The sequence below is a fragment of the Antedon mediterranea genome, chromosome 4 (assembly GCF_964355755.1).
Source record: "Antedon mediterranea chromosome 4, ecAntMedi1.1, whole genome shotgun sequence".
Classification (NCBI taxonomy): Eukaryota; Metazoa; Echinodermata; class Crinoidea; order Comatulida; family Antedonidae; genus Antedon; species Antedon mediterranea.
Window position 1 is genome coordinate 2,680,899 of NC_092673.1, and position 283,695 is coordinate 2,964,593.

The 283,695-nt window shown below is 33.8% G+C and overlaps 29 protein-coding genes and 1 long non-coding RNA gene across 35 annotated transcripts; 16 read left to right on the plus strand and 14 right to left on the minus strand.

The window, feature by feature from the left end:
• Positions 1–704: 704 nt before the first annotated feature.
• On the minus strand, positions 705–26,788 carry LOC140046228 (alpha-1,6-mannosyl-glycoprotein 2-beta-N-acetylglucosaminyltransferase-like). Its single transcript, XM_072090796.1, has 9 exons — positions 26,675–26,788; positions 25,678–26,283; positions 24,173–24,270; positions 15,648–15,747; positions 8,588–8,718; positions 7,349–7,424; positions 6,387–6,476; positions 4,555–4,679; positions 705–3,733 (listed from the first exon to the last, which is right to left on the minus strand). The coding sequence occupies exons 2-9, from the start codon at positions 26,248–26,250 to the stop codon at positions 3,520–3,522; spliced, it is 1,407 nt and encodes a 468-aa protein (XP_071946897.1). The 5' UTR covers positions 26,251–26,283; positions 26,675–26,788; the 3' UTR covers positions 705–3,519.
• A 129-nt stretch (positions 26,789–26,917) lies between these two features.
• Positions 26,918–28,879, plus strand: LOC140047869 (uncharacterized). 2 transcript variants are annotated; one of them, XR_011844980.1, is made up of 3 exons: positions 26,918–27,039; positions 27,306–27,426; positions 28,375–28,879. It is a non-coding gene; the product is annotated as an uncharacterized lncRNA (long non-coding RNA). The 2 variants fall into 2 exon arrangements; XR_011844979.1 differs by having other exon boundaries at positions 26,928–27,002; positions 28,375–28,878.
• A 493-nt stretch (positions 28,880–29,372) lies between these two features.
• On the plus strand, positions 29,373–45,649 carry LOC140046229 (cytosolic purine 5'-nucleotidase-like). 2 transcript variants are annotated; one of them, XM_072090797.1, is made up of 17 exons: positions 29,379–29,500; positions 29,993–30,028; positions 32,850–32,900; positions 33,995–34,174; positions 34,714–34,871; positions 36,753–36,903; positions 37,787–37,938; positions 38,541–38,620; positions 40,433–40,493; positions 40,611–40,646; positions 41,061–41,153; positions 41,507–41,744; positions 42,015–42,066; positions 42,337–42,397; positions 42,823–42,880; positions 43,174–43,292; positions 43,651–45,649. In XM_072090797.1, exons 4-17 carry the CDS (start codon positions 34,012–34,014, stop codon positions 43,870–43,872), a joined length of 1,644 nt encoding a protein of 547 aa, XP_071946898.1. In that variant the 5' UTR covers positions 29,379–29,500; positions 29,993–30,028; positions 32,850–32,900; positions 33,995–34,011; the 3' UTR covers positions 43,873–45,649. The 2 variants fall into 2 exon arrangements, with proteins under 2 accessions (XP_071946899.1, XP_071946898.1); XM_072090798.1 differs by lacking the exons at positions 29,993–30,028; positions 32,850–32,900 and having other exon boundaries at positions 29,373–29,500.
• Positions 45,650–46,962: 1,313 nt separating this feature from the next.
• LOC140047870 (uncharacterized) lies at positions 46,963–50,247 on the plus strand. Its single transcript, XM_072092902.1, has 4 exons — positions 46,963–47,110; positions 48,086–48,250; positions 48,590–48,646; positions 49,167–50,247. The coding sequence occupies exons 1-4, from the start codon at positions 47,024–47,026 to the stop codon at positions 49,302–49,304; spliced, it is 447 nt and encodes a 148-aa protein (XP_071949003.1). The 5' UTR covers positions 46,963–47,023; the 3' UTR covers positions 49,305–50,247.
• A 656-nt stretch (positions 50,248–50,903) lies between these two features.
• On the minus strand, positions 50,904–53,920 carry LOC140046678 (aqualysin-1-like). The gene is made up of 6 exons (XM_072091383.1): positions 53,897–53,920; positions 53,362–53,488; positions 53,055–53,164; positions 52,087–52,228; positions 51,644–51,825; positions 50,904–51,339 (listed from the first exon to the last, which is right to left on the minus strand). Exons 1-6 carry the CDS (start codon positions 53,918–53,920, stop codon positions 51,013–51,015), a joined length of 912 nt encoding a protein of 303 aa, XP_071947484.1. The 3' UTR covers positions 50,904–51,012.
• An 8,508-nt stretch (positions 53,921–62,428) lies between these two features.
• LOC140047872 (aqualysin-1-like) lies at positions 62,429–66,226 on the minus strand. Its single transcript, XM_072092903.1, has 7 exons — positions 66,084–66,226; positions 65,022–65,135; positions 64,601–64,727; positions 64,078–64,187; positions 63,840–63,981; positions 63,214–63,395; positions 62,429–62,803 (listed from the first exon to the last, which is right to left on the minus strand). The coding sequence occupies exons 1-7, from the start codon at positions 66,192–66,194 to the stop codon at positions 62,480–62,482; spliced, it is 1,110 nt and encodes a 369-aa protein (XP_071949004.1). The 5' UTR covers positions 66,195–66,226; the 3' UTR covers positions 62,429–62,479.
• Positions 66,227–68,331: 2,105 nt separating this feature from the next.
• Positions 68,332–79,476, plus strand: LOC140046230 (WD repeat-containing protein 91-like). The gene is made up of 17 exons (XM_072090799.1): positions 68,332–68,454; positions 69,981–70,135; positions 70,968–71,077; positions 71,636–71,757; positions 71,995–72,078; positions 72,223–72,317; positions 72,726–72,945; positions 73,326–73,581; positions 73,930–73,974; positions 74,563–74,701; positions 75,391–75,487; positions 75,608–75,702; positions 75,914–76,058; positions 76,307–76,415; positions 77,550–77,662; positions 77,897–78,094; positions 78,285–79,476. The coding sequence occupies exons 1-17, from the start codon at positions 68,332–68,334 to the stop codon at positions 78,435–78,437; spliced, it is 2,259 nt and encodes a 752-aa protein (XP_071946900.1). The 3' UTR covers positions 78,438–79,476.
• Positions 79,477–79,737: 261 nt separating this feature from the next.
• Positions 79,738–85,378, plus strand: LOC140047873 (aqualysin-1-like). Its single transcript, XM_072092904.1, has 8 exons — positions 79,738–79,973; positions 82,286–82,429; positions 82,681–82,810; positions 82,972–83,078; positions 83,364–83,505; positions 83,782–83,966; positions 84,386–84,557; positions 84,829–85,378. The coding sequence occupies exons 1-8, from the start codon at positions 79,830–79,832 to the stop codon at positions 84,972–84,974; spliced, it is 1,170 nt and encodes a 389-aa protein (XP_071949005.1). The 5' UTR covers positions 79,738–79,829; the 3' UTR covers positions 84,975–85,378.
• Positions 85,379–95,108: 9,730 nt separating this feature from the next.
• On the plus strand, positions 95,109–99,186 carry LOC140046235 (aqualysin-1-like). The gene is made up of 8 exons (XM_072090803.1): positions 95,109–95,412; positions 96,486–96,629; positions 96,880–97,009; positions 97,171–97,277; positions 97,564–97,705; positions 97,982–98,166; positions 98,598–98,769; positions 99,041–99,186. The coding sequence occupies exons 1-8, from the start codon at positions 95,269–95,271 to the stop codon at positions 99,184–99,186; spliced, it is 1,170 nt and encodes a 389-aa protein (XP_071946904.1). The 5' UTR covers positions 95,109–95,268.
• LOC140046234 (eukaryotic peptide chain release factor subunit 1) lies at positions 99,009–108,743 on the minus strand. The gene is made up of 10 exons (XM_072090802.1): positions 108,159–108,743; positions 107,421–107,537; positions 106,167–106,365; positions 105,164–105,302; positions 104,849–105,039; positions 103,610–103,739; positions 103,255–103,410; positions 103,054–103,118; positions 102,519–102,591; positions 99,009–102,093 (listed from the first exon to the last, which is right to left on the minus strand). Exons 1-10 carry the CDS (start codon positions 108,251–108,253, stop codon positions 101,936–101,938), a joined length of 1,323 nt encoding a protein of 440 aa, XP_071946903.1. The 5' UTR covers positions 108,254–108,743; the 3' UTR covers positions 99,009–101,935.
• A 338-nt stretch (positions 108,744–109,081) lies between these two features.
• On the plus strand, positions 109,082–112,311 carry LOC140046238 (L-seryl-tRNA(Sec) kinase-like). Its single transcript, XM_072090807.1, has 6 exons — positions 109,082–109,382; positions 109,661–110,024; positions 110,122–110,326; positions 110,782–110,860; positions 111,264–111,357; positions 111,762–112,311. The coding sequence occupies exons 1-6, from the start codon at positions 109,182–109,184 to the stop codon at positions 111,941–111,943; spliced, it is 1,125 nt and encodes a 374-aa protein (XP_071946908.1). The 5' UTR covers positions 109,082–109,181; the 3' UTR covers positions 111,944–112,311.
• LOC140046237 (lipid droplet-regulating VLDL assembly factor AUP1-like) lies at positions 112,295–121,984 on the minus strand. The gene is made up of 11 exons (XM_072090806.1): positions 121,511–121,984; positions 120,082–120,166; positions 119,195–119,332; positions 118,344–118,494; positions 117,509–117,693; positions 117,229–117,381; positions 116,777–116,937; positions 116,495–116,608; positions 115,924–116,054; positions 113,491–113,588; positions 112,295–113,332 (listed from the first exon to the last, which is right to left on the minus strand). Exons 2-11 carry the CDS (start codon positions 120,129–120,131, stop codon positions 113,302–113,304), a joined length of 1,212 nt encoding a protein of 403 aa, XP_071946907.1. The 5' UTR covers positions 120,132–120,166; positions 121,511–121,984; the 3' UTR covers positions 112,295–113,301.
• A 566-nt stretch (positions 121,985–122,550) lies between these two features.
• On the plus strand, positions 122,551–140,692 carry LOC140047879 (synaptic vesicular amine transporter-like). Its single transcript, XM_072092905.1, has 16 exons — positions 122,551–122,812; positions 127,303–127,477; positions 128,655–128,919; positions 130,571–130,629; positions 130,986–131,069; positions 133,778–133,870; positions 134,082–134,171; positions 134,979–135,086; positions 135,395–135,490; positions 136,240–136,318; positions 136,838–136,889; positions 138,155–138,218; positions 138,484–138,603; positions 138,997–139,042; positions 139,291–139,378; positions 139,895–140,692. Exons 2-16 carry the CDS (start codon positions 127,351–127,353, stop codon positions 139,979–139,981), a joined length of 1,458 nt encoding a protein of 485 aa, XP_071949006.1. The 5' UTR covers positions 122,551–122,812; positions 127,303–127,350; the 3' UTR covers positions 139,982–140,692.
• A 943-nt stretch (positions 140,693–141,635) lies between these two features.
• On the plus strand, positions 141,636–147,197 carry LOC140046239 (uncharacterized). 2 transcript variants are annotated; one of them, XM_072090809.1, is made up of 4 exons: positions 141,636–141,702; positions 142,138–142,244; positions 143,163–145,613; positions 146,077–147,196. In XM_072090809.1, the coding sequence occupies exons 1-4, from the start codon at positions 141,679–141,681 to the stop codon at positions 146,240–146,242; spliced, it is 2,748 nt and encodes a 915-aa protein (XP_071946910.1). In that variant the 5' UTR covers positions 141,636–141,678; the 3' UTR covers positions 146,243–147,196. The 2 variants fall into 2 exon arrangements, with proteins under 2 accessions (XP_071946910.1, XP_071946909.1); XM_072090808.1 differs by having other exon boundaries at positions 141,657–141,723; positions 146,077–147,197.
• Positions 147,198–149,210: 2,013 nt separating this feature from the next.
• On the plus strand, positions 149,211–151,116 carry LOC140047881 (uncharacterized). The gene is made up of 4 exons (XM_072092907.1): positions 149,211–149,263; positions 149,472–149,695; positions 150,341–150,748; positions 151,030–151,116. Exons 1-3 carry the CDS (start codon positions 149,243–149,245, stop codon positions 150,669–150,671), a joined length of 576 nt encoding a protein of 191 aa, XP_071949008.1. The 5' UTR covers positions 149,211–149,242; the 3' UTR covers positions 150,672–150,748; positions 151,030–151,116.
• A 393-nt stretch (positions 151,117–151,509) lies between these two features.
• Positions 151,510–155,332, minus strand: LOC140047880 (uncharacterized). The gene is made up of 9 exons (XM_072092906.1): positions 155,291–155,332; positions 154,792–154,927; positions 154,297–154,464; positions 154,066–154,174; positions 153,551–153,727; positions 153,184–153,267; positions 152,760–152,867; positions 152,136–152,366; positions 151,510–151,701 (listed from the first exon to the last, which is right to left on the minus strand). The coding sequence occupies exons 2-9, from the start codon at positions 154,882–154,884 to the stop codon at positions 151,679–151,681; spliced, it is 993 nt and encodes a 330-aa protein (XP_071949007.1). The 5' UTR covers positions 154,885–154,927; positions 155,291–155,332; the 3' UTR covers positions 151,510–151,678.
• Positions 155,333–163,379: 8,047 nt separating this feature from the next.
• On the plus strand, positions 163,380–170,518 carry LOC140047882 (pyridine nucleotide-disulfide oxidoreductase domain-containing protein 2-like). The gene is made up of 14 exons (XM_072092908.1): positions 163,380–163,643; positions 163,834–163,927; positions 164,247–164,320; positions 164,506–164,661; positions 164,974–165,124; positions 165,353–165,414; positions 165,589–165,686; positions 166,363–166,504; positions 166,804–167,011; positions 167,663–167,816; positions 167,970–168,124; positions 168,250–168,356; positions 168,752–168,872; positions 169,616–170,518. Exons 1-14 carry the CDS (start codon positions 163,455–163,457, stop codon positions 169,708–169,710), a joined length of 1,806 nt encoding a protein of 601 aa, XP_071949009.1. The 5' UTR covers positions 163,380–163,454; the 3' UTR covers positions 169,711–170,518.
• A 5,057-nt stretch (positions 170,519–175,575) lies between these two features.
• Positions 175,576–189,712, minus strand: LOC140046244 (small ribosomal subunit protein mS39-like). The gene is made up of 23 exons (XM_072090815.1): positions 189,629–189,712; positions 189,172–189,255; positions 188,999–189,044; positions 188,633–188,701; positions 188,071–188,178; positions 187,788–187,908; positions 187,438–187,547; positions 186,896–186,978; positions 186,496–186,580; positions 185,942–186,085; positions 185,549–185,693; positions 185,140–185,190; positions 183,676–183,756; positions 183,522–183,550; positions 183,120–183,226; positions 182,419–182,588; positions 181,724–181,812; positions 181,443–181,525; positions 180,862–180,930; positions 179,978–180,019; positions 179,154–179,217; positions 178,701–178,795; positions 175,576–178,148 (listed from the first exon to the last, which is right to left on the minus strand). The coding sequence occupies exons 1-23, from the start codon at positions 189,694–189,696 to the stop codon at positions 178,103–178,105; spliced, it is 1,989 nt and encodes a 662-aa protein (XP_071946916.1). The 5' UTR covers positions 189,697–189,712; the 3' UTR covers positions 175,576–178,102.
• A 12-nt stretch (positions 189,713–189,724) lies between these two features.
• Positions 189,725–193,392, plus strand: LOC140046246 (DDRGK domain-containing protein 1-like). The gene is made up of 8 exons (XM_072090817.1): positions 189,725–189,853; positions 190,260–190,325; positions 190,438–190,530; positions 190,771–190,871; positions 191,002–191,103; positions 191,594–191,716; positions 191,984–192,079; positions 192,624–193,392. The coding sequence occupies exons 1-8, from the start codon at positions 189,769–189,771 to the stop codon at positions 192,843–192,845; spliced, it is 888 nt and encodes a 295-aa protein (XP_071946918.1). The 5' UTR covers positions 189,725–189,768; the 3' UTR covers positions 192,846–193,392.
• LOC140046245 (uncharacterized) lies at positions 193,342–197,980 on the minus strand. The gene is made up of 5 exons (XM_072090816.1): positions 197,383–197,980; positions 195,853–196,120; positions 194,911–195,128; positions 194,297–194,370; positions 193,342–193,988 (listed from the first exon to the last, which is right to left on the minus strand). The coding sequence occupies exons 1-5, from the start codon at positions 197,949–197,951 to the stop codon at positions 193,342–193,344; spliced, it is 1,776 nt and encodes a 591-aa protein (XP_071946917.1). The 5' UTR covers positions 197,952–197,980.
• A 1,803-nt stretch (positions 197,981–199,783) lies between these two features.
• On the minus strand, positions 199,784–204,175 carry LOC140046679 (uncharacterized). The gene is made up of 8 exons (XM_072091384.1): positions 203,982–204,175; positions 203,673–203,709; positions 203,478–203,541; positions 202,697–202,823; positions 201,560–201,730; positions 200,964–201,108; positions 200,338–200,862; positions 199,784–200,078 (listed from the first exon to the last, which is right to left on the minus strand). Exons 1-8 carry the CDS (start codon positions 204,173–204,175, stop codon positions 199,866–199,868), a joined length of 1,476 nt encoding a protein of 491 aa, XP_071947485.1. The 3' UTR covers positions 199,784–199,865.
• Positions 204,176–204,631: 456 nt separating this feature from the next.
• On the minus strand, positions 204,632–206,280 carry LOC140047883 (protein FAM136A-like). The gene is made up of 3 exons (XM_072092909.1): positions 206,194–206,280; positions 205,674–205,814; positions 204,632–205,235 (listed from the first exon to the last, which is right to left on the minus strand). Exons 1-3 carry the CDS (start codon positions 206,278–206,280, stop codon positions 205,041–205,043), a joined length of 423 nt encoding a protein of 140 aa, XP_071949010.1. The 3' UTR covers positions 204,632–205,040.
• Positions 206,281–206,770: 490 nt separating this feature from the next.
• Positions 206,771–210,226, plus strand: LOC140046250 (ribose-5-phosphate isomerase-like). The gene is made up of 8 exons (XM_072090821.1): positions 206,771–206,982; positions 207,200–207,260; positions 207,536–207,651; positions 208,064–208,128; positions 208,346–208,414; positions 208,805–208,946; positions 209,322–209,424; positions 209,584–210,226. Exons 1-8 carry the CDS (start codon positions 206,785–206,787, stop codon positions 209,667–209,669), a joined length of 840 nt encoding a protein of 279 aa, XP_071946922.1. The 5' UTR covers positions 206,771–206,784; the 3' UTR covers positions 209,670–210,226.
• Positions 210,227–210,258: 32 nt separating this feature from the next.
• On the minus strand, positions 210,259–218,773 carry LOC140046247 (cilia- and flagella-associated protein 99-like). Of its 2 annotated transcripts, none has more exons than XM_072090818.1 (14): positions 218,670–218,773; positions 218,177–218,319; positions 217,858–218,002; positions 215,923–216,017; positions 215,613–215,725; positions 215,167–215,255; positions 214,997–215,082; positions 212,871–213,193; positions 212,079–212,425; positions 211,934–211,986; positions 211,638–211,778; positions 211,343–211,506; positions 211,054–211,228; positions 210,259–210,530 (listed from the first exon to the last, which is right to left on the minus strand). In XM_072090818.1, the coding sequence occupies exons 2-14, from the start codon at positions 218,282–218,284 to the stop codon at positions 210,378–210,380; spliced, it is 1,992 nt and encodes a 663-aa protein (XP_071946919.1). In that variant the 5' UTR covers positions 218,285–218,319; positions 218,670–218,773; the 3' UTR covers positions 210,259–210,377. The 2 variants fall into 2 exon arrangements, with proteins under 2 accessions (XP_071946919.1, XP_071946920.1); XM_072090819.1 differs by having other exon boundaries at positions 218,689–218,750.
• Positions 218,774–218,841: 68 nt separating this feature from the next.
• LOC140046248 (short/branched chain specific acyl-CoA dehydrogenase, mitochondrial-like) lies at positions 218,842–226,261 on the plus strand. The gene is made up of 11 exons (XM_072090820.1): positions 218,842–218,936; positions 219,417–219,516; positions 219,718–219,981; positions 220,299–220,505; positions 221,144–221,317; positions 221,583–221,708; positions 222,244–222,336; positions 222,873–222,962; positions 223,440–223,577; positions 224,172–224,271; positions 224,648–226,261. The coding sequence occupies exons 1-11, from the start codon at positions 218,857–218,859 to the stop codon at positions 224,722–224,724; spliced, it is 1,449 nt and encodes a 482-aa protein (XP_071946921.1). The 5' UTR covers positions 218,842–218,856; the 3' UTR covers positions 224,725–226,261.
• LOC140046681 (high affinity cationic amino acid transporter 1-like) lies at positions 225,588–227,551 on the minus strand. The gene is made up of 3 exons (XM_072091385.1): positions 226,593–227,551; positions 225,994–226,102; positions 225,588–225,760 (listed from the first exon to the last, which is right to left on the minus strand). Exons 1-3 carry the CDS (start codon positions 227,475–227,477, stop codon positions 225,588–225,590), a joined length of 1,167 nt encoding a protein of 388 aa, XP_071947486.1. The 5' UTR covers positions 227,478–227,551.
• Positions 227,552–227,728: 177 nt separating this feature from the next.
• On the minus strand, positions 227,729–228,136 carry LOC140046682 (cationic amino acid transporter 4-like). The gene has a single exon (XM_072091386.1). The coding sequence runs from the start codon at positions 228,134–228,136 to the stop codon at positions 227,729–227,731; it is 408 nt and encodes a 135-aa protein (XP_071947487.1).
• Positions 228,137–228,770: 634 nt separating this feature from the next.
• Positions 228,771–234,658, minus strand: LOC140046251 (uncharacterized). The gene is made up of 8 exons (XM_072090822.1): positions 234,518–234,658; positions 234,126–234,320; positions 232,618–233,842; positions 232,054–232,147; positions 231,665–231,746; positions 231,425–231,495; positions 230,793–231,029; positions 228,771–230,353 (listed from the first exon to the last, which is right to left on the minus strand). Exons 2-8 carry the CDS (start codon positions 234,314–234,316, stop codon positions 230,289–230,291), a joined length of 1,965 nt encoding a protein of 654 aa, XP_071946923.1. The 5' UTR covers positions 234,317–234,320; positions 234,518–234,658; the 3' UTR covers positions 228,771–230,288.
• A 723-nt stretch (positions 234,659–235,381) lies between these two features.
• Positions 235,382–278,324, plus strand: LOC140047884 (DNA polymerase lambda-like). 2 transcript variants are annotated; one of them, XM_072092910.1, is made up of 10 exons: positions 235,382–235,433; positions 235,932–236,798; positions 237,366–237,443; positions 237,697–237,804; positions 238,239–238,418; positions 238,945–239,073; positions 239,424–239,592; positions 276,716–276,807; positions 277,424–277,537; positions 277,722–278,324. In XM_072092910.1, the coding sequence occupies exons 2-10, from the start codon at positions 236,061–236,063 to the stop codon at positions 277,875–277,877; spliced, it is 1,764 nt and encodes a 587-aa protein (XP_071949011.1). In that variant the 5' UTR covers positions 235,382–235,433; positions 235,932–236,060; the 3' UTR covers positions 277,878–278,324. The 2 variants fall into 2 exon arrangements, with proteins under 2 accessions (XP_071949011.1, XP_071949012.1); XM_072092911.1 differs by lacking the exons at positions 276,716–276,807; positions 277,424–277,537; positions 277,722–278,324 and adding an exon at positions 249,599–250,550.
• A 496-nt stretch (positions 278,325–278,820) lies between these two features.
• LOC140047885 (pyridoxal phosphate homeostasis protein-like) lies at positions 278,821–283,186 on the plus strand. Its single transcript, XM_072092912.1, has 7 exons — positions 278,821–278,992; positions 279,595–279,702; positions 279,950–280,061; positions 280,841–280,975; positions 281,222–281,364; positions 281,710–281,808; positions 282,238–283,186. The coding sequence occupies exons 1-7, from the start codon at positions 278,894–278,896 to the stop codon at positions 282,466–282,468; spliced, it is 927 nt and encodes a 308-aa protein (XP_071949013.1). The 5' UTR covers positions 278,821–278,893; the 3' UTR covers positions 282,469–283,186.
• The last annotated feature ends 509 nt before the right edge of the window (positions 283,187–283,695 follow it).

Consider the following 283,695-nt stretch of genomic DNA (forward strand, 5'->3'; position numbering starts at 1 on the left):
CAATAGATAGGCTGGTAACTGTTACATTTGTGTGTGACAATACATCATTAATAGGGAAAAGTTAGATGGCTGTACAATTTTTTATAAATTTGTAATAGTTACTATACAGTTATGCAAATAACACAAATACTTTTTGTTCATAGAAAAAAATACAGATCCAGAGTGACTATACCATGTGATGTACCAAACAGAGCAAAGGTTAAGTGATATCGACCAATTTAAAGCATTTTACACGTTAGATGGCTGTACACTTTTATGAATTTCTAATAGACTATTCAGTTATGTAAATAAGACTTTTTGTTCATAGAAAGAAACACAGACCCAGAGTCACTATACCATGCGATGTACCGAATATAGCAAAGGTTATATCGACCAATCAGAGTTTACCATTAAAGCATTTACATGCACATCCATTCATTATTTAGATGAAGATTATAGTGTGAACACAACCTTAGGGTTACCATTTATAATACATATTTTAGTGCAGTTAGGCGATAGGACGTTAATTGTACCAACTTTACTGTACTAACTGCGTGTATAAATAACTTTCTACACAAACTATATTTGATTTACTATAAAATCAGCGTAAATTGCACTTAAATCATTTAACACAAACATCTAAATGTGTGTATACAATAAGATTAAATATATTCAATTTGTTGTAATTAATTAACTTATTTCAATAAAGGCAAAAAACTGCATCAAATATCCAAGGCACGTAAAATTAAATAATTCAAATGCAAATAAAAGCAACTATTTAATAAAAAGCATAATTAAAATATAATTAATCCAATGCTATATTTTAGACTATACAAAAGTATACTACATGTATTTGTAGTTAATATATAATTATTAACTTTGTTATTGTTCATTTAAATGTAAAGAAAAGCAAGCATAAAAGCAAAAGGAATATTACAATATAAGACTCTGTCTACACCACCAAACTAGCTTGACAAAAAGAAGTGTGATGTGCCCAAATATGGTAGTGATATGCTTAAATATGGTAGTGATATGACATCATCATGTCCATATATGGGTACATCACATTTTTTTTGTTACATAAAGCGTGGTTCCCACTAGCGACGCAACACAAGGACGTAACGCAACGCAAGTGAATTGACCAATCACAAGCGATGGCTTATTCGCTTCTGATTGCTAACTGTCTATAACTTCGCTTGTCATTGGTTAAAACGCTTGCTTCGCGTTAACGTCCTTGGTTCTAGTGGGAACCAAGCTTTAGGTTTGATAGTGTAGACAGAGCTTTAGAATTACAAACATTATTTGAGGTCCTTATTTGATTAGGGCACTTATTCAACTACAGAACTTAATTACTTATTTGTATGGAGGCAGAGTGTGTAGTGAATAAATAGTACGCCATTGTGAAAACAAGCAGAAGCGTCTCATTTTTTTATTTGTAAGAATGATTTAGTAGAAGAATACTAATATTATTTAAAGGCCAGGTGCGGGCAAAAAATTTCTATTGATCATACATTCCAATAATTATCGATCTATAGTTTCCCCTATGTTTCATAATTTTTGGGATTTTATTTGTGTTACACGAGCTTGTTGAAAATAAGCACTTTCTTATCAGTGGGGGGATAGTTCAAATTACACAGTAAAATCTCTATTCTTTTGTACACAAATTTTGTAAATAGAGGGGCATTTTAAAAAGCTACGAAAAATAAACAGTGTGGTAAAAAATTTTATCAGATGACTAAGTATAGGTAATATAACTTAAACATTACATTTCTGGAATTTTTATTCAACTTCAAATTTTTATTTTCATGCTATAGCAAAAATTATCCACCGTATATCCACCATCTTTTTTCACCTTCTAGGGAGTCACAAGACATGTTATTACATTAGGTTAACTAAGTGAGTGAGTCATATGGCCGAGCGGTTAAGGCAGGGGCGCCGTTTACCGTACCTAAAGAGCCAACAACAACATCGGCAAGGGTTCGAGGCCGACTCGCTCCTAGTTCTGGTGGTGGAACAAGTCTTCTCGGATAAGGACTATAAACCGTAGGTCCAGTGTACACAGTTATAACCTGTGTGTACTTTAAAGAAACCCAGTTCATTATTCGAAAAAGAGTAGGGGGTTACCACGGTGAACTGGTTCACACAATAGCCCCTGTATCAGGGGGATTACCACCTATCTGATAGGACAGTGATTAATTCACTATTGGTAATCCTTGGCCACATTGCCTAAAGACATAAAATAAAATAAAAAAATAAATAAATAACTACCTAACTACTGAAAAAAGGTCTTCCTGGTTTTTATGGAAGAATTTTGCAAAATTTTGTATTTGGCCATATTAAATATTATATTTAAAATTCATGCCTGTACCTGAGCTTTAATATTGGTACATTATCTAATTTTTAAAATTACTAATAGAAATTATTTGATATAACAATAAAATGTATTGTTCTATATGAAAACCAAAATCTGTAGCATGATTTATGTTAAAACATACATACATATTAACACATCATCAATTTCACATAAATAATTTATAAAAACCCTAGCCCCTAAAAAGGTTTTCTTAAAAAAAAACACACCAAAAACAGATTTTATACCTCAAATATTTACAAAGATGCATTAAAAATGGGAAATTAATAATTAATCAAGGCCTCATTATACAAACTATCTTATTTACAAATATTTATATCCATGAATGAATAATACAGTAGAACCTCTATTAGAGGGACACCTTTAGGACCCAACAAATTGTCTCCTCAATAGGAGTGTCTCCTTAATAGGAATTGACTGTAGTGTTAAAACATATATTACCCCTTGTTTTTCTCCGAAAAAGAAAGTTTTCCCTTTGGTAGAGGTGTCCACTGATAAGGAGCTGACCAAGGTGTTTAAACCAGCATTTCAGCTTGTTTGTTTTAGTAGGGCTGTCCCCAGAATAGGGGTCTCCCAAAGGAGGTGACCGAGGTGTTAAAACAAAGCATTTCAGCTTGTTTGTTTTAGTAGGGCTGTCCCCAGAATAGGGGTCTCCCAAAGGAGGTGACCGAGGTGTTAAAACAAAGCATTTCAGCTTGTTTGTTTTAGTAGGGCTGTCCCCAGAATAGGGGTCTCCCAAAGGAGGTGACCGAGGTGTTAAAACAAAGCATTTCAGCTTGTTTGTTTTAGTAGGGCTGTCCCCAGAATAGGGGTCTCCAAAGGAGGTGTTATACTGTATAAGAATGTATTTACTGTGATGTTTTAAATATAAGCATGTTTCCCTTAAGCTCTGTCTACACTATCAAACTTTATGTGACAAAAAAATGTGATGTGCCATATAAAAAACATGATGATGTCATATCACTACCATATTTGACCATATCACTACCATATTTGGTCATATTACACTTTTTTGAGTAGTTTGATAGTGTGGACAGAGCTTTAGCCTTAGTTTGAATGGTGAAATACGGCCACTGGGATCATATGGTACTTAAAAAAAAAAGGTGTATTTCACCAAAGTACAGTATTTAAAAAAAAATCACATTCTTAACGTTTCCTCAACTTCATCATCATAACGTGGTTCTTCCATATGTCATACAAAGTGTATGATCTCGTATATCTCCCCAGCCACCGTTAGCTTTTGGTTCCCTGCTGCGGATTGGTCTTGTCTTTGGTGTCAGCTGTAAGCTGGACGGGAATAAGAACTCGCTGTTTGTCGTCAATATACCGTTGATTTTCTTTACTAAATCATCGGCATTGCACTTGCCCTTGTGGTGTATACCACTGAAAAATAAAACAAGGATTGAAAACATTATTAAGAGCAGACGACAATACAAATATGATGCTAAATTTGTCAATGTGAAACCATAAACTTAAGATCCTAGCTGAACAAAGTTATAACTACATGTGAATGTATATATTCAGCTCCTCAGTTTAAAATGGAAACCAGGTAAGGCATTGACAAAAAAGTGTGATGTGCTCAAATATGATAGTGATATGCACAAATATGGTAGTGATATGACATCATCATGTCCATATATGGGCACATCACATTTTGTTGTCATATAAAGTTGGATAGTGTAGACAGAGCTTTAAAGTACTGTTTTGTATCTTTCCCACCCACCCATTGCTTTTTGGCCTCAGATGTCTAAAGCTAGTGCCCTGTGATGATAATGAATATACATATATATTGATGCAGATAACAGTATTATTATAACTTTGACAATGATGTAATACTGCTGATGATGTAATACTGCTGATGATGTAAAAAAAGAGGCAATTCTAAACCAAAATTGAAAGTAAATAGTGTTTAGTTCTAAACAACATTATAGAAAGTAATTCTGTGGTAAAAACCAGCGCAGAGGGAAATCCTAATGTTCATTTTAGGTATGAAACCTGTTTCTATTTTTGTACATTTACAAAACAAGAAGAAAATATGACATCAAGTTTCTATTATGGTAAAACAAAACTCTAAGGGTAACTTAGTAAAATAACTAAATAAAATATGATTGAAAAATGTTTTTTAATATTTTGTTTTTTTTATATTGTAAAATGTAAAAAATAAATTGGTTTATATGAAAAAAAGAACAAATGAAATACAATACCATTCTCCTATGTGGAATATCCTAGGTGACTTAGGAACCATGACTCCAATAGATGGTTTGAGGCAGCCAGTACTTATATGTTGTAAAGTCCAGTCCCAGTTGTAATCATCAAAACGACAAAATTCCTAAAAAACAACAAACAAATGGATATTGTATAAGATCAAGTTATGATTTGAGTATTTAATATTTAGTAAAGTATTCATTTTTTCCATTAAATTGCAATCCAGAATATAAAGAATAAGTAGCTCTGTCTCGACACTATCAAACTTTATGTGACAAAAAAAAATGTGATGTTCCATATATATCACTACCATATTTGGGAATGTCACACTTTTTTTCAAACTAGTTTGATAGTGTAGACAGAGCTCAAGTAGCTCTGTTTATCTCTGGTAATAAAAGATATCAATCAATATTCTATATAAACAGGAAAATTAACATACAATTATTAACCATATTATGAATATATTCTGGCCAGATGTTTACTTTACATATATCACAAATATGATTGATGATGAATACATTTAAAAAAAAATGCAAAATCGAATCAACAATAAATAGATAAGCATGCATTTGTTTTACATAAAACAAGAGAAATTAGACAGGTTTTCCTTCTAGAACTATAGGATAATCATTTATGCTGTCTTTGATAACAAGTTTTTTTTTTAAACCCAATCAAATGACGACATAATAAAAACAATAAAACCGTTTTTTGTCACGATATTATTGCTTTTATCAATCATGACGTCATTTGATTGGAAGTGTGAAAATATAATTTTCATCAAAGAAAGCATAGATGGTTATCCTATAGTTATAGGATGAAAACTTGTTAGATTTCTTTTGTTTTATGTATGAAAAACGCATCTTTTTATCGTCGATTGTTATTGTCCTAGTGTAAATGGACCTTAAACTGCAGTAGATTCTGATTACCAAGAGAAAGAAAGAGAGAGTACTCTTACAGTGCATTGAGCATAACAATTATGCATGGTTTACAGTTTCACAAGGATACATTTAATCAAGCTTAGAACAATATTTATCTAACAAGACTGGTGTAAGATGCATTTATCTTTCCAGGGATTCTGATGTGCTTATATCATAATCTGATAATCAAATCATATTGCACGCGATAATATTAACAGGTGCATTAATTATATAGATTAAATATATGAATTAATATGATCAATCTAAAACGGCATTCAGCACAAATCTCATGTATATATTATAAAGTAAAGCTCTGTCTACACTATCAAACTAATTTGACAAAAAAAGTGTGATGTGCCCAAATATGGTAGTGACATGGTCAAATATGGTGGTAGTGATACGACATCATCATGTCCATATATGGGCACATCACATTTTTTTTGTCTCATCAAGGTAGACAGAGCTTAAGGCTGTTCGGTATTGAAAGAGTTGTATTGATATATATTTTTAATAATTAATACTGGTGATATTCCAATTTAAGGGAACCACTTGTGGGACAAACAGAATTAACTTTCCCTTTTTATTGGAAAAAAAAATGGAGACGAAGATGAGAATTATCTCTTGACATGTGTCCAACAATCATGAAATATGAACCTTAGGTTCTTCCTGTTAATATCATGTGTTGATACATAAAACAAGTTTAGTGTGCCCACCAGATCTACCTGATTTGATTTTGCCATGGTAGTGTTAAAGCAAATTAGTTGAACAGGAAAGTTTCCCCGTAATAGGGGGACGGGGTGGGGTTGGTTGTTCTAAGAGTGTGATACTGTTTTAATATGAAGTATCAGAAAATGAGGAGAAGTCAATCAAGTTAAATATTAATGAATACTTTATCTACGTATACATTATGTTACCTCAGCACATGGCTGAAGCCTCTGCCAGGTGGCTCTATCCATTGACATGCCCATGTTGTGTTTGGATGACTGCCAATTTAGAACATCAACCTAAAACAAAATGACATGATATCTAAGATTAAGCTTATGAAGAGATGCCACAAATGATTTGTTTAATCATTCGTCCATTCAACCACAGTAACTGACCAACCTCCCCAGATAACCACTTGTGCAGTGAGCTGGAGATGAGCTAGTTCCCAGCACCAGACATTGGTCTGGGTTAACAAAATCGTACATGGGTTGTTATGATTATAGCATAATATCCCAGAAAGTTGGAAAAGGAAACCTTTATCCATAACTACTAAACAAAAGTCTGAATGCTTAAAATCACCATGAAGTAACCCAATTTTGGTAATTTCCACCAGATGTTGTTAGACATTTTGAATAATATTATGAAAACGAATAACAATGGTGATATTATCAACTTAAAAAAATTAGAAAACGGCATAGAGCTATTCTGCTATCTTTGAAATTGTACAATTTACGTATTCATCTAGATACGATACGTAATATTGATCGTAACGATCAGGCTAATGAGTATGAAAGCTATTAGAAGAGACAGCAGTGAGATTAGTGATAAATGTTAGTGATGCAAACATGTAAGATTATCTCTCAGGTTTATTGACAGTTTATACTTGTAGTATCTTGTTTGTTTGATTTCTCAAGACGAGTGATATTTATGCGAATATTTTCATTACAACAACGAAGAAGAAATCGAGTAGTGTTAATGTAATAATGTTGACCAATCACATCTCAAGCCTCCTGTCTCCGGTTAACTATTATAGAATTTTATAGATATTATTTGGAGGCATATAAACACTTAGTTGGGGAGGGTCGAGGAATGAAGGTGGGAAATTATAATGGTAAGCCTGTCTTGGAATACTGTACCATTTCCATCATACTACTACTACCATTCATAATACCTTATTAGCTCTGTCTCTATAGCGAGGACTTTTATCATACGTTCCAATAGTAAGAATATCACACTCTGGGCAATTACTGTAAAATAATATATAAAATATTCAGTTAATTTTTAATAATCTATTAACTGTCAACATTAATATTCAAACAGTGTGGTTAAATGCATATTATATTACAGCAGAAACTACTAAATACACTGCATAAAATATTGTTATAAAACTGTATTTGACTCATTTTGAGGTGTAATGCCATTTTAAAAAATAATTTAATTGTCATGCTATACAGTTGTTAGACAAAATATGATTGGAAATTCTTCTTTGTGGAAAATATATTTAATATTTTTAATAAAGCCAGAATTTTCATCATACTTGAGTATGACAATTGACATGTTCCACTTAAAACCATCACTAGATTTACTTCAACGTTAATATACAATTTATTATAGTAATTTAGTAGTAATTTCTAATAATTACCACAAAGATTATTAATATTATAGAATGTAATAGGGCCTAATATACAGAAATAGCTTTAAATGTTGAAATTTCCATAACAATTATTACTGTAGATAAAACATATACAGCATATAGTTTCTATGAACAATGCAATCGATAGAATTTTGTGAGGGCAGAATATAAATGAAGCACAGCGTGGACAAAACGCGTTGACGATTGTATTGTTTACACTTGGGTTGGGTTCAGTATGCCTGTATAGGTTTGTACAGTTCAAATATAATACCGTAACAAAGCATTCAATACTTTGTACATTATTTAGATCTATTTGTACTTTTATGACCAATATTATTGAAGCGAACATATTTGCTTTACGCCAGCATCTTAAATAATTGCTATTGATTAGTTTGCTGTTTTCCTTTCACAGGAAAAAAATGAAATAAAATATTAAAAATATTGAAGTATATTGAAAAAATATAATAATGTGTTTTTACATTAACTAATATACTGTAAAAATAACCAGGAAAGTAGTGAAGCTGTAGCTTGGTTGTTAACATGCTTGCCTTCAAATCCCAGGGTACAGGGTTCAATTTTGTTGTAAGTAACTCACAACTCTTTCAATTTCACTCCCTAAACCTCAAATGAGACTTAGTTTATAAGCACGATAAATTACAAAATAGTTTATCCATCCATTCTAGCGAGTTAGTTGCTGTAGGATACGTTTGCAATAAAAAAAAAGGGGCAGGAAGACTATTACTACAGTTTTACAATGATATTTTGAGACTGATGTACCTTTGTTTAATTTCATACATTTGTTGAAGGACTGGTAAAAAATCCGGCGACACATAGTGGTCTTCCTCCAGTAATAAAACAGGACCTGTGTGGTTGTGTATACTTCTAATACCAGTGAATACATGTTGAAGCTGTAGGGAAAATAATTACAAACAATGTATTGTAAAATCACTATAATTTATGTTGATATAAAGTTTGCGATACACCACATATTGATAGAAATTAATAAATGTTGAATACAATGCCTTTTTTAAATTACAGTGATATATTGTTTGAAGGTTTGCATGGCGAAATCAAATGTTGATATAAAGTTTGCAGTACACCACATATATTAGTTCTGAAAAGAACTGGTGAGTTTCTCGACGTTTCAATCAATATGCTTTGATCATCCTCAGGAGTGAGAAACTCAACAGTTCTTTTCAGAACTAATATACGTGGTGTACCGCAAACTTTATATCAACATTTGATTTCACCATGCAAACCTTCAAACAATTTATCATTGTAATTTAAAAAAGGCATTGTATTCAACATTTATTAAAATCTATCAATGGTAAACAATAAAATAAAAAATGGGAATATACAATAATTAAACAATACAACAATTACCATTAATAGAGGATCTTTTTTTCAATTCAATTAACATTGATTTCTTCCTTGAAGAAAATGAGGTAAACATAATAAATTCCAGTAAAATTTATAACAAGGCAATTGATGATAACAAAAAGTATACATATCAATAAGAAGAAGTAGGCAGTGCCCAAGAATATAGAAATCTTGTGGCAGGCCAGCCTATTTACAGACACAGGTAAAGCGGACTAAAATTCAAGAAAATAGGATTCAAATTACAGGACGTATGGACAGGGACATAACAAGACAGCAAAAGGAGGAAAAAATAACAACGATCAACAGAAAGACAGCTAAATTCAAAATCTTGCAAGATTAAAGATACTATGAAGAAAAATTGCACATGAAGAATAATGTTGAAAGATCTAGAGGGATTTTGTAAAAACATAGCACGAGTTTATTGTTATCCATTTACGAGCTGCTGACCAAGTATTAAAGTAGGTTTCCATTTTTTTTATCTTGTTGATGAGTCATCAACTGGTTGGCTTTATGCACTACTCATTCCATAGGAGTAATATGTTTCTAAAGTATGTGATTTCTATTAACGACAGTCTTACAAATATTCAGTCAGTTGATTCATGACTTGTAGGCCTAAGGTAAACAAAGCCACGTAGGAGGTATACCAGGAGTTATACCCAAAATCAAAAGAGAAAACAAAACCTTAGTCAGCAAACGATTTAGATTTGCTTTGTTTTATTTTTTTTAATGGTTAAGGATAATAGGCAATTTGCGCAAACAGATTATGCACTCGTTCCACTTACAACAATGTGCTCTGTCTCCACTATCAAACTAGTTGACAAAAAGTGTATGTGCCAAAATATGGTAGTGATATGACATCATCATGTCCATGGGCACATCACATTATTTTGTCACAAAAAAATTGATAGTGTAGACAGAGCTTTACAGTATTATGTGCTCATGTGATCTTGTTCTATGTTGTTAACCCTGATAACTCTGATGTACCTCAGTAGCTGTATTCACCAATCACACTCAATACATATTTAAGTATTTCCCTAAAATTGTATTCACTTTATAAGATTTTAGGGTGTTTCCCTTAGCCTAAGCGTGAATTGTGAATACATCCACATGTTTCTGAGGGACTGTACTGTACATCCTTTAAGTTTAAATTGCGAGTCTAATCGGAGTCTACAGTATTAACTGCATATAGTCTTTTTAAATGCAAAAAAATACACTTGGTTTAATTTCTGATATCGCTCGTCTATACTTTTTCTTTAATTTTAAACCTTGTAACTGGACCATTTTGAAAAGCAGTTTAACTGAAAATGCAATCCAGTCAAAAGAAAGAATAAATAAAAAAATAAATAATAAGTCTGAAACATGGAGGTTAGATAGTCATTTTCTTAACACATTTTTAAATATTAAAAAAAAAATGTGGATGATGGTCACAATAAGTTAACACTATTAAGGTCGGTTGTAACTCGGATATGATTTGAATCAAACTTAACTCTGTTCCTTGTCTCAGTACATGTGTGAACACAATAGGTATTATATATTAAATAAGTTATGTGATACTTTATATGTAAACAATTATCTCTCACCCTATGAACATCACTATGCACATTTGTTTCTTTAAACAACTTTTGTTGAGACATCTCTAGGCCCCAAATTAAAAATTCCCTGAAATTCCTCTAGTGATTTTCAACACTAATTGTTATAGAATTTTTCTAATTATTTTTTACCGTGGTATTCATGTGGAAAGAGAATTTAATACAAAACTAATTACGTACTAATTGAATATTGAATATATGTCCCATCACTACCCATCTGAAACAATTTTCCCCAATTGATTTCTACAGTATACAGATATCTTGTCAATTGCAAATCACTGTCTCCTTTACGTCGATATTTGTTCACTTTCCTTTGAGCGGAATGTATGCAATTTCAATTAGATCTCCAATCCATTATAAAAAAGTTGATTAAGTCATTTTCAATGTTATTTGTAGTATTCATTATTCAATGACGAATCTATCGTTAATTCGGATTATTTCTAATTTCATTATAAAACTACCAACTGTAAAGCTCTGTCTACACTACTTTGAAAGAAAGTATGTCCAAATATGGTAGTGATGTGCCCAAATATGGTAGTGATATGGCCAAATATGGTAGTGATATGGCCAAATATGGTAGTGATATGACATCACCATGTCTATATTATGAGCACATCACATTGTTTTGTCACATAAAATTTGATAGACAAAGCTTAAGTAAAGATATGAATGCTAATTCAATAGCAAATCTTCTATATTAGTTGAAATGAACTGTGAATATAGGGCAGCAAGCCAACCCAATGGGGTCCAATTTTGAGAAAGTTTCCTGATATCATCTTACAGTTATTATATGACATCAGGCATCTTCTTCTTGGTTCTCCATGCTCAGAGTGAAGTCTTTTCTAGTCTCCTCTCAAAATCTCAAAAATAAAATATTTAATTTTTTGAAAAGCAGTACAGTAACATATACTGAAAATGCAATCCAGTCAAAAGAAAGTATAAATAAATAAATAATATTTAGAGAACAAAATAAAATATTTAATTTTTTGAAAAGCAGTACTACTAGTACTACATTACTGAAAATGCAATCCAGTCAAAAGAAAAAATAAATAATATTTGAAGAATATTACAGTAGTATAGTGTTTAATATATGATTCACATTGTACATGCTGCAAGGGCTTTGATGATTTACCCACAATATCTATTGCGAAAAAATCTCCTTTGACAGTGAAAATGTCATCTATCAAAACAGTACTTTTAATTATAGACGCTTAATTAGTTAATACTTCTTTCTTAATTAAAGCATTCCTTTCTTAACTCATAGGTTTCTCTCCTAAATCATAGGTTTCTTTCTTGTTCACATGTGCAATTAAGGATATTGATAATCCATATTCTCTAATAAAGTAATATTTCCTTCAAGAATGATTTCAATTTACCTGCCTTAACAAAATGCAGAAACAAGGTAAAAAGATGTATATTATTACCGGTTATGAAGATTCACGTTAAGAGTAACTTAAAGAGCCAGGGGCAACAGGATATGATATTATACTAGGCATATCATTAATTTAAATCAATATTAATACAGACTGAATATAACCCTTTCAGTACTACAGTACAAGGTAATAATAACTAATAATAATAATAAGGCTATCCCATGAAGAAGAACAACTAACTTAGTTAGACCAAAATGTGGGTTGTTTTATTAGAAACTTTATTTGTCTTCGAAAAATAAAAAACAGAGAAATGTTGGGGTTGTCAATATCATTGTCAGAAAATCTGATTAAAACGATACATACATAAACTAAAACTGGATGTTAGTCGAGGAGTGTACTTACTGTCTGTCATACCAGAGGATGTTGGTTTATAACTGGGAAAGAAGTTGGTTTATAAAGCTTGGTTCCCACTAGAACGTAATGCAAGGGCGTTAGGAATCACAAGCAAATAAGCCATCGCTTGTGATTGGTCAATTCACTTGCGTTGCATTACGTCCTTGTGTTGCGTCGCTAGTGGGAACCACGCTTAACTGGGAAAGAAGTGCTGGGGAGAGGAGGGGGGAGAGGGAGAAGAGGAGTAAATTTGTATATTCTATTCACAGACAGAATCAGATTTTATCAAAGAAATGTAGACAAGGCTGTAACCAAGAATGGATGTTGTTTTCCCCTTAGAACGAGGCACTGTATTATCCTGTATAATGTAATAAAAGCATTTACTATAAAAATTATTAATATCTCTATTAAAATATGAAATTATTCTATTCAATAAGAAAACGAAACATCATACGTTTTATATAGAATTGCATAAATAATCAGTTTTTCCTGAATTATTAAAGCTGCTATACATCATTTATACATGATATTATCACATTAATAACATTTTTTTAAGTTTGAAAAATAAATCCACTACTTCAACAGAACATGAATAAATTATTCAAAAATCTAATTTCATTCAGTTTATATTATTGCGATATTTTCATGACAAGGACAAAAATCTATTAATAACTATCTTGAATGAAGTACAACTTGTTATGTTAAAAATATGTATAAGTAATTTTATTACATAATTTCATTTAAAAATGTCAAAATAATGTTGCTAATCTAAATCAAATTCAGACATTTCTCTACTTGCGCTATTGAAATTGAATCTAGCTATAAATCAACTGACAAGTCGTTTGTGTCGGCATTTTTAAAATTTATTATTAGAAAGTGAGAATGTTATAGTTTCTATCTTTTAGGTGATTCTTCAAAATGTATCTTCAATCAGAGATTAGAATGTTTCTAGAAAAATGTAATGATTTTGCTTTATAGCCTGTACATGATGAATAAACAAGAAATATTTCTTAAGCTCCGTCTACACTATCAAACTAGTTTGACAAAAAAAATTGTGATATGGATAAATATCGTAGTGATATACCCAAATATGGTAGAGTTATGCCCAAATATGGTAGTGATATGACATCATCATGTCCGTATGGGCACATCATATTTCTTTGTCACATAAAGTTTGATAGTGTAGATAGAGCTTAAAAAATTATACAGATTTGTATAAAATTGTATGTGATTCAATGTGGAAATGACCATCTGAGTAATTGAAGGTTATGTCTTTGTGAATAAACACCTCAAATGAACCGGATGTACTGTATTTGACCACTTTTAACAAACAAGTACATTTCTACTAGCCAAAGATTAAATAATTTCAGTAAATTGTACTACAGGTGTATTTGAAGGCCACATTAACAACACCATATAAACCTGTATTCATGCCAATCTGCTCTGTCTACACTATCAAATATGGTAGTGACTATGCTTAAATATGGTAGTGATATGCCCAAATATGGTAATGATATAATGATGATAAATATGATAAAATGAAATAAAATAAAATATAAATATATTTGTGTAGTTATTGTTACGCGTTACCCTGGTGCAAGGACACAATAATACGGTTACTTACAATTATATTAATTAACAACGTTTACATTTCAAAATACAAAGCACAAAATGGACCTGTTCGTGCAGACAATTATTCCAAGAGGGTAGGGCAAAAATAAAAAAAGACCTCATACAGTTAGCAGAATCAATATCACAAATAAATGATAATGATGACAGGGATACTAAAAATACACAAAATAGTAACACAGGTTTAAAGAAAAATATGGTAATGCCTGCAGAAAGTTCTGAAAAGACATTAGTTGATTTACACTAATGACAACAAAATTGATTTATCATTTGTACTGACAGCATCTAAAATATGTTAATTGCATTCATCAGTGAACTAAATTAGTTTACATTTTAAATACAATTGAAAGAAAGACATTAGATAAATAATTGTTCTGTAGCTTTTGGCGAAAATACTTAAAAAATCAATACTTAATTACTATACTGTAGAATACGGACTCAATAATAATTTATTTAATATTGATTATTAAATAAATTTAATCAAGTCAATTATTGATTTATCATTCCTGTCAGTAAAGCCACAAATTAAAAATCTATTTATTCTATTTTTAAATATTTAAATTGGTTTTTTTTTCCAAATGAATTAGGTATGGAAACACATTGGGTATTTACCAGATGTTCACATACTGTACTGTAATATGTTTATGGGTGTATAATTATACTGATAATGTACTAATACAGGAATGAAAATTTGTATAGGAAGTTGGTCTGTACACGTGGCCTTAGAAAGGTCACTATTTCATTTTTTATTATGTTCTATTATCATTAAAATCAAGATTAAAACATTCTGTTTCATTAATTCCTCTAGGAATTCATCAAACCACCATTAAAACCGAAACAAATAAGAGACGCTGTCCTTTACAGTTACCACCAGGGTATTCAATAATCTTTAAACGTGCATAATAGCCCAAATGCTGTATTGAATTTTGATCAATTTCATATCCCTTGACGAAAGCACCGGTACTCACGATTTCCGGAACATATTTTTATGCAATTTGGTCAAATGAGAATTATGTGTAGCTATTTTGTAAATGAATCCATGAGCTAATGAATTCAAATACAAACCAAGCACCAAGCATAAAATAAATTTAACATATTTAAATGCTTCACAACAGAATGTCATAGTAAAAATAAGACCCGTTAGACAACAGTGCATTCTATATAGTGTATTGCATGAGTAAAGTTGAAGAGTGATTAAAAGTAGGGTACTGCAAACTTTCAAGAGGTCAAAACTAGTTTTTTAAATGTTATTATAAGTCTTGACATAAAGTGAAAAATCAACACACAACATAGCTTGATTTATCATTAAATCAATATAAAAAGGAAGTGGACAGACTGCTGGAAGGACAAACTAAATAACAATTTCCGGTAATTTATATCACATTAATTAAAGACCATTTTTACCGTGATTCACAGTGGTCTTAATAGACTTAATTAATACGACTGTAGCTACAATTATAACTGTTTTCATACCTTCCACCACCAATGATGTTTGGTCATCACAAACTGGACTTCACGATAATGTCCATATTTATCAGGATGGTCAGCATTATTGCACTTTAACTGTTTGGCTCTACAAGAAAAAATATGCATTTTTTAGAAAAAAAAAATTTTTAAAAATGTCAACAAAAAAATCATTTGCTGGCATTTTTTCCCAATGTTTAGATCATTAAAATTAAAATTATCCTAATCTTATTATTCCTTTTGGAAATTCATTGCTCGATTTACAAATATATAAAAATATGGAACAATACAAAAGGTAAACAATTACAAAAAAAAAGAAAACGCCACAAAACATGGGTAACAATGCAACAATAAACTTATTGCAAATCATCAGTTAAGCCGTGTCTACACTATCAAACTTTATGTGACAAAAAAATATAGATGATGTCATATCACTACCATATTTAAACATAGCACTACCATATATGGGCGCATCAAACTTTTTTGACACATAATGTTTGATAGTGTAGACAAGGCTTTACATTTAAAATTTTGATTGGTAATAAAAACTTCAAAATTGTGTTATTACGTACAAATACGGATTTGAAGATTTGAAAATCAGTTTCAGTATTAAAGCCATTGGGACAGGATGAATAGGAACAATTTAAATGTTGGTAACTATAGCAGGCAATACAGATCATATACCAGTTACTTTGTGGTACAGAAACGGGAAAGAAGATTGAAGATTGTTTTATTATCTTAGATAATTTAAAGGACAACTTTATCGAGAACCATATTTTGACAACGTATTTAGGATGTATGATTTCATATCAATTAAGATATTTACGATTTCGCTGACGGCTGTATGGTGCGAGACGAGATCTGAAATCTCACAATTGTTCTGAAATCCTATATGTATTCTAATACGTTGTCAAAATATGGTTCTTGGTAAATTTGTCTTTAAATGGATTGTGTAAAGGGAATAGATGATATGAAAGAATGCAACGCTTTAAGCAACATTACTATCTGCAATGATGTCAAAGGTACGTTTGTAGACAGACACTTGTAGTCTAGAATCTCTAACTGCAACATTGCTGTTTATTCTGTGTACAGTTTGCTTATGACGAGTGAGCCAATTAAGACAACTTTAAGCCAATTATGCGATGTTAAATGAATCTGTTTACAATTGGAATTGGACAAAATAAATTGTTATAGATTATCAATACCTGCGTGTCCAATGTTAATTGTATACAAACTATTTGGACAACTGGATAGTAGTAGACTGTAGCATTTAATCAATCTTAATTTAATAATTGATGTTTACACCATGTAGGAAAGATGGTTACTGTACACACAATACTCTATTAGCAAAACATTTAGGACTTAATGAGTGAAGAACGGACAGTGACAGGAAATAGTGGGCATTCTCATGGGTTTTCATAACATACTCAGGGAATATAAAGGGAATCAAAAAGGAAACGATTAAACCGAACCTACATTTCAAATTGAAAACAGTTTAAACACCCAACCTAATGTTTATTTTATGGCCTTAAGCTCTGTCTACACTATCAAACTTTCTGTGATAAAATGTGATGTGCCCATATACGGACATGATGTCATATCACTACCATATTTGGGCAAACCACACTGTTTTTGGTCAAACTAGTTTGATAGTGTAGAGAGCTTTAGAATTTAGTTCAATTTCACCTCGTACATGGAATTAAATTGAAGCCCCATTAAATTCTGTAGAATTTACATCCCAGACAAACTGTAGCATTATCAATTCATAGAGTTACAGACGACTTTCTTGATATTACAAAGTAAGTATTTATAAAAGCCTAAAGGCAAATGACACTGACTTTTCCTAATGGACCCATCTACTTAAGTTGAATCAATAGATTGAATGTTGCGTATCAAAAACATTGCACGGATCAGAGACAGGGATTTCAGCGCCATCTTTACCTATTTCCTATTTTTTACAATGCAAAACTAAAAAAGAACACATATTTTATTTTTTGTGAGGGGAATACCCATTGAGAAAAAAAATCATAAATTTATGACTACAGATGGTCGTAAATTTGCTTGTGTGTAAGCCTTTTGTTATATTTTTAATTAATGCAGAAAACCACACATACAGTAGATCAACATTCAGTTATTTTTGTATCAGGGAGAAAATGTGGAAAAACGTGAGAACAATATTTGGCCGGGCGACGAGTCTAAATATGGGAGTTTTCTGATCAATACAGGAGTCTTGGCATGTACGCGATTATTAATATTAGTTTACAGTTTTTGGTATTGACCCTATCAGCAGGGAGTTGTGAACCAGAGGTAATGTACGATATCAATAATGACTTTATGGCACAAATAAAGCCAAACACAGTTGATAATGGAATCTACAAACAAGTGCCTTACTGTAGTCAAGGGTATCTATAGTAACAGTATTATATTTATATACAGTTCATTAAATAGGTTGCTTAGTATTCAGATCCAGACATTGAATAAATAAATCTGTGTGGCTAGTGTCTCTTGGTGTCATCAACAGTACCGTAGGCAGGAAGACATATTTATGATCTTGAAATTGTTTACTGAATGTATCGAAGGCAGATGCTGCAAAAAACATAGCAGTAACACTGAAAATATACTTTCTTTTTAAAATACATTATCAGTATGAAGACACATTTATGATCTTGGAAATTGTTTACTGAATGTATCGAAGGCAGATGCTGCAAAAAACATAGCAGTAACACTGAAAATATACTTTCTTTTTAAAATACATTATCAGTATAAAGATAATAAACTTCAATTTCATGGTAAGAATTATAATAAACAAGACATTTTATGAGAGGTACAGCCAAAATGATACTGTAATGTTAAAAAAAAAAATTGAATTATTAATTTAAAATTATAAAATTTATTATAATTTAAAATACTGCATAAATAGCAGCACCTAATAACTAGTCCTTGTCATCCCATTTCTTTTATTATACACCTAAATCTTTTATGCCATTGTTCATAATGATTAAAAATAAAATGGCTGAGCAAGTAACATTATATTTTGACTGACATGATATCATCTGAATTTCTCTTCAATTTTGACACAGATCATTACATCCTAACTACATTGTATTAGCCTTTAGCAAAATGTAACAAACATTATATAAGATCAAATGTTACCCATTAGCTTCCATTTAGCTTCTAACAGAAAATGAAATAAAAACTATTCCAAGCGTTCGTAAAATTAAATCAAACCGAGACATTAAACTCTTAACTCTACAATATAATAATAATAAAATATTTATTTTAAAATGGATGCTTGTTCACAACAAAATGTGTTCTTCCACGAGGCTGTATGAAAGAAATAACTCTGCATTATAGTTGTACAGTAGTATAATAATTTAACACAAGCTAAATTATTATAATATTGAAAGACAGCTACAATCATGTAATGTGTGCAGTATGTTCATTTTACCACATACTGTGTATGGTAATCGTATACAATCAGCATTTAACATCATATTATATTTTCAATCTTCTATCAACTAAAGCCGAAGTTTTGTCATGTATCTGGACCATTCCATAGGCACCACCAGATAGACTTTCTTCATCAGTGCTTCTATTTAGGAATGGATGATGACTACTATTTGGCAAGTAGACAAAACCCATTGCTCATTTAGGATATTTTGACCAGAATAATGTAGAAATCATGAATCGCTTAATTCTGCATTTATTTCGAAAATCTTTTTATGCCATCAAATTCAAGTACAATAATAATAACATTTTAAAGGTAAAAAATACAACTTAGAGAGCTGAAGGGTCAAAGTTCAAATCCTGAATAGGTACGGTAGTAGCTTTAACCCTATTTTCAGTTTAGTGGGCCAGAGTAGCTGACCCAAATAAATTGCCAAACAGACAAAACCTAGTAATACCTGTAAGTATAAAAACGCAATAAAACATGTTGGGAATCAGAATTTAAAACTACAATGCTATGTTACTAGCTATGTATAACTACAATGCTATGTTACTAGCTATGTATAACTACAATGCTATGTTACTAGCTATGTATAACTACAATGATATGTTACTAGCTATGTATAACTACAATGCTATGTTACTAGCTATGTATAACTACAATGCTATGTTACTAGCTATGTATAACTACAATGCTATGTTACTAGCTATGTATAACTACAATGCTATGTAATACTAGCTATGTATAACTACAATGCTATGTTACTAGCTATGTATAACTACAATGCTATGTTACTAGCTATGTATAACTACAATGCTATGTTACTAGCTATGTATAACTACAATTTCAATCTATAATGAAAGAATAGAGGATATAAATTCATTTAAAATGATATAATATTAGCAATTAATATTATCCTGTTGTACACAGAAGCCTAATTGATTTGCAATAGACAAACAGGATAGATTTTAGATTAAGCATGGTGGTTTAATCATTTTTCCCTCAACTCATTGTAATATAATCAATAGTTAACAATAACAGAAGGTATAGCATGAATTATATGAATAAAACAGTACTTTAATTTAATCTTCTTTTTTCTCCTTTTCAGGGAATTTATTCAATAATGTATATTTTGAGGGGGACAATATATCTTTATGAGAAATTTAAAGAAAGAAAAAAAGGTTGCAGGGAGGTATTCCTGGTATATTGGCCATTGGCCCTAGTACAAGGTATCAAATCAAGGTATTAAATATTTTTCTTTAAAATAAAATAATATAAAGTAAATTTTCATATTTTTGTTTATTAATAAAATATAACAATTTGAGTCAAATATCATAGGGTTATAAATTTAATATTAATTATTAAATACATAAATACTGTCGAGTGAAACTAATATAATTTAATCTTGCTATAAAAACAGACACGGTACTATCAAGTATTTTATTAATATGTCAGTTTGGCTGTATGGTTTATAAAGTGTAGTTATTATTCAGCATGTGTCACAGCAAGTGTTAAAATCATACCCAGTTGTGTAACGAAGTTTCTCACGTTACCGACACTGAAAATCAGCTTGTTTTCTAAGGGTTTTAAATTTTAAAATCGAATCATTTTCAGCATGGATTTTTCTACCTGTGTAAATATTGCAAGCCTGTTTGTGTTAAACAATGCGATAATAAATTTGATACAAACTGATAATATTACTGCAAATCACCTTGTGAATTTATCTGATAAACATACTTGACTAAAATTACACATTGTAAATTGCATTAAGGTCAGATATTATGGAAAATATAATATTGTACAGTTAGAGTACAGTTTAAAATGTTATACAGTAATTTACATTACACATATTACATAAACCTGGTGTCGTGTTAATGGCTCTGACAAAAAAAGTGTGATGTGCCCAAATATTGTAGAGATATGCTTAAATATGGTAGTGATACGACATCATGATGTCCATATGGACACATCAAATGTTTTTATCACTTAAAGTTTGATAGTGTGTCAGACAGAGCTTTATGAGTTACTACAATAAGCACGAAATAGACTGTAGATTTTTTGTTGATGTCTGTTATAACCTAGCACCTACTGCCACACAAATGATGCTTGCTATCTATGCATGGGTTAGAAATTGGTCTTTGCCCTAATAAATCATAATTACATAGTACCATATTGTAGATTGTGCTGGGCGGAGTTGGTTGAGACAACTAGCCTAAATACTTAACTAACCCAATCTTCAACAAAGGTACAGTAGACCCAGAACTACTGTCTGTATACAAACTCATGTTATTCTATATCCAATTTCTAACCTTCAAACAATACTATTGTATAGTATTATAATTACCAGCAAGATAACTATACAGTCAACTCTCCCAATACCGGACTCTCTGAAAACCAGAAACTCTCCCAATACCAGACTTTTTTTGAGAACCAAAAGGTCCCAAATTTATATTTACCATTAAAAACACATTCTGAATACCAGACTTTCCGGAAAACCAGACTTATTTGGCCGGCCCAAAGGTGTCCGGTATTAAGAGAGTTGACTGTACATGAAATCAACTCCTGGATGAAACTAATCATTTATTGATCTCAATATTGGAAGAACTTCATTAATTTCAAATAAACACTGCAGCCAGACACAGATAGAAATTGCAATTTGTATGGAATTACCAAAACAAGGCTAATATAATACTGTTCTGGTTGTACATTCAAGCTATTTATCTACAGGCTATTCAGATTATTACTGTAGGTATACAGTATAGTACTAGTAGTTACAGTAATCTACTAAAGTACAATACAGTCCAAAATCCATTTTATTTATTACAACAGGGTCAAATTAAACAAAGCATAGGTTTAGGTACAAAAAGAAATTGCACCACAGGGATTAACAACAATATAACATATTAACATTTAAATGACTAGACCACTTCAGTTTTTAATTCTTCCATGGTAGGTGTATTTTACAATCTAAGTTCAACTTCGGGTCAAACACACACACAAACAAAACCTCATGATAGATTTTACACACATTAGCTAGAAGCAGCAGCAGCAACAACCACTCTAGACACAGATTGATTTATTAGTCTTTGTGGTGCTGCCAAAATGCTAGTATAAATAATTATACAATCCACACTTGCATAGATTAGTTTCATTAATTACTCTAGCTACTAGTACAGTCGCACAATATTATATTATACATATTTTTTTAAACTCATTCAGTCACACACACTCAGGCTGTGTTTATACAACACCCTAAATTTGAACACGTCTTTAATTTTTAGCGTGTTGCACGGGCCGAGGTCAACCCCACAAAAACCTTGCAGTTATACATTAAATCGTAATACCATGTTATACCGTACTGTAGTTCATAATTCTATTCTGGATTTGGACCAGTTGAAAACTTCTTATGCTTAATACAAAATAATGATTTCTCTATATTACCAGGCGTTTTGCATTTTAAGATTCCTAAACATCTGTCCGTGTCATTCACAAACTAATCATCTTCTTAAAAAAACAATTGTACTTTGTTTACATCATTAATGTCATAGTAAATCCAGATGTTTTAGGCCCTGTTCAGACCCATGGCGTTAGACCGTTTTAGCGTACGATGCTAAAAGAATGTGTGTCTGAACAGTTGGGGAATAGCGTACAACGCGTCGTACAACGGTTGTAGCGTTGTAGAGGAACGGTTGATAGTACCGTTTTAGCGTACGACGCTACTGTAAGTCAACGTTGTATCCAATCAGAACGTTTCCGGTTATCACGCGAAACAAGGTTTGACCTAGGCTGATGACATCTTGTATCGGCAATGTGTGAGAGATGGATTTCAACAACAAAAAGGCCAGAATAAATAAGGCCTAACTAGGCTATATACAACTGTTAAAAAACACTAGGCTACAAACTACATTTATCAACTGATTACCATTACGCATTATATTTTCTAACAATTGACTAAATAAATGCACCTTGTATTTAAACATAGTGACTACTACCCCCTTTTAGGCCTAGCTAAGAGCCATTCACGCATTTCATTCAAGCTAAAAACTAGCGTGGAATGGAACATCAAGTCACTCATACACAGTACAAGGCAGACTAGACTGGACAAGTTTAATGCTGAAAACCCCTAACTCCTAAAAAATTCAGTAAACAAACAAAGAGGCAAGCTGTCTCTTTTTTATTAGCAAGTTAAGGGTTATTTTCAACCGACTGAACTGGACTAATGAACCCCGGACTAATCACAATCAATTTTTTCCACCATGTGGTTATAAAACACAGTCATTCTCCATCTTCATTAGGAGGCCTGCTTTATTTACGTAACAACACTAGGCCTGGGGAAAATGTTTTTTTAATACAAAATAAAAACAATAGAAACAGAAATTTTGCTGTACTATATTTTTGTAAAATAAATGCAGAGGTATGTTTTATTTATGACAAATTTTGTCATAATTGTAGGGCTGAGATCTACGCCTATATACAGTGGAAATAATGATGAAAACATATGGGTATAAGAGCACATGAATATGCAACTAGAAACAACCTGAATGACGCACTTCCGTTGTAACGATAATCGTACGCTATGGGTCTGAACACCATTTTTTCTCTGCGGTTTGTAATGTGACCTTGCTAGTAACGTTATACGCTAAAACGGTCTAACGCTATGGGTCTGAACATAGCCTTAGTGATACAAATACTGTAGAAGTAAGCGAACTAAACCATCAAGGTCAAAATTAACAATAAAGAAAGCAAAACATTACAATAATTTGACAAAAAATAATGTACTGTACAACATTTCTCTAATCAACTACTTTCAATACAGAAAAAAAGATAAACAATGAAAAAAAAAAGGCCAAAAAAGTGGACAACTGTTGATTGTACCTTCTACTGTAAGTGGCATAACAACAGGGGAATAAGACAATTAGCAATTCTAATGTACCCTCCAACACTGGGTATTGTATTGGACCGCTGTGGGGCCTCTTGCTGGGATCCGTGGGTTTAGCCAGTGAGCGCTCATACTGTAGCCGTTATGCCACTGTATCTTCTCATATATATACAGTAGGCCTACAATAAAATATAATGGCAAACTTACTTCTTTTTATCCACATTCCGTGGGCAGTCATTAGGATCCACTCCTGGAAATTCTTTTTCATAAATTTGAAGTAAATAAGGATAGAAAATCTGCAATGTCTGAAAAAACAAAGACATTAAAAACATTATAACTCAAAATTTTGTATCAAGTTAATGCGTACAGTAAAATCTAGATTTGAGCTGAGATAGATAATTTTTTTGTGAGATGGCAAGATTAATTGCTGTAACATACAGTATAACTATAATTATTTAAAAAATAAAAACAATTTTAAAGTAAAAACAAATAGCATATATTTATACAGTAACTGTTTAGAATATTTTACAATTACATATTTTTGTACTGAATTAACCTTCAAATATCAACGTGTTTCATTTTTATTTTCTATAACATGATGTACAATATCCATGACAACCAATACTAAAAAGTATGCTTCTTTACAAACTAGTCTAATTAAACAGACAGCTACATGTAATAACAATATTTTTATTTTAGTAGTTTACAATGATAATATTACTATCTGAAGTACGGTAGATCATTGTTAAGCAACAACATGACTTTATAATACTTGGATATAAATAGCCTGTAAAGAATAGCTTGATCATTACATATAACACTAACAGCCAATACAAACAGCTTAAAATCAATAAAGCAAATAGTGGTGCTACTGTGTTTTATGTATACATAGCACTTATTTTCTCCCAGGCTTCTGTCTATAGATGCTGCACATTTTTATTATTGAATAGGCATTAGTAAAAACATGTGTAAAGGGTCTTTGACGGCGAATTGATGGCCAATGTTTCGTTTTCTCGAACTCCACGTGTCTATGGGCCAATCGATATGCATGTAGAAACGAAACATTGACGTTCGATTGGATTTGCCAGCGCCTGACCGTAAACGGTGTGAAAGACCCTTAAAACTCTAGGGAAAATGACTAACAGTAGGTTTTCAGGCGTTATTACTATTAATTAGAAATTAGAAATTAAAAAGCATTCTCGGAAAATATACTTATGCCCTTTTAGTAAAATTTTCACAATGTACGTAAACTTTTTACAGATTTATTAGTTATAATAGATCACACCATCACAACAGCTTGAGTTTGTTTACACTATCAAACTAGTTTGACAAAAAAAGTGTGATAGTGATATGCTTAAATATGGTAGTGATATGCTTGAATATGGTAGTGATATACATAAATATGGTAGTGATATGACATCCTCATATATTGGGCACATCACAATTTTTTTTGTCGCATAAAGTTTGATAACTGTGTAAATAGAGTTCACATCAAGATTTTTTATACATGATGTCATGCTGTATAAATCCAAAGGCAAATAACTGAAAAAATGACAATTCTGTGGGTATCAGTGGCTTGATCTCAATGGAGATACAAAATAAACGAAAAGCTAAATCAAAAAGATAAACTAAAACAGCCAGAAAAATTAGCAGAGATTTCGGGTAACACTAGCCCTTCATATATATATATAAGTATTAGTAAAAGCGCTTACCTGACAGAAATCAATCGTTTTAATCAATTCATTGATTTCTTCTGAATAAAAATCATGACTGAAGATAAGCAGGGTCTGACTTATATCCTTGGCGTTACGAAACGAATCAATTAAAAATCGTAAATATTCTAAGCGTTTATGAACCATGACGACTAGGACAGGTGCGTTTGGTGGTCTCGTCGGAAACTTGTCTAAATTCCTTATTTCTTGTATACGATTAATTTCTAAAATGGTCCGTTTTAATGTTTCTGCATTATTGGAAATGTTTTTTGAGTTTTCTAAATTCATTAAAGTTTTATTTATGTATATACTACTAATTTTATTATTATTTTTATGTGGAGTAGGAAATTTTACATTTGACGCTTTCTGCTGCCCTCCTGACAATGTCTTAATGTTTTCTTTTGGCGGAACGTATTTTATACTGTCTGATCGTTTTCCTTTGGAAAATTTGTTATCAGTTTCTGCATTTCCCGGTTGACTACTTGCAGAAAAATAAAATGAACATAATGTAATTCCTGCCAATAATAAAATAGTTTTTATTAGATAGCGTTTCCGCCGTAACACAGCCATCATCTTAACTCTTCCTCACAAACAGAATAAATTTTCCTGAAAGATAAAATTTATATTTTTAGGTGTGAAAAACACATTTTATTAAATATTATTGATGGAAGACATCTTGAATAAAATTGGTGGTTTTTGATAGTAGCAGAACATCCCTAGTCTGATGATAGCTTGTTGTATTTGCCTATTTGTAGTATGCCTTGGTAGTACTGAATACAGTGGCCGATCCATTCTTAACTAGTTACTGGCTTATCAGGCCTAGCTAGCCTAGCTAGGTAGGCCTTAGGCGGCATTCCCCGGGCCCAGAGAGAGTAATACTCAGTATTAGGCCTAGGCCAGGCTAGCCTACTCTAGAGGCTAGTCTATTATACATTTGTATTGTTTTAAACAAAATAATGACATTTTAACTACTTTGGCGACCAGTAATGACACTTACAATTCAAATGATACAGTAATATACATCGGAATTAGATACTATAATATATTAATACTCAAACTAGACCTAGGCCTAGGAGTGCATCCTCCATTCCAAGGCCAAAACCTTCTCCGGTGAAAATCGTCTTCTGATGACAAAAAACCACCGACCGATGACTTTCATCATGGGCTCACCTGTCAACAGAGGGAAGCAGACGGATTATTATAAAAACTAGTCTATCTCCCTCTATATCGACATAAAGAGTTTTTTTTCAGAGAGAGAATTTTATTAGAAAGTGTGTGAGAAATGAATTCAGTTGTTTTGATTTTGCAGGCATTTTTTCGAGAAGGTAAAAACATAAAACAAAGACAGAAAACATGCCAGTGGTAAAGCTATAAACTAATAATTTTAATAAATGCTTTAAAAACGCAATATTGTAAATAGCAGGCCTCTAGAGGGTCAGCTCGGCCTCTAGGAGGCTAGTAGGCCTAGCCTAGCCCTAATTCGGGTTTAGGCTCCTGGCTGGAGTATAGCCTAGATAGGGTAGTAGACTAGTACAATAGTATTACTATTAGTAGGTGGCCTAGGTTAGTTAGTAGTAAAAAAAAAGGTAAGCTGTAGTTATACAGTATACTTACTATTTTTTTTCCAGGTGGGTATCGGGCAAAGGTACAAATGGACAAGTGAAACACTACCTGTTGAATTTTCAAGATAAGTGAAGGAACTAGCCTACACAAAGAAAACTGTTTTAATGCAAGCAATATAATATTTAGGTATATATATATATTTATAAGTATGGTTTAACATATATATATAACGTATACTATTTTAATACCGATAACAAATTCCATGGCAACTAAATAGAGAACAATGTGAAATTTAACTACCATGAACAGTCCACTATACTGCTAGATGATGATGAGATGATGATGATGATGATGCTAGATGATGATGAGATGATGATGATGATGCTAGATGATGATGATGAGATGATCAGATATGATGAGGTGCTGATGAGATGAGATGATGATGAAGATGCTAGATGATGATGAATACTAATAGTAGTAGATCCCGGCATCAAATGGCAGGATCATGTCTCAAATAAAACCGTTCTAACTCGGGCAAGTTTGCCCAGCATGTACTCACTACTTACCCAGAGACGCCTTCGATGGCTGGGCCATGTAAGGCGCATGGATGACGGAAGAATACCAAAAGACTTACTCTATGGTGAGCTTGTCACTGGAACTAGACCTAAAGGAAGGCCCATGTTACGCTTTAAAGACGTATGCAAGCGTGATCTTAAGTCGGGCAACACAAACGTCACAAACTGGGAGGCTGTTGCCTCCGATCGCAGTATGTGGAGATCCACTATCAAGATGTGTGTCCAAACAAGCGAGAGTGGACGCGACAAGAAACGGACGCTACTCAAGAAACGTAGAAAGGAGAGAGCATCCTCTGCTCCAACCGATCAGGAGCCAACGTACATCTGCCCAAAATGTGACAAATCATGCCGCTCAAAAATTGGACTTTTTAGTCACAGCAGGCGCTGTGACCCTGCACCGAATGACGGATAGAGGGCGCATACCTATTGTCTCTCGAGACAGACGGCTGCCAACAACTTTGTTTTCATGTGTATTTATTTAATTTGGTTATAACTACATATGAGCAAGATGAGTAATATCTTAATGACATTTTTTAATTTATTTATTTTTTCTACACAGGAGGGAGGAGATTTTTATGCAGTTTGCTGCCCTCTATCCTGTGCATCGCTGCAGGAGACAAGAAATAATAAAAATGAAAATCTAAACATGCAGCATGTGACAACATTCCCAAACTTTTTACATTCGAAATGAAAAGTTATCTCAATGCTGCATTTTTTAAATGTAATTATTTCAACGTGACTTGGCCAATGATTCTCTGATTATTTAATATAACTACTGTATAATTTTCTCCACCACCGCCCTTGGTGCGAGTGTAAAAAGTCTTAAGAAAATATTGTTATAAAATGAAACATGATGGCAAAAGGAATCCTGGAAAATCCAGTACAAAACTACTGTATTAAGATTTTGACAGTTTTAATGCACAGTGTAATTATTTTACTGTACAGTATTTTGTAAAATGTTGTAGTATATTGTTGTCTGAGGACTAGTTTTAAACAAAATAATACATTTTTTGACTAAATCAAAATCACATTTTTGTTTTAATAAGTATTTTTAATATGATAATTCAAACTGAAAGTTTAAATATTATCTACTGTTTGTGGATAATGACAATGTATTTGAAGGTTCAATAAAATACAGAAATATGTATTAAATTTTGGGGTGTTTTTGTTGTTGTGTAGTATGTAATTTTGTTTTATTGCGAAATTCTAAAAATCATTCATACTGTACATAATTATTGTCAAACAATTGATAGTGACAGTGTTGAGTACATAATAAAGTTGGTGTCAAATAGTATTAACATTTTTCATTTCATTGCTAAAAAATGGTTACAACACAATAATTCTTATGTATTCCATGTTTAAAAGAAATACCGTATTACATAATAATTACATTCAACCAAGATTCAACCAAGTTTGTACTCACTTGTGATTGGTCAGTTTTGACTGTGCGTGTTTATGCGGTGATGTGACCTTTGTGTGTGTGTGACACCGCCGCCGTCGCCCACTTTAAAAAACAACGAACCTGGATGGATCAGCTGTTGTATGTTTGAACGTCGACAGTGCAGAGGGATAAACAACAAACTATTTCTTTAAAAAAAACTCCGTCAATTGTTAATTGAAACGTGGCATTTTCGAAACAATTTATAGAATAACATTCAAGGGATATTCTGTACGCAATTATTTAAGTAAGTTGACTTTATTGTGATGTTTTGTAGATAGTTTTGAGGTACTCTACAACACAGTTTATGATGAGCAGGTTGTTGGAACAAACGACACAGACTGGCTGAGATGTGTTTGAGATGTTAGCAAGGCTGTATACACCGTAGAGCCTAGGCTAGCCTAACACAAGGCCTATATACACAGTAAACGTTACGAAATACTGATGAAATGTTTTTTGTATGTCTTCCCTCGTTTAATACAGACAAGGCCAGGATCTAGGATAGATTTCGGCCACCTCAACTTGTATGGACTATACCATTATAAAAATATGGGAAAATAGGGGTGTCCCATTTATTATTTGAGTGTGTTAATGTGTTAAAATACTGCTGCTTTTGTTTAGTGCATTATGTTTCAGCAACAAAAGGAAAACAACTACGCCCTGCATGCTGTAGAATTAATTGCAGTTTTCAAGTTAATACAGTATATTATGGCTCTAATTATTTCTATATCATTTTTAGGTATCCTTTCATAATATATTAGGTGGATTCCCTAAGGTGAATATTGAATAATTTTTACGGATTTATAGATATAGAAAGTATATAAAGAAATTAGTTTTTATTCCAGTTACAAATAAAAAATATGATTTATCTAACGATAACACAGTAGTACATTTAATAAAGATGACAGTAGTACATTTAATAAGATCTATCACACACAGGCTACTGATTATTAGGTAATCAGTAAAACAAATAAACATTATAATTTTGTCAATGAATCTTCTGTACCATTTTTGTTCCCAGAAAACACAGCGTTTGATATTGCGTGTTTTAGGTTTGGTTTTTCTAAAACGTTTGAAACACGTTTTTAAACGTTTCTGTAGTGTGTATAAATACATGTTCTAATTGAACAACGTAGCAGCTTCTCAATTCGGTCTTTATCCCCTTACATTTCCTTACTGATATTCCCAGCCCAATATACAATATGCCCAAATAGAACATGACTGATTAGTCAAACATAAACATTCTATAGTACAAATATCCTACTTTACCCCAAAGAACCGAGTTTCCTTTAAAGCAGTACAGTCTAATTGTATTTAAGTTCTTAACTATGACCAACATGTCGGTTGTCCACCCATTTACTTATAATTGTTAACAATCTCCTTTCATTTAATTGATGTACAGTCAGACCAATTATGTTTTCGAAAATCAATCCTTATTTCAAGTTGTTTTATTTATGTTTAGTTCAAGAAAATTGTTGCCATAATCGGTAAATCGAATAATCTCAGAAAGGTACAGAGAATAATTGTTGGTATAAGTCCAACTATAGCCGAGTCGTCGTAAAATAAAAATACATATAATTATGTCGTCAATGAATCCGTTACCATTTTGTTTCTGTATCTACAATCGTTTCTGGATCTGGATGAATACTGACGAAGGACCACATGGGTATATGCGCCAGGGGGTGCGTCTCTCGGTGTGCAAACATCATACTTAACTGAATTTGTTTTATAATTTTTTTTTAAATTTATTAATTTCACAACTTCACAAAACTGACCAAACAATGACAAAAAAAAAGAAAACGTTTTAGCTGTCAATGAATCTTCAATTGTTCGTCTCACTGATGCCATTTCTTGGGTTCAAATCCATGTTGTTGGGATTTATCCCTTGCAAATAAAAAATATAGTTTATCTATACCGATAGGATTGGGCCGATTAGAATGCATTTGCCAACATTCTTTTAAATATTTCACAACATTATAGAGTGTAGGTAATTTAACCGATTGTAATGTAGTACCGTATTTAGGATGTTTGAATTCTGTTCTGTACTGTAGTTTTAAATATGTTTTGATTCCGATTGTACTGTAGTTTAACATGTTTTAATACCGATTGTATTGTAGTATTTAAGATTAATTCTAATTTTGAATCCGATTGTACTAAAATTTAATGTGTTTAAATCCAGATAGGCATAACATAGGCCTAGTATTTAATATGCTTTAATTTTGATTATACTGTAGTGTTTAGTTTAGTTTTTATATATAATAAGTAAGTATACTTAATATAGTAATATTGTTACAAAATCTTGGCATTCCCTAACACAGTACCTAATAATAACATGCCTTATAAAAAGTACATGCTTGCTAGTTTTTGATGTTTTATATTGTTCCTTGTTGTTTGTACTGTAGGTTACATAACAGAACAATTGTATTGTCTTCCCATTCAATAGACACCCTTCTCTACATAAAAAAAATACACCACACCCCTATCATAATAATGGTATAGTCCATATAAGTTGAGGTGGCTGAAAACGGCACCTGACTGATCCTATTGTTACAGTAATTATCCTAAACATTCATTTTAGAAATAGTAGTTAGTTAGTACTTCACAATCACAACAAGGCCAGGCTAAGCCTAGCTTAATAAATATTACCTTGAATTACCTTGAATTACCTTGAAATTAAGGCTAAAGCAAATTGCTTATTCGCCTCTCTGGAATTAAAAATCTCTTACATACAGCTGGAACTTCTGGTGGTGGTTTTTCCAGTGTTCTTTCAAATTAGACTTAAACTGATTCAATGACTTTGACTCTACAACAACTCTCGGCAAAGCGTTCCAATCGTTAACTACTCTTGCTCCAAAATTATTTGATCCCCATTTAGTTTTGACCCGCTGCTTTAATAGTTTGAAAGAATGACCTCTAGTATAATGGATAGTTGACATATTAAAAAAGGTTTCAATGTCCAATTTATCGAATCCTTTAAGTATTTGAAATACTTGGATCAGAGAAGCTCTCTTTCTTCTATAAACTAACGTAGGAAGATCAAGTATTTTTAGCCTACATACATACTCTGTACCCCTAGTTCCGGAATGAATCGGGTGGCCTTTTGTTGTAGCTTCTCCAACCTATCCTCATCCGCTAAAAACTTAGGAACCCAGACATTATTACAGTATTCCAGGGTTGGACGTATAAGCGACATGTATAACAGCAAAAAACTCTCAGGGTCCAAAAATTTAAACGCTCGATATATAATACCTAACTTCCTGTTAGCAAAAGAAATTACATGGGACACATGATGACACAGAACTGCATGATCGCTCTTGCCTAGAGGAGGACCATATTATAATCGCATCAACGAAACATTCATCCAATGTACTTGGTACGTCGCTACCGTGAAAACGCGTAGGTTCTACACAATGCTGAAACCAAAAAACCTCCTGAAATATTTTCAAAAAAATCTGAAGTATCTGAATCACCTTGAGATTCCATTCTAACCCAATCGATATTCCTGTAATTAAAGTCTCCTGCAACTAAAAGAAAATCTGCTTGAAAATGGTTTACCTGCTCCAATAACAAATTTAATAAAACATTATTCTCTTTAGAACTGCTTGGACTACGATAAACACAACCTGCAAGTAATTTCTGGTCAAGAGGTAAATTAATAATAACCTAAACCGACTCTCTAAATTCATTAAACTTTACTTCTGATACTGGAATAACCATTCTTGACATATAACCCAGTGCCTCGCACAGAATCTTTTGACAGAAAACAGTGGTAACCTTCCAAAACTAAACTTTCCATACTGATTTCATAATTTATGTTTTTCGGGAACATCTCGGTTAAAAACACTAAATCAGGATTCTCCTTTTGCAAACGTAAATTTAATTCTTCTTTCTTATTAAAAACAGAGTCACATTTTGTATACAAACATAATAAACAATCTTTTTCTTTTAGCACAATTGGACTAGTTTTGCTTAAGCCTTTAATAATATTATAATTGTATTGTATATTTTCTCTGAATAACCTTGTTGTGAACCACAAACTGTAGTTCCACTGTAGTTAATACAATGGGTTATACAAAAAATGCATTGTAATGACAATAATTCATATAATCATTGTTGTTTTATAGCATAGAATTAGTAGATCATGATATTTAAAAATATTTAATTTAAAAAAAATGGTAATGCTCAAGTAAAATCTATTATAAACAATAAAAGCACACTATTTTTCAAAAACAATTATTACAAGAAATAGAGTTTTCTTTGTTATCAGTTAACAATTGCTTGAGCTAATTCTTTATAGTGACTTGGGAATAGCAGGTGGTTGTAACAAAACATCAACAAAGTATTGTCACTTGCTTCCTATTGTCTTAGTGGCTCTACTTTAAATATTAATTAGGCAGAAGGATCAGACAAAACAATAAAAAAGTATTATTATTATTATGCGAGTTGAAAACATTTTAATGTAATTTCCTCCTCTTTTTTTACTATTTAACATATTTTCTTTGTTTCCTTATAAATTTAATTTTTGTATTGCAACATTTTTCAAATTTTTTTTGTATTTTGTAAAAGGAAATTTGTCAATAAAAATTTTTTTTAAACTTAATTTGGCTTTCTAGTATAGACAACAAATGAAAATAATTTTCTATAATAATTACTAATGTTTCTTTTAGGAAATTTGTCAAATTATACATTTAAAAAAACTGAATTTGACGTTCCTAGTACATTACTTAATTTTTATTTTTAGTATTTCGTGGGTTGAAAATGAGCAGACCAAACGGTCATTCTAACAATATGCAACACTTGGACGACAAGCCTTACCATAAGAAATACCGCCGAGATGCGCCAAACAGAATCTTTGTCAACAGAAGCTTGAGCTTGGATAAGATTAAATTCTTCGGATTTGATTTAGACTATACTCTTGCAGGTAAAAGAATTTAAACTAATAAATAAGATTAAATATTTATTATATCAAAAAATTATTAACACTTGTTTGTTTTTTTTTTTAAACTTGCTATTTTATAGTACTGTAATTCTCAAGATTAACTTTTTCAATTTGAATTAAAATTCATTAATTAAATGTCACTTTATGTATTGGAATGAAAATTGTAAATTCCATAAATCATTAATGAGTACATGTTTAAAGTTTATTAATTTTTAAGCATTGAAGTGAGTGGTGATATTAGCGAGCAGATGAAAGTCAACTTTTTTGAAAATGTTCAAATTAATTTCATTTATTCATCAGTGGAAAATTACTTTCATATATTGTCATTTGCATATAACATAGAAATTATGTTTGCTCTGAGATACAAACAAACAATTACAAAGTGTCACATCACTCTTGTGCGGTATACTGACAAGCATTCAATGCACGAATGGCAGCTGGATAAAAGGTGTTACAAAACCTATTTGTATGAGATGATGGACATTAAGTGCAAGACCAGTTTTAAAACTTTTTTTTTTCAGTTTACAAATCACCACAATATGAACAAATGGGCTTTGATCTTGTTGTCAAACGACTCATATCGATTGGTTATCCCCAAGAACTAGAGGGATTCCAGTACGATCCATCATTCCCTACTAGAGGCCTTATCTTTGACAAAAAGTATGGCAACCTTCTAAAGGTAAGATAAGGTTTTTAAATAATTAAAAGTTGACAATATTTTGTGGTTAGCCATGGAGAAACTTCTCCATGGTGAGTAAACAAAGTCACAAAGTATTTACATATTCTTTTGCAATATCATGGTCCAGTCCATGGTAATACTTAATACAGTACTACTGTATGAAGGTCAATGAGCAAATTAATGAAACTAATTAATAACAAAATTAAACTGAGGTCAGGTGGTAAAATAAATGAATATTAAATAATAATTATTTCTGGGAAATTATATTTCTTTATACCTCATTTTTTATCATGCTAACTGCCTCATTACACAACCTGTGTTATTGGTATAAGTACTCTGGGCGTTGATTTCTGTTCTGATGATGAGAATAGTATTCTCGAAACATGTCACAGTATTTTAAGGCAGTTTGCCTATTTATCAAATGACTCACAATCTTGATTTTAACTTGAATGTTTGGTGGTAATGGTATATATGATATTTCTTTATAAAATGTCAAACTCATCTTTTGAACGATCTGCAAATATGCAAGAACTTTGCACCTGTGAGATAAATGAGATATTAACTACAGCATATTATCTAAGATTGTATGCCTTTCATTTTTGCACACTCCAACATTTGGATTATCACTATTATGCAGTGGAATCTTTCATAATTTTTTTGTTATATAATCTACAGTTAGTTGTATTCCAGTATTGTCCCTGACAGGGACAGACGAACAAACATACATTTATTGCAACCCTCACATATTTTTATTTCAAAATGCAGATAACTTTTAACATATTTTATATTGATAACTAATAATGTAAAGTTTCAAGAGAAAGAGATTTTTATTTTTTTCAGTATCACGGCACCCACTCATGATCATCAATTGTTTTTATTGCAATTTTTCCATACACTGAATATACTATAGAAATGCAGAATGCTCTACCCCTCTCCTCTCCACCAGCTAACGTTGTATTGCCATTTAAACAGGTGGTCCTCTGAGTGTGTTTCAATAATAGGGAGGTTTCGCAACCTTACGAATACGATAACGAAAACGGATACGTCATACATTTGTGAAACTTTTGAGCTGATCCCCATTTCATATTCGTAAAGCGTATTCGTGTTGACGAATATCACCAGTCATATTCGTAACTACAAAACGAGTATAGTTTTTGATCTATTTTGCACATTTTGCATTTGAATTAGGAATGATTCATGATTATAATATAATTATATATTTATTGAAAGTAATTTACTAAAGTAATTTACTAAAATTCCAGGTCAATTTAGATAAATAGCAGTTTTTAAAGTCCTCACTCGCTTTGATGTTACGCTAGGCCTAGGCAGCCAAGCACCAAGCTACACATACCTGCGCTTCGCTCAAATTTACCGCAGTCATATTTTGGACGCGCCTCAATATTTCGTTGCCATGCGAAACAGATTTTTTTATGGCTTACGAAAACGAATACGTGTGCGTGACGTATCCGTTTTCGTTATCGTATTCGTAAGATTGCGAAACCTCTCTATTAGCTATGAAGTGTTAGCATCTTAAGCTTCCTTAAAACTTTATGTGACAAAAAAAATGTAATGTGCCCATATATGGACATGGTGATGTCATATCACTACCATATTTAAGCATATCACTACCGTATTTGGGCACATCACACTTTTTTGTCAAACTAGTTTGATAGTGTAGTGCTGTTGCATCCTTATTTGCTACAATACTGTGTTTGTTCTTATCTCAATGACCTCTTCAACATATATCCCCACCTGTCAGTATCATGACATTCTAAAGTTGAGACTGAAGACTTAATATTGTTAACTCATCGTCAGAATGACTAAAAAACTATTTTAAAAATATCTAGTACCATTACGTATTGAAATAATTTTGTTTTTCAGATTGATACATATGGTTACATACTAGTTTGTGTGCATGGTTTTAAGTTCATCTCTTCACACGCTCTCAATGAGTCTTACCCAAATAAATTCATATCATTATCAAAAGAGCCATCTCGATTCTATGTGCTCAACACCTTGTTCAATCTACCAGGTAAGTTTTATTAAATTTGTTTTAGTTTTTATATAATTATGTTGGCCGTGTCTTCCACCCAGTCTAAAGCTCTGTCCACACTATCAAACAAGTTTGACAAAAAAAGTTTGATGTACCCAAGCAAAGAGATGACAGAACAGTATAGCTTTATAGCTTTATTTGAACTAACACTACCTGGAAGACTTCTCTAGCTACAGTGCATCTCTGGGGTCTAAATAACAACCCCAAATCTTTATTTTATGGACGTTTAAAAAAAAAAAAATCTCTGATTCACCATATTTCTTTCATCGATTCTCTTATATTTTTTATGAGAATTTAAAATTATTATGATTCATGATCCATATATCAACATTTTTTAGTTGACAAGGCTATGCTAATTTTTGTTAAGCTTACATTCCCATAAAGATAGTGCAATAGTACAATAGTTCACCATTCACAATTAGACCAGATTAGCCTATATAATGCAGTTCACTTGACTATCTAGTCATGCATTATATTATCTTTGTGTCTAATAATAATATTCTGTGTTCATGTGTCTAGTGAATTTGTAATAAAATAGAATAGACAATATGCCTGATCATTCTTATTTGCCATGTAAACAGTTATTACCTTCAAGTACTTTAGACAGTTAACCAGCTTACTAGAAATAAAAGACCTTAGCACAAACCAAACTACTCTTTGGCTCCTATCCTAAACATTTTTTAACTCCTAAAACAAAGTAAAACTCTTTGCACAGATCAACTGTCATAACCAATACAAAATGTCAGAAAGTGTCATACATAACAAGAAACAAATATAGTGGCTTGTGATAAGTCGAAAAGTTTTAAAACTTTAAACTTAAAATTGTTTTTCTAATTTATTCATCCATAATTTCCTCTTCCAGAAACTTATTTGTTGGCTTGTTTAGTGGATTTCTTTAGTAATTCTCAGGATTACCAGTTGATGCCAAAAGGGGTGAAGAATGGCGACCTCTATATGTCATGGGAAAGTGTCTTCCAAGATGTTCGAAGCGCTGTTAACTGGATTCACGATAAGGTTTGCATGTCAAAAGAAACATATGTTTAATACTATAAATGTTTATGTTAAATATAAAACCCAGTCTAGTGACATATTCATAAATCTTGAATGTAAAAGCCAGGGTAGTGCCCATCACTTGAGAATAAAAGCCCAGGGTAGTGCCCATCACTTGAACGTAAAAGTTCAGGGTAGTGCCTAACACTTGAAAATAAAAGCCCAGGATAGAGCCTAACACTTGAAAGTAAAAGTCCAGCGTAGTGCCCATCATTGGAACATAAAAGCCCAGGGTAGTGCCTAACTCTTGAACATAAAATCCCAGGGTAGTGCCCATCACTTGAACATAAAAGCCCAGGGTAGTGCCCATCACTTGAACATAAAAGCCCAGGGTAGTGCCTGTCACTTGAACATAAAAGCCCAGGGTAGTGCCCGTCACTTGAACATAAAAGCCCAGGGTAGTGCCTGCCCCTTGAACATAAAAGCCCAGGGTAGTGCCCGTCACTTGAACATAAAAGCCCAGGGTAGTGCCCGTCACTTGAACATAAAAGCCCAGGGTAGTGCCCGTCACTTGAACATAAAAGCCCAGGGTAGTGATTGAATGTGCATATTTTTCTCTTCATCAGGGTGCCTTGAAGAACAAAACAGTAGAAAATGTTGAAGAATATGTAATTAAAGATCCTCAACTGCCTGTGCTATTACAAAGGTAAACCCATTGTGTACTGTATCATTAGATTTAATGAGTTGTTTACATTACACGCAAACTGCAGCTCCTCCTTACTACATTGCTGTAGCACAGCTGTCCTGAACATTTTATTTTTATAGAGTTATACCCCTTTCACACCAAAAGCAAAACTCCGGAGACACCCCGGAGTTGACGTCCCGCTGTTTGGTGTGAAAGGTAAAATCAAGCAACTCCGGAGTTTAAAACTGCGGGGTTGAACAGCTGAACATTCTCCGGAGAGCGAACTGCGGGGACACCCCGGTGTTTTGGTGTGAAAGGTACCAACATCAAACTCCGGAGTGTTTCGGGTCAAAAGGTCATCCTCACACGATCACTCATTGCTTTAGTTTTATTTCAAAATACTTTAAATATTTGTACAAAATATATAGCGGGTTTAAAAAATAATTAGTAGTATCAATAAAACATTATATTACTTCTGAGACTTTTGAAAGTAATTATTAAATTAAAAATATTGTTAATTAAAATTATTCTAATGATCGTCGCTATGTAAACAAACAAAATAGAGGGCGACATTTACAATTTTATTTTATAAACCCCGGTGTTGCTAGGTTGGTGTGAAAGGGGTATCTCCGGAGTTTCTCGACGTTTCGAATGGTCATAAACCCCGGGGTGTCTCCGGAGACACTCCGGAGTTTTGGTGTGAAAGGGGTATTAGTAAAGCAACAAAAACAAAGGCTAATAAGCTAATTTTAATGTCTAATTTGTCAATGGTCAATAACAGGAAAGTGAATTGACCAAATGGCCTGTTACCTTGTGTGTATATATGATGGTGGTAGGTCATGGTTATGTGTTTGATACATTGTACTATTAATAAAGACGTTGACAGCTCCACCAAGTCCTTTAGGTACAGGGTCATTACTCTTTTACTTTATATATGTCGGGAAATGGCTATTTTAGTCCTGATGGTCCTGATGATGTTTCAAAAAGCTATTGGTGACATACTTGCACTTTTTAGTTTGTAAAGTTAAACTTGTGTTTCTGTTTTCTATACAAAAATTAAGGTGAACAACTTCATTGAAATTTTTAAGTGTCTATTTTAGCATAAACACTGCCTTTGAAATGCTTTCTTTACCCTTATCATTTGGTATTGTATTATCCTAGAGAAATAAATATAAACTAATTTATCCATTGTACTATCAAATCTAAAGCCTTGTCTACACTATCAAACTTTATGTGACAAAAAAATGTGATGTGCCCATATATGGACATGATGATGTCATATCACTACCATATTTGGGCATATTACTACCATATTTGGGCATGACACACTTGTCAAACTATTGATAGTGTAGACAGAGCTTTAGACACATTCAATTATATTAGGTTTATAGGATTCACGTATCATTGGATATTTTGACAGGCGATTTCCTTGTTTTCTTGTATAAAAAGTTCATTGTCCTAAAGTAGTCTGTCACAAATGATGGTTTTTCAATTAGTCATTCTCTTTGTCTTGGGATATCTGTACAGATTTACTTTAAATGTATTCAATAATCTTGAGTTGAATATTTGGTGTGGTTATGATGCTTGGCCACCAGTCTATGGGTCCTGGATTCAAGTCTTGTCTTCCAATGACAAATTACAACTCCACTCCAAAAGACTTTGTTTATATAGAGCATCTGTGTATGTTTGTCTTGTGAATTTGCTTATGATTATCCTTGGCAATTTGCCTAAATATATAAAAACAAAACAATTTGCAATGGTTTCTATATTAATAGAATAAATAATGATAAATATTGACATTTAGTTACTAGTTTGTTGTTGCCTTTTTTCCAGAATGCAAGATCATGATCGCAAAGTGTTTTTAGTGACCAACAGTGATTATAATTACACCAAGGTATTATTTGTATTCATTTCTTATTCATAATAAAACGACTCGTCAATTATAGTAGTATTATATTATTATGTATCTATTATATGTAATCTATTCATATTGGATTTCTTTTCTTTTCAGAAAATTATGGAATATCTGTTTGATTTTCCTGGAGCAGTAAGTTTGTTTTCTTAAAAAATAAAACCGTAAAAAATTATTTTATATTTTGCATATTGGTCAGTTTCAGTCTCAGTTCTGGAGTTTATTTCATGCTTAGCTTACCTGGATAAACCAACGAAGGCCTTTTTCCCATTAAGAGGAAAACAATTGAGAACTAACAAAAACTCCAAGACAGTGATATAAAGAGTTAGCAATTTGCATGAAAACTGCTGAAATGTGCCAAAGAATTGTTCAATTTTGTTAAATTAAAGCTCTGTCTACACTATCAAACTAGTTTGACAAAGAAAGTGTGATGTGTACAAATATGGCAGTGATATGCTCAAATATGGTAGTGATATGGCATCATCATGTCTATATTTGGGGACATCACTTTTTTTTTTCACATAAAGTTTAATATTTATTTTATTTCAGAAACAATGGTGGGAATACTTTGACGTGTGTATTGTAGATGCTAAGAAGCCACTTTTCTTTGGTGAAGGAACTATCTTACGACAGGTAGACATGGTGAGTAACACAAAAAAACCACATGTAAATTACACATTTTATTCTTTATCAGACACACCAATTCACAGTCAATTGGTTGATTTACATTCAACTCTCCCAATACCAGACTATCTGGAAAATTCTGAAACTCTCCTAAAACCAGACTTCCAAATTTCTCGTTGCCATTAAAAACACATTCTGAATACCAGATTTCCAGAAAACCAGACATATTAGGCCAGCTCAAAGGTGTCCTGTACTGGGAGAGTTGATTGTATAATACAAAACTTAATGTCAAATAAATCAAAAGGTAAAATACGTCATTCAGATATTTGATGTTTGAGAGTTATTTAATCGAGGGCTCACCTTCCTTTTAGGAAACTGGTGCTCTGAAGATTGGAAGCCACATTGGTCCGTTCCTGAAAGGTCAGGTATATTCTGGAGGTTCATCTGAAGTTTTCTGCGAGCTTTTTGGGGTCAAAGGTAACGATGTTCTTTACGTCGGTGATCACATCTTTGGCGATATTCTGCGCTCAAAGAAAGAACGAGGATGGAGAACGTTTTTGGTTGTACCAGAATTATCGCAGGAACTTCATGTGTGGACTGACAAACGAAGTAAGTGTGAAAAAATTTGAAAACACACCAGTGATACCTAAATGGCCAAGCAAACATGTAAAATTAAACTATTTCCTCATTTTAGGTTCTGTCTACACTATCAAACTAGTTTGATGTGCCCAAATATGGTAGTGATATGACATCATCATGTCCATATATGGGCACATCACATTTTGTTGTCAAATAAAGTCTGATAGTGTAGAAAGACCTGTAGAAAGGCTCATAATACCGTAGTGCATTAATATAATCAAAATGTACCTTAATTTTCAGGTCTCTTTGAAAACTTGGAAAGGTTAGATGTTGCTTTGGCGGATATGTACAAGTAAGAATAGAATTCATTTATATTCTGAGATCATTGTTTGTGAACCTCTGATATTATTTTTTGGAATGATCAGCAAAATAAACAATAAATTTATACAAAATATTGCTCTGCGTGCATGCGAAAAGTCCAGTATACATAGTTCAGTTGGGGGCTAAACTTTTTACTAGTCATATGGAGTCATTACCATTAATGATCTTATTTTATTATGTGATGTACCTGCCATACTGTATGAGAAATTAAAACTAAACATGCTTTGTTTCATTTATGTAGAAACCTGGATAGTAGTACAGACAGAACACCTGACATTAGTCATATCAAAAGTTCAATACAGGTACTGTATGATGGCATTCTATTCATAAAACAATTAGTAAGATAACTAAATAATTTCTTTCTATGTATGTTATCGTATTAGCTTTCTGCTTTATTTAAAAAATATTTCTTAAACCTTATTTAAAGAGGATAATCCTAAACAGCATATACTGACAATCAAAGATCCCTCATACAAACATAAAACAAACATAATTATATAAACAAAAAACAAAGGACTATATTTAAAATATATATATATACTATACAACTAAAAAAAAAATACAATACACTGTAAAAAACGTAGTAATTTTTCTTTCAGCATCAAATATTTTTTTAAACAGACTTAAAAATAATTTATTAACACTGTCTCAGTTTGGAGGTTAGCATATTCAGATAGGTTGGTGCTCCGTAAATAAAACTGCTTATTTTATTTGTACCTCCATTTAGAATGTAGTACATGAGATGGACATGTGTCACGGCAAACTAGGCAGCCTTTTCAGAAGCGGTAAGTTAATCTTTTTAGTTAACTAAATGCTAATAAATAATACAGTAAAACTTAATAATAATATTAATGGTAGTCTTATATAGTGCCTAATACACTGCTTCGTTCTCCAGCACTCACTCAGTCCTCCAGGTCCCATATGATGGGCTACAGCCTGACGGTAAAAACTGATGAAGAGACTTACAATGACCTAGCTTATTTAGAGTACAACGAGTATACCCCATTTTGTTTTCTATGAAAGAACTATGTTTTGTTGATCCTAGCAGCCAAAAACTGATTTTTAAATGTTTCTTTAGGTTCCCGTCAGACCTTCTTTGCCAGCCAAGTGCTACGATACGCTGACCTTTACTCCGGAACGTTCTTGAATTTCTTACATTACCCTTTTAGCTATCTTTTTAGAGCTCCTCATCAACTGGTAAGTTAAATTTTTCTTTCTTCATAATTAAATAATAAAAAAACCTTAAACTCTGTCTACACCATCAAACTTTATGCGACAAAAAAATGTGATGTGCCCATATTTGGACATGATGATGTCACATCACTAACATATTTGGGCATATCACTACCATATTCAAGCACATCGCACTTTTTTTTGTCAAACTTTGATAGTGTAGACAGCGCTTAAACTAACCATCTATACACCTTTGTATTGGTCGATTGTTTGCAAGCCAATTTTCTGATGGAAAAATTACTATTCTACTTTAGTATATACTAGAGCAGAGAATCATATTTCTACTGTGTAAAATTAACTAACTGGATTTTGCTTTCTTTAGATGCCTCACGAATCAACGGTCGAACACACAGACGTATTCATGGAATCGATGATGTCACCAGGAACGTCGCGTAAACGAACACTTAAAGAAATTGGCAAAACTCCAGAGAGAGAAAACAGGCTTGGCACACACCGAGCAGCTACTGTTTCCGGGCCGTTGTATGTCCGACCTCTGACCCCACCACACATTACACATGTCCATGATGAAGATGATGAAGAATAAAGATGGCATGATGGCTGTTACTGTCATAGAAAAAAAAAATGAAAAAAAAAACCAACATTTTAACTCACATTTTGCAATATTGAATTTATTCATTTTAGATACTAAGTCTCTTTGTAGAGACTGCTCTGTGACCAGAATGATCTCAACATATAGGTGTGCCTTTCTATTTAGGGACCACACCTCATAAAGTGGTCTTTAATTAAAGGTAACTCTGATTTAACAAAAAAACTAAAACTTAACACAAGGTATTATTGGAAGATGCTAATTTTACTCATTGTAAAGTGAAACCAAACTAACTGTACATAGATACAAAAAGGGTATGGCGTACCATACCTCATTTTTTGTTTGTTTTTTATGTACAGTATTAAAATAATAATAATAATGAAAATCAGGTATATCTATAATTTATCTTCATTTCAGTAGATTAGTAAATGTTTTTCATCAAATTTTGTCTTTCAGAAAAAAGACAATTTTATGAAAACATCATTTATAATATACTAGATTATAATTATATACTAGATTAGCTAATATTATTTAATCATTTTAATTAATGTAGACTTTAAAATTAACACTTTTAACAGATAACCAATATTTTATTTTAGGGAAAGGCCTAATGTTTTTAATATGTTCAAGTACGACTACTTAATTTTTAAAGGACCAAAATATTAGAACAGGCAGGTTGAGAGTCGCAACAGAAGGGGGCGCTTTTTATTTGTAATGACCTAGAAAGTAGTTACTTCATGTTAATTTATTGTGGAGGAACATTTGGACAAGCTACCTTTTACACAATTCCTCGGCACAGTTTTGGCGTTTTTCTATCCCTAGCCCTAACAGTTTAGGACACAACTTATATAAGTCCAAAGCTCTGTCTACACTATCGAACTAGTTTGACAAAAATTTGATGTGCCCATATATGGACATGATGATGTCATATCACTACCATATGTGGGAATATCACTACCATGTTTGGGCACATCACACTTTTTTTGTGTCAAACTAGTTTGATAGTGTAGACAGAGCTTTATACCCATACTGCCACTGAACTAGGTAGATTCAGGCCGCGATTTTAGAAAGTGGAAGAGGGGGGAGGTTGGCTTTATGGATTTCTTTTCTTTAGGAAGCTAATACTGTAGTAGTAGCACGACTGCATGTAATTTATCTCTTCCTTGCATCACTGCCATTCTAGCATACAGTCTCAAGTACCTCTTTCTGAAATGTGTGCTGAAGTAACGATATGTGCTGCAAACCTATTTGACCTTTTATATTACTGTATAATCATAACATATGACATAGTTAAATTTATTGTACTAATTAAGACCAAACTGCTTTTTTGTTTGCAAATATTAATTGTCTTATAAATTGGGTACTGTATCATAATGTGTATCACAGTTAAGTTATATATACAACTTTAACTGTTTGTACTATATAGGCGAGGCTGCATGAATGTAATATTTAGTACAATACTAAAACAATTGGTTTATTTCAACTTATTGAAAAGTAAGCTAGGTTCAGGAGTATATGTAGTTAAAAGTCAATTTTAATTGAATTCTTAAAATTTGTCATCAAGCTAAACATATTCATAGCATATAATCCAAGTCATCACTAACTCAATTCTACAATGGTAAAACAATTAAAATTGTTGTTTTTTTAAAATTTTATTGTACAATCCTACTTTTCGATTAAAGTTAGAGGAACAGAGTTAAGTTAATGTAATTACTGAAATGGTAATTATTAAATAAACAAAAAATAGAAATAAAATGACTTGCATTGTTGCAATATAATGCGTTCATGCTTACAGAGTCTATGTTCTAGACCGAACTATTTTGGCACATATGGCTAAAAAATTAGGGGATCAGGACCGCCGTGACACCCCACCCCCTCCCCCACACTGGCTGCGTCTCTGAGAGACATTATACTCTACGCCTAATTTTCGACCAGATTAAACATAAAGGTAGTAGGTCATTTACCTTGCATCCTCGATAGTAACTCAATATAATTTGTTTCACTTTAAAAAATATATATTTGTTTAACACATGGAATCGTTATTTATTCCTCCTTTTATTCCGAACTGCTAAATGCCAATTTACACAGACGGGTGGTAACGCTTGGTTCCCACTAGCGACGCAACGTAACGTAACCTAAAGCGTGGTTCCCACTAGCGACGCAACGCAAGGACGTAAAGCAACGCAAGTGAATTGACCAATCACAAGCGATGGCTTATTCGCTTGTGATTGCTAACTGTGTATCTCTACTAGCCTGACCTGACTAGGTGTAAACATTACGTCCTTGTGTTGCGTCGCTAGTGGGAACCAAGCTTTGCAACGTAAGAAAATGCCCTTCCAATAATTGTGCTTGCCGCCGCCCGCGTGAAATCAAACCTGCGATTTTTGCAGCACTATTGCGTCGTCGGTTCCCACTTGTGATTACGCAATACATTACTTTGCGTCAATACGTCGCTGCGTTGCGTTCTAGTGGGAACCACGCTTAAGTCTGTTTGCCAAACAAAGGCGACTGCGGGTTACAGTGAAAACCGCGTAGCTTATGCCACATAGAACTCTATCTATCCTGAAATACCGCCCATCCTCCACTCTTCTTGTGTGTAGGCCTAAATACTAAATGGCTCATAAATGGTCATTAAAACAAGATTCTATATATTTTTTTGTTATTACCGTTATGCGATCCAGAAATTCATAATAGTAGCCTATAAGGCTTTCGTGTCCCTATGACAGTAATGTATTGCCATAAATGCCATGTCCGTTAAGTTCCAGCTGCCATAGCCATTAACTTTATTTGATAACTATTTTGAACACTTTAGTCACTGTTGATGTGGTGTTGATGACCGCGTCTCTACAATCGCGGGAAATATGGATGATTTGATTGGTTACTCTACTCCTTCTCTGATTGGCACAGAGTTTGCCCGAGTAAAAAGTGGTTTAATTAGCGGTAGATATACAGGATTCATTTTAAAATGACCATTAGGCCTAATAAAACGTTATGAATCGGTTAACGACATGTGTTCAATATTATTATTATTATTATGCAATGCGCCCTCAATTTACCTCAAATTCTATAATCGTCACAGTAGTAAATATTGAATCACATGATTTTTTCACCGTAGCCTACCTACCTTATAAAAACTGTGATTTTTAACATGGTTTTAGACGACAAACTTCTTATCATGGAGGACGGACCTAAAATTGACTTGGAGGAGGTCTGCCCACACACTCAAGTCGCAATGGTAGGCAACTATTATTGAATTTATACTTAAGCCTTGTGTAGACATTAATATCTCATCTAATAATGGAGTGTGTGGCCTGGTATATTTATAGCTACCTGTATGATAAAGATTACCTAATTGATAAAGAAACGAAATCACTGTCTACTTTTTATATACTTGCAGCGGTACTTTAATATGCAACTATTATTTTGATTCAACAACTTTGCATATGTGATTTTTCTTGCACATAAATTCCATTAGCATCGAAGCAGTTATAAATACTTAGTTTGGGAGGTACAGTAGTATAACCGTGGTATAAATACCTCCATGGTTAATGTATACAACATACATGGAGAGGAGATCTCTATGATCGTTCTCCATGATTTATTTTGCCTCTAGTTATGTTTTAGTTGATATTTCCAAATAAACAAACTATGTAAAATGTAAACATTATTTAATACTAATAGTATAAAGGCCAGGTCCAATAGGCTACTCTAGATGTATGCCATGGTATTGTTCGTGTGACGTCAAGAATAATTTATTCAATAAAAGGATCAATCAACCAAGGAAACCCCTGATTCAACCAAGGTTTTTAAAGATGTATTGTCCCCTGAATAATAATGTCACCTAATAGTCATCCACTTTGACCAAAAATTGGATCTAAAAAAAATGATTTACCGGAAAAAACTGTAATTTAAAGCAAAAAATGGCCAAATTGGCTGTCAGCCAATGGATTTTTGGTTGAATTTATATTATGTTATTTTATAAGTGAAAACATTTGTTTTAGTTTTTTTTATTAACTTTATTAAAACTACAAAATAACCTATTCAAAGTCTGATTTTATTAATCTTCAGTTTTTCATGTTTTTGGGGGACAATATAGGCCTACATCTTTAAATATAGCCAGGATATAGCCCTATACCAGTTTGTACGGGGTCCCTTATTACATATGTATGAGAAGTATTTTATTTACAATCCCATTGTAATGTTTATTTAGTCGAAGGAGTTAGAAGACGAGAGACTGAAAGGTCAACGTTCAGAGATAGAAAAGCGAATTCTACAACAGAAGTGCATTGAACTTGAGAGACAAATGAAACAGACAAATGAGATTGCAGCTATCCGTGTAAAACAAATTGAAGATCTTCAAAAACAATTAGAAGAGGTAGGCTACAATTTGTTTGAAACAAATTGATAATAATTATAATAATAAATAATATGTTTAGTAGAGAACTTTTAAGTGGTTACTTTTTAACATTCAATTCTCTCTCTTGAAACGTTTTCCGCCGTCATTTCGACAATTACGCTTTCACGAGTTTTTCTATATTTTTCTGTTTTGGGCAGAATGGTTTGTTATTGTGCTAAAGTCTACAATTTTTTTCTTTTTTATTTGGTTTATCCAGTTTTCTTTTGGTCTTGATCCTGTGGCCTTTTTACTTTCTTTTCAATTTTCTTTTCATTGGCTGTATAATTTAACATTTCATTTATCATTTAAAATTGACAGAAAGAAGCAAGACACGATTTAGACTCTAGTGTAGAGATGGAGGATAACACACAGGAGGTAGAAATATTCAGATATAGGCGTAGGCGTATTAACTATAATAGCCTTAAATGTGTATATAAGTAGTGGTTAATCAGGCCTTTTTTATATGTGTGCACGCATGTCCTTGTTTATATTGGAGTGAATAAGTAAAGTTCTTACAGTATTGTTTCCTGTTAATCACAGTGCATAAACCAAGCATGCCTTGGTTCTATGAAATGAACCTCACGAAAGTATATTTTAAACAATTGGGAAAATCCATTGCAAATTATTTTTTTGCCATTTATCAACTATAAATGTACTCCATGGGTCGAATAACCATTGTCCGTAATAACTAGAAAAACCAGCCTTAAGCCTTGTCTATACTATCAAACTTTATGTGACAAAAAATGTGATGTGCCCTATATATAGACATGATGATGTCATATCACTACCATATTTGAGCATATCACTACCATATTTAATTTCACACTTTTTTTGTCAAACTAGTTTGATAACGTAGACAAAGCTTAACCATTATAATGATATGCTTTATTTTCAGGAATGCGATCATAAAGACTGCGAACACATTAAATGTACTGCTTGTGATCATCACATGGATACAAACGATGAACTGGTTGAGCACCATGGAGTTTGTCACTGTAACCCGCAGTCGCCTTTGTTTGGCAAACAGGCTTAAGCTTGGTTCCCACTAGGACGCAACGCAGCGACGTATCGACGCAAAGTGCTGTATTGAGTAATCACAAGTGGGGGAACCGACGACGCAGCGCTGCAAACATCACAGGTTTGATTTCAGGCGCAAGCACAATTATTGCGTAGATTGCGTTACGTTGCGTCGCTAGTGGAACCAAGCTTTAGGTGTTTCACAATCTATAGCTCCGTCAGTTTAGTAAATGATAGTTGATAGAGGGTGATAGCCCTATGTTGATTTAATTCTTATAATACTTACATATGCGGTCACAAGGATAGGCTTATTACATATGATATTAGATTTAGCATTCGTGGGATCAGGTTTATATAAAAATTTAAATAATAAAAAAAAAATTAATATTAAGAGACGTGCATACATAATAAGAATTCTAATCCCATGATAAATGTAAAAGATGTAAAATGTAAAATGTAAAAGAAACACGTGTTTTTAAACACTGGATTGTATGCTTTGTTGTTTCAATAGAGTTACTCGGATAGGATTATTACATAGGCCTATTAGGTTTAACTTCGTAGGAAGGAAGTTTATATAAAAAACGTAAATATTAAAAAAAGTAATCATTAATATTAAGATACGTACATACATACATTGTAAGTTCTAATTCCATGATAAAGGTAAAAAAACACGTGTTTGTAAACACTGGATTGTATGCTTTTCTGTTAAGTATAAAACAATGTATTATAAAACAAAATGTATTGCCGTTTTGGCAAAATTGTTAGAGATATCGATGGCTTGACATCGATTTTCTAGGGACTATTTCTATAATTATGTATAGGAATAATTGGACACTCAATAGGCCTACAGATGATGGATGTTTCATGTTGTTGACATCTCCTCGGTCAAAAAGGTCCCTATTATCCGTTGTATATTGCTATGCAATAATTATGTATTAAATAATACATTTTGTTATTGATTTGAGTCAAATTATTTTTTTGTTAGAGTTTGAGTAAACAATCAGAAGGAATCTTTCCTGGTACAACGATGTAGGCCTACATAGGCCCTTCATACACTCATCGTTATCATCTCCATGGCTGTGGTAGTTTTGGTGGTGGTTGTGGTAGTGGTATTAGCGCAGCGGTTGTTGTAATGGTGATGACAGTTGATCATCTTTGTTGATATCAAGTTTGGGGTACACCACGTATATTTAGTTCTGAAAAGAACTGTTGAGTTTCTCGACGTTTCGATCAATATGCTTTGATCGTCCTCAGGACTGGGAATCCAAAAAATTCAGGAAACTGGGAATATAAGTGGAATAGGGTGGGACTGGTGTGAAAACTAAAAAGAATAGCAAGTTCACAAAGATCATCTTGTACTGATTCCTATCTATACTATAGAAAAAACGCCAGAGCATAGATAGACGAATCGGAACTCATTTTACCAATATCGACGGGTTGTTGAGCCGTGAAATGTGCAAAAAGTTTGCACAAATGTGACGTTTTGCCCAAGACTTGGCTTAACACGGTTTCGTGAGCTTGTCTCGTCGTTTGTCGTCATCACTGGTCAAGTTACGTCATAATTGTGTACAAACAAATCAGACAAAATTATTTCATTTGCTTTTCATTTATTAAATTGAAATCAATTTAAATGAATATAATGTGGGTACATTGTTATTAATATGCCTACCAAATTGTATTGATATTTATAATTATAATAACGAATAGAATTAGGCAACGGTAACTTAGGCCAAATAAAGCATAAGGTTTGGAGATCCAGATCCGGGGTTGTTGACAATACCTGAAGTAGCATCACTCAAAATGGTGCTTCTTACACGACTTGTGCGGACTCCATTACCAAGATGGACAGCGGCGACACCAGAGACGTGTGGGCAAGCCATGGATGTACCACTGATGGTGTTGGTGGCGGTGTTGCTGTTGTGCCAAGTAGAGGTGATGTCAGAGCCTGGAGCGAAAATATCAACGCATGATCCATAGTTGGAGAATGATGATCTGTCGTCATAAGGGTTGTTCCAGGTACCACTGATTGTTGTAGCTCCTACAGTGATGGCCTAGAAAAGAGCATAAGTGCATAAGTAATAGTAATCATACACACAATAATTTATATCCCGCTCTCCCGCTCCTGCATTTCTCTACCAATCTGAGAAAACATCTTTCACGTCACTGATTTTTGCTTACTAGTTTTCTAAATTAAACAAGTATAGTGCCACGGTACACAGTTCCTTTAAACATTAAAAACTGAATATTTAACATGATGTATGTCCCCACCGTGTGCTGCCATGTTTTGATCAAAAATACCACTGCCATAGACAAAAGTCTACTTTTTTCAGTGCTACAAAAAAAGTCTAAACTTACATCACTGCTTCTGGCTGGAGAGTATTTACAAGCATCAGCATTGCTGTTACCAGCAGCGACTGAAACTACACATTTGGCTGCAAGTCTTGCAACAGCCTTGTCTGTTAATGTGGATACACCACCTCCAAGAGACATAGATGCAACACATGGTGTCTTGGCATTAGAAGCGACCCAATCCATACCTGTAACATTCAATATAAGAGAGTAGTTGTATGTATTATGCGCATTGACAATGCTTTCTAACGTGTTTCCCATTTTAATAAAAGTATTTTAGGTGCAATGCAAGGATGTACTGTGATTGCACCAATCGCATAATAACTGTCATTTGCATATATCTCTTAGTTGGTTGATTATTGAAAATAGAGTATGTGGTGCACTAAAATCGCTTCGATTTTACCATGAATTGGATAATATATTGATAAAAACGAAAATATATAGCTTACCTTCTACGACGTCAGAAGTGGATCCAGATCCAAGACATCCAAGAACTTTAACACCGTATATTTTAGCTCCCTTGGCTATACCCCAGGTGTTACTAGCGGTGGTTCCAGCGCTATGGGTTCCATGTCCGTCGCAGTCAACACCCTATGCAAATCAAAGAAATATTTTGTTTGATTGGTAACAGGTAGATAGGGCTGATCAGGCGGATTATTTTTAATTCACTGATTAGCTTCTGATAACTGGGTAACATGGTGGTGTTATGCGCGATTTGAACGATTTGCGCAATTTAAAATTGCGCAAAGAATTCTTGCGCAATTTGAAATTGCGCAAGGATTTTCTTGCACAATATTAAATTGCGCAAGAAACTTGCGCAATTTCAAATTGCGCAAGAAAATCCTTGCGCAATTTCAAATTGCGCTGCACAATTTGTAAATTGCGCAAGATAGTTCTTGCGCAATATGACACCTTTGCGCAATTTGAAAACGAACTGTTTGTTATTTTTATTATTGTACTCATTTGTTGTTGAGAATGGTACCGAAAGGTCAATCTTTTTTGTCATTAAATTTAATTTTTAAGTTAAATAGTAAACGTCTAATAATTCGTAATAATTATTGTTTCTAAAAAAAATTCAATCGTTATTAATCTTATTAATCGTCATTAGTACTGATATTTGAATTGAAATTATTATATTACTATTGGTATTTATTTATGCCTTCTCCTCATATTATGTGTGAATATGGTATTTTATAGAACCATTGGGAATTCGAGATTTTTTTTATTCGGAAAAAAAATTCGGGAGTTTGAATTTGAAACACATGTTTCAATTCAAATTGCGCAAGAATTTTTTTGCGCAATTTTAAATTGCGCAAGAAAATCCTTGCGCAATTTCAAATTGCGCAAATCGTTCAAATTGCGCATAACATAGGCATTGTTGGATTATGTAAATAATAATTACACAGTGGCAACTTACATCACCATTTATGGTGGCATCATAAGCGATTGATGCGCGTCCACCAAAGTCATTGTGAGATGGGTTGATTCCAGTGTCGATGACGTAGATGTGGGCACCGGATCCAGTTCCTTGATTAAAAAAAAACACGACAAAGGTAATTGTTGTTACACTTTCAAAATTAGAAATTGAAAAAGAAATCAGAAAAGATTAAGAAATTGGACAAACGGTTAACAGTTGAATGGGATAAGTAAGCAATAAGCCAAGTGCTATGCTTCCGAATTCAAGCCCAGCAAATACGTCGAATAGGGTATAGTGGAGAACTTACCACTGACGGAAAATCCGCCATCCAATGGGAGATTTCTTTGATCAACACGATCCAAACCCCACGTAACGGCCTGTGTTCTCATGATGCTGTCTTCTTCAATGTAGTCAATGATGTCCAATTGACGGATCTGAAAATCGAAGATAGATTACTAATTTACGCTTGCAATTTTAATGATTTTTAAAAATGTATGAAAGTTTGTATTACAGTATTTATCTAACATAAGACCTTGTATATACACTATCAAACTTTATGTGACGTGCCTATATAGGCATATGGACATGATGATGTCATATCACTACCATATTTGGGCATATCACTACCATCTGGGAACTTTTTTTGTCAAACTAGTTTGATAGTGTAGACAGAGCTTAACATGATTTATCATAACATTGGACAGCAACTACTGTCATTAGAAAATCGACTAAAAACATACTTAAATATACAGTTTGTATTCATGCCTAAAAATATCGTTATATTAAATAATAAAAATGATTAATGTTTGACAAAATGATAACTTGGTGTGTTTTGAGCTTACCTTTTGTATGATTTTGTCGTTCATATTTTTAACAACGAATGCTTTGATGTTTCTGAATTTTCTTTCTATCTTTTTTTTCAACTGTTGTGGAACACGGCTGAAGTCAGCACTTGCCTAAAATTGTAAATTATTAAATTAAAGTGGAAATATTAAGTAAAATTATATTAGAAATAAATTTGTAGTTATTATGTCGTAGCTTTTCATAAATCTCCATACAAGACTCGAGGTAAAAATAAGGAAACCATAGGATTCAATGATTTCGACCGGTGCGGACGTGTGTGACAAGTATTTCTTAATTTAGATTCTACGGCATACAGGTGTAACTGAAATGGCTGATGAAAAAAAGCAACCTGAAAGAAAATCACAACGCAATAAGGATAGCGACCAGTACACTGGTATTGATAAAGAAAAGGGAGAACAAATACTATGTAAATTAGAAAAGCTGAACAAACTAGACGAAATTGCAGACATGTTGCATACCGTAGTTGCTAGACTTGATGCGGTGGAAACCAAGCACAAAAAGCTAGAAGAAGAACTACGAGGTGCAACAAATCAACTTGAGGCTAGTGTAGATTACCTATCATCGGAAACCTCAAAATTAAAAGAAGATATTAACGCAACCAAGACCGACACCAGTGGCAGGCTGGAAAAACGCCTGGATGAGCTAGAAAACCGATCTAGAAGAAATAACATAGTTGTTTGGGGTGTACTCGAAAGCACGGAAACATCATCGGACTGCAGTGAAGTAATTACTGACATCATTAAACAATATTTTAATATTGAAACGAATATCGAAATTGAAAGAGCTCACAGAAGCCCGATGGGGAAATTAGGCTATGCTCAGACCATTAGGAAATCTACGCCACGCCCAATCCATGTTAAGCTGTTGAGGTACACAGACAGGGATCGAATTCTGCGAGCGGCTCCTAAATTACTGAAAGGCAAACAATACCACGGTGACTTTATCTTTATTTCTGATGACTTACATCCACCGTGAGAGAGCGGACCGTGCTAAACTAAAAGTTGAGCAAAGTAAGCTTAGTAGAAAAGATGGGAAATTCGCGCTTATTCCGTGGTCCGTGCCGGGATATATGTTGGTGAAAGATGGCGAGGGTAAGCTGAAACGAGTATACCCAAACTAATGTAGGCCTAGGCCTATATGGCTTTCGAATATCTCAATGAAACTCATCGGTAGGAGTGAACTTTATTTTATTTCTTCGTATTATTTGTCGTATTTGTCGTATACAGTACTATGTATTTTATATGATTATATTTGTTGTAGCTGGCGCCAACCAGTGTTATGTACGGTATTATGAGGAACTTATTACTACAATTAGAAGAGATTGTTATCATTGTTTTGTTTGTTTGTTATCTAAAGTATGTAATGTGCCGGAATTTGAATATTTGAATTCTGACGAGAATAGGTATTCTGATTTGAATAACAATTCAATTAACGCCATATGACTCATTCAGCTTTCAACGACACATATGGATCAAACTTTCATCGCATATTTACAGCCTCTCATATAAATATTCGTTCAATTTCAATGCAATGAGACTATTGTATGAAGATCTTTAAAAGAAAAAATTAAAATAATTGGAATTTCAGAAACATAGAACATCGATAATCCAGAAAGCTATAAATTAGATTCATATTCATTTGAATATTGCTGCCGTGAAGAAGGAAGGGGTGGTTGCGTTGGCGCATATGTCCATAACTCATACAGCGTTGCTAACTCCGAATCAATATGGTTAGAGATAACAGATGGGAAGCAAGTGATTGTTGTCGGTGTTCTTTTTAGAAAACCAAACACAAATTTGAAATATTTTCAAGATGAATTGTTAAATGTTATATATTGCATTGGATTAGATAAGAAACGTTGTATATTACTTGGCGACTTTAATGTTGATTTATTGGGGAATGATGGAATCAATGATTCATTTTGTACAGCGTTGCATTGCCTTTATCTACATCAGTTAATAACTGTTCCAACAAGGGTAACACCAACGTCGAAAACAATTATTGATCACATTTATACAAACATAGATAATAATGTAATTGACTCTGGAACAATTGCATGCGATATTTCGGATCACTTACCGATATTTGCTATATTCTCTGAATTGAATTTGTCAAGTTTTGTTAAGGAGAGTGTTGTATGTAGAGATTATAGTCATTTTTTATCTGAATGTTTTATAAATCTAATCTAATACGTGGCTGCTGACCAAATTAGTTCTGATAAACTCCCAATCTCATGTCCCACAAGGATCAGTATTGGGTCCAACCCTGTTTCTGATCTACATAAATGATATTTCTCATTCTACTAATCTTTTTGAATTTAGGCTGTTTGTTTGCAGATGATACTAATTTATTTCATCTCTATAATTATTATTTTCAACATGTCATTGAATGGTGCAATGCAAACAAATTAACTAACGTTGGTAAAACAAATCATATTGTATTCTGTAACAGGAATAAAAATGTTTCTACTAACGGTAACATATACGTAAAACATAAACAACTTAATGAAGCAGAAGAAGTAATGTTTGTTGGTGTTAAGATTGATAAACATTTAATTTGGAATAGTCATATTAATGATGTTAAAAACAATATTAGAAAGAAGGCAGGCATTTTATTTAAACTAAGATATGTTGTACCCACAAATATATTAATCTTATTATATAAAATGTTTATTCAACCAAGTATCACTTATGGCATCAAAGTTTGGGGTAGCACGTATAAAACATATTTACAACCTATTTGTGTTATTCAAAAAATGTGTATGCGGTGTATAACTTTTTCTGATTTTAATGCTTCGTCATCTCCGATATTTAAGCAACTTAATATTCTAGATGTTCATAAACTATACGAATTATGTGTACTTAATTTTGTTTTTGATTTATATAATAGAAACTCTGCACATCAAATCAGTTATTATTTTAGTAAAGTTGATCATTTACGAACTACTAGGTTTAAACAAGGGTAATAAGATAGGTATCTATCACAAAAGCCCGTACTATGGCAGGTCAATTTAGAATTTCGTTTACTGGCACAAAATTTTGGAATAATTTATCACTCGACATAAAAAATAATACATCAAAAATTAATTTCGTAAAAAATATAACTTGAACTACTATTATCGAGATACTGATTAATGCTGGCCCACCTCTTACTTTTTGTCATTATTGTGTTTTTCTTAAATTATTGTATTATATTATCAAAATCGTTTGGACTGAACAGTATTATATTTGTTAATCAGGTGTAAACCATTGACTAGCGAAAGTTATTTGTTTATACCGTTTTTTGCCTTTGGTGAATAAAGAATTATTATTATTATGTATTATTAATTTTATATTTCATGCATATGAAGGCATTTGTGAGGATTTACCATGAAAATAAAACATAAAATAAAAACCCAAAATATATGGTATTAATTATTGGTATCTCTATAGGCCTATAGTACAACATTAACCAATCACAGTGTTACAGACTACAATTGGAAGAAAAGACATCAATTTGGAACTTGAGGGTGATTTTTAAGCGTCCAATTTTGAGTATCAAGTTTGTAACTGATGCCGATGAAAAAGCGTATTCAATCAATTAGCTTTAAGCTTGGTTCCTACACAACGCAAGGATGTACCATGGCGCATCACAAGCAATTTCACATACATGCTAATAATTTACAATTGAAATTTTAATGATTTGGTGCTTGATGATTTTATGCTAATAATTTACTACTGTGCTAGTTTAGGTCCACGACTATGCCTTAGTCATTTTCTTAATTAATGTATAAAAGGGAGAAACATACCCTTTGTCAATAGTTGTCTTTGACAGCTAGCTCTTGTCTCTTCTCAGCGCTTCCATTTTATGTGTCACTGAAAGGAAAAAATAAATAAAAAATATACAAATATTTTACCGTTAGTCCAATGATGTACTTGCCGGGAATTCTGTTTTTTCCATGAGTCTGGAGAGGTGCTAGTTTGGCACAGGCCACGGTGGCGAGGAGAAGTACGATGAAACAACGCATCTTGTAGCTTGGTAGTGGTGTCGTTTGGTCGGATCGGAAGAAACGAATAAAAAGTAGCTTCGAATCTTCGAGTTTTATAGGCAAATTCAGATAAAAATGTCTACGGTCACGTGACTGATAACTAAAACAGAATGGGCAAATAATACCGGATGCTAATTAAGTTGACTCAAAATCGATATAAAATTCAAGAAAATAAGAATTTGACATATGGTTTAAATTTATGTATGTACTACAAAAGTATGATTTGGTTACTATTTAGAAACTGACTCACGCCTGGTTGTTAGAAATTAGGTATTGATTTAACATGGACGTTTGCATCAAAATGAACTAACTTTTGTTTTCTTCTAAAGCGTTGAGTTTATAAGATTTACATGTTATATACAAATACAAAAACATGCTAACTGAAAGACGAAGAGGGTAATAACATCGAGATTCCGGCAAATTTAAACTTGTATCTTTACTGTAATAAAAAGTTAAATTCATTGCTATAATATCATTTAGTTGGTGCAATTATAATAACGGTAAGGGCCGACTACAAGTTCAGCTTTCATAAGCAAGAAGATAGTAATGCATACGCGCTTCATCCTCATGTCAGAAAGGGTAGGCTATTTATGGCTGTTGTAAATTAACTCAAACCCCTAACAACAGGCCCTTTTATGTAATAGAAATTGTTCTTCAGTTTTTCTGCTCTCCTCCTGTATGTATAGTTAGTATTCATTGATATACATTTATTTTGAAGGAAATAAATATATTATTATAACATTAATACGGTATAATATTCCAGATACAAAGAAATTTGATTGGGCCACTTGAAATGGAAAATCATTTTCCTTGGCATAATTAAGACAATAAAGGATAATAAACTACAAAAAAATACATCAAATGACAAACACTTTAGGCCACGTGAGTGTCGAGTTGCATTTATAATTACTTCGTTTTCAACGCCAACCATACTTTATAATAATAGTTACCAAATATATAAAAAAAAAAAAATTAGTGTATACATATATAAACTCCCACTTTTCACTCAAGGTTACAATTCAAAATCAAAATGGTTTTCACTTACTTACTGCTTCATATCCAAAAACTAATTAAAACAAATCAACAATGTTCAAATGATATGTACAAACAACGTTCAAAAAGTTGCAAAATTAAAAAATGATGAATGTTCAAACAACGTTCAAAGTGTTCAAAATTTGAAAAAAAATTAACGATGATGAATGATCAAACAACGGCCCTTCTTGTCCGCTTGCTTCTGTTCTTCAGGTCTCCGTTTTGAATCTTCTGGCGTATCTTCTTTGATGATCGGCTCGTCTTCATCCAATGGTTACACAAAATTTGGAAAAATCGGCTATCTGCTTTTCTGGATCCAGTTAAAAATGCGGTTAAAATGCTGTACTTGAAAATTCTGCTTGTCTCTTAAAAAATGAATTTCTGCTTGTTTCCTTATCAAATAGATTTCTACTTGTCTTCTTATAAGAACATATTTCTAGTTGTCTTCATCTTCTCTTGTTTTATTTTAAGAAATTCTTGTTTTTATAGTCTGCTTCTTTTCTTCTTGTTGGACATTTCTTCGAAGACACACCTCATAGACATTTCTTCGAAGACACACCTCATAGACATTTCTTCAAAGACACACCTCATAGACATTTCTTCGAAGACACACCTCATAGACATTTCTTCAAAGACACACCTCATAGTCATTTCTTCGAAGACACACCTCATAGACATTTCTTCAAAGACACACCTCATAGACATTTCTTCGAAGACACACCTCGCAGTCATTTCTTCGAAGACACACCTCGCAGTCATTTCTTCGAAGACACACCTCGCAGTCATTTCTTCGAAGACACACCTCGCAGTCATTTCTTCGAAGACACACCTCGTAGACATTTCTTCGAAGACACACCTCGTAGACATTTCTTCGAAGACACACCTCGTAGACATTTCTTCGAAGACACACCTCGTAGACATTTCTTCGAAGACACACCTCGTAGACATTTCTTCGAAGACACACCTCGTAGAAATTTCTTCGAAGACACACCTCGTAGACATTTCTTCGAAGACACACCTCGTAGACATTTCTTTGAAGACACACCTCGTAGACATTTCTTCGAAGACACACCTCGTAGACATTTCTTCGAAAACACACCTCGTAGACATTTCTTCGAAGACACACCTCGTAGACATTTCTTCGAAGACACACCTCACAGTCATTTCTTCGAAGACACACCTCACAGTCATTTCTTCGAAGACACACCTCTTAGACATTTCTTCGAAAACGCACCTCTTAGACATTTATTCGAAGACGCACCTCATAGACATTTCTTCGAAGACGCACCTCATAGACATTTCTTCGAAGACGCACCTCACAGACATTTCTTCGAAGACACACCTCACAGACATTTCTTCGAAGACACACCTCATAGACATTTCTTCGAAGACACACCTCATAGACATTTCTTCGAAGACACACCTCATAGACATTTCTTCGAAGACACACCTCATAGACACTTCTTCGAAGACACACCTCATAGACATTTCTTCGAAGACACACCTCGTAGACATTTCTTCGAAGACACACCTCGCAGACATTTCTTCGAAGACGCACCTCGTAGACATTTCTTCGAAGACACACCTCACAGTCATTTCTTCGAAGACACACCTCACAGACACTTCTTCGAAGACGCACCTCACAGACACTTCTTCGAAGACACACCTCGCAGACACTTCTTCGAAGACCCACCTCGCAGACACTTCTTAAAAGACACACCTCACAGACATTTCTTCGAAGACACACCTCACAGACATTTCTTCGAAGACACACCTCACAGACATTTCTTCGAAGACACACCTCACAGACATTTCTTCGAAGACACACCTCACAGACATTTCTTTGAAGACACACCTCACAGACATTTCTTCGAAGACACACCTCACAGACATTTCTTCGAAGACACACCTCACAGACATTTCTTTGAAGAAACACCTCACAGACATTTCTTCGAAGACACACCTCACAGACACTTCTTCGAAGACACACCTCACAGACACTTCTTCGAAGACACACCTCATAGACACTTCTTCGAAGACACACCTCATAGACACTTCTTCGAAGACACACCTCATAGACACTTCTTCGAAGACACACCTCATAAACACTTCTTCGAAGACACACCTCATAGACACTTCTTCGAAGACACACCTCATAGACACTTCTTCTATTCTATCTAGTGTCAATCGAGTTACTCGGATAGGCTTATTACATAGGCCTATGATATTAGGCTTAACTTTGTAGAAAGGAAGTTTATATGTAAAAAACGTAAATATAAAAAAAATAAACATTAATATTAAGATACGTACATACAAATCATGGTAAGTTCTAATCCCATGATAAACGTAAAGAAACACGTGTAAAGAAACACGTGTAAAGAAACACGTGTAAAGAAACACGTGTAAAGAAACACGTGTAAAGAAACACGTGTAAAGAAACACGTGTAAAGAAACACGTGTAAAGAAACACGGGATTGTATGCTTTTCTGTTAAGTATAAAACGATGTATTATAAAACAAAATGTATTGCCGTTTTGGCAAAATTGTTAGAGATATCGATGGCTTGACATCGATTATCTAGGGACTATTTCTATAATTATGCATAGGAATAACTGGACACTCAATAGGCCTACAGATGATGGATGTTTCATGTTGTTGACATCTCCTCGGTCACAAAAGTCCCTATTATCCGTTTTATATTGCTATGCAATAATTATGTATTAAATAATACATTTTGTTATTGATTTGAGTCAAATTATTTTTTTGTTTGAGTTTGAGTAAACAATCAGAAGGAATCTTTCCTGGTACAACGATGTCGGCCTACACAAGCCCTTCATACACTCATCGTTATCATCTCCATGGCTGTGGTAGTTTTGGTGGGGGTGGTGGTTGTGGTATTAGCGCAGTGGTGGTTATGGTAGTGGTGATGACAGTTAGATCATCTTTGTTGATATCAAGTTTGCGGTACACCACGTATATTAGTTCTGAAAAGAACTGTTGAGTTTCTCGATGTTTGATCAATATGCTTTGATCGTCCTCAGGACTGATAATCCAGAAAGTCAAGGAAACTGGGAATATAAGTGGAATAGGGTGGGACTGGTGTGAAAACTAAAAACAATAGCAAGTTCACAAGGATCATCTTCTTCTGGTTCCTATCTATACTATAGAAGAAAAACGCCAGAGCATAGATAGACGCATCGGAACTCGTTTTACCAATATCGACGGATTGTTTAGCCTTGAAATTTGCAAAAAGTTTGCACAAATGTGAGGTTTTGCATATTTCACGGCTTAACACGGTTCCGTGAGCTTGTCGTCATCAAGTTACGTCATAATTGTGTACAAACAAATCAAACAAACTTACTTCATTTGCATTTCATTTATTAAATTGAAATCAATTTAAGTGAATATAGGCCTATGTACTATGGGTACATTGTTATTAATATGCCTACCAAATTGTATTGATATTTAGAATTATAATAACGAATAGAATTAGGCAAAGTAACTTAGGCCAAATAAAGCATAAGGTTTGGAGATCCAGATCCGGGATTGTTGACAACACCTGAAGTAGCATCACTCAAAATCTTATTTCTTACACCACTTTTGTCGACTCCATTAGCAAGATGAACAGCGGCCACACCAGAGACGTGTGGGCAAGCCATGGATGTACCACTGATGGTGTTGGTGGCAGTGTTGCTGTTGTACCAGGTGGAGGTGATGTCAGAGCCTGGAGCGAAAATATCAACGCATGAACCATAGTTGGAGAATGATGATCTGTCGTCATAAGAGTTCCAGACACCACTAATGGTTGTAGCTCCAACAGTGATGGCCTAGAAAAAACATAAACAAGTGCATAGTAGTAATTTGACAATATATATGATATGACAACAGATGGACAGTCAGACTGACAAATTGGACATGAACCTACAAAAGAGGCAGAGGGAGACAAAAGATGAGATGGAGGGATGAATTAACAACACATAGTGGCATTGCATGGCAAAGAGTAGCTAGAGACAGACGTGAATGGTGAATTGATGAAGAGGCCTTCGTCCTGCAGTGGAAAGAAATAGGTTAAGAAGAAGGAGAAGACATGGTCCCTTTAAACATTAACAACTGATATTTAAAATGACGTACTGTATGTCCCCACCGTGTGCTGCCATGTTTTTGATCAACATACCACTGACATATATAAAAGTCTTCTGACTATTTTTTTCAGTGCTACAAACAAGTCTACACTTACGTCACTGCTTCTGGCTGGAGAGTAGTTACAAGCATCAGCATTGCTGTTACCAGCAGCGACTGAAACTACACATGTGCTTGCAAGTGTTGCAACAGCGCTGTCTGTTGTTGTGGATGCACCACCTCCAAGAGACATAGATGCAACACATGGTGTATTGGCATTAGATGCGACCCAATCCATACCTGTGACATTCAATACAAAATAGAGTAGTCGTATGTATTATGCGCATTGACAATGCTTTCTTAAAGCTTGGTTCCCACTAAAACGCAACGCAGCGACGTATCGACGCAAAGTGCTGTATTGCGTAATCACAAGTGGGAACCGGCGACGCACGGGTGCTGCAAACATCACAGTTTTGATTTCACGCAGGCGGGGGAAAACACAATTATCAGAAGTGCATTTTTTTACATTACGTTGCGTTACTTTGCGTTGCCAGTGGGAAGCACGCTTGCGTAGTTTAGGTGCAACGCAAAGATGTACTGTGATTTCACCAATCGCATAACTGTCATTTGCATCTTTAGCTTAGCTGGTTGATTATTGAAAAGTTCAATATGGTGCTCTAAAATTGCTTCAATTTTACCATGAATTGGAGAATATATTGATAAAAACGAAAACTTATAGCTTACCTTCTACGATGTCAGAAGTGGTACCAGATCCAAGACATCCAAGAACTCTAACACCGTATATTTTAGCTCCCTTGGCAATACCCCAGGTGTTACTAGCGGTGGTTCCAGCGCAATGGGTTCCATGTCCGTTGCAGTCAACACCCTATGCAAATCAAAGAAATATTTTGTTTGATTGGTAACAGCCATATGTGGATCAGGGGTTATGTTAAATAATAATTATGAAATGGCGGCAACTCACATCACCATTTCTGGTGGCATCATAAGCGATTGATGCGCGTCCACCAAAGTCATTGTGAGATGGGTTGATTCCAGTGTCGATGACGTAGATGTGGGCACTGGATCCAGTTCCTTGATTTAAAAAAAAAACGACAAAGGTAATTGTTACACTTTCAAAATTAGAAATTGAAAAATAAATTAGAAAAGAATAAGAAATTGGACAGTTGAATCGGATAAGTACAGTATGCAATAAGCCAAGTGCTATGCTTCAGAATTTAAGCCCAGCAAATACGTCGAATAGGCCTGTTTTTAGTCGCGTTGACGCGACTCTATAGTTCACTATGTCGGTCGGTCGGTCGGTCTGTCGGTCTGTCGGTCTGTCTGTCGGTCCGGTATCACTATGCGTTTTAGCACGCGACTTATGGCTGTTGGCCTTGTTTATTACGAATGTAACGGGAAGCTGAGTCTCGCATATAATTATTATGTGACAATAAAGTATATCATGTCTATGTCTATGTATATATGTCTAATAGTGGAGAACTTACCACTGACGGAAAATCCGCCATCCAATGGGAGATTTCTTTGATCAACACGATCCAAACCCCAGGTAACGGCCTGTGTTCTCATGATGCTGTCCTCTTCAATGTAGTCAATGATGTCCAATTGACGGATCTGAATATCGAAGATAGATTATTAATTTACGCTTGAAATTGTAATGATTATAAAAAATCACTACTATTTCCAAACTTCACACTTTGTTGTCAAACTAGTTTGATAGTGTAGACAGAGCTTAACATGATGACATGATTTATCATAACATTGATGGACAGCAAGTACTGTCATTATAAAATTGACTAAACACATATTTGAATATATATAGTTTTTATTAATGCCTAAAAATATCGTTGTATTAAATAATGAAAATGGTAGTGTTGACAAAATAACTTGTGTGTGTTTTGAGCTCACCTTTTGTATGATTTTGTCGTCCATATTTTCAACAACGAATGCCTTGATGTTTCTGAATTTTCTGACGATCTTTTCTTTCAACTCTTGTGGAACACGGCTGAAGTCAGCACTTGCCTAAAAGTGATTGTAAATTATTAAAATTATACTGGAAATATTAAGTAAAATGATATTAGAATTAAACATTTTTATGCATTATTTCGTGGATTTTTAATCTTCTTTCATGTATGACTCGGGGGAAAAACAAGCAATGCGTTCATTTCATATGCAATATTGAGACATTGTTAGCAGTTTGTAGGTTTACCATGAAAATGAAAAGAATATACATAAAATTTATTGCAAATTGTTGCTATATAATACAACATCAACCAACATCAATTACATCAATTACATCAACCAATTACAGTGTTTGGAAGAAAAAGACATTAGTTTGGATTGTTTTCCTTGCAGGACGGTCTGAGCATGGAGGTATACAATTATTTTTATAAATGTTATACCTCCATGTTCTGAGCGTCCAATTTTGATTTATTTGCCAACAATTAATATTAAGGTTGTAAAGGAACTTGTAGGACCAAGGAACAGTAAATTATACTCTTCCCTGGCAGGCTACGACGCAGTAGCACTTTAGGCTACGACGCAGTAGAACTAGGCTACGACGCAGTAGCACTAGGCTACGACGCAGTAGCACTAGGCTACGACGCAGTAGCACTAGGCTACGACGCAGTAGAACTAGGCTACGACGCAGTAGCACTAGGCTACGACGCAGTAGCACTAGGCTACGACGCAGTAGCACTAGGCTACGACGCAGTAGCACTAGGCTACGACGCAGTAGCACTAGGCTACGACGCAGTAGCACTAGGCTACGACGCAGTAGCACTAGGCTACGACGCAGTAGCACTAGGCTACGACGCAGTAGCACTAGGCTACGACGCAGTAGCACTAGGCCTGAAGATAGATGAAAGAGCTGTGTATAACCAATAGGCCTATAGGACGCATACATAACAATTCGGTAATTTTAGTACATGACTACCTATACTTTTCTTACGTAAAAGATATAAAGTTTACCGTGAGTCCAATGATGTACTTGCCGGGAATTCTGTCTTCTCCATGAGTTTCGAGAGGTGCTAGTTTGGCACAGGCCACGGTGGCAAGGAGAAGTACGATGAAACAACGCATCTTGTAGCTTGGTAGTGGTGGTGTCGTTTGGTCGGATCAGAAGAAACGAATAAAAAGTAGCTTCAAATCTTCGAGTTTTATAGGCAAATTCAGATAAAAATGTTTGCATTTCTACGGTCACGTGACAATGATAACTAAAATAGAATGGGCAAATAATACCAGATGCAAGATAATACAATTGTTCTGTAATATTTTTCTATCAGTATTCAATCAAGAAATAAAACAAGTTGATGTAAGCAGATATCACGATATCTCGTATAGTTTCGTAATTAAGTTGATAGGTTGTATAGGTCCAACTTCAATTCGAATTCAAGAAAATAAGAATTTGATAAATGGGTTGAATTTTGGTGGTATGATTTGAGTATGATTTGCTTACTGTTATACTGTAGCAATTTAGAAAATGACCCGCGGCGCGCCTGGTTGTTAGAAATTAGGTATATTTGACATTGTAATATTAGATTTGCATCAAAATGAACCCAACTTGTTTTTTTGTGTAAAGCGTTGAGTTTATAAGATTTACATACATATACAAATACAAAAAAATACAAAAGCATGCTAACTGAAAGACGAAAAGCTGAGGGTAATAGCATCGAGATTCCGGCAAATTGAAACTTAGCCAAGATACATGTACATCTATATAATAACATATTCATTGCTACACAATTTAGTTGGTGCAATTATTATATAGTGGGTCGACTACAAGTTCAATCTTTCAAAGGCAGGCGGTAGTAATACATAGGCTACGTACTACGCATCATCCTCCGGGTGGTAGGAAAGGGTAGTAGTCTTGGAGGTTGTAAATTAATTCAAACCCCAACAACAGGCCCTTTTGAGGTAATACGAACTTGTTCCTCGGTTTCTTAGCCCTCCTCCTGTATGTAGTTTGTATTCATTGATATACATTTGTTTTGAAGGAAATAAATAATTATGTTATTATAACATGAATATAAGATTCAAGATTCAAGGAATTGTATTGGTTCACTTATAATGGAAAATCATTTTAATTGGCATAATTAAGACACTAAAAGATAATAAAACTACAAGAAAAAATCAAATTGCATGAAAAACGATTTAGGCTAATGTTAAAATACGGTTAATATAATATGCTAATTTTAAAATACTGATCGATGACGACATGATTGATTATTGACAAAATGCCAACTCACCAAACTTAGTAAAGAAACTTACTGATGATGAAATAACAATCAATAACACATTTAATCTAAAAACCTACGTCAATTAAACACCTGTGATTGATAACATTCCTACATCAAATACAGGCCATATTCATCCATATGGTTCAATTGTGAACAATAAACATTATAAACAGTTAAAGAAAAACTTAATTAGTAGATGTCTTGATAACGAGTAAATCATTAATTGACTGATCCGGTGCCTTGTAACCACCGCAACAGGTGTTCATAAGTTTGAATTTTAAACAATTGAAATTATTATTATATATGTATTATATTATTGCCTGTGCAATTTCTCATAGAGGTTTGTTAGAGTGGAGGCCTATGTTTATAGTTGTATAAAGGGTTAAACATGTGTCTTGTAATAAGACACATCGTACCATCATTATTACATACGACATTTTATCCGAAATGCTAAATAGAATTTCACTGATGTTCCATTCAACTTGCAATTGTTAAAATGTAAAACATGTGTAACATTAGTACACCAACAAATTCGCTACAAATTAGAGAACGCAACGTTTGGCGAATAGATATATAATGTGAGCTGACATGACAAGAAAAGTGTAGGACTATAGTAAGATAAAGCAAAAAAAAAACTATAATAATAAAATGGTAATAATTCCTTTTAAAAATCTAATTTTCATTATGGAACAGCTATACGTCAACTAAACACCTGTTATTGATAACATTCCGATATCAATATCTCATTCATATGGTTGTCAATCGTTGATAGTAAATCAAGAGTTAGTTATAGATGTAGAAGAAATAAACGCCGAGTTTTTTTTTTTCCCTACATTTTTGTAAAACATCATTAATAGGCGCGCCTCCGTGTTAATTTCAACGCTTTTTGCTCGCGGGCTCTCCTATTATTTTTTTATTAATTGTGTAAAAGGCAAAAACGGCGTTCCACAGGTATTTTTTTATACGCAAAAAAAGTTAAGATGGCTTCAGCAGCGATACGTTCAGATGAAATGGTTAAAGACTACTTAATTTTTCGGGGCCTAACAAACACATTAAGAACGTTTGAAGCAGAATTAAAAGTGGATAAAGATAAGGGTTTCCGAGTATGTGTATAGTATGGTGATATTTTATTTCTGACCTAGCTAGGCTATCTCTACCTCATCTAGGCTAGGCGTCTCGAGTCTAGGAGATAGCTAATACAGGGCCACCAGGCGCTCAGAGATACCCGCGTGTAGGGGAAGTACCCTACTATAGCTAGGACCTAGGCATAGTGTATGCAAGATAAGCCCTGGCACGCTAGGCTAGCTAGTTTATTAGTATTTTTATATTTTTGTCTATGTTTGATGTTTATTCGTATTTTTATAAGATCTTGTATTTTTGTATTTATGACTTTTTATATGTATATTTATACGCCGTGGCTAAAGATACGGTACCGTATTCTAACTTCTGTTTACTAAAGGTACGGTAAAATTGCATTACGTCATAACCAGCCAATGGGGTGCTGGTACATGTGTGACGTCATCGTATAAGACTTAGGATTTTTTTCATATCGCGAAAACAGTGATCAACCGCATTTTCTTTATGCTTCATTTATCGCCGTCGTGTGTGACAAAAACTAAATGTAGCCTACGTCTGTTATTATTATTATTATTGAAAAGCCAAAACATGTCGGATTTTAATTCTAGAATACAAAAAACCGTTTGAAAAGAGGCCTAGGCCTACGTACCATAACCTCATTATGAGTTTGTTTGTGTAGGGAAAGCGATGCCAGGCTGGGGCCAGCCGCGTGTGTGCGCTGATTTCTGTGACTCAGACCTGGGGCTACTGTCTAAAAATCATAGTATTTGAGGACCCCTTTATTGTCCGCATTTGCTTGTTGTTTATGGTCACCATTGTAAACAAAGTTTAATAAAAAATATAGGCATAAAGGCCATTTGGAATAAAAATAAAACCCTCATCAGCGCACACATCCATGCAGCCTGGCGCCGCCGACAGGAATTCTCTACATACAACACAACAGACGCGATATGAAAAAGAATAGTCCTTATACGATGACGTCACACACGTACCAGCACCCCATTGGCTGATTATGACGTAATGCAATTTTACCGTACCTTTAGTAAACAGAAGTTAGAATACGGTACCGTATCTTTAGCCACAGCGATATTTATAATTAATTGTTGAGAGCTTGTCAACGAAACAAAATTTCCTTTCGGGCCAATAAATTTCTGTATTCTGTATTAATATATTAATTAATTATTTTCTAATAATAAGTAAGACCTAGGCCTATTAAATGGAGGTATTATACCTCCATGTTATCAGTATCAACATGATTGACTACGCGCACGCGTGCCGTAATATTTAGTAAATTAAAAGGTAGAGTTTCTCGGCAGCAGAGTATATTACTGTTTTATGGACCTGGTCTTACCACCTGATAAAAAGTAAAATGATACATAATATTATTATTTATCTTCATATATGATTATGATCTGAATGAATGAATTTACCCAAAATGTGTTTGCAGAACAGCAATTTAACAGCATTTAGATCATGGTGGTATAAAATTAGATACCTCCATGTTTGGACAACAATCTATTGAAATATGACTTTTACTTTTTTTTAAAATCAGAGTAACCGGATAGTAGATCAACTTTTTACCTTCATCAACATGTATGACTTGATGGGCTTACGCAGCTATTGGGATCACCTGGATAGGAGGTTGTTCAGTCGATTAGAATCCACCTACAGTTCTAATGTCAAACGTCTTCAAATTAGTGTCCTGAGGTTTGTGAATTAAATTTTGTACTAGCATTAGTACCCATCTTCGACGAATGGGAGCTGATTAAAAGATTTCAACCGAGAAAACTAAAATTATAAGTAAAAAGAGTTGCAATTGAAATCTCATTTTCTATTTTAAAATCCATTGATACACATAGGATTGAAATAAAGTTTAACATAACATTATGTCTGGTACACTTATTATAAGTAGGCTCTATGCAATTTTACACTGTCTGTAAAATGCATTTTAACCAAATCTAAATACAGAACATTTTACACTATATTTTATATACACTTGCAAGTTTTAGGTACCGTCCATAATCTGAAGTTTGAAATGCAAGTTCACCGTTATTATTTTTGTATTGTGTAAACATTAATAATGTATAAACATACAGGCCTACAAGCCTGAAAGGACAGATAAAGAGTTGAACCAGAACAAACACTTTCCAAAGTACCAACATTAAATACAGTATTGCACCCTAAAAAGCACAGTGTACATCATCTAAAAATAGATGAAATATTGATGGCTGTAGCTACCGTTAAATGCATGCATAAATATTGTCAAAGCCAGAGATACTGTACGATCAAAAGAGTGTTAAAATCCTCTATCTTTGGCAAGTCAAGATCAGTCTCCTAATGTTTATCTAAAGCTCTGTCTACACTATCAAACCAGTTTGACAAAAAAAAGTATGATGTGCCCAAATATGGTAGTGATATGCCCAAATATGGTGGCAATATGACATCATGTCTATATATATGGGCACATCACATTTTTTTGTCACATAAAGTTTGATACAGGTAGACAGAGCTTAATAGTATTTATTTTATTTAATCTCAGGTTATATTTAGTGAATGCTATACAGAACAGTAAGCAAGACAAAGTACTAGAATTTTTTGATAAATTGTCAAATGAACTACAAAATGCAATAGAATGGAAAGAATGGTTCAGTAAGTATTTTAAGATAAATTTGATGAGAAATGGTTGAATTACAAATTATTAATATCTGTTGTATCATCATCATCTTATCAGCAACATTGTAAACATTACCTTCCCATAAACATTAATAAGCATTATCAATATCATCATTAACATTACATTTATTATCAACAATATCACCACAGCACCTTTGTTGTACAATTAACTGCAATGTTAAAGATGTATTGTCCCCTTGAAATATATTTGTTTTTCACATTTTTGTTGTTGAATATGCCATTTTAATGTTCCATAATAGTTATTCACTTTGACCAAAAATTGGATGGGAAAAAACAATTATTTACCTGAAAAATTTTTTTATTTAAAAGCAAAAAATAGTCATATTGGCTGCCAGTTAATTTTGGTTGAATTTAATGGTTTATTTGGTCATTTTATAAGTGGAAACATTTTTTCCTCGTTTTTTCCCTAAAAAATGGCCTATTAAATATCTGATTTTATTTATCTTCATTTTTCATGTTTTTGAGTGACAATACATTTTTAAATGAATATACTTTTCTTAATTGTTCCTTCAGTATTGCCATTTTTAAAGAACCCTGAACAACAACCATCGTTTGAACTCTACTTTTCCAAACAGTGGCAAGAAACGCTAACCATCTCACTACAAAACTTTCTGAGTGTTATATTTCAATCTATGCATATCCTTTGATAAACTAGTTATTTTGATTACACACGACACCAAACGTTCAATACGGTACTGTAGTACCAAAAAATAATGTTATGTGCTCAAATATGGTAGTGATATTCCCAAATATGGTAGTGATATGACATCATCATGTCCATATATGGGCACATCACATTTTTTTTGTCATATAACATTTGATAGTGTTGACAGAGCTTTATACATAGTTATCAAGTTCTTTAACATTTCATACCTCTTCCTACCCTGTTGAACTATGACCTAGAACAACAAAGGATGATAAAACTTCAAGAAGAAAACAGCAGACTAAGGAATCAGGTATGTGTGTTTTAAATTACAGTGTGTTATTTTGTTGTTGTGGTTGGAGAGTGTTATTGTTATTGTTATTTGGCTTGGGCCTGGAACACGATGTGTTTGAGATTAGTGCTGAAATGGAAAGCCAAATGTTTTTTCTTTCTTCAGCTTGCACAGAAAGAAAGAGAAATAATGCTATTACCATCTGCCGCCACAGCGAGTTCAACAGATGAAGCTACAGACGATTTTACCAACTTTAAAAGGTTTTTTTGATTTTTCATTTAAATATATTTTTCTAACGACAGTCATTTTAGTATTTATTTATAGATAGTCAAACTTATTTGATAATGGTTGTGGTGTCCATTTCAATAGTTTCATGATTTACCTTCCCAGTACTTTTTACATATTGGTACATCTATATTAGTCTAGTCAAGGCATTCTAACAACAGGATGCTGAGCTCCGGAGATCAAAAGGTTTATCTGTGGCTGTGACAGGATCAGTTTCATGCCCCCACACAAAATATGTACATAGTACAGTACTGTGGTATTTGTCGCAGCCAGACATAAGATCAAAGGACTGTTACGAGTTCCTATCTCAAGCTCAGTGTCCTGTTGTTAGATTGCCATTGTTTAGTTGTGTTATATTTCCATTATTTTTATGTCTTAAGCAGTAAATATAAGAAGTCATCGTCACCTCAGCTCGTTTGTAAACCTCCAACAACGACACAAGCAAACGCAGCCAAATCTCTACCTTCATCAATAATAAAATCAAGTGCAAAACAGACACCAGTCAAAAAAGAGGAGGATAACAATCTATTAAAGAATAAGAAAGTTGAGGGAGGGTCACAAGTCAGCAGAGAAATACCTACAGCTAGACAACAATCAAGTCAGGTATTTATTTTAAGTTCATTCCATTTCATCCATGTCTTTATTGGTAATTTGCCTTTTTTTAAGTATTTCTAAATTAAAGTTAGGTAACAGTAAATCGGAGAAGAATAATCTGTATGACAAAATGTTTTGGCACCAGATTCTAACTTACGGCCTCACAAATTGAGTATACAGCAGAGTCTATTTGTGCCTAGCTTACCTGGATAAACAGACAATAGCCCTTTTTCCTTAAAGAGCGAGATATAACTCGAAAAGTAGAAATATTCATGAACACCTCTCTCCCAAATGGTATAGTCCATGACCTATGCCCTCATGTGAGAGCCTACCCACAAACCACCATCATCATTTCTTTTTGAGACATACATACATTTTTTAATTTTCAGTTTACCTCAAATTCGTCAACAAAAGAAAAACATGTTCAGCAAAAACAAGTGTATCAGAAACAAAGGCAACAGTTGCTTTCAAAAGCACCAGAAACACTAGTTAAAGAGACACTAGAGAACACAAAAATACAAGAGAACACAAAAACACAAGAAAGTGTTAAACATCAGGAAAGTCCTAAACATCAAGCGAGTACGACAGATACACAGCAGCAGGCAGCAACAGAAACTAAAGTTGCTGCTATTAATATCTCCCAAGGTAAGCTGTTATTTTAGAATGAATGTCATCTTTTCTCCGTATGAGAATGTCATAGAAAATCATCAGTTTTTTTGCAAGTTGCATTTGTTTTTAACAAATGTTTGTCTGCATTTTGTATTTACCAATGACCAGAATAGTTTCCCATTGTGATAACAAAATTGATTTTTCTTGAATTTGAAATTTTGAATTTTAAACTGTTGCCAACTCACAAATATGAGTGTTTGCAATAAGAGGCTAATCTTGGATCTGAGCCCCAACAACCTTTCCAAAGTGCATACCATCTTACTGTAGTTTATGGAACTAATTGGAGTAAAAAAATTAATGAAATTTTTCCTTTTTTCCCCATAGAAACTGAAATTGATAAAGGACATGCATCAACAGATGGTGGAGGAGGCAAGTAAAATGTTGAATTATTTTTGTACAAATGAGTTGGTAAAGCGTTTGTAAAAAGAAAAAAAAACCAACCCAGTAATAACTTATCAAACAACATTAAGGTGCCCTTATGTCGACGTGGAACCCAACTCAACTGTGTTGACATAAGTGCTCAACTTAATGCAACTGACCACAAATGACAGGCACACAAAAAATGTTGACATAAGCTTAGTTACTTTCATGCCCCTGTTTTATTTTTTTTCCAGGAATTGAAAGGAACTGAAAACTTTGAATTGAGTCACGCGTGTGGTACGGGTCACCGCGGACCAGTAGGGATCAGTTTGATATTACTGTAGCGCTTGCGCATACTGGTTCCTTCACAACTATGAATCGCGTCGTGCGCACCGTAAGGTAGCAACGACTAGTTCCAGTGCTGACATAAGCACTCGCACACTGGTTCCTTTCAGTTCCGTTCAGTTGATCAAAATGTCAACATAAGCACTCTTGCGCAACTAGTTACTTTGAGTTGAGTTCCATGTCGACATAAGGGCCCCATTAGTTTCTAATAATATGAAGTGCTTATAATGTGATTGTTGTCTTGTTTCTTAGTTCCAGCATATAGCAATGAACAACCATTCCTAGTACTTAGTCAAGATGAGTATATTGAACACCACTCAGCTATTACTACCTGCAAGTTTTCCTCATCCGTTTCAATGGTAGCAAGTGCTGATATTGATGGTGTAGTCAAGTAAGTATGGACCAATTGAATTGAAAACACAGGGAACAAACTACCCATATATTAAAAATACACAATGTATAGACTACATTATATTACTAAAGCTCTGTCTACACTATCAAACAGGTTTGACAAGTGTGATGTACCCAAGTATGGTAGTGATATGCCCAAATATGGTAGTGATATGACATCATGTTCATATATGGGTACATCACATTTTTTGTCACAGTGTAGACAAGGCTTTAGATGTCCTCTAATTGGAGCCACTGAAGTATTCCTAAAATGTCAGCTCCTTGTCAAAATCAATTTATAGACTGTATCTTGTTTTAAAAAATTTCATTTTTAACTTTCATGTGATGAACGATTATAACATCTTATCATGATAATGAATTTGTAACCCTGTTATATCTGCAAATTACACAAGCAATAACAATTTCTTAATCTTGTTGATATAAAGTTTGCAGCACACCATGTATATATAGTTTTGAAAAGAACTGTTGAGAGAGAAACTCAACAGTTCTTTTCAGAAATACGTGGTGTACTGCAAACTTTATATCAGCATTTGATTTTGCTATGCAAACCTTCAAACAATATATTTCTTAATCTTCTTTAAAATATTTATTTGGTCACCAATGAATAATAACCAGAAGTGAGAACCCCAAATGACCGCTTTATGATACGTGAATTGTTTTATCTTGCAGAGTTTGGCGTTTTTCGCCCTCTCCTGCTACTGTGGCAACAATCATGTCTAAAAGTCCATTACTATCATTAGAATGGGCTTCAAAAACAGATAGACTTGTAAATATGCCTTAGTATATTTCATTTCTTTTATATCAAACTGTTTTTATGTATTCATTATTTAAAGATGCCATTGTGAATCGTTTTAGGTTTATTCTTTCCCAATTTATCTGTTATTAGTTGTTACTGGGAAGTTGTAGTGGTGCTGTTAAACTATTTGACACAACATCTAAGCGGACATTGTGTGAGGCTGAGACTGATCCACTATATCCAAGGTATTTATGCCCATTTGGCATTTCATACCTTGTCATATTATATAATATAGTTAATAAACTATTTTCCAGCATGTTCTTAGTTCCAATTGGACATTGTATGTGGCCGAGACTGATCCACTATATCCAAGGTATTTATGCCTATTTGGCATTTCATCATAATACAGAATTATATAATATATAGTTAATAAACTATTTTCCATGTTCTTTGCAGGATACAGTCACTAACATGTAGCCCGAATGATAGTGCGTTTGTTTGTTCAGCTTCTCGGAATCCTAATGATGTTATGTCTCCTGATATTTCATCTTACCCTGAGAGCAAGCTGATGGTGTGGGACATGAAATTAATGAAATTACAGGTAACGTGATGTTAATGACCTTGACTGATGAACATCCCCCCCCCCCCCCCCACCCAAAGAGAGGATTCCTGGGTTTTCCTCTTGAAAAACACAATTCTAGGAATTACAATGATTGTAAATCATGTAACATCTAAGTAGATCCTTGTCATTTGATTGGAGGATTATGGGTCACATGATACTTAATAGATACTCCATTGAATATTCCAGTGAATCTTTATTTCGTACTGTCAAATTTTGTTTTCATGTAGAAAGAGCTCCCTCTGTTGGCTAATTCTGGCTGCATCAATTGTTGTTCGTATAACCATAATGGTCATCTGTTAATTACTGGCTTTTCAGATGGAAAGATCAGAATATTTGGTGAGCATTTTATTTAACCTTTATTTTAAACCTTTTATTTAAAGTTTACATAATTAACAGGTAACTTAAAGATGTATTGTCCCTTGAAACACAAAAAAATGAAGGTCAAAATATTCTAAATTTAAAGTGGCCATATCAAAGTAATATTAAAGTTATTCACTTTAAGTCGAAAATTCGAGCCAAAAACAACAAGTTTACGTAATTAACAGGTAAATTAGTTTAATTACATTTCATCTGGAAAATCGTCACGAGCAAAAGTAAACAAAGATTTCAAACCATGAGTACGCATTATGCATATGCTAAATTAGGATTGTTTACAACTCGTCACGGTTAAGAAGGTATTTTCACACAGATCATGAGGAAGTTTTATGATTATGCATACAGAGTAGCCAAACAAGTGCGTTTCATTATGGGATATGTTTTGATTGAAAACTTTGACTGGAAGTCAAAGTTATTTTTTTAACAAAAAAACGTCTGTATTTCAGTTAAATTTTTTTTTTTTCGAAAAAGTTTTGGTGATAGTTAATAACTATTATGATACTTCAAAATGACCCACCTTTTTTCGAAATCTTTTATTTTTTATTTTTTTGGAATTAGTCAAAGGGACAATACATCTTTAATTTGATTACATTTCATCTGGAAAATCGTCCCGAGCGGAAGTAAACAAAGATTTCAAACCACGAGTATGCATTATGCATGATGCTAATTAGGATTGTTTACAACTCGTCACAGTTGAGAAGGTGGTGTTTTCACACAGATCGCGAGAAAGTTTGTGATTATGCATACAGAGTAGCCAAACAAGCATGTTGCATATGAGATACGTTTTTGATCGAAAACTTTGACTGGAAGTAAAAAAAAACAAAAAAAACGTCTGTATATTAGTTAAATGATTTGTTTTTTTACTAATTGTTGGTGAAAGTTAAAAACTATTATGATACTTCAAAATGACCCACTTTTTTTCGAAATATTTTTGTTAAATTGTTTTGGAATTAGTCAAAGGGACAATACATCTTTAATATTTCATGCATTGATATGATGACACAGTTCTATACAGAACATATTCCATAATAACTCCCGTATTAATTACAGTATTGTATCTATATGTTTCATGGAACGTGTAATATTTTTATTTAGATATGCAGCGGTATGAAAGTCTTTTAAGCTGGAAAGCCCACAGTGGTCAGGTATTCTCTGCACAATTTAGTCCGGATGAGAACTCTGTGTACAGCATGGGGGAAGATGGCAAAGTAAGATTAGTATCTTATCAATTAAAAAACAAGTTTGACAAAGAAAATGTGATGTGCCCAAATATGGTAGTGGTATGCCTAAATATGGTAGTGATATGACATCATCATGTCCATATATGGGCACATCACAGAGCTGAACAGTACTGTAATTATAAGAAAGAGAAAGATGTACGTTGATATATTTCTCCTTCTAATTTTGTTTAAACTGAAATTAATAATTTTACTAATTTACAGTTTTGTCAATGGAGTATCCAGCAGGTTGGTCAAAAGATAAACGAATTACCAATACACAATGGTGCAACAGGCCCCTTTGTAGTGTCTGGATATGGAGGCTACAAACAGGAGCAAATTCCTTGTGGGAAGTTGTTTGCGTTTGACCCCAGTGGAGGTCATGTGATGACATGTGCAATGAATGGATCTCTAGTATACAAGGTAGGTATTATTAATACTTTGATAAAGTAATTAATATAAAGAATATCTTTATCATCACATTTTATGAGAAACATAGAAAGAAAATATAAGTAATATATATAGTAATATTAGAGATTAATTCAATTAAGATTGTGTATTTATTGGTGAGATTGTTGATTATTTTTTTTAATGTTTTATTTATCATTTATAGGTTGATGATGATAGGTTTGAATCTACTCTTACAATCCTAGGCCACAAGACGCCAGTAGTGAGTGTAGACTGGGGTAGTACGATGAACACTGGCATGTGCTTAACAGGGTCAATGGATGGACGTTTAAGGGTCACTATGCTATTAACCCACTAGAATCCCTGTAGGCCACAAGACGCCAGTAGTGAGTGTAGACTGGGGTAGTACGATGAACACTGGCATGTGCTTAACAGGGTCAATGGATGGACGTTTAAGGGTCACTATGCTATTAACCCACTAGAATCCCTGTAGGCCACAAGACGCCAGTAGTGAGTGTAGACTGGGGTAGTACGATGAACACTGGCATGTGTTTAACAGGGTCAATGGATGGACGTTTAAGGGTCACTATGCTATTAACCCACTAGAATCCCTGTAGGTCACAAGAAGCCAGTAGTGAGTGTAGACTGGGGTAGTACGATGAACACTGGCATGTGCTTAACAGGGTCAATGGATGGACGTTTAAGGGTCACTATGCTATTAACCCACTAGAATCCCTGTAGGTCACAAGACGCCAGTAGTGAGTGTAGACTGGGGTAGTACGATGAACACTGGCATGTGCTTAACAGGGTCAATGGATGGAATTGTACATCGGAGTTTAGGCGTTTAAAAAACATGGCTCTCACTTTCCATAGAATACTGTACATATTCTCTCCCCTATCTCATTCTTAATGAGTGGTTCCCACTAGAGACGCAACACAAGGACGTAACGCAACGTAAGTGAGTTGACCAATCACAAGCGATGGATTATTCGAACTGTTGCTTGTCATTGGTCAACACACTTACATTGCGTTTACGTCCTTGCGTCCTAGTGGGAACCAAGCTTAAAAAAAACAATGTTCAGTGCCATGCACTATGTGCTGAAATACATTCCATATGATAACACTTTTCGCAGCTGTTGGTGTATAGAGTTCACCAGTTAAAATAAAATTTGAAGAAACCATTGGTTTGTTAAAGCATGGGTTAAAGAAACATCCACCCAGGCATTTTTTTAAACACCCCATCCTTATTGTACGACCGTGTTCTCTCATTCCAAAATAAATGTTTACTGCTCTCTATATACTTAATATTCTTACATAATTGTGTTACACATATTGTGTACATCAATTGGTTTCAATGACTATATATTTTATAATAACAGTTATAATTATGTATAACTTGAAGAGATATCAGAATAAAGTACTGTATAATTTAATATATGAAGTAAATTTGGTGGTGAAATTTGTTTTATGTGTGTGTGTTTGTGTACACTATTTCTAGTGTAAAATCTTGTATCCCTATTGAGCTACCAGTGTTTGTACAACGTCACTAACATGTTGTACCAGCAGTAAGTTTATTCATGAATTGTCTGTTTTATTATATTACAAATTACACAGTGTGATATGATAGTTAAAGTTGCTGGTTGTTGGGGACATTGCTAATTAAAAAACAAATGCATAGACTAACTACGACAACACTCCGGGTGTAGTCAATTATATACTTTAGCCGGGACACAGTAGGACATCTTTAACCATGGTACATCAAGTATTTAGTTTACTTGTAGCCTTAATATGTATAATGTGCATAGGATCTGGGAGTACAACTAAACGGCTTGCTCCCCTATACTCAAGCTTAAATCATCGTCGGGTGGAAAACCAATATATTGTGAAGTTACAGGTAAGAACAATTCATTAATAATATGTAGCATTTGTTGTACATTTATATGCAGATCTACATATTGTGTAGCTTCCTATCAGAGTGAAATTCATTTTCAAACACATGCTTCTTGTGATTCTATATATAATGCAGTTTGTAGTAAGTAAAAGCAAGGCAATCTAACAGCAGGACACTGGGCTCGCCTTGCCAAGATAGGAACTTGTAACAGTCCTTTGATCTTATGTCTGGCTGCAACAAATACCAACAGTATTGTACTATGTACTATGTACATACTTCGAACATGCGCGGTGTCTGGTAAGGGGTGTGGAACTGATCATGTGGAGCCACAGATACCCCTTTCATCTCCGGAGCTCAGCATCCTGTTGGATGGCCTTGATAAAAGGATAGGTCTATGGTACTCACAGTCAAGTGGATATGTTATTAAACGTAATGGAGGCATGAAATATAAGCAAAACTAAAAAATCAATCATTGGATCGTTAAATTTATTATAGGCCTAGCATAGTTTTGACAAAGAAATTGCCCAATGTATCAAGAAATATATTACAAATATACGTGACACAGCAATACCAGCTTTTGACACTATTCATCAGTCTCAAAATTATTATATATTGAATAAATGACTAGTATTCATATATCATCTTATTCTAATGGTTTTCCTTCATATTAATTAATTTAATTCGACTAGTAATTTGTTAGCCAACCAGCTTGTTTGGTAATGAGATTCCATCCTTGCCTTTCTGGTTTTGTTATTCATGTTCAGTTTGTGTTGCAGGTAGATGGTATGACTGATATGAATCCAATTAAGATTATTATTATAATAATGAATACACAATTACTAATAAATTATATCATGTGTGTGTTATTACAATCAACTTTCCCAATACCGGATTGTCTGAAAACTGGAAACTCTCCCAAAACCAAACTTTTTTTAGGTCTAAAATGTCCTAAATTAACTTTTACCATTAGAAAGCAGTGGCGTATCCAGTAGGGGGGCCGGGGGGGCCCGGGCCCCCCTGATTTCGTTTCCGTCGGCACATCATCGCGGCCGTCGGCAAACAAAGGTGCCGGGGAAAAAATAAACTATTTATTCTGACAATATTTGAACTGTAAACATAATTCTTTTGAGTGTTTGTTTATTTACATATCATATCATCATTGATCCCTTCAGATCAAATATTTTTTATTTTCATTACATCTAACGAAACACGTAAAAAATGTGTAGCACGTAGGCTACGTACGGCCGTACGCGGTAGATTGTTTACTCAAAAGTCTTTGACCTTACCCTAAAACCTTGTTTTTGCATGCAGTTGAGCCTCTTATGACCTGGGATTTGTATGTCTTCCTACGCTAAGAGATTATAGTTCCACATGCCATGTGCTTTTTTGTCTAAGATATATTTGTTATAAGTGCCAAAAACCCGTTTTTTTTTTCTCGATATGAGGCCTTTATTATTCAAAATTTTTAAAGAAAAAGCACATATACCATAAAAAATATCCATGTATTTCATTTTTGGAACAGAATATTCCGTGAGGCTCAACTACAAAACCACCATTTTGTGATATTATGTCATCGTAAGCCAATCAAAGCTGAGCTTTCTCGGGATTGGCATTGCTCACGGTTGAATGATTTAGGATTTTAGCTGATTTGATTGGTGGATGCGAATCACCCGCAGCGGAATGTTTTCTCTCGCGCGTGTACCATGAATCTCTCTGATCAAAGTTAGAGCAATGAATTTGTCCGAATTCCGTTAAGTAAACAACTTTATATATTTGATAAGCATTTAATAACATGTTTTATTGATATTTCCAATGGTGATATATAAAATAAATTACTAAAAACGTAATTGTATGTAATTATTTTAACCAAAAATGGCGTAGTTAATAGAATTGTCGACTGAGGCCGCAAATTGTTTTACTTCTTTCGTGGCTAAAAACGATCATTTTCGGCGATGTTTTAGACCCAATATTTCGAAAACTACAAATCAGATTTTCCTAATTCTTTCTTTATTGTAATATGAATACAACATAGGCCTACTAACAGATTATGTTGGTTTGGTTTTAATTTTGCATCGTTATCCCATATAAGACAATATGACTATGTAATCCTAGAACATATTGATCAGAGACGTCGTGTATGTACAGATAATGACACCAATTTTGTCGGCAAATTGGCAATTCCCGGCCCCCCCAACTTCAAAATCCTGGATACGCCACTGTTAGAAAGACATTCCAAATACAAGACTTTTCAGAAAAGGTGTCTGGTATTGGGAGAGTTGACTGTATATCATTTCCTATTTTTATCATTTATATAGAATAACGTTGATGCAGAGATTTTCCTAAACAATGTAAAATCAATATTCAAGGCACTGCGCTACAACGACTGTCAAATCTCATTGAGTTATAATACGATTTTTAAAGGATTTCTTGCTAACATGAATTCTGATGCTCTTAAGATGGTAGGTACAGTCTACAAATTATCATGCTCTATTAACGTGATCAACCACTTCCTCTTTCATGATGTTATAGCCGTAGAAACATCTCATAGTAAACTCAGAGAGTTGTAAACTTATTTTAAAACTCTCTGGTAAAAAAGTAACTCTTAATTCTTAACAATGTATAATCTGTCTGTTGCTTGCTTTAAAAGTATACTTTAATTTTGGAAACTGTACGCAAAACATTGGATACACTTCTTGACATGATATTGCAGGTACGAGAACTCACGTTGGTCGCTCATGTTGAGGTGGACAGTGAGTTTTCAATTTCAAACGTGGCATCTTGGGGACTGGATCGCATTGATCAGCGTAACCTACCACTTGATAATCAATATACACCTTCAGGTAAGAAATTTATTTAGACTGTTACCGTATATACATATGTGACATTGTATCATAGAATTGGCCTATGATACTGGGGTCACATACAAATTATAGATGCAATACCAGGAATACTCTATGCAATGTTACTCTCAAGATAATTTCTGAAATATTCACATTTTTAGGAACTGGAGAAGGAGTAAATATATACATAATTGACACTGGTATCTTAGCCACTCATGTCGACTTCGAGGATAGAGCTGAAGCAGCGTATGATGCGTTAGACGGTGATGTACGTTTTTTAAATTTATTGAGTTATCTTCCCTATCACATTAAACATTTTAAGAATGAAATTTGATGATAATAATATTTCAAAACATTCATTAAGCTCTGTCTACACTATCAACCTTTATGTGACAAAAACATGTGATGTGCCCATATATGGACATAGTGATGTCATATCACTACCATATTTGGGCATATCACTACCAAATTTAGGAACATAACACTAGTTTGATTGTGCAGACAGAGCTGAATAAGTAAAATCCGAATATAAATAGTTGTGAATTTCTTAAAGGGTGTAGATTGCAATGGACATGGAACCCATGTTGCCGGGACTGCTGGTGGGAAGACGTTTGGTGTGGCCAAAAAAGTGAACATTCATGGGGTTCGAGTGTTGAATTGCCAGGGAGATGGACTGACGTCTGATGTTTTAGAAGGTAGCTCAATTTCAGGCTCTCCTGTCCAATAGGCTGTTCTTTTATTGTTACCGTTCTTGTAGCCGTTTTCTTCTGAAGACAAATGGCCGCCATTGACGGATACTTAGTATCAGTTGATTTCACTGCTGGTGTACTCAAGATCTACGATTATGCCATGCTATACAGTTTTGATTTTTTGATTTATATAACATTGAGAATAAGAATAATAAATCCTCTTTATTAGAAAGACCTTCTCCTGCAGTTTAACAAAAATTGAATGTTGATTTTATTTTAAAGGAATGGATTGGGTTGCGGCAAATGCCCAAAAACCTGCTGTTGCTTCAATGTCGATAGGCGGTGGATACTCCATATCACTTAATACCGCAGTCGGCGGATTATATGACATGGGTATACTATTAGTGGCAGCATCTGGAAACGAACAAATTGATGCATGTAATACGTCACCGGCATCCGCGGAAGAGGTAATGATTCCATCAACAACATAAACACAAATAAGGCACAATAAACACGAAACTGCAGCGTACATTCCCCCTTAATAAAGGTGTCCGTTGAATGAAGAAATCTTTGTATGTTTGAGACGCAAATAAAACAACCTCTACTGTCTACCCATTCTTTATCTCCAGATATGGTATAATATGCCCAGTATCATGCAAAATATATAATACAGTGTCACATATGTAACACATGGCGCCTGGACTATGTTATGGTACATGGTACATATGTAAGACTGTATCACAAAATCTGCCTATGATACTGGTGTAACATACACATGCGTGACACTGTATCACACAATTTGTCTATGATACTGGGAAAATTATACATCCCAGTACCTTCGATACAGTATCAAACTGTGACCTTTGATATCTTAATCTATTCTTAGGCATTCGGTGTTAGTGCTTCAGACAATTCTGACAATTGGGCAAGCTTTTCTAATACTGGAAGCTGCGTTGATCTGATTGCTCCTGGAGTTGACATTGCTAGTACATATATTGGCTCAAACACAGCAGCGGCCGTTGCCTCTGGAACTTCCATGGCTTGTCCACACGTTTCTGGTAAGTATAGTTGATTAACAAAAATGTAGCAGTTCTACTGTAAAGCTGTCTACTCTATCAAACTTTATGTGACAAAAAGTGATGTGCTCATATATGGACATGATGATGTCTGTATCACTATGATGTATCACTACCATATCTGGACATGTCACTACTGTATTTGGGCACATCACACTTTTGTTGTCAAACTAGTTTGATAGTGTAGACAGAGCTTAAAAGTAGGAGGAAAGCATCCAAAATATATTAAACAATTATGTTTTATTACCGACAGGTGCAGCATGCATATTACTGCAACTAGAACCAAACTTAAGTGTGGATCAACTTAGAGAAAAACTAATAAGCACAAGTACAAAAGATGTCATTAACAACGTACCTTTAAATACTGTTAACCAACTCCTTTATGTTGGAAAGTCTTAAGCCTTGTCTAAACCACCACACTGTATGCGACAACAAAATGTGATGTGCCCATATTTGGACATGATGTCATATCACTCCCATATTTGGGCACGTCACACTTTTTTTTGTCAAAACTAGTTTGATAGTGTAGACAGAGCTTTAGTCACAGACAAAACTCTACAAGTTAAGGAATGTGCACATTTTGAATTTAGTTTGGTTATTGTAAAAATACCAAAAATGTTATTGCATGCAGTTTGTAGTAATGGAATAAAGTAAAAGAAAATTAAGTACTATTAACCTTCTAATTAAAATCCTAGGGATTTATGGACATTTTGACTGTAAATTAATTACAATTTACAGTATATTTAATTGAATACCTTGAATTAAATTGAAATATAGAATTTAGTCTAAATGATATATGAATTAAACTACAGTAAACAAATACTAAAGTTGATTTTTGTTTGAAATTGTTTTCTTATTATATTCAAATTTAACCAACAATAAAATATAAATAACCTTCTTTGCCAAAGCAAATGTTTCGAGTCCTGCTGAAGTGATTTTATTTAGGTTACATACCAGTAAGTTATTGACAAAAAACACAATCGATCAACAACATCAAAATTAAGAGTCTATATTTAATTGTCACTTCGGAAAACGTGGTTCACAGTATTTTATTTTTGTTTTTTTGAGTCATTCAAAAATCAAATGGCACAAAATTAAACAGAACAAAAAAAATATCTTATAGTTTAATGTTATTTTAATAAACTTAAAAAACTAAATTTTATCATAAATACATTATTATAATAATGTACCAGATTTTATGTTTTGTTTATTGGGAGATAAGAGTATAATAAATCCCAGTGACTATGATAAATACAGAGGCTCTGGAAAATACATTTCTTGGTACCATTCTCATACTCCTAAAGAGCAATATACAGTGAATTGCATATTTATATGCAATAAGTAGCAAAATATTATTAAATGTAAATATATACGACTCATAATATAAAGATAATTACCCTCCGTTTACAAAATCAATCAATTGCTTTCTTCTTAAATCAAATTCGTAATAGATCACTTTAGGAAAATCCCTTGTAAAGTTTGATTCTCACTAGGACGCAACGCAGTGAAATGACCAATCACAATGAAATAATTTGAATGATCATGATTGGTCAAATTACTTTTATCCTTGTGGGAACCAAGCTTATTGTATGCGTATATTGGGAATTCCCCATATGTACAATAAAACAATGAACAAACTTGTTTCTACCTTTAAAGGGGAATTCAAATTCATATTGCTTAATATACAATTTAAGGATTTATAATTATATTTATAATAACACCCTATATTTTCAGAAAAGGGTGAATCAGGTTTTGTAACAAATTGGTGTTACAGGACCTATTGTTAAAAATATAAATTGTAAACTCGGAGCTACCCTTTAAGGTATTTATTTGACTCAATAGATGTATTTAACTTACACTAAAAAACACCTTGCAGTGATCTGCTCCCACTGTTGGCATATATACAGCAAGGAGTTTGAGGAGCTAGATCTGCTGATTATCTGCTCAAAACAGCCCAGTCAAATACTCATCAGTTAACACCTCTGCTTTTTAAATTTTGTGTTTAACACTCCTATTCAAAGTATTTTGGTTGCAACGTACTAAACTGTGACCAAGTGATATTTATGCGTGGTTCCCACTAGAGACGCAACACGAAACGTATGGGATTTAACCAGTTACAGGCGATAAATTATTTGATGACAATGTGTAGCTTATCATTGGTCAACTCGCTTGCGTTGCATCCTAGTGGGAACCAAGCTTTACTCTCACTTTTATCAGATGTTAATTTTGGTAGTGGTATCACACACTATGCTCATGAAATTGTGACGAGTCAAAAAAAAAAAAAAAAAATTTATAATATCTTTAAATTGAAGTGTGCCACGAAGTCACCCCATGGCAGGAAAAGTATCAAATAAACAAGAAATATTTCTTACAAAAAATGCCGCGTAACTTTTTGACTGGACAGTTGTAAGAACAGCCTGCATTAATCTAATATAATAGGTCGGCCAATCAAAACGCAAGTGAACAATTGGGACTTTACTTGTGATTTATGTCATTGGCCTGTCAGCACAGTCGTTTCTTTCTAGAATTACGCACAAACTTGTATTGGGAGTAATGTATGTTTATGTGGTTATTACTATCGCATTTAGGTATTGATAATAATAATAATATGGCTTTTGAATATATAATTACTGTCTGTAGAATAACATTTATACATTTTCGGTTCGCGATGAAAAGTTATATGAATGGATTTGTAATATAGGTATTTATAATAATAGTATATGGGTTGTATTATTGCTAAGCTATCACCAAATCGCGTTATAACATTATTTCTCAGAGTTTTTTGCACCATTGATCAATACCAAACGCGTATCTGTATTATAGTTTTTAATGAATCATTACATTACTAAAAATACCCAATTAAATCAATCGCGTCAGTCCAATTCCGACTTATGTTTCGATCACATAGTTCTGTGTCTACACTGTCCCAACTAGTTTAACAAAAAAAGTGTGATGTGCCCAAATATGGTAGTGATATGCCCGAATATCGTAGTGATATGACATCATCATGTCTATATAATATGGGCACATCATATTTAGTTTGATAGTATAGACAGAGCTTAAGGATTATATTTAAAAAATGTTTTCTTACATTTTGAAAAAAAAGTATTTATTTGTTTATAAGCCCAATTTTCCAGTCTTAATTTTACATTTTGAAAAAAAAGTATTTTATTTGTTGATAAGCCCAATTGTGCAGTCTTATTTTACATTTTGAACGAAAGTATTTATTTGTTGATAAGCCCAATTTTGCAGTCTTATTTTACATTTTAAACGAAAGTATTTATTTGTTGATAAGCCGAATTTCCAGTTTAATAATAATGACCCCTTCCACAGTGCTTATACCATATACATTTTACATGATATTGACCGTGGGTTCTTTACGCCTCTGATGCATTTGTTTTTATTGTACCTTTTTAATAAATTATTATATGTTTAGGCCAAATCACACCCAATTTAATGAAACGGTCAGATTCTGATTTCAATTGAACGAAAGTACAGTAGTACTGTATTATTCATTGATAAGCCAAGGGTCCCATGGCGTTAGCCAATATCTTGAGTTTTTGACTCATGTCAACCTGTAACACAAATCATTCTTCAAAATCTAAAGAAAGAACCTCACACGTCTTTTTTGTGAGTGATACACTATGGATATGCCCACGAAAATAATATGTGGACATTGCAAACAATCATAGGCCTACAGTAACAAACATAACATGGCTAATAAGCATAGCATTCAGACTGGTTTGTTTTCTAGCGGATTTTTATTTACTTTAGCATGTACAATAAAACTAGTAACAGTGGCTATATTAATAATTATACTGATTATCCTTGATGTTATCGCGTCTAATAATAAAATATTTTGTTGTTGATAAGCCCAATTTTGCAGTCTTAATAATGACCCTTCCACAGTGCATTTTACATGATATTGACCGAGGGGTTTTACGCCTCTATAGCCACTGATCAATACCATAATTAATGTACTTTTTTTAATGAAAATTGAAATGTTTCAACATACCCAATTCAATAAACGGTCCGTTTTCGAGTTCAATCTTTTACGAAAGTATTTATTTGATTGATAAGCCAAATTTTTAGTCCTAATGATTTGAGATTCAACGGGTTTTGCTTTCAATTGTATAATAATATAATTATATATATATATAAATATAATATTAAGTATAATTATGAATTCACCAACACTTTCAGGCCCAATAACAATGATCCCGGGCCCGAGTTTTTGTAGACCGGACTTCCATGCACAGCCACATGTTAAGGAATATGAATCTCTTTATGATTTTAATATGGTTCGAAATGATATTACACAACAACGATTAGACAGCAACTGTGCAAGAGTCCAACTAATAAAATCGGAATGATCAATTAATTAAACATTTACAGCATAAGGCCCATACACTAGGACGATAACGATCGACGATAAATAGACAAATATGCATTTTTAATACATAAACCAAAAGAAATATAAACAATTCATTTGATGAAAATTATATTTTCACACGTCCAATCAAATGACGTCATGATTAGTAAGACCATTAATATCGTGACAATACAGCGATTTTATTGTTTTTATTTATCATGACGTCATTTGATTGGAATTTGAAAAACATTATTTTTATCAAAGACAGCATAAATGATTATCCTATAGGTCTAGAACGAAAACCTTTCTAATTTCTTTTGGTTTATGTAAAAAAAATGCATGCTATATATTTATCGTCCGTCGTTATCGTCATAGTGTAATTGGGCCTTTATACAAAAAAAATAAATTGATTACGAAGTTACATGTCATTTTCACCTATCACCAAAAAACTAACACTAATTAATTGTTACGAAGCCAATTTATATTATATATTTCATTAAATCTGAACTTTACGGTAAATGAAGAGTAAGTGTCAGTTAATATGAATAATATAACTAGTAGGTCTATGAACTTGCGTCCAGACACAGAACTGTGACATTACTATCATAAATGTTGAAACCACTTATAAAACCTTTTTTTAAAGAAAATATAATTGTATTAGGAGAAGGCTAATAAACAAATAGATAATGTACAAACCTTTTTCTGGATTAATTAATGAAGCAGGCGTTAATAATAATCTGCTGCTGCTACCTAGACTGATTGTTCACCTTCTGACGATAATTGATTAGACTCCCCCCCCCCCCCCCACAGCATCTGATAACCAAAAAAAAATTTACCAGGACACTGTTTCAATGATTCAATATCTGACGGCGTATTATTATAACATTGGCCTAGATTTACAGTCAAAAGAAAGTCATTGTAAATACCTCCCTTTATGTTGACAGAGCCAAATTAAAGTTTTGACCATTATCGAATGATTATTTGACAGTGACTTATTATAACACCGGCCTGGTTGACAGCAAAAACGAAGTTATTATTTATTGAACAAGATTTTACAGATTTCCGTCTACATCTCAATAATACTGTATTATCAGCAAAGGCTTTCATATAGACCTTCTTCTCCCAGACGTTTTTTGGGTCCAGCAGCTACCTATAAATTATAATCGAGTTTCTAAATTCACAAAACTGTCAGCCTTAGATACTAAAGCTACCGCTATGAAACAGCTTATTAATGAATATGTCCTCCTGGGACATAGCTGGCTAGAGCCGCGGCGCGAAAAATACATATATTTGTATAATTTGTTGTACATACTACTAAAACAACAAATCTAAGGTCAAAAGATCAAAGTTCAATAATTGACCTTTTAACCTTAGAATTCTCTATACCAATGATCACAGACATAATGGAATGACGTTCATCTTGTCATACAAAAATGGATGGACGTTTAAGGGTCACTATGCTATTAACCCACTAGAATCCCTGTAGGCCACAAGACGCCAGTAGTGAGTGTAGACTGGGGTAGTACGATGAACACTGGCATGTGCTTAACTACGGTGGCCCACAACTGTCACGCACACTATAACACAGAATCACACAATTAAAGAAGGAATTACACAATTAAAGAAGGAATTACACAATTAAAGAAGAAATCGCACAATTAAAGAAGAAATCGCATATAAACAAAAGAAAGCATGAAAATATAAAACGAAATGCACAAATAAAGAAGAAACGCGCAATTAAAGAAGAGCTAAGCACAATTAAAGAAGTCCGCAACAAATTCGAAAGCTCCTCGCACAATTAAAGAATTCCGCAACAAATTCGAAAGTACCTCGCACAATTAAAGAAGTCCGCAACAAATTCGAAAGCTCCTCGCACAATTAAAGAAGTCCGCAACAAATTCGAAAGTACTTCACACACAATTAAAGTACAGTAGTCCGTATGGAACGCCATTGCTGCCTCCGGCAGCAAATTTTAATTCCATTCGGCTCTTTTACCATTACGTTCGGCTCTTTTAGCATTCGGCGCATTTCTATTCGGCCCATTTACCATTTCGTTCGGCTCTTTCAGAATTCGGCGCATTTCTATTTGGCCCATTTACCATTATGTTCGGCTCTTTCAGCATTCGGCTCTTTTTTATTCGGCCCATTTACCATTACGTTCGGCTCTTTTTAATTCGGCCCTTTTTTATTCGGCTCTTTCTGCATTACGTTCGGCTCTTTTTGATTTGGCCCTTTTTTATACGGCGCAATTCAATTCTAACCTTTTACATGGGATCAAATGGAAGAAAATCAACGGCTGGAAATGAGTCTATGAAAAGTTTACAAAACATATAGATGCAGCATGTAGATTGTTGGTTGAATTAAATGAATTTGAAGGCTATTTCAATATAACTAATCATTTTATTGACATGATTAATGTGTTAGTTAGAGAACTTGCAATTGTCCAACCTTATTGACCATTTTGAGAGAGAAAAGGTTTGATTCATGGCCTAGGCTAGCTAGGCCTAGCCTAGTGTCAGCCTAACATTTAATAATAATAATTTACCCTTTCTCTCTAAAAATTTGTTAAAAGATGAATTAATTTTAGGTTATTCAACACATCCTTAATCGGTTGGCTACTCATGGTTGGCGCCATGATGATCAAATGTTTGTAAACTTTTCATAGACTCATTTCCAGTCATTGATTTTCTTCCATTTGACCCCATGTCAAAGGTTAGATTTTAATTGCGCCATATAAAAAAATGCCGATTTAAAAAGAGCCCAACGTAATGCAGAAAGAGCCGAATAAAAAAGGGCCCAATCAAAAAGAGCCGGCCGAACGTAATGTTAAATGGGCCGAATAAAAAAGAGCCGAATGCTGAAAGAGCCGAATGTAATGGTAAATGGGCCGAATAAAAAGAGCCGAATGCTGAAAGAGCCGAACGTAATGGTAAATGGACCAAATAGAAATGCGCCGAATGCTGAAAGAGCCGAACGTAATGGTAAAAAGGCCGAATAGAAATGCGCCGAATGGTAAAAGAGCCGAACGTAATGGTAAAAGAGCCGAATAGAATTAGAGTTTGCTGCCGGAGGCAGCGATGGCGTTCCATACGGACTACGGTACTTTAATTGTGCGAGGTACTTTCGAATTTGTTGCGGACTTCTTTAATTGTGTGAGGAGCTTTCGAATTTGTTGCGAACTTCTTTAATTGTGCGAGGTACTTTCGAATTTGTTGCGGACTTCTTTAATTGTGCGAGGAGCTTTTGATTTTGTTGCGAACTTCTTTAATTGTGGGAGGAGCTTTCGAATTTGTTGCGGACTTCTTTAATTGTGCGAGGAGCTTTCGAATTTGCTGCGGACTTCTTTAATTGTGCTTAGCTCTTCTTTAATTGCGCGTTTCTTCTTTATTTGTGCATTTCGTTTTATATTTTCATGCTTTCTTTTGTTTATATGCGATTCCTTCTTTAATTGTGTGATTTCTTCTTTAATTGTGTGATTTCTTCTTTAATTGTGTGAATATGATTTATATAGTGTGCGTGACAGTTGTGGGCCACCGTACGGTGGCCCACAACTGTCACGCATACTATAACACAGAATCACACAATTAAAGAAGGAATTACACAATTAAAGAAGGAATCACACAATTAAAGAAGAAATCGCACAATTAAAAAAGAAATCGCATATAAACAAAAGAAAGCATGAAAATACAAAACGAAATGCACAAATAAAGAAGAAACGCACAATTAAAGAAGAGCTAAGCACAATTAAAGAAGTCCGCAACAAATTCGAAAGCTCCTCGCACAATTAAAGAAGTCTGCAACAAATTTGAAAGCCCCTCGCACAATTAAAGAAGTCCGCAACAAATTCGAAAGCTCCTCGCACAATTAAAGAAGTCCGCAACAAATTCGAAAGTACCTCACACACAATTAAAGTACAGTAGTCCGTATGGAACGCCATTGCTGCCTCCGGCAGGAAACTTTAATTCTATTCGGCTCTTTTACCATTACGTTCGGCTCTTTTAGCATTCGGCGCATTTCTATTCGGCCCATTTACCATTACGTTCGGCTCTTTCAGCATTCTGCTCTTTTTTATTCGGCCCATTTACCATTACGTTCGGCTCTTTCAGCATTCGGCTCTTTTTAATTCGGCCCTTTTTTATTCGGCTCTTTCTGCATTACGTTCGGCTCTTTTTGATTTGGCCCTTTTTTATGCGGCGCAATTAAATTCTAACCTTTTACATGGGGTCAAATGGAAGAAAATCAACGGCTGGAAATGAGTCTATGAAAAGTTTACAAAACATATAGATGCAGCATGTAGAGTGTTTGGTTGGTTGAATTAAATGAATTTGAAGGCTATTTCAATATAACTAAATCATTTTATTGACATGATTAATGTGTTAGTTAGAGAACTTGCAATTGTCCCACCTTATTGACCATTTTGAGAGAGAAAAGGTTTGATTTATGGCCTAGGCTAGCTAGGCCTCGCCTAGTGTCAGCCAAACATTTAATAATAATAATTTACCCTTTCTCTTCCAAAATTTGTTAAAAGATGAATTAATTTAGGTTATTCAACACATCTTTAATCGGTTGGCTACTCATGGTTGGCGCCATGATGATGAAATGTTTGTAAACTTTTCATAGACTCATTTCCAGTCGTTGATTTTCTTCCATTTGACCCCATGTCAAAGGTTAGATTTTAATTGCGCCATATAAAAAAATGCCGATTTAAAAGGAGCCCAACGTAATGCAGAAAGAGCCGAATAAAAAAGGGCCGAATCAAAAAGAGCCGAACGTAATGTTAAATGGGCCGAATAAAAAAGAGCCGAATGCTGAAAGAGCCGAACGTAATGGTAAATTGGCCGAATAAAAAAGAGCCGAAAGCTGAAAGAGCCGAACGTAATGGTAAAAAATGGGCCAAATAGAAATGAGCTGAATGCTGAAAGAGCCGTACGTAATGGTAAAAAGGCCGAATAGAAATGCGCCGAATGGTAAAAGAGCCGAACGTAATGGTAAAAGAGCCGAATAGAATTAAAGTTTGCTGCTGCCGGAGGCAGCGATGGCGTTCCATATGGACTACTGTACTCTAATTGTGCGAGGTACTTTCGAATTTGTTGCGGACTTCTTTAATTGTGCGAGGTACTTTTGATTTTGTTGCGAACTTCTTTAATTGTGCGAGGAGCTTTCGAATTTGTGCGGACTTCTTTAATTGTGCTTAGCTCTTCTTTATTTGTGCATTTCTTTTTATATTTTCATGCTTTCTTTTGTTTATATGCGATTCCTTCTTTCTTTAATTGTGTGATTTCTTCTTTAATTATGTGATTCCTTCTTTAATTGTGTGATTTCTTCTTTAATTGTGTGATTCCTTCTTTAATTGTGTGATTCCTTCTTTAATTGTGTGAATATGATTTATATAGTGTGCGTGACAGTTGTGGGCCACCGTATACATCGGACGTTAGGCGTTAAAAAAAATATGGCTCTCACTTTCCATAGAATACTGTACATATTCTCTTCCCTATCTCATCCTTAATGCTTAGTTTTTACTAGAGACGCAACACAAGGACGTAACGCAACGCAACGTAAGTGAGTTGACCAATCACAAGCGATGGATTATTCGAACTATTGCTTGTCATTGGTCAACACACTTACTTGCGTTGCGTCCTAGTGGGAACCAAGCTTAAAAAAAACAATGTTCAGTGCCATGCACTATGTGCTGAAATACATTCCATATGATAACACTTTTCGCAGCTGTTGGTGTATAGAGTTCACCAGTTAAAATAAAATTTGAAGAAACCATTGGTTTGTTAAAGCATGGGTTAAAGAAACATCCACCCAGGCATTTTTTTAAACACCCCATCCTTATTGTACGACAGTGTTCTCTCATTCCAAAATAAATGTTTACTGCTCTCTATATACTTAATATTCTTACATAATTGTGTTACACATATTGTGTACATCAATTGGTTTCAATTACTATATATTTTATAATAACAGTTATAATTATGTATAACTTGAAGAGATATCAGAATAAAATATAATTTAATATATGAAGTAAACTTGGTGGTGAAATTTGTTTTATGTGTGTGTTTGTGTACACTATTTCTAGTGTAAAATCTTGTATCCCTATTGAGCTACCAGTGTTTGTACGACGTCACTAACATGTTGTACCAGCAGTTAAGTTTATTCATGAATTGTCTGTTTTATTATATTACAAATTACACAGTGTGATATGATAGTTAAAGTTGCTGGTTGTTGGGGACATTGTTAATTCAAAAACAAATGCATAGACTAACTAAGACAACACTCCGGGTGTAGTCAATTATATACTTTAAGAAATCTTTAACCATGGTACATCAAGTATTTAGTTTACTTATAGCCTTAATATGTATAATGTGCATAGGATCTGGGAGTACAACTAAACGGCTTGCTCCCCTATACTCAAGCTTAAATCATCGTCGGGTGGAAAACCAATATATTGTGAAGTTACAGGTAATAACAATTCATTAATAATATGTAGAATTTGTTGTACACTGTACATTTATATGCAGATCTACATATTGTGTAGCTTCCTATCAGAGTGAAATTTAGTTTCAAACACATGCTTCTTGTGATTCTATATATAACGCAGTTTGTAATAAGTAAAAGCAAGGCAATCTAACAACAGGACACTCGCCTTGCCAAGATAGGAACTTGTAATCAGTACTTTGATCTTATGTCTGGCTGCAACAAATACCAACAGTACTGTACTATGTACTATGTAAATACTTCGAACATGCGCGGTGTCTGGTAAGGGGTGTGGAACTGATCATGTGGAGCCACAGATACCCCTTTCATCTCCGGAGCTCAGCATCCTGTTGGATGGCCTTGATAAAAGGATAGGTCTATGGTACTCACAGTCAAGTGGATATGTTATTAAACGTAATGGAGGCATGAAATATAAGCAAAACTAAAAAATCAATCATTGGATCGTTAAATTTATTATAGGCCTAGCATAGTTTTGACAAAGAAATTGCCCAATGTATCAAGAAATATATTACAAATAATTATACGTGACACAGCAATACCAGCTTTTGACACTAGTCATCAGTCTCAAAATTATTATATATTGAATAAATGACTAGTATTCATATATCATCTTATTCTAATGGTTTTCCTTCATATTAATTAATTTAATTCGACTAGTAATTTGTTAGCCAACCAGCTTGTTTGGTAATGAGATTCCATCCTTGCCTTTCTGGTTTTGTTATTCATGTTCAGTTTGTGTTGCAGGTAGATGGTATGACAAATTACTGATATGAATCCAATTAAGATTATTATTATAATAATGAATACACAATTACTAATAAATTATATCATGTGTGTGTTATTACAATCAACTTTCCCAATACCGGATTGTCTGAAAACTGGAAACTCTCCCAAAACCAAACTTTTTTTAGGTCTAAAATGTCCTAAATTAACTTTTACCATTAGAAAGACATTCCAAATACAAGACTTTTCAGAAAAGGTGTCTGGTATTGGGAGAGTTGACTGTATATCATTTCCTATTTTTATCATTTATATAGAATAACGTTGATGCAGAGATTTTCCTAAACAATGTAAAATCAATATTCAAGGCACTGCGCTACAACGACTGTCAAATCTCATTGAGTTATAATACGATTTTGAAAGGATTTCTTGCTAACATGAATTCTGATGCTCTTAAGATGGTAGGTACAGTCTACAAATTATCATGCTCTATTAACGTGATCAACCACTTTCTCTTTCATGATGTTATAGCCGTAGAAACATCTCATAGTAAACTCAGAGAGTTGTAAACTTATTTTAAAACTCTCTGGTAAAAAAGTAACTCTTAATTCTTAACAATGTATAATCTGTCTGTTGCTTGCTTTAAAAGTATAATTTAATTTTGAAACTGTACGCAAAACATTGGATGCACTTCTTGACATGATATTGCAGGTACGAGAACTCACGTTGGTCGCTCATGTTGAGGTGGACAGTGAGTTTTCAATTTCAAACGTGGCATCTTGGGGACTGGATCGCATTGATCAGCGTAACCTACCACTTGATAATCAATATACACCTTCAGGTAAGAAATTAATTTAGACTGTTACCGTATATACATATGTGACATTGTATCATAGAATTGGCCTATGATACTGGGGTCACATACAAATTATAGATGCAATACCAGGAATACTCTATGCAATGTTACTCTCAAGATAATTTCTGAAATATTCACATTTTTAGGAACTGGAGAAGGAGTAAATATATACATAATTGACACTGGTATCTTAGCCACTCATGTCGACTTCGAGGATAGAGCTGAAGCAGCGTATGATGCGTTAGACGGTGATGTACGTTTTTTAAATTTATTGAGTTATCTTCCCTATCACATTAAACATTTTAAGAATGAAAATTTGATGATAATAATATTTCAAAACATTCATTAAGCTCTGTCTACACTATCAACCTTTATGTGACAAAAACATGTGATGTGCCCATATATGGACATAGTGATGTCATATCACTACCATATTTGGGCATATCACTACCAAATTTAGGAACATAACACTAGTTTGATTGTGCAGACAGAGCTGAATAAGTAAAATCCGAATATAAATAGTTGTGAATTTCTTAAAGGGTGTAGATTGCAATGGACATGGAACCCATGTTGCCGGGACTGCTGGTGGGAAGACGTATGGTGTGGCCAAAAAAGTGAACATTCATGGGGTTCGAGTGTTGAATTGCCAGGGAGTTGGACTGACGTCTGATGTTTTAGAAGGTAGCTCAATTTCAGGCTCTCCTATCCAATAGGCTGTTCTTTTATTGTTACCGTTCTTGTAGCCGTTTTCTTCTGAAGACAAATGGCCGCCATTGACGGATACTTAGTATCAGTTGATTTCACTGCTGGTGTACTCAAGATCTACGATTATGCCATGCTATACAGTTTTTATTTTTTGATTTATATAACATTGAGAATAAGAATAATAAATCCTCTTTATTAGAAAGACCTTCTCCTGCAGTTTAACAAAAATTTAATGTTGATTTTATTTTAAAGGAATGGATTGGGTTGCGGCAAATGCCCAAAAACCTGCTGTTGCTTCAATGTCGCTAGGCGGTGGATACTCCATATCACTTAATACCGCAGTCGGCGGATTATATGACATTGGTATACTGTTAGTGGCAGCATCTGGAAACGAAGGAAGTGATGCATGTAATACGTCACCGGCATCCGCGGAAGAGGTAATGATTCCATCAACATAAACACAAATAAGGCACAATAAACACGAAACTGCAGCGTACATTCCCCCTTAATAAAGGTGTCCGTTGAATGAAGAAATCTTTGTATGTTTAATGAGACGCAAATAAAACGACCTCTACTGTCTACCCGTTCTTTATCTCCAGATATGGCATAATATGCCCAGTATCATGCAAAATATATAATACAGCGTCACATATGTAACACATGGCGCCTGGACTATGTTATGGTTAGCCTTATGGCCCATGGTACATATGTAAGACTGTATCACAGAATCTGCCTATGATACTGGTGTCACATACACATGCGTGACACTGTATCACACAATTTGTCTATGATACTGGGAAAATTATACATCCCAGTACCTTCGATACAGTATCAAACTGTGACCTTTGATATCTTAATCTATTCTTAGGCATTCAGTGTTAGTGCTTCAGATAATTCTGACAATTGGGCAAGCTTTTCTAATACTGGAAGCTGCGTTGATCTGATTGCTCCTGGAGTTGACATTACTAGTGCATATATTGGCTCAAACACAGCAACGGCCGTTGTCTCTGGAACTTCCATGGCTTGTCCACACGTTTCTGGTAAGTATAGTTGATTAACAAAAAAGTAGCAGTTCTACTGTAAAGCTGTCTACTCTATCAAACTTTATGTGACAAAAAGTGATGTGCTCATATATGGACATGATGATGTCTGTATCACTATGATGTATCACTACCATATCTGGACATGTCACTACCATATTTGGGCACATCACACTTTTGTTGTCAAACTAGTTTGATAGTGTAGACAGAGCTTAAAAGTAGGAGGAAAGCATCCAAAATATATTAAACAATTATGTTTTATTATTGACAGGAGCAGCATGCATATTACTGCAACTAGAACCAAACTTGAGTGTGGATCAACTTAGAGAAAAACTAATAAGCACAAGTACAAAAGATGTCATTAACAACGTACCTTTAAATACTGTTAACCAACTCCTTTATGTTGGACAGTCTTAAGCCTTGTCTAAACCACCACACTGTATGCGACAACAAAATGTGATGTGCCCATATTTGGACATGATGTCATATCACTCCCATATTTGGGCACGTCACACTTTTTTTGTCAAAACTAGTTTGATAGTGTAGACAGAGCTTTAGTCACAGACAAAACTCTACAAGTTAAGGAATGTGCACATTTTGAATTTAGTTTGGTTATTGTAAAAATACCGAAAATGTTATTGCTTACAGTTTGTATTAATGGAATAAAATAAAAGAAAATTAAGTATTATTAACCTTCTAATTAAAATCCTAGGGATTTATGGACATTTTGACTGTAAATTAATTACAATTTACAGTATATTTAATTGAAATACCTTGAATTAAATTGAAATATAGAATTTAGTCTAAATGATATATGAATTAAACTATAGTAAACAAATACTAAAGTTGATTTTTGTTTGAAATTGTTTTCTTATTATATTCAAATTTAACCAACAATAAAATATAAATAACCTTCTTTGCCAAAGCAAATGTTTCGAGTCCTGCTGAAGTGATTTTATTTAGGTTACATACCAGTTATTGACAAAAAACACAATCGATCAACAACATCAAAATTAAGAGTCTATATTTAATTGTCACTTCGGAAAACGTGGTTCACAGTATTTTATTTTTGTTTTTTTGAGTCATTCAAAAATCAAATGGCACAAAATTAAACAGAACAAAAAAAATATCTTATAGTTTAATGTTATTTTAATAAACTTAAAAAACTAAATTTTATCATAAATACATTATTATAATAATGTACCAGATTTTATGTTTTGTTTATTGGGAGATAAGAGTATAATAAATCCCAGTGACTATGATAAATACAGAGGCTCTGGAAAATACATTTCTTGGTACCATTCTCATACTCCTAAAGAGCAATATACAGTGAATTGCATATTTATATGCAATAAGTAGCAAAATATTATTAAATGTAAATATATACGACTCATAATATAAAGATAATTACCCTCCGTTTACAAAATCAATCAATTGCTTTCTTCTTAAATCAAATTCGTAATAGATCACTTTAGGAAAATCCCTTGTAAAGTTTGATTCTCACTAGGACGCAACGCAGTGAAATGACCAATCACAATGAAATAATTTGAATGATCATGATTGGTCAAATTACTTTTATCCTTGTGGGAACCAAGCTTATTGTATGCGTATAAGGGAATTCCCCATATGTACAATAAAACAATGAAAAAACTTGTTTCTACCTTTAAAGGGGAATTCCGGGTTTCAAATTCATATTGCTTAATATACAATATAAGGATTTATAATTATATTTATAATAACACCCTATATTTTCAGAAAAGGGTGAATCAGGTTTTGTAACAAATTGGTGTTACAGGACCTATTGTTAAAAATATAAATTGTAAACTCGGAGCTACCCTTTAAGGTATTTATTTGACTCAATAGATGTATTTAACTTACACTAAAAAACACCTTGCAGTGATCTGCTCCCACTGTTGGCATATATACAGCAAGGAGTTTGAGGAGCTAGATCATCTGCTCAAAACAGCCCAGTCAAATACTCATCAGTTAACACCTCTGCTTTTTAAATTTTGTGTTTAACACTCCTATTCAAAGTATTTTGGTTGCAACGTACTAAACTGTGACCAAGTGATATTTATGCGTGGTTCCCACTAGAGACGCAACACGAAACGTATGGGATTTAACCAGTTACAGGCGATAAATTATTTGATGTGTAGCTTATCATTGGTCAACTCGCTTGCGTTGCATCCTAGTGGGAACCAAGCTTTACTCTCACTTTTATCAGATGTTAATTTTGGTAGTGGTATCACACACTATGCTCATGAAATTGTGACGAGTCAAAAAAAAAAAAAAAAATTTATAATATCTTTAAATTGAAGTGTGCCACGAAGTCACCCCATGGCAGGAAAAGTATCAAATTAAAAAATACATATATTTGTATAATTTGTTGTACATACTACTAAAACAACAAATCTAAGGTCAAAAGATCAAAGTTCAATAATTGACCTTTTAACCTTAGAATTCTCTATACCAATGATCACAGACATAATGGAATGACGTTCATCTTGTCATACAAAAAAGCATCTTAAACGGGAATATTTATATATGCGGAAAACAATTAAAGCAGACAATGTAAAAAATTGTCGTCAAAGTTCAAATAAAACAAGACGCACAAACTGGTTTAAAATGGATTATGTATTTCTGTTGAGTTTAAGGATTGAGATAAACTACAAATGGTATATATACCCACAATGCATTGTCAGTAATTAGGTATTGTTTACATGAATATTTCAAATATAATAATCTTTGGCCACTTATGGCTACAGGTATTTAGGTCCTCATTTTCATACACGTTGTAGAAAAATTAACATCGCAAAGTTAATATCTTGGGTATCAGAAAGCAAAGACAATAATAGCAGTCAGGGAGATTTGAACCCCCACAGGATATTAGTGAATTGTCAAAGTTGGTGAAGCATGACCAACATAAAAAATTGGTTATCCACTTCAAAATTCTTATGTTCTGGTAAGTGGAAATTATCGGCCAATATGTGAGATGCTCGGCAGCCAATAGATGCCACATAAGATTTAGTATTGTGTGTTTGTAACTGGTTTTAAATACGACTGTTATGATGTTTCTGAAATTCTTGTGAGCTCTATATTTTAGGCATAAGGATGATACAACCAATATGGTCATTCACGATAAACTCCTCACCTTCATAAAGGTTATTTAGTAGTCGTCATCATCGGAATCATCTAATCCTGTGTCATCAAAGGTCATGTCTTGGAAGTCAACGCGGTAACGTAAGATGCCACCGATACCACCAAAACCTCTGCAGAATTGTGACCCTTCTTGTGATCTATCGGTAATAATCTCTAAAGTAGCTCCTGAAAAAGTGAAATATATTGTATGTTTATGCTTGGTAAAGGCCAGCTTAAATCATTGGCATAAAGCGTGGTTCCCACTAGAACGCAGCGCAACAACGTAACGACGCAAATTGCTGTATTGCGTAATCACAAGTGAGAACCGACAACGCAATAGTGCTGCAAACATCGCAGGTTTGATTTCACACAGGGGCAAACACAATTATTAGAAGGGCATTTTCTTACGTTGCATAGATTGTGTTACGTTGCGTCGCTAGTGGGAACTAAGCTTAAATGGTGGCAATTTAACACACATGATGCTTGATATTAAACAATGCCTGGAAACAATTACTTAGGAATGAAGTCACATGAACAAAAGACTGACATCAGATATGATTTGAACCCAGGCCAGCAAGATTGGTAGGACACCACGCCATAATGCTACTTACCAAATGTCTTATAGTTGTTTGCTAACCATTCCAGTAATGCTTGATTTTCTGATAATTCAAGCTCTACACCGGTCTGTAAATATAAAGAATATAAATATGAAAACACTCAGAAAATGAGTGAAGTACTTGGCAAAATATAGAGAGAGTGCTCACTATTTGATAGTTTGGTCCATGTTGTGGAATTCAATACCGGTCAATATTAAAGACGCCTTTGTATGCGGAAGTTGGGTACAATTTAAAAACATGTTAATGGACCACTTTAAAAACACTATGCCTCTTTATGTATATAATTATGGCATTAATATTGCATGTTTTATGTTTTAATGTATGCTTTGAGTGCTGGTGTGGCACGCCTTATGGCGACAGTGGTCCTTTGACCTCTTTTGCCACTCCTTGGCACACTCAAAGTTTATGTATTGTTTTAATGTTGCTAAAATTAATAAAATAAATAAATAAAGAATACAGACATGATTCAGATCACGTTCCTTATTTGGAAATGGTCATTAACCTTTATAAAATTTAAGATTGTACTTACATCTTTGTCAATAAAGTGTGTTTTATCTTTCTCTTGGTCTGGGTTCAAATGAAGAACTTTTTCCTCTGAAAAAAACAAAATGTTTGATATATTAAGACAATATCTAACGTTGAATATCAAACCAACTTTTAATAAAAACTAACAATAAAGTTTGACAAAATACAATTTAAAAAAAAATCATAAATAAACAATATTCCTTACCATCTGTTGAGTGGTTCTTTAGTGTGTATCGTGTAATATCTAGATTTTCCCATACAATCAACGTTTCTACGGATCCCATCTCCAGCGCCCTCAATGTGTCTTCAACTCCAAAACAATATTTGCCTGTGTCTTGTGAAATCTCATCAAAGTATCTACCTATAAGACAAAACAGAGTAAAAGAAATTCTGTTATCTCAATTCCCATAACATAGTTTAAGAGTTTTTAAACAGTATTTAAACATAGTTCTATAAATAGTATTTTAACATTGCCTTTTGCAATTTTATGTATTTTTCTTTGTTATTTTATTGTCTTAATTATGCCAAACATTTCCATTTTAATAACATTTTTTAGTTACCTATCAGTTTCTTTTCTTGGATAAACTTGACATTCGAAAGCACTTCTGCGGACAGTTCAATAGCTTGATTGAAGCCATTTTCACCTCCATATGACACATCTACAAGTTTCAACACTTTAGCTTGCAGCCTCTGTAATGAATAATTACTTGTTTTTTAATTACATATTTTTATGCTAAAAATTTAAAATAACTCCATTGATCCTATTTTTTAGTCACATAAACACTCCATCTACACTATCAACCTAGTTTGACTAAAAAGTGTGGTGTGCCCAAATATGATAGTGATATGACCAAATATGGTAGTGATATGACATCATCATGTCCATATATGGGCACATCACATTTTGTTGTCACTTAAAGTTTGATAGTGTGGACAGAGCTTTAGGGAAACGCTTCTATGCAAGTGAATAAAGGAAATTATTAAATATTTATTAACTTATTTTCAAAACCAAAATTCACATCAATTAAAAGATTAATTTTTGGTTGCTACATTGATACGAGACTTTATTTGATATTAATATACAATACATCAATATAAAATATTACAGTACAATATAATATGTTAATAATGCACACGAGGTAGGCAACAACTATTATTGAATCCAATAACATTAATAATGAATTCTGATTGGTTGAACAAACATAATTCATAAAATGATTCAAGAACCACATAACTCATCATCATGATTCACTATGAAATCATTGGATATTACTCATAAGCTATAAATAGAAATGATGCTTGATGTACAGAATAATCAAGACAAGAACTAAATATACTATTAGTACAACACCATGATGTCAAGTATGGACAAATCATTCCATGCTTACTACAGTGTACACTATGCTAGCAAGAATCAAGTCAGGCTAATTTCTGAATTTTAAAACAATTGGATGTACCATTTCCTTAGTAGGTGTAAAATTATTCCACAATTAATTGAGTAACATCCTGTAGGATGAATATATGTTTATTTTGATATCTTTTACATAAAGATAATATTTTCAAAAAAATCTCAATCAATATATTTTAGGAACAAAAATTAATATTCCTTAACTACGGTGTCATGATAAAATAAATAATGTATCTTTCTTTTAACTTTATTCACATCATACAAACAAAGAGTACAATGTGTGAACTGAAAAGGAGCCAAAAAATAGCTTTCGCTAATCTAAGTATATAAATAAAATGAATAATTTAACTAACTGTAAACAAGACTAAACAAGACATTAACTAATACTTACTGGATCAAACATATCTGATTGACTGAGCTCTGTTTTGAAATCAGCTGAACCAGCCAAAATAAGGCCAGAAATATTTGGCTTGTCGTTTGTAATATAGAACTGGACAGCAGTTTCTGCTACTTTCCGTACATAGTTGTGTCGTTTTTCCATTCGTAGACGTGCAAAACGTAGAGCTGACTGACCTCCACGTCCTGAATTATTAATAAAACAAAACATGGTTCTATAATTCATTGTAAACAAAAAAGTAAATAAAAAAAAAAAATTAAAAAGATTGTTGAATCCCTATTAACTGTAAGTAGAGCATATTAAACATACCATGCTTTTTAGGTAGATCCACAGTAAATTTGTGTAAAACGTCTCGTGTATTGCCAGAGAGTGTACCAAAGAGGGCGCCGTTACCATCCATCACAATGAATCCAAATTTGTTGTCATCGGCGAGGAGAGCAATGAGAGCCTGTATAGAAAAATTATCAAGAGATATAATGAAATCTTCACTAAGAAAAAAAATTAAATTGCATTATTTAAACACAATATTAAAGTCAACTCTCCCAATACCTCTCTGAAAACCAGAAATACTCCTAAAAACCAGAATTTTCTTGAAGTATAAAAGGTCCAACATTCATGTTTACCATTAAAAACACATTCTGAATACCAGATTTCCCAGAAAACCAGACATATTAGGCCAGCTCAATGTATCTGGTATTGGGAGAGTTGACTGTATAAACATGAAATTGATTAGATTAGTAAGATGCTCCCCATTCTATCCCCGGTGGTTGAATTGAAATCCTACCATGTCTCTCTAAAGATCTGTCTACACTATCAAACTTTGTGATGTGATGTCCCATATATGGACATGATGATGTCATATCACTACCATATTTTGGCATATCACTACCATATTTGGGCACATCACACTTTTTGGGTCAAACTAGTTTGATAGTGTAGACAGGGCTTCATAGATTTAGAACGCCTTGTGTAGTGTACACTGTACATGATGCGAAATTCTTACTGTAAACATCTGTTCATAAATCATAACATATTAAATAAAACATCTAGCTGTAAAGAAAATTTAACAAATACTCTCAAGGAATGAAATAATGCAAGAAACATTGAAATCATGTATTTTGCCCACATACTGTATCACTAGTCTTCACTCAAGTATTTTCCACCTCTGTACAACTTACATCCCCATGGGGATGTGATGTCAATACTAATTTATGCCAATATAATTGTTATAACTACCATACTATTTGACGGAGAGCAGTACAGAAGTTTATATTGAAAACATTTATTTAACAACACTTTACTTATTGCTCACCTCTGTGTGAAATTTGTTATCGCAAAGATATAGGGAAGTGTTGATTGGTCTGAACGGTTCAAAATCAATGTTCACTTTTTTTTCCTTGCCATCGTCAGTAACGATAGTTCCACAATAAATTACGAGTCCATTTGGAGGTACCCTATTGTACAATTTCAAACGCTGCTGTACAGATGTGATAGCTGATAGAACAGACAGCCTACAAACATAATTCAAGCTTCATAAACAATTTGATAGTGACAAAAATAAATATTTAAATATGGTTGTCAATACAGACCACACCCTCATAAAAATAACATTAATGGTGAAGTATAGTGGTTAAAAATATATAGTCTATTGCATACAGTATGCTTTCATCAAGATAAATTTTTCAAAAATTATGTCAGAGGTCAAACAAAGGTCAATGTCATCTGAATCTTGATTAAACATGGCTTTCAAGGTCAACTATTAAACTAACATACTGTATATTGTACAATTTTAAAGAAAACAAAAAGCAGCACATTAATGATTTTTTTTCAAAATGATTTACATAAACTGAAAGGAAAGTGGTTGTATTTTCTGAGAATACTCGCAGACAGAAAACAAGAATTAAGTGTCTAAAAATAACTAAGAATCAAATCAATATTATGATAACCATCAGACTAGTGAATTTCTGCTACTTAGAATAAAGATTTAAAACTAATTATACTCACAAATACAGCACTCACATAATGAATAATACTTAATTAAATATCACTAAATTGAATCACCATTTAAATGTCACATAAAAAACATTGGATTGGGGAAACAAAGTAAATCAGAAGACTATTGCCACAAGGTTTTGGTTAAGTTACGTTTATTTTGTCTTTTTATAAGTGAAATTATTAATCTGTTTTGTTTTGTTTTTCTTTGACAAGTGAGTAACCTCAAACTTATTAAAACTAAAAACGTGATATTCTGAGTTTGATTAAGTATTTATCTTTATTTTCATGTTTTTGGGGGATAATACTTTAATAAACAATTTTAATGAAAGTGCAAAGTGAATATTGATGAGAAAATTAATGAATAAATTAAAGAAACTCCAAATTCATGAATCAGCTGTTTAGAATATTAATTAATAAATGTCATGCCTACTGATGACTGGACATTTGAATGAAAATAAGTAATTACATAATGATTGTATTTAAAAACGTCATGAATACATCTTTCTTTCTTCATATTTATATGGTGTTTGATTATTTCGTGTCTAAATAAAGTTTATACATATATATATACCTGTTGACACGACTCTTAATGTTAGAAGCAGTGCCAAATTCATCAGCCAACATCTTGGCGACTCGTGGAATTTGATCCTTTGGAGGTATAATGAGAGATATCATACTGGTCCCATTCCTACATTAATAAACAAATTAACATGTCATGTCATCCTTCTTGGTTAAAATAACTATAAAAAAACAATATTTTTAGGAAGTCTATTGTTCAGGTAGACATATTTAAAAGTGGACTACAGGTGCTTCCTTGTATAATATAAATAAATTATAATTATTACTAAATAATACTTTTTTATTGGTTATCATTGGGTTGCATTATCTTGTTTATGTATGAATTTATTACGGAATGGTGACTGAAAAATAACTAAACATGGTAGTTGGTTTGGTAAACTTTGATACCTTTTTGAATTAATTAAGTTAAACTGAGATATGGTTACTGTTAATTACATGTCGACTTTTTGTTTCATGATCTAAAGAGAAAGCTGGTAATGCATTTTCTGTCGCTGCTCCGTGTATCTGGTACGCACTTCCTGTTTATTTGAGAGGAACAAATTCGGCACCTCTCCTATATTAAACATCACAGTCATCTGAAGACTTTTCTTTTTACGCTGCATTCTTTTTGTCAAGTAGTTTAAGTATTGAGGTGCTCAGTCAGACTCTGTTTTTAGTAGGGTGCCAAGCTTAATACAAAATTATTTTAATATTAAATACACAAACATTATATGTCCAATACAATACATACCCTCTTGCTGCTTGTAAGCTCTTTATAAGCTTCTTAATTTTCCACATTTCGACATTTCTGTCTGCAGCAGTTTCTGGCTCCGCTGTTCCCGACATTTTCGACTATTTTTAAAATTTTTCTTCTATAAAAAGTTACTACCGACAAGTCAATTGATAAATAATTAAAATATGTGTACAACAGTTTAGTGGCAACAGACTGCCACCGATATCAGTGTTTTTATCAGTTTTAGATCTAAGCCTACACACCAAGAAATTTACAGTATGAAAACAGCTGGTGTTCTTGATCTATACACAACACAGGCAATATCGACCTATCCCACGCACAGGCAGACAGACAGAGGAGACACACACAGGCGTTTGCGGTAAAACGACCAAAATGTATTCCTACCTTCGTGACAAACACGGGGCGGGAAAACGATACACTGAAAAGCTTACGAACGATAATTTTGTTGGACAAAATGTCTTATAATCAACCTACTTTACAAGATGGTTGTTTACGTACATATTATTCTGACAAATTGTTATTTCACAATTTTTAGCAACAAAGCATGACAGAAACACCATGAACAAAATTTCGTACATGTGATGAAAGGATGTCGTGAGCGCCCTTACGTCATAAGGCCCATTAACTTGTGTCTAGGGGTGAAATAAAAGTGCTATACTATTATAAAATTAAAACAAATTATATTATCCATTTACATTTATACTAACTCCTTTATAACACATTATAAAATAAATAATACATCTATTAATAATATAAGTAATGATAATAATATTGTATTATAAATAAGTATATTTCCTTATTACATAAAATAAAAATGGAATGTCTCAAAAGACCAAATTTTCTAACGCCCTCTATGTTATTTAAATTTATCAAAACGAGGTCGAGGTGAAAAATATTACTTCCGGGGTATTTTCGAAAGTAAACATTGGAGCATGTTCATTTCTCTCGATTAACAAAATGTGGACCAAGAATATGTTTTAAATGTTTATTGTGAAATAATGTCAGTAAATAAAGGCTAATATGACACGAAAGTGTTTAATAATTATTCTATGTGGTATTCCAGCAGTAGGAAAATCAACGTTCGCAATAGATTTATTAGAAAAATTAAAAACCAATGATGCTGATGAGCTTAGAAAAGTAGCCACTACGTGGGTTTGTTTTGATGATATTATCCCAAACGATGGTCTTGATGTAGAGTATCTGGTGTCAAATCCAAACGATGTAAGGGCCTAGAGTTTTTACTAATTTATTAGTAAAAAATGTGTATGATATTAATGCATAATATAATAATATAATACTGCTTTACTGTTCGGGAGATGCGGAGCATTGTTTGTAATATCCTTCGTGATTCGTAATATCCTTCGTAATTCGTAATATTGCAGGATCCTTCAGATGAGATGTTGAGCAGTTCAAACAACCATGTATGCATGTGAAAAATAAACTTTCATACTAATATTATTTAATCAGTATTTTTAAAATGTTCTATTATCTGGTTACAGGAATCAAAGCGTCATGGGATTTGGAAAGAATATCGAATAAGTATACTAAGAACAGTTGATGAGATTATATCCAAGATTGTTAAAGATGGTGCGCCACTATTGACTGAACAACCAGAACAAGATGATGGAACGGACAATATTTATAAATATGTACGAACGAAAGTCCAGAAGCAGTTCAAATCAAGCTTACAAAAATTTCTCAAAACGAATGGATGTAGTTGTAGTGACAGTAAAGATGAAAATTATGAGATGGGGACATTTTTGGATCAAGATGTTTTAAATAATACCAATTTTATCTTTATTTTAGATGATAATTTTTATTACAAAAGTATGAGATATCAATATTTTCAAATTTGTAAAAAATGTAAGTATAGTACATACAATGTTAACTTTTGACTTATAATTATTTTAAAGTAAGAAAAATCATTTTCTCAACACTTTATCTTCTTTTTTGGTTTCAGATAGTATTTCTTTTTGTCAGATTCAAATTAATTGTCCACTAGAAGTTGCTGTCATCAGGAATCGCTCACGAAGAAGCAGAGTTGCAGATGACACAATCATTGACATGGCAACTAGATTTGAAGCACTAAGTGGCAGCGGCAAAGATTCCTGGGAAATGATGTCAATTGAAATAGATGGCAGTAAAGAACTGACTGAAGACACTTGGTAATTCAGGCAATCAATGCATACTGCACATAATTATTTTCACACAATGCTTTGGTTTTGTCATTCTTTACAATTGCACACCGTCTAAACTCTTAACATTAACAATCTTTCGCATAGCATATGAATGATGTAATTTCCACCTAGTTCGAGCCTTGTGGTTGTAACGCTTTAGAGAAAATTTATTTAAGTGCTATACAAAAGACAATTAGTATTATTTAATCCAATCCAACTTTGGATACTTAGCGAGAATATATTAAATGGGTGTGCTACTGTACACCTAGGTTTATTGTTATCATTACCATACCCAGTCTGTCTAAACCTAACCCTAAAGATAATCTCAGCCATTTGAACAATCTTCTGCAATAAAACATATTTACATAGAAAATTAGTATTAAGTATGTGTGTATGTAGTATGTCTTCATGTAGTTTTCTTTGTTCCAATTATTTTTGTATAGGCTTACTGTTTTTGCATTGGTACAAAAAGCATGGTCTCATCCAGTACCACCAGTTGAAGTTGAAGACCATCTACAAAAAGTCTGTTTAGAAATTATATTATAAGATTATTATCAGATTTGAATTAAATATGAGTGGAGTTGTGGCTTGGTGGTTATGATGCTTGGCTACCAATCCAAGGGTCCTGGGTTCGAATCCTGTCATAAATCACAAATTACAACTGCACTCACAAAGACTTGTAATAAGACTTTGTGTATGGGAGCATCTTGTGTATTTGTGTCTTACAAAACAATATAATTAATTTAAAGTTAAATGATAGTGATGTTCTTTTAAGGTTTTCCTCCAATCTAATTATTTTTCATATCTTTCAAACTTAAAGGAACTCAACTTATTGAGATTCAAAACAATATGTATTAAATGTAAATTGAAAAGAGTGATGCCATTTAGATATTCAAATTCTTGTATTTAATTTTTGCAATTTCAGGAGGAAAGCAGACTCGGTTGTTTAAAGAGCATAATCCACCAAGGAGATCAAACTCTAAGACGGCTGATTAGTGAGAAGATGAAGATGAATAAAGGTTAGTATTATCTATGGATTGGTTCAAGATGCTTCATTCAGTAATCATAGGATTATAAATTAGATGTTAAAATGTCAGAAATCTCGATACATTCTCATTATTTAAAATATTGATTTGATAAATGTTATACAACATTAATGACAATTTTGATGATGGATTCCAAAAATTGATATTTTTAATTATTTAAAAAAAATATATTTGAATTTCTATATTTTTGCAATAAAATTCATTTTGTAATATGTATTTTTATACAGGATAACATAAATTGTTATATCATCACTTTGCAAAGGAGCGAAAATATTCCGTAACAAGTATATTCACGTTTTCACAACAAAAAGCCCCCTCAAATGTTCTGTCTTTAACCCTTCAGGAAATAATAAATATGATGTAACTTGCCTTTATAGAAGAGGGAATGCCTAAATCACAGATGAAAGTACAATCGTTGAAACTAAACCAGGCCAGACAAGAAATCTTGGAATCACTACGAGAAGGCACATTAACACCCCAATTATCAGATGACTGGGATATCGAAAATAAGTTGCGTGCAATTTTTAATCAACATCTTGACGAACATAAGAAAGTTTAAATGAACAGTTTTCAAAATAATTATTCAATATCGGCTGTTCTCAAATTTTTGTCTGGCTATTATTTTCATTATGATCCAGAGTCCTTGTTTTCAACCATAAGGGAGCTTTCGAAATAGCAACACGGGTTAGTAGAGACACGCAAGTCAGAAACAACCCTGCATTGCCTTCCTCCAGGCAATGGCAAATCGCTGAAATTTTCTTGTATCCGCATGCGCATTATAAATTGCATGCTCGGTTGCGTGTCGCACACCGTCACGTTACCCGTTTCGAAAGCTCCCCAAGTCGTCTTCAAATATTCTTCATTAACTGACTTAAAACTAGGATGTACAAATGATAAATATTAATTAACATTGTCACTTTTATAATAAATTTATTATTTCAAAACAAAATATTGATGGATCGGCTAGTGTATACAATTGCAATACTGACCTTTTATTTCAATGACTTAAGGAGCTTAATTGCTTTTTATTTCAATGACTTAAGGAACACACTTGCCCCTTTTTTTCAATGACTTAAGGCTCTCGCTTGGATTTTTGTTGTGGAGATCACATAGCAAACTACACCAATTTTTAATGAAAAATCAAAATATGATGTGTTGGTTTATCATTTAAGATAAACTTTAAAAAAGAAACAAACAAAAGAAAAATTATTGTTTTTTTTTAAATGGAAGTTCATTAAATAATGAGGCAGATACATAGAAATTATAAAGTAAAGCCTTTTTAAACCCTGTACTTTTAAAAGTACTGAAGGCCATAGCAACGGTCACAGCAACCAAAGTGTTTCAGTTGACCACTGGACAAAGGAGATAGATGGAGGTAGGCTTAGAAAACAAGAATTTAAAACTACTATGATGATGAAGTCAGTCAGTTAAGCTATGTCTACACTATCAAACTTTATGTGACAAAAAATTTGATGTGCCCATATATGGCCATGCTGATATCATATTACTACTATATTTGGGAATATCACTACCATATTTGGGTATTTTTAGTGTAGACAGAGCTTTACAGGTTGCTATATCATGTGTATCGTTCCCTCAAATAGATAATAGATATCATGCATCCTTACGAGGCCTTCGTAGCAATATTGTTGTTTGGGTATGAACATGGAATTGAACCCAAACATTTGTGGTTAAGAAATTAGCACCAAGCTACAGCTGCTACTCTAAATAAACCGGATATTTCAACCAGATATTTTAACCGGATATTTTCAGACTTAATCAGTCAATCATCATGAAACCTCATGTCATGTCTATTAACATTTTGTTTCATTCAACTGAAAGGACTTAAATTCAATAAATGCGCCACATAGCTTATTTATATAACTTGATTTGACCTTTGACACTCGACATTGTCTTCTACATTATTCCATGTTTCTCTTTATACCGTCTGAAAAAATAAAAATAATTATTTACATTTTATACATTAGACTATGCCAGGGACTGTAAAATGGAATTAAAAAAGTTTTCAGTAATAATATATAATGCCCATTTTAACAAAATATATCTTAAAGAAAACAAATATTAAGTTAGATATTTATTACATACCTTCTGGCATTGTCAAGCAATGCAGATTTTCTTTCTTCAAAAGACTGCATTCGTTCATGCGAGTTTCTACTAAATGTAGCTGCAGCATACTTCGCAGACTGAAATTTAAAGAAATCTCAATTTCAAGAAACTAAATTCTCAGCCAAACCAGCAAAATTTCTGTTTGAAGTCAATTGGAATGTGAAACCTCCTGTGAGATTATAGTCTATCATAGGTTACCTTCATTCTATAATAGTCAAACCCATTTATATACCCCTACTTTAAACATATCTTGGAGACTCTTGTACAAAATGGATCCGTACAAAATGGCGGCATCTAAACAGAACGAGCTCATAATTTAACCGAAAACCCCAAAAGACTGCAGATATGGGGAACCAACAAAAAAGACCTTGAGACAGTCACGATAACTACTAGTCGTCCAAAAGTGGTGTCCCTTTAGGACTTTATCGACGTGAAGTACCGGTACAAAATGTTTGAATATACAACTACAATCAACTTAGTTCGTGGCTGTAAATTGAGCGAATTAATAGATAACCGCAACTATGATCAGATGGTGTCCATATTAACACCATTGAGGACAGAAATCCAGCCACTGGGATACTTGTTTCATAAACCTCCTGATGGCAACTGGGGTATGCTTGATGTCCATGGCAAAGAAATGGAGATGGCAGGAGGACTATCCCGAAAACTTAAGCGCGTCTTGCTATACGGCATGGATGACATGAATGGAAAAGAAACTATGAGATCGCTAGCCGAAAAAATTATCACCCTATTAAAACTCAACTTTGAGGCCGTACCAACAGGGTCCACATCCCACGTGACATGCTTTGCAACCTCAATAATCGCTAAAGATAAAAGGTCTCCATCCTCTTCATCACAAGAAGAAGATTCTGATTCACCAGAATTCAAAGGACATGTTTTGCCCGATCCATCATCGTCCCCAGTAACTACCCGTCCCAGATTGTCCTCATCTAAATCGAGTGACAGTGATGAGTTGGAGGCACATATCTCCACTCCCGACGTTCTCATTTTCAATTGGCAACAACTTGGCAAACCAATGAAAGTAAAGCTGGTTGTTTCGGTGAAAAAAGGTGATACGGATGGTGTCGCTGATCTTATAAAACCACTATTATCCAGATTGCCTTACCAAGGAGATAATTGGATCTTCGGACTGCATATAAATACGATGACAGCAACCATATGTGGAGTCGAGCATAAACTCCGGAATGACGAGACATGGACAGGGAACCCAGTTAATGTTTACGTTTCCTCACCTATCTTCTTCAAAACGGTAATGCAGGCCTTCAGTATAGAACGCTTCTGGGAGATGATATTGCACATTGGTACTATACTTACAAACTGAACTAAATACAAACCCCTTTATGTATACATGTATGTGTACTGTATAAATGTCATAGCCAATCTCACTCTGTTCGAAACTGATTTATAAAATCCATTTGTATGCCATTTGTACTGATAAGTTTGCCATCAATAGCCTATGTACGCTAACACAATCTATGATCATTACATAAAAGTGGGTTTTTTATTAGAATGGGGCAAGTCTTACCGTCTTGATTTTAATTTTTGTAGTTAAGTGTTTGCATAATTTAATTGATTTTGATATATTTGAATACCTTACAATTAATTCTCGGTATCCAGAGTCCCTCACCTTTAAACACATGTATGCTAGAACTAATGCATTTTAATACTCCCTGTTTGTTAATTTCCCTCGAATATGGGAATGTATCCCGCATGAAGTTCGTAACAAAGTCCTGTTTAACTTTGGGGGGTTTAGAAGGGATTTGAAAAAATGTATTACTGATATTGAATTCATCTAGACTATCTCTGTGTTTTTATGTCTATTGCGTTTTTCGTACTATTAGTTGGGAATGCCACTCGACAGTGCAGTTCTTTTGAACTGATCCACTTTTGGTTACCCGCAGGTGCTGATAGTACTTTTGTTCTGTTTTGTTGAATGATGCCGTACCTTGTTTATGATTTTTGTATGTTACCTGGAAATTGAATAAAATAAAAAAAAAATATATATTCCAGTATGCAAATTTGTTCGCGTGAATCAAAAAATACATGCGTATTCATGTTTCCATCTTCCAAATCACCCTCTGTGACGAAGTCTAGTTTCTAGAGTTTTTCGCTTCAGTGAAATTGGTAAATTGGTAGTGCAAATTGTTTCTACTCTTTGTGAAGCGAAAAATTGCGCAACCAATCAGAGCTCATGAAATGAGCTTTGACACGTTCATGAGCACTCATGTGAATCAAAAAGCTCATCAGACATGCCATGAACATAAAAATTGCTATTCGTTCTTCTAGTTGAAAAGGGTAGCGCAATTTTTTTCCAATGCGAAACGGTTGCGAATGTGTTAGGATGTTCAGAAATTAAATAAACTATTTTAAAAACGTTTTTATTAGCCTTACCCCAGGTGGTACTATAGGTGGTTTCGAATCTTTTTGACTAGATGACAAAGGACTGGACAAAGACTCGGGTGTATATGTAACTCTTTTTTCTAGTATATTTGAAATTGTTGTATCAATGCTATCTGTTCGAGCTGAAATGTAAAAAATTAATTAATATTAGTTACATGTTAATAGTTGACTTATTTTATCACCAACATTGTTTGACTAGATAAATAACATTTGTTCGGTTGTTTAGATACCTTTACATGTGTTGTCTCCCTAAAAAAATTATTAACATTTTTGTTGTTGAACATGCCATTTTAATGTAACATAATCATTATTCACTTTGGTTAAATGTAACTGTTTATTTTGTCTTTTTATAAGTGAAATTTTAGAAATCTTTATTTTTCAGGATTTTAGAGGACAATTCATCTTTAAAGTATATAAAAAATATACAGGCCCGCCCTAGCCGGGCGGGGCCGGCCTAGCCTAGCCGGGCGGGGCCGGCCTAGCCTAGCCGGGCGGGGCCGGCCTAGCCTAGCCGGGCGGGGCCGGCCTAGCCTAGCCAGGCGGGGCCGGTCCAAGCCTATACCTATATCCTGTAATATAACTTGAATGGGAACATCAACTAAAACTTCTTTAACTTGTTTAGCCATTTTATGTTGACGTGAAGTGGCTTCAATTTTGTTTTCTGTTAGTCTTGCTCCTGAATGTTTCAAAAAGAAAATCAGAATAATTAAATTATTTATACAGTAATGTTAATAATAATTTCTTTTGGGCTTGAATATAAAATAATTGTTTTGACATTTTATGTCAACACTCTGCTCCTTAATATGACACTGATCTTGTTTTGTTCACATTTCTCAATGCTAACCTGATGGATGTTGAAACAACATTCTTTTTGCATACGCTACTTTATCGGCACTTGTATGATTGGTTGCCAGAATCTTTAATTTTTCTGCCATTATTGTCTGTACCTTATGGGCAAATTCATCAACGCTATGAGATTCCTCTTTATGAATAACTGGTAAAAATCTGCAAAGACATTCAAATTATTAGATAATCAGCAAGGAGGCACCAGATTGACACTGTATAACAGAATTTGACTATGATATAGGAGTCACATACATATGTGACACTGTATAACAGAATTTGACTATGATATAGGAGTCACATACATATGTGACACTGTATCACAGAATTTGACTATGATATAGGAGTCACATATATACAGTATGTGACACTGTATCACAGAATTTGCCTATGATACTGGGGCACATACAAACAATTTATCACTTGTCATCATTTTGTAAAATATGCTCTTACTTTAAATGAATAACTGTCACAGGAACAAAGAAAAACCAACAGATATCCTGCCACCATCGACTACCCAACACTTCTAAGCTGACTGGAAATAATGGACGTGTAGCGGTAACTAGCACTGGCTGGACTGGTTGGTCAAGTGAAAATGACCATGAGCTACAGTATATACAAGAAAAACGGATTTACCCTTTAAAATGATAGAGCTACAGTTTTGATATTGAACTAAACACCTGATAAGTGAGATAACTACTAATATTTTATTTAATCAATATAGTCTACCTACCTATATTTAAGTAAACCATGTGTTCCATTAGTAACAGCACCCTCTGGAAAGCTGAGGATTGGCAGTTTCTTTGTTAGACAATGTTGTTTTACATTTTGAATTAGAATGTCTCTACCTTGCTTGGCTCCCATCTCCTTGAATCCAAGAAGCCATGTTAAAACTGAGGGGAGATTCCATACACTTGGCTAAAACAGTAAAACAAGAAGCATGTAACAAGCACTTAACTTATATTTGCCTCTCTCCACCCAGGTGTATAAAATTGGTACCGGTTAGATCAAGACACAACTTTGCGCTGATTACTAGCTGCATTATTATGGGAGTATGTTTCCATGTGTGTTTTATCCAAAAAATTAATGGGGTAATAATGTGCAGTGCATTGAGAGCTTGCTTATATGCGCTATATAAAAATAGTTAGACATGCACAGTAGTTCCCCTATATGAGGGGACACCACTGAAAAGGGGTTGGCTGTAGTGTAAAAATATATATTCTGTGTCTTCCCTGAATGTGGATGTTCTGAGACATGCATTTAACTTCCTTGTGAAGAGTTAAAATCTGTCTCATTTCGTACTGGTCAGTAATTCCACCTCACCTTGAAAATATTGAATTAACAAAATAAATGCTGCTATTACCATTTACTGTAAAGCTTTGTCTACACTATCAAACTAGTTTGATAAAAAAGTGTTCTCAAATAGGGTAGTGATATGCCCAAATATGGTAGTGATATAACATCATCATGTCCATATATGGGCACATCACATTTGGTTGTCACATAAAGTTTGATAGTGTAGACAGAGCTTTAGGACCACCACATTTGCATAAAAAAAAACCACTTACGATTACAGAAGGCAAGATAAGGTCAATAGCGGCATGATCTAACGTTGAAACGTGATTGGCCACAATAACTTTTGAATTTGGATCACAATTTTCAATCCCTTCTTGAGTAACACACAAGCCAAGAACAAGAGAAAAGACACGCAAAACAAACCTAAGACAAAATATATCAAATACAAATTTATTGTGTGTTTTAAATTTATTTCATTTTTTTTATATGCCATTTTAATGTAAAATAATAGTTACTCACTTTTACCTGAAAAAAATGTAATTTAAACCAAAAATACTTAAATTGTCTGTCAAACAATGGTTAACGTTTCTCTTGTCTTTTTCTAAGTGAAATAAATATTTTGTTGTCATTTTCTAAGTGAAATAAATCATTTTTGTTGTTTTTATTACAGAAGTAAACTGCAAAATGGCCTATTTAAAGTCTGAATTATTAATCTTCATTTTTCATGTTTTTGTTTGTTCTTTAAATAGTGTTTTAGTTTTGAATAAATTTAAAAATTTCAATTTCTACTTAATTAGTATTAGTATTTAATTGTTACTTGTTAATCAGTTCTGAGAGTCACTTGTTGCAACATTTCAAATCAGTATTTGCTCCTGGTAAACTAAAAAATATAGATATAAAGTTTGCGGTACACCACGTATATTAGTTCTGAAAAGAACTGTTGAGTTTCTCGAGAGGACGATCAAAGCATATTGATCGAAACGTAGAGAAACTCAACAGTTCTTTTCAGAACTAATATACGCAGTGTACCGCAAACTCTATATCAACATTTGATACTAAAAAATGTTTTTGTTAACTTAGCAAATAATGTAACTATTATTATTGTTATTGGTTAAATACTTACGCTCTTATTGGAGAAGACTTTGGAAGAATACAAGAGATGAGGAATGTATGCAATCCAATAAATATTCTAATAGTCACCAGAAAAAGACCAACTGGAAAGTATGGAACCAATAGGTATGCTACTAATCCACTTGGAAACCTATACAAAAATGCATTTCAAAATATATACTTATGTTTACTTTACTTTACTTGCTAAGGATAACCATAAGCGAATTAATTCATTATCCTGCTTAAAGGTGGCAATCCTGTTCACAAGACAACATATACACAAGATGCTCTATATAATATAAACATAGAATTAAAACTGACTCCAAATAACGAGAGGCAAGCCATGATTTGGAGTTAGTATATACTATGTGTTATTTAAACCTAATCAGTGCATCTATTGATATATTCATTCTTATTGATATATTAATATTAGTTTGTTGTTTTGTGAATGTTATTGTATGTTTGTTAATAATTAAACCAGAATGATTTAATTGACACAACTGTGGTCATCTTCTCACATTCCATAGTTGTTTTTTTTATAGGTCACTATGCATACAGTACACTATGTACACAGTGCATTATGTATACCTAATGCAATGCAATATAAAAGGAGAGCATACAACTGACCCACTAATTTTATATAGAGCACAATTAGTCAAATTGTATTTTTGTAAGCGTTCCTAATGATCAGCTTTGGCTAGATGGACCACCCTTGTAAAATATTGTTAAAAATAAAATAAATAAATAAACAATATAAATTTTTTTAACGATACAAAGTGGCAATATTTTCTATTTTTCCACCTCCACCATTCTTCTAATTTTAATAATAATCACAATAATATTAATAAAGAAAATAATTGACAGATCAATGAATTATAAATAAATTGTATTGAAACCTACCGGTTCCTACTAAACAGATTCCTGATATCCTCTACACTGTTTGATGTCATTTCAGATCCTTGTACAACACACTCACAACTTTACACTAGAATTAAACAAATTAATACAAATAATAAAGAAGTTTTGTTGTTCGCAGGAGTTGATGAATAGTGAGCACTTAAAAGCCTTATTTATATGTTAGCAAGAAAGTCTCAGGGCTATGATTACTCTCATGAAGTTTTATTGTGGATAATGGTAAGGCTAGGTAATTTTGTTTTGTGTTGAATTCACTAAATCAGAAGTCAGCTTCATGGCGCATGTTCAGTTAAAATAAACCATTGGGAGGTATATGTGCAACGACGACAAGGAACACTGTTGATAAGCTATTTCATCTTCTTTATTTTTCAATTATTATTAAACAGCTTATTTATTTATGAAAAACGATCACTAAAATGGCCTTTTGTATATTCCATGCCCTCTCTCACTCCATGACCAAAGGAACCAGTTTAGTAGGCCCTGGCCCAGGGTCATACTGCCTTATACTAATGCACTTGTCAATTGTATGACCCATTATACGACCCCCGGGAGAGGTGCGTCATGTGACCTACCTTTAGTTGACCATGAAGCACCCATTTTGACGCACTGTGACCATGTGTTTATGATATTTTTAGTGGTAAAGTGACGGACATTGACACACTATCGTTCATGTCGATGTGTGCGACGATCTTCTAGGTTTTTTGACGCACCCCTGCATCAGTAATTATTAGTAAATGACGCACCAATAACGCACCTCTCCCGGGGGTCGTATAGTGGGTCATACAATTGACAAGTGCATAATCTATGCGGTAGGGCCTCTGTATCGTCCGTCATGCTAACATGTTTTAAATGTTCAATTTTATTGCTAAAGACTGCCATCTGTGAAAAGCGATGTTTTGTTGCAAAGAAACTGACGATTTATGTGTTTTTAAATGGAAAGTTTAACAATAGTTTAACTGATTTTTAAAAAACTTGTTTCTGCTCTGGAAAGAAAATAAATTTTAAATAATTATACAAAATATATCAATAAATGTAAATTGACTACTAAGCTAGGCTACTATATTAGCCTACTAGGCCTAGACTAGAGGATGTATTATTAGTAACATGTAGGCGCCCTACTTGATCACTTTTTATCATAAAACCCTGCGGGGCGTAGATTTAGTATGACCGGACAGTTAGGCCTCTCCACGCCTATTATTATCATTATCAAGAGGTCAGTCAGGACGGTAGGGTAGGCCGACTGACTGCACATTTAACGAAGAGTTCGGAGAGGACAGGCCTAGCAAGTTATTAAAAATAGGCCTACTAAACCTATCCTAGGCCTTGATATAGCCTATAATAATGCTCAATAACTTATTTAATAATAAACTAGTAGACATAAATATTTAAAATATTAATAAAACCATTTGTTTACCTATTATTTTAAACTACTTATAATTATTTATTTTTTTGCAATGTGTCGAAGAAATCTCCATGATGCATAGCCTGCAAAGTACAGGCGTGTTGAAACAAACGGGGCCGTACCCCAGTATCCAATAGTTATTTAAACTGACGGAGGCTAATCATCACTTCTTCTTCTTTTAGAAACATAGCGATAGAGCAAATCACGAATGAATCTAAGGAAGAACTATTAAGTCACTGCTTTATTTCCCATCATTTATCAGTAGGCCTATTAAACTATTATAGATTTTTAGACTCCGACTGATTAAAACATTTCTTAGAAAAACAATCTTCGTTTTAATATCGAAAACGCTATATCCAAATGATCGTGCTCCAATTATTTTCACATTAATACTATAAAGGTCGGTTTTATATTTCGCACTAACCATCCTCTTGGTAATGCACGTGTGTCCTACATACCCTAGGACCTAAATGAGGTTTACATATGAGACTTATGTATTTTATTTATTTTTTGAAATTAAATTAATTCAAGACAATTTTCCCGTCTGTGTAATTCGGTTCGAAATGAAATTAATGCTTATAGACCACTTATAATAATTTATTTGATTATGATTGTAGGCCATTACATTAAATAACTTAAACATTCAAATTTACCAATCAATCAATAATTATCAATCAATACCATATCCAATAACATTATTTTTGCCATATCAAAAGAAATTAATATAAATAATTAATATCATCCTCATATTAAAATATTATTTTAGGCCTATTAATTATCATTGTCAATGGATATTACCGTAAACAGGCCAAAGAGTTATTATGACATGTTTATTTTAAGCCAATTTTAATCACTAGAACTAAAGTAATATTAGAAAAGATGTAGTGTGTAATTTAAACGGTTTAAACAAACATTATGAAAAAAAAAACAATCGATTCTAATCATAGTGTATAATAATAGATGGCGTAGAAAGCATCGTACATCGAATGAATTGTAATATCCGATCCACTAGCAGCATCTAACGTTCAACTAACAAGTGTAATCATCGCAGACACGGTTATACCGGTACCTTATCAGGTGGTTAATAATTAAACGGTAGGAGGAGGAGGAGGAGCAGGAGCTGCAACAGGTAAATAGCGGGTTTATTAATGTGGCCTACATAAAGAAACCATCGTAAAAGGGAGAAATATCGTAGGAAGGTGAAATATCGTAGAAAGAAGAGATATCGTAGGAAGAAGAAATATCGTAGAAAGAAGAAATAATATCGTAGAAAGAAAGACATCAGATGATAATACTTATTAAAGAAATCGTCATGTAAGTACTGTTTGTTTCAGCTTATTACTGGTAAATAAACCTCTCAAACTATAAAAAAAATTAAGTGTTGTAATATTAGGCTCAGATAGGTTATCGTTGTAATTAAATATAATTAAGTTTTCAAATTTTATAATGACTATTACACATTTTCCCGCATGTCTCTCATTTGAATCCTGAATCTTAATTATCTCATGCAATGCATGCAGTATAATTAAAATCATTATTATTGTTATAATTTACTGAGAGAATGATTCGTCTTCATTTATCGGTGTCAATTATCTTGTCTCTGTTCTCAAGACCTGATTAAGAAACTAATTATCTTGATTCAGTTCAATAACACGGACTAATCAACCAACCCGGTTCTTAATTTCGTCGCGTTTGAGTAATTAAATAATTATTTTACACTCTTGTTTAACCATGCAATAATATTTTAAAACGATTTCCAGGAATGCATTCCAAAAAACATATTTTAATATATTATTTTGAATGCATTACTGGATTAAAATCATGTAAAGACATTCTGAACTAAATTAAGTTTATTTCAGATATGTTTTGTGGTAAATTTTTAAGAGATTTATATAAAAAAAAAATGAAGTGTGAGGGAAGAACGAGACACATTCACTAGGCCTAATAGTTTTAAGCCATATCTACACAATCAAAATCGTGATGTGCCCAAATATGGTAGTGATATACCCAAATATGGTAGTGGTATGACATTATGTGCACATCACATTTTTTTGTCACATAAAGTTTGATAGTGTAGACATGATAGCTTTACACTCATGTTTGTCCTGAAGTAACATAATTACCATACTTATTACATACATATTTAGTTAATGTACCAGGCCAACAGACTTTAACGATCTCTTATATTATACAACTAAAATCTAAAACTAAAACAAAATTAAGCAATTTTAATACAAATAAAAGTATACATGAAATCGTTATTGAACTTTTTAAATAATTTTTTGATATTTGTTCCAATAGTTTAGGGAAGGAAACAAATCATCAGAATTACGATTTCCTTTCGAATTAGGAGTAAGAAATGATTTTGTAAACAATGGAATGTGACAGCATGAATACGTTTTCAATTTAACAAAATGTTATTCATTAATTTTAAAATTCACATACTGGTTTTAAAAAAATCGTAAAGACATTTTAAATTTATTAAAATGATAAAACTGAAATTCCTTATATTTTTCCATACTAATCAATAAGTTGAATTTAAATCCATCGCCACGGCTACTAGATGACGATGCCTTTAAATTCAATAAACCAATTTATTTTGATTACTGAAGTACTTTAGTTATAAATTTTATTTTGAATTTTGATGAGGCCGAAACACTTTTGTCTAACTGTATTGTTCCGTTGTTTGTAAGTGTTTTGACGGTCCGGTCAAGTGTTATAAGAATGCTTATTATATGAAATAATCAGCCTAAATCCATTCAGGGGCCTGTAACAGGTGGAGACTCATGATGGGACAATTTTAACTCCTTTCAAATAAAAACACTTAAAAATTATACCTACACTGAACCAAATAATAATGATAAACATATCATAACTGTACAATTAATATATAAAATATTCTGTATACGCTAGCCTAAATGTTTAATATTACAAAGTTCAAATCACTGCACAACGTAACATTGGATAATAACTGTACGTTTATTAAAGGATTGTTTTGAGTTCAATTACAGAAAAACCAATATGAATTGACTGTTTTTGGACAATTGTTGTTCAAATTCACGATGCCTTCTTCAAAGGTATGTTATCGAATGCTGATTAAACTATGCGAAAGGTCGTCATTTATTAGAAATAATATTCTGTATTTGCGGTCGTGGTTGGAAATTGAAGGAGGTTTGGGAAAGGATATTAAAAGAAAGAATGCAAAAATAATATTAAATCACGCATTGCCAACGTAGGTAGATCACAACAACAAGCTCCATGACGTATAACGCTGCAACATGAAATCACGCCTCTAGCGTAAATCCCGTTACGTATACGTACATCTTTGTAATAACATAATAATTAATTTGCAAAATATAATAGTTTTGTTTTTTAATTTTGTTGAATCTATAACATAGTCTTGGTTAAGCTTCAACTTCTATGTTGCCTTCAGTTGAAAGACAAAATTGCTCGTCAATAGAGAGAAAACTGATTCAAATTATTAATTTTAATATCTCAATATCCAAAAATATGATATTCGTTTATTAACATATTGATTCTCTCTTTAAAATAATAATAATAACAAAAATAATAATAATAAAATAAAACGTAACACTAATTGTATAATACCGAAGTTTGAAGGATTTAAAACAAATCAGAATTTTATGAAACGTGATTTCAATTGTCTCAATTCTTCTTCAACAACATTGTTTTTGAATAAGCTTTTTATTAGAAGCAATTCAGTGCCTTGATGCTTAACTCGTGTTGAGAATTACAAAGCTTTACAACGCTTATAAATTATTAAATTGTATTTTTCGTGTTTTCAATTCATGTCTTGACAATGATTTCTGTTCTTCTGATATTGTCAAGAATATTATAGTTATCTTTGAATAACTGGAGCACTAATATATTTTATTGTTAAAGAACAGAAGCGGTACCCTCGGGATGGCATTGGTAGGGGTGGATAAACATTAATTTGAACCCGGGTAATTGGATGATGGGTAGAGTAAGAGCTAAATTTGATGGGTAGGAACCCAGGAACCTACTAGGGTAAAACCAGGGAGATGCTCGCTTGGTAAAACTGAGCCTATAATATAACAGGCACTCTCGTATAATAAACCACTAGCAAAATGTAATATTAGTTATAGGCTAGTCTGGAAGATTAAATCTCCAATCGGTAAAAGTTAAACCTCTATAAAATCTGCGCCCATTATCCAGGCGTCATAGACGCCAATTTTGAAGTCTCGCAAAAGTCATTTTTTTTCTCTTAATGACTAGTGCATGTTGAGCATTATAGAAAATATACGGTAAATTAGTGTTTGTCTTTCCAAACGCAAGACATGACGTCAATGCACTTCCGTTTAATTTGGGTGAAAATAATGTTCTAGGCCTACTCCTCAGACTCACAATTATGGAAAACACAATGAAATGTTATCATCGCATAATAAATTGTGTTTAGAATGTTTGTTTTATAAAAAAGGAAACATAACTAAGGTCCGCTAACACAGATACAATTAGACTTTTAAGTTAATAAGGAATGTTGTCTCTTCGGACCATTTACGCCTGTTTTAAATGTATAGGCCTTATACAACAACACACATTTTACTCAACTTATTCCATAAGAACACGACTTATTTCTAGGCCTTATGGCTGTATACTTTTGTATGTGTTTTAGAGGGCCTTATAATATTGAACATGAATACAGCAATGTAGTGTTTAATTATACTCATCGAGTCTTGTTCATCAAGTGTGGAGGTTGAAAGACTAAACAAATTTAACAGAAGAATATACAGAAGATTTTTTAATTAAGTCTTTTAAATTTAAAGTGAGCCGAAATTGCTTACTTCATGATCACGTGGGAGTGTTTCTGACAGCTTAGACACATTGTATTGTTAAAGCGTGGTTCCCACTAGCGACGGAACGCAAGGACGTAACGCAACACAAATGAATTGACCAATCACAAGCGATGACTTATTCGCTTGTGATTGCTAACTGTCTATAACTTAGCTTGCCATTGGTTAAAACGCTTGCGTTGCGTTTACGTCCTTGCGTTACGTTCTAGTGGGAACCAAGCTTAACTCACAATTTTCCAAGAAACAGTTGATTCTGGCAGTTGTGTTATAGATCAAAATCGATCGACTGCACATCATTGGTTAAAAATCATAAGTACGTTGTAGAAGGGGAATCTACGATGTGTGTTTTCATTTCATTCATAATCTATGGTTTCTGGTAGGAACAAGATTACCACACAATTAAAGGTTATCTTTCAAATTTATATTCGTAACGGTAAGTTACATTATGTTTTATACATTGGTGGTAAAGAAAAATTATATTCGTAAATATTTATTATATTTCTTGTTTTTTTGGTAAAAATTAATTATACTCGTAAGTTTAATTTATGTTTCATATTTTGTTGGCTGAAAGAATTTAAGTTAGGTTTACTATTTGTAAATGTTGGTTAATAAAAAAATAATCTCCATTTTACTTATTTCTTCTTACTCATATTTACAGTAAAAAGTACTAAAGCACGTTTCCAGCGATTTTTTAAAAACAAAATTATGATAATTTTAATTTATTTTACATTTATTTTTAATTGTTAGCAAATTTTAATAAAAGCTATTTTTTTATGGAATTTGCGAATTGTAAATTATGAAAGTGAATAAATTAAATATTATTATAGATTTGAGTATATGGATATAAAAGTACATTAGTTTCTAACCTTTTGTCATGTATTTTGTCATATATTTTCTTTCTTCGATTATCGGTCCGTTTATCGGATTGAAAAGATTAATAAGTAAACGTATTTTCATTCCTTTCCCTTACAGCACTTCATCCGATATTATACGATTATAAGTTGAAATTACCAGGGCGTGATGACCGAAAGCAACCATGTTTTTAGGATTACGGAAAAAGTTTATCGTATGCGACAGTCGAAAAATTTCTTATTGTTTATCGTGTTTATGGCTCTTCTACTCGACAACATACTTGTGACAGTCGTAGGTAATGTATACATTAATTTTATTCTTTAACCTTTAAAGCTTGGTTCCCACTAGAACGTAACGCAAGGACGTAAACGCAACGCAAGCGTTTTAACCAATGACAAGCGAAGTTATAGACAGTTAGCAATCACAAGCGAATAAGCCATCGCTTGTGATTGGTCAATTCACTTGCGTTGCATTACGTCCTTGTGTTGCGTCGCTAGTGGGAACCACGCTAAAGAAACGTGACTTCCTCAAATGGGATTTTAATTATTTTAGTGTAATTCTATCAGTGGACAATGAAGTCGATGGGGCTAATGGTTGGATGATGCCTCGGTTGACTATAATTAATTCAATTTAATTAATTGATGTAAACTAAAATACAACTTAGTAGTGTAATTCCCATATACCTTGGTTCCTCCTACTAAGACGCAACGCAAGTACGTAAGCCGCAACCCGATCAAATCATTCCAAATGCTGCTTGTGATTGGTCAATTCGCTTGTGTTGTTGCGGGCGCGGGTTACGTCCTTGCGTTGCATCCTAGTGACGTGGGAACGTAAGTTTTGTAGTTGAATAGTCTCATCATATTGACAGAGTACGTTTACAGATATAAAAGAAGACCAAAAGAACTTCATTTTGCATGATTTACTAATTAAACTAAACTAATTATTCTCATTGATATTCACGTGACGTCACACAGTGTCACACACTCTTGAGAGATCTTTAAGTATGTTTTTCACACGTATTTTATTAGTACATGTTGTAGATTTATTAGACACAACCAGCACACATCGTAAAGGCAAGAATGACACATTTCAATCAATTTAGTCAGAAAATAGACTTAATTATTTTCTTTAGGACTAGCAGAACAAAAAAAACCTATAGGGCCTATGCCTATTTGTCATGTTACTACAATAACAATATAACAGATAATACCTGGCCTGAAATGGCTGGTTTCGTTGCTAATCTCTTTCAATCATTTTTTATAATTAAAATCAGATAAGGCCTACAGTTATCAAATTACAAATAATGTGATAGCTTTGAAAATTAACGTACAGTTAAAATATTTATTTTGATTGTAGGCCTAAGTATTTATTTTTTCAATATTGCATGTTATATAAGGTAATGTATTTCAAAATTAAAATATCTTTTATTTTGATCGTAATTATTATTTTTTTTTAAATTGCATTTTATACAGTGCCTATAATTCCGGATTTCTTATATGAGCAGCAAGCGGAAGATAGAGAAAAGGCATTGCAGGCGACAGAATCAGGCGAAGTATATGAAGAATTGTATGGAAATTATAGTTATTCTGCCAATTATACTCCCATCGAACCCACAGTACCTGAAATACCTGTCGAAGATACTGTTAGACAAGAAAGTGTGTACATAGGAATACTGTTTGCTTCTAAAGCTATTGCTCAGCTTATTACGAATCCGTTTGTTGGACCACTCACAAATAGGTGTGTACCATGCTGGACTGTATCTAGGCAAAATCCGTAAAACAGCATTTTATATGACACCTGTATCATAGGCCATAACCTATATCTTCCATGATACATCCATCACATGTGATACACAGGAGTTGCTGTATTACGGGATTTGCCTAAGATACTGGACCGTATTGCCATGTGGAGATAATCGGGTAGTCATTGAGAAATAACTCCGTGACCAATAGTTATAGGAGACAAATAGGGCTAATACAAATCAATGCTTAGCATGTTTAAATTAAACACGTCAAATTGCACTGATTTTTTAAAAATTATAACCAAATACATTAAAAAATATTTTCCACGAAAAAGTACTAATGAATGACCGTTCAATAGTGCGTACTATTGCACGCCATGTGACCCACAATCGTCCAATAAAATGACAGGAATTTATTTAGGTGTTATATAATACAAATCATTGCTTAGCATGTATAATTTAAATACGTCATATTGCACTGATTCTTGATAATAACAAAATAGACCAAAACTGTTCTCTATATAAAATATTCAAGATACGTATCGTCGTTGATGATCAAAATTAAAATTTTAATTGTATACCGATTGAAATCGACAAAAATTGGATAGTGAAGATGCAGTTCATTTTTTCTCGGGGACGTTTTTGACATTTCTATTATTCATTTTAAATTTTAATATCGTAATTTAAAATTAATAATTATACGTATAATTATACGATGTAAAGTCAGATATCTGCTTGCCACGAAATATGATAAACGGTTATTAATGTTGATGTGAAAAGCCTCTAGGATATACCAGTGACAGGTCAGTATCCTCCTTTATAACACAAAAAACAACTCAAATTAAAATGTTAAAGAAAAATCTAATCTAACGATGTAAATTTATAAGTATTTGCATTAGTTATACCATAGAGTCAAGTCGTGTTTGAAATAATAATTAGGGTTACTCATTTAGCTTCGATATTGAACGTTCGGGTCTTGCCGAGTCAATTAAATTAGCGATTTTTTTGTTTTTACGACGCCACAATACATTTCGCTACAATTGAGTTGAAAAGTCACCTGTACTATTATCTCAAACCTTATCTGAAGCTTTTTATTTATTTATTAGTCAACAAAATAAAATGAATATTACTGGTAACAGGTTGTTAAGCATCAATTTGATCAATTATTATACTGTTATATATTTCAACTAAACTCAATACTATCCTCAAAGAGACGTGTCTACCAATTGTCATAACATAAATAAAAAAGTATATATTATAGGCTTAAATAGATTATTATATATATAAATATATTAAATTCAAAGGCAAATTTCTGAAAAAATGATAATGCTGTGGGTATCAGTGGCTGGATCTCATTGGAGATACAAAATAAGCACTGACAAATGACAATGCTGTGGGTATCAGTGGCTGGATCTCAATGGAGATACAAAATAAGCACTGACAAATGACAATGCTGTGGGTATCAGTGGTTGGATCTCAATGGAGATACAAAAAAAATAGGGAAAAGCTAACTACATCAAAACGATAAAGTAAAACAGCAGAGCTTTCGGCCAACACTAGCTCTTCATCAGTATATTAATAAATATATTAATATATAAATATTATTTTTTTTGCAATAGAAATAAATATCTGCTTTTATTCTTACAGGATTGGATATCATATACCAATGTTTACTGGTCTTATTATTATGTTTATTTCAACACTTGGTAAGTGCTTCACAATTCAGGTGAAAGTTTATTACTTTCATCATATCTTCCGAGAATTACAAAAATAATTAATAGATGTAACATTTTTGTGCCAAATAACTTGTTATTGGGGACTACAGTACTAGAATATTAATTTCACCTATCATGCCTTAAACATTAAAAATGATTACATTTCAGTTTACCGTTTAATTTTTATTTATAAAGAAATTCATTTCAACTCTGTATATTATTGAGGTCAAATTACGATAAATTGTACTTCAGATTAAACGGTAATAGGGGAAATTACGATGTTGCAATTTGTCATCCCGAAGAAGCATAATTATAGCAATGTTCATTGTGTTTTTTCTTATCTTTAGTATTTGCATTTGGTGAGAGTTATGGCGTCTTACTCACGGCTAGGATGGTGCAAGGAATTGGCTCCTCGGCTTCAACGGTCTCTGGTAAGTAGGCCTACGTGGTCCCACTCCGGGACGCGATGACGTCGTACGCGCAACTACGTGAATAATTTGACCAATCACGAGCTTCTGAATGCCAATAAAAACACCTAAAATTCACTGCACTCTTTAAATCTGATTCTTAGACATTTTATATATACAGTACTCTGCAATTTATATATACAGTACTCTGCGAGTTATATATACAGTAGGCTACTCTGCGAGTTATATATACAGTAGGCTACTCTGCGAGTTAGGCCTATATATATACAGTATACTCTGCGAGTTATATATACAGTAGGCTACTCTGCGAGTTAGGCCTATATATACAGTATTCTGCGAGTTATATATACAGTACTATGCGAGTTATATATACAGTAGGCTACTCTGCGAGTTATATATACAGTAGGCCTACTCTGCGAGTTATATATACAGTAGGCTACTCTGCGAGTTATATATACAGTAGGCCTACTCTGCGAGTTAGGCCTATATATACAGTACTCTGCGAGTTATATATACAGTAGGCCTACTCTGCGAGTTAGGCCTATATATACAGTACTCTGCGAGTTATTATACAGTACTCTGCGAGTTATTATACAGTACTCTGCGAGTTATTATACAGTACTCTGCGAGTTATTATACAGTACTCTGCGAGTTATTATACAGTACTCTGCGAGTTATTATACAGTACTCTGCGAGTTATTATACAGTACTCTGCGAGTTATTATACAGTACTCTGCGAGTTATTATACAGTACTCTGCGAGTTATATATACAGTAGGCCTACTCTGCGAGTTAGGCCTATATATACAGTACTCTGCGAGTTATATATACAGTAGGCCTACTCTGCGAGTTAGGCCTATATATACAGTACTCTGCGAGTTATTATACAGTACTCTGCGAGTTATTATACAGTACTCTGTGAGTTATTATACAGTACTCTGCGACTTATTATACAGTACTCTGCGAGTTATTATACAGTACTCTGCGAGTTATTATACAGTACTCTGCGAGTTAGGCCTATATATACAGTACTCTGCGAGTTATATATACAGTACTCTGCGAGTTATATATACAGTACTCTGCGAGTTATTATACAGTACTCTGCGAGTTATTATACAGTACTCTGCGAGTTATTATACAGTACTCTGCGAGTTATTATACAGTACTTTGCGAGTTATATATACAGTAGGCCTACTCTGCGAGTTAGGCCTATATATACAGTACTCTGCGAGTTATATATACAGTAGGCCTACTCTGCGAGTTAGGCCTATATATACAGTACTCTGCGAGTTATTATACAGTACTCTGCGAGTTATTATACAGTACTCTGCGAGTTATTATACAGTACTCTGCGAGTTATATATACAGTAGGCCTACTCTGCGAGTTAGGCCTATATATACAGTACTCTGCGAGTTATATATACAGTAGGCCTACTCTGCGAGTTAGGCCTATATATACAGTACTCTGCGAGGTATTATACAGTACTCTGCGAGTTATTATACAGTACTCTGCGAGTTATTATACAGTACTCTGCGAGTTATATATACAGTAGGCCTACTCTGCGAGTTAGGCCTATATATACAGTACTCTGCGAGTTATTATACAGTACTCTGCGAGTTAGGCCTATATATACAGTACTCTGCGAGTTATTATACAGTACTCTGCGAGTTATTATACAGTACTCTGCGAGTTATATATACAGTAGGCCTACTCTGCGAGTTAGGCCTATATATACAGTACTCTGCGAGTTATATATACAGTAGGCCTACTCTGCGAGTTAGGCCTATATATACAGTACTCTGCGAGTTATTATACAGTACTCTGCGAGTTATTATACAGTACTCTGCGAGTTAGGCCTATATATACAGTACTCTGCGAGTTATATATACAGTACTCTGCGAGTTATTATACAGTACTCTGCGAGTTATAGGCTACTATTACTTATAGCTTCCAATCATAGACGGTCCTTACACACACATATACAATCAATATATTAATTAGTCAAGAAAAATGTCTAAAATGTTTCAATATTAAACTATTTATTTTTTTTATTAAACTATCAATTTTCAACCCGGAGAGAAAACTAAATTCGACTGCAAGTCGTAATGTCTTATTATGACGAAAACAAGAATGATGATTATGATGAAACATAACGTAGGCCTACACTTGTATCATAAATATATATGAGTTTGATATCATCTTGTATACCAATATAAAACGTTTATTATAATAGTAAATTCAGGAAGGCATTCGTAATAACTACTTAATATTGTATATCCATATTCTTTGATTAAAATCTACTACTTAATAGTCTGTGGATTTAATTATAGGTTGTACCATCGGCAATAATCATGATTTATTTGTGCGTAATATTATAATAATATACTCATACTTCATTTTTCCTGTGTAACAGCCCCTATTCAGGCGAAACTCTCGTGACAAGAGAAAGGCAATGCTTCAACATTATCAAGCCAATCCAATTCCTATTCAGGGGATAACTCTATTATGGAGACACTTTGTTAGGGCCCGAATTTATTTCTATTTTTGCCAAAAAAAATTACGCAAAACTACACTACTAATGTGGATGAAGATAAACAGGAATAAAATAGTACATATGATAAATAATCCATCAGCTAATAGTTATATTTATTTTTAATGCCATAGTAATGGCTGGTAATTTAGGTATTCAACATTAATATTTTTAATGCTAGGAATGGGCTTACTTGCTCAGCGGTACACGGACCAAGAGGAGAGAGGAGCTGCAATGGGAATTGCATTAGGAGGCCTAGCATTCGGTGTTTTAAGTAAGTTTAGGCTACTAAAAAACGAATTGATATATAAATATGGTAGTGGTCATTAGTACTTCTATTTTTCTATTGAATATTCACATTTCAAGCGTGTATGGTTAGGGCTTTTTAATTTCAAACACAGGACTATCTACAAGACTACACATTGGTTTGCACTAAGTTTTCGTCTCTTATTGGTAATAGTAAAAACAGTTTCTTTCTTTTATAGTTGGTCCCCCTTTTGGTGGTTTGATGTACGACTTTGTTGGCAAAGAATCTCCATTTTTGGTGATAGCTGGACTAGCATTACTTAACGGTTGTAAGTAACTTAAAATAACACACAGTTTTTGCAAACCAAATGACGATGTCAAAATAGGCCTATGTTCTTACGCTCTCATGTCTACACTATTTCAAATGTGATATGCCCATTATGGACATGATGATGTCATATCACTTATACCATATTTGGGCATATCACTACCATATTTGAGTGAGAATCCAGAGGTAAAGTCTCCCAAAAATATGGAAGAAATCTACAACACAAAATCGGACCCGTGTTTATTATTGCTGTCTTTTTCAATTGTGTTAATATAATCAGTGATGGTTTAACCATGATTATACAGTAAACAGCATTTAACTTAAGCAATCTACCTGGTAAACGTGCCGTTTTCAATTACATTCCTAGTTTATATTTGGATGATCAACGATTGCTTTAATATACCAAAACTTGGAGCTTCTGAAACACTACCTTTAGATTGAACGTGACGGCGCACTTCCTGTCGTCTGCTGTGTGTACACATCGCGCGCAACCATAATTAATTTTTATCTTGAAGACATTTAAATACGAACTAAGACGTCAGCGTTATGGCAATCAAAGACTAATCATTTTTAGTTTGAACTAATTATTTATCTAGAGATAAATGTATATTATATTTGAAAGAAAACAAGTGTTGAATACGGTGAGACCGCGCTATACAAAATTTATGACTTTTAGTTGACGTCATAAACCCAATACCTCCCCCACCCCAGGATCCTCCCCTGCAATACCCACTCCTTTTTTGGCTGTTTTCTGTTTTCTCACTTGATTCATATTAATTTTATCCACAACATAATTATTATTATTTAGTTTTGCAGCTATCTGTGGTGGATCCAGTCAGAGAAGATTCAAATTCAGTAATGGAAGGGACGCCGTTACTGCAACTTTTAAAAGATCCATATATCCTCATTGGAGCCCGTAAGTTCGTTACTTTGCTACTCCGTAGATCAAAGGGTTTATCTGTGGTTGCGACACGATCAGTTCCACGATCAGACACCGCGCGCCGCGAAGTATATGTACAAAACTACTGTTGTCGCAGCCAGACATAAGATGAAAGGACTGTTACGAATTCGTATCTTGACAAGGCGAGCTCAGTGTCATGTTGTTAGATTGCCTTGAGCACGGCTACTGCAGTTGCACCCGTTTCCAAAAACACCATTGCTATCATTCAATGCATCAATCTAATCTGATTTATGAACGGTTTTTTTCTTGTCATTTTTGTTTAGTAACAATAACGGGTGGAAACATGGCAATGGCGTTATTGGAACCTTCATTACCAATGTGGATGATAGAGACGATGAACCCAGAAAAATGGCAACTTGGTAAAATGCTTAAACTGTTTCTCATTAAACATTATGATAAACATTATCAGAACACCTAATATAACAATACAATACTATAGGCCTACCATTAGTAAGATCGTCGTTCAAAGTTGCAGGCGCAAAAATGGAATAACCTACTAACTAAAATTAAACATTCAACAATATTGCTTCATTTAAAGTTACAGAGAGCGATCTAATTTTTGTCACAAAACTAAATATTTGTTCCCCTGACAGGACCACAATGCAAAACGTGTTTTCTTTTACCTGATTGTGTAATCCTGTATAAAGATGTAATCTTCTTTATGTGCCGTTTTGTCGTGTTAATGTTACCAAGAATGGATTTATTTCACGTATTTGTCTTCTTTTTAATAATTGTGTTGTTAAAGATAATTCTATTGATCTCTTTTTTGACCGTTATAATTGTTTTTGTAATAAAATTAGTAAAATTGTATAAATTTGTATTGCTAGATTTTAAGATTTATATATATTTTTATATGGTATAGTTTATTCCATTCTGTAAGGGGCGGGTTTCCCGCTGTTGAATGAGTTTGAATAAAATAAATAAAATAAAATAAATAAAATTGATAAATAAATAAATAAGTTACATTAAAAACATTAATTTTACCTACAAATTCAATCTGTCAATAATGCACCAATAATTAAAATTACCGCTTACAAACAACTAAATAAAACCCCAATTTAATAATAGACACATTTATTTAATTAAAAATCGTTCTTTTTGTCAATAGGTATAATATTTTTGCCTGCAAGTATATCGTATTTGATTAGTACAAATATTTTTGGACCATATGGCTACCGAATCGGCAGGTAAGAACCTCTTACATTACCGTACAGTACTATGGTAATAATCATCATCTATATATAGGTAATTAGGTCAAAGGTCATCATCAATAATTATTAATCACTAATTGTAATCTATAATTGGCATCATTAGTTCAATAAGTGTGACATGAACATTTCAATTGCTTTCTTTGTTTGTTGGTAATTACACATTAATTAGTAGTATTATTCGACTGCTACACTTCATATTAGTATAATAGTTATTTGCATGCTAAGATTCCATTCACAGAACAACAATGATATAATAAATAATTATTTCTTATTGAATTAAATTTTCCTAATTAGGGTATCTTAATGCATCATACGTCATATTCGATAACGATTCAAGGAATCTCATGTAAATTAATTACATAATTACGTAATAATGTTCCATAATTAAAATGAGTAGAAATTAACTATCAACATCTGTTTTCAAAATTAAGGATAATTAGGATAGCGAAAGTTGACAATACTTTAAATATGTGTATTTAATGTGTCTTTTTCTAGGTGGCTGTGTGCGATGCTTGGTATTTTGATAACAGCAGGGGCAATGGTGTTGGTAAGTAACACAAAAGTTCGTTATAATTATCATAATCTTCCCAACCTTTCCAAAGGTTCGTTATATACAGTACCCCATCCAAGGTTCGTTATGTACCCACCCCTCCCAAGCTTCGTTCTATACCTCACCCCTCCCAAGCTTCGTTATATCTCCACACCTACCCCTCCCAATGTTCGTTATATACCCGACCCCCACCCATCCCAAGTTTCGTTATATACCCCAACCCCTCCCAAAGTTCGTTCTATACCCCACCCTTCCAAGGTTCGTTCTAGCTCCCCACTTCTCCCAAGCTTCGTTCTAGTATACCCTCACCCCTCACCAAGGGTCGTTCTATACCCACCCTCCCAAGATTCATTCTATATCCCAACCCCTCCCAAGATTCATTCTATATCCCAACCCCTCCCAAGATTCGTTCTATATCCCAACCCCTCCCAAGATTCGTTCTATACCCACCCTCCCAAGATTCGTTCTATATCCCGACCGGTCCCAAGATTCGTTCTATACCCACCCTCCCAAGATTCGTTCTATATCCCGACCCGTCCCAAGATTCGTTCTATACCCACCCTCCCAAGATTCGTTCTATATCCCGACCCGTCCCAAGATTCGTTCTAGTATACCCTCACCCCTCACCAAGGGTCGTTCTATACCCACCCTCCCAAGATTCGTTCTATATCCCAACCCCTCCCAAGATTCGTTCTATACCCACCCTCCCAAGGTTCGTTATATACCCCAACCCCTCCCAAAGTTCGTTCTATACCCCACCCTTCCAAGGTTCGTTCTAGCTCCCCACTTCTCCCAAGCTTCGTTCTAGTATACCCTCACCCCTCACCAAGGGTCATTCTATACCCACCCTCCCAAGATTCGTTCTATATCCCAACCCCTCCCAAGATTCGTTCTATATCCCAACCCCTCCCAAGATTCGTTCTATATCCCGACCCCTCCCAAGATTCGTTCTACATCCCGACCCCTCCCATGGTTCGCTACTGCAGTAACTCAATTAAAAACAATTCGGTATGTATAATTATTATAAGAGAAAATGATGGTAAATATTGATAATAAATGAGAACAAAATCATGTATATAAACACATAACAAAAATATAATGTTAGAACAAATATGTATTCATTTCTATATTTATATGAAAATGTATATGATGGAAATACAAGTGGGATTAACCTAACCAAAAAAAACCCCAATTTGACAGCTCCATATTTTATGCTAAACTTAATAATGTTACGTAGGCCTATACATTTGTTCATTTTTCAGATATCATTCAGCACATCTATTCCAGATATTATTACTCCAAATTTACTACTTGGTTTTGCTGTCGGTAGGTCATTTTAGGTTTTTATTTTAGATTTTCATTCTATTTTCCATCTCCACCCCACCCCCCGCTCCCAAGAATATTTGAATCATCAACAAATTATTCATCAGCATATTATAATATTTCGCTGTCAAACTACCTCTCTCTCTTTCTCATAGGCCTATTTCTGTAGCGTATACCATTTCATAACATAAGCAAACAACGAAAAAGCTACAGTTGTACATTAAGTCAATATAGTTTTTAAGTGTATTTTTAAAAATCTACTTTTAAGGTATGGTAGACTCCACAATGCTGCCACTGATGGGATACTTAGTGGATATTCGTCACGTGTCTGTTTATGGAAGCGTGTACGCAATTGCTGACGTAGCTTTTTGCATTGGCTTTGCTATCGGTACGTTTTATACATACATTTTATGTCAAGTATTGTATTATTATTATTATTATGAACATTTTGAGTTCAAGCCAAAGGCTTTTCGTAATGTATTATACTAAGTAGAAGTTTCTACAGCTGGGGTATCGGGTGATGCATTATTTCTAAGGTAATATATAATTGACTTTATTTAAAATGATAATTAAAACTGATTATTTATACAAACATTTTAAAAATGATGTTATTTTTTTTAAACTGAACAAACGATACTGAAATATCTTTAAAGCATAATACAATAGCATCACTCTTTTGGATACCACTGCTGTGTATAATATAAGAAAGAACTGATCATGCTTTAAATTAATTTGTACATTTTTTGATTATTAAGTACGGAATAATATTTTCTTCTTGAAGGTCCGTCTTTAAGCGGAGAAGTGATGTCAATAGTGGGGTTTCCATGGTAATGTATACTATTCCTTAAATTATGGTATTTAATTAATTTATTATTTATTATTTTAATCTATTATAATTGTAATTAGGCCTAATAATGTGCACATAATTCACCCATTTCAATATTTTGTTATGTTTTATAAAGCTCTGTTTACACTATCAAACTTCATCATGTGATGTGATGTGCCCAAATTTGTTGTCACGGTGTACATAATTAATCAATAGTAAAATAGATGAACATTTGAATATTTTTTATAGGATGATTCGTGGTATGGCCGTGCTTAATATAGCGTTTGCACCACTCTGTATTTTTCTACGAAATCCACCGCCAACAGAAGACAAACAGGTAGGCCTATAATGTTTGGTAAAATAATAATGTTTGTAGAATTGTTGTTGAATTAATGTTTGATGATGGTTTGCCCAATTAATTTACAGAAATGACTATACTGCCTAAAGGCCAATTTACACAGACGAGCAGTAATACAATATAGAATCTATGTTATTCCTTAAGCTTGGTTCCCACTAGCGACGTAAACACGTTTGGCGTTATATTACAACACCAAACATTGTGCTTTCCCCCGCCTGCGTGAAATTAAACATACTATACGATGTTTGCAGCACTATTGCATCGTCGGTAATCCCCACTTTAATTCAGCACTTTGCGTCGATACGTCGCCGGGTTACGTTGCGTCGCGTTCTAGTGGGAACCACGTTTTACCGTTACCGCTCGTCTGTGTAAATTGGCCTTAATACACTTGTTACAATTCCGATAATGATTTTTCATTTCCTAATAGAATTTAGAATTATGTTGATATATTGAGAATAACTTATTACATTTTTTTTGCTTGATTATCACTTTTAGATGATTCTGATGAATGAAGAGATGCCAATTACGTACGTTACTTCGAAGCAAACCGACTACCAGGCGGTTGAAGGCGTAGAAAAATGAAAAACAGACAGATATTCTCTAATATTAATTATTATCAAAATGGGTCGCTAAATAAAACAAATATGCCATAAATTATTTTTCATAGACTAAAACGTAGAATAAAGTAATTTTATCGATGTATTTTTTTTTCTTTGTTGTTATTTAACCTTTTCAACCTTTAAACAAAACTATTCCATTATTTTGTATACGTTGACAAATTACTCACTTTTATTGCTGATCATAAAAACAAAATATAGGTTAGTTAATTTTTTCCAAATACCAATACCCCGTTTATTGGATCAGTTTGAGACAATGTAAATATATTTTAACAGTAGGTAAATGACCAGTATAACTTGGTAAAAACTACCGGATTACCAAATATCTATGGCCACGTTAATGAATGCTTAATGAGATGGCCTATCAGTGCTAGGAGGAAAGATGTTCCAATACTGACATTCGAAGTATATTTTTTGCTAATTTTACCTAAAAGCCGATGTATTCAGTATAGACCTTGTTACGCATGCGCATTAGAAGTCTGTGGACAGATTTATTCAGGATGGATGCATATGTAGAAGAAAGCGAGCATGAAATGAAAAAATCGACAATAATTAGGAAAACAAATGAATGTAAGTGTACGCTTGAATCACTGGTTGGTTCAAACATTGTCATGTAATTGTCTGTAAAATTATATGTATTCTCTATAATTTGTTTTCGTTATGTCAAGAACAGTAACCAAATAAAGTCAATCAAACAAAACATTTTCATTTATTATTTTAAGCGGCGCCTTATTTTACTTCTCGCATAGCGTCAACACACGGATATAAGTGGTGATAAAAGTGGTGTACAAGTGTTTTTACTGTGGATCTACTTAAGATTCGTTGGCTGTTTTCAATTGGAGGATATCAACTGATTAATAATACTCCTTGTTTCCTAAGTGAATGATTCAAGATACAAAAAGAATACGTAATATTGATGGTAAGAGCAGTTTAATAAGCATTGGGTAATATCGAGTAACCTTGAAATAGAACAATCGTATTGTTTCATTGTTTAAGAAAATCTTCGATTTAAAAACTGAATAACATACATCAATATTCTTAATTTAAAACACGTTTAGTTAATTATGTCGGGTCGATTTCTTTACATTGAAATTCCCCGTCGTGAATAATACCACGTGGTCTAAAGAAAAGCAGTGGATTACATATCACTTCGATTTCGTTTTAAATAATTACATTTCAGCGGTAGATTATTTCTGAATGGTATTTGTTTTTTGGTATTTACAACTGGTTCACTTAAATGTGAACTCTATAGATTCATCCCCACACCTAACGTTCGAGTTAAAGCATAAAGCTATGATGATGGTGGAGGTTTTCTTTCTGTAGTAGATAATAAGATGATATTCAATGTAGATGTAGCCTAGAGAGTTAGGATCCGATCGATCCGTTCCTAACTGGTGGGAACCGGCGGGACGGAGTTGTCCGAATCCTCGAAACTACCACCGATTAATCATGGTAATACAATCATTTAGGCGTGTCTTTAATCAAGTGTCATCTGGGTTTTAAAATTGATAGTATGCTATTGGGATGATAGGCCTACTCAGGGATAAAACAAAGGAAATCGCTTAGATTTTAAGCGGACGTTTAAGTATGGGCTTGAGACGTTTAATAATGTAGACAATGCTTTGAGATCGCTCATTTTTACTCGGTTACAGGTTAGACAAGATGGCCACAACATCATATATTCTGGTAAGATACACGATTTATGGTGTAAGTAGTTGTTTATAGTTAGTTTAGTAGTTAGATATATATTTTATTTAGGGTTTGAACTACTAAAGTGATCAAAATGAGTATACATTAATGTCGAGGCTATACTGTATATAGCTAGGCCTATTGTATTAACCACGTGACTATGTAGCGTCGGTTTATTTATAATATATATATATATTTCCTTTAGGCCTATATTTATAATAATGTAGACACTAATTTGTTCTTGAGCTATGGAGAAATTTGTACTCTGTATTATTTTTTCGGAAATAAAAGATGAAATGAAATTAAAAATCGAAGGATACGGCGGACTGCGCATGTTATGTTTATTATTGTGTATTAATGTATACTTATTGTTTAGATGCTTCCAAAAGCTTTCCAACTAATTTCCATTATGGACTGCACCTAATTTTACAGATACTTGCTTTGGTAATTTTTGCTGCTGCGGAAAGAGGCGATGTGGAGGTATCGCGCCGAGTAAGAGCTGCGTCCGATGTAGTTTTGAAATTTAAAGGATGTCGCATGTAAGTTGATATCAATACATTACACAATAACAAAGAGTTTATTTTTAATAATCTATTAGGCCTATCTGCTACTGTCAAAGTGTATCTTAAGCACTGTCTACACATATCAAACTTTATGTGACAACAAAATGTGGCTGATGATTTCATATGACTACCATATTTGGGCACATCACATTTTTTTGTCAAAAAGATTACCTATAAAAAACCAGTTCAACAGTTCCTAATCCCTTTGTTTTCACAGATTTAATGTGGAATGTTTACATTTGCAAGGAAACAACGAATAAGACTAGTACCTATTTATCGCGGTGATTGCGTTCCACATTTCATTTCATTTCATTTATTCCACATTTATTTAGTCATCAATTACATTACATCATAATTAAAGTACAACTGAAAACAGGGATCCTGCATAAAAAAGCTGTAGCTTCGTTTTTTTGTAGAACCCTTCTACATAAGAACAAGTATATAGAACTTAAATAAAACAAAGGTGTTGTTAAAAAATGTTCCATAGATATAATGATAACAGTTTCATCATTATTTCAATCCCTAAACACAAATCTGGGTCAGAAAATAATAGTAACGATTAGATATACATAAATAATTTTCTTGTGATAGCATGGTATACTACTGTTAAGCATTTCCCTAAAGGGCAAATCAAATACAAATATATAAACTGAAAGATACACAAATTATGATAAATAAGTTAACAAACGTTTCATAACTAAACAACTTTTTTCATTAAACATGCAATATATTTTGTAATAGATAACATAACAAAAAAATATGCAGAAAATAATGTAAATATATATATGAGATTCTGTAATTGTTGAATAAAGGTGGTAGTTAACCACAAAAGATAAAAAAAAAAATAATAATAATTTTCTATTTATTTACTGATATATTTTTTTATTTTTACAGTACTAGTGACCAAGCAAAACTAATAACCGCTCTTTATGGGGAAATACTAAACGTTCCAAGAAGGACTGGGAGAAGCGTTCGTGCTGCTGGTCTATTTGGTGTCAGTAGCAGCTTACAGACAACGGATGAACCGACAGTGGAGCCAACAGCAAATGTAACAGGAAGTGAATCATTATTGGAAGCCAAAAATGCAACAGACGCACCTCAAGAAAGTCTACAAGACATCAACAAAACCAAAGAAGAGGCAGGACACGGCAATATAGAAACCAACTTGCAACGGCAAACAACGCCGAAACCAATCGATAACTACCAGGATCAGGATGGCGGGAATAACCCGTCTGGCAATAAATGGAGTTCTTGGAGTTCTTGGAGGACATGGTCAACGGGACAACAGGAACAACCACATAATCCAATAAATAACCAAGACCAAGGTGTAGACCAGAACCCGTCTGGTAATGATTGGAATTCCTGGAGGACATGGTTCACAGGGCAACAACAACCACAAACCGACCAAAGACCAGAGAGAGGACAGAACCCGTCTGGTAATACCTACTGGGAGACCTGGTCTACATATGGACAGCAACCAACTGGGAGCAAAGACCATGATTGCGAAAATGATAAAGAGCAGTCAGAGATAAACAGAGGACAGGCGGCTTCACTAGGTCATCGGGTATCTGGAATACAGGGCCCAAGGGGAGAAAAAGGCGGGAAAGCTCCATCTAACTCTGACAATACTAGATCAAGTTGGTGGAGGACATGGCAAGATCAAGGCACACAAGCGCCGTCTAATAGTCCAGAGCCATCAACAAGTCAAAGTCCATATCGTACTGCAAGGGCCAATTGGTGGAGAACGTCTAATTGGCAATATGGTCCTACAAGCCAAGTATCAAATCAGAGGAGACAGGGAACACGAGACGGTCAAGGAACTTATTCAAGTAGTTCATCTTGGTCAAGTTGGTGGACAACTTCTACTGGACAACAAGGCCCTTCGGGTAGTCAAGGACGTAGAGGTACTCAGGGTAGTCAAGGTGGACAAGGAACAAGAGGAGAACAGGGCCCGACTGGAAATCATGGACCTCAAGGCGGGCAAGGGCAAACAGGAAGACAGGGTTCATCAGGTAGACAGGGACCAAGAGGAAACGAAGGACGGTCAGGTGACCAAGGTCCACGAGGCGTACAAGGACCGAGGGGAAGTCAGGGGCCATCAGGTGGTCAAGGAAGACAAGGACCAAGAGGAGGACAAGGACCATCAGGTAGTCAAGGACCTAGTGGTAGCCAAGGACCTCAAGGAAGACAGGGTCCACATGGAGGTCAAGGACCTCAAGGAGGACAGGGTCAACGTGGAGGTCAAGGACCCCAAGGAGGACAAGGGCCAAGGGGAGGACAAGGACCATCAGGTAGCCAAGGACCTAGTGGTAGCCAAGGACCTCAAGGAGGACAGGGTACACGTGGAGGTCAAGGACCCCAAGGAGGGCAAGGGCCAAGGGGAGGACAAGGACCATCAGGTAGCCAAGGACATAGTGGTAGCCAAGGACCTCAAGGAGGGCAGGGTCCACGCGGAGGTCAAGGACCTCAAGGAGGACAAGGTCCACGTGGAGGTCAAGGACCTAAAGGAGGACAAGGACCAAGGGGAGGACAAGGGCCGAGTGGTAGCCAAGGACCTCAAGGAGGACAGGGTCCACGTGGAGGTCAAGGGCCTCAAGGAGGCCAGGGTCCACGTGGAGGTCAAGGGCCTCAAGGAGGACAAGGGCCTCAAGGAGGACAAGGGCCTCAAGGAGGACAAGGGCCAAGGGGAGGACAAGGACCAAGTGGAGGACAAGGACCTCAAGGAGGACAGGGTTCACGTGGAGGTCAAGGACCAACTGGAGGTCAGGGAGCATCGGGTAATCAAGGACCACAAGGAGGACAGGGTCCACGTGGAGGTCAAGGACCAACAGGAGGACAGGGAGCATCGGGTAGTCAAGGACCTCAAGGAGGACAGGGAGCATCGGGTAGTCAAGGACCTCAAGGAGGACAGGGAGCATCGGGTAGTCAAGGACCTCAAGGAGGACAGGGAGCATCGGGTAGTCAAGGACCTCAAGGAGGACAGGGAGCATCAGGTAGTCAAGGACCTCAAGGAGGACAGGGAGCATCGGGTAGTCAAGGACCTCAAGGAGAACAAGGGCCCAAAGGAGGTCAAGGGGAATCAGGCAATCAAGGACCCAGCGCGAGACAAGGTTCATCGGTCATCCAAGGGCCTACTGGACCACAAGGAGGTCAGGAAACACAAGAACCACCACGGGGTCGTGATTCGTCAACGAGCCAGACGACCAGGTACTCATGTTCTACAATAACTAAGAGCAAAACTATTACCAAGGGAAAAAACAAAAGTGGAAAATCAGTATCTGTATTTCAGGGAACACTTTCCGATGGAACGAAATGGTATCAGACCATAGACAAGATAAAATGCAAGTAAGTAACCTGTAGTGACAATGATGAACACGTATCATTCACACCCAATAAGTTTCAATACCTGGTTAATATTTTACCTAAAATAATCTATATATATTTAAAACAAGGCCATATACATGGCTGGATCATCAGTCGCGTGTTCAAATTTGAGTTAGTGTTTAACAACCGACCGACCGACCAACCAACATAGTGAGCTATAGCGTCTAAAAATAATTTTGATATGACATTTTTGGCAATTTCCATTGTTAGGCTACACATTGTAAACTATTAAACCAACTCTTTGCAAAAGAATGTCTTTGCACAGACACCAGAGATCTGGAACCAACCTCGTTCCATCCGTTACACTACATCCCTTTTTCAATTCAAATCTCTCTTGAAAACTCACCTATGTTGCGTTGTGCAATGTTCGATATTATTATTTTTTTATACATTAAATTTCAAATTAAATTGTTATTTTTAACAGGGGTAGATGTGGTGCAAACGGACAATCTAAATGCGCTGTTAAATACTGCTATCGACAGGTCTTGGTTTACACAGGCTGCGGAGACGCTCAGTTCGGCGTTAATCTAGAGTTTCAAGAGGTCAAACAACCATGTAGCTGCATATGCAAAGACGATCGCTACCAATAATAAGCCAGGATTATGGTGGGCTACATAGGGTGTGACTGATAATTCATATGATGCATTAAAGCGCGTACCATCGATGTACGATGCCAAGAGTTATCAACAACCGTTTCACAGTTTAATCTATTTGTTTGTAAAACATAATATGAAAACGAATGTAGTTTATACTATTTCATTTTAATCTCAACGTTTTGATCAACTTGTTTTATTTTGTATAATGATATGAATATGAATGAATGAAACAAAAATGCAAATACGGCCGTTCCCTACAAATTTAACGCATAATGAGCGTATTGTTTTAAAAAAATGACTCTTTGTATATAAAATAAATAAAGATTAAAAATGAAAAAAAAAAACACACAAACTATTGCATTCTCTAGAATAATGACGATCACATGTATGAGGAAAGAATGGAAAGAATGAATGAATGAATGAACAAACAAACGAGTGGATGATACTAACAAACGACTGGAAGAGAGGACAGACTAATGGATGGAGCAGTGGCCAGGCCACTGGAAGAGAGGACAGAGAACTGAAAGAGAGGACAGACGACTGAAAGAGAGGACAGACCACTGGAAGAGAGGACAGGCCACTGGAAGAGAGGACAGAGGACTGAAAGAGAGGACAGACCACTGGAAGAGTGGCCAAACCACTGCAAGAAAGGACAGACGACTGAAAGAGAGGACAGACCACTGGAAGAGAGGACAGACCACTGGAAGAGAGGACAGAAGACTGAAAGAGAGGACAGACCACTGGAAGAGAGGACAGACCACTGGAAGAGAGGACAGAAGACTGAAAGAGAGGACAGACCACTGGAAGAGAGGACAGACCACTGGAAGAGAGGACAGAGGACTGAAAGAGAGGACAGACGACTGAAAGAGAGGACAGACCACTGGAAGAAAGGACAGGCCACTGGAAGAGAGGACAGAGGACTGAAAGAGAGGACAGACCACTGGAAGAGTGGCCAAACCACTGGAAGAGTGGCCAAACCACTGGAAGAAAGGACAGACGACTGAAAGAGAGGACAGACCACTGGAAGAGAGGACAGACCACTGGAAGAGAGGACAGAAGACTGAAAGAGAGGACAGACCACTGGAAGAGAGGACAGACCACTGGAAGAGAGGACAGAAGACTGAAAGAGAGGACAAACCACTGGAAGAGAGGACAGACCACTGGATGGAAGAGAGGACAGACCACTGGAAGAGAGGACAGACCACTGGATGGAAGAGAGGGCAGACCACTGGAAGAGTGGACGACGACTGGAAGAGAGGACAGACGACTTGCTTAAAGAGAGGACAGACCACTGGAAGAGTGGACGACGACTGGAAGAGAGGACAGACGACTTGCTTAAAGAGAGGACATAGGATTTAAAATGCGTGTCAAAAATTGACGCGAACGAATAAAGATCCTCCATATTCCAGGTCTACAGTACACTACTATAGAATAACATTGTTTCCTTTGCAAGAGAAGCCTTTAGTCCTACGTATGTTACCTACAACTTTATCCGTAGGTTGTAAAGAAGTTCTTATTTGGATATCCATTCTTCAATACTTACCACAACATCGAGGGACTACACACAATTTACCACAAACTACGTCAACAATAATAAAGAAAAACATTAACACAAAATTCCAATTGATTTCCAGTCAGTCAAAACTGTTTCCGGCCTGTTTCCTAAAAGCATTAACAATAACAATTCGTGGTCAACGTATTTACGTCAGTAAGTATACAAAAAAGTGTCTATCCTCGCACCACGTGACTTCGACAACCAAGTGGGACACTGTTACATTAATGTCTGTGACGTCATATCGACGAAACATTACTAATTTTAAATGCAATATTAAACTATTTTAATTTTACACATCAAGAATGATTTATAGTAATGGAAGAACGTGACTATATTTTTATATTACTTAATTTGATTGTGTGTGCTTAAAATAGGCTAAATGAAAATAAATATTAATCCTAACTACCACTATCGATTATAATTTATTGTATTACGTCACGTAAATTCCATTAGGAAAAAAAAAAAAAATTTTTTTCTAATTTGTTTTAGTAGGCCTACTAATATTAAAGATATATTGTGCCCTTGAAAACAATAATTTAAAAAAAAGTTTTTGATAAATATGCCATTTTAATGTCACTAATATGACCAAAAGTTGGACCGAAAAAAAAATTGTCTTCTTGAAAATACTGTAACTTAAAGCAAAAAATAGTCAACGTGACGGGAAGTCAATGTTTTTTTTGGTTGAATTTAACCGTTTGTCTTTTTACAAGTGAAATCCCTTTTTTAAAATTTTGTTTTCTACAGAAGTGATTAATTTTATTTAAAACTGCGAATGGCCTATTCAAAGTCTTTTAAAACTCATTAACCTACATTTTTATGTTTTTGGGGGACAATACATCTTTAGTAATAATAAAAATCCTGATTTGATTAAAACGCATTTTTATATTTAGGTTAAAGCTCTGTCTACACTATCAAACTTTTGTTCCAAAAAATGTGATGTGCCCATATATGGACACGATAATGTCATATCACACCATATTTGGATATATCACTACCATATTTGGGCACATCACACTTTTGTTGTCAAACTAGTTTGATAGTGTAGACAGAGTTTAAGATTCTCAAGGTAATCTAACTTCTTTTTAAAGTTGTACAGAGTGCGACACAAGAGTTATGTCACTGACACACATACACAAATATTGGTCCTTGGTTCAACTAGATAAATCATTATGGAATTATAAATAGGATTAAAAGATTACAAATAATCTGATATAATATCGACATCATCTGCCAATGATTCTATTATTAAATGTGTTTTATTTCCGTTCCCATTAGATACGGCCACGTTCAGATTTACGTGACCACCAACATTCGAAATCGTTCCAGTTGACTGGTCACAAGCCGCGTGCCATAGATATAAAATGTAGTCGTAGTTAGCAATCACTTTAGTAACTTTTGAGCATTCGGACCTTACGTTTCGTATACGTTATTTTTGCTGCATGATCAAATTGAGAAAAATGGTGAGTATGATAAAAATTGTTTAAACATATTGAAAATTATGTGAACGAATTATGTCAATGTACAGTAAGACTTATAATTAACTAGGACTAAAATTTACGAACCTTTTTTTGCGCGACGACTAGAATATTACACATACTTCGTACTGTTCTTGCTATAATTTTAATATCGGAATATTTGAAACCTTCATTTAAAATTTTGTTTTAATAGATGTTATTGCCAATGATAGTTATTGTTCTGGTGGTGGTAGTTGACGGTGGCAGTCTAGGTAAAACGAAGGGGCCGGTGTTGAGAGGCTTAACGTCCCGTAACTATCAGAAACGATCGGTTTTGAATATGCTTAAAAGAAATGAAATAGGCCTACAGCAAAATAAACACGTTTCAAAAATTGAAGACGATGAAGATGTGTACATGTTCGTTGGTGAATGTACAATGTAAGTTACAATGAATGTCTATTATATATGAATATATTATATTCATCATCATAAAATCTTATATTATGCATGTAATTATTATACTGCATATTATACTTATTTATATAAACAAAATAAGTATCATTGTGCAATGTAATGTTCGGAAATAGTGAAAAGAATGAAATACAGTATTTTGAAAAAAAAAAAACAAAATACGGTTTGCTTTATATATTTGTTCTTCATTTAGCAACATCTTTATACAGGATTACACAATCAGGTAAAAGAAAACCTGTTTTGCATTGTGGTACAAAATGGATACAAAAAAAATCAGGGAAAAAATGTTTAGTTTATTGTGGAAAATATACATGGCTGCAGTCGCGTGCTTAAGTTAGTTTTTACCGACCGACCGACCGACATAGTGAACTAGAGTCGCGCTGCTACACAACATAGCCAGCAATAAAGGGAACACCCATATAAATTTGTCTGTTTTTTCTCAAGGATGTCTGGTTCATCTCATGGGGGTAAAACAAAACCTATATCCGTATTGAGATACAAGTGACGTCAACGTTTACGTGTGGGTGGCACTATTAATTGACATTAACAATTACAGTAATTTAACGTCAATCTTCGTTTTTTTTTATTGTTTTTTGAAAATTATTTTTTTAGAACGAAAAAGCAAACCAATCTTATATTAAAGGCCTTTGGTGGAATTCTTCGTCAAGATATTTTTCTAAATGATGATGGAGAAACTGCTGAAAAAAATGTTTTGTACCGAGATTTAAAAGACAAAGATATTAAGAAAAGATACCAAGAGATCAATCAACATGAGATACGAAGAAGTCTTCTTGTTCATAATGAGAAATCATTAATGGCATTAATTAAAAGGGCTGGACGAAGAAATCAACCAGATAAAGAGGATACATCTGGAACACAAAACAATGACATCGAGAAGAGTGCTGGGAAAACGCCTGAACGAATCGGGTATACCAGACATTGAGAGAAAGTGGAATTATTTTACGGCGAAAGTGTTGATTCCAGGATGAAAGTTTACCAGACTAAAGATAAAAAATGCAGGTAATGATCATTTTATAAACTTTTCAAACCGAGAGGCTAACCATCATTTCCTTAAAAATTGTTTACGCACTTAAGCTCTGTCTCATTATACTATCAAACTAGTTTGAAAAAAAAAGTGATTTCCCAAAATATGGTAGTGATATACACTCAATATGGTAGTGATATGACATCATCATGTCCATATATGGACACATCACATTTTTTTTGGTCAAGTTTGATAATGTAGACATGGCTTAACTCAGTTGATTATCAACTTTAAAAATCTTGTTTATTTTTTCCAGATCACATTTACAAATTGCATTAAGTCATCGAAACGAATGCTACACACCAGCATTGGTCGTGAAAGGGTGTGGTGACGGTGATTTTGGTGTCAAACTGGAATTGCAACACATTAGGTGTGGTTGCTAATCACCACTGGTGAGGCCAGGAGTCAGGCTAGGTATTACAGGAATCATATCTTCATGATATAATTGTTTATTCTTAAGCTAGTTTGATGATGTTCCTAAATATGGTAATGATATTCTTAAATATGGTAGTGATATGCTTAAATATGGTAGTGATATGGCATTATGTGCACATCACATTTTTTGTCACAAAGTTTGATAGACAGAGCTTTAGATTAATGTACAGGCCTACATTTACATATCTTTATCGATATCGTGAAGAATCATTTAATTTATATTCTTAATGAAAATATCTACAAATGCTATAAGAAGACAGAAGTGCAATAACATATTTATAAAAAACTTTATTTCAATTTCAGTATAAAAGTCGATTGTTTAAAACCCATTTAATTAATATTTAAAACAATAAAACACTACAAAATAATAGGCAAACATGTATTTAAAAATGTGTATAAAAACACCAATATATATAATCTGCATATCTGGGCTTATCTAGCACCACAATTAAATTTATGATTGAAAGTTTTCACGACTTCTGTTCTTCTGTTTCTGAAAAGATATATTTGCATTTATGAATTAAAATATGCATATTAAATTTATCATTATTTATAATTTATACTAAATGTGCGACTTTTTTTATATTAAAATTAAAATAGATTAATTTATTTAGAAAGAAAGTATACTTGTAATCAATTCATTTAAAATTAGAACACATAAATTACAGTACAGTATATGATAAAGAATTGCATACGTACATTTCATATTTATTAAATAAATAATATTTTATTATTTATAAATGTGCAATTTATTTTATATTAAAATTAAAATAGATTTATTTAGTAAGACAATATACTTACAATAAAATCATTTCAAAATAGAATGCATAAACTACAGTATAATGTTTAATAAGGAATTCCATACATGGTTCATATTTATTAAATTAATAATAAATTTGTATATTTGTAAAACATTGTGTAGTTTACCTTTGGTTGAGTTATGTTGTTTTTCATCAGTAATTTCTGTTTTTGGTTTTACATCTAAACTGAGTTTAGTTGGACTGGTGATTGAGTTATTGTTCTTCGTTGGACTGTCACCCCTGTCAATCAAGTCCCATGGGGGCGGGGCTTGGTCTTTGATACGTCGCAAGGCATATTTGAAAATACCGAACCCAGACATTCCAGTTGTAAACCAGTATTTTTCGACTTTGTATAGTCCTGTAAAAATATAAAAAAAATAAATTGTTTAGGTCACCTTCTATAAAAAAAACACAAATATATACGGAATACTAATCAAGAAGGCCCCTGGTTCGTCAGCATACGCTGTTTAGGGTCACCCTCTATAAATAAGGTAAAAAAAAAACACCATTTTTTAAATATATGGTCATTCAAAACTTGTTTCAATAATGTAATTGTAACCAAAACTGAAAACAATGAAATATCATATGCTAAAAATAAAATATTATATAAATAACACTAATAACTTGAAGAGCTTCAATAAGTATTAACCATGTCTACTAAATCGATTTGAATAAGTGTTTATTTTTTTTTTTAATGAATTTAAATTATTATATTACTTTTCCTAAGTATAGAGTAATAATGAACACATACCATCGTAGCGATAGCCATCTTCTGGTGCGAAAGGACTGTCAAGTTTGTAGCCACGGATTACGCGAACCGGTTTGCCGTTATCAACATTGCGACTTAACGCTAAGTTAACTGCAACACAATTTATGTTAATAATAATATCAACTTATAAAGGAAAAAAACAGAGTGGGGGACATGTGCAGACTTCAATTTTATGTGCAAGGTATAACCCTCTGTCTACACTATCAAATTAGTTTGACAAAAAAAGTGTGATATGCCCAATGGTAGTGATGTGCCCAAATATGGTAGTGATATGCTATCATCATGTCCATACATGGTCCACATCACATTTTGTTGTCACATAATGTTTGATAATGTAGACAGAGCTTAAGGTACACTAGTTATAAAAGGTGCAAAGTCAATAATATTGTTCAAATGAAGGGCCTACCTTTGGCTAAGGTTTGGTCTTTCGACTGTGGTGCAGTTCTCAGATTCTTTGGATTAGCTTTTGTTCCTTTCAGATCTCTTCCACCTAAAAAAAAAACAATTACTTTTTAAGCTTTGTCTACACTATCAAACAAGTTTGACGAAAAAAATCATGTGCCCAAATATGGTAGTGATATGACATATGGGCACATCACATTTTTTTGGCAAAGTTTGATAATGTAGACAGAGCTTTGCCGCCTTATTATTCTAGTAATCATTTTATACTCTTGTAGGATAACTATCCAGTGTAAATTAAACATGGTTCTCAAATTTGGGGTGGAGGGAAAGCGGTGCACATGGTGGGTTTTGTAATTCTATCAGCATCTTACCAGATCCAGTGTATGTGAAGCAGTCACCAAGATCGATGTCATCTTCATAACCCCCAGATAGCGCTAGAGAGTAGCAGCCTTCCTGTTCATTGCCATGAATACCAGCTACTGTTGGCCTATGAATGCCAGCTGCTGAGCATTCCATTCTAGACCACCACCAAGTACCAACCTCTACCCCTAAAAATTTAACAAGAATTTGTTATTTGACATACTTGATACAATATTAAGTATATAGAACAATGATGTTCAATGTACATTGTTGTTTTCAAATCTTCTGATAAACGTTAAGCACACGTATATTTTAATTCAATATTTATAGTTCATTTTATTTGTCCAAAAGGAAATTCATGTTAACATACAATTGTAAAAAAAATTAGTTGAAGGTTAGTAATACAGAAAAAGACAAAAATATTTGAAAAATATGACAGAGCTACAATAAACAATGAAATTAACTTTGTTGATTAAAAAGCTGGATTGATTCTTCCCAAGCATTGTATTATCATTAAACTACACACCTGGTATACTGCCATATGAGTTCTCTCTTGGAAGTGCTTTCTTCTTTGGCTTGTAGTCAGCATCCTCAGAGAAAGAGTCCTCCTGCAGCTCCATGCCTTCTAGTGCTTTCTAAAATATTGATTTAAATCACAATAAACATATATTAATTACTATAAAAAAAATTCTATATGCAAAAATTTTTATTATTATCGTAACACTTATTTGTGCACTTTGTATTTAACAATAAATACCTGTCCTTTGAGTCTTCGGGATCGACGGTGACCATTAGAAAAATCACTGCCATCTTCTGATTTGAACTCGACACCTTCTTCACGAATGACCACCTTTCGCGGTGTTTCTGGACGGGATTCTCGCTTTCTTTTCACAGTCTTCTTTACAACTTTAGGAAGTCTTTTAAACTACGCAGAAACAATTTTAGCATTATGACAAATTATATATTTAGTTTACTGCATCAATGGTTGCATTAAAAGGAATAGTAAGCTATACTACGGCTATGATACGGCTGGGTCTCCACAGTCCCCCTCTAAATTTCGCAAATTGTAATGCAAAAGATAAGACATCAAATTAAGAACACTTTATTTCACTACTTTAAGGAAGTCCCGCCCCCCCCCCCCCAACCCCTATTTCATAAACATGGCACTGAAATACATGAAGATAAATCTATACAAGTACAATTTATTTTTTTTTAAATTAAGAAATCAATAATAATATTTTAAATAACTTACAGGATTGAGAATGCCCAGTTCAGCAAGAACCTTCTTGTTTTCCTCAATATTTTTCAATCGAATCTTTTCATATTCTGATAATGCAGTTGGCATTTTGACTGGTTCTCTTCTTATATTATAAATGACAATATGATATCTGTTGATAATTCAAACAAATAATGTAATGTAAATTACCCTTTACAATTCTACAATAAGATGTCCAATGAAGGGGCCTCTACTGTGGCGAGGTGCTGGATACAGGTGACCTCTGGGTCTATGTACTGAGGACGTACTGCCTTTCTAAAAAGCTGTTGCAACGCGGCCTGACATACCACCACAACATGATGGATGGTTTGGGTAGGCCTCTAGCTAGGCTAGGCTAGGCCTATATGTTATATTGTCATTGATATGCTGAATTCGGTTAATTTACAAACATTGATTGCCATTTATAAATATACAACTAGGCTAGTTTATGTCAACTAAAACAATATTAACATTACATTTTACAAGAAAGACTTACGCAAATAACACGTGCTTTCTATTGTATGACAGGTGGATTTTAAATTGGATTATGAAACCCAGAAATCGCGCGAAAATGTATTTTATTCAACCAGTTTTTGCAATAACAACAAGGGTTTAAAAATATATTTCTATATTAAAAAGTTAGTTTTATTTTAGGATTTGTATCAAATAAATATATTTTAGTTGATAAACCTAAATAAGATAATAAAACGTTTTGCAATCAAATTGTATTTAAACACATTTTTTCTTAGATTAGGCTAGTATGTCTTGCCTGCTGTGTTTACTCAACCGTAACATTTACATCTAGCTAGGCTAGGGAGCTATATATCCAATACCAAATTGGCGAGTAAATCATGTTTTACTTTAAATTAAATTTATACGCTCTTCCACAAGGTCAATTGTTAGTTATACATACAGACTATATTAAAACAATGATTTTGAACACGTAGGGCATTTCTTTGAATTCTTTCCTATTGTCGTTTTGTGGTAATTTACAGCTTTTTATATGTTTAACAAACGTACATAATCAATTGCGTCTGCATCATGCTAGACTACAACTTCCGGTAGTGACGTAATCAGCATATTTTTGGTAATAAAACTTTTTCACTAAGCTAGGGAATCTTCTGATATCAATATTTATTAGACCATACTTTAGTTAGCCAATCAAAATAAACGTATAAACAATTTTGCGGCGATGTTGTTGAGGTAAAATATACTGTGTTTTACAATAACCAATTTGGTTAGAGTAAAACACAATGATAAAGAATAGGAAACATTTAATAATATGATAAATGTCATTACATAGCAATTTATCACTGTGTTTTACTATAACCAATTTGGTTAGAGTAAAACACAATGATATAGAATAGGCAACATTTAATAATATGATAAATGACATTTACATAGCAATTTAGCACTGTGTTTTACTATAAACAATTTGGTTAAAGTAAAGCAGAATGATAAAGAATAGGAATTTAATAATATGATATATGACATTTACATAGCAATTTAGCACTGTGTTTTACTATAACCAATTTGGTTAGAGTAAAACACAATGATAAAGTATAGGAAACATTTAATAATATGATATATGACATTCACATAGCAATTTAGCACTGTGTTTTACTATAACCAATTTGGTTAAAGTAAAACACAATGATAAAGAATAGGAAACACTTAATAATATGATAAATGACATTTACATAGCAATTTAGCACTGTGTTTTACTATAACCAATTCGGTTAAAGTAAAGCAGAATGATAAAGAATAGGAATTTAATAATATGATATATGACATTTACATAGCAATTTAGCACTGTGTTTTAATATAACCAATTTGTTTAGAGTAAAACACAATGATAAAGAATAGGAAACGTTTAATAATAATGATTATTTACATAGCAATTTAGCACTGTGTTTTACTATAACCAATTTGGTTATAGTAAAACACAATGATAAAGAATAGGAAACATTTAATAATATGATGTATGACATTCACATAGCAATTTAGCACTGTGTTTTACTATAACCAATTTGGTTAGAGTAAAACACAATGATAAAGAATAGGAAACATTTAATAGCATGATAAATGACATTTACATAGCAATTTAGCACAATGTTTTACTATAACCAATTTGGTTATAGTAAAACACAATGATATAGAATAGGAAACATTTAATAATATGATAAATGACATTTACATAGCAATTTATCACTGTGTTTTACTATAACCAATTTGGTTATGGTAAAGCACAATGATATAGAATAGGAAACATTTAATAATATGATAAATGACATTTACATAGCAATTTATCACTGTGTTTTACTATAACCAATTTGGTTATGGTAAAGCACAATGATATAGAATAGGAAACATTTAATAATAATTATTATTTACATAGCAATTTAGCACCATGTTTTACTATAACCAATTTGGTTATGGTAAAGCACAATGATATAGAAGAGGAAACATTTAATAATATGATAAATGTCATTACATAGCATGCAATTTAGCACTGTGTTTTACTATAACCAATTTGGTTAGAGTAAAACACAATGACAAAGAATAGGAAACATTTAATAATAATGATTATTTACATAGCTAGCAATTTAGCACAATGTTTTACTATAACCAATTTGGTTATGGTAAAGCACAATGATATAGAATAGGAAACATTTAATAATATGATAAATGTCATTACATAGCAATTTAGCACTGTGTTTTAATATAACCAATTTGGTTAGAGTAAAACACAATGATAAAGAATAGGAAACATTTAATAACATGATAAATGACATTCACATAGAAATTTAGCACTGTGTTTTACTATAACCAATTTGATTAGAGTAAAGCACAATGATAAAGAATAGGAAACATTTAATAATAGATAAATGACATTTACATAGTAATTTATCACTGTGTTTTACTATAACCAATTTGGTTAGAGTAAAACATTTTAACTATGATAAATGATATTTAGCACTGTGCTGGATACAGTAAAACACAAATAAAGAATAGGAAACATATAATAATATGATACATTTACATCCAAATTTAGTATTGTGTTTTACTATAGCCAATTTGGTTACAGTAAAACACAATGATAATGAAATATTTATTATATGATATTATTTACATAGCAAAATATTATATTAAACATATCTTATTATCTAAACGTTATGAAAAGAATAGGATACATATAATGTAATAATATAATAAATAAAAGTTACATAGTTTATCATCTTGTTTTACAGAACCAATTTGGTGACACAGTTAAACACAGTGATAAAGAATAGATACTGTTTTAGGTTATATAACCCTAACCCTAGTTTGAAGCGACATAATAAATTCATCGCGAAAAAGTACGTATCGTATTTAGAAACTTTTGAAATTTGTTAGATATGTTTAATAGGTTCTTACGTCTATAAAACAAACAAAAAATATAAATTTCACAAAAAATTCGTGATTTTAATAATTTGCATTTCTAAAAATGTACACTTATGAAATACCATACATTTTCCAACACATTTTTACTTCATTGATGATTCCCAGAAATCAAAATAAAACAAATTATGATATTTCTTTTACATTATAGATGTAAGAACCTATATTGAACATGTACCAAATTTCAAACGTTTTTTAAGACGATACGTATTTTTATCGATGAATTAAGTATGTGATCGCTTCAAACTAGGGTTAGGGTTAAATAACCTAACAGTTCCATTCTTTAACACTGTGTTTAACTTTTAACCAAATTGGTTTTAGTACAACACAATGATAAACTATGTACATTTTATTTTTCATATTACATTATAGGATACATATAATGTAATAATAATAAATACAAGTTACATAGTTTATCATCTTGTTTTACAGAACCAATTTGGTTACACAGTTAAACACAGTGATAAAGAATAGACACTGTTTAGGTTATATAACTCTAACCCTAGTTTGAAGCGATCACATACTTAATTCATCGCGAAAAAATACGTATCGTATTCAGAAACATTTGAAATTTGGTAAATATGTTCAATAGGTTCTTACGTCTATAAAACAAACAAAAAAATAAAAGTTTCAAGACAAATTCGTGATTTTAATAATTTGCATTTCAAAACATTTACACTTATGAAAGACAATACATTTCCAACACATTTTTACTTCATTGATGATTCTCAGAAATCAAAATAAAACTATTAGGATATTTTCTTTTGCATTATAGATGTAAGAACCTATATTGAACATATCTACCAAATATCAAACGTTTTTCAAGACGATACGTATTTTTAGCGATGAATATTAAATATGTGATTGCTTCAAACTAGGGTTAGGGTTAAATAAACTAAAACAGTTCTATTCTTTATCACTCACTGTGTTTAACTTTTAACCAAAATGGTTATAGTAAAACACAATGATAAACTTATATGTAAATTTTATTTTTCATAACATAAAATGTTTGATATTCTTTATAATATTTAATATTATATTTTAGGCCTACTATTAATGACGTATAAATGCACACTACATCTGAAATAACTTTCTACTTCATTGGCGATTCTTACCAAAAAAAAAGAACTAATTTTGTTATGTATATAGAGCAACCTATTATAACATGTCTTGTATGATTTTTATCTCGTTTCAATGACATTTTATACTACAATTCAAATGAAAAAGCATCACAAAAAAATACGTCTGGTATTCAAAAAGTTTCTAAACTCGGTACACAGAAAAAAGGAAATGTTGAAAATGTATGGTCTTTCATAAGTGTGAATTTTTAGAAATGCAAATAATGGAAATCATCGATTTGTCTTGAAATTTATAATTTTTTTTGTCTTATTGAACATATCTATACAAAATGTCAAACGTTTCTGAATACGATACGTTTTTTTTCTCGATGAATTTATAATGTCGCTTCAAACTAGAGGGTAGGGTAGTAACCTAACAAGTATCTATTCTGTATCACTATGTTTAACTGTGTAACCATATTGGTTCTAATAAAAAACAATGATAAACTATGTAAATTGTATGTTTCATATATTACATCTTTGCCAAAAAAAATTATTGGGAATGTCAAATTTCTTTTTCATGACATATATCTACAAATTTCAGAAGCTTTTGAGTACGAGTATTTTACGCGATGTTTTTTTATCCTCATTTTAATATTTTGGTCAGGTCTGATTTTGGTAATGTAATTCACATGCATAAAGTTTTGTATCCAAAAATTGTTTATTCTTGGGTAGAAATGAGGAAATAAATAGTATTCCTGTATAATATAATAATCAATAATAAAGTATAAAAAAAAGTGTTGTGTAAACGAACGTTTTTTACGCTTCGAATTTTCTGTTACATTATGTTTGAATTGAAGCTACAGATATTGAATCATGGACCTATAAATTAGTAATTTATAGGTCCATGATTGAACATATCGTCACTCACCACACATTTTTTGTTTTGTATTTCGAAAGTATTTATTCTAAAGAACAATTGATGCAAACATCAACTGCGTATCTTATTTCATTAATTAATTATATTAATTATACTTTGGCGATTATTCGTCACACGAAGAGTCGAATATCGATTCGTCTCGTCATGGGAAGAAAACGTGCATTGCGCACACTGTTTACGCGCCTCAACAATAAACGGCGAATATGCGATTCGTCACTTATGGAACGCCGTTTTACACAAGTTTTTGGCGATGATAAAAATTGCGTCGATGATGAAATTTCGTCGATGAAAATTGCATCGACGCAATGTAGATTGCGTCGATGCAATGTAGATTGCGTCGACGCAATTTACATTGCGTCGATGAAAATTGCATCGATGAAAATTGCGTCGATGAAAATTGCGTCGATGAAAACTGCATCGATGAAAATTGCGTCGATGAAAACTGCATCGATGAAAATTGATGTGATGAATTTAATTGATTATGAAAATTCCAAATGGTTTTAATTCAATCAATGATGAAAATGACTACTAGTAAAGTAAATGATGATGTTAATAATGATGTTAATAATGTTATTATGTTGCTAAAAATTGACGGTTTCTGAATATTTTGATATGATAAACATGTTTACCGCTTGCGCTTGCGCGCGTTATAGACAAGCGCACAGTGAGCGCGCACTAAAACAATGTTGAAATATATGCACTGATTAACATTTTAGTGATTTATTGTCAACACATTTTAGCAATGGATCCATTATTGTCCTTTCGGACACATTATATCTTCTAGCTAATTGCTTCCGTTAATCCACCAGTTCAGTACATAAAATTCAGATGTCCAGCATCCATGACATCATATTTAAATCATACCGGCAGGGAGATTGCAAATTTCATCGATGAAAACTGCATCGATGAACATTTTTTTTTTTTCATCGATGCAGTTTTCATCGATGCAGTTTTCATCGACGCAATTTTCATCGACGCAATTTTCATCACATTAACGCAATTTTCATTACATCGACGCAATTTTCATCGACGCAATGTTCATCACATCATTACATCAATAATATATTCATCGACGCAATTTTCATCACATCGACGCAATTTTCATTGCATCATCGACGCGATTTTATCATCGCCTAAACTGGCATTCCATACTAATTGCGTGTGATCTGATTGGTGTATTATAAATAAATTCATCGCGATGAATTTTTCAGTAGATGTAATGAGACAGTTCAGTAGATGTAATGACAGTTAATTTAATTGTTCTGCTCTTTTTGTACAAATCTATACTACTTTATATTATGGATTTTGTAGTACTGTTAAAATTATTAAATCTCTGGAAGTGTGTTTTACGAGTTACGGAGTATGTCCGCAAATTTATGCGTTTACGGTTTTAAAATGTGAGTTTTAAATAGCGAACATGATCTTGTTAGATGCACTACGCACGCAGTATTCCAAAATGTCTTACTAATTGGGAGAAAATCATATTGTATCATATCATATTATATCCATTCTTTAAATTCATATTCTTTATCCAAAACTAAATTGGTATAGTAAAACACAGTGCTAGCAATTTATCATATTATTAAATGTTTCATATTCTTTATCATTGTGTTTTACTCTAATCAAATTGGTATAGTAAAACACAGTGCTAAATTGCTATGTGAATGTCATTTATCATATTTTTAAATGTTTCCTATTCTTTATCATTGTGTTTAACTCTAACCAAATTGGTTATAATAAAACACAGTGCTAAATTGCTATGTAAATGTTATATATCATTTTATTAAATTCCTATTCTTTATCATTGTGTTTTACTCTAACCAAATTGGTTATAGTAAAACACAGTGATAAATTGCTATGTAAATGTAATTTATCATATTATTAAATGTTTCCTATTCTTTATCATTGTGTTTTACTCTAACCAAATTGGTTATAGTAAAACACAGTGATAAATTGCTATGTAAATGTAATTTATCATGTTATTAAATGTTTCCTATTCTTTATCGTTGAGTTTTACTCTAATCAAATTGGTTATAGTAAAACACAGTGCTAAATTGCTATGTAAATGTTATATATCATATTATTAAATGTTTCCTATTCTTTATCATTGTGTTTTACTCTAATCTGATTGGTTATAGTAAAACACAGTGCTAAATTGCTATGTGAATGTCATTTATCATGTTATTAAATGTTTCCTATTCTTTATCATTGTGCTTTACTCTAACCAAATTGGTTATAGTAAAACACAGTGCTAAATTGCTATGTAAATGTCATTTATCATGTTATTAAATGTTTCTTATTCTTTATCATTGTGTTTTACTCTAACCAAATTGGTTATAGTAAAACACAGTGATAAATTGCTATGTAAATGTAATTTATCATATTATTAAATGTTTCCTATTCTTTATCATTGTGTTTTACTCTAACCAAATTGGTTATAGTAAAACACAGTGATAAATTGCTATGTAAATGTAATTTATCATGTTATTAAATGTTTCCTATTCTAATTGCTATGTGAATGTCATTTATCATGTTATTAAATGTTTCCTATTCTTTATCATTGTGCTTTACTCTAACCAAATTGGTTATAGTAAAACACAGTGCTAAATTGCTAAATGTCATTTATCATGTTATTAAATGTTTCTTATTCTTTATCATTGTGTTTTACTCTAACCAAATTGGTTATAGTAAAACACAGTGCTAAATTGCTATGTAAATGTAATTTATCATATTATTAAATGTTTCCTATTCTTTATCATTGTGTTTTACTCTAACCAAATTGGTTATAATTTATTTAATTTCATTTCAAAAGACATTTACCTAAATTGCTATTTAAATGTCATTTATCAAATTATTAAATGTTTCCTATTATTTATCTGGTTATATAGTAAAACACTGTGCTAAATTGCTATTGTATTAAGGACGAGTTCCGAGAAGATGTATTCAAAGCTACAACCAATCAGAACAGTGTTAATCAATATAGTCCATGGCTACAGCCAATCATAAACGTCCAAATCGCAATAACCCCTAGGCTAATAGAAATTATTGGTCCGAGTAGCCTTTTCAACCAGACGTTGCGAGGTTTAAAAAGTAAAACATGATTTACTCGCCAGTTTGGTATAGTTTATATACCTGGGCTAGGCACGTGTTTCACCATCATCAATAGCGTATCAAAACAAAGTTAATATTTGTTGTAAACAAGGTTATTTAACTTTGTAGGTATGTTTTTATCACTAGTACCATCTCAGATAACATGTCTTAGATCTTATAAATCGCTAGCTAACCTCTCAAGAGCTGGAAAAAGGCACATTTACTCAAGGCCAACTTCCACCTACTCTACCCCGAACGAAGAACCGAAGACAAGTTACGATGCGATCGTTATTGGCGGTGGACATAACGGTCTGGTATCGGTAAGTCAAGGTCTAGGCCTAGACAGGTAAACAATTGTTTGAGTGAAATAAGGCCATTTCTTGAATCATCATATTATTTGATGACAAGTTAAAGTTTAGGTTATTGGAATTTGCAATATAACATTGAATTATAATTAATTAAATGTCAAAAATATTTATTATTATTTTTTATTATTTTACCCAACAACAGGCTGCATATTTACAGAAAGCTGGTTTGAATACTGTAGTACTTGAGAAAAGGCATGTGATTGGTGGAGCTTCCGTCACTGAAGAACTAATTCCAGGTGAAATTCCGCAATGCATGCGTGAATACGTACGAACAGAGTTTCCACTATGTATGGATACTAGTTTTCGTGTTATTTTATGTTCAAATTGCGTAGCGCAAGTTCAAATTGCACAATTTAAAGATCTTTGAGCAATTTCAAATTGCGCATAACACATGTAAGGTAAAATCTAACTGTCTCTTCATTTTTACTGACTTTCAAGAGTGTGACAGCATGGAGCTCTAATTCTATAGCTCCATGGTGACGACAGTATAATCTGGTCTGAAAAAATACTTAAATACTTTAAAATAGTAAATGTATTTTATTTAACTTTTTTAAGGATTCAAATTTTCTCGATGCTCATATGTCCTAAGCCTGTTAAGACCAGATATTTATGACGATCTAGAATTGAAGGTTAGTGTCAAATTAGTGAAATTAAGTAATGAAAATATTTGTTTAATTTGTATTTTTTAAGTTGTTTTTTACATAAATTTTAAATGAAGTATCTTTCCATTCAGTTTCATTTTAACTAACAAAATAAAATACATTACAAACAATTCTATACCAAGTATTTAAAATTCTATGTTTTTTTTATTCAGAGACATGGATTGAAAATTCACTTCCGTGAATACAACGCTTTCACACCTATTCTTGAAGATCCTGTCGTTGGAGGTCATCCAAGGTCATTGCTTCTGGGTTCACATGATGATGAAAATTATAAACAAATTGCTCAGTTTTCAAAAAAAGATGCTAAGGTTAGAACATATGACAAATATTTGATAATGATAAGATTAAACGAGAACTTGCTACTGTAAAGGCCAATTTACAGTAATGGTAAGTGGAAAACCATGTAGCTTGTCCCACATAGAATCTATCTATCCTAAGTGGAAACCGGCCATCCATTCTGCGTTGTGTGTAAATGGTCATAAGAAATGACATATGTTCTATATTGTTATTACCATTAACGCTTGTCTATGGAAATTGGCCTTATAAGCAGTAAATTATATATTAAATATATTTGTGTTGTTCAAAAGTACAGTACAATAATGTATCACTTTTCTTCCCAGAATTATCCAATTTATGAACATCAGCTTCTGAATATGGCCAAAGCGCTTGGACCTCTACTGGACAATTCTCCAATAAATCTTGGAAACATGACAGGTTCCCTATTACAGAAGTTGGAGGAGGTGCACTCGCTAAAGGCCCTACTCTCCACAGGTAATATTTAAAGTATATTTTATAATCTGTATTTTTGTAATTATTGTTCATGATTCCTCATCTTGAAGAAATAATGTCTTCCTTATAGATATATTGGATTTTTTTGTTGAATATGCCATTTTAAAATACATCTTTATGTTTCATTACTAATCTTGGGATATTCTGAAGTTGATGCCATAAATATTATTATATTTATATATATATATAATTATATTTTTTATGTTAAAGGGCAAGGGATTGGATCGGATCTGCCAGCTTTCTATGAACTGCTCACTGCACCAGCTATAAAGGTATAGGATGTAAATACAGTTTAATAGTGCTATTAGGCTGTGATGAGAGATTCATTAAACGTTTAAATATAAACATTGTCTGTTACTGTATACAGTTTTTGCTTTTATTTATTATATAACTTTACGTTATTAGTTATAGTTTATGTACAGTATTGAAATCATCTTCCCATACAGGTTCTTGAAAAGTGGTTTGAATCGGAGCCTTTGAAAGCAACATTGGCAACTGATGCAGTAATTGGAGCCATGTTGAGTCCAAGCACGCCAGGCAGTGGGTATGTTTTAGCAGGCTTGAATGAGTATTCGAATCTTCTGACCTCAGGAGCAGTTGTGTAATGCATGGGGCAAAGGCCCCTGGCTTAGCACTCCTAAGAGGACCTCCAATGCTGGGTAGTTGTATTTGGGTTCCTATTGCACTGGAACCTCCAATGCTGGGTAGTTGGATTGGGGCTGCTCATGCCTGGGACTCCAACATGCACTGGGATCTTTAACGCTGGTTAGTTGCATTGGAGCTGCACTTGGCCCCTTAAGCTCTGGAGCATCTGGGTTTAGCCAGTGAGTGCTCATAGCAGTACTGCTTAGGAGAACTATGAATATTATTGTATCATCATTTTACTAACATTTCAGTTCAAGCAACAATTAACTCTTGTGCTCTTTTGTTAACAGCATACAAATAATGAATTTGTATGAGTTGAGTAAAGAGAATATTATGAGTTAAAAAATTCACTGTTTTTTTTAGTCAGGCTTTTAAAGAATGAAATATTCTCTCCATTCAACAAATACAAAATGTTCATTATTTATTTATATTTATTACTAAAGTAAACTTTTATTCAATAAATCTGCTTCTTCCGTCTTCAATATTGAAGGCTATATAATATAACATTTAATTGCACTTTCAATTTATTAATAAACCATGCTTATATCATCATACTAATGGTATTGTTTTTTTAGCTATGTTTTGCTACATCATGTCATGGGTGAATTAGAGGGTAAAATAGGAGCATGGGGGTATGTTGAAGGGGGAAATGGTGCGCTTTCTGAGTGCATTGGTAAATCTGCTAAAGAACACGGTGCCACTATTTTAACAGAAAAGGTGAGAACATTGCAGAAAATGCTAAAACATAGTAGTGGTACATTACATTCTGTATACTGTACAATCAAGCAAAAAAAAGTTTAATTAGCAGAAATTGTAATAATTAAATTATTTATGTTATCATCATTGTACTATTTATTGTACTATTTACTATAAATCACCAAGTTTTTATCCCTTAATTGTGTATGCACTATGAATTATTTTTCTAGTCTAATCTGTAGTATCATTTTGAGTTTTACAATTCTTTTTCATAATTGATTTAAATCTCTATTCCACTAAGTAATCTTTAACATTTTTAGCCAGTGTCTTCAATAATGTTAAATGCTGATAACAAAGCATGTGGCGTTGTCTTAGAGGATGGTACAGAGATCCACAGTCACATTATACTATCAAACGCTACACCACATGTGACGTACAAACAGCTTGTGCCAGAGGGATCCCTTCCCAGTGACTTTGTTGAAGAAGTCAATAAAATTGATTATACTTCACCAGTTACAAAGATAAATGGTGAGAAATATGTTACTTCTTAAAGCTCTGTCTATACTGTCAAACAAAAAAGTGTGATGTGCCCAAATATGGTAGTGATATGCCCAAATATAGTAGTGATATGACATCATCATGTTCATATATGGGCAAATCACATTATTTTGTCACATAAAGTTTGATAGTGTAGACAGTGCTTTATGTAATTTATTTTATCATAGTTCACATTTGATATATTTTGTTTACCTTGTTTTTGAAGCAATAACATGTAAAAAGTGTTCCCCGAATTGGTGGTGGTCACAGTGCTAAAACATGCAAAACATCAACTTTCCCAATACCGGACACCTTTGAGCTAATATGCATGGTTTTCCTTAAAGTCTGGTATTCGGAATGTGTTTTTAATGGTAAAAGGGAATTTAATACCTTTTGGTCCTTAAGAGAAGTCTGGTATTGGGAGAGTTTCCGGTTTTCAGAGACTCCGGTATTGGGAGAGATGACTGTATTATTAGTGTTCTCTTAATAGGATTGTCATCTGTGTTGAAGTGTCTCAAATGAGGAGTTCTACTATATAGTTTTAATTAGACAATGCCTTTTTATTGTTTCTTTTTGCCAGTGAAACCATAGGAAATGCCGTTTGTATATGTATTTTAGTTAAATGATGATTTTACATTTCAGTGGCTGTTGATCGCATACCTAATTTTCTTGCAATGCCTACACCAAAGAACAAACCAGGCCCACACCATGGTTGTACAATTCATCTTAACTCAGAGACTTGTCCAATGATAGAGGATGCATACAAGGTGGCTATGGAGGGCAAACTCCCTGAAAAGTAAGTATCATGTGCCCTTTTAAAAAAAATAAGTATGTTACCACAACAACACCCGTCCCCACAGTGCCATAACACCACACCACACCCCCCACCTCTTGTGAAACATGTCATCAATCTATTTTTTTCCAAAAACATTTTTTTTTCAAATTTTAGGCCAATGATAGAGATGTGTATACCATCGTCCTTGGATCCTACCATTTCACCAGAGGGTCGTCATGTAATCTCGTTGTTCACTCAATACACACCATATCATTTCAAAGATGGGCGTGATTGGGATGGAGATATGATGGATAAATACAGAGACATAGGTAACTAATTTAATCACTTTGTTTGTTTCAATTAATACATTTTCTGTCTTGTTTGACATTTTTTAGTGGTCTAAGTACAAATATAGGTGTTTATAATGAGTGTTTTACCTTGTTTGTAATTCCAGTATTTGATGGCATTGAGAATTATGCCCCTGGGTTCAAAGACAGCGTAATTGGTGCTGATGTTCTTCCGCCTCCTGAACTAGAAAGAATATTTGGACTAACAGGAGGGGTAAGTAATTGGTTTATGCAAGGCAAACTAACAACAGGACACTGGGCTCGCCTTGCCAAGATAGGAACTCGTAACAGTCCTTTGATCTTATGTCTGGCTGCAACAAATACCAACAGTACTGTACTATGTACATATTCTCTCTGATGCTCTGTGTCTGTTAAGAGGAGTGGAACTGATCGTGTTGCAGCCACAGATAAACACTTTGATCTCCTGAGCTCAGCATCCTGTTGTTAGATTGACTTGGTTTATGTAATAAAAATAACTATGTAATAATATAATTGATTTTTAGATAACTACAGTATTCGTTTATTAATTTTTCCATTAATACAATTCAATTCCTGTTGTATCCTAAATAATTTAAATAATTTTCTAAATCCGATATTTTTCTTTTATAGAATATTTTCCATGGTGCTATGTCTCTAGACCAGTTATACTTTGCTAGACCGGTTTCATCTAGAACTGGATACCGGTCTCCACTAAGCGGTCTTTATCTCTGTGGTAGTGGTGCCCATCCAGGTAATGAAGCCCTCAACATGTTATTGGCATTATCACGAGTGGAGTTGTGGCTTGGTGGTTATGATGCTGGGCTAGCAATTCAACGGTCCTGGGTTTAAGTTCTGTCATATGTCAGGACATTTTTCTAATGACAAATCACAACTCCACTCCCAAAGGCTTGTAATAAGACTTTGTTTATGTAGAGCATCTTGTGTATATGTTGTCTTGTGAATGGGATTGCCACCTTTAAGAAGGATAGTGAATGAATTTGCTTATGGTTATCCTTGACAATGTGCCTAAATATATAAAAACATAACAAACAAAAACAAAACAAACATCAATTACTTTAAGTCATGGAAAATATGGCTTTCATTATAAAGTCATGGAAAGAAAGAAAATATATTTTTATTTTTATTTATTTATTTATTCGGTATATAAAAATATATTACAAAACGTCAGTCAAGGACTGAAATGAATTGTATTACAAATAACTAAAAATTAGTTAAAATTGCTATAAAAATAGAAACATCTTATTAAAATTAGATATCGTACCATAAAATTATAAAACATACATGAATAAAAAACCTTAAAACATTCACTTATTACTTATATAAGATGACGCCATTTTTACAGTTATTTTGCATTAATATCTGTCATGTGAAACTGATCAAAAGTCATGTGGTTTTTGCTGTACATTTTATGGAAAGTCATGGAAACTCTGTATGAACCCTGTTGTAATGAATACAGAATTTTTCTTTTCTCAGGTGGTGGTGTGATGGGAGCACCTGGACGAAATGCTGCAAGTGTTGCCATTAAAGATCTGAAGCAGAAACGAAAACGGATAAAGATTATTAAGTGATTGATTCAACGTGTAATTTAATGGCTATAATAGTTATAAACAAATCTTGTTATATATAATTACAAAACAGGTGTATTAATAGACAGAAGTGGAGTTGACAGGTCGCAGTTCCTCGGAGATGGGTTCAGCTACAAAACATTTTTTTTTAAATGCATAATATATATATATGGTAGTGGTCTAATTTTATGCAGGAGTGATATTGTTTTTAGCATAGTAGTGTCCATAAGCGCTAACTGTATACAGTCAGTAGCCACCATTTGTGATCTAGTATCATGGTTACAAGGACCAGTAACAGGTACACATCCAAATATTTAAAATGTACATGACACAATCTATGCAGTGTAATGCAGTGTAATAATAATAATAATAAATAACATTTATAAAGCGCAAGAGACAAAGGTTTCAAAGCGCTGTGTTTTCCAAGATCTGTACAAGTAATAGCGTGTGATTATGCTTCTCTGAAGAGATGAGTTTTGAGTTTAGTTTTAAATGTGATTACAGATTTTGATGAGCGTATTTCGAGGGGTAGAGTGTTCCAGAGTTTAGGGGCTGCTACGGCGAAAGCACGATCACCGTAAAACCGAGTGTAGTGTGTAATGTTATGACCAGTGTAGTAAAATGTGAATTTAATGTCTTGAAAACAGATTCTTAAAATATTTATAGCCCATTTATTATCAACCATGTTTGAAAAGCAGTTATTTTCTGTCAAGTCAACGTTGTAAGTAAATATTTATACTGTAATATGTACATAATATTTTAGATAGACAGGGTTAGATGTGAATATAGTGTGAGTACTGTGAAACACATACTGTACATAGTAATACATTCGTAAATAAATTAATGTATGTATTTTTAATACTCTTGTTGCATAGTGTTATTGATTATTATTGGCATGGATTATTGATTATTGGTATGGATAATTGATTTGTGTTTCGTAGTCACCAACGTCATCATTCATCCACAGAAAGTTGATGTAGTTTCACACCAAAATGTCACTCTCTTTATTACCAAAAAGCTATAGGCCTTAAGAACAGTTTATTTGAACCTGTGATACACTTTTGTACCTGAAGTGAAAGGTCACACATAACCTCAAAGCAAATACACGTTATTATAACATTCACAATAGGCCTACTGTAATTGACAGTGTCAATTTTTATAATCACTTATCAAGGTTTTGACAAACTTTGCATTTGTACAGCGCATGTTCACCCGTACTGTAGGCTTACTTATTACGTCATATCTTGGTCAAGTACCCCTTGATATATTACCTGAACTAGGTAAGGCGGCGTTTGATGTTTTCCGAATTAATTTACCAACCCGGTGCACAAACTAGCGAAAGTCAAATCGGCGCAGGGACGTTTAACCGACACATCGTAACTAACAGTAGTTATGAACAATTAACCATAAGTTATTCAATTATATTATCAAAGTTCGTATACTTTTGGAACCATGCGATGTACGACAACTTCATCTACAAGAGGGCTCTTTAAAATGATGGTGATTTCTGTAGCATTGCTGTATGCTAATTCAGGTAAATAATTGTCTTCAACTAACATGAGTTATTACGTTAAATCAGGGACGAGTTAAACTCCTCTCCTCCCTGGTTACATCGTTCTTTATTAGGTTATATGCATGATATGCATATAACCTCTTGATTCTGTCAAAATCTTTATTTATTTATTTATTTATTTATTTATTCTTTCCTTAGCACTATTTTGTCCGTGCATTATCTTGGCATCAGTTTAATCTAGCTAAGTCAAGTTTTCAGAGTATATTCCTTATGGCCAGGAATCGATGTGGTTATATTTTCACGATGCGTAATCAAAAATTACGCGGTCTACGCGCGATTTTACGAAATCACGTTTGTAATCATATCTTCACAAGCATGAATCACAATTAAACAAAATTTGGTACTCATAAATTTCAGGTCATATTTCATCATATGGCAATACAATTACGTGCGTAGCGCATATAACGCTTGCGTACGCGCGCTTAAAATGTTCAAAATTGTCAAAATTTATTTTCGATGAAATTAGAGTACGTTTCAGGCAATTTTAAGCGTTTAAAAAATTGCCATGAGTGCGCAAATTTTTGCACGCGCACTGCGCGTTAAACGTTAATGCGCACTCTTTTTGCCCGATTTCTGTTTTACAATCTTTCTTTAATAATATCATCATATTTGATTCAGGTTTCAACTCGGAATTGCGTTATACGAGCACGTCAAAAGTGATTGGCTACGCACGTATAAGTTAACAAAATGGTGAAAATATGCTAAATTTTTAAATTAATATATATTGTCAGAATGCAGGGGAACACCTATTTTTTATTTCATTTTCTTGAAGTGTATGTATCATATGTATGATTTATTATCAAATTAAGAGAACCAAAGTTGATTAAGTCATCATTAATTGCATATTAAATTTAAAAAAAATAATTTCGACAATCAAACAAATTATGACATTTTCTTAGGCCAAAATAACAAACTTAACATTAACTTTCTTCCTTCAAAAGTTCATATATTAAAGTTAAAAGTATGTAGTTTGACAGTGCATCATTTGTTTACATTTTAAAGATGTCATCATAGTAAAAAATTATAATTCATTTCGGTATGTAATAATCTATTTGCATCAAAGTGGTTACTGCATAGTAAATACACGGAGGAATCTTTCTACAAATTTTAGTCAGTTGTGTATGGCTCGGTGGTCTGTGCTCGTGTCTATGGCATTCAAGGTACCGAGATCGAGTCTCACCTTGGGAAACGAAATAAGATTTTTTTTTTATTATCCGTATTGTTTGTTCAAATTTATTTCTTAGTGTATAGATTATACACATGATTTATAATGAAATCTAGATAAAAATTAACTTATGTCTTTATTATTATGTAACAACAAATGTGGTTTATGACATTATACGCATATGGATCTTTGATCGGATTGTGATACCGGCTATGGTGTTCGCGTTAGCAAGGTACTAGGTCCTATCATATATTATAAATAATTAAAGATTCTGAGAAAATCAATCAATCAATATATCTTTTAAAAATCAATTATCTTTATTTAAATCAATGCATATAACCTATAATTCGTCATAGTGACGAATTAAATCTAGTTCATATTCTTGTCATATTACATTCATATATTATTTTGTTTATTTCTTATTTACTATAATCATTACCAATGTAAACAGTTGCAGCAATCAAATTTGGAGACTTTACTAAAATGTGTTTCTGAGTTAACTGTTCATAACAGATTGATAATAAATGATTATCTCTCTCACAAGCCTATAAGACCTATAAAGTCTATTTGAACGTTTACAAGTGAGTTTTAAGAAGACTTAAGCTCTGTGTACACTATCAAACTAGTTTGACAAAAAAAGTGTGATGTGCCCAAATATGGTAGTGATATCATCATTTCCATATATGGGCACATCACATTTTTCTTTGTCAAATAAAGTTTGATAGTGTACACAGAGCTTTAGATTGCCTTGGCAGATGTACGGGCGCTTGAGAGGAAACAAAGGTTTCTTTCAAAAGTTTTTGAAGTGGATAACATAAATAAGTCCATCTCGGAACTAAGCTTCAGACGTGAACACGAGGCGAACTATAATGATACTGACAAGTAGGAGCAGGGCCATAAAAACATTTATAAATCAGGGTTGATGATTGTATCTCATCGAAACAAGAATGATTTAAATAATGTATTTTGTTTTGTTAATTTAGCTCCACTGGTACAAGAAGGTGATAATTGTCCATATCGATCTAAAGAATACCGTGTTTTCGGAATGGAGGGGAATTACTGTACTGACAAGCCTGCGTGTGTAGATGATCTGGATTGCGAACATCTCAACCAAACATGCCAATGCTCTAACATATGTGGACGTTCTTGTCAAAAACCAAAAGTTGTACCTGGTAACTATCAATTCCTTTATTTATTCTTGTTATAATAGTGTAATGTTTTTAAAATAATTTAACAGAAAAGATTAATCAAACGAAACCGCAAAGTACTCATTGGTGCTATCTCTCTCTACCGAAGCGAACAGTGTTTCCTATTATTGCATTATTATTAATATTATTATATACTTTATTCAGAAAACAATAAATAAATGTCACAACTTATGGACAATGCTTAATACAGACTGTTAACAACTTAAAATACATAAAAAGATGAAAAAAAAAGAAATACAATGAGATCAGGCATCAAGCAGGCGGATTAAATAGTTAATAATAATTTGATTAAATAGGGGATTGTGGTGTTGCTAAAGATGTAATCTAGATGGTAATTGTGATATTTGCTTCCTATTACTACGGTTAATAACATCAAAATGTTTTATCATCGAACATTAGGTTGAATGTTCGTTTTGAAATTTATATTCACTGGGGATATACTTATTTAATTTTTAGATATGCTGTTAAATAACAGATTCATTATCTGCTTTCTTTCAGAGTTTAGACCAGGAATATGTCCGTATGTACTTGAAATACAGACATCGTGTGAAAATGAATGCGAGGAAGACAAACATTGTCTAGATAAATCCAGTAGGTGCTGCCAAACAACGTGTGGAAAAAAGTGCACGGCCATCAACGCATCTGCTGCAGCACCAACTACCAATTATGTCACTAATGTAACGTCATTAACGAACACGTCATTACCCTCCTCGGAGGAATTGACGTCACCCAGAGTAGCAATATCGGCCAAAATGATGTCACCATCTGTTACACATGACGATTGTTATGTTCGTGAAGAAGATAAATACAAGAAGTTTTTTGGAGTATGGACGTACTTATGCAATAATAGAAGATATTGTAGAACTAACCAGGACTGTACTGAAAGTGAGGAATGCACGTGTCACTCAAATTGTGGCAAAGTATGCAAAATCAAACCTACGCCCACAGGTAAACATCATGTGACAAGTCTCGCAAAGCGCGAACATTTCTAGTAAACACACTTTCTAAAGATGTATTGTCCCCCTGAAAAACAATTTGTTGTTGGTATGCCATTTTAATGTCACATAATAGTTATCCACTTTGACCAAAAATTGGAAAGAAACAAATGTATTTACCTAAAAAAATTTTAAGCAAAAAATAGGAAACCGGACCAGCCAATGAGTTTTTGATTGAATTTAACCATTTATTTTGTCATTTTATAAGTGAAAACATTTATTTTTTCCATTTTTTTCTACAAAAGTGATTAACTTTATTAAACTACAAAATAATGTCTGATTTTATCTGGATATTGAAGTGTTTCTTCGAAATACCAGACTAAACATTTTGGCAAATTTAGGCCTAGGCCCAATACAGGTCAATTTAGCAATTGAAGTGACGGTACCTATCTTTTGTATGTTAACAGTGAAAATCATTAGGTAGATTTTGCCATGCACTCACAGAAATTTACGGCGACGGCTGTACGGCGAGCGCGCGCGCGGTGATATCGTGAATCTCGCGATTGTTCTGAAATCATATGTACATCCCTAATACGTTGTTAAAATATGGTTCTATGAAATAGTTCTCCTTTAGAAGCAGTATTATTTACACAAACATGCTATATTAAAATTCTAAATATAATGTACATAATTTGCTTTTTAGCGTTCGTACCGATGTGTGTTGTTGATGCTATTCCAAAACAAAGTCAATCGACAAACCAGCAACATGCAGCCAACAATTCAAATTTAAAACCAGTCTTGATTCAAAATATGGCCAACCATATTGCGCATATAGCAGCCATAGAAAGAGGTAGGTCTAATAAAGGTAATATATTGTAAACATGGATTTGCGGCACGAGTAAAACCAACATTTTAAAAAATGGACTTAATTTTATGAAAAATAAATTGCAAGCTAAACGCAAACTGTACTAGATATGATCTTTAATAATTTAAGTAGGTACTAACTTTTCTATTGTAGGCCTAATGGTTTTTCTAATAAATATATGAATAAACTATAAGTCTGCAACATTTGCAAAAAATGTACTTCTCGCCCCTTCCTTCTCTTCTGTATTTTATAGCACGTACATACTTTTTCCTTTATAATTACATATCTACCTATTCTTTTTTTTAAATTTCATTTCCAAAAAGACAATCAATAGGCCACCAGCTGTGGAAACAATACAACAAGAAAGGGTTATCTTATCATCTTTTTGTATTTATTTATTTTCTCATTGATTATAGATCCATGTTTAGCAGTGACCTGCCCTGGGGGTTATAGCTGTATGGAAAAAAGACATGGTGGTATCGAATGCGTTTACAACGAAATCGATACGAACTGTCAAAAGAAACGTAAACCAATTTGTGCAAGTGATGGTAATATATACAAATCAAAAGAGGCTTTTCGAGAAGAACAGAGGCGCTTAAATAAATTGGGTATTAGACTTTACCAAGTAAGGAAAGGCTGTCGTAACAAGAACAGCACTAGTCAAAATAACAGCCGAAAACTCTAATCCAATACGCCGTCATATCGTGAACAAAAAATAATTAAATAAAAATAATGTATATATCAGATAAATCGTCGATTCTTCGAGGCTGTAGAGATTGTCACCAACAGAAAATGGCGGGAAACAAAGAGAATGTCGGTTGATATGAACTATACAGTATTTCCCGCAGTTTCTGGTGTTAGAAATTTTACACCATACGAGAATGTAATGTAAATTTGGACTACTGTACTATAATGATGAAATAATGATGAACTACTATGTAAATATTCGACATTGTAAATATAATCAATATGATGAATAAAGGATTTTAAAACTGGACAATCTTTCCTTCAAACTGATTTGTTCGTTAGGTTATTTTATTACAATTTAAAGATTGGGTACACGTGTAGACGGGTCGAAGAGATGCCTTACTGAACCCGTTGACCTTGCTATCGGAGTCCATGTAATATAGTCATACTCAAGTACGAACTGTCTTCTCTTAATGAGGCATTAGCAAGTAATGTACAAATACTGGGTAGATAAAAAGATGATATTATAAAGTGAGCATAGCGATATTATAGTGTAATATCTCTATGATATGAGGTATTAAGCTTGATAAATAAATAAAGTTGTTTTGGCAAAATGCCATGTATCCTGTTTCGGATATCTGGGTGATCGGTTTTATAACCGTACAAACTCAGTTATACCATAGAGACTGCAAGAAGTGCTATTCATACTATATCACCACATGCAATATACGATAACGTATTAAAAACTATTGTACAGTTTAAAGAGCATACACACTGCGGTTAGTTAGTGCTATCACATCTTTGATCCAGCAAAAGAAATCGCACAATGGTACGCAATCTTGCAGTTTGAGAAAGATTTTTTAGTTATGAAAAGTGCGTGACGCGATTTAAAGTTGGGTCTCAATCTTGTCTTTCACAACAGACTTGGATCGATAGATTTTCTTTCATCTATTCATTTTCTGGCAATTCTGTGTGAGATAAATGTTGGAGTTTTGAAAAGTGCGCGACGGAAGCCTAAAATCAAGTTTAATCTTGTCTAAAGACGCAAATAACTATTAGAATACTGGAGGTAGCGTCTCTTAGGCCTAATGTCTCACTCATTTTTGGGAAACGATTGTTGAGGAACCCATATTTACAGCTCCAAAAACATAGATTCTGTTTGTAATTTAAATGCGATATACTGTAAATTCTTGGTTAACTGTAGTTTTATTTTGACCTCGGAATTACCCGATGATAAGTGTTTGTGGAAAAGATACTCTTGATTCTACAATCTGAAACAAATACAAATACGTTTTGTTCCAAACAATTGAAGTGTGACAATTCCACCAGCAACAATCAATAAGTAATCATTTATGATAAAAACCCATTTGTGAAGATTAAATTATCTAGTCCAATCAAAATCATGCCATTTCAGCGTGCAAATACATCAGAATGACTGACCATTCAATTTCGGACACTGACCAATTGCTCATAGTTCATGATTAATATCTATTAATAAAAGAAATAGAGGTTTTTGCTATTATTATAGCAAAGCACTAAGAAGCCTTTTTAATACAAAACCGCATAAGGTATGAATAACAGGTATAGAATGGAAAAAAAAACCAAAACATGATTTTTGGTTAGTAAAAAATGGATGGAAAAAGTTCACATAAGGGTCACATAAGGGTCACATAAACTAAAAAACTGAATATGTTGTATTTCACATTCTGTTTGAAAGTCTTTTGGGCACAAACTAAGCCTGGAACATACATTAAAGTATAATAAGTATTTTATTGACTGTGACATCACTATCTTCTAAAGCTCACGGTATGATGTAGTGATGATGATCTTATATTTCATAATTGGCCAGACAGTTTGGAAATAATTTTTTGTGAGTTGGATAAACAGTGTAATATTGCATATTACAATATAAAATAAACTTTTCACGTTAAAATAGTTCTGTTATCAGAATTTCAAATGCGACTAAATAGCAATATCAGCTTCCATCAGAATTTCGTCAATCTGTTTTCTGAAATAAAAAGATATATTAAAAAACCAAAGTTAAAACACGACAAATATTTTAAAATATTTCAACATACATATATAAACATTAAATACTACAAAGTTTAAACACGTTTTTTAGTTATAGACATTATGATTGTAATTGCAAATAGCTAACAAGTTTATATTTTTGAAAGACTAATTAAAGATATTGTCTCCCAAAAACATGAAAAATAAAGATTAATAACATCAGATTTTGAATAGGCCATTTTGCAGTTTTAATAAATGTATTCACTTCTGTAGAAAAAAAAATCAAATCAAAACAAAAATAATTACTTCACTTATAAAAAGACAAAAATAACAGTTACATTTTTACCCAATTGTCTGACAGACAATTTAAGTATTTTTTGCTTTAAATTACATTTTTTTTCCAGGAAAATAATTGTTTTTTTCAATTTAATTTTTGTTCAAAGTGAACTACTATGTAACATTAAAATTGCATATTTAAACAAAATTTAAAAAGTATTTTTTCAAGGGGACAATATATCTTTAAAGAATTGAATAAAACAGAAAAATTTACTTTTCATTGTCATCTAAGGTAAAGTCTGATTTGATACGCTGAGCCATGCTTGAAGCCAGTGTCAACCCGTTGGAAACTGCTAATTTTAAAATATCCTGTAAATACAATATCAGTTATTATAATCATCATAATCATGTTATCTGGTCAATGGACTTTTAGAGTTTTATTGCATGCAATTGACAGGTGTAAAGTCTTACTGCATTTGTTTGCAGAAAGGTACACTATAAACCATAAATGACAGATTGTTTAAAATTAATGCCTATGAAGAAAAACCACAAAAAGACATTTTTGAAAATTAAATATAAATTGTGGTCTATAACAACTTGAGATTAATAAACAAAATAAACATTTAATCAGTATGATCATGAAATCATTTTATTATTATTACCTGTATATACATGTTATGTTTATGCCACAAATAACCATGGCAATTATTTGTTTATATGTACTTACATATGAAATTTCTTTATAGTCTGTCTTTACACAGGCATCTAGAAAACTTTCCATTACACCAGGGCTAAAGGGGTGCAAGTGATATTGTTTACTTTAAGTTATTTATTCAACAGTTTGATATTTATATGGGGTCAACGCACTCACAGTAAATGCCCAATTTAGGAACATTTGCTTTTATAGTTATACAATTAAAATTACTATTTTCGACATCGTCAAGTATGCTATGGGCACTGCCAACTGCACATTTAAATTCGTTCCATTGGATAGCCGTTTCAGTTTTCTACAGGGGACCCCAGACCATAAGCTCACAACAGACAATTATGTAAATGCACTAACCCTAAGTGTATATTGTAGTCAATACAGTAATAAAAACATAAATTGTCTGCCACAAACTCTTAGTGGCCCCACTTTTGCTGTTTTGTAGTAATTACCCCCTTTAGATTGTCTTGTTTAAATAAGATGGCCAAAGATCAAACTTGCATAAGGTAAGACTTTAACACTTACTATGACAATAATATCTATAATGTTGATAATCTGATATTAGAGCTGTCATATTTATATTGAATTTAAAAGTTAAACATTGCTAAAAACCATGTAAACAAATATTATGTAATGTGTTGAAACAATATCCTAAAGTTGTAGGATATAGTTTGTGTAGGCCACGGCAAATTGATCACATGCCTCTACTTCGTCAGCTGATCGTGTGTGAATTTCGGCCCTGTTTAAACAAAGCTAATCTTTTCACCATTGTTTTTTAAAAGTTGACAGTGAAACATTTAATGTTACAAAACATTATGTGTCAAGGTTTATCTAGGTAAACATACCTTGGTTTAATTTGGTTGGAATGAAAAATCTGCAACACTTTTCTGCAACGAACAAACAGAACGGAAATATTCAGTAAATAAATTAATTATTGGTTATAACAATGAATGAATGAATGTTTTTAATCTATTGCTAAAAAAACAGGACCATATGTAAAACAGGTGCAATATCTATACCTGATATGTTTTTATTCTGTCTAAATATGTTTTAAATAAAATAAAAAATAAATTAAATTATAGAAACTGATAATTGAATACCATATTGAATCAAATTGAAAAAATTCATCTCCTTCCCAAAATATTTTTAAAATCAGATTTTCGTTTTTCATGAAGGTGGAAATAAACGTTGAAACTTACCAACGTTTCGTGCATTAGCATCGCACTTTTTCAAGGTAGTGGTATCAGCTTGGTTTGCCGACACTGATCATGGCATAGTCACGTGATGTTGTTGTGACATGCGCCCTCTCCGAGTTATTTCTTGAATACCTCTGGGTGAATCCCAGAGGGGTCCGCCCCGGCCGGCCGTCTCACTTCTAACAGGTCATCATATATGTGTCACAACAACATCACGTGACTATGCCATGATCAGTGTCGGCAAACCAAGCTGATACCACTACCTTGAAAAAGTGCGATGCTAACGCACGAAACGTTGGTAAGTTTCAACGTTTATTTCCACCTTCATGAAAAACGAAAATCTGATTTCAAAAATATTGAATCAAATTTAACAATTAATAACTATAAATCATTAAAGTATCATATCAATTGAATGCTGTTGTGATGATACTGATAGTAAGAGGTATTAAGTTAGTAAGTTATTATTATAATAGGAAATGTATTGGATATCGTAATAAAGAAACAATTAAATAAATCTCTACAATTAGGCTTACCTGGCTAATGCTACATCTCTGCCTTGTATTAATATAATGAGTACATGACTTAAATTGGTGGCTGTCCACCTGAAATTGAACAAGTCACATAATGAAAGAACAATAGATTGTGTGCAATTGGTTTTAAATCAAAGTGGTCTAAACCTCTGTCTACACTATCAAACAAGTTGTCCGCAACTTATTTTGACCTCCATCCGCACATTTTTGATGTTTTTCTTGTTTATTGTAATTTTCTTTTTGCAATTTGTAATTTTTATCTTTTATTTTAAAATGTGTGGAGAAACTAATAAAACAAACAAACAAAGAAGATGTGATGTGCCCAAATATGGTAGTGATATGCCCAAATAGGGTAGTGATATGACATCATCATGTCCATATATGAGCACATCATATATTTTGTCATATAGTTAGATAGTGTAGACAGAGCTTAATGGTTAGGACATTTGCATATAAGCAGAAGGTTCGGAGTACGCATTAATACAATATTACAATAAAAAAAATGATATAATATTACAATAATACATTAAAATTAATAATTATAAATATTATAAATTAATTTTTTTAAATGTTATATGAAATACCTGAGAGGATTGTCTCTCCTTGAAAGAGATTCTTCAAATGCATTCATCACATCTTTTGTAACTCCTACAAATTCTCTGTGCGTCTATAAGAAAAATATAAATTAATAATATAAGTAAATTAATTCAAAACAATAGATAAAAAAATAACAAACTAATGGAAATTAGTTTAGAATTTGCCTCTTTTTAAAATATGAAGTATATTAATATTTTATTATTATAGAGACAATAGCGCCCTCTATAGATTATAAACTTTTGTATAGAAAGATTAATAGCTACATAACCTCTGTTTCTAAGTCAAAAGAATTGGCCATCACTTCCAACACGGTGTTAATTATGTCTTGTCGATAGCGTTGCCCATAATTGCTAATATCTAAATATGCACGTAGGAAGAGAAAATACATATTTTAACTTAAATTGGTAAATTCAACATATAAAGAAAGGTTGTTGTTTAAATGAAGACAGACAAGGTCCATGAAAACTTTTCAACTTTAAAGGTGGAAAGGTTCATTCAAAGTTCTTTACTGCATTACTGTGTTAACAAAAGTTGTGAAAACAAATATATGCGCGGTGGTAATAAATTTTTTTTTTATTAAACTTTGTTCGTAAATAGGTAGATAATTTATTTTGTTGAACTCAATCTTGGCGAAGCACCTGAAGATTGAGTTCATACTTATGAAACAGCCTGTAGTGCAATAAAATTGTCAATTGGTAATTTACGAACGTCTTTATCATTTATTTCTATTTGGCTCTACATCTTGTATTGAGCACTTTCGTTTACATGATCTGCTTTATATTCACCACGAGCTATATATATAATTATTTATATGTAAATATTTAGTATTATCTAATAAATAAAATATAATCTAATAGGAACATTAAAGTGGGAACATTTCGAAACCCTCAGGGACAGTACCTAGCCACAGCAGTTTTGGGGGTGAGTTTCGGATTTTGATGGGTAGTGGGTAATGTATCTTACCTTTCCAGAGAGACGGTATTGTACTGAAGGCTAATGCTGTCTCTAATGAACGCAACATATCGATGTAAATGGATGAATTTGGATAAAGTATAGAAGGTACAAGCTTGTGATAATATATCATCATGTTCTCTGATCCATCCATTGAACAAATTAGATGTAGAAATTTACTACTGCAATAGTAAGCAAATGTATATAGAAATATAAAACATAAAGGTAAAAGGTATTCATATTTGTCCCCAAGCTTAACTAGAAACTGAGGAAACTCGGATTAGGCCCTCCACGGAGTCAGCAGTGCAGCGCCTACTGATCAGCACACCGGGAGACAATCCACTGTTAAGTACACGGGACCAACGGCTTTACATCCCATCCGAAGGACGAGGCAATGAGAGTAAAGCCTAAGGATACAGTAAGTATGGTACAGATAACATTGAAAACATTCCTATCACATACTAGTCCGATATTATCATTACACCATCACTCTCCGGTATATACATCACCCGCCGCGATTCCAGACGGTTTCCCATCCAGAATGCAACCGAGCCCAACATTTGTTAACTTTGCTGATCTCAAGAGAACTGGTGTATGACCGTATATAACACTTTTAAATTATTATAATCAATCGTACAATTAAAGCAAATAGAAAGTGTATCTTTACAATTTCAAATCTTTTTATCTAGATAAAACATGATTATTATTCTTACTAATATATATTTTGTAGATAGTTGTCTCCTAATAGACGACTGTTTTCCCCTGTGTTTACAAGTTCGTCCACTCTATAAGCAAGTTCAACATCTTTAAGCCTGAAACACTGAGAATAACAAAAAAAATATATAAAATGTATTAAGTTCTGTCTACAAACTTTATGTGACAAAAAAATGTGATGTGCCCTTAAATGGACATGATAATGTCATATCACTACCATATTTTGGTATATCACTACCATATGTGGGCACATCACACTTGTCAACTAGTTTGATAGTGTAGGCAGAGCTTAAGGAAACACAAGGCCTACAACAAACTTGCTAATTTACTGATAACTACCCTTACATTCCACAAACTTTAAAAACGCTAATAAATATGCTATATACAGATACTGTACTTACGACATCCATAGCGTTTTTGAAAAAGTAAACTGGAAAAAAAAATGTTTAAATTTTAAATTTCTGAAAATGAGTAAATTTTATTATGATTTAAAAAAGTTAAATTCATTAAAAAATATATAATGTAGCGAATTTAAATACATGTTACATTGCTTACCATCTGTTTTGTGTTTTATAGTAAAATGTTGACCTTCAATTGTATCCATAATATCATAAAGCATGTCAGTCGGAGGAAGGTCTAAACAAAGAAAAATAATGTGAAAATATATCTTTAGTTCCCATTGCAAATTTACACAAACAAGCAGTAATGGTAAGTGAAAAACTGCGTAGCTTGTCCCACATAGAATCTATATCTATCCTGAGCTGAAACCACGCGTCCACTCTGTGTTGTGTGTAAATGGTCATAAGGAATAACATAGGGCGCGTTTATACAACACGCTATTACACGCATATTCTACACGCCTACGAGAAGTGTGTTGTATAACAACAAAGAGATTCCGTGTAATGAGATTTTAATTGCAAAAAAGGCTACTTGGCTGAATCCTAAAATTTGGTGGATTCCCGGTCGCCGTTACCGTGTTGGAAGTGTCCTCAGGGTATATTTTGACCTCTCGTTAAAACAGGTCGTAATATCAATCATGTCATGCGACGTTGCTAACAAGATTGGGTCCATTTATTGCTGCTTCGCTGCCAGCAATCATCCTCCTACCACGTCTTACGCCTAGCCTAGTGGGGCCAACTCGTAGGTGGTAGTAGGCCTCTATCATTTCCCACTCCAAACAGAATAAAAAATAACATCGCAAAAATGGCATCTTCTTCCATATAGTGTATAGAGTGTATAGATGAAACAATGAAACCCTTAAAATAACTTTTATTAATTTAAATGAAACGAGAACAAAATAAACACAATGCAAACGTGAACGAAGACAATAATGAAAATGGTAAAAACCGCGCGAATACATCGGACATACAGCGAGGAGGCGACGATGATTGTTGACAACTCCGCCAATTCAAGCGATCAACCATTTGACCTTTTATCCTAGCATGCACTGCGTGTTGATGAAACTTCCGGTACAACACGGTATCGTGATTTCTAGTATAACAGCAAACGTTAAGGTGGGTTGACCTCGGTCCGAACAACATGCTAAAAATTAAAGCCGTGTTCAAATTTAGGGTGTTGTATAAACACGACCATAGATTCTATATTTTCATTACTGTAACCGCTCGTCTTTGGAAATTTTTTAGGATTCAACGCAAGGACATAAGTGTCATGCAAGTTATTTGACCAATCATGACACGATAGATCAGTCAACTGTTGCGCATTTGCATGCGGTGTGCAAGTGGAAACCAAACTTTAATTAAAGTATCTCCTTAGTTATTACATGGAGCTATGTGGTTATTACCATAGGGACTTTACAAAACACGACAGGAAGCCACAGGACAGTGCTCATTAATAATTTAAGCATAAAGTGGGCGGAGCTTAGCGTGAAATTCCTCCCCCTACTGTTTTGTAAAGTCCCTAATATATTCTATTAGACCGCCAGCCCAGAGATATTTGGTTAAATGAACTAGGTACCAATGTCTCTGGGCTCCCTGTCTATATCCATAAATCTGTACTCACTATCTTTATAGAAAATATTTAAAAGAAGTCCAAATGTTCCAAGACTTGGATCTAAAAATAGAATACAATATTTGTTTATAATAATTATAATAGTTTAACAGCATAAAATATATTTTTTAGTTCCAAGAATATAAATAAAAATATACTGTATATGTTTATATGGCATATTATCAATGATGAAAACTATGTTGAGGATAAAGCCTATATTCAATTTCAAATGCATTAAATACAGTCGGGAGAACAAAGACTAAATTAGTTATCATATAGAAAACTCAGATCTCAGATATATCTGAGTTTTCTAGATCTATAAAAATCAGATATCTGAGTTTTCTAGATCTAGAAAACTCAGATATATCTGAGATCTGAGTTTTCTAGATCTGAATTTTCTAGACACCCTCATATGTCTTACCTATTCCAATTGCCTTCATTTCACTGACCAATGGCGCGGCTTTCTGCCGTCCCTTACCACCCATCCTAGTCAGTCTCTCTAAAGTAGTGTTGAACGTCGCCAGAGTTGGTTGTACACCTTCAAGTTGCATTTGTTTCAACAATTGCTATGACAACAGAAATATTATCCAGCTTCAATGATCCATGAGTAAGGTCAAGGGTCAAATCATTAGGTAGACAAGCTTATCACAAAACATTCTGCTTTTTTTTAACATGCCTTCTGCAACTGTTACCGTTTTTTATTTACCTACATCTTGTTAACTCTCTCTTTCTTTAACTCTGGTCTTTTTTAAAGTAAATAAATGTCACTTTGAATTGAATTGAAATAACAGCAAAAACAGAAACGTTCACTTACTTCCATAATGACCCATTTCTGATTGTGATCATATCTTATAAATGCTGCAGCGTGTAATAGGCTTGTGTAGGCATCAACGTCGGTTTTAACACCCTTCTCTTGCATCTCGTTGTAAAGATGGAATGCCTTGGTAAATGCCCGATGCTGTAGCGTTAAATAATATATTCACACTGAATTGTACCTTAAGCTCTGTCTACACTAACAAAGTGTAGGTGACAAAATAATGTCATGTGAACATATATGGACATGATGTCATAGCACTACTATATTTGGGAATATCACTACCATATTTGGGTACATTACATATTTTTAGTTTCATAGTGTAGACATAGCTTAAGACCACTGTGATAAGTGATTTCAAAGCAACTACATACTTTATTGAAGCGCAATGGACTAGTACAACAACTTTCATCTCCCCAAATGGTTTTGTTGTGTTGAGATGCCACCAAATTAATTTGTCCACAACCCCACAGGGGCTGAGATGGACAGTACACCGGCTAACTCCTACTCTTTCAAAAGATGTACGGCTGTTAATGTTATGAAGTACATCTTACCTTCACCATTCCTTGTATCATTGTGTTGTAACTTCTATCATCTTTCTCCATATTTTCAAACAATTCTTCGGCTGGATTGCCATCTCTACACAGAAAATAAAGTCCAAATATTTTAATAGTGGGTGACGGTGTACAGTGATCTGGTGTACAGGTTCCTAGGTGTAATAAGGCTCTGTCTACCATATCAAACTAGTGTGATGTGCCCAAATATGGTAGTGATCTGCCCAAATATGGTAGTGATCTACCCAAATATGGTAGTGATCTGCCCAAGTATGGTAGTGATCTGACATCTTTATGTCAATATTATGGGCACATCACATTTTCTTGTCACATAAAGTTTGATAGTGTAGACAGAGCCTTTGCTAGTGTCATGTTTGTCTCATGAATTGTTAATACTTACACCCATATGTTGCCTCCTTTGTATTTTTTACTGTCATTTTTACCACTTTCTTCTACCTCCAACTCCTCTTCTTGCGTTTCTTCCTATAAACAATAATTATATAAACAATGTAGTAATTTAATATTTAAAATATAATAGCATTACCACACATCATTTTCACAATATAAATTATTTCTTGACTCAAAAACTGTTAAAAAGTATAAATAACAAAATAAACTGTCATGTAAAATGATCTATGAGAATATTTTGACTTAATCTCCAATTTAAATTTGAATAGTGGGGAAGTGTTGTATCCGAGTGAGAACTTTCGTTGTCAACATGAAGATTCATTGAGTACTTTTGTTGTTGTTTGTACAAATTGTAAACAGATTGTGCTCAACAGAAAATCATTTGAATAGAAAACGTTAACAACTCAAAATACTCCTGTTAATACTAATACTTAATGGAAAAACTGCACTCAGCGGTTCAAGTCCAAATCGAATACGACAAATACCGTAAATTAATAAGATATCTTGAATATAATAATGAATTAGTATACGTACCACCATCAAGCTTTTCTCAATATCATCAAATTCATTTGGGGGATTTTTACTGCCATAGTAACAAAGTAGATCTAAAAGTTCATTATTGATTTCTGATGATACTTTAACATCTAAAAAAAGTTTAATAAAAATAGAAAAACATTAATATAAAAAATGTCGAGTTATATTTTAGCATTCTCTCTTGACAAAAACTTGTATGTGCTTTACATATGCTCATTTCGACAATTCATTGTGCTTTGGAAGACTTTAGGGCACATAATTTTTAGACCTTTGCTTTATAGTGCAGTATTCAGATTCAACAATATTCTCTCAGACAGTATTTGATAATTGACATCATATTTCATACATACCAGCATCTGAAAGCTGTTTATGCATGGCCAAAGCTTCAGTAACATCTCGTCGAATGATTCTCTCCAAGAGGGCGGTTTCACTTGGTTCTTGCGTTGTATACTCACCTATTGGGTGATAGTTCTACAAATGAAGAATAATCTTATGCCATGAAATAATGTTTCTATTGATAAGATATCCCTTTATAAACCTACTGTAACTGTATAATAAGTATGATGTTTCCTGAAATTAAAACAGTAATTTACAATTTACATACACAAAAAAGATAATATTATTGTATAATACCTCAATTCGTGGTTCATCATGCTGATAGGCTTTAAATAGTTCTGGGTATTTATTTAAGATGTACCTTGCTGTTCGTTTGCCAGACTCCTTTGACAATAAATATCTCCGCTAAAAAGAGAATTAAATCATTTAAGATGCCAATTTAGATAATACTGGATAATTTATTTACTCCAAAAATTATATTCAAATATAACAAAATGTGTACAACTACTCCTAAAAGAATTCTCCTGGCATCGTATATGGAAAATACTTTGAGTGTCTCTAATATTCAGTATTTTTTGTGTGTATATATTTGCCAAAGATAACCATACGCAAATTCATTCACTATCCTTCTCAAAGGTGGCAATCCTGTTAATAAGACAAACATATACACAAGATGCTCTATATAAACAAAGTCTTTGGGAGTGGAGTTGTAAATCGTCATTAGAAAAAATCGTGACATGACATTAACCCAGGATTGTTAACCAAGCATCATAACCACCAAGCATACAAAGATGCCATGGATATGTTACCATAGTGCCTCAAGCTACTACCCATGATGGAGACCAAATGAAACCATTACCCGTTCACTGACTGTTCTTGGAAGAAGGTATGCATCATCTATGTAGCCATATGGAAAAGCAGTTGGATCCTGAAAGATAAAGATGGTTCATTATACAGAATATAATACCAGGGACTCCCTGTTTGAAAGTCTTTTGCTACAGCAACGTTTACTATAATATCATCATATTGAGTTAAATAAATATAATCTTTCTAATGGTAAATCAATAAACTTATATAAAATATATCAAATCACGTCTTATTATATAAAAATGCTTTTATTTTGACAGAAAGTTTAGTTACTATCTATTAATAGCGAGCCTTGCTTTAAACGATCTTTAATTAATTAATAAAGACAGCTAGTGTAATCAACAACATGGAGACATACTTTCCCAACCGTTTGAGACAAGGTTTTTAGTACTGTCAGTGAATCTCTATAAAAAAACAAAAGAAAGTTTGTTAGATTTGTATAGAGAATAATAATAATAATGTCAGTAGTGTAAGCCTGGCTATACAGTATTTACTAAATTTAGAAAGAATACACAACACTTAGTAATTTACCTTTTTATTTTCTTTGGAATTACAATTTTGTCTTCTGTTTGCACTCCTTTTGACACACATGATGTAAGATAACTGTTCCTTGATCTTGTATATATAAAAAGAAAATAGTTAATAACAAAACAAAGTGAATGCTGCCTTTACGCCTAAAGTAGGATTAGGCCTATGTCAAGTTTTGCCCGTACGTTACTGAAGAGTTTGCAGTTATGACGATGGAGGGACAAATGAGCTAGTTCTCAATGTCCGAAGTTCAAGGTAATTCAAGGTAGGTCGAAACGACCAGATTTGTATATGCACATGGCGAAAACCACGCCGACGAGCCTCGCTACCCCTAACAACTTTCTTTGCGGTACTGGCTGGCTCAACCTCTGTCTCTAATAGACCGTTTAAAATATTGCTTTTTAAAAGTATTATTACTAAATATAAGAATAACATTTTAAAACCATAATTAGATACTTACGTCATGAACAGAGGCTGAAATATTATCTTTTTGTTACAAGCACAAAAACACCGAATGGGCGCCGCCATTTTGTAAATTAATATTGCCCTCTATTGTCATATTGCACACAAAAAAACAGCAGACGACACAAGAGTGACAATATGGATGCGATAATTATTCTGTTAGCATTAGGTTCAGTTTTTGTAGGTTTAATTCTATTAATTGTCACAAAATTTAGAAGAAAAGGTAACTAATATATACATAGTTGATAGTTATTACTCATTACCTTATATTTCTGTCCTATCTAGGCTCCTAACTGGCTAGAGGCTAGGCCCTGCCCAGCCGCCGGACAGGAGGAGTAAAGTCGAGCGCACCTGCACCACCTCCCCAGACCTAGGCCTATACAGTATAGTACTAGAGATAAGCCAGCCATAATGATAGTAGACCAGGCCTCGCCCTAGCCATGCGTCTAATGCCTTGTTTCCTTCCAGTCGACCATGAAACTTTTTTATTTTATAGAAATAGGCCTATGTGTAAGTTTTGCTACCAATTTTTACAAATGTTTAAAAAACTTCTTATTTAGAATAAAAAAGAATTGAAGCAATTGAAGGCCTTAACAATATTAATAATTATATTAATTTTTTCTTTTTAGTTGTAGTAAAAAAACCTGCAGTGGTTGCTCGACCAGTGCCTGTAGACCGTGAAGATGTTGCAGGAGGTATTCATATTTAATTATGTTTTATTTACTGCAATAAACCTCCCTTATATTTTCAATCTGGTTTTATTTACCACTGTAATAATACAATAATGGCCAAACTAATTCATTTTAGGAGTTAGAAGAGGGGCAAGGAGAAGACCACGGCGGATGGTGAGGGAACAACCTGAGGAAGAAATAGGCGTAGAAGATGATGATGACCATGAAGGTAAAAAAATGTAGTACCAATTTTAAACATTTTTTGTTTGTCTGTTTATAATTTTCCAGGAAAAACCATATATTCTAATATTTCCAACAAGCAAGCTGTTTATGTGTTACAGATGCACAAATCTCAATTATTAAATGCTCTTCTACTCATCTATTCAGAATCGATAAACTTATTTAAAAAACACAACATCATAAACTTGTAGATACATTGCTTTAATAATGTTCATTTTGTTTGATTTAGAAATGGATCCAGATGAATTTCTTACATTTGATGACAAAAATATGGGTAAAAAGAAGCGAGAAAAGATGGAAAAGAAAATGGAAAGACGAAAAATGAGAGAGGTAATTGTTAACAGATAATAAATAATGTTTTTTATGAACACATATATGAAATATATGAAGATATCACCAACATATATATCAGAAATTAATTAATTAATATTCATTTTTATAATTAATATTCATTTTGTAGATGGAAGCAGAGGAACGACTAGAAAAGAAAGAAAGAGAAGAAAGATTAATGGAAGAGCGTAGACATGAAGCCGAACTTGAAGAGTTAGAGGAAAAAAAGAAGGTATGAAAACGCTGGAAATATGTAGTGCTACTCGGTTTTAATTCTTATTTTTTTATAAACATCACAAGCACAGAATAAATTCTAATTCGCCAGGTGATATACTGATATTTTATTAATTTGAAACGATAAAGATGAGAAAATCTGTTAGAATGAAAAAAAATTCGCCCCAACCGAGATTCTAACCCGGAACCTTCTGCTTGATATGCAGATATACTAACCATTAAACCACTGGGGCTTTCATGGTATTGTTCAAATTCGCTTGGATAGCAACTCTTTAACACTCTCAGGAGTAGTACGGCAGAACTGCACTCGTTCCTTAACTGTACGCACACGCACTAAAGATCAAATTGATATACCCTCATCTTTCAGTATATTCATTCACAGGATCTCCGAAGAGCTACTTTTACATATATAAACATCACAGGCACAGAATAAATTGATGTGGTATACTAAAATTTTATTAATTAATTTTATATATATATTTTCATAGGAAGAAGAGGAACGGTTGAAGAAGGAGGAGGAAGAAAAACGACAGCATGAAGAATATTTAATATTAAAAGAGAGTTTTACTGTTGAGGAAGAAGGGCAAGAGAAGGCTATGTCTTTAGATGAGGTAGGTATCATAAAAGTACATTACTTCTTAACTAATGATTTAGCAAGGCCGTAGTGAGAGGTTAAAAACAGACGAGCCAAAGATGCTTTAAATTTAATTATTAATATAAAATATGACAATATGTGGTGGGGAATTGGGGTGGGTGTTGAAAAACAAGTGCCTTTTCTGCCTCATGCTTTCTACGGCGCTGATTTATTGGCAATGTTTGTTTACCTAGATTCGAATCTTGTATCTAACTGAATGTTACAACCAATTTTGTTATTTCAGGCAGAAAACTTGCTACAGAAATTTGTTGATTATATAAAGCAAAAGAAAGTAGTCATTTTAGAAGACCTTGCTGCAGAGTTCTTCATGAGAACACAGGTAATTTGTCAACTTATATTTACAACAGTATCTGAGTGAGTGAGAGGCAGAGCGGTTAAGACAGTGGAACCGTAATTACGTAGCCATAACATCGGCAGGGGTTCGAGGCTCACTCACTCCATGGTTCTGGTGGTAGAACGAGTCTTCTCGGATAAGGACTATAAACCGTAGGTCCAGTGTACACATCTAGCTCGTGTGCACTTTAAAGAACCTATTACATCTTTCTAAACGAGTAGGAGGTTATCCCGGTGTATTAGTACATCACAGCCACTGTTCACCAACTGGGCCCTCTGGGAGACCAGTCTTTGACTGAAGAGGTTACCCAGTATAAATATATATTTCAATCAATCAATTTCAATCAATTTATTTATTTTATATATTTTATATTTGTGTAACATGTTGTTTTACATCTTTCTCAATTTCTACAATTTGTTTTGATTTCTATTATAAAACATACAAAATGCATAACTGTGTGGTAGACAATATAGGTATATCTGAAACCGTGTGTTATATTAATAATTTAATATCTTTGTTTTATAATCAGGATGCCATTAAACGTGTCCAGGAACTTCAAGAGGAAGGTCGATTAACTGGTGTTGTGGACGACCGTGGAAAGTTTATTTACATATCTCAAGATGAACTAGATGGTTTTGCAAGATTTATCCGCCAGCGAGGGCGTGTGTCAATTACTGAACTTGCTGAAGCTAGTAATACGTTGATCAATCTTCAACCAGACATAATCAACTTAGAACAGATTGTTAGTTGAGGTATAATGCTGCTTTTAATATCTAATGTTTAAATATGTTTTTTAGTGCCTGTATACTTTAGTTTGGCCTTCCATAGCTATCATCGTTTATGAAATTAACAAATAAATAAAATACATAATGTAATATGCATACTCTACTTTATACATTTATTCCACCAAAGAAAGAAAAATATAATTTAAATCTCATTTTTGATCAGATTAGAATGAGAGGAAGATTTTTCAGGATTTCAGTCAGACTCGAAATCTATTAAATAATGGTGAACAGAAGAAGAGTAAAGCTCTGTCTACACTATTAAACTAGTTTGACAAAAAAGTGTGATGTGCCCAAATATGGTAGTAATATCCCCAAATATGGTAGTGATATGACATCACCATGTCCATATATGTGCACATCACATTTTGTTGTCACATAATGTTTGATAGTGTAGACAGAGCTTTATAATTACAGAGAAAAAGAAGGGATTATGAGAATATTAAAACATTTACTATTTGTCTCTTATTTACTGTTAAGTTCATTATTGTTAAGCACCACATTACTAACAGTTGAGTTGAGTTTGTCACTGGAAGCACCAACATAAAAAGCAGGAACACGAATCATTGGATGTTTTCGTTTTCTTTCATTTAAATCGTTATGTTCATTCTTGACGTCATCATTATGCACACTCGTAACGCTTTCATTTACAGTGTTTGCACATTCCTTCTCCTCATCATGTTTACGTTGATCTTGTTCTTCCTTCAGTTGAATTGTTGTTGGTTTAATTATCTTAGATTTTTTTAACCGTTCTTGGTATTTTGCACTCTTACTTAAGTCAAACCATTCATTTATGTCGTGATTTAATTTCTTGACCTTGTTGTAATGGCCTGGGTACGAATCGTTGAATGGTGCGACGGCTGGCAATGATCGCAGATAGGAAGCGTATGGGTAGTTACGATTGAAATAATGTTTTCGTTGACCAATGTAATAATCCATATACGTGTTAAGAGGGTAGTTGCTGTGATGACGTAGTGCCTGGAAGCGATGTTCTTGCGATAATTTTAACCGTTGATCATCGGTAAAGTAATGTATTCGTCTGTCACGTTGGTGTAGTTCAGGTATTCGATACGCGGTTGGCCGTGACAGTATAGCATTTCTAATTTGCCCATCTGTAGAGGAAATAAGAATTGCGATTTGTGTGATAGAAAATATCTTTATCAAAACAAATATTGTTTGACAAAACCTGATTACTAATTCTAACAATCATCTTAAGTATATCGCTCACTAATAAAAGAAAACGATAGCTACTCGCGGAAAATGTATTATTTTCATATTCAAGTTACAAACCAGATATTTTTTCACTCAATTTAAAAATGCCTTTTTCTTAATGTCCGTATTTTAAAATCAATTGTTAAGTTTCTAGAACTTTGTTAAGCCGATGTTTTTTTTCGATCCGGCAATTGAATAATAAGCATACCTGTTTCATTACCATACATGGCATTGATGGCTGCGGTCGGATTCCCTGCCAACATACACGCTCCTTCAATGATTCTAAAATGGAAACAATCATATTAGTTATCACAAATAAGTGCCTTAAGGCCCTTTTATACTTGGACGATCGACGATAAATAAAAGTGCATACATTTTTATTAAATATTAAATCAAAAGAAATTAGAAAGATTTTTGTTCTAGAACTATTAGAATAACCATTTATGCTGTCTTTGAAAATCCAATCAAGTGATGTCATGATCAATAAAAACAATAAAATCGTTGTATTGTCACGATATTATTGCTCTTACTAATCATGACATCATTTGATTGGACGTGTGAAAATATTATTTTCATCGAAGGCAGATTATGCTATTATCCTATAGTTCTAGGATAACAACTTTTTAGATTTTTTTTTTTTAAATATATATTTATATCGTCACGTCCTAGTGTAAATGGGCATTTACGGATTGCCCTATAGATCTTTAAAAGACCATCTGGCTAAATGAAAACAAAATTCCTTAAGATGATGAGTTCGTTTTTAGGCCCACCATTCTCAATAAGTTATATTATTTCCATCAATAATGTTAACACAATACATACGCAGTGACGTCAGTATCACGGAAAGCCTTGGCGAATGGATTATTATGTATTTTCAACTGAGTGATGTTTTCATTCTGGTAGGCTGTCACTGCCACAAAGCTGGTGATGTCAAATGCAAAGTGTACAGCTTTATTCAATTCAATGTCTTCTTCTTCATTTGGTTCTTCTGTTATAACAATCCATGGTTTGTATTTGTGCATCGAATGAAGAATAACTTGCTACAAGGAAAGGAAAAAACAAAACAATAAGTCAATACATTTATAGGGCCTACATAAAATGGATAAGCGTAAAGCTTGGTTCCCACTAGAATGTAACGCAAGGACGTAAACGCAACGCAAGCGTTTTGACCAATGACAAGCGAAGTTATAGACAGTTAGCAATCACAAGCGCATAAGCCATCGCTTGTGATTGGTCAATTCTCTTGCGTTGCGTTACGTCCTTGCGTTGCGTCGCTAGTGGGAACCACGCTTTTAGGCCAATTTACACAGACGATCCGAGCGGTAACGGTATAAGCGGAAAACCGCGTAGCTTGTCCCACGTAGAATCTGTATCTATCCTGAGCGGTAACCGTCCGTCCACTCCGCGTTGTGTGTAAATGGTAATAAGGAATAACATAGATTCTATATATTTATATTATATATTACCGTTACCGCTTGCCTGTGTAAATTGGCATTTAACTGGAATCCGTGCGGTTTTAAGTCTTATTATTTTCTGCAGTTCTCTTATTCCTTCCTGGAATATTTCGTTATTTATTTAATTTATTTGTTGTATTTAAAACGAGTGTGTAAGTATTTTTCTGTATTCCAAAATTGTATACCTCCATGTTCAAATTAACATGTTTTTACATACTACTAGACTATTATTAAAAATGTTAATAATGAGAAGAAAATGATGTACTATTCAACCATGGAGGTATATTTATACCTCCATGATTCAACTCACCCTCGAATCTTTGGTATCTTTATTGTTAGTGATCTTTAACTTAGCAAAGCATATCTCATGTTTCATCCAATATGCCCCGGTATTTGGTGAATCGGCGTGCAGTTTTAGGCTGTTGACATTGTCCATATCGGCTAGCCCTACCGGGATCCATTTGGAATTTATGAACTTGTACCGCCGATCGTCTTCACTCCGAATATCGATTTTCACCGAGTATTTTTTCTTTGGATCCATACCCTTGATCCTAATATTAACGTATGGAAACATTCGCCTAAAAAATTAATAAATAAGAGTAATTATTTAACACGTGAAAACTTCAAAATAAAAAATAACTTAAGCTCTGTCTACACTATCAAATTTTGTGAGAAAAAAGTGTGATGTGCCCAAATATGGTAGTGATATGCTCAAATGTGGTAGTGTTAAAACATCATCATGTCCATATTATGGGCCCATCACATTTTGTTTTGTCTCTGTGTAGACAGAGCTTAATACTAGTGAATAGTTTAGTACTTTGCAACAATAAGTATATATAGCAAAGATCTTCAGAATTATTAATATATTTTAATTATTATATTTATATATATTAACGTGTTTGCCTTCCAATCCCAAGGTCCGGGGTTCAATCCTGACCTAGTGCCAGGGTTGTAACTCGCGACTCTTTCAACTCCACTCCCTAAAGCGTGGTTCCCACTAGCGACGCAACGCAAGGACGCAACGCAAGTGAATTGACCAATCACAAGCGATGGCTTATTCGCTTGTGATTGCTAACTGTCTATAACTTCGCTTGTCATTGGTTAAAACGCTTGCGTTGCGTTTACGTCCTTGCGTTGCGTCGCTAGTGGGAACCACACTTAAGCCTCAAATGAGACTTAGTTTATAAGCACGATACAGTATTATTTTATTCGTCATGTAATTGGCTACACTCGCTGTTTGATTGCGTGTAAAATAAAAAAAAAAAAAAAAAAAATACCATGCATAAAACATTATACAAGTCAACACCGTATGCTCACGAATTATTTAAAAGGCAATACACCAGTATATTATGACCTGTTAATTAATCAACAATAAATAACAGAACAGCAATAAACTGATAGATTTATTAATATCTAACTATTTTTGTGTCCTGCTGGTGGTATAACAGGCGTGAAATAGATTTGCACTTTTACACAGTTAATATCAAAGAAAGTCGAGAACATTTCTGCTTTTCTCTTGTTTATCTGTGCCAGCTATTAAAGTGTTTTACATTTTTTTTCAAACCTACAAGATAATTAAAAAACATTTCTATTATTATTGACGTTTGAAATAAATAGCAATGATATAAAATCATATAGCATGATTGCGAAGCGGTAGTAGATCCTATAAAAAAAACCTACGTCAGCCTGATTAGAGTGTAAGATCATTTGAGAGAAATTTTTCTTTTGTACAGAGATTTTGTCGAAAAATGGGCAAATATTACTAACTTAAATAATTATCACGTATACTATTATATTAAAAAAAAATATTTTGATGATTATCATTAAACGGTAGACCTACCTTCCAGAGCGGTTAAGTATCATCTCTGTTCCGCACTTGTTGAATGCACGCCATAAGTCAGAGTTCTCCAGGATAACGGTTATGTCACCCACAGAACACGTCGACGGGGACTGCTGCAGTGTCTCCTCGCTGGTTCCACCTTGTTGTTTATCTTGCTGTAAAAGAGGAGACATCGTATGTTTTGAATGAAGTTGTTTAACCTCTTGTAGATCATTTCTTGCAACTCTTGTCGCACTGTTGTAAGAGCGAGGGAAAGCATAACTGGAGTAATTTCTAGCAAATCCTTGTCTGATTTTAGTGATTTCTTCATCAATTCCATCATCAGAAGAATCAATTAGATAGTTTGGTCTTTCGTTCGCTGCCTCCTCTTGTTTGACGGATTTCATGGTAACACCTTGCATGTCAGATGGGCGGCGATAGTTTGGCTTGTGTCTCTTTGCCTGGAGATGGTACGGATGATGGTAGGGATGTTGGTGATAATGCTCGGATTCATTGGACTCGGAAAGTTTCTTTCCCAAAATGTCATCAATTGAGAATGGCGTAGCGGCGTCTGAAGATTGCGACGACATTGATATGTTATTGCAGAACAAGTGTCGAGTTGAAAATAAACAGACAACTGGCGAATTATCGTTTGCGCGCTCTTATTTAAGAATACCTGCAAAAGAAAAATTGCACAGATTGCATGCTAATTAGGAGATGCGCAGAACGGTATTTGTTAATACAACAAAATGCACAAAAGAAATTCACGTTATTGTTTTATCGTCACTATCGCCGGTGATATTAAACACCATATTATAATGTAGTAGGTGTGTAGTATCACCAACGACAGTTATAGGACGATAAAACGATAAGCCTTATATGGAGAGACGTTACGATTTTTCTTCGAAGGGTCATTAATATTAAATACAGTGGTTTTTTTCTCATCGAGTTTCAAATTGAAGTTGTGTTGATTGTACCTGCATTTATTTGTTTCATAAGTTGGCTCTTTATAATTAGTAATACATAGGCCTACTATAGTATTAATATCGCCTTTTCAACACAATATCAATCTGTTAACCAATTTGTTTTACCAAATATTTCGCATAAAAAAGATATATATACGACCTATGCCTATAAATACCTCTTCAAACATTTTCTATAAAGCTCTGTCTACACTATCAATCTTTATGTGACAAAAAAATGTGATGTGCCCATATATACACTGTATAACAATACCTAAAGCCTTGTCTACACTATCAATTTTTATGTGACAAAAAAAAATGTGATGTGCCCATATATGGACATGATGATGTCATATTACTACCATATTTAAGCATATCACACTTTTTTTGTCAAAATAATTTGATAGTGTGAACAGAGCTTTAGGATAAATACAACTTCCTAAAAATGACATTGAATTTTTTATGAGATATAAAACTTAAGCTCCACCCGGTAATTTCAAAATACATTACACTTCCATACCACCAAACCGATGAGAATACTAAGCAGAGTACACTATCAAACTAGTTTAACAAAAAAAGTGTGATGTGCCCAAATATGGTAGTGATATGACATCATCATGTCCATATATGGGCACATCACATTTTGTTGTCACATAACGTTTGATAGTGGTAGACACAAACGAGTTATTTATTTGGGGTAGATATAAGTTGTCTTTTTTCAAATGTTTAAAAGCTAACGAACTATATGGGGGGATTCATTATTAACAATTTTCCTTAAGCTACATCAAAAATACGTGTGAACGCAACTTACAAAAACAATAAATAACACATTACTTTCATTAAGTAAAAGCCTATTGCAATTTAATGGACATTCACATGGTTTTCTTACCAAAAGGTGTGAGGCAATGTCATACCTATTGTCTAACATAACTAGTTCTCACCAATGTTACGTGCCATGATTGTGATAGACCTAGTGACGTCATACGTCTTTAATTAAAATGATTGCCAATTATCTGTAACTTAATTTATATTTGGAGATTCTCACGGGTTGTGTGGTAAATGTCTTTATAGTATTGTATTGTCGCTAAAATCATTTAATTACACAATATTATGGATAATTGAAATACACGTATATATCAGGCGATCATGAAAAGTGCTTCTTTGTGAGGGTTACTGGTGCGTTTACAAACAGTAAAGTTGACGCGTTCGTACAACAACAGGCGCATCGATGAAAAGTGCTTCTTTGTGTTCGGTGTTACTGGTGCGTTTTACAAACAGTAGAATTGACGCGTTCGTATTAGGGACCGCCGGACGCCATTGTTGTCTACTGTACTGTAATTCTTTGTTCTTTGTATGTTTCAATATCAATTAATTTGAAGTAAAAAAAAAGGCGCACCTACCAAGCTTATATCAATTATTTTATTCATTATTATATGCATTATATTATGTATTTCTATCATAACGAAATTGTTAATACCAGTAAAATTAAATATTATAAACTAAAAGTAATCTATATCTTAAAATTAAATTACAGTCATGTCATTATACGCCATTGCATATTTTCATTTTTCCATTCCTCATTTCCATTGAAGTAAGGACAGGGCTATTGGATTTTAAACTTTTCTTTAGACTTCCAGCAGCACGGCGTATCAATAACGCGGTCTTTTTATTTGACTGGTTTCCACGCTTTCCTTGTTTTTGAACGCCTGCAAACGACGGCGGCGATGGAAGGCGATGGATGCGTTCTTGTAAATCCTAAGAGCAGAAGAAAAAGTCGAGCGTAAAAACGTTATGGTATTCTAAATATTGTTTAAAAAAGGGGCATCATTTTAATACTGACAGCGACTATGATTAAAGCTTGGTTCTCACTAGGACGTAACGCGAAGACGTAGACGCAACGCAAGCGAGTGACCAATGTGACAAGCAACTGTTCGAATATTCTATCGTTTGTGATTGGTCAACTCGCTTACGACGTCCTTGCGTTGCGTCATAGTGGGAACCATGGAAGCTTTACCTTGAAAACTCCTGCGCTGGATGGTCTTCTCCTTTTGACGACAACTTTCTTCTTCGACGATGTAGTTGGCTCATCATCGTCATCAGAAAACAGCTTACGTTTAACAGCGTTAAGTTGGCGTTTGTTAGTTGTTGCCCGAGAGGTACCTGCCACTGGAGTCGGGGTTTCATTTTCTGGAGGGCTACGCAACGCCCCAATGCCCCTAACAGGTGTCTTTTGGAAATCCGGTCTAGCTTTTTTAGACAAATCTGGTTTAGGAATGCGAGGCGGCTTCGACTCATCATCATCAGAAAACAGCTTACGTTTAACAGCGTTAAGGTGACGTTTGTTAGTTGTTGCCTGAGAGGTACCTGCCACTGTTGTCGGGGTTTCATCATCTGGAGGGCTACGCAACGCCCCGATGCCTCTAACAGGTGTCCTTTGCAATTTTGGTTCAGCTTTTTTAGAAGACGTTCGGGACTTAGCGCCTGAAGTGGGTGCACTGCGTGGTCGTGACGTATTACGTTTCCTGGCAGACGACTTTTTCTAAATTATAACAAGAAATGGTTAAATTACTGGTGTGATAATTAATTTTACTTTTCATAAAATATGAAGTTTATTGGAAAAATATGGTAGCATTTCCTCACCGAATCTTGGATAGCCATTTCTTGTAGAAAATCATCTACCGTTTTGCCTTTCTTTAATTGCTTATCAAGATTTTTGAAGTTTCCTCGATTTGAAGAAAATTTAACATGCTTGACTGAATTCAGATGCGCTATAACGTTCAAAAATCTGCAAAAGAAAAGCATGGTCCTAAGATAGCATCGTATTCGTACTTACGTTTACCTGTACCGTATTATATTTTTGTCGTTTAATCGGGGTTTTTTCATATACAATGATGCCATTCTCAAGCTTGGTTCCCACAAGGACGTAAACGGAACGCAAACGCGTTCACCAATGACAAGTGAAAGTTCGAATAATCCATCGCTTGTGATTGGTCAACTCACTTGCGTTGCGTTACGTCCTTGTGCTGCGTTTCTAGTGGGAACCAAGCATAACGCTTTGTCTACACTATCAAACTAGTTTGACAAAAAAAGTGTGATGTACCCATGGTAGTGATATGGCCAAATATGTATAGTAATATGACATCATCAATCCATGGGCACATCACATTTTTGTCACATAAAGTTTGATAGACAGAGCTTCATAATCGAAACGTAACCGTCATGTCGTATACGCCTACCTTACGTTACAAGATTCGCAATACCCAGGTTGATTAGCACCAGTAATAGCGGCACGTCTCGTCGATTTACCAGTGGGAGCAGTTTCCTTTTCAGCATGTCTGGTGCTAGGCCTACTGTTAGTTGTGATCGTTGGCCATTCATAGATGTTTTTAACAATGGGTCGATATGCTCTGATGAGGGAAAGATTATATGGGTTACAATTTTTTCACGCTGCTGCTTTAGCCCGCTACGTCCCAGAGGATGACTCATTAAGAAACCGAAAGTAAAACAGCAGTTATATATCTCAGGTTGACAGTTTTGCTAAAATGCATAATCGACTGTAATTTATAGGTACCACCAAAAAACGGAAAGAGTCTAACGGTTGAATGACAAATCCCAAAGCATTTGTGGTATTTATGAGTCCCATGATTCGCTGTCAGATGATACTTCACACTTGAATGAAGTATCTAGGGTGATGAAGTGACCCCCAGACTTGACCTTAGCAATAAAAATAAACTAAAGTGACTAATATGAAACACAGACTCTGTAACAAAAAAATAATATTTGTTCACATAAAAAAAGAAACGAAACGTTTAATTATAACTAAAAAACCATTGTCTGACAGACAATTTAAGTATTTTTTGCTTTAAATTACATTTTTTTCAGGTAAAATAACTATTATGTGACAATAAAATGACACATTCAAACACAAATTTGAAATAAAAAATATTTTTCAGAGGGACAATATATCTTTAAAACTGTTACGTCAATAAGCGAGCAGCGTTTTTTGTAAGAAATATTTCTTGTATACTTTAGTATGAACTATAATAGTGCTCAGAACGTAGATCAAACCATGAAGATGATGATTATTCTTATCAACATTGAGTTCCAACCTTATGTTCAAAGAAAGTAAAATTCCTTCTTTTATGATTTTTTAAGAAAATCGATACAAGTGTAGACTTAATTCAAGTGAAAGTGTTTTAGTCTCAACGATTATAGACAACGTCTTATATAAGTCAAAGATAATTAATTTTACTTTCTATGGACCAACAGAGATTCCGAAATAAAAGATTGAATGAATGAATGAATTATGATGAAACTACAAATATAAAATAAAATGTGAAAACCATTTTGCTCCATTTTGCGGGTTCTCTAACCTTGAGTTATCTTCCACTTTTAACACATTTCTTCTACCTTTTGGTGATCGACTGACTTTTGTAATTTGTGGTGGAGTTCGTCTCGGTTTAGTCACTTTTGTTAGTGAATTTATCCAATTTGAGACATCTACAATTAATATAAAATATGTACAGTAAATGTAATACAGAAAGCTGTCATTCATTCATTCATCAGTGGAAAATTACTTCCATTTATTGTCATTTGCATATACAATATACATGGAAATGGTGTATGCTCGAAAAAAGATAAATAAAAAAAAAACAATTACACACATCACATCACTCTCGTACAGTATACTGACAAGCATTCAGTGCTCAAATGGTAATAAAAGCTGTTACAAAACCTATTTGTACAAGAGATAAAAGGTAGGTAAAAGAGGTAAAACTTCTACCGCTACCTAACACCTCAAAATGCTATTTACATATTACCATCGCCATGATTATCATACTCATGCGAAATCATCTCCGTCAGATCATCACATGTATCATGGCCATAGCAATTTTTTTTTGCCAAAAAAAAAAAAAATTTTGTGCCGCTCCTTTAGACAGAACGGAAGCATTAGGAAACTTTTACCATGCGGTCGCTTATAATTTACTACGACTGAAACATTGGTATTTGAAAACTCTGACTGGACATGCGCACCCCAAATCACGTCTGGGAAATAACATTTGCTGATAAATAATTGAGATGCATGTAGACGGTAGTTATCGTCAGATAAGCGGCGTTTTTTGTAAGAAATATTTCTTGTTTGATTGTACCAACCATCGATATGTTTGATTTCTGCTCGTTGCAGTTCAGCTTTCTCTAAAACTTCTTTCCTAGCATCCTTTGAAAAAAAAGATTTAATATGGTAAAAATAATATAATACAAGACAAAAATAAGTGTAGATATTTATATTATTCGGCAAAATCATAGGCCTTATTCATAGTTTATGGTTACTGCGAATATCATACTTACTTTAGTTGAATTCCTAGATGTAGGTCGAGCCCTAGATCTGAAAATAAAAAAAAACAACTTTTATCTCAGTATTATCACCGTAAATCATAAATATTTTCTCCAACATGTATTCTTCATCCTTCGTAAATTTATCATAACCTTTGTTACGTTTCAATAAATATCTAAAGCTCTGTCTACACACTATACAACTTTATGTGACAAAAAAATGTGATGTGCCCATATATGGACATGATGTCATGTCACTACCATATTTGGGCACATCACTCTGTTTTGATAGTGTAGACAGAGCTTAACAGATACTTTACTAACCGTAGAGTTCGTACTCCAAGCTGTTGATTAGTTATCAAAACATTGACCGATTTTGTAAAGTTGTGTAGAACGCTAGCGCCAAGACTTCTGAGGCGTATTTCAAGAGCTCGTGTCCTGCTTGCTGGGCTTCCCTTTAAATCCAAAAAGAATATCTTTTTCGAAAGCACTTTTTGCTCGTTTTGCGATTTCGGCATTTTGGTAAAAGAACCGGCCACCAAGAGGACGAGTACTATTAGACTACTGTAACGTATGTTGCTATGGTGGATGCGTGTGCGACACTAGTTAATCTATCCTAGCAACTGATCGCGTGCCGAGTGTTGCGTACGTAACGGCGACCGTATAATAATCTTCCCAGCAACAGATGATTACGTCTTGACTTCACCCGAGTAAAATTGTCACGTTTCCACTTTCATGATGATAAAACAATCTATAACAGTATATATATACAATAGCCTATATACTTGCACTGATGAAGGGCTAGTGTTGCCCGAAACTCTGCTAACTTTTCTGGCTGTTTTACTTACCGTTTTGATTTAGCTTTTCGCTTTTTTTTGTATCTCCATTGAGATCCAGCCACATGATACCCACAGTATTGTCATTTTTTCAGTAATTTGCCTTTGGAAGTAGTATATATATACAAATACAATATATCTTTTCTTCAATATTTATTTAATTCTACAGTAATACAAACACCTCACGGAGGTCATACTGGAGGTCATACTGTACATTTCAGTTTACAGAATACAGTAGATAATTCTAAACGAACTACACTATAATCATTATCACTTTTTAGGTCGAAGGTGGTTATGATAATTTCAATCTAATCATCAATTATTAAATATCACTGTTCAGGCTTAATTGTGCGAGTATGGTTGTTTTTGCTAATTATCGTTTTGGTGGGTGGGTCACCAACTTACACACATGTAAATTAAAGGCCTAATGTCAATTTATATTTATAAATTTACTGAACCCACAATACTAATTGATTAAACATTCAATTTGTATACATTATGTTAACCTATTATGTGTCATTATATAAAATTAATATCAGTTTAACTACTATTGATATTGTGCTAATGTTGCCTTCATTCTCTTCATCATAGCTGGTAAAATTGCTATATGTTTATCTCCACACTTGACTAGACACCCTTCTATCTCTCCTCTCAAGGCATCTACTTGTTGTTGACTGGCTCCTGGTGATAGCCGATCTTTTACATCATCCTGACATTGTATTGCACACCGCTGTAGCCTTTCCTGAAATAGAAATATTTTTTGTTATTAAATTAATTCGTAAGAGTGACCACTATACAAAAAAATTGGAACACGTAACAGTTAACACTAACAAAACAACCTGTAATTACGAGCATAACGGCTATGAGCGCTCACTGGATAAACTCAGGGGCCCCCAGAGCTCAAGTGACTCCAGAGCATGAGCAGTCCAATGCAACTATCCAGCGTTGGAGGGCACCTTAGGAGTGCTAAACCAGGGCCGGGCCTTTGCCCTGTACATTACGCCACTAGTAATTGTAGTTTATTGTAAGGTATAATTTTACCACTCCTATACACTGACTGTATAGCTTCTCTCACTATCCTTAATAAGTAGGCTATGTCGTTGTGTTGAAAGATTCCCGATTATACCATCATCATGGACCTATAGCATATTTATATAGGTCCATGATAACATCATAATACCTGGTAATCTTGCAGTTCATGTTGAATTGTGTTCTGTGCTTGTTGTAAGGGCTGTGAGCATCGTTCAATACAACGTTGAGCTTCCTCCATACTGCTTGAAGTATTATCACAACATTTTGCACTGCAACGATACATATTTCCCTGTCGTGAAGAAAGACATAATTCACACACACATTCATATGATAATTTATCATCTTTTCCTTTTTATCTAAATCATGGGCCTAACCTACCTAGGCACTAAAGTGTTGTGTTTAAAAATATATTTGAATGTTTATAAAAATTTCATAACTTCACTTTATATAGAAACTCCAAACATTTTAAGCTAGGCCTAGACATCTACTAGTACTAGGCCTATGTGTCCGCAGTCACGCTATTCGAGCCGTTAATCTCCTCCTAGCTAGCTCACTCATGCCACCAAAGCTCCCGGCTTAGCTAGTAGCCTACCTAAACGTATTACACCTGTAGTACTACTAAATACTATTTAAATCATTAAAATAAGTTATTATGCCTATTACTGTACCTGCATTTTGCGAATATGCTGAGTATCTAACTCTTTTACAAGGTCTCCAACGGCCTTTTCAACACGTGCTTGTACCTGCTCCGCCATTTTTCGATTTATAGAAAGTACCGTAACATCAAACGAATTAGGCGTCATTGATGCGTCATAAAAACTTATGTGTTATTCTACAAAACATAATGGACAGTTTTTTTTCAACTTTATTATCATTAAATCAAGTTTCTAATACTAAAACTTAATATTGATGATATAGAAGACAATATTGGTATTTAATTTAATATATGTATTTAACAAAGGTGCGTTTATAACGCGTTTATTACGGATGAGACGCAAAATACAATTGCCTACTCTAGAATTTAAAACCCAGCAAAAAAGGGAAATTCCCTTTTTATAATGTCATTGTTTGTAAACGTTGCATTTTTATGCAAATAAAAAATTATTTACGTTAGGACTGTACACAAATATTTGTTTTATGATTTACTTATATATAAATATATATTAACACTTTTTAAAATATAATAATCCAAAAATAAAATGGAAATGAAAATAATATTTCCAGTTTGGTTGGGTCACAAAAAAACAAGGAACTTCCACATGTTGTTTTCAAACGCCAGAAGTGCGTACGTTCTTGGACATTTCAGGTCCTTTATTTCCGCTTCTCTTAGCCGGAAGTACAATCGGTGTTGTTCCTGGCATCGTCCCCATTTCTTTTCAAGAACATTTTGTAAAATACCAATGGCAGAATCTGCAAAAAAAGCCGCTGCAATTGCTGCTGTCAACAACCATGTTAAGGTACCTACCTACTCTAGATAGATAAGATAGTGGAATAGGATACTACAGCAATATATCCAGGGCAGGGAATGGTATGCTATTATGCTGCGATCGGTGTATAGGGTCCTTCCATGAACATTGCTCACCGCTATGCTTTCCTACCAGTAGCTGCACCCTTTCTTTTCCAAGTATGAGATGATCACCATATTAATCGTTTAAAATTCTTTTTATTTTGCAGGACAAACAGATTGTTGGTATAGGAAGTGGATCAACAATTGTTTATGCTGTTGAACGGCTTGGTAACAATTCATAAATATTATTTTTAATGCTATATAATAATAATAATATTATTAAAATTGAATTAATATCTCTTTTTTCTAAGTAAAATATTTAATTGGAAATATAGCAAAATGAATTGCATACTATGAGTATGAGAAACTTTTTGTTATATGTTTTCTCCATAAATTAACTTCTCTATACAACTTTAATAAAATTAATATTTCTTTTATTAATAGTTAGAATTTAGGTTTATTGCTCATTTATAATTATCTATGTTCTATGAATTTATTTACAGCTGAACGTGTCAAGAAAGAAAATCTAACACTACAGTGTGTGCCAACCTCGTTTCAAGCCCGTCAGCTGATTATAAATAACAACTTAAACTTGAGTGATTTAGAAAAGACTCCATGTGTAAGAAAAGTGTCTTTTTTACAACCATCAGTTGGATTCAATTGTACATTTTGTTAAATTTGTTTAGTACTTTGTACACCATGTGACTCATGGACATCCAATCAAATGACAGGAATTTATTTAAGTGTTGAATGTATATAATATAATTAACATTATTAACAAATAAGAAGCTTGCTCGTAGAGTACTTACTATAAGTAATAGTAACCTACCCTCATATTAATAATGGAACAATCCAAATAACGAACCAACCAATCATTTGATGATCTGTGTTTTCTTAGTTTTCTAGTTGGAGAATGGAGCTATAAATTGCAATCATCATGTATTTGATAAATATTCGTTTTGAACTAAAATAGAAAATTTTTAAATAAATTTTTTTAACTGTTTACAAAATATGCTTTTGTGTGTTTTCAGTTGGATGTTGCAATTGATGGAGCAGATGAGGTGGACACTGACTTAAATTTAATTAAAGGTGGTGGGTAAGTATTACATTTAGGACTACTGTACACCTGCCCCCCCCCCCCTCTCCCCTTTGAAAGCAACAACAAAAAAGGTAGTGTGTAGGTATTACATTTAGAAAAAGTTGATGTGTGTTGGTCACATTTTAGTTTGAACTATAAAAAGTTCATTGGTATAAGGTTTAAAGTTTCAGTAATTCATCATTTATAATAACAAAATATCTATGTGCATTTTCAGTGGATGTCTAACACAAGAGAAGATCATAGCATACAATGCTGAGACATTCATTGTCATAGCTGATTACAGGTTTGTCCTACACTATTTCACTAAAGCTCTGTCTACACTTATCACACTAGTTTGACAAAAAAAAGTAGGATGTTTCCATGGTAGTGATATGGCTAAATATGGTAGTGATATGACACACCATCATGTCCATATATGGGCACTTCACATTTTCTTGTCACATAAAGTTTGTAGTATAGGCTTTATTCCCAGTTTCCTAGACTTTCTGCATTCTCACTCCTGAGGACAATCAAAGTATATTTATCGAACTATATATACATGTTGTACCGCAAACTTTATATCAACACAGGTCCGTTGTTATTGCCGTTTCTTTTTATTGCCCTATGACCCAACTAGATATTAAAAAACGGTAATAGCGTAACTTCTGTTGTATTTTATTCTGCCAATATTTAGGAAAGATTCAAAACAGTTTGGTGAAAAGTGGAAGAAAGGTGTTCCCATAGAAGTGATTGCTATGGCCTACAAACCTGTGATGAAGAAGATAGAGAGCCTCCTAGGTGGACAGGCAGTACTACGAATGGCACAAGCTAAAGCTGTGAGTATACAGTTGACATATGAAGCAGCGTAATATTCAGAAGAAATGCTTATAATTGTACATATTTATACAAGAACATTTTAACATTTTAAATTTTAATTGGGCCTATAGTACGATCGAATTGATTATTGTCATTGTAGGAAAACATTGAAAGGAAAAATTAAAAAATTCAGATAAACTAGTTTTTAAAAATTGTGTTAAAAAGTTTTTGTAAAGCTCTGTCTACACTATCAAACTTTATGTGACGAAAAATGTGATGTGCCCATATATGGACATGATGATGTCATATTACTACCATAGTTGGGCACATCACATTCTTTTTATCAAAATAGATAGTGGAGACAGAGCTAATGATAATTTATTTATCTTGTTTAGGGTCCTGTTGTTACGGACAATGGTAACCTGATTGTGGATTGGAAATTTGATAAAGTTTCTGGAAATTGGCAAGATATTAACCAGACTCTTATGATGATTCCAGGTAGGAAATGTTTCAAATCATCATTTATTTTCAGTAACTTAGGCTCTGTCTACACTATCAAACTAGTTTGACGTGCCCAAATATGGTAGTGATATGCCCAAATATGGTAGTGATATGTCTATATATATATGTAATGCAATATTTATACATTTTAAACAGGGGTTGTTGATACAGGGTTATTTGTGAAGATGGCAAAGAAGGTATACTTTGGAATGGAGGATGGGTCAGTCTCTGAGCGAGGTTGAATTATTGTGTCTTGTAGTACTCACTAATGCAGACAACATTGTAAAAGGTTGAATTTAAATGCTCAACGTAATACCATTTGCTGTTATGTATTCTTTTCTATTATGAATAGTTGGTAAGCAGGGTAAAGATTTATCTGGATATGATCGACCCTGGGACTATAAATATAGATTTCTTAATTGACTTAAAATGATGTACTATGTTTTTCTACTGTTTTAATAGCAGTTGGTATGTTTTTCCATTACTGAAACCTTGAGTCATTGTCTGTGTATGCTAATATATAAGCTCTGTCTACACTACCAAATATGGCAGTGATATGACATCATGTCCATATATTGGCATATCACATTTTGTTGTCACATACAGTTTGATACTGTGTAGGCAGAAGTTTACTGTTTGTATCTGGCTTAACATTAATAATAATGCTCCAAAAATGTTGTTTACTATATTATTTTCAATAAAATACAATTGTATGTAATATTAAGCATGCCTTAAAAAGGACCAGTAACGTTTCTTTTTTTAAATAAAATTGACCGTACTAACTTTGAATAGAAAAATGTGATTTATTATAGTATATAAGTAATTCGAGAAATTAAAATACTAAAAATATGACTTCATTAATAATTTTTTGTATGTACTATACATAAAAATTATCAAAAGCACATTAATGTCTATATTATGTAATAGTATATTATTTATATACATATTTTTTAGCATGCCAGTTTTCCAGCTGACCGACTACGCTGACTGAATGAGCTTAATTTTTGTCCCGAAACATTTGTAAGGACGCCCTCGGCCTGTAGAGCTGCTTGCCGTTCTCTTCTCTGCTCAAGCTCTCGCCACCGACTGTCTTCTTGTATCCTCTGAAAAAATAAGCCAAATTTGAGACTATAGTAAAAATATTACATATTGCATGCTACAACCTATTTATGAGTAGGTTGCCGTAATCCAAAGCCCTATGGCAAGGGTTTGAGGCTCACCCCTTCCATGGTTCAGGTGGTTAGTCTTCTCGGATAAGGACTATAAACCGTAGGTCCAGTGTACACAAACTGCTTGTGTGCACTTTAAAGAACATCTTTCGAGATGAGTAGAGAGTTACCCCAGTGTACTAGCTCACTGTCGTGGACAGACGAATAAGCGCTAGAATTGGCAGCACTAACATGACCCTAAAGGGAGAAGCATGTAGTTGAAAAGTGTAACACACAGCGCCATGATCGGCGCTATATAAATTGAACATATTATTTATTATTTTCTGGCAGTATTATCAAAGCCAGGCCTAATATTTATAATTGATCCTCTTGTACAACAACTATTAGTCTGCCATATACAGTATAATTTCATACCACTGAAGTGATGTATAGTAGTATTATCAAAATATTGTCTAACCTTCTGTTTGTTAAGTGAGCTTGTGACTGCAGCCGACTCCTTCGTTGGCTTAATCTTGTTTTGCTCTGCGGTCTGCAACCTCTCTAACTTTTTCTGTTCCAATTTGTCCTGTAGAGCTTTTAATTTTGGATCAACAGGCTTTGCCTTTTCAGGTTTCTTTTGCTTTTCAACTTGTCTAGAAATAAATGTATCAATGAATAATAGTTTGAAGCAGACATCTTGAGTATAACATCTTAGTAGGATAGCTAGTTACGCATCTGTAATTCATGTGATGATTAGGTGTACTTACTTTTTGGATGCCAATTGGCCCTCAGCAATTCTATGTCGTGATATTTGCTCCAATTTCTCCATAAGCATCTGTTCTTTGGCCTCTTTAGCTTCCAAGATAGTGTCCCGTTTATTCTCCTCCTCTTCAAGCTGCTTGGATTTCATTAAGCATAATCTTTCTTTTAGCTGCAAACAAAAAAAGGACAAAATATTAGCCTGTTCCAAGTAAGTACTGTATGTCTATAAACAGCGTTTCTTGACCATAATCTGAACAATCTCAATGTAATGTTTAGAAGTTATTAATCAGAGAACCTTACCTCTGCTATTGACATCTCACTCAACAATGCGTGCCCAGCTGTACTCGTCCAATCAATGAATTTCCTATTGTTTTTTGGTGCTGCCTCCATCGCACGAATCTCCTGGACTAAGTCGATCTTACGACGCATGTCTTGAGCTGCCTGCAACATTGAAAGAAACAATCTTTATTTTTTGTTTATCGGATGTAAAACAGTAAAAAACAGGATTGGAAAAACCCATCATTCAAGCATTAAGTTTTGTTTTAAGGATTACATTATTATAAAATTAAAATATTCACTGAACTGTGAAAGCTTACCTCTTCAAATGCTTGACGAAGTAATTCTCGACTTTCTTCGCTCACTTCCTCAGCTATTTGGAGTAAAAAAATGGGAGATTAGTAAATTTATGCAGTTTATTCATATAAACAATGTATTGAACCGAATAATTTTAAGAATGCTTACCAATTTTGCGTTTGTAATTCTGTAGTTTTTGTTTCGCTTCTTTGGCATTTTGATGACCTGCCAAGACATCTTCAACAAGCTCTCTCAACACCTTCTCTTCATCTAATCGTCTGGCAACGTACTCTTGCATCATTTCCTCAGCCTCTTCTTTCATCTTTAAAACTTTCTGCCGATTGTCTTGGATCAAGGATTGGCGTGCTAGTATAGCTTCCTCGTGACTCAGTTTGCCTTCAAGGCGTCTCCTTTCAATCTCGCTCAGCTCTTTTTCTAGATCTTTCTGCCGCATCTCATCTTGCCACGTTTGGAACTCCGAGCCATCTTTAGCACCTGCTTCAAGTAAGCTTAGCCTAAAAATAAACGAGTGACAATTTTTTTTATATACATGTTAAACTTATAATAAAATATTGTATAAAGGATAAAAAAACTACACTAGAACTCATAATTGTGGAAACATTTTCATCTGGTTACTGTCTTGACACACAAGTTATTTTACTGGTTTACAATTTATGAAAGCTATCTATCTACACTAGAACTCTTTTTGACAATTATGTTTCAACTCCATGGCCAACCCTTATTCAGGGGACACACCTGTTCAGGGGACACACCTGTTCAGGGGACACACCTGTTCAGGGAACACACCTGTTCAGGGAACACACCTGTTCAGGGGACACACCTGTTCAGGGGACACACCTGTTCAGGGGACACACCTGTTCAGGGGAAACACCTGTTCAGGGGACACACCTGTTCAGGGGACACACCTGTTCTACTCTATCTAATGTTCAATAAACATACTTTTTTATTACATCTTGTTCCCGTTTCTGGTACAAGGCACCCTCTCTAAGAATGGTAGCCATATTAAGTTTAATTGGTATATTGTCAGCTGTGTTGGTAGGTAGTGGTCGTGCTCTGCTACCCTCAAACATCAGTTTACTCTCCTGATCAGCAATAACATTTTTCATCCTAATTTTAGTTTTTTCTGACTTTTCTTTCGACGCACATTTAAATTGAGATTTTGTTGCGCCAAGGAGTTGTTCTTCAGTGTGCCGTCGGTTCCTCTCTCTGGCTTCTTGGATCAGCTTCTGCTCTGAAGGCAATTTATATGTGGTTTTTGGTACCTATATAAAAAATTGTTAGATAAGTGTAATCAGCTGTTTTTCTAAAATTATGTACAATGAAGGAGCGCAAATTATCTCTTTATTATGTAGAGTATTTCACCGCTTAAAGTTGCAAGAGGTGATGTCTCAGTAAGACTCTCAAGACTGGCACTTAAAGGGGGATTCTGGGTTTAAAATTGGTTTTAAATATCGTTTATTTATTAAATAAAAAATATTATAACAATATAGACATGTCAGAATGAAGAAGTAATAACGAGAAATTAAAAAAATTAAATTTCATATACATTTTATGGTAAATTCATGGAAAGTCTGTTTTTCAGCAGCTTAGGGAAGCTCATTAATATTCATGAGATATTCACAAAATCACGTCACCAGTGGATTCCAAACTCGCGACGTCATGTACGTTGTGTTTGTCAACTAATTTACATCTCTCTCCCCTGTCAAACGACGACCACCCGATCATTGTGAAATACATTTTTTGTAGATTTTCTAAGCTAGGCCTAAAGTGTAATAATAACAGTAGTAGCATATATTTATTTGACATTTAATGAAATACAAAATTTAGTACAGATACGGAGTCATAAATTATACTATTTTTATACCTCTATAGTACAGATCGTATTATCGGCTTCACGTACAATACTACTCTAGGCCTAATAATAATATGGGCGAGAGCCATTCTGACTAGGGATTCCATGCCACGATGGCTACGTTAAAACAATGGGGCCCATGGGCCTAGCTAGCCTACTACTAGACGATTGGCCCATAAATAACAAAACCCATCCTATCAACCAAACTCCTAAACAATCTAAACCTAAAACGTTCTACAAAATCGGCTGTAAATATTGAAGCAAAACAAGGTCCGATCGCCGTCCACACGTATGGTGTCCCGATCGTCTAAGTAGGCCTAAAATAAAATAGGCTTAGTTTACTCTCCAAAAAAGCGGATACTCATGCATCAAGCAAGTAGACCAGGTAGTAGGAAGGAGACCTAGCCGATCCGGCCCAGTTAAAAATTGAGCTAGCTAGTGTAGTAGACCCTATGCGAATTGATACTACCAGGCCTTTTACTATAGGCTGCACTACACAAATATTCCAACTCTCTCATTCGAGCTATATTATCTATACCATTCCGGTAGGTCAAGTCGACCTTCAATCAAATACTGTACATCGTTCATGTTGTGATTATAGACGGGGTATACTCGACCCGACCAGTTTGGTATTGTTGTATCTGCTTATCACGTGACGATGCCAGGCATGGGCAGCAGAGAGAGCACGTGTATCGTCGTCTCGCTCGATCCTCAGCAGGAGGAATGTACAGTATACGTTACGCTTCATTGATTTTGATTTTTCCCTAAGTCGGTGCGAAAATCGGCAAACGTAAAGTGCAAACATATCTAATTTTTCACTGTTTTGATGAATTTTCATAAAAAATTGACTTTATAAATGGGAAGACCGACTAAAATTACATCAGATAAGTATAATTTTACAAAAGTAATTGATATGGTTTATGATAACGAGTCGTCGGAAGATGGACCATTTCACGAATTTCCTATTTTGTAACCACAGTGTGATTTTGCCGTAGCTGCACTTGTAATCTGGCCTGATTTCACAGCCTTCGTTCTGCTTCACTGGGCGCTTATATAAATTGAAACTTTTACCGTTCAAGAGACAAACAAATATATTTTACATTTTTTACTATTCATTTTAAACCCGGAACCCCCCTTTAAAACTGAAAATGCCTACACCTAGCCTCTCTCTCTCTGACACTAGACGCAATTTTAAGGAATGTGGTAAACTTACGTCTTTTGGCTTTGAGACTGTTGGAATTTTTTCTGGTACTGGTACACTACGTGGTCTTGGCTTTGTTAACTTGAAAGGTGATATTTCTAAACAAAAAAAATTAATTGTTTTTGAAAATTCTCTTTTATGGACAAATTTAAAATATTTGTTTATAAATAATTGCTACATACCTGTCACAGTTTTAGGAGATTTAGCCTTCAACTTGTTGTCAATCTTATCTTGTAGTTGAATAATGAGCTCATTCAGTTCAGGCAACCACCTACATTCAAAGAAATACCAGTAATATTATTAGAGATATTCAATAACAATGTATTTCTCATTACAGTCAGTACTGTCAGTACAACCCCTCCTTTGAAACACTCCTATTAAGGGGACTGGAACTGGTCCTTGTAACCATCATACTACAGTAGATCACATATGGTGGCTATTGACTGTATACAATTAGCGAAACACTGCATGCTCAAAACAATATCACTCCTGCATTCCACTTCCTTGAAACAAAACAAGGAGCAGTAACATTATGACCTCTATTTATGGGACACTTTGTTGGGTCAAGGAGCAGTAACATTATGACCAATGTCTAGAAGGGGTACCTTTAACATACATAGTATCATACCGTTGAATAGGCGATATAAGGTTGACCTGTACATAAGTGTGTTCATATATTTTGCACCATTCATCTTTTATCCAAGAGTGCAAGTTTTTTTCGTTCAGAAAAAAAGATAAAAACTGAAAAGAAAAAAACCATAAAGTAAATATTACATTATTAAAAGAAATTGTTATATTGTAACTAACTGTACTACAGAAAATTTAAAAAAAAACCATTAGAATAATCGGTTAATTTTCACTTAAAATTAAAAATACATCTTTTGTATATTAAAAACCAATATAGAAGAACAGCATCAAAATTAAGTTTAAATACTTACTTTGAACATTTTATTTACATCCTGTGTTCTAATGAACTTCCTATAATTAGCCATTCCCAATTCATCAAGACGGTATAAACTCAAGTAGCATAACACTGAAAAACAAAACAAACCCCAATATTGATCAGACTGAGTTTCTACATTTCTACACTTAAAGGGGGGTTCCGGGTTTAAAATGAATAGTAAAAAATGTAAAATATATTTGTTTGTCTCTTGAACGGTAAAAGTTTCAATTTATATAAGCGCCCAGTGAAGCAGAACGAAGGCTGTGAAATCAGGCCAGATTACAAGTGCAGCTACGGCAAAATCACACTGTGGTTACAAAATAGAAAATTCGTGAAATGGTCCATCTTCCGACGACTCGTTATCATAAACCATATCAATTAATTTTGTAAAATTATACTTATCTGATGTAATTTTAGTCGGTCTTCCCATTTATAAAGTCAATTTTTTATGAAAATTCATCAAAACAGTGAAAAATTAGATATGTTTGCACTTTACGTTTGCCGATTTTCGCACCGACTTAGGGAAAAATCAAAATCAATGAAGCGTAACGTATACTGTACATTCCTGCTGAGGATCGAGCGAGACGACGATACACGTGCTCTCTCTGCTGCCCATGCCTGGCATCGTCACGTGATAAGCAGATACAACAATACCAAACTGGTCGGGTCGAGTATACCCCGTCTATAATCACAACATGAACGATGTACAGTATTTGATTGAAGGTCGACTCGACCTACCGGAATGGTATAGATAATATAGCTCGAATGAGAGAGTTGGAATTTGTGTAGTGCAGCCTATAGTAAAAGGCCTGGTAGTATCAATTCGCATAGGGTCTACTACACTAGCTAGCTCAATTTTTAACTGGGCCGGATCGGCTAGGTCTCCTTCCTACTACCTGGTCTACTTGCTTGATGCATGGTATCCGCTTTTTTGGAGAGTAAACTAAACCTATATTTTAGGCCTACTTAGACGATCGGGACACCATACGTGTGGACGGCGATCGGACCTTGTTTTGCTTCAATATTTACAGCCGATTTTGTAGAATGTTTTAGGTTTAGATTGTTTAGGAGTTTGGTTGATAGGATGGGTTTTGTTATTTATGGGCCAATCGTCTAGTAGTAGGCTAGCTAGGCCCATGGGCCCCATTGTTTTAACGTAGCCATCGTGGTATGGAATCCCTAGTCAGAATGGCTCTCGCCCATATTATTATTAGGCTAGGCCTAGAGTAGTATTGTACGTGAAGCCGATAATACGATCTGTACTATAGAGGTATAAAAATAGTATAATTTATGACTCCGTATCTGTACTAAATTTTGTATTTCATTAAATGTCAAATAAATATATGCTACTACTGTTATTATTACACTTTAGGCCTAGCTTAGAAAATCTACAAAAAATGTATTTCACAATGATCACAATTGTGGTCGTCGTTTGACAGGGGAGAGAGATGTAAATTAGTTGACAAACACAACGTACATGACGTCGCGAGTTTGGAATCCACTGGTGACGTGATTTTGTGAATATCTCATGAATATTAATGAGCTTCCCTAAGCTGCTAAAAAACAGACTTTCCATGAATTTACCCTAAAATGTATATGAAATTTAATTTTTTTAATTTCTCGTTATTACTTCTTCATTCTGAAATGTCTATATTGTTATAATATTTTTTATTTAATAAATAAACGATATTTAAAAGCAATTTTAAACCCAGAATCCCCCTTTAAGCTCTGTCTACACTTTCAAATTTTATAAAACAAAATTCGATGTGCCTATATATGGACATGATGATGTCATATCACTACCACATTTGGGCATATCACTACCATAGTTGGGCACATCAAACTTTTTTTGTCAACTAGATAGTGTAGACAGAGCTTTCTAAATAACATGATACTTCGAGCTAGTACAGTAATATCAATTTATCCTTACCTGTGTATAGATTTTTATCTGACTTAAGTGAATTCCATCCATCTGACCTGAAGAAGCCTTCAGTTACGACGTTAATTACTTTGGCATGCTGAACAGATCCAGAGAATACTTCCGTAATGAACTGTTTTTCCCCACCATCTAAAATCTGAAGGGAAAAACCAACTTGGATTTGTTTAAAATATCTATGTAGAGAGCAGAACAGATATGTGATGTGTTGAAATTACTACTTTAAATAAAATGAATTAGATCCCAATAAATTGGTGCAGTAAGCATATTATAGTTATTTTTATAGTTTATTATTGTTTAGTAATATACCAACCTTATTCTGTTTAATGAAGGAAGAAAGATGTTGCTCAACTCCATCAACTTTCTTGTTGAAACCGTTTAAAATGTTGATACAATAATTCAACAACCGTGCATGTTTCATGATGTTTTGTTTACTTTGTTGATGATAAAATATTTCTGGAGACAAAAATATATAAATTTGAATTAGCCATCAAAATAATATTAAGCTTTGGCTTATTTTAACCTACAACAACATGGCCTTTGTTTTGCCAGGATTGGCCTCAGCCTAGGCCTGCCTTGGTGTCTTAGTAGCACCGCAGTTTATATCTCTCTCTAGGCTAGCCTAGCTAGCTGTTTTCATCACATCCCTACTACAAGCTAGGCGAGGCTACTTGTTGTTGGTTGTTGGAGGACCGAGCCGAGGCCTTTTAAAAAGAATCTATTTATTAGTGATATATCTCATCTTAAACTATTATTTATCTACTATACATCTTCTATTATCTATTTAACTCTCTATTTTGCATTACAATTATGTTTTTAGCGTACAAAATTCTTGTTAAAAGTGTAAATAAAGACTTCTTTTTCTATTGAATAACAGTTCCCATCGAGTTCAATGTTGACATTGGCAACGATTGCCAGATACAGCGCCCTCAACGGCATATTGTGAAATTAACCTGGTTCCCGTTTTTTTACACGCATGATTGAATTGTGCACATGCATTTATCTCCCCATCTCATTCCCCGTCGTTTTTGTATTGTGGTATGGTGTGTGGGGCCTAGCCTAGCTACTGTTAAGTAAGGAAAACCATGATATGTATAGTGCAATTTTAACTTGAATGATTCCGTCATGTATTATATATTGTATTTGTTATTAAAATGTTAAAATATAAGTAATAATTTTAGGCTAAGCCTATTAGGCTTTAAAAGCTCCTAAAAACAGGGGCCCCATATTAGCTAGGCCTAGAGGCCTAGTAGTAGGCGTAACTAACTTGGCCTGCTCTGGTGGTACGTAGAGGTAGAGTAGTAGTAGTAGTAGTATAGTAGTGTAGCCTACTAGATAGAGTATAGAATCTACTGGAACGGCAAGGCCTAGTAGTATGGCGTGGCTTAGACAGACTAAAAAAGTAAAGTGCCTTTCATGCCTGCTGTTCTGGCAAGGTTCCAGGCCGGGCCGCGTCAATTCAAAACGAACATCAATTTATTTTTCACACGGCTTCTTCTTTTTCAAATTATTACATCATAGAGCTTCAATAACATAACAAATTGCCTTTTCAGACTCGTTCATCGGCATTGGTTTGATACGACTTCTCAGAATCAGATGTCTTCAATCGCTAGAGGAGTACGTTGGGCTTGCAGCCATCAAAATTTACAAAAGGTATGGCTAGTCTGTTATACATGGCTTTGGCACCAAAATAAGAATAAAAACCTTGGACCCTAACAAAAATTTCTATTTGTTTCATGAGAAATTGTCCCTGCCTTAGGGTTCCACTAGATTTGGGTACATCAAAGGAGAGATTTTACTGTATCCATTAATAATACTGGCATTGATTTTTTTAAAACTCTCTTTTGCTTAAAGATTTCTACATTCAAAGGATCTTCATCAGTCTTCACAAATAGATGTTTTCTTAAAAAGCATTCTTCACCAGCAGTGACATCCCCGAGGTGTCAAATGAGCAGTGAAGCTGTTTTTGCACCTGTGACGCAGTTTACAGAAGAGGAGATGATGATGAAGGAATCGGTAGTCAAGTTTGCAAGAGAGCTGATTGGTCCGCTGGTTTCTGAAATGGACACAAATTCTCGACTTGATCCAATCGTTCTTAAGGGTCTTTTTGAAATGGGAGTGAGTAGAAAATAAAATATTTTGTTGCAATATAGTATATACCTGTAATACAGTATATAACGTTGAATTAAATGATGAATACTGTATTTTTGTACCATTTAAATATTTCACTTCTTTAAGCACTGTCTACACTATCAAACTTTATGTGACAACTACCATATTTGGGAATATCACTACCATATTTGGGCACACCACACTTTTTAGTCAAACTTGTTTGATAATGTAGACAGAGCTTTATACAAAATTCAGTTCTGTATATAATTCATCATTGCTAATTTTCTAATTTGAATGGCCATCTTTTCTTCTTTGTTGTTTAGTTTATGGGTATTGAAATTCCAATGGAGTATGGCGGGCCAGGTGCCAGTTTTTTCTCCGCTAACATTGTTATAGAAGAATTAGCTAAAATTGATACAGCTGTGAGCACATTGTGCGATGTGCACAATACAGTGGTGACTACAATGTTCAACCACTTTGCTTCTCACGAACAAAAATTGAAATATTTACCAAGATTAGCAACAGATATGGTAAGTTGTAATTGGTTTAGTTGCTATGATGTTCACTGAACCTGTGCTAGTCACTATGATGTTCACTGATCATTAACCTGTGTTAGCCACTGTGATATTCACTGAACTTTGACTTGTGTTAGCCACTGTCATGTTCACTGAACTTTGACCTGTGCTAGCCACTGTCATGTTCACTGAACTTTGACCTATGATAGCCACTGTCATGTTCACTGAACTTTGACCTGTGCTAGCCACTGTCATGTTCACTGAACTTTGACCTGTGATAGCCACTGTCATGTTCACTGAACTTTGACCTGTGTTAGCCACTGTCATGTTCACTGAACTTTGACTTGTGTTAGCCACTGTGATGTTCACTGAACTTTGACCTGTACTAGCCACTGTCATGTTCATTGAACTTTGACCTGTGTTAGCCAATGTGATGTTCACTAAACTTTGACCTGTGATAGCCACTGTGAAGTGGTGGTGTGATACCATGTACTGAAACTGTAAACCAAGTAGAATGTTTATCACAAACTTTAGTATTAAAATGTTTGTCACAAAGATAAATAACGGAATATTTGTCACAAACTTGAATATCAGACTGTCACAAAATTAACTATACAAGTATTTGTCACAATAAATGTTCTGTTTTACTGAAGGTTGGCAGTTTCTGTTTATCTGAACCAGAATCTGGTAGTGATGCATTTGCTCTGAAAACCACAGCCAAACTGGAAGGCAGCGACCATTACATCATCAATGGCAGTAAAATGTGGATCACAAATGCAGAACATGCTGGAGTCTTCCTTGTTATGGCAAACATCAATATTGAAGACGTGAGTGTCTTGTGCTCTCTAGGCTAAAGCTCTGTCTACACTATCAAACTAGTGTGATGTGCCCAAATATGGTAGTGATATGCCCAAATATGGTAGTGATATGACATCATCATGTCCATATATGGGCACATCACATTTTTTTGTCACATAAAGTTTGATAGTGTAGACAGAGCTTAACTAAAATGCCCCAATGAATTAAAGCATCTTTCAATTACAATTACATATTGCAACTAAGAAATATTTTTTTTTTTACTGCTCTTTTTAGGGTTACAAAGGTATAACAACGTTTATTGTAGATCGTGACACTGAAGGGCTAACATTGGGTAAACCAGAAAATAAATTGGGTATTCGAGCCTCGTCAACATGTCCAGTACATTTTGAGAATGTTAAGGTAGGACTCCATTATTAAATACAAGTTTGAATACATGATTATTTAATTTATTCCCGGAACCATTAAACCACTGGGGCTTTCATGGTATTGTTCAAACTCGATTGGATAACGACTCTTTAACAGTCTTGGCGTGGTACGGCGGAACAGCACTATTCCCTTAATTATACGCACGCACACCAGATATCAAATTGATACGCCCTCATCTTTTAATTTATTTTGTATATAATAATTGTTTGTATATACACATATAAATATATTGTTTATTATAAATTTATTTTAGTTAAGATCATGGGACTGCTGACTCTGGTAGTCATAGTAATCTTATTTATGTTAGCAGTCCCTGACCAATTCATCTCTGGCTAGTTTATATATGATTTGTTGGTCAAATCATGGAGGTATATACTTCCCTGGTCAAATAAATAAATGAAATTATTTATATGTATTTTTAAATTGTATTTTGAGTCGTTGTGGGTTAGTACTGTACATGGTACTGTGTTTTGGTATTTAAAGATTATGTAATAATAATTTTTCTTAGGTTCCAGTTGAAAATATACTCGGAAAGCCAGGTCATGGGTATAAGTATTCAATTGCTGTACTCAATGAAGGTAGAATTGCTATTGGAGCTCAAGTTAGTATCCTAACATTGTATAGTTCTTAATATGTATACATATAATTATATACTATATCATATACCTTTATTCATTGAATCTTTCATAAATGTTATAGCAATATTTGTATATTTAGATATCATTTCATATGTTAGATTCCGTTTCATACCCTTTTTAGTTATTTTCTGATTTTTACACATCTCTATTTTTAACTTTTATATATAGTGTTATGATCAGAATAATACAGAGATAACATAGAAACAGAAATTAAATTTAAATATATATCACAAAGGCACCTCACAAATCACAGCTTTTCATTAATAATATACAGCTCTGTTTAAACTATCAAACATTATGTGACAAAAAAGTGGGATGGGCCCAAATATGGTAGTGATATGCTTAAATACGGTAGTGATATGACATCATCATGTCCATATATGGGTACCACTACCATATTTAAGCATACCACTACCATATTTTAGCACATTACACTTTTTTTGTCAAACTAGTTTGATAGTGTAGACAAAGCTTAAGAAAGGTTTAATTTATTTGACAGATGATTGGACTAGCACAAGGTGTTATGGATGTTACCCTTCCATATGTCATGGAAAGAAAGCAGTTTGGCAAATCCATATGGACCTTTCAGGTATTTATACCACACTTTTATCTAATATATTGTTGATAGTGAACTTGCCCCTTCTATGTTTTCCAGTGTAAGGAGCTTTATTTTATATTATTAATTTATTTTATTTATACTGGGTGACCTTTTCAGTCTAAAGGCCAATTTACACAGACGAGCGTTAACAGTAATAAAAATATATAATATATGTTATTCCTTATGACCATTTACAAAAAACATGGAGCGGACAGGCAGTTTCCGCTCAGGATAGATACAGATTATACGCGGGACAAGCTACGCAGTTTTCCGCTTACCATTACCGCTCATCTGTGTAAATTGCCAAAGAGGGCGCAGTTATGATCAGTGGCTGTGAGATTTCTTATTCATACTGGAAGAATTCAACAAAATAATCTATGATGTTTTATAATTAAATGATTTAGTTTGTTTAGTTTAGTTATTATGAATGACACAGGATTTATTTCATGATGTGTTACTTTTCTGTAGGGAATGCAACATCAAATAGCCGATGTAGCCACAAAAATTGAAGCAGCCAGACTTCTGGTCTATAATGCAGCTCGAATGAAAGAGGCTGGTGTGCCCTTTATAAAAGAGGCATCAATGGCCAAGTACTTTGCTTCTGAGGTATGGTACGCCATTTGTTATTTTAAGCATGGAAAAGTCATTCTTAAGTAATTTACATTCATAACCGCCAATTGAATGAGTTCATTCACTCAGATATGTTGTCCCCCTCAAAAATTAATTTTTTTTACATTTTTTGTTGAGTATGCCATTTTAAAGTCACATTAGAGTTATTCACTTTGACCAAAAACTGGATCGAAAACAAAAATTATTTACTTGGAAAAATGTAATTTCAAGCTAAAAATACAAAAATTATCTCTCAGATACCTCCATGATCGGACAGTGGTTTTTGATTAAAATTAACTTTCTTTTGTCTTTTTATAAGTGAAATAATGACTTTTTGTTTATTTACAGAATTTAACTTTATTAAAACTGCAAAATGGCATATTTAAAGTCTGATTTTAATCTTCATTATTCATAATTTCTAATCTAAATTCATAGCCACCAATTGATTGATTGACCAGTTCATTTACTAAACTTAAAACTAAACCTTAATTCAAATTGCTTGGTATTAATATTAGTTAATTTAACACACTCTTTTCACTATCATCAGAGTTAAACACAGTGCCTTATTCTTTTTTACTTGTCATACTGTAGGTAGCAACTTTGGCAACATCTAAATGTATTGAATGGCTTGGGGGTGTAGGATTTACAAAGGACTTCCCTGCTGAAAAGTTTTTCAGAGATTGTAAAATTGGTAAGACTTATTATTTATATTACAATAATAGCCTTTAGTATGACAGTAGTTAGATTCTCAGTGTGAGCAATATAGTGATTTCATAAAGTGAATCCTTGGTATTAATGATGAATCTCTGTCTACACTATCAAACTAGTTTGGCAAAAAAAGTGTATAGTGGCCAAATATGGTAGTGATATGCTTAAATATGGTAGTGATATGACTAAATATGGTAGTGATATGACATCATCATGTCCATATATGGGCACATCACATTTTTTTGTCACAAAGTTTGATAGTGTAGACAGATCTTTAGCATTGATTTTGTTCATGAATGTCAAATCACATTAGTTCAAAGATTTTTGTAGTATTATGATCAATATTGTTTTATCAACAGGGTCTATATATGAAGGTACCTCTAATATCCAACTTAACACGATTGCAAAGCAGATAGAACGAGAGGTCAAAGGTTGAACCGTATACTGCACATTGGTGACGTAGAGTAAGATTGTATCGAAATTAAACACAAAATATAGCAACAGATTTTTGAATAACTTATATTTTTTCTTTTATTTATTTTATTTAAGTTTTCAGTATTTCTTGCATATAAATATAAACACATAATAAATATTAACGTTTATTGATTTTACGCATTGACATTTGCAAAAAGCAGCTGGAGGTAGTCTTTTAAAAGGTGTATGCATACAAAACAAAGTAATATTTAACTGTGTTTTAAATGAAATAATGCCCATGTTTATTCAAAAGTCATCAAATTTGAATAGAATACAAATTAAACATATATATATAGTATTATGATATTTAAATAAAAGTTGTAAATGATGTATTTTTATATTGAAAATACTGTAATATGTAACCCTGTATTTAAAAATATTTTAAGTAATCATAAAGTCAACTCTCCCAATACCGTCTGTGGCCATATTCACCAATCACACTTAATTGAGATATTTCCATTTAAATATTAAGTATTTCACTTAACTCAATAAATTAAGTATTTCCCTTAAATTGTATTAATTTAGATAGGAGAAGAATTTTAAGGGTGTTTACCTTTGCTGAAGTGTGGATGGTGAATATGGCTACTGGTTTTGTGGAAAGTCTGGTATTTGGAATGTGTTTCTAATGGTAAAAATGGATTTTATAAAACATAGAAAAAGTCTGGTTTTGGGAGAGTTTCCGGGTTTTCAGAGAGTCTGGTATGGGGAGATTTGAGTGACTGTACAGTAGGTCTGTTTAGTGAACCATAACCAGTCGATTATTGATTTCAGACATTATTGTGAGGGCGCTTTTGTTAATAGTGTTTAATATTTTACATGTTTTCTCTATCCTTTATTATTAGTGTTTTGTGGTGCTCCCAAAACCACCATTTGAGTAGATCCAAAGTCAATATTTTCATCAATATCCTTTAATAGTGGGGAACGGTCGGGCTTTGTATCATTCTGAACATCTGCAGTGGTGCTGTGGCGATAACCGTATGAAAAATATATAACCAAACCTGTAAAAATATACATAACATTTTAATATTTATTATATATCACTTGGCTTGATTTAGTATGTACTGCTAGGAATGAATTTTCCCTGATGATCTTATGAAACAGAAGAGATTGGAGAGATATGTCATAAGTCTACAGCATGCAGTGAATATTTTGGATGAATACATCTAAAACGGTTGGTACGTTGTCTAACTTTCAAAATAAATATTTAAGAAATAATTTAAAGGCAGCATACCTATTAAAATCCAGATGAAAAACCTGTAGAATGATTTAGATGGGATATTCACCAACAAACTCATGTTGCATAGGATTGAAAGTGTAGGTACAAACGGGACACATGGTACCTGCAAGAAAGGTGAAATAAAATGTACAAAGAAAAAGCATTTTCTTTTATGTCTACTCTATTTAATGTTTTTTACTACTATACTAATTCCATCTCCCAGTGGCTCATTGTTATGTTGTTGGAAGTTTTAGGCTTGCTAAGACACCAATATGGTGATTCAAGTGTTGCATCTGTTTTTAAATATAAGTTGTTATTATTATTATTAATGATCAAAGCAGCTGAATTTAGCTAGCTGCAGTACAGTAGGTTGAATTTCAGATGTTGGTTGTTTTAAAATTGGGAATATACAGTATAGACAGTCGGTTATTTTTACAGCATGGTAAACCAGTCATCCAAATATTTCTCATTTGACAGAGCGTTAAACTTTTGACTGAATATTCTTGTTTAAAATATTGGTATATATTTTTGAATTTACAATGGCCAACAAAATAAAAATTTGTGAAGCGCAAAGATGCGCATCATCATCATATTCATACTAAAGGCCTACAAACCTTATATGGTGGTTCGTCATCGTTCTGATGGTGCATACATATTATGGCAACACTTACAACGGCTCCTAGCGCAAATACAGCTATCAATAACATACTAAAAACATCATTTATTTCTGTATGAAATACAACAATTGAGAAACACAAACAACATAGGATGTACATAATCAAACTTATCACCACAACTCGTCCAGGTTTTTTGCTTCGGAGACAACTAAAACATTCAAATTGAGTTTTTAATGTACCGCCTATGACTGGTTCTTCATTGCTTTTCTTTGATTTCAATTCTTTCGAATCAGGAAGTTGAAAAAAGATGAAATTTTCTTCGATCGGTCTGTATCGCAGGATAACGACAAGCGCCGATACAGCGATATAACATGATATGCTACCAATATTTAATAAATCAATAAGTGATTCTAAAGGTATAAACACGGCCAAAATAAACGATATTATTCCTATGATTACGACGGATATTACGGGTACTTTGTTACTGGAAAGATACGCTAAGAATGAAAAGATAAGCTTATCCAGAGCAATTGAATAAGCGAGTCTGGTTGCACCATAGTATGAGGTAAGACCACACCCCAGTATCCCCAAAAGTACTCCGACAGTTGACAAGTATGATGGAAAAGTGTCTCCATGTTGTAAAAATGCATCAGGAATCGGTGAAAATTCATTAATATTTTTCCAAGGAACAATTAAAGTAAGACACATTGCCATTATAGCAGAAAATACTGCATATATAACAATACATAATACTAACGCAATTGGCAAGCTCCTAATTGGGTCTTTGCATTCTTCACTTGCTGTGCATATTACCTCGAAAGACCCAAAAAGAAAGTACAATTTCGCGGCTCCTGTTATCACACCCGATATACCATTCGGCATAAATCCCCCGTAGTTTTTCCAATTTGATAAATCAGCATATTTAAAACTGTAAGCAAAAAACACTAATAACACGATCACCAAACACGTTATCATAATATGACTTAGCAGATGTTTGAATGCCACATACAAGTATAAACATAAAGAGGAGGATGAATATGCCAGCTATGATATTCGGTATATGGTTAAGGTGTGGTATATCCCATTCCTCTCCATTCATAAGAAAATTAACAGTTAGATTGCTAATAGTGTTGTTAAATGCTGTTACCAGTGAAAGCAGCTGCTTGACTAGTTGCAACTGCTAAGTATTCCAACAGCATGTTCCATCCAATTATGAAAGCCCAAATTTCCCCGACAACTACGTAAACGTACAGATAACCACTTCCAGATCTGGGAATACGATTACATAATTCCATATAGCTGAAAGCAGACAGGAGAGCGCAGAATACCGCTAAAAATATTGATAATATTACTGCTGGTCCAGCTAGAGTCTTCGCAACGATACCAATCAGTATGAATATACCTATACCAAATATGTGAGATATTCCTAAAAGAGTCAAATCAAATGTTGTCAAGCATCTTTTCAAATCCGTGTCTAATGTGTTCACTGGGATACGTCTTCGACGATTCAAGTTTTGTGCAAATTCTGTTAAAACCTCCATTTTTAGCTCAACTTTGCTTAGGTTACCTTAACTTGTACTGTAGTTGACTGGCTTTAAGTCTAGATTTTAGTGAGTTATTGAGCCATGACTTTGAATTGTTTCAAAAGAATGATCTTTTAAGAAACTTTTTATTCATACAGCATGATCCCAGTTTAAAGGTATTCAATCAATTCTTTTCTACCTGCATGCCTACCTATTCAAGCGTGAAGGAAAAGTACTTGAGTGTCTCTACGATATCTAACAGCCCTATTGACCTATATATTACAGTATTATACACAAGTTGGATATTATATTTAACATTTTTAATTCTTCTATTGTTATAGATACAGTATTTTCTGTATGTGGAGTTTTAAAGTTCTTTTGTGTAGTTAATTTTAATATACTGTACACAGCAATATTAATATTAATATATATATACTAATATGTTTTACTAAAATTGGCATTGAATGTCTATAAGTAGATTCCTAATTCATACACATTTTACAAAAATATTTATGTGTTAGGTATGATATAGTATATTGTATTGAACAAATGCATGTGGTAGTCAGTATATATTTAGAAACACTGTTTTTAATAAGTTTCAACGTTTAGGGTCTATGTAATATACACTAGGAATTCAGCATGAATAAAACACCTCACATACACACCATAATTAACAGCAATCACATTTTCAGCGATAATTGTAAATAACTCTCAACAAAAATACTGACAAAATATCATTACTTTATTTTGATCATGTTAGTAACAAAGAACAAATACATATTAAAATCTTACTATATACATATTCTTATAATGTAATAACAGGGAATTCAACCGTCCGCCATCTAGCAACTATACATAGAGTTAAGCTCTGTCTACACTATCAAAATATTTTGACTAAAAAAGATGTGATAGAGCTTTACAACGCGATTAACATTTTTACAACAATGATGTCACACATCTGAACATAACATTTGTTGGATGGTGATGGACAGAACCATGGCTCAGTCTCAACGTCAATACAGTAGGACCAAGGCAATCTAACAACAGGATGCTGAGCTCCAGAGATCAAAGGGTTTATCTGTGGCTGCGACAACCTCAGTTCGACGCCCTTTAACAGACACCTCGCGCTGTGGAGAATATGCATATTATACAGTACTGTTGGTATTTGTTGCAGCCAGACATAAGATCAAAGGACTGTTACGAGTTCCTATCCTGGCAAGGCAAGCTCAGTGTCCTGTTGTTAGATTGCCTTGTATTGGTGGGACACACCTATTAAAAAGACACTTTCCTGTGAAACATACAATATACAATGGCTACTGCCAACCTCTATTCAAGGGACCCTTTGTTAGGTACGAAATTCTCCTTTTAATATATGTCAATTCTACGGTAATTTTTATAAATCCATGCCAAATTGCCAATACAGTAGTTGATAATAATAATCAAATCATGTGGAAGAACTTTCTATATATAATTAGAGTGCATTAAAATCAATAATTCACTTAAACATCTGTATAATAAATAGGTACATTTCATTATATTAGATCAATTAATAACTTTTCGACCTTAAAAATAACTTAAAATCCTATCAGAACCATTTTTCACAAAATTGATTCGTTGTTGATGAGCTATGCTCGATACGATTATTGCAACATAACTGCTTTTATAATTTACTTTTAAAAATAATTTTTTGACCATTTTAAATATAATATGGAATTTATGCTGTTCATTTAAAGTACATTTCTATATGACATTGTAAAGTTCTATCTACACTATCAAACTAGTTTGACAAAAAAGTGTGACGTGCCCAAATATGGTAGTGATTTGACATCATCATGTCCATATATGGGCACACCACATTTTTTTGTCACATCAAGTTTGATAAAGATAATGATGAATTAAGTGTTTTTTCTGATAGAAAAATTCTATTGTCAATTGTTAGCTATGAAAACAAGATTAATAAAGCTCTTTATTTTATTTTTACTAAAGGCAGTTTTGGCATTCCATACTTTTTAAAAGTAAAGCACCAATAGCAGAACTGTGCAAAATTTATACATACATTAATTATTTATATGGATATAAAACCTTACTAAATTTATATACTTTGAATATAACTTATATGGTACTGGTGACCCTGTGTATAAATATATGCATACAGTATTTGTTAAAAAGCTCAGAGTCGCCAAGTATTTCCTTCCCATACATCTTCTGACAATCGTTTATCCGCCTTCTTTTTTTCTGTAGAGAAACAAGAAAAAATTAATAAATTTGTAAAAGACTGACCATGTTTTAATATCGTGAATAGCATACCTGCCAACGTCTGAAGTTAAAAAAAGCGGGAAGTGTGTTTTTTTAGGTCAACAGCGTCCTCTATTTATTATCGAGAGGTAAGGAGTGCAGTATCGTGTGGTGGCTATGTGAGGGGAATCTCTTATTTGACAGCAAATGGTCATACAATGGCTGAAATATCGTAAATTCGCTAGTGTGTAAGTTATATTTTAATGCACAAAACAATACATCAAAAATCAGTTATCTTTGTAATCAGAAGAAGAAGAAGAAAATGTGGAAAACCAGGAGCACAATATTAGGCCGGGAGACGGGTCTAAAATACGGGAGTCTCCAGGCCAAAACAGGATGTATGGTATAGAATTTAAATTAATGAACAAAACGTTTCTACCTTTGGCATCCTTCAACTTCTTGAATTCTGCAGCCTTTTGTTCCTTGCTCTGCTTTGATTTCACACCAAGCGCTCCAGTAACTAGCCTCCTTGCTGCAGATACAGATGTCTCTGGTCTAGGCTTAGCTGGTTGAATGATTTCAATACACTTTCTAGCTTTAAGTTTAGAATCTCTTGTCGCTTGGTCTAGTGATCGAGTTCGAAGCATTGGATTTTGAAGCCCTAATGCATCCTGAGCTGTTGTTTTTAAAACAAAAGAAACCAACAACTATGAAATAGCCGTAATCATTTGCAACCAGTCTTTTGTTACTGTATATATATATCCAGCCACTGATACCCACAGCATTGTAATTTTTTCAGTAATTTGATTTATTTTTTAGGCTGCTTTACTTTATCGTTTTGATTTAGCTTTGTTAATTTTTGTTTATATTTCCATTGAGATCCAGCCACTGATACTCACAGCATTGTATATGGGTATTATATATATTCTGATGCTGTCATTTGTAGCAAATTATTAGGATGATTAACCATATTCTTATTAAATTGAGCCAATGCAAAACCATCCAGCTAAAATCTCAACACAACAGATAAAATACAGGTGACAATTTAATTTATGCTAAATTAACACTCACCTGTTGAGGCAGAACTAAACACTCCCAATGCATGCGTCTCATCAACCCACTGGATATTGAAACTTTTGAAACTGAAATTACCAATAAATTATATTTCTATCCATTATCTAAGAAATTAAGATCTATAAAAAAAAAACATGAATGGGGGCGCTAGCCTTCAGCAAAAAACACCGCCATTTCAACCTTAAAAGTGAATTTAGAATTTCAACTAAAATGATCTATTGATTAAGGTTTTCTTACCTGTAGCCTGAAAATGATTGTACTAAATCTTCCGTCTTAAACTCGGCTGGAAAGTCATAAATTTCGATTACATGGTTAAATCCTAAAAAAAAAAAGATTAACACAAAAATGATATGCTGGTAATTTTGAATCGAATTATTACATTTATTTATACTGGGTAACCTCTTCAGTCAAAGACTGGTCTCCCAGAGGGCCCAGTGTTATGATCAGTGGCTGTGATGTACTAGTACACTGTGGCAACCCCCTACTCATCTTGAAAAATGTATTAGGTTATTTAAAGTGCACATGAGCTAGATGTGTACACTGGACCTTCGGTTTATAATTCTTATCCGAGAAGACTTGTTCTACCACCAGAACTATGGAAGTTATTAGAAAAATGGTAGACTTACTTCCATAATCAAAGTTATCCTTGGCAGCATAGTTGTAGTAGTCTTGCTTGGTTTTCTTAACAGATACTTTGACGTTTCCAATTGCCTCTGATATCTGCGAATAAAGTTACAAATGGTAACTTTCATTTTAAGAAAGGACTTTCATACATAGACTAGGCGGGGAATTAATACGACATTCATTTTATGCAGTAAAGTTTATTTGAAGGTTTTTAAATTTCTGTCTACACTATCAAACTACCTAAATATGGTGGTGATATGCCTAAATTATGGTAGTGATATGACATTATCACATCATATCACATAAGTTTGATAGTGTAGTGTACACTCCCTGACAATGAGTATCCATTAAAATACACTGTATCTTTGATGGTATGTAGTTTCATTGGGTCAATGTATGAAATTTGGGGACATTAAGGGATGAGATTATACTCCGATTTCATTAACAATGGATTTACTGTATATCTATATTTAGCCTAAATTAGTGAATCGGTTTATATTGGTAATATTATCATTTTATTATCATTGTTTAATACTAAAGTTATTTTATAAATACTAAATAAGTACCTCATCCACAACGTTTGCTCCTAATGCTTCACCAGTTTCATCAAATAGATCATCCCAATTATCCCCATCATCACCATCAGCTGTTAATTCAGCAGATGCAGATGCTTCGACTGCTTTTGCATCACCCGATATTTCTGTGTCTGCAATATCTTCTTCTAAATCATCATCTTCCTCTTTTTCTCCACTTTCTTCCATATTTTCTGCACTTTCTTCCATTTCTTGATCTCTTAATTCATCTTCTACTATAACCTCCTCTTCTGATTCCCCTTTTTCCTCATCACCAGAAATTTCTATATTTATTGCACTGAGTTTATCTTGTTCCTTAATTAAATTAATGTCTTTGTCTACAATATTTGATCCGTTTGCAACTGTAGAAGCACTTTTTGCATGCCTTTCTTCACCACTTACATCCTCTAACAAAATTTTAGTTTTTAATTTTGACAAATCATCATCTTTACAAATGTCTTTATTAACTATATCTTCTGAAGAAATTCCAGACATAGCCTCCTCTTTGTTTTGGTCCTCGGAAATCTCTTGCAACTCTCTAGTCTGCTGTTCTGCATGAATTTCATTGTTCAAATCTTTATTACTATTGTCTTGACAATGTTCTCCAGACACTATTCTCTCATCACTCTCATCTGGTGATGTCATCTCATGTGATGGCACTCCTTCTGGTGATGTCATCTCATGTGATGGCACTCCTTCTGATGATGTCATCACATGTAATGACACTCCTTCCGATGATGTCATCACATGTAATGGCACTCCTTCTGGTGAAGTCATCTCATGTGATGGCACTCCTTCTGATGATGTCATCACATGTGATGGCACTCCTTCTGATGATTGCCTTTTCTCTAACACACCAGCATTGTCACTGTTAGAATCATTAGCTAATTCAGACGCAATTGGTATAGAAGTTTGGTGGTCTTTTCTAACAACATCCTCCGCTTTTTCATCGCTTTCTTGTGCCTTTGGTTCACTACCAACTGATGCCATGATTTGTGATTCACTTTTGTTAATCGTCATTTTCTTCAGTGGTGGTTCAATCTTCTCATTCTCCGATGTGTCTGTATTTGTTTCAATGTCTCCAATTTGGTTTGTTGTTGGATCAGTAGTTTCAGATGGTAAGGTATCTTGGTTTCTCTTAGATCGAGGCACATACAGAGCCTGATCAGGTTTCCGTGATTTTGGAACATATAATGCTTGATCAGGTCTTTTTGATTTCCTTTATACAATAACAAGATAATACATTTTTATTATTTTTTGCATTACACTATAAAGCTCTGACTACACTATCAAACTTTATGCGAAAAAAAAAAATGTGATGTGCTCATATATGGACATGATGATATACACTACTATATTTGGGTATATCACAATATTTGGGCACATCACACTTTTTTTGTCAAACTAGTTTGATAGTGTAGACTGCGCTTTAGATATTTCATAATTCAAGCTTATCAATACACACCAATACAGATCAAACACTTGATACTGGCCTACATTACCTTGCTTTATCTGTAACTTTCTTTCTCTGTTTTTCATTTGTAGACTTTTGGTGCGATGCCATTAAATAGTCTTTGTCATTTGGTGAGGTTTTACTTTCCACCTCTCTGTCACCGGTGGTGGTATTATATACCTTTTTTTTCCCCCTTCCTCGTCCCCTACCCACTGGTTCCTTGTTGGATGCACTCTGCATATTTCTGGAAGTCAGTAAAGCATACATTTTAATGTTCAGTAAATTAAATATCAATGCATTACAAACACAATAATTGTAAAAGATATAAAATATTATAGATTTTTATTTTATAATAATAGGCTACTCTTTCATTTAAAAAAAAGCATTATACTTTAGCTTACATATAGTTTGGTAACTCAAATATGAATGGAACTTAAGTACCTTAAGTAATCTGAGCAGACAACAGTTTGCCTGTTGTCGCCCTCACCAACAGAGAAGCTAGACAGGTTACAAAAATCTTCTTGAACTATTTGATGAGTCAAGAACCGATAATGGCTAAATAAAGGTGGGAAAACGAGAACGCTACAAAATACAAATTGATGATGGGGAAATTAGTGGTTAATATTAATTCATATAATAATTGTGAATAGAAAAGAGAAAATTATACATTTACTTAAAATTACATTTTTTTTTATAATGATAATGTAATGAAAAAAAAATACATATTTTAAAAATGTTTATTATTTTAATACAGTACTAGGCTAGCCTAGGGCTAGTCTAGGCCTAGCCTATACTGTTAACTAGCCTACCTAGTAGATAGGTCTAGACTAGAGTCTAGGCCATAGGCCTCTTTATTTAATTAAGAAATATATTTGTGTCCAAACAACATAAAAAGGCCGTCAGCGTCCCGTAACCACTTGACGACGGGCTAGGCTATCAAATTGTACTTGTCAATCAGGCAGCCGGACAGGGAATGACGGCCTCGTCGCTCGACAACTAGGAAAAATATTTAATTAATAGGCTCTAGGTAGGCCGCGCCTAGGAAGGACTAGCCAAGTTCTGACAAATCAAAATACCTTTGTTTCAGGTTACAGTTTTCAACAAAATGTGTTATATCTAACAGAACAAGATCATAAAATATACACTCTTCTGTAGAAAGATATCGGTTGTCAATAACGTACGCCAGTTTCACTAACTAATAAAACAGCAAACACAAAACAAAACGAACAATAAATATTTTTTTGTAATAAAGTTTTTTTTTGGTTTAATTGCGCCCTCTTTATTATTTGGCACGAACTACTTACTGAAACGAACATGTGGTGGTCTAAAACGGTGAAACACTGTGAAGCGCTACGAAGTAAACAAACTAAATTTTTATGTTTTTATTTGTATGCTTTTTTATTTTTAAATGTAGAAAAGTGTGTTCTAAATGTGTGCTAAATAATTTCAGAGTAGATCCGCTGCTTTGTTTGCAGTAGGCCTAGGCCACCAGCTCTCTATCTTAAGAAAGTAGGCCTCCTAGGCTAGGCCTCTAGGCTAGTATACTATACTAGTATACTGCAGTAGGCCTACTGTACTACTCTAGGCCTCTAGTCTAAGCTTAGGACTAGCCTTTCTAGCTAGCTAAGTAGCCTAGAGGGCCTTTTAGTAGGCCTACTAGACGCATTCCTAGGCTAGCCTAGGCCTACCATAAAAGTACAACATAAACCCGAAACTGAAACTAAAACTAAACTGCAATATAATTAGATCCTAATTGAGAACAGTGATTTGCTCCGTTCCCAAATTTTATAATATTTTATGTTCATATTTAAAAAATATTATTAATAATTAATATAGGCTATTGTTTTTTTTCCAGAGGAGCATGTTACATATTACGCATCTGTATCATTATAAGTAACTCATATGTATTCTAATCTTAAAATGTAGACCACATCTACAATATAATGGCCATAACAAAATTGTTTTAAACCAACCTGATTAAACTATGGAGGCTTCTGGAGGTATTGTGAAAAGTCCAAAAAATAAAAGAAAACATTGTGATGACAAGCCATTAGAACATTCTGGTGGTTTCACAAAAAATAAAAAATTTAACCATAAAAAACAGAAAATTGAAAAAGACCATGCTATGGGGTCTTTAGGGGTGGATGTTCAATCAGGTTTTCTTTCAGGAATTGTTGTACTAATTTTAAAAGCGAGTTTGAGTAAAGCTCGGCATGAAATATTTTCCAAACAGGTACTTAAAAATGGCGGAAAAGTAATGACAGAAATCACCTCAAGTACAAGTCATGTGATAGTTGCCGAGGAAATGACCCCAGAAAAACTGTATAGAATTTTAAATCTCGATAAATGCGTTTATTTGAATGAAATTAAAATTGTTAAAGCAAATTGGCTGAGTGAATCTTTGGCTGAACGTAAATTAATTGATACTCATGAATTTGAAATTAATTTAAATGCATATATTGCTAATATTAATGATAGTAAAAAGGTTGAAACCGATAAAGATGACGATCATTTAAAAAATATTGCCCCGGCTTCAGGATCAAAATGGACTAGTCCCAAAAAATATGAGCCTAAAGCTAATGATATAGATAGTGATGATAGTAGCTATGTTCCAAGTGAGGATGACACTGATAACTTAAATGATCAACATCAGTTAGACAATGATCATGATGTTTCAGAAAGCTCTTCAAATGTTTTTATAAAATCTGCAAATAAATTACCAGTAAGTGTTCATGTTATTTTTTTATGATAAGATAAGATAAGATAACTTTTATTGATCCTCAAAAAGGAAATTCATTGCTCGTCATAATAACAAAGAAAACGCAATAAAAACAAATATAGCATAAAACCATTCATATAAAAACATCTAAAAAAATACAAGATAAATTATCTTCTTGACTTCCTGTTGTACTGGATGATACCGGAGGGAATAAAGGATTTGGCATATTTGATATTTGAGTTTATTTTCAGAAATGTCGATAATTGAGTTTATTGTCAGAAATGGGTAATAAGATCTTTAAGCAATTGGATGTTAAGCGTCAGGATTTAGTCTAATGACAAATTACAACTCCACTCCCTTGTAATAAAACTTTGTTTATGTAGACCATCTTGTATATGTTTGTCTAGTAAACAGGATTGCCACCTTTAAGAAGGATAGTGAATGAACTCGCTTGTGGTTATCCTTGGCAATTTTCCTAAATATATAAACCAGGAATTACAACTCCCTGTTTAAACAAAACAAACATTGATAAATATCAGATTTAACTGTGTTATCTTTTTCATTTTACAGAAGGGTGATTGGGCCTGTGCAAAACCATCAACCAACCAACCAGTCAATCTCAACAAACATATTACGGATAAATTACAGGTTTAGATTTCTCTCTCTCATCATAATATTAAGCTCTGTCAACACTATCAAATGTGACAAAAAAAATGTGATGTGCCCATATATGGACATGATGATGTCATATCATCACTGTACCACATCTTTTTTGTCAAACTAGTTTGACAGCGTAGACAGAGTTTTATACTACTGTATTTACTGTTTTTTATAACAGAAATTATTAAAAATAAACATTATTGAATTAATGCAATGTTTAAAATGTATACTTTACATTTAGGTATTACAAAATGCATATGAAAACACGAAAGACCAATGGAGAGCATTTGGCTACAAGAAAGCTATCAATGCTCTTAAAAAACACCCCACTAAAGTGACAACGTGGGAGGTAAGCTTCAGATTAATTTATGCTAGCACGATAAACAGTCGATGATAAGTTGATAAATATGTATTTTTCCTACAGAAAACAAATAAAATCGAAAAGGTTTTCATCCTAGAACTATATATGATAACCATTTACGTTGACATTGATGAAAATAATATTTTCACAAGTGTAATTAGATGATTTTGACAAGACAACAATTTTATTGTTCTTATTGATCATGACATCATTTGACAGGAAAGACAGCATAAATGGTTATCCTATATAGTTCTAGAATAAAAATTAATAATTTGTCACATTTCATTAAACCTTAAGTTATCTTTGACCGTTGACCGAATACTAGATAGCATGCCCTCTGTTGCTCTCTTCATTTTGCCAAGTATTTCGTCCAGTAATTGCATAATTAATTTATTTAAAAATTTGTTTAAAATCATTGTTAGGAAGCAAGTCATATACCAGGCGTTGGATCAAAACTTGCAGATAAGATAACCGAGATAGTTGAGAGTGGTCACTTACGAAAGATAGATCATGTTTGCAAAGGTGAAGAAATGGAAGCATTGAATAAATTCAATAATATTTGGGGAGTAGGACCAACAACGGCTCAAGGCTGGGTGCAACAGGTAAGTATTGTACATATAAATAAAACACTTCAATTAAAGACCACATTTTGAACCGAAACTGAAAAAGGCTGCTCCCAAATATGTATATTCCATTTCTTGAAAGTTTGTAAGGAAGAGTTCATTCATTTAGAGGGGTGTTAATTCAATGAGGACGGAGGTATGCAACCCAGGATGCTGTCTACCGATTGCCATATATAACATATATACAGAATCCACTTCTACTTTAGAGATTCTCTCATTATCGTAAACTTTATATTTTATTCTCTTAAATTTTGATTTCATGAACATCTAAACTAAAGTCCACCAACATAGCGGTAACAAAAATAAAGTCCACCAACATAGCGGTAACAAAAATAACTAACATAATCGTACAAAATCTGTATCCGTAACATACAAACACCATCTCCGGTTATCGCGTACGTTGGTTAGGGTCCTTGCGTTGCGTCGCTAGTGGGAACCACGCTTTAGGGTCATGTCAAAAAAATATGATGATGATAATAGTAATAAATAATAATGTTTTATTCAGGGATATCGTAGTCTGGATGATGTGATGAAAAATATAACGTTAAATCGACAACAGACAATTGGTATGAAGTATTATGATGAATTTCTTGAGCGTATGCCAAGGGAAGAAGTCCAAGAAATACAAACAGTTGTAAGATTTTCTAGCTATTATAAAAAAACAATCTTTTATCGCTGCTTTTTTTCATTATGGTGATTTCCGAGCAATTCAAGCATATCAAAGTAGAGCGATACTTGATGTAAGGATTTAGTTCAAAGCAATCAAAGTTAATTTACCTTACCAAAAGCTCATTATGTTTATGAAAAATCCCCAGAGAACTCGGTGTTTGTTTCGCAATTAAATCATTTTAATAACTTTGAAAATTTATTCCTCTGAGACTGATATTGTTTAGATTAATATCACGGAATATCACCATTGATGATATATAGATAGTATTAAATTATTGTATCTAATTCTTACAAGTTTTATGTTCCTCTTTTAAGGTTACTAATACGGCACATGAAATCAACTCTGGTTATGTTTTAACAACATGTGGATCATTTCGTCGAGGTAAACCAACATGCGGCGATATTGATATATTAGTCTCTCATCCAGATGGCAAATCGCATAAAAATGTTCTTGGAAAACTGCTGGATGCACTAAGGCTAAAAGGTAAGAAATTTAATATTCTATTGTAACACGTAAATAAAATTGCGTAAGTTTGCTGTACCCATCATTTTCGTGGAATAACTACGCAAATATTCAACCAATTGGAACGCTCGCCTTGGAAAATAACTATGCATATATTCAACCAATTGGAACGCTCGCCTTAGAATAACTACGCAATTGTTCAACCAATTGGAACACTCGCCTTGGAATAACTACGCATATATTCAACCAATTGGAACGCTCGCCTTGGAAAATAACTACGCATATATTCAACCAATTTGAACGCTCGCTTTGAAATAACTACGCAAATATTCAACCAATTGGAACACTCGCCTTGGAATGACTATGCAAATATTCAACCAATTGGAACACTCATCTTCATGGAAATGAGGTGAATAGTATATCGCCAACCTTCGACCTCTTCGTCATGAATTAAATTGCAATACTGTTATCATATCGTTACAACAGCCTTTCGGCTAAGTCCCGCATTTCCCCTATTTCACATTATTTAAACAGGATGTCAGAATGGAATTTTGTATTTCTGCTATTTCATGCAAGTTACTGTAATATATATGTTCTTTAAAAGGGATTACTGTTTGTTTTTAAATTCTAAAGAAATAGGTTGAGAGGAATTGAAACATATACATTATCTAAACTGAATCTTGTTGCCACCCCAACCTTCTTATCATCTGTCATACTAGATGATACTGTCTAAAAAATAATTGCTGTTAAAAACAAAGCCTCCAGTCCAGCTTAACCTCTGTCTACACTATCAAACATTATGTGACAACAAAATGTGATGTGCCCATATATGGACATGGTGATGTCATATCACTACCATATTTGGGCACATCACACTTTTTTTGTCAGACTAGTTTTATAGTTTAGACAGAGCTTTACAAAAGACTTACAGTGGGTAACCTTCAGCAAAATTATGCGTACTGCTCTTCAATTTATTCTATTAACTTTTTCACAGTAATCTTGCATGTATTGAAGATTATGAATCAAATTGCTTCATTTTAAACCTAATAGAAAGTGAAACGAAAATGATAAAAATTTTCCTGTGGTTCTGCATAAATCAGTTATAATGCAGCAGTAAAGTGTAAAAGGAGGTTTGGCCAGATGTGGGCCTGGCGAATCATTAGGCTTTTAATTGTAAATCAAAATACAATTTAAATGTATGTGGACCAGCTTGATAACCTTTGGCATTAGGCCTAATTTATTCCATTCATTATTTTGCTTGAATTAAGTTGGTCTAGGTTCTTCTAGACCGAAATTAGTAAAAAGATAACAATTTTGGCACATATGGCGTTTCATACGTATAATACATGAGCTCATTTTGATCAAATTTTTGACTGCTTACAAAAGACAACTTGGGGCAAGTCTAGTATTAAGGTTAAGAAGCAAATTTCTTCATTTGAATTAACGGAATAATCGTAGAGCAACATTATTGCTCCATTTAATAATAATAATAATAATTACAGTTTTACTTTGTTGTGGTCTATCCAAAATAAATCCATAATAGTAGATTGATTCCATTTATGTGCAATAAATTAAATATTGTTTGTTCATTCAATTAATCTAAACTAATTCCTTACCCAAGGCTTTAAACAAATCACCTAAAGACTTTATTATACCAGATAATGTTTCAATAATAATAGATTATCTTTGCTAACTTTATCACTTTAATTTAAAAATTTAATATCATGCGATTAATCATGACGTAAGAACAGTATTATTATGAACATTTCTGTAAAAAAAATAAACTCTCATGCAGGTGTAATATTTTAAAATGAGAGGAGATGAATCTAATGTGCAGTTAGTTGGTTAGTGTAATTTATATAACACCTATATAAATTCCTGTCATTTGATTGGACGAATGTGGGTCACATGGCGTGCAATAGTACGCACTATTCAACGATCGTTAAATAGTACTTTTTGAAACATTTTTGTGTACGAAAAAAAAACGTCTAGATGTTATATAAAACAAATAATGAATGTTTTGTATTCGTGTAATGGTACAAATAATGGCACTTGGTGAATGATGAAAGGTTATATCAACTCGGCTTTGCCTCGTTGATATAACCTTTCATCATTCACCTCGTGCCATTATTTGTACCATTGCACTCATAAACATTCATTATTTGTATAATATTCATATTAGGACATGGTCTGATTTCTTAGTGAAATACTTACTGTTATCATTCATTCCCAGAGCACAATATATAACAGTTAGAACTTAATTTTGTAATAATTTATTGCATTTTTATGTAATAAATATTTTTTTTAAATTTTACATTATTTTCTCTATGAAGGCAATGTATGTATGTAGTTTTAGGGTAAACTATAGTAAATTGATTGATCATTTTAATCTAGCCTATTATTGAGTTTATGTATTTTGATGAAAGAGTCTCAAGAGGCAGGTAGGGAGGGGGGAGGCAGATTTTACTTGAGTTATCTAATACACCATGTCTACACTATCAAAGTAGTTTGACAAAATAAGTGTGATGTGCCCAAATATGGTAGTGATATTCCTAAATATGGTAGTGATATGACATCATTATGTCCATATATGGGCACATCATATTTTATCACATAAAGTTTGATGGTGTAGACAGAGCTTCACACCCCTAGTTAAAGTAGGTTTATTGTTTCAAATTCTGTATTCATGGAGTAGTAGTCATACACTTTGATTGACATAATCAACTTGTACAAAGAGAGATGGATGCCGGCATTTACTAATAAATGTTTCTGTTACAGCATCCGCAGGCAGGTAATCTCAAATTTCAAAACAACTTCGTTTCGTTGCACTACAGTAAAACAAATTATTATCTATAGTGTCATGACTATTTACTGGTTTGACATTTGTATTTCGCCTGCTGCTTCTGTAGTACATCATGATCGTCATCAACTCACTGGTATTCGCACCCTGTGGATATAGCCAATTGATCATTTAAGTTGCTCATCCGTGTGGGTTTTCACGGACATTCAACTTTTTTTAATTACAGAGCTTGTTTTTATATATTGTGTGACAATTAATCGGTGATTCCCTTCGTTGTTGTTAATCCAGTGTGTGTAATGATGTTATAACTACCAATATAATTCGCTGATTATAAAACCGCATAAAGCTTGGTTCCCACTAGCGACGCGACGTAACGCAACCTACGCAACGTACGAAAATGCCCTTCTAAAGCGTGGTTCCCACTAGCGACGCAACACAAGGACGTAACGCAACGCAAGTGAATTGACCAATATCACAAGCGATGGCTTATTCGCTTGTGATTGCTAACTGTCTATAACTTCGCTTGTCATTGGTTAAAACGCTTGCGTTGCGTTTACGTCCTTGCGTTACGTTCTAGTGGGAACCAAGCTTAATAATTGTGTTTGCCCCGGCCGTAATACGTCGCTGCGTTGCGTCCTAGTGAGAACCACGCTTTAGAAAGAAATATAGAGAATAAAAAAAATGGTATTGAAATTTAATATTATACAAATACGTACGCTAAAAAAAGCACTATTGAACGACCGTTCAATAGTTCGCTATGCACGCCATGTGACCCACAGTCGTCAGGAATCTATTTAGGTGCTATATAATATCAAATATTACGTATATATCCAATAACATTTATTCAATTAATAATAATTAATTAACTCTTATGCTATGATTTTATCCAAATTCCCTCACTTGCACTGATGAAGGGCTAGTGTTGCCCGAAAGCTCTGCTAACTTTTCTGGCTGTTTACTTTATCGTTTTGATTTAGCTTTTCGCTTTTTTTTTTGTATCTCCATTGAGATCCAGCCACTGATACCCACAGCATTGTCATTTTTTTCAGTAATTTGCCTTTGGATTCAATTAATAATAATATATATCTGTAATCGTTGCACGTAATACCGTCTTACATAATCATTTTCTAACACAATTAATATTATAAGTAATGCCCAGCTACAGGTAATATGTGTGTAATAATGATTGATAGATGCAGCTTACACGAAGCATAAATAAATGAGCCATGTTAATCTCTGTCTACACTATCAATCTTTATGTGACAACAAAATGTGTTGTGCCCATATATGGACATGGTGATGTCATATCACTACCATTTTTAAGCATATCCCTACCATATTTATGTAAAACTAGTTTGATAGTGTAGACAAGTGCTTTATACACCAAGTGTTGTAGATCGTATGTGTAGCCTACGTACAGTTTTTTTTTTAAATATCATTTCATTATTTATTCGGTCTGTTTCAGTATATACATAACAAAAAAAACTGAAATTGGGGAGACCAGGGTCAACCTAAGGGAACTTAATCACTGTAGCTGTTAATATTTTAAATCTTAAAATCCCAATTGACTTTTACCTGGGACCATTTATCATAGTAGACCTAAGTTTAATCGTGGGTCTAATTGATAGGTGCATGCTTTATAATCGTATTAAGAACCATATCCGGATTGTGCACACGGATGATGCGGACACAAATGATGACACGTCACATGACGTAATCACCAGAATACGTGTTGTCAAATAGATAAAGAAATAATAATAAAAATGATGAATGATCTTTACCTCACTATTATTCCGACAAGTTGTGAGAAAAAAGATAATGATTTGTTTTGATTAGAATATGGTGACGTTGGCGACGGTGTCATGTGACCATACCCTTTGATTTTAGTAGTATGACGATTGTGATATTATTATTGCGAGAAAAATGTGATATACTGAAATTTAATTAATTTGAAACGATACTGATGAGGAAATCTGTGAGAATGAGAAAAAGTCGCCCAACCGAGGCTCGAACCGGAACCTTCTGCTTGATATGCAGATGTCCTAACCATTAGACCACTGGTGCTTTCATGGTATTGTTCAAACTCGATTGGATAGCGACTCTTTAAAATTCTCGTTTATATATATAAATATGGAACACCGTTTACGCAACATTTCGATGATATGAATTTTATGACGCGATATGTGAATGAAATGCATCGATATGAATTGAATGGCGCGACATATGAATGAAATGTTTTGAATTGAATACTTTGAATTGAATGTTTTGAATGAAATGTTTTGAATGAAATGTTTTGAATTGAATGTTTTAAATAAAATGTTTTGAATGAAATGTTTTGAACGAAATGTTTTGAACGAAATGTTTTGAATGAAATGTTTTGAATGTAATGTTTGAATTGAATTGAAAAGTCAAACTATTGGCGGCGTATGTCATTCCCGCTCGCGATTTTTTTTCAACCTCTTAGGCCTAAGCCTAAGCCTGGACACCCTCATCTTCTTTCCACGCTGTCATCAATATGGATCCTTTACAGAGAATCCTAACAGACCTGAAACATTGGAATATTTATTTTCGAACCCAGATCTGTTAGGATTCTCTGTAAAGCAAACACCTATCAAGTGATGATTATTAAAGTAGCCTAAATATTTAAATGTCTTGGGTTCGCCTGCCATTTTTTTAGTTCACGGGTTGTGTCCACTTAATCGGTAGAACCATACCCTTCAAAACAACCTTAGATCCGCCACTTCGATATCCCTCAAGCTTGGTTCCCACTAGACGCAACGAAAAGACGTACGCTACGCAAGCGAATTGACCAATTACATGTGACAGTTGGACTAAAGGCCCATTTACACTAGGGCGATAACCATCGACGACAAAAAGATAAATATGCATTTTTCATACCTAAAACAAAAGAATTTTAAAAAGTTTTCATCCTAGAATTAGAGGATTATCATCTATGCTGCCTTTTATGAAAATAATATTTCCACACGTCCAATCAAATGACGTCATGATTAGTAAGAGCAATAATATCGTTACAATACAACGATTTTATTGTTTTCATTGATCATGACGTCATTTGATTGGTTTTTCAAAAATAATATTTTTATTAAATACAGCATATATGATTATCCTATACTGTAGTTCTAGAATGAAAAATGTTCTAATTTCTTTCGTTTTATCAAACAAAAATCTATGTTTATCTATTTATCGTCGATCGTTATCGCCCTAGTGTAAATGGGTCTTAAACTTGTGATTGGTCATTCGCCTTCGTTGTGTTGCGTCCTTGTGGAAACCAAGCTTTACTTGATAGTATTGCAATAAAAATGATAAATTTGTTTGCGGAAATATTTGGATTGTTGTGTATGTAGCGGTTTTATTCAGATGTATCGTTCTATAATGTCTTCCTCCCAGCAAAACCTTGGTACCGTCAGTAAAAGAACCTCACAGTGTTACGTTTGTTAGGCTATTAATTAAATCAAAGACTAATACCCGTTTGATTAATAGTTTACGTTTCAATGTAGGTTAGAGAAATGGATATTACAGTTGATATTGACTCGTTTTAAACGGAAGTCTTCACAATTAATTTGGATTACACAGTTTTATGTGGCCGTTCTGTCACTTTTAAATACCCAGTGGCGTTAATATGTAGAATGTTCTTTGAAGAGCCTCGACCGGTTATCTCAGGTTAAGCACGTAGTGTATGTAACATTGAGGAGAAAATTCCGTTTTATGCTCTTAAAAAGAAAACATGCTTTATTGTTGTTGTAATGAATATGTATCAGTTTGTTTGCCATTGACTACGGTAATTTTTTTGGGCAATCTTTTCATATAATTTGTTATGTTCTGGAAGTTAGTGTTAGAGTGTGATAGATATCTACCCTTGACTCCGCAGTCCTCTTCCATTGTGTTAAGACCAAATTACACAGACGAGCGGTAACGGTAAGCGGAAAACCGCGTAGTTTGTCCCATGTAAATCTGCATCTATCTACCTTTAGCAGAAACCGCCCGTCCATTCCGTGTTGTGTGTAAATGGTCATAAAGAATAACATAGATTCTATATGTTTGTTACCGTTACAGCTCGTCTGTGTAATTGGACTTTATGCTCTGGCCGCCAGATTTGAAGAGTCACATCACCCCCCCCCCCCCCCCCTTAGCAGCACTCATTCATTTATGTGTTGTTTAATATTATGTAATGTTTGCTGAAGAAAACTAAAATTTAATATCGTCACTTTGACGAATTATAGTGATCATTTTTATAATTTTTTAAAATATGCACGTACGTTAAAATACGATCGCAAAAAAAAATAAACAAAACACGTGAATAACTATAGGTTTTTATGATGTATGGTCGTTTCATCATCATGGTGTTATAAACTCGTATATTTTTTTTTGCTGATTACTTTTTTAATTGTTACTGTAACCTAGGGTAACCAAGGATGAGCATATATTAAGTTCATTACCTAGTTTTATCAGTGACTTGTAATGTCAATTAATACCATTCTTATTTTTTAATGCTTTATTTCTTTTCACAAATGCTTTGCATACGTTTTTTATTTTCATTTGTACTTGACCGGAAAATCATAATGAGCCATTTTCTGACAGTAATGATTAATTATCGGCGTGTTTCGTAGCTACACGCTTAGAAACACACTACACTTCCATAATATACGGTTTCAAATATAATTATAAATTTAGATTTTTAAAATACGTTTTCTGAACAGGTCATTATAAGGTGTAGTCAATAAGTGATTAATTGATATGTAACCTAGGTTACGGTGCGTCGTTCGAATGATGCACGCGTGAATCATATATAAATATAGCATAGTAATCAATGATATTTTATTTGCTGTATTTCACAGAAAATAGACACGTAGAATTGAATAGTTAAGATTAAATAAATCTAAAATCTATATTGTATCTGTAATATGCGTTTAGTATGGTGGGCCGACGTTGCCTAAAGTATCATGTCAATCATTTTCCTATAATTGCTTTGAATTATTACATCACGAGTTTAGGGCGAATTGCATGTTAAGAATTGTTATGATGTTATTTGATTTTTAAAATAGATTTTCTTATATTTGGATGTAGGCCTAATTATTTTTCCAAATGTGTTTCGATTATTGAGGAACCCCCTGCCTCAGCTGCTAAGCTCCCGTTCCGGGCCAACAAAATTCTAATTCATGAAATATCATAAATGGTTAATCCAAATCAACTCGCTAGCTTTGTATGGTTTAACCCAGTTAACTGATTAGTGATATTTAAGCTTGGTTCCCACTAGGACGCAACGTAAGGACGTAAAGGCAACGCAAGCGAGTTGACCAATGACAAGCGACAGTTCGAATAATCCATCGGTTGTCATTGGTCAAATCCATTACGTTTCGTTACGTCGTTGAGTTACATTTTACGTTACATTACGTCACGTCGTTGTGTTGCGTCTCTATAGGGAGGGAACAACGCATTACACAGCTGACTATATAGTCTGTGATTATTCCGAATATTTTAACTACATCGTTGGCAAAGAGGAATTCCATTATTGAATTCTCATTAATACCCATTCTGACATGATAATGAAGTTATTAAATTATGTATACAACTAGTTTTTAATACACTAGCACCGCAATGTGAACGTGACAACCAGCCGCAGTATACCTAACGTTTGGCATTAAAATAAAGCAAAGAATTAGAAAAATAGTAATTAAAACGCCATAAACCGTCTGCTCAACAACTGCTTGGATGTCGCGCGTGCCCAGCTCTGAGACCGACAAATCCCTGGGCTTTACGGAAGGATTAACCTAACAGGGTTTTCCTACGAGACTGCGTTAAGTGGATCAACGCCCTCGCCAGATTATTCGGCTAAATTTAGTATTTATTAATGATTTTTACTGTTTAACTACTGTAATTGTTCTCTGCAGCAAGGCCTTTTCTAGGTTTTTAAATTCTGCGTCTTCCGAGTAGGCCTATGCCTGCTCGTATGCCTTCCGAGTAGGCCTATGCCTGCTCGTATGCCTTCCGAGTAGGCCTATGCCTGCTCGTATGCCTTCCGAGTAGGCCTATGCCTGCTCGTATGCCTTCCGAGTAGGCCTATGCCTGCTCGTATAAGATAAATTAGATAACACGTTAAGCTTGGTTCTCACTAGCGACGCAACGCAAGGACGTAACGCAACGTAAAGCTTGGTTCCCACTAGAACGTAACGCAAGGACGTAAACGCAACGCAAGCGTTTTAACCAATGACAAGCGAAGTTATAGACAGTTAGCAATCACAAGCGAATAAGCCATCGCTTGTGATTGGTCAATTCATTTGCGTTGCGTTACGTCCTTGCGTTGCGTCGCTAGTGGGAACCACGCTTTACGGCTGGGGCAAACACAATTATTAAGCTTGGTTCCCACTAGAACGTAACGCAAGGACGTAAACGCAACGCAAGCGTTTTAACCAATGACAAGCGAAGTTATAGACAGTTTGCAATCACAAGCGAATAAGCCATCGCTTATAATTGGTCAACTTGCTTCGTTGCGCGTACGTCCTTGCGTTGCGTATCTAGTGAGAACCACGCTTTACGTTGTAAATCTACACATTTATTTTGGAAATTAACCCAAATTAAACTGGCCTATCTCGATTTATAGATCCTTTAAAATATACCATGAGAGGATAAAACATCTGGTCATGAATACCAATTCTGTAATAATACGCTCAGATTCAAGCACGCCCTCTTAAGCTTGGTTCCCTCTAGAACGTAACGCAAGGACGTAAACGCAACGCAAGCGTTTTAACCAATGACAAGCGAAGTTATAGACAGTTAGCAATTACAAGCGAATAAGCCATCGCTTGTGATTGGTCAATTCACTTGCGTTGAGTTACGTCCTTGTGTTGCGTCGCTAGTGGGAACCACGCTTTAAAAAGGGACTACTTTTGCCCAATAAATGTCTATGCGTCTTAAAGGAATATCTTTTTTCAGTATAAGATCTTTACTTTCTTGATTACAAATAATACATTCACTTGTCAACATCCGATGACGTCTGGATCATCAGAATGTTTCCCCAGTCGCGCGTATATACCTACCAGTAATTTCGTTTAATAGCCTGCCCTTTGTCGCGCGCGCACTTTTTAACTATATAAGGAGGTGCGTCAATTTGCAGACAGATTAATTTAACTTGATAAACCAGCGAGGAACCTAACAATTAAAAAACTGAATTTAATTAATAATAATCACCTTTCGGATATTATTTTCTAGATTCCATCTCTTGTTAAATGTGACTGGCCGTCTGGCGGATTATGCAACGTCCCTTTGCTTACTGCAACCGACAAAATGAAATTGTTCAAGTCGAGTTTCTACGTCAAACTAGTCTAAAAAGTCATTAAACTGTACAAGTTTGTCGCCCTAAAGTTCAAGTTTACAACGCTGATAATGAATCATTTAATTAAATAATGGCCTGGTACAAATGCTTTCTTTTAGTTGATAATAAAAAATAAACTTTTCTTTTTAATAATTTTCATTTTTTCCAACTGAGCATTCATTTTTTCCTATTGTAAATATATGCAAAATGATTTATGTTCAACAATGCATAGTAAAGCTTGGTTCCCACTAGGACGAAGCGCAAGGACGTAGACGCAACGCAAGCGTGTTGTTGCGTTACGTCCTTGTGTTGTGTCTCCAGTGGGAACCAAGCATAATAAAAACATTGTTTTAACAGAACTCGATAATAATTGTGAATTATAGGGTGAGGGATGTTGCGAGTATGGTAACAAGATACGAATCAGGCGAAATCTGTACCGCCGCATTTACACAGACGAGCGGTAAAGATAATAAACATAGAGAATCTATGTTATTCCTTATGACCATTTACACACCGCGTGGAGTGGACGGTTTCCTGCAGGATAGATAGAGATTTTACGTGGGACAAGCTACGCGGTTTGCCGCTTACCGTTACCGTACCGCTCGTCTGTGTAAATTGGCCTTCATCGTGTGTTCATTTATTTTGTCAAACATAGGCCTATAATAATAATACAATAGAAATGTGTTTTTATCATAGCAGTTATAGAATTGATGTTTGAAAGTTGTTGTAGATAACAACCTTTGTCTTGTCTGATTATGAAATACATTCTAATTGTAATTCCATGTTTTAGAGACTTAGGATATTTAATTATTGATGCCTTGTAAAACCACTGTCTACAAAACAACAACATTATTGCACAAGTTACACTTACAATAATGCGTCATTCATGGATGAGCTGTGTTCATACGCATTGCAATGTATTATTAATGAGTTGGGTCCAGTCCAATTATTAATTACCCCCTCCCCCTCCCTCCAAAGAAAAAAAAAGAAATCATCTCGGCAGCGTAGCCATATACTATTCATTTTCACCTCATTATTTAGTTTATACTTTTAATTAAATTAATTATGACCGAATTGGGTCACTCTTTCCTGGATCCTCGCTCGTTCATAAAGCGTGTTTCCCACTAGCGACGCAACACAAGGACGTAACGCAACGCAAGTGAATGGCTTATTCGCTTGTGATTGCTAACTGTCTATAACTTCGCTTGTCATTGGTTAAAACGCTTGCGTTGCGTTTACGTCCTTGCGTTACGTTCTAGTGGGAACCAAGCTTTAATTTAAGGACGCAACGCAAGGACGTAAACGCAACGCAAGCGTGTTGACCAATGACAAGCGACAGTTCGAATAATCCATCGCTTGTGGTTGGTCATCTCACTTACGTTGCGCATTAGCAGTATACACAAGTGTTGTTGAATAAAGAATTCAATGAAATGTTGACATCTGCATCATGTGTGTTTAATCTGGCGAACTGTGATCTAGCGTGCTGCTCAACATCCTTCATTCATCCGTTCGTCGGACGCAACTTATCAACTTTCATTATTTTCTTCTTCCATACAACTTTCGGTTTCGCTACACTGTTACGGAATGAATTATAAAATGAATGGTTGTTCAATTCCTCCGTGTTAACATCTTTGTTTTTAGTGTACTGGAGTAAATTGAACACGCATTTAGTACATTACTTTTATTACACAACGCATTGTTGATTTTGAACACTGCTTAAAGATGTATTGTCCCCCTGAAAAAAATGATTTTTTTAATTTGTTTTGTATATGGCATTTTAATGTCACATAATAGTTATGAACAAAAATTAAATCGAAAGAAAATTTATTTAACTGAAAAAGTCAAATAGTCAAATTGACTGCCAGCAATGGGTTTTTGGTTGGATTTGACAACAACAAAATTGTCATTTTATATGATAAAACATTTTTTTTCCCGTTTTTTTTTTTACGGAAGGGATTAACTTTGTTTAAAATACAAAATAACATATTTAATTCAAGGTCTGATTTAATTAATCTTCATTTTTCATGTTTTAAGGGGAAAAACATTTTTTGTATAACAATTATTAAAATAGTAAAGTACCATAATTCTACAATAACAGAATGAAGACTTATTTTTTATTCCTTGGTAAAATGCTAATTTTATTAGGAACTTACTGCAGTATAGCTAAGACCTTGTTCACACTGCCAACACACAACTTGCGTCACGATGCTTATAAAGAACATTGTATGCGACCCATTTTAGGTTTTAACTAACAACAACAATAACATTAAGCGTCAAAAAATAACATTTGTCTGTTGATCCACGGATCTAGAGGGGGTAGGATTGTATGATGAGAGGCAGGGGAGGCATGATTTTAAACGCTTGCAATAATATATCAACTCGTCCACAGCAGCGATATGCGAACTGATTCAAATTTGTGTATGAATTGAACGGAGCTGAGCTAGATTAAAAAACAAGGCAGGCTCTGACGTCATTGATATTAAATCGCATTTGTAAGTGCTTTTAACTAAGATTAAGGCCATATTCATACAATATGTATCGTTTTCTCTGTGTTCACACTTAAGGTTTAGATGCATACACGTCACCATCTCCGTTTGGACTGTAAATCAAATTCAGCATTTTGCCTAAAATGTTTTACTTTTTTCGCCTTCTACAAAGAGCTTTGAAATGCATCGATTGTTATTCCAGTAAATATAATACTGTATGTTTTATATACGTTAGGCTTAGATGAAAGATTTTGGTAACAGGTCGGCCCTATAGCAATATCAAAGGTGGTAACCTTAAAGCTTTGTTCTCACTAGAGAGTGAGAACCAATCTTAATGTGTCCGTTTGCTATGCGGTTATGTCCGTATTCAACGGTTATCAAATTTAGTACCATTTGGCGCTTTACATTTAGACCATTTAACTTTAAGCTCTGTCCACACTATTAAATGTTATGTGACAAAAAATGTGATGTGCCCATATATGGAGACGATGATGTCATATTACTACCATATTTAAGCATATCACTACTATATTAGGGCACATCACTACCATTGGGCATATCACACTTTTTTTGTCAAACTAGTTTGATAGTGTAGATAGAGGTTAAAGTCATGTATCATGGTGATTTTAATACGAATGAAGCAAGCGTGTGTATTATGTTGTAGTTTGGTGTGAACCATGCCACTGTAGTAATGTAAGCCTGTATCGTATGTTACACGCGTCGATATTCGTTATATCAGGCAAGTGCTTTTCTTAATAAATTAATTGATGGATGTTAGGACACGTTTGAGATTAATGACTTGTTTTCAGTTGTTGTCTTCAACTGTTGGATATTCAGCATATTGTTTTTTATTAAGTGCATTGGATTTTTATCTTCACATCCCTTATATAATTTATTGTGAAACGTATTGAAAATTAACATTGAAGACGAATCAACGCACTTTTGCTTTACCGTAAATGACCGAAGCGCCGCGCGGTATAATATGCGCCGCGGTAGAATAAGCTCCGCAGTAGAATAAGCGCCGCGGTAGAATACGCGCCGCGGTATAATAAGCGTGCACGGGTGGTGTAGATAAACACCGTATCATTCGTTATATTAAGAGCGCCGTGGCTGACCATAATGTGTATATGGGTGTTATAGAGGAATTGTTTAGGCTATGCCATATAATTATTATAATATATAGAGAGGCCTATTTATTATATTATCAATTGAGGGACTTGTGCTGTTCCTCCGTACCACGCCGAGAGTGTTAAGAGTCCTTATCCAATCGAATTTGAACAATACCATAAAAGCCCTAGTGCTCTAATGGTTAGGACATCAAGCAGAAAGTTCCGGGTTCGAATCTCGACATTCTCACAGATTGCCTCATCATAATCGTTCCAAATTAATTAATTAGATTTCAGCATATCACCGGGCTGTTTTATTAGAATTCATCTGTGCCTGTTTATTTATTATAGAATATATATAATAGTTATGAAAACAACACACGAGCGTAGCGTACTTCATCGAGTAGTAGTTATGGGTATGTTGCATCAGCGATTGTGGTTGTGAAATATATTGTGTATACCGTTTAATCTGGGAGTTGTTATTAGACAACTCCCTGGTTTAATACTATGCACGGTCAAAGCTTGCGTTTTTGTTGTAATTTCGATTTCGAAGAAAATGAAAAAAGTGCAGCCACCGTCGAATAAAATCCACACTTCGACAAACGTTTATTGTTTTTGAATGACTATACAGAATTATCAAGAACTTGTTTAGTTCCAAACACATTAAGTCAAAGATCAATTAGCAATTATTGGTTAATTGGTAATACGTCATTACATGTTTGTTGACTTCATGGCATTGGAAGCCTTTTTATTATTGGAGAATTGTTATGTAACGATGAAGCAATATATGATTCTTTGCTGAGATGTTATGGGCATATTGGTGGTGGTGGTGGTATTTACGAAGAAATATATATATTTTTTCACAATTGTTATTGTTCATGAGTAGGCCCTATCCCAGTTATTCAAAAAGACAAAAGACATTTTATTTTAAACAAAAACTATTGTTTGCCAGACAATTTAAGTATTTTTTTGCTTTAATTTACATTCATTCAGGTAAATAATTTTTTTTCGATACAGTTTTTGGTCAAAGTGAATAACTATTATTTGACATTAAAATGGCATATTTAAAAAAACAATTTTAAAAGATAATTTTTTAGGAGGACAATATATCTTTTAAACTGTTACGTCAACAAGTCGAGCGGCGTTTTTTTTTGTAAGAAATATTTCGTTATTTATAAACAGGGAGGTTTACATATCCCTGATGAATAAGCTTATTTTATGAACAGTAAATGTGGCATGTGTATTGCCATTTACAAACATCTCCAGCGTATTTATAATCGATAAAAAATATACCAGCAACATCTGTATGTCAATAATACCTTGAAAACAGTTAAAATGATTTAATGTATTACAACGACGAAAATACAAATTTACCACCAAAACAACAATTGTGAACATACATAACATAATACAAATAATGTTGCCGCACTGCGTTGTTAAGTGATTTACATCTGATTTACATATTTTTATACCGTATTATTTGTGTTTTTTTTATATAGCTCTGCCTACACGATGGAACTAGTCATCATGTCCATGGGCACATCACATACATATTTTGTCACATACAGTTTAATATAGTGTAGACAGAGCTTTAAACACTTGTCCGTCTATATTTTTAGGGACTCTACAGCTCACTGTCGGTCGGTTGGTCGGTAAACACTAACTTGAGAACGCGACATGGCCTTGTTTATTATGGTTTTGATGAGAATGTTCTTCAACCCATTTGAAAACAACATTTTAGTTAATTCTATATGTTTTTGCTTGGTTCATCATTAGGCCTACATCTAAATTGTATTTAATTGAGATTTCTAAAAGTAAATCGATCAAAACCGATTTGGTTTATTTTTTATTTTTCTAGTCGACAATACTTTACCATAATATCTTACACGATATTTATTTATGAAAATTAAAATGAGTTCTTTTACCTTAAAGATGTATTGTCCCTTGAAACACAATAAAATGAAGGTCAAAATATTCTAAATTTAAAGTGGCCATATCAAAGTAATACAGGTATTAAAGTTATTCACTTTAAGTCGAAAATTCGAGCCAAAAACAACAAGTTTACGTAATTAACAGGTAAATTAGTTTGATTACATTTCATCTGGAAAATCGTCACGAGCAAAAGTAAACAAATATTTCAAACCATTAGTACGCATTATGCATATGCTAAATAAGGATATTATACAACTCGTCACGGTTAAGAAGGTATTTTCACACAGATCATGAGTAAGTTTTATGATTATGCATACAGAGTAGCCAAACAAGCGCGTTTCATTATGGGATATGTTTTGATTGAAAACTTTGACTGGAAGTCAAAGTTATTTTTTTAACAAAAAAACGTCTGTATTTCAGTTAAACAATTTTTTTTTCGAAAAATTTTTGGTGATAGTTAATAATTATTATGATACTTCAAAATGACCCACGTTTTTTCGAAATCTTTTATTTTTTATTTTTTTGGAATTAGTCAAAGGGACAATACATCTTTAAACATAACAGGTTGTAGATATTAAATACTTCCGGACTGAGAAGATTTTCATAGTATTCTTATTATTACGAACAATCATTAAAATTAAAACTATTTTTCTATGTAAAATTTATATTAATAATTTCGATCCGTGAATAAGAATATCGAAGGCGGTAGTGCATACTTCCGGATAGATTCCGTTTCTATTCTATGAATTTTCGTAAATCTGAACAATCGGATTAAAAATGTGTTTCTATGTAATGTTGTAAATAATAAATATTGTTTGTTTGTTGGCAAGATATTATATTATCGTAATTAATATTTATTACGTCATAACCTGGTGTTATAATTGTCAACAACTAAAGAGCCGAATAATTTGAGAAATGTGACGGATTTTTACAAAACGAACGAACGTCGTTCAACCGCCGTCAACCCGCACGCGAGTTCAACCGCCGCCAACCGACGCACGTTGAACCGCCATCAACCCTGCACGCCGTGCGTTGAACCGCCGTCAATCCTCACGTCGCGCGTTCAACCGCCGTCAACCAACACGCGCGTCGTTGAACCGCCGCCGTCAACCCGCACGCGCGTCGTTAAAGCGCCGCCGTCAACCCGCACGTACGTGTTAAATTTACCTGCATTTTTTTAATGAATTCTTTGAATACTATTTTTAGTAACATCATTATTATCTATAATAATAGGCCTACGTACATGTGTATTATTTCCTCATTATTTCTTCATTAAGTCTTTCAAAATAGACTCAGTTTCGTATGGCTTAGTTCTTGGTATAACAGTCGTAACTATAGACTTATTTCAATGGTCATTGTCCTACCAATTATTAAAAAAATATATATTTCTTTGAATATATATTTTTTTTTATACATCGTATCTATCGTTTCCTTCAATGAATCCTGGCTCTTCCAAACTTTGAAAAATAAAATCTTCATAATTCTTTAAAAAAAAATAATGTGGTTTGTATTTTAAAAAAAATATTAATTCGATCTAAACTAATCTGCGTTTTTGTAAAAATCCATCACATTTCTCATACAAAATAATTACATAGCATGTTGTGTTGTTGCAACCTTGGTGTCAGTGCCATTTCACTCGTCTACCACCCTATAATCTTTCTCCAGTAGCATAGGAGTAGGCCTACTTATAATACAACATCACATGTGTTTCACATGTATCTCCTACTATCTCAAACTATAACATAACCGTAAATGATTCACATTATTTGTGATACAAGATTATATTATTCCTGATATACTGGGCACATATTTTACTGTAGTAATGTGGAGATAGGCCTACAGTGGTTGAATAAGGGTATCTCAAATACTGTAATTGTTATTAGAACGCCGTTTTTGTTTGTTTGGAGGGTTTTTTTTCTTGGATATAAAATACACACTTCGTACCCGGTAAATCATGTTATAATAATGGGTTATAGTTCTCACTGATTATAAATTGTCTTCCGATAATCTTTCGAATCGTACAGTTACATTCTAGGAATACTCAATGTTTCTTACTAGTATACGTATAATATAACAATATTAGTGTAGTTGAATACCATCCCGAGACTACCTGCGTTTAGAGGTCATGTGATTGTGGAATAATGTTCCTCATCTTTCTCGTTATACGTGTTTGTGCCGAGTATAGCTTCCAGTTGTTATAGGCTATATGAATATAATAACGGATTAATGATTATTTCTCACTCCAGCTTGCCGATTTCCCTTTCTATGGCGCTTTTGAAGTGTGAACAACCACTATTTTCCCTCCTCTTTTTCGTTATATTTTTCTCCTTTACACCACTGCGTCATTTATATCGCTCTTTAAATACTTTTGTTTGATTGGAAAATTAATGTCAAAAGAATTTTTTGAGTACACACTTATCTCAATCAAACCTCTGTCTCCTATGAGCCGAACTCATTAAAATAAACAAATACGGTTGTAGGTCGTGTTTGACTGTCGATTTTGTGAGAGCAGAATAGTCGTTTATTCCCACTCCTGCTTATTCCAGGACAGTATACCTCCTTAATTGGCATAAGGAGTGCCCCCTAAATTGAGGTGTCCCACTAGAACGCAACACAGTGACGCAAAGTGCTGTCTTGCGTAATCACAAGTATACAGTAGGAACCGACGACGCAATAGTGCTGCAAACATCGTGGCAGGCGCAAACACAATGATTGGAAGGGTATTTTCTTACGTTGCGTCGCTAGTGGGACCCAAGCTTTAAGAACGGGTATACAATACTTCCTATGTTATGGCATGATGATCATCCTCCTGCGTTCCTCTTTTATATTATATGTAGCCCTAAAATATAAGCATATATTGTGTTTTTTATTTCCGTATTTGATACTTATCTTTAGCTCTTTAAGTTAATGCAAATGTATTTATTAGATATCAAAAACAAGAAATAATGATTGATTCGTGTTATAAGCCATGATTCTTATCAGCGTACGATCGTAATGGATTTAATCAATTAATACTATATTGAATAATATAAGATCCGCCAGGGATCTGTGTTCGTTGGTGAAGCCATTATCGATGTAATGAAAGTCTACATTAAAAAATAATCAATTGTAATTTTTCACAAATCCATTATTGATATTCCAATTGCGTCATTCGTTTTATATTATCGTTGTTTAGTTCGCTAGCATTGTATTACATGGATGTGATATTTGTACTGAATAATGCGTCTCTGGAGACTGTGAAACGGATTGAACTTCGGTTTCTGGTTACAAACTTTGATCGGTGCATGGCTTCCATTCGCTCTTCCTTCTTGTGGAATATTTCGATAGTCCTGTGATGATCCTAATTGGGTTGCAGAATCTGCATCAGCTCATGTCAACATCGCATCCTCTTCGATTGTATTATCTCAGCTCATGTCATGTCATCATCGCATCCTCTTCGATTGTATCATCTGCATCAGCTCATGTCATGTCGACATCGCATCCTCTTCGATTGTATCATCTGCATCAGCTCATGTCATGTCAACATCGCATCCTCTTCGATTGTATCATCTGCATCAGCTCATGTCATGTCAACATCCCATCCTCTTCGATTGTATCATCTGCATCAGCTCATGTCATGTCAACATCGCATCCTCTTCGATGGTATCATCTGCATCAGCTCATGTCATGTCAACATCGCATCCTCTTCGATTGTATCATCTGCATCAGCTCATGTCATGTCAACATCGCATCCTCTTCGATTGTATCATCTGCATCAGCTCATGTCATGTCGACATCGCATCCTCTTCGATTGTATCATCTGCATCAGCTCATGTCATGTCAACATCGCATCCTCTTCGATTGTATCATCTGCATCAGCTCATGTCAACATCGCATCCTCTTCGATTGTATCATCTGCATCAGCTCATGTCATGTCAACATCGCATCCTCTTCGATTGTATCATCTGCATCAGCTCATGTCAACATCGCATCCTCTTCGATTGTATCATCTCAGCTCATGTCATGTCAACATCGCATCCTCTTCGATTGTATCAACTGCATCAGCTCATGTCATGTCAACATCGCATCCTCTTCGATTGTATCAACTGCATCAGCTCATGTCATGTCAACATCGCATCCTCTTCGATGGTATCATCTGCATCAGCTCATGTCATGTCAACATCGCATCCTCTTCGATTGTATCATCTGCATCAGCTCATGTCATGTCAACATCGCATCCTCTTCGATTGTATCATCTGCATCAGCTCATGTCATGTCAACATTGCATCCTCTTCGATTGTATCATCTGCATCAGCTCATGTCAACATCGCATCCTCTTCGATTGTATCATCTGCATCAGCTCATGTCATGTCAACATCGCATCCTCTTCGATTGTATCATCTGCATCAGCTCATGTCAACATCGCATCCTCTTCGATTGTATCATCTCAGCTCATGTCATGTCAACATCGCATCCTCTTCGATTGTATCAACTGAACCAGCTCATGTCATGTCAACATCGCATCCTCTTTGATTGTATCAACTGCATCAGCTCATGTCATGTCAATATCGCATCCTCTTCGATGGTATCATCTGCATCAGCTCATGTCATGTCAACATCGCATCCTCTTCGATTGTATCATCTGCATATAGCTCATTTCATGTCAACATCGCATCATCTTATCTTCGATTGTATCATCTGCATCAGCTCGCTTCTTTTATATTTTAGTATTCACATCTCCCCCCCCCCCCATTGTTATGTGTGTTATAATCAATCATCAATACAATGTCTCTTAATCCTTCACATTTCAAATTTTCCAAACAAAAAATTTATACCATATTCTTTTTATTATGTACTAAAGAATACTTGAAAACAAGGGATTAAATTAGTTCCGATCGTCATGGTAACTAACTCCAAGGTATTAAATATTGTATTAACACATAATATAGTTTAATGCTTGGATGAAAATGAACGAGTTATGCTACATAAATCAATCAATGCGTCCTATATCAATTTCTCAATTTACTTACTGAGCCAAAATGAAGGTAATTTATTGCTATTTATTAGAATTAGCTATAGTGATGATAAGTGAAGTTAGCTCCAGGTATTATTTTGTTTCTTGGGATGGGGATGGGAATGGTATTAGCGGGAGGCCGACGACTGAACATCGTCTAAAGCTCTATCTACACTATCAAACTTTATGTGACAAACAAAATGTGATGTGTTTATATATGGACATGATGATATCATATCATACCATATTTGGGCATATCACTACCTTATTTGTGTATATCACACCTATGCCTAGATAGTGTAGACTAAGCTTTAGTTTGGGAGTAAACTGGTAGTAGCTACCCATGGCGTATAATGTCTTCATACAGCTTCTCTAAACGAAGAACAATTCATATAGGCGTAGCCTAATACATTAAGCCAAGGTAGATATTGGAACACCTTGTACAAAATTCTCAAAAATACGGATGTTACGTCTATAATGTGAAATTATGACCTGTTTTTGAAAGTGAAAATTAATAGCGTGTCGTGTCCTGATCATTATGTTTGTCATTATAGACTCATGTTCCTTCCGCTCACTCTGCTGTTTGTTTTAACAGTTATCTCATTTTTCATCATAACAATAGGTTGCTGCTATTATTCATAAATCACGAACCTTTACAAAAATGTAGTTTTTACTTTAAAGACTTTATACCTCCATGTTTAACAAAATTGCATGGAAACGGTAAATGAATACATACACACCCCGGAGCCGTTCAAAAGGTGGCAAATAAAATTACAGAGAAAATGGGCTTTTAGATATTTAAAATTTCAATAAAATTCATATAAAATTCCAAAAATGCTTTGCAGGAGATACCATTATACTGTTTACAATTAATAATATTAATTAATTAAACTTTTGGAAACCAATATTTATATTTCTGAAAAGGTCTGTAGGAACGAAACACTGGGTGAGAAGAGAGCAGGTTTATGTACATTTAGAGTTGATTATTCAATTAGAAAAAGAAAAGTTTGGCAGAAAATCCAGAAAAGTAGGCCTAACTCAATATATCAAAATATCTACAGCTATATAATGTAAAATCCACTTTATGGGAAGCTTCTAAATGGTTGCATTTACTCACTCCATGTAATGTATTCGTTTATTACTGTAATAATTATTGATTGTTTGAAAATTACGAAAATGCATGTATAATGACATAATGACTGAGTCGTGTGTAAAGACGTTACAATGTGATTAACAATCTTTTGTAGGCTTTGATGTTTTCTATGAAATGTTTTCAACATGTATCAGTCAATGTCACGCAACCTTTCTTACGTAGATAAATAACTTTATTAACATCAAAACATAGTCATTAATTTGCTTTCGGTAAAGTAATTTGTTTTGTTTGTTTGGGGATTTTTAAAAATTTTTCTCGGTATTAGTTTTGTATTTGATAATATCATTTTGATATTAGGTTTTTTTTATTGTCATTGTTATCTGTTGATAACGTTATATCATAGTTTTCAGAATTCTTGCGGAATTCCTGTGGCCTAGTTATTGCAATCATTCCCGGACAAAAACACATGAAGGCTGCCTACGCTTTGTTGAATTTAGGAATGCTCTCCGAATATATTCATACATATTATGTTGTACTGTTTAGTTAGCATACCTTCTTTTTTCTGAGTGAGATTCTGGTGGTATAGTTATATGTCTAGTTCTTAATTCTGTGAGTGGGTATTGTACCTCCACGTTTATCTGCGCTTGTATTAGGACCTCTCGGAATACTAATTAGGCTACTCGTGTAACTTCTCCTGCTTTAAGAGATACTGGTAGGCATATAGGTGTTTGTTTACGTTTAAGGTCCATTTACACTAGGATGATAACGATCGACGATATAAATAGATAATTATGCATTTTTCATATATATAAAAAAAGAAATCTAACAAGTTCTCATCCTATAAACTATAGTAATGTTACCGGTGGGAATAAAGGACGCCTTGAAACTTTCATCCGTCGGGCTGGTAAAATGATTGGTCTGGAACTGCCTTCCATTACCGATGTGCACCTAGAACACCTCCAGAAAGATTTCGAACGCATTGAGTCGGATGCCTCTCATCCTCTCCACAAAGTGATCATAGACCAACTTAATCCAAGTGGTAGATTGAGGCTCCTCAGTGTGAAAACAAATCGATATGCCAAATCCTTTATTTCCTCCGGTATCATCCAGTACAACAGGAAGTCAAAAAGATAATATTATCTTGTATTTTTTTAGCTGTTTTTATATGAATGGTTATATGCTATATGTGTATTTATTGTATTTTCTTTGTTTTTTTTATTATGACGAGCATTGAATTTCCTTTTTGAGGATCAATAAAAGTTATCTTATCTTATCTTATCTTATACTACTATATTCTTCCTTTGATGATGTTCACACGTCCAATCAAATGATGTCAAGATTGATAAGAAAAATAATATCGTGACAACAATTTTATTGTTTTTAATAATCATGACGTCATTTGATTGTGATTAAAAAATATGGGTTTTTTTTATCAAAGACAGCATAAATGGTTATCCTATAGTTCTAGAACGAAAAACCTTTATTATTTATTTTGTTGTGTAATAAAAATGCATGCTTATCTTTCTCGTCCTAGTGTAAATGAGTCTGTATTTCTATGAGAATGACCTTTAAATTAAAAAGGAGATTTTTTGGTGTTCCGCCATCCAAACAAAGTTTTAAAACGTTATTATAATCTTTGTTCATCAAATAAAGGATTGACCCACTAATTTATTATATGAATTGAATTAGGTCATGTTTCATTCTGTCACACTTGACTGCTTTCAATATATTGCATATGTTATTAATCATTTGAAATCTTAACATCCGGGTTTTGGGTATCAATACTTCCTTATCAATAATTCCACACGCAATAGTCTCCTTGTGGGGATAGTCCGATGAGACCGAACAAGGTAAATGGACTTGTGCCAGTGCCTTTGGATGCAACGTAAAGCTCTGTCTACACTATCACTTCAAATCAAACTTGACAAAAAAATGTGATGTGCCCATCATAATAGACATGATGATGTCATATCACTGCCATATTTGTGCACACCACACATTTTTTTTAACTAGTTTGACCTGGCACATCTTTATAAGCCTTTAAGCAGCTACGACGAGAGAGGTGGACATTTTGAGAACATTCGAGTTGTTTTTTGTTTTCATTTTTAAATTTTAAATTCTTTACTGTGATCACTTCGATATTTAAATGTCTTGTCAAAGTCACAGTGGTCGGTGGTTTTCCTTGATTTACCATATCATTCAAGAACCGTAAAGATACATATTATGACTATGCACTATAATGTGTCACTATAATAATCACTAGTAGAAGATTATTTGGATTTGATATGGATTAATATGTCGGGATTTGATAATAATCCCAAGTTAGTTTTAATTGCTCCTGATTTAAATAATCTTGAGTCGGCACACTTTCTTTCTTCTTCCCCATAATATTGTCTTATTTTAAAAAAAATTACGATCTTTACCAAACACATTGAAATAATAGCACGACAACATTGTGGCAATTTAAGGACATACTTTAAAGACCAATTCTAGATCTCCTTAAAATCTGGCGCTTTTTTGCACGCCCCTTCTTTCGACGACAAAGGGCGTTAAAGACTTTCTAGTATAATTTTAGTTTGGGCCCATTGCCTAGCAGATCACTGTCTGCAAGTAATGTAATAATTTACATAACAAGACAACTGAAATCATGTTGATCAAAGACAATAAGAACGAAATATGAATCACTTAACATCTAATAACGAGAGGATGTCTTAAAGATTTAAAATTCCAGTGAGTCAAAATGACTGTGCAGCGGCATTTAAGTTGAATTGACGTTTTGTGGGCACCATGGCTGCTTGTTGACATTTTGTATCACAGCCACGTGGATTACACACCGGCTTGACTAATTGACAGAATCGAAAGAAAGGGGGCTTTCAAATTCTTTATAATTAAGTTAATTAAGCAGTGGAGATATGGCTGTTGTTTTCTTTCCCTTTAAACAGATATGAATTATGTTGTAGCTGTTAGTATTTAGGCGTGCTTTGTTAAAACCGAATGTCACTAACCAACGATATTATATATTGTAGGCCTGTAGCTAAAGCTTGGTTCCCACTAGAACGTAACGCAAGGACGTAAACGCAACGCAAGCGTTTCAACCAATGACAAGCGAAGTTATAGACAGTTAGCAATCACAAGCGAATAAGCCATCGCTTGTGATTGGTCAATTCACTTGTGTTGCGTTACGTCCTTGTGTTGCGTCGCTAGTGGGAACCACGCTTTAGGACGAACATTTTCTGCAGTTTTGTAGTTCTGTTGGGAAGAAATACAGCCCCCTACTAGTGGCTCTTGCATGGAAGCCTACATCAGCTAAAATATAAATCTGTATAATAAAGAAAGAAAAATAACAGCCAAAACAGCCAATCATATTTCCTGCATAGCCTAATTAACTTGATTATAAAGAATTTGAACCCCTTTCGTATATTAACATAGGCTGTTAGAGTTGGCCCTTACGCCTAGTTATATTGCGAAATCAGATTTTTAATTGATGGGTTTCAATGGGGATTTCAAAACATACCGTATGCCTTAAATAATAAAAGGACCCGGGGCGAGTTATATCTCAACCCCTGGATCCACCTACGTTTTTTCTCTGAGATTCTTGATCTGTGTTGTGTTTATTGCAAGTTTATCATTCATTATGTGACTTTAGTTTGTAATATGAGCGTTAGAGACATCGATATTTTATTAGGCCTACTGGTCCTTGATTTTAGAAATAAACTACGAAGCGGAATACAGTAGAGTATTAGGAGTTGGGTAGTTGAGTGGTTAGGACATTTGACTGTCACACAAGAGAGACCGGGTTCAATTCTACTCGGCTGTAAATGAGTACCTGATTAAAAATACTAGGGAGGACAAGGCGCTGTGGAAAGTAACTGGCCACCCTCCACATAATGCCGAGGCAAAATGAGCTCCCCGATGAGCTCCTAACAGTTCATTACTCATTATGTTCAGAATTGAATACGGGACCTTTACCTGTTTTTGTTTTGTTGCTGTTGTTTTTGTATAATATTATGTACCATTATATGAGCGTGATGGAGATTGCGTTAACACTGGATAACTACTTATACCTGGTCTTGCATTATTTAGACTATAACAGATGGCATTTTGATATAATATTGATTGATAATACAACAGCCATCATGATATTGATGATACACACGACGCAGGTAGTGAGTTTAGTCCAGATATAATCCTCCCGACTGTACGCGCTTAAATCACGCAGTTTTAAGTAGGTGCTTATTCGATGCGAACAAGCAGAACACGTCATAACGTGAAAATGATTAATGTGTGATATTTAGGTGACAGACAGTGTACTGTTGTCAGTTTGTTAACTAAATACACGAATTGTAAAATATGATAAACACAATCTATTTGAGTCAAAGTGCAAGTCCCTGGTAGGCCTACAAAAATGTTTCAATTTCTTATGCAATAATTCTCGTGGTGTCGCTGACGAAATTACACTTTTCCCTGTGACAAAATAATGGTCTACTATCATGCCTGCTTGAAAGTAAACCTGCGATGTTTGAAACACTATTGCGTCGTCGGTTTCTACTTGTGATTACGCAATATTTTGCGTCGATACGTCGCTGCGTTGCGTTCTCTAGTGGAAACACGCTTTAGCTCCAGAACGCAAGGATGTGGACACAACGCACGAGTTAACACGTACACGCGACAGTTTGGATAAGCTATCGCGTCATGGCTCAGTAGTCACTTGCGGCGCGCTTGCTTCAGTGGGAACCATTGAATTTAAATTTAAATTTATATTTATACTGGGTAACCTCTTCAGTCAAAGACTGGTCTCCCAGAGGGCCCAGTTGGTGATAAGTGGCTGTGATGTACTAACTAACTAAACACCGGGGTAACCCCCTACTCGTCTCGAAAGATGTACTAGGTTCTTTAAAGTTCACACGAGCTAGATGTGTACACTGGACCTACGGTTTATAGTCCTTATCCGAGAAGACTCGTTCTACCACCAGAACCATGGAGTGAGTGAGCCTCGAACCCCTGCCGATGTTATGGCTACGTAATTACGGTTCCACTGTCTTAACCGCTCGGCCACTCACTCACTCACCAAGCTTTTAAAATTAAATACACGTCATCGAAAGCAAAACTATGTTTCAACATTTGTTTAGTAAACATGCGTTGTCATAAATGAAAAACTTATGCCATGGAACATGGAAGATCGGTTCTCAATATGATTATCTATATAGGCCCTAAATGGCTGGTGAAATCTTAGGGAATGCACCGCCCAAATCAATTGGAATAACAAATGATTCACGAGTGCTACAACGTACTTTTACCTACTAAAAATGATGACATTATGAATATGTGTTTACATGAAATGTTTTGATAAAATAACCAGACAAGCACTTGATTTGCTTGTTGCAATATATGATTTAAACTGTATACAGTCAAAGTCGTTGACTCCGCCCACTGTCTTGCCATTGGCTCGAAATATTGGCTTTGATTACGTAATGATCCTTTTTACACATGCCCGTGACTAACCGTGACGTCATAGTTCGTAATCTATAAAGCACTGGTGCTTTACAAAGAGCTCATACACTAAAGCAACCTGACAAACAAAAGAGCTGGAAAATACGAGATTACATCATACCTAAATACAGACGTGTTTTATACTTGTGGGTATATACCAGCTTTTATTTCAGACTTTATCATTTGATATTTTCATCCAACGAATTCAAGTAACTAATACTATAAACAACACAGTTGAAATGGAAGAATTTGGCCAGGATACAACATGCTACTCTGAACGAAGAATGGCAAGGCGCAACGCACTGCCGAATGTGATGGAAGGTATTGAGCCTAACCAGTTGCAGAACCTGAGAGTACCTCTTCTTGGTTTGCCGAACTATACCAGTGACGAGGAACACGATGAAACCTGTGATTTACCCCATGTTACCACCAGTTCATCTGAATGTTTCTTGTCGATTTTGTCATACGATGTCGCCAATAACAAGCACAACGCAGCAGATGAACACAATGTGAGCATAGGAGGACAGCATTCGAATGTCATGGATAAGGACATTATGAACATTCCTTGTTATCGTCGTCGAAGGAACGCGTTACCCGACGCGTTAGCCATACTTGACGACAAAAGCCGACAGAGAATAAGCTCACTGGGATCAAAGCACCGCGGGAAATATGGATTAAGGCCGTGGTAAAAGAAACAGTTATTTTCTTGCAGGACTTTTTTAAATGCATAACTCGTTTATTATAAACAATGATATATAAATACAAGTCAATAATCACAGCGGTATAATGTTCAACTAATGATTTATAAGCAGGACTTATGTTCAACCAAACTTAGCAGACGAACTTTGAAATTTTAGAAACACACAGACTAACTACTGTACAAGTTACATACGTCAACATTTTCTTCACTCAAGTTCTTTTTTAGTCGGCAAGTTTTGTTCTTGGCGAGCCTACTTGACATTTCCAACTCGCATAAAGACTTTGAATGCACGGTCCAAGTCACGGGGACTGTTTTTCTGGCGCCGCTTGTCTTACATTATATTGTAGTAATTGAGCATTAATGTAAAACCAATACTGTACTAACAAACTAAAATATTCGTATATTTAAATTTTTAAATCACTAAATCACTGAATTAATATTATTTAATAACACGTACATTATCTTTAATATTATGTAAACATATGATAAGTCATATTATACTACTATAGGAACAGAGAAATATTATATTCTTGGGATAATGCGAACAATGCAATCTTTATCATCGATAAGGCTCTGTAATCAAGTTGTTTTATTATTGTCTGTCTGAACCATTATTGCTAAACTTCATATTTCACGTGAGTTTTGCTGCCCTTATCTTATGTTGTTACGATTAGGCCTAGGTACATTTTGGAAAGTAATAATACTGTACAGCAAGTAATAAAAGCTAAGCTTATCTTGGCAAATAAATGTCTTCACTTTCAACGTTGTTCATCACAAAACGGCCAGTTTTTCTGAGTAATTGCTATGGTATATAGCCGTAATGCTGCTATATACTCTAAATGAATATAAATCACAGATATAGACGAGTTTATTTCGCCTTCCGACAAACCGTTTATATTATGTATGCATATGTGTCTTTCATGTTTTAGGAAAGATAATTTCGATATTAAAAGCATTTTTTCACGAATTGATTAATAAAGAATAAACTATTTAATATAAATTATTCTGATTGTTGTAATATTTTGTTATGTATGTGGGCGTGACGGTTGCTAGACCTAAGGTGGGAGGTGTTCGTTGTCGAGTCATAGTGAGGTGTTCGGACGTTTCTTAAGTAAACTCGGATATAGGCACAGTAATCACTTCCTCGTCGGTATCCAGAACACAGGATAGATACAGGTAGCAGTCCGTTCAGATGGGTATTAACGGGTATATACCTTAGTCCGTTCAGATGAGTGTTGTTATACTACAACGATGAAGCAGCAGAGTGTGTATGGTGCGCTAGATAAAACATAATTATCATCATTACAGTGTGAACGTTATACAATGCAGTATTGATATTAGACCACATTGACGAATGTCAAATAGGCCTACCATAATAGTCATAATAATCATGGTATAATGACTATCATAATAGTCATTATATCATTTGACTGATAGTTTGTGGTTTTTCGGGTTTTTATTAGTAACTCTATATCCCACAATTAATTGCAAGATTCCAGTTTTTGATGATTGGGGTATATCTTGTTTTCTTCTACAGAGAGTATGCTATGTTGTGTCGCACTGAAATTGCGTTCATTTAACATACAGCAACAATATAGTATTGAAGCCATTGCCACTATAAATGTGCTATGTTGTTTTGGAGTGTTTTCCTCGGCCCAACGTCTCTGTTATATTGATACAGTGTGGTAAATGATTTAAAGTAAAGACGTCATTTCCGTTCTACAGGTTGAATGTTTTCATGTCTCTAGTAGTGCATACGATATGGCAACATTCGATAGCCCGATGTAGGCTAACAATTATAAGCAAGCCAATCTTTAACACACGTTTGTGCTTTTTTTACCTATATGTCAAATTACCAAGCACATATTTGGAATATTTAATGATTATATTCTTCACTCTCGGCAAACTGAGATTCAATTTTATATTAAAAACATTGAAAAACACGGACAGTGAAATGTCATTTATATGTATCACTTTTGCACCTCATTTCACAACAGTAGGCCTAAATGCTAGATCTTATTCAAAATAGGCCTACTCGTCGCGTCGTCAAAATTAATAGACAAGCGGTCGTTTAAAAAAAACTACTAATTGCGTGGCGCACCTGTAGCGCGACGCAGTTATATATTTGTAAACGTCGTACGTCATGGTAACTTTACAGCCTACTCTATGAGAGCTATAGGCCTACCCAGAAATATTTCAACCATTATTTACTGGTAGTCCTATCACAAATCTCAATACACACACTCTGAATAAGTTAACTTATTTCTCTATGCTTTCACCGATTAAGCTAGTTATGCCATCACCGGCAGGCCTATCTACCGTAGGCTACACCATCAATTAAAAAAAATCATCCCTCGTTATTGAATTCTGAACGAGTAATGATAATTCGTTCCATATCATTAAACAAGATAACTATATAAGATTACAATGTACTTTATTGTAGACTGTATTGCTACTGTTGCCATGACTATTGTTGATTGCAGTAGCGGCATACTTCAGTACCGTACCTAAACAAGTTAATATTACTGATTAGTTGAATTTCCTGAACATCTGGCACTTTGCTTGTTGTTAATAAAAGTGAATTCATGTATGGTTTCGGGCCAAGGTTGATAATAATGTTATAATAATGAATAACCTACTTTCAGATTGTTCATGTAAAGAAAAAAACAATAAACAAACATCTATGAGACATCTATGAGAGCTTAAAGCTCTATCTACACTATCAAACGTTATGTTTGATGTGCCAAAATAGTGATATGCTCAAAAAGGTATAATAGTCATATGACATCATCATGTCCAAATATGGGCACATCACACTTTTTTTGTCACTTTAGTTGTAGGTATAAAAAATGCATATTTATCTTTCTATCGTCGACTGTTATCGCCCTAGTGTAAATGGCCTTTAAAGATCCATATTTTGCGCGCGTGCACACGTAGTTCGTGTGCACGCAAAATAAATCAAAGTTATCAGTGTTGGTGGGACCGGGAAGCGTTTCGTATGGTTAGGGTTTTAATTCATAAACATTTAAAATATAAATTGCAATTGAGTGCCACTTTAAAAAAGGACAAGGTGACAGTGAGTTTGGAAAACCAAAAACAAAATTGAGTCGAATGATGATATGGTCTGGGGAATAATTCCCTGGGAAAGTAGGCCTACCCTTTTCTTTTTTTTATTAAAAAAAGAATAAAACGGTTTTTTTTTTTATTTCCGTCAGCAATAAAAAAATTATGAAAACCACCTGATGTATTATATGGCAACCAATGAATGGTATTGTTCAGAAACTAGGTGCGTAATAACGAATCCCTGATGAATTGTTATGCAATGACTCTACCACCAGAATACTTCATATCAAAATTCCCCTATAAAGAATCGGTTATTGCTTGCAGGCTCGATCATGTAGAGGCCTAACATTCCAGTAGTTCTGTGAAATCAAATACTGTAATGCGCTTCACATGTGCTCCTCAAGCATTCACCAATGAAATATATAGAACGGTAAATCGGTAGCACTATTTGGGGTAATACATACCCGTCCTACTTAAACAAACTGTTATTGATCCAAAAGAAAACCGTAAGATACATAGCAAATGCTCCTTTATCCCATTCCAATCCTTTATTGGTTATCCGCAACGAAGTTGCAGGATAACCTCTTGTGATTGTACGAAATCATTCTGTATGATTTTTGTGTAACGCTTTTCTCTAAAACTCGCAAACATAACATTTCGGTAACTATCTTAACATATTGACATTTACGTAACGTCGTCAAGCGAAGCTTTTCATGACGTTTACAATTGCGCAACGTGACTTACGCGCGATTTAACGATTTTGTCGTATTTAACATAGCTCGACAACCAAATAACATTTCAACTTGAAACTTTGCAAAAGTTTAATTTATATCATGCGCTAACTTTCTGTTGAAAAAAAATTCCGTGTTTTAAACAAAGTTACGCGCGCACGCGCATTTAAAATTTCAAAATGCGCAAAATTAATTTCTAATCAACTTTCTACGCGTTTCATGTCGTTTTAAGCATGTCAAAAATTCCCGCGCGTGCGCACATTTTTACGTGTGCGGTGCACACGTAGCATTGAAAACGTATTTTTTTTCGTAATTTATGTTTTTCCAGCCTTTTCTAGTAATTTTACCAAATTTTAAACAATTTCGACTTAAAGATACGTCATACGAGCACGTCGAATTGAACAATTTGCGCGCGTTTTTTATGAAAAGGTTAAACAATTCGTTTAAAATATGCCTTTTTTTAAACAGTCGTAATTTCTAAACTAGACGGTCAACTTTTTGTGGATGACATATTCTAGAAGTAGATGAGTTGTAGATATCGGATCAGGTATTAATATGGCTAACCGGACATTGTGACGTCATCGTATGGCCACGCGAATATAAAATTTAGGATTTTTGTATCTTTCGTCATAGCTCATCACATTGAATAGAGCGCATCTCCACTTATCCGTTTTCTATTTTCACCCCGATTTTGATATTGTCTAGGTCAATCAACTATCTTTCGCATGAGTTAAAAATATTTTAATTTTTTTGACGTCATCATGCCTAAAAATTTAAATCACGTGTGGCATTAATTTCATCTTTACAGTAAATTTTAATCTGTTATAGCTCGTAAGAATAAAATGTGATAATCACGATTAAAACTTTTCCTGGAAGCTATTGGATTGTAGATACGAAATTATGTAAAAATGTTGCCAATCGGATGTTGTGACGTCATCATATGGCCAGTTAAATAAAAAAGGTCGTATTTTCATCTTTTGCGTCATAATTCATTACATTTAAAAGAGCGCGCATCAATATTTAACGTATTCAAATTTCTTCTACACGCTAATACGTTGTTGCTGAGATAATTTCCTTTCGGAATTGCTAACTTCGCGTTTCATTTTAAAACCGTCAACATGTTAAAAATTGCAATAAATAGCGGGTCCCGTAATTTCACCTATTCTACACTGTATGTGATATGGATACAGATTATACTGTGTATACTATATATGAATTTAAATAATAAAATTCAGCAATAACAACATATCATATTCTTCAGTTCAGGTCATAATGCCAACGTGAACACTTCCTTTTGTCCTCAACCTATCCCTTTAATGTTAATGTTGCACCACTTGCGCGGCGGATAACCAAACTCGTCAAAGTGACGAGTTACATGTCTAGTTTTCTTCTTTTGGTCTTCTTAAAATTCAGGATATTAACCATCTTCAACAAAGTGTTTTCCTCTATTCATGGCTAAACTCGATCCTGCCATCACACTTTGATGATTTATTTAGTTTCAATCTTAATTTTCATAACCACAGTACTCGGAGCGCAAATCAAATACGTATTCCTTTTTTTAAAACTACTTCTTTTAAACATAGCATTAAGTTCACTGGTCCTAAACTTTGGGATAACGTACCAGTTAATATAAAAAGTGCTTTGTCTAAGAAGATTTTTTCTTTTAAATTGAAACGGCACCTGTTATCTAGTTATGTTTAATTATCCTTTCACTCATTGTAGTTTTGATATTTAGTCTTTTCGGTACCCTGAATCTAAAAGTCTTCATTACTGTTTTTGTCCTGTTTCCGGTTCCCGTGTTGTCCTGTTTTTGTTTTTTTTTTCATTTTCTATGGGCTGCCTTATACAAGCTTTGCTTTTTAGGAATGTTGCCCCTCTTATTTTAATAATTTTTACTGTTAATTTTTATTTTCTATGAAAGACAAGAGAAATAAATGTTACTTTGATTGATTGATTGATTGAAAATCCTTTAGGGCACAATTTATTGAGAGACCTACTGTACCTTTATAGTATGATGTATTTATGCTTTGTCTGCACTATCAACATGTATGTGACAATGTGATGTGCCCATGGACATGATGATGTCATATCACTACCTTATTTGGGTATATTACTACCACATTTGGGCACATCACACTTTTTTTGTCAAAATAATTTGATAGTGTTATAGACAGAGCTTAAGGCCTATTTGAGAATTATCATCTAAAGGCAGAGTATTGGCAAAAATACGTTAGGCCTATATAGTTTGTAATTGCTAGGCCTATATTCTTTTATACTATTAGTTTGTAAGCCACAATATACACTAATATAAACATGGTAGACCTACGGAGACAACTCCTGGAGTCGATGGAATTGTTATAACCGTGTCGTCATCCATTCATACCAATGTGTTGGTGTTTTTGAACTGAACTGAACTTTTATTGTATCTCTTTTAAATCAGAGGCACAGTCTCAATGAGATGTGCAACAAGTTTACAGTGAAAAATAATACATACACACTTAAATATAAATACAAAACAAGAAATTAGACATGAGAACAAAATTACAAAAAAAAAAATTTAAGAAAACTGAGACAGATTAAATACTAAGAAAATGGATAAATTAAGTTTGAGAAGGAATTGTATTATATATATCATTTCGTGTGTTCCAAGCCATGGTCAGAAAAATTTTGCAATGTTTGTCGAAAATAATACTTGCTGGGTGTTGATCAACTGAAAGTAATCCTTCTTACTGCGCAGCTTGAGGCTAAAAACTGAATTCCATGCCGCGGTGCAATTCTTCTTCTTGTAGTTTCTACGTAAGTAGCCTCTGTAGTACATATCCTTTCTAATTTCCATGGTTTTATTCATTTAAAATAACCGCAAAGAATGTCTATTTTGTTAACAAACGTTTGTGGCAAAAAAAAAAAAAAAACGTTTTTGCTCGTAATTTATGATTCATATCGTTGCTTCCTAATGTCAGATTTGCATAAAAATGTACTTCCAACTATTATTAGATATTCTTCTAATCAACTAACACAATTTTTAAAATTGAAAATAAATATTCGTGCGCTTGTCTCTTTAAATGTAACATTATAGAAAGGTAGATTGATTTATCAATAAAAAAAAACCTTCATTGAATGTTTTTTTCCATCTAAAATAACAATTCTGTGAATTTGTCAAATTGGAAGCTCACATCCTTGTGGTTTCAATATATAGGCCTATGTTGTATTGACCAATAATTGTATTTTATACCATAAACTTTCCTTGCTTTGTGATTACATCATGTGATGACGTCACAATACGGAACACGGATTGATTTTTATTATTGGTTGTAATTTGCCACATTTTGTCTTTTCCCATGAGTAATGGTATAATGCATGGTACTGTTGGTATATCAAGGATAACGAGTATGGAGCGCCAAATACCTGCTATTTACTTTAACCCTAACGCTTTCAAACTGGATGCGATGGATATGTATGGCGCGCTAAGTAAAATAATTTGTCCGTGCTTACTCTAAGGTATCTCTATTGCAATCTTAAGATATTTCTATTAAAAATAAGGAACCTTTATTGAACCAAGATATCTACTATCTTCCGAATAAATGACAGTGGCGCGCCATACTATATACGGATGTTGTAGTGGATCTCTTCTTAGGCTTGTAAATCTTGTAGAATGGTCTGAACTTAGCGGCCTACTTTCCTCAGTGAATGTTTGCAAAATCGCCGTTATCTGTTTGTCTATAGTCAGTTTTTATGTAAATCGATATAACATTTGTTTATTTTAATATTGTATCAATAACACGGCCGGTCGTGAGAAGTGTGTTTACATTACGATAATTATAATTGTTTGTATACTAAGATTAGGACATCCTAAACAATCGACACTTATACAGATCCGCAAGTAGAGACAAAAACCATATTGCACAAACCACTAATTCTTTAAGATTATATATTTCCGCTGGTATTTTTTGTTGTTTTAGTGTTCAGGGCTTAGGCCCATAGGAGCGTTTGGGAGCAGACTGATATTATGTAAGACCTCTGTAAAAGGGAAATATAATAATTTTAATATACGTTGAATATTCATGAAATTAGCCCAGTTACTCTATTAAATACCTGTTAAATATGTCCATACGTCTACCAAAATGACTATCATAGCCTAATATATTTAGTGTGAGTACCTTTATATTTTGTTGATTCTAGTATAGGCCTACATGTTGCATTCCGTGATTCACGTAAAAGTGTTTCAATTAGATCTGTTCATCCCATAACACGAAAGCTATACATTATCAGGGAAGAGTGATCTGATATTATCATCACCATTTCATCATGTTTTCATCACTCATTTTAATTTTGCATTAATTATTGAAAGAGAGTACGTCTAATTTATGGCACCTTTGGGCGCGGTTCTTGCTCGACTTCCCCTCGAATTTAACTGATTTGTTAAAGCCAAACACAAACGAGCGGTAATAATGGTGAAACTATGTTATTTCTTATGATCACACACAACGCGGAGCGGACGGACGAGATAGATACAACAGATTCTACGTGGGACAAGCTACGCGGTTTTCCGCTTGCCGTTACCGTTCGATCGTATGAGTATATGGGCCTTTTTGACCATACAACGCGGAGCGGACGAGCGGTTTCGCTGGATAGATACAGGTTCTACATGAGACAAGATACGCGGTTACCGCTCGTCTGTATAAATTGGCCTTTAACCATCTGGGAATCAAGTTAATTGATAATTGTCGTCTGATTATTGACTACGCGTCATCGAATGCGCAATAGCGCTCACTTGGGACAACATTAATTAGGTTGTGAGTCGTGATGATTTACTGTTCCTGCTGAATGGATGAAGGACCTTTAGCAAAGTTCATTTTAAACCGTCGTTTATTTTGATATTTCCCTTCCTCCTACTATAACTATACTGACGTTAGTACAACCAAGGCAATCTAACAGGATGCTGAGCTCTGGAGATCAAACGGTTTATATATGGCTGCCTGCTACACGATGAGTTCCACGCCCCTTAACAGACATCGCGCCTCCGGTGAATATGTATATAGTACTGTTGGTATTATTTGTCCTGTTGGTATTATTTGTCGCAGCCAGACATAAGATCAAAGGACTGACGAGGCAAACCCAGTTTCATGCTGTTCGATCTCAAAGACATGCATGCATCTAATCATTATTGAATATTCTGATCTTCTGTGAAGAAGAAATGTTAAGTCTACCAAAACCATTACATCTCATGTTTGTGCAATGAAGTATGGTTGAGGTTGATAACCACACCAAATGATTTTTTTCACAGTATAGTTTAGGTAAACGATAAAATTAAACCCGCACGTGTTTATTGCGTAGATATCTCTTGATGGATAAACAGTTCATATACGCGCCACTGATTGCGACGCGTCCTAATTGAAAAAAATATATCCTACATTTTACAGATATTCTGACTGATGACTTGGTTAGACAAGAAGATAACGAAGAACAACGGAAATATATGGGAGTCTGTAAGCTGAATAAGGAAAACGCTAAGGTAAGGTAGCTATGTTTAGTGGATGGGGAGAGTTCAGTCGTAATATTAAAGCGTGGCTCCCACCAGTGACGCAACGCAGCGACGTATTGACGCAAATTGATGTATTGCGTAATCACAAGTGGGAACCGACGACGCAACAGTGCTGCAAACATCGCAGGTTTGATTTCATACAGGAGGGAGAAAACACAATTATTGGAAGGGCATTTTCGCACGTTGCGTCGCTAGTGGAAACAAAGCTTTAGCCATCTACCTTTCAGATAAAAACTTTTACAGTTTTGTTCAAAGTTGTTTATTTTCTAGCCTTCAAACAAATTTTTGTCCAACATTTGTAATATTCTGGAGATAACAATGGGATTAATGATGTGTTGTTGTTGTGAAGAAGATGACGTTGATGACGTAGAAGATAAAGACATTGGAGATAATTACAAAGATAATGTTGAAGATAAGGCCAGGGGGACAATGATAGATCGAATGCAATATCAGGGAGTTGATGACGATGATGATAATGCCGATGATACAGATGACAAGACACCTTTATGCATTGTTCATACACCGAACAATTTCAATTTAATCTAATGTAATAAATAATAATTTATGGTAATCTATTTTTATTTAGCATCGCCGCTTGGATATTATCGTGTCTCCATGGGATGAGTATCACTGCGCGCTTGTACATTTCACAGGTTCTGACCATTTCAATCGCTCATTGAGGGCGCTTGCCATAAAGAAGGTTTGTTCAATTATTACCTACTGTATATTGTTTTTTTTTAAAGTGTACGATATCATTTATTATATAACACCTAAATAAATTCCTGTCATTATATTGGACGATTGTGGGTCACATGGCGTGCAATAGTACGCACTATTAAACGATTAATTATTTGTATAATAATATCTGTATTTAAATTCTGCAGGGTATGTCATTATCTGAGCATGCACTGAGGCATGGAGTGATACGAAGAGGCAAAGTAAAGGTTCATAATGGAACACCTTTACCGGTCCACTCGGAGGAAGATGTGTTTACTCACCTTGGCTTGGAATACAGAACACCTCATGAACGCGATTACTAAAGTAGAGACGCAACGCTACGACGTAATTGACGCAAAGTGCTGTATTGTCTAACAAACATCGCAGGTTTGATTTCACGGTGGCGGGTGAAAACACAATTATTGGAAGGGCATGTTCTTACGTTGCATAGTTTGCTTCGCTAGTGGGAACAAAGCTTTAGCTGCCAAAAATTCCTGTGTTTTGTAAACCAGTATACTAACTTTGACTGCTATTTCTCACTATGTGTTCGAGGAGCATTACACATATTGATAAACCAGTAGTAGACTGCAGAGTAGACTGTTTAACAAAAAGTTTATTTGGTGTAAATAATACATATTTGTAATTGATAGAAACATCGTATATACTAACTATAATTAATAATTTTCTAATTTACCATTAAATGATGATATATAATTAAAATGAATTTATTCACGACTATCATGAATTAAAGATCAGTTTGAAAGCGTAATCTTTAATCTGAACGTTTGTGGTTTCTTGGCGGTTTTTATCGTGGAGATACACTAGCGTAACATTAGCTGAATGGAGTGTGAACTAGAGCTTCTTTCTTGACGCACGTCAAGTTAGCTAACTTTGTAGAGGGCGACAAACAAATATTTGTTCATATTCACTGAACAAAACGTTAATTTTGATCATAGCGAATTACATATTTGGGATTTATTGCACCTCCCTGAACAAACAATTGTTCAATTGGCAATTTTAATATCGCATAATATTAAATATAATTCTAGAGTGAGATTTTGTTTTGAGGACAATACATTTTTTAAAAATACATATTTTATTGTTCCTGGCTGATAACATTTATTGGATCCACACCTTTTTAACAGTGGCATACAGTCCATACAATTAAACAATTTAACGTTAAAAATATACAAAAACAAGAGAAAAGAAATATTTAAAAAACTTTTTCCATAGCCTAGATTAAAACTGTTTGTCGCCCTCTAGTTTTTCCTATTTCAAAAGATTTGATTTTGTATTGGGAATATAAATATGACATAAATTGAAAATTTTACCTCATTAAATGACGCTTAGATCAGCAATGACTGCAACCGTAGATATCAGCAAAGCATTGAGATCAGTATTAGAACGAATTGAAGTGGCAAGTCTCAAAAGATCAGACGTAAATACCTTTCTATTTATTGATTCTAGCTAAGCCTAACTAACTAAAAGGGCCAGACTGTGGCCGGGTGCCAGCCAGGCCTAGTAGGTAGGCTAGGCCTGGCCTTGATTGACCCTGACAGTGACACTTTAAACTGGCTAAACTGCATTAGGGGTGTATGTAGGACCTGGAAACATCCACATGACATTATTAGTAGGCCTTTTATGTATAATGAACAAATCAAAGTGGACCCCAAAGAATCAACACAAAACAATCCCCATAAATGAACGAATTACGCGTAGATAGTAGACACACAGCGAAATATTGGTTGGGGTAATTTGTCATTTGTTTATTGGGGTTCGCTATGATTTAAATACATTGTCAGATGCTCACGCCAAATCGTATTTAGTAAAGTAAGTAAGTAATATTTATTGCTTTCCAAATACAGTACAAATATATATAACAGTATAATGTAAATGCAATATAAAAAGAAACATTAAATATAAAAATACAAGACTAGACAAGAAAATAAGCATGGAAAGCAGGGGATGGCCCTTTAAGCCCAGAGGCTTGTTTCCAAAGGGGTCCCCAATTTATTAATTGATTAATTTCTACTTCCTTAGGGCATTCCAAAAATTGAACCTCGATTGGTTGCTGTGTCAAAGACGAAGCCTAAAGAAGTAATCCAGGTTGCATTCAACGCAGGGCAGCGTCACTTTGGTGAAAATTATGTGAGTTAAATTATACACATAAAAATTAAAAATAATGCTATCGTTATGCAATCCATCCACCATTTTAAATTCTGTCTACACTATCAAACTAGTTTGACAAAAAAAGTGATGTGGCCAAATATTGCAGTGATATGACATCGTCATGTCCATATATGGGCACATCACATTATTTTGTCACACATAGTTTGATAGTGTGGACAGAGCTTTAGGAAACATCGTGATTAATATTTGCATTATTTGTGTAAAGGTTCAAGAAATACTTGAGAAGGCATGGGATGAAAATGTGCAAGAAACTTGTCCAGACATCAAGTGGCATTTTATTGGACATTTACAGACAAATAAAGTGAAGAAACTTCTAGGTAGGTACACATTTTCACAATAAATGTAATTTTAATGTCATTTTTGTTTGATTCTGTATTGTGTTTTGATTTTTATGTTCTTTCCATATTTTTTTAATACTTTTTTTATATTTTTATAACATGTAAATACAACGCTTTCAGCTTCTGCTGTATTTTTTGTATACCGCAATAAATAAATAAGATTATTTTGAACAATATTCCATATTCATTCAACACTTTTTATTAAAACTTTAACAACTTAAAGGTGTTTTTCAAAATAAATTGTGAGTGCATGCGCAAACTTTTAATATGTTCTTGCTCAGCCGATTGTCTGACAAAATGTCATCTATGTTTTATTTTGATGATGTCATCATGTTAAAAATTTGTAATATAGGTGGGACACTATAAACATTATGCACATTGTCACAGAATAACATACATCACCTGGTTCTGGTGGTAGGTCCAGTGTACACAACTAGCTCATGTGCATTTTAAAGAACCTAGTACGTCTTTCGAGACGAGTAGGGGGTTACCCCGGTGTATTAGTACATCACAGCCACTGATCATCAACTGGACCCTCTGGGAGACCAGTCATTGACTGAAGAAGTTACCCAGTATAAATATATATTTCAATCAATCAATTGTATGTACAGTATTCTGTATAAATAGTAAACTGTATAAATAGTAAACTGTATAAATAGTAAACTGTATAAATAGTAAACTGTATAAATAGTAAACTGTATAAATAGTAAACTGTATAAATAGTAAACTGTATAAATAGTTTTCTCTCTAAACGGTAGATATACCAAACTTGTATATGGTTGAAACGGTCGATAGATTTAAACTAGCCAAAGAAATTGACAAACACTGGGGATTGTTACAACGACCTCAGAGGTTAAAGGTCATGGTTCAAGTAAACACAAGTGGTGAAACAAGTAAGTTTAATTGCAGATATTGTCTGCCCCCACCCAGGAGTTTCACAATAATTGAATCATCTCCTGATTGGGTAAAACAAATTAGCACACCCATTGTTTTGATACTGCAAATGCCTTATTTTGTTCAATAGCACCCTCTATGGTTTGGTGTATTTTTAAAGTTGTCATTATGCCCTCTATTGTTTGGCAATGCTTTCATGAAGTCTCCTGATATTTTTCATATAAAGAATGTTTATTTTTCTTTAGATAAAAATGGTGTAGCACCTGACAATTGCTGCACCCTTTATGAGGAAGTGAGAGAAAAATGTTCAAACCTAGAAACAGTTGGTTTGATGACTATTGGTGCATTTGACCATGACCTTAGCACTGGACCGAACCCTGATTTTCAGGTAACTTAATGTTATACATTTATCACTCCCAAATACCGGACTCTATAAAGACCAGAAACTCTCCCAATACCAGACACTCTCCCAATACCAGACACTCTCCCAATACCAGACTTTTCTTGAGGTTCAAAATGTCCCAAATTCATTTTTACCATTAAATACACGTTCTGAATACCAGATTTTCCAGAAAACCAGACATAGTACGCCAGCCCAAAGGTGTCTAGTATTTAGAGAGTTGACTGTACAAGTTATTAAAGAAATGTATGGATTACAGTGTTCATAGCTGATATACAATTTATTTTTAAATATGTGTTTATTAAATTGAACGATAAATTGTTTTCCTTTTAGTGTCTTTTACAATGCCGTGAAAATGTTTGCAAGAAATTTAATCTAACTTCTGACCAGGTAGAACTTAGTATGGGAATGTCTAATGACTTTGAACATGCAGTAAGTAACTACATACAAATTGGCGTATTTCTTAAGCTCTGTCTACAACTAGTTTGACAAAAAAAGTGTGATGTGCCCAAATGTGGTAGTGTTATACCCAAATATGGTAGTTATTTACCCAAATATGCACATCACATTTTTTTTTCATAATGTTTGATAGCATAGACAGAGCTTTAAAACTAAAATATTATTTTTTTGTTATAAATCTAACTCTGAACCCATTTTTCAACAGCAAAACCTCAAGAGTTAGCTTGTAAATTGTGTAAAAAAACTTGTTTACACACAATCTTATTACTGTACTATAAACCTTCTAGATGTATACAACTTATATGGTTGTACTGTATGTGCTAAATCCTTTATTTTTGTGTGATTACAATACCCCAGATACCAATATATTGTGATAATAAATTCATCACTTATATATTTCAGATAATCCATGGAAGTACAAATGTCAGAGTAGGTAGTACTATATTTGGCGCTAGAAACTATGGGCCCAAAAGCGAGGAAAAACAAATAACCGGCAACGAATTAAAGGACAAGAACGTACTACCCAAGAACGAGGAGATATCGACAACCAGCAACGACGAATTAAAGAATGCTACACAAACAAATCATATATCAAATCAAGTTGAAAAACTAGATATAAATGATAGTAAATAAATAAAATGGTTTTTTTAATGTAGATATGTTAAATATAAATGATTTTCAATGCAATACGAGTAGTTTAAGAATAAGGCAGGAACAACCAATCATATTGAGGATTGAAGTTATTATGTGTGCTAATAGTATATATATATATATTGACATAATACTGCTTGAAGGTTTGCATGGCGAAATCAAATGTTATATAAAGTTTGCGGTACACCACATATATTAGTTCTGAAATGAACTGTTGAGTTTCTCTCCATTTCAGAACTAATATATGTGGTGTACCATAAACTTTATATCTACGCCATATTCTGCGTTATCATTACTGTGTCATAGAACCAAGTTTCATAAAATAACTAGGAAAAATACCTAAAATATTTTCTTTCCAGAATTCAGTCATTATGTACCAATATTGCTATGTTTATACTGCATATATATGACCATACATTAGAATATACCTGCTTCTTTTATTTAAAGAACATGATTAAACAACTTGATTAGATATTAGAATTACTGCAATAAGGTATTATATTACAAATGTGTACCAAAGATCTTAGTAGTAAATTGTAAGATTATTTATCATCCTCTTGCTCTAGTTTCTCAAAACAGTAATTTCATCTTGTAGGCCTAATACCAATACTGTATATTCTGTCTGTTGTTATTTTTTGTGTTGAAATATCAAGTGTTGTTGTGTTCGAAATGAACCAAGAACTACAGAATTAAATCTATTATTTATATCAACATACTTATGCTCTGGTGTGATATTATTTTCATTCTCATGTAAAATGTAAAATTAGTTTATGGCAAAATGATATTTATAAATCATTTTAACTTTCTTGTATATACTCGAACCATGTACACTTATAACTGCAATTAACTTGGTGTGTAGTTTTAATTCCAGGTTACACTTGTAAGAACCAGTAACCAAATCATGTTCTAAACTCCAATGAAACCAATTTTACTGAGTTATCATACAACCAATAAACCAGTTACTACAATTAACTGGTTTTAATTGGCTTTTAACTGGAATTTTCTCCTGGGTCTGTGATAGTAGTTGATTGGTAGTTTTAATTCCAGTTCAAAACCAGTTAATTGTAGTAACTGATTGATGGTACAATAACTACCGACTGAGAACAAATACCAAAGTCCAGTTAAAATTCCAGTTATTGAAGTAGCTGGTTTAGTAGTAGTACGATAACTGTTTAAAACAGGTATTTAAGCATCCAATTGGTCCCAGTA

What these genes read in the sequence shown, in the direction of transcription:
- LOC140046228 (XM_072090796.1), bottom strand. Translation starts at nt 26,250, where the DNA reads ATGATGGCTGTGTTACGGCGGAAACGCTATCTAATAAAAACTATTTTA. An exon ending in CGGAATGTGGATAAAAAGAA is followed by an intron (nt 15,748 to 24,172) that starts GTAAGTTTGCCA and finishes TTTTTCTTGTAG; the next exon opens with AGCCAAACAGTTAAAGTGCA. An exon ending in ATAGAGACAGAGCTAATAAG is followed by an intron (nt 6,477 to 7,348) that starts GTATTATGAATG and finishes ATTTTGTTTTAG; the next exon opens with GTTGATGTTCTAAATTGGCA.
- LOC140046229 (XM_072090798.1), top strand. Translation starts at nt 34,012, where the DNA reads ATGAGCAGACCAAACGGTCATTCTAACAATATGCAACACTTGGACGAC. An exon ending in CTGCCTGTGCTATTACAAAG is followed by an intron (nt 38,621 to 40,432) that starts GTAAACCCATTG and finishes CCTTTTTTCCAG; the next exon opens with AATGCAAGATCATGATCGCA. An exon ending in TCTTACGACAGGTAGACATG is followed by an intron (nt 41,154 to 41,506) that starts GTGAGTAACACA and finishes CCTTCCTTTTAG; the next exon opens with GAAACTGGTGCTCTGAAGAT.
- LOC140047870 (XM_072092902.1), top strand. Translation starts at nt 47,024, where the DNA reads ATGGTTTTAGACGACAAACTTCTTATCATGGAGGACGGACCTAAAATT. An exon ending in CACACACTCAAGTCGCAATG is followed by an intron (nt 47,111 to 48,085) that starts GTAGGCAACTAT and finishes ATGTTTATTTAG; the next exon opens with TCGAAGGAGTTAGAAGACGA. An exon ending in TGGAGGATAACACACAGGAG is followed by an intron (nt 48,647 to 49,166) that starts GTAGAAATATTC and finishes CTTTATTTTCAG; the next exon opens with GAATGCGATCATAAAGACTG.
- LOC140046678 (XM_072091383.1), bottom strand. Translation starts at nt 53,920, where the DNA reads ATGAACGACAAAATCATACAAAAG. An exon ending in ACGACAAAATCATACAAAAG is followed by an intron (nt 53,489 to 53,896) that starts GTAAGCTCAAAA and finishes TTCGATTTTCAG; the next exon opens with ATCCGTCAATTGGACATCAT. An exon ending in TGGCGGATTTTCCGTCAGTG is followed by an intron (nt 53,165 to 53,361) that starts GTAAGTTCTCCA and finishes TTTTTAATCAAG; the next exon opens with GAACTGGATCCGGTGCCCAC.
- LOC140047872 (XM_072092903.1), bottom strand. Translation starts at nt 66,194, where the DNA reads ATGCGTTGTTTCATCGTACTTCTCCTTGCCACCGTGGCCTGTGCCAAA. An exon ending in ACGACAAAATCATACAAAAG is followed by an intron (nt 64,728 to 65,021) that starts GTGAGCTCAAAA and finishes TTCGATATTCAG; the next exon opens with ATCCGTCAATTGGACATCAT. An exon ending in TGGCGGATTTTCCGTCAGTG is followed by an intron (nt 64,188 to 64,600) that starts GTAAGTTCTCCA and finishes TTTTAAATCAAG; the next exon opens with GAACTGGATCCAGTGCCCAC.
- LOC140046230 (XM_072090799.1), top strand. Translation starts at nt 68,332, where the DNA reads ATGGCTTCAGCAGCGATACGTTCAGATGAAATGGTTAAAGACTACTTA. An exon ending in CTTCAAATTAGTGTCCTGAG is followed by an intron (nt 70,136 to 70,967) that starts GTTTGTGAATTA and finishes ATTTAATCTCAG; the next exon opens with GTTATATTTAGTGAATGCTA. An exon ending in ACAGCAGACTAAGGAATCAG is followed by an intron (nt 72,079 to 72,222) that starts GTATGTGTGTTT and finishes TTCTTTCTTCAG; the next exon opens with CTTGCACAGAAAGAAAGAGA.
- LOC140047873 (XM_072092904.1), top strand. Translation starts at nt 79,830, where the DNA reads ATGGTACATCAAGTATTTAGTTTACTTGTAGCCTTAATATGTATAATG. An exon ending in ATTCTGATGCTCTTAAGATG is followed by an intron (nt 82,430 to 82,680) that starts GTAGGTACAGTC and finishes ATGATATTGCAG; the next exon opens with GTACGAGAACTCACGTTGGT. An exon ending in TAATCAATATACACCTTCAG is followed by an intron (nt 82,811 to 82,971) that starts GTAAGAAATTTA and finishes TCACATTTTTAG; the next exon opens with GAACTGGAGAAGGAGTAAAT.
- LOC140046235 (XM_072090803.1), top strand. Translation starts at nt 95,269, where the DNA reads ATGGTACATCAAGTATTTAGTTTACTTATAGCCTTAATATGTATAATG. An exon ending in AATATATTGTGAAGTTACAG is followed by an intron (nt 95,413 to 96,485) that starts GTAATAACAATT and finishes TCATTTATATAG; the next exon opens with AATAACGTTGATGCAGAGAT. An exon ending in ATTCTGATGCTCTTAAGATG is followed by an intron (nt 96,630 to 96,879) that starts GTAGGTACAGTC and finishes ATGATATTGCAG; the next exon opens with GTACGAGAACTCACGTTGGT.
- LOC140046234 (XM_072090802.1), bottom strand. Translation starts at nt 108,253, where the DNA reads ATGTCGGGAACAGCGGAGCCAGAAACTGCTGCAGACAGAAATGTCGAA. An exon ending in ATTAAGAGTCGTGTCAACAG is followed by an intron (nt 106,366 to 107,420) that starts GTATATATATAT and finishes TTATGTTTGTAG; the next exon opens with GCTGTCTGTTCTATCAGCTA. An exon ending in AAAGAACCACTCAACAGATG is followed by an intron (nt 103,119 to 103,254) that starts GTAAGGAATATT and finishes TGTTTTTTTCAG; the next exon opens with AGGAAAAAGTTCTTCATTTG.
- LOC140046238 (XM_072090807.1), top strand. Translation starts at nt 109,182, where the DNA reads ATGACACGAAAGTGTTTAATAATTATTCTATGTGGTATTCCAGCAGTA. An exon ending in TGGTGTCAAATCCAAACGAT is followed by an intron (nt 109,383 to 109,660) that starts GTAAGGGCCTAG and finishes ATCTGGTTACAG; the next exon opens with GAATCAAAGCGTCATGGGAT. An exon ending in TTGAAGACCATCTACAAAAA is followed by an intron (nt 110,861 to 111,263) that starts GTCTGTTTAGAA and finishes TTGCAATTTCAG; the next exon opens with GAGGAAAGCAGACTCGGTTG.
- LOC140046237 (XM_072090806.1), bottom strand. Translation starts at nt 120,131, where the DNA reads ATGACATCAAACAGTGTAGAGGATATCAGGAATCTGTTTAGTAGGAAC. An exon ending in GTTGTTTCAACATCCATCAG is followed by an intron (nt 116,609 to 116,776) that starts GTTAGCATTGAG and finishes TGAAACATTCAG; the next exon opens with GAGCAAGACTAACAGAAAAC. An exon ending in CACCTATAGTACCACCTGGG is followed by an intron (nt 113,589 to 115,923) that starts GTAAGGCTAATA and finishes TTTAAATTTCAG; the next exon opens with TCTGCGAAGTATGCTGCAGC.
- LOC140047879 (XM_072092905.1), top strand. Translation starts at nt 127,351, where the DNA reads ATGACCGAAAGCAACCATGTTTTTAGGATTACGGAAAAAGTTTATCGT. An exon ending in TATGGCTACCGAATCGGCAG is followed by an intron (nt 136,319 to 136,837) that starts GTAAGAACCTCT and finishes GTCTTTTTCTAG; the next exon opens with GTGGCTGTGTGCGATGCTTG. An exon ending in TCAATAGTGGGGTTTCCATG is followed by an intron (nt 139,043 to 139,290) that starts GTAATGTATACT and finishes TATTTTTTATAG; the next exon opens with GATGATTCGTGGTATGGCCG.
- LOC140046239 (XM_072090808.1), top strand. Translation starts at nt 141,679, where the DNA reads ATGGCCACAACATCATATATTCTGGTAAGATACACGATTTATGGT. An exon ending in TAAGATACACGATTTATGGT is followed by an intron (nt 141,724 to 142,137) that starts GTAAGTAGTTGT and finishes CTAATTTTACAG; the next exon opens with ATACTTGCTTTGGTAATTTT. An exon ending in ATAGACAAGATAAAATGCAA is followed by an intron (nt 145,614 to 146,076) that starts GTAAGTAACCTG and finishes TATTTTTAACAG; the next exon opens with GGGTAGATGTGGTGCAAACG.
- LOC140047881 (XM_072092907.1), top strand. Translation starts at nt 149,243, where the DNA reads ATGATCAAATTGAGAAAAATG. An exon ending in TGATCAAATTGAGAAAAATG is followed by an intron (nt 149,264 to 149,471) that starts GTGAGTATGATA and finishes TTGTTTTAATAG; the next exon opens with ATGTTATTGCCAATGATAGT. An exon ending in TTCGTTGGTGAATGTACAAT is followed by an intron (nt 149,696 to 150,340) that starts GTAAGTTACAAT and finishes TTATTTTTTTAG; the next exon opens with AACGAAAAAGCAAACCAATC.
- LOC140047880 (XM_072092906.1), bottom strand. Translation starts at nt 154,884, where the DNA reads ATGCCAACTGCATTATCAGAATATGAAAAGATTCGATTGAAAAATATT. An exon ending in AGACCAAACCTTAGCCAAAG is followed by an intron (nt 152,868 to 153,183) that starts GTAGGCCCTTCA and finishes ATTGTGTTGCAG; the next exon opens with TTAACTTAGCGTTAAGTCGC. An exon ending in ACAACATAACTCAACCAAAG is followed by an intron (nt 151,702 to 152,135) that starts GTAAACTACACA and finishes ATATCTTTTCAG; the next exon opens with AAACAGAAGAACAGAAGTCG.
- LOC140047882 (XM_072092908.1), top strand. Translation starts at nt 163,455, where the DNA reads ATGTTTTTATCACTAGTACCATCTCAGATAACATGTCTTAGATCTTAT. An exon ending in GACATAACGGTCTGGTATCG is followed by an intron (nt 163,644 to 163,833) that starts GTAAGTCAAGGT and finishes ACCCAACAACAG; the next exon opens with GCTGCATATTTACAGAAAGC. An exon ending in TGGTAGTGGTGCCCATCCAG is followed by an intron (nt 168,873 to 169,615) that starts GTAATGAAGCCC and finishes TTCTTTTCTCAG; the next exon opens with GTGGTGGTGTGATGGGAGCA.
- LOC140046244 (XM_072090815.1), bottom strand. Translation starts at nt 189,696, where the DNA reads ATGGCGGCGCCCATTCGGTGTTTTTGTGCTTGTAACAAAAAGATAATA. An exon ending in TATCTACAAAATATATATTA is followed by an intron (nt 182,589 to 183,119) that starts GTAAGAATAATA and finishes TTACTATTGCAG; the next exon opens with TAGTAAATTTCTACATCTAA. An exon ending in AGAGATGTAGCATTAGCCAG is followed by an intron (nt 180,020 to 180,861) that starts GTAAGCCTAATT and finishes TGTTCGTTGCAG; the next exon opens with AAAAGTGTTGCAGATTTTTC.
- LOC140046246 (XM_072090817.1), top strand. Translation starts at nt 189,769, where the DNA reads ATGGATGCGATAATTATTCTGTTAGCATTAGGTTCAGTTTTTGTAGGT. An exon ending in CACAAAATTTAGAAGAAAAG is followed by an intron (nt 189,854 to 190,259) that starts GTAACTAATATA and finishes TTTTCTTTTTAG; the next exon opens with TTGTAGTAAAAAAACCTGCA. An exon ending in AGATGATGATGACCATGAAG is followed by an intron (nt 190,531 to 190,770) that starts GTAAAAAAATGT and finishes TGTTTGATTTAG; the next exon opens with AAATGGATCCAGATGAATTT.
- LOC140046245 (XM_072090816.1), bottom strand. Translation starts at nt 197,951, where the DNA reads ATGTCGTCGCAATCTTCAGACGCCGCTACGCCATTCTCAATTGATGAC. An exon ending in AAGATACCAAAGATTCGAGG is followed by an intron (nt 195,129 to 195,852) that starts GTGAGTTGAATC and finishes CTTTCCTTGTAG; the next exon opens with CAAGTTATTCTTCATTCGAT. An exon ending in CATGTATGGTAATGAAACAG is followed by an intron (nt 193,989 to 194,296) that starts GTATGCTTATTA and finishes TTTCCTCTACAG; the next exon opens with ATGGGCAAATTAGAAATGCT.
- LOC140046679 (XM_072091384.1), bottom strand. Translation starts at nt 204,175, where the DNA reads ATGCCGAAATCGCAAAACGAGCAAAAAGTGCTTTCGAAAAAGATATTC. An exon ending in CTTGGAGTACGAACTCTACG is followed by an intron (nt 203,710 to 203,981) that starts GTTAGTAAAGTA and finishes TTTTATTTTCAG; the next exon opens with ATCTAGGGCTCGACCTACAT. An exon ending in AAAGTGGAAGATAACTCAAG is followed by an intron (nt 201,731 to 202,696) that starts GTTAGAGAACCC and finishes TTCCCTCATCAG; the next exon opens with AGCATATCGACCCATTGTTA.
- LOC140047883 (XM_072092909.1), bottom strand. Translation starts at nt 206,280, where the DNA reads ATGGCGGAGCAGGTACAAGCACGTGTTGAAAAGGCCGTTGGAGACCTT. An exon ending in AGCATATTCGCAAAATGCAG is followed by an intron (nt 205,815 to 206,193) that starts GTACAGTAATAG and finishes TCTTCACGACAG; the next exon opens with GGAAATATGTATCGTTGCAG. An exon ending in ATGAACTGCAAGATTACCAG is followed by an intron (nt 205,236 to 205,673) that starts GTATTATGATGT and finishes TTTCTATTTCAG; the next exon opens with GAAAGGCTACAGCGGTGTGC.
- LOC140046250 (XM_072090821.1), top strand. Translation starts at nt 206,785, where the DNA reads ATGTTGTTTTCAAACGCCAGAAGTGCGTACGTTCTTGGACATTTCAGG. An exon ending in AATTTAATTAAAGGTGGTGG is followed by an intron (nt 208,129 to 208,345) that starts GTAAGTATTACA and finishes GTGCATTTTCAG; the next exon opens with TGGATGTCTAACACAAGAGA. An exon ending in GACTCTTATGATGATTCCAG is followed by an intron (nt 209,425 to 209,583) that starts GTAGGAAATGTT and finishes CATTTTAAACAG; the next exon opens with GGGTTGTTGATACAGGGTTA.
- LOC140046247 (XM_072090818.1), bottom strand. Translation starts at nt 218,284, where the DNA reads ATGAAACATGCACGGTTGTTGAATTATTGTATCAACATTTTAAACGGT. An exon ending in CCTTCATTAAACAGAATAAG is followed by an intron (nt 218,003 to 218,176) that starts GTTGGTATATTA and finishes TTTTCCCTTCAG; the next exon opens with ATTTTAGATGGTGGGGAAAA. An exon ending in CTTATATCGCCTATTCAACG is followed by an intron (nt 215,256 to 215,612) that starts GTATGATACTAT and finishes CTTTGAATGTAG; the next exon opens with GTGGTTGCCTGAACTGAATG.
- LOC140046248 (XM_072090820.1), top strand. Translation starts at nt 218,857, where the DNA reads ATGCATTTATCTCCCCATCTCATTCCCCGTCGTTTTTGTATTGTGGTA. An exon ending in CAAGATTAGCAACAGATATG is followed by an intron (nt 220,506 to 221,143) that starts GTAAGTTGTAAT and finishes GTTTTACTGAAG; the next exon opens with GTTGGCAGTTTCTGTTTATC. An exon ending in CCAAGTACTTTGCTTCTGAG is followed by an intron (nt 223,578 to 224,171) that starts GTATGGTACGCC and finishes GTCATACTGTAG; the next exon opens with GTAGCAACTTTGGCAACATC.
- LOC140046681 (XM_072091385.1), bottom strand. Translation starts at nt 227,477, where the DNA reads ATGCCGAATGGTATATCGGGTGTGATAACAGGAGCCGCGAAATTGTAC. An exon ending in ATGACGAACCACCATATAAG is followed by an intron (nt 226,103 to 226,592) that starts GTTTGTAGGCCT and finishes CCTTTCTTGCAG; the next exon opens with GTACCATGTGTCCCGTTTGT. An exon ending in TTTCATCTGGATTTTAATAG is followed by an intron (nt 225,761 to 225,993) that starts GTATGCTGCCTT and finishes ATATTTTTACAG; the next exon opens with GTTTGGTTATATATTTTTCA.
- LOC140046682 (XM_072091386.1), bottom strand. Translation starts at nt 228,136, where the DNA reads ATGGAGGTTTTAACAGAATTTGCACAAAACTTGAATCGTCGAAGACGT.
- LOC140046251 (XM_072090822.1), bottom strand. Translation starts at nt 234,316, where the DNA reads ATGCAGAGTGCATCCAACAAGGAACCAGTGGGTAGGGGACGAGGAAGG. An exon ending in AAAGTTACAGATAAAGCAAG is followed by an intron (nt 233,843 to 234,125) that starts GTAATGTAGGCC and finishes TATTGTATAAAG; the next exon opens with GAAATCAAAAAGACCTGATC. An exon ending in GAAGTTGAAGGATGCCAAAG is followed by an intron (nt 230,354 to 230,792) that starts GTAGAAACGTTT and finishes GTTTCTCTACAG; the next exon opens with AAAAAAAGAAGGCGGATAAA.
- LOC140047884 (XM_072092910.1), top strand. Translation starts at nt 236,061, where the DNA reads ATGGAGGCTTCTGGAGGTATTGTGAAAAGTCCAAAAAATAAAAGAAAA. An exon ending in CTAAAGTGACAACGTGGGAG is followed by an intron (nt 237,805 to 238,238) that starts GTAAGCTTCAGA and finishes AATCATTGTTAG; the next exon opens with GAAGCAAGTCATATACCAGG. An exon ending in CTCAAGGCTGGGTGCAACAG is followed by an intron (nt 238,419 to 238,944) that starts GTAAGTATTGTA and finishes TGTTTTATTCAG; the next exon opens with GGATATCGTAGTCTGGATGA.
- LOC140047885 (XM_072092912.1), top strand. Translation starts at nt 278,894, where the DNA reads ATGACGCTTAGATCAGCAATGACTGCAACCGTAGATATCAGCAAAGCA. An exon ending in GTCACTTTGGTGAAAATTAT is followed by an intron (nt 279,703 to 279,949) that starts GTGAGTTAAATT and finishes ATTTGTGTAAAG; the next exon opens with GTTCAAGAAATACTTGAGAA. An exon ending in TAAAGTGAAGAAACTTCTAG is followed by an intron (nt 280,062 to 280,840) that starts GTAGGTACACAT and finishes TCTAAACGGTAG; the next exon opens with ATATACCAAACTTGTATATG.